Source organism: Ursus americanus, chromosome 24, assembly GCF_024610735.1.
Source record: "Ursus americanus isolate L20-20 chromosome 24, mUrsAme1.1.p, whole genome shotgun sequence".
NCBI lineage: Eukaryota > Metazoa > Chordata > Mammalia > Carnivora > Ursidae > Ursus > Ursus americanus.
Window position 1 is genome coordinate 42,399,580 of NC_142150.1, and position 232,508 is coordinate 42,632,087.

The window sequence follows — 232,508 nt, forward strand, 5'->3', positions numbered from 1 at the left end:
AGGGGGTCGATGTCAGTTCACCTAAGGCAGCTCTGGGAGGGTGGGGATGAGGGGTGCGGGGAGTGACCCCAGACTTCTGGGGTACGTCCCAAGGCTGCCTCAAGGTCCTGGGCTCAGGTCTCAGCTTGTGGGTCTCATTGTCCCCCCTCAACCACACCACCTTTGGTCCCATCCCTCCCTGCATCCCGCCTGCACCACTTTCTCCCAGCTCTGTTAGGGTCCGGATGACTCTGACTTGGGCTCCCTTCCACTGCCCCCGCCCGCCATGCCTCTTCCCTGCCCCGCCTTGTGAGCTGCCGGAGAACTCTCCCTGCCCTGGTCTGGGACCCTGGGACCCTTACCCACCCGCGCAGCTGGGGACAAGCGGCCAGTCCTTTACAGGCCTCCTTCCTCTGCTGACATCACTCTGCGCAGAGTCCCCCGCTGCTTGACCAGGCGCCTCCAATACCCACACATGAGGGCGGTCGTGAAACCTGCATTTCGCAGATGAGAAAACAGGTCGGAGCTAAGCAGCACGCCTGCCTTCTTTCCCAGACTGCCCCCGAAAATGCTTTCCCAGGGTCTCTGGACGCATCCAGTGGTCAACGAAGCGGCTGTTAAAATGTTCATGTTAGTTAAATGTTAAATATCCTGACCGAAATCACGTCTGAGCCACGGGGATTTTAGAAGCGAGAGCAGGGGTCCTGCCCATGGCTCCCACGCGGCTCTGCAAACGTGCGGGTTTGCTATCAGGGTGACGGTGTGCAGACGGCAGTCCCCTCCCAGGGAGCCTGCGGAAACATGTACCCGCACCCCCACCCCCCGGGCGAAATGCCCAGTGTTTGGGAGGTGTTTTTGGCAACGAAACGACACTTGAGCTCGCATCTTCCCGTTGAAGGCCTTGGGACGGGGTGACGGGGACACCTTTTTATCTCCAGATGCGATTGTCCACAAGATCAGGAAACTAGCCCAGGGTCCCGGGCGCCTGAGCTTTGCTTGCTGCCCCTCCAACTTCTTTTCACGAGCCTTGTGCTTAAGAGCAGCGCCCAGGGGAGAAAATAAAATGAAGACGTTTGGCCCACCCGTCATCTGCCGTGTCAGCGAGCTTGGATCCTGGGTTGAGGGTGTGTCAGCAAGGAGAAGGTGGCTTCTCGAAGATTCGGGCTCAGAAGTTTGCCTTGGAGTAGACCTACCGACGAGGCCGCACATCTGCGCAAAGTCACCGTTTTGAGAGTTCGGAGCAGTTGCTTTTTCCTGTTATTCCCCAAACAGGGCAACTCCAACCTCGGCGCGCACACTGGGAGCGCGCACACTGCGCGGCTGCAGGCTGGCCACGTCCCTGGGCTTCTCGTCCTCCACACCCCCAGCCCCCATGCTAAATCTCAGAGACCCCATGCGGCAACCACCCATCCAAACGCCTCCAGAACTTCGGACCCAGACAGAGCCAATAAATGCTAGTGGTTTTAAGTGGCTAAACTGGTGTGATTTGTTAGGGAGCCATAGATAATTAGTACCGAGTCAGGACAAGCCAACACCCTATGGCCGCAGTGTGAGGCAAGAGCGTTCGGGGCTCACATCGCAAGGCAGGTGCTCTGAGGTCTCCTGAGCTATTTTCCAGAGGCTTTCGGGTTCCTTTGGTGGAGGCGTGATGTCTGCTCTGAGGTGGCTCAGCAAGGGTGCTGGTCCGTGCTCAGAATGAAGGCACATCCTTCTGATTCTGCAGCTCCTGATTCCCGAAGCCAGTGTGGCCGAGCGCTGACAATGGGATTTCTAATAACGCGTTTTCCCCACACGGCTTGTTCATGTTGAAGAGACGGGAGACCTGGTGGTTAAGAGAACAGGTGATGAGCTCAGCTTCAGGTCCCAACTCTGTCCCTCGTTGGCTGTGTGACCCTCAGCGAGACACCCAAACAAGATAATCACCCAAAACGCTTAGCACGGTGCCCCACGCGGGTCAAGTGCTCCGGAAACGGCTGACGACAAAATTTGTAAGAACCCAGCTTTGAGGATATTATCAGCCCATTAGCTTTGGTGTTACCTCAAAGTCTTAAGAAAGCCGTACCCCTTCTTTCACCATGTATTTTGTAAAAATAAGCAATTGGGCAAGAGGGAAAAAAAAAATAGCTGGTGACTTGACCTCTAGCAAAACCGGAAGTTTGACATTTTCAGCCGAGTCATTCCTGGGGCTCTGGAGTCTGGGATGAAACAAATAAATATTACTACGTTATGATTTCCTCTCTAGGTAAAAAATTTTTTAAACCCAATTTTTTTATTATTCAATTTTGAAAATCAACATATTATTTAAAAACCAAAATCAGGGGCGCCTGGGTGGCACAGCGATTAAGCGTCTGCCTTCGGCTCAGGGCGTGATCCCAGCGTTATGGGATCGAGCCCCACATCAGGCTCCTCCATTATGAGCCTGCTTCTTCCTCTCCCACTCCCCCTGCTTGTGTTCCCTCTCTCGCTGGCTGTCTCTATCTCTGTCAAAAAAATAAATAAAATCTTATAAAAAAAAAACCCCACAAAATCAGGGGTGTCTGGAGGGCTGTCGGTGGAGCGTGTGACTCTTGGCCCTTGGGTCGTGAGTTCGAGCCCTGCGTTGGGTATAGAGATTACTTAAAATCGTGGGGCGCCTGGGTGGCTCAGTCGGTTAAGCGTCCAACTCTTGATTTCAGCTTAGGTCATGATCCCAGGGTCATGAGATTGAGCCCCATTGAGCCTGGAGCCTGCTTGGGATTCTCTCTCTCTCTTTCTTCTTCTGTGCCTCCCCTGCTCACACTCTCTTACTCTCTCTCTCTTTCTTTCTCAAAAAATGAAATAAAATAACTAGGTATTTATCCAGAGGATACAAACATAGTGATTTGAAGGGGCACATGCACCCCAGTGTTTATAGCAGCCATGTCCACAATAGCCAAACTATGGAAGGAGCCCAGGTGTCCATTGACAGATGACTGGATAAAGAAGAGGTGGTATGTATACAATGGAATATTACTCGGCCATCAAAAAATGAAATCTTGCCATTTGCAATGACGTGGCTGGAACTAGAGTATATTATGCTAAGCGAAATAAGTCAGAAAAAGACAAATACCGTATGATTTCACTCATAATGTGAATTTAAGAAACAAAACAAATGAACATAGGGGAAGGGAAGGAAAGATAAAATAAGATGAAAACAGAGAGGGAGGCAAACCATAAGAGACTCTTAACTCTAGGAAACAAACTGAGGGTTACTGGAGGGGAGGGGGGTGGGGGGATGGGGTAACTGGGGGATGGGCATTAAGGAGGGCACGTGATGGGAGGAGCACTGGGTATTATATGCAACTGATGAGTCACTAAAGTCAACCTCTGAAACTAATAACACACTATATTAAATTAATTAAATTGCACTTAAATTAAAAAAAATAAAATCTTAAAAAAAAGAATCAAAATGAAAGTGATTGTTCAAATCACGTCAAACAGATTGACGCTACCTTTTCGGACACTGGCCTTGATACGTGATTTGCTTAAATAGCATATTAGGGTTTTCAAGAGAAACAATACCAATATATATATCTTTACCTATATATATATATATATATATATATATATATATATATATCTGTTTATGTCTATATCTATCTGTCTTTAAAGAGGTTTATCATAAGGGATTGGATCACAAGATTCTGGAGGCTGAGAAGTCCCCCGATCTGCCGTCTGCAAGCTGGAGCCCCAGGAGAGCTGGCGGTGTGGTTTGAAGACCTGAGAGACGGAGAGCTGAGGAAGATTCTGGTCTAGGTCTGAAGGCCTGAGAACAGGGAAGGCTGAGAGCAGGAGAAGACCGATACCCCAGCTCAGCAATCAGGCAGAGAGAGAATTCAGCCTTCCTCTGCCTTCTCGTTTTATTTAGTCCCTCAACAGATTAGACGAGGCCCACCCACACTGGGGAGGGCCATCTGCTTTACTCTGTCCACCGATTCAAGTGCTAATCTCTCTGCTAAGCGCTCTCATCGACACATCTGGAAATAACGTTTAACCAGTAATCTGGACATCCCTCGGCCCAGTCAAGTTGATCCATAAAATTAACCATCACAAATTGCTTTGTGTTTTCCCTTTTGTGTATAAGACACAGTCCATGTATTTTATTTTTTTAAGTTTCGCATCTGAGCCCTCCATGGTGGTCCCTCTAGATCTATATCTGCGGCCCACGGTTCCTGCTTCCACTGAGCATGCTGGTTCCCCGCCTCTAGATATTTTCTCACCCAGCGCCATTCTTCCAGAATGATCCTGAGGCCCTCCGATCTCCAGCGCCTCCCTGTCTCGCTCCAAGGGCTGATGCCAGCCGCCTGGAGCTGGCCTGGGCTGTCTGGAAGGGAGAGCTGCAGCTGCTCAGCATTGCTCAGGTCAAGGTGCGAAATGTACTGAGTAGGAGCTCACTTTGCAAACCAGTGGTGTGCCGTGTTTCTTGGGGGATGGCCCCGTGTCTCCCCCCCATGCGTCCAAAGCACTGTCTGGGCCTCCAGGTTCCAGCGGCACATTTGGTTTTGTGCTGGAATGCTCGCTGACATCTGTTTTCTTACCATTCGACTAGAAACGTTTAGAGAGAGGGGACCACCCTTTTATTTTCTTTTTCGGTTCCCACTTTTTAATTGAGCTGCAACTTACATACAGTAGGTGCACTTAAGTTTACAGCGCCATTAATTTTTATGTATGTATACAGTTCCAGCCCTGCCTCGCAAAAGAAAGACTTCCTCTGTGCTTGCTGGTGTCACCGGGTGCGACCATATCTGTTATTTGCTCCATAACAAACCACCCCAACGTGCAGTGGCTTAAAATAATTCACATGTCTTATTTCTTGGCCTGGTGGCTCTTCTGCTCTGGGCCAACTCGACGGGGCCTTGATAGTCTAGGTCACCCTCACTCCCACATGTCCCATGAGTGGAGATGGCAGGGACGGCCTTCTCCATGATCCCTTGTTAACTGGGAGGTCAGCCCAAGCTCGCTTGTGCAGCGGTGGAAGGGTTTTCCAGCAGAAGGCAGGGGCAAGCCTCAATGCTCAGGTGGCTTCTTCCACTTTTGTTGACATCCCATTGACCAAAGCGAGCCACGTGGCCAGGCCCAGACTCAGGAGGTAGAGAAATCCTTTGCGCCTTGATGGTAGGAGCACCAAGTTCATACTGTAGGGGGCACGCGTAGGAAAAGGGGAAGAACTTGCAGTCAGTTTGCAATCAACCACTGATGCTCTCCAGGCAGGACGTGAATGAGCACAGGTGGAAGGAACAGAGGTGCAAGAAAGCAAGAAAGCCAGAAGGTGAGGATGTCGGTAGTTTTTAGGGTAACCCTCAATGAATAGACACCGAGTACGCCATATATGTTAGTAGTGAAGAAAAATGGAATGGTATACCCAATTGGTCCAAAAGAAAGGCAAGAAAGAAAAGAAACAGGGCAGACAGGGAAAATAGCACAAAAAGAAGACAGATTGGAACCCAAATATGTAACAGCAATTCCATTAAATGTAAATGGACCACTCACACAGATATGCCCAATTGATTTTTAAATTTTTAAAAATTATTTATTTATTTATAAGACCTGATCTGAGATCAAGAGCCAGACGCTCGACCGACTGAGCCGCCCAGGCGCCCCACCAATTGATTTTTTTACAAAGATGCAAAAACAGTTCGATGGAGGAAAGAGCCTTTTCGACAAAGGGTGCTGGAAAAATTAGAGTGCCTTTGGCCAACAGATGGGAGAAAGTGTTTAGAATCTAGGCCAGGTGAAGATTTCTTAGATTCTAAGATTTTCTTAGTGACTCTAAAAGCATGACCCCTAAAAGGCAAAAATGATAAATCAGATCTCATAAAGATGAAAAAGTTTGCTCTGCCAAAAGCCCTATTAAGAGCATGGAAACCGGGGATGTACTGTATGGTGACTAACATAATATAATAAAAAATCATTAAAAAAAAAAAAAGAGCATGGAAAGACCTAGCTATGGGTGGAAGGAAACCCTTGCAAACTACCTACCCAGAGAGAGACTAGTACCTGGAACATACAACAGACCCTTCAAGCTGAACACTTAAAAAAACCCCAAGCAATTCTGTTTCAAAATGGGCAAAAGACATGAAGAGACATATTAGGGAAGATGATGTACAGATGGAAAATAAGCCCATGAAATTATGTTTGACTTCCTTAGCCACTAAGGCGATGCAAATTAAAAGCACAATGAGATATCACTTAACATAATGGCTAAAAAGAGTAGTGAGAGCACCAACCTCTGGCAAGGATCTGAAGAAACTGGATCACTTGTATATTGCTCATGGGCACGTAAATTGGTACAGTCACTGGAAAAAAGTTTGGCAGTTTCTTATAAAACTAAACAGGCAGATTTCCATATGACCCAGCACTTGCACTCTTGGGCATTTATCCCAAAGAAGTGGAAATGTATGGCACACGCAAAAAAACAGGTACACGAATGTTTATAGCAATTTTATTTAGAGTAGCCCCAAAGTGGAAATAACCCAGATACCCTTCCAGACCGTGGACTACAACTCTGCAACAAGAAGGAATGAACCACTGACGTATAAAACAACCTGGATGAATCTAGAGCATTGTTCCGAGTTAAAAAAAAAAAAAAAAGCTAATCCCAAAAGGTTACATATTGTTTGATTCCATTTATATAACATTCTTGACACGATGAAATTATAGAAATGGAGAACAGATTAAAGGTTGCCAGAAATTAAGGACGGGAGAAGGGAGGTGGCAGAGGGAAGCGCATGTGGTTATAAAAGGGTGACGTAAGTCATGCTTGGGTGACGGAACTGCTGAGTGTCTTAACTGTGGTGATGGATCCACGAACTTACACAGGCGATAACATTGTGCAGAACTAGACACATGCACAAACACACACATGTACGAGCCCAACTATAACCAGGGGAATCTGAACAAGATGGGTAGATTGGATCAATGTCAATATCCTGGGTGTGATATTGAGCTATAGTTTTGCAAGGTGTTATCTTGAAAGAAAAAATTTAGGTGAAAAAAAGTAAACAGACTTAAATATCCTAGTTAAAAGACAAAGGACATCAGAATGACAAAAGAGCATTAAATTATATTCAGTTTACAAGAAGCACATTAAAAGCTAAGGATATAGAAGGGTTGAAAGTAGAAAGCTGGAAAAGCTATGCCACACAGGCACTAACTAAAGCAAAGCTAGTGCATCTACGTTAATATCAGGCCAACTGCACTTAGAGCAAGAAATAAATAAGTAACACATTAAAAACTTGTAGAAGTATAGAGAGAATTTTGTTCATGTGAAACGTTTCAATATTTATCAGGAAGTTGTAAAAATTTTAAATCTGTATGCGTCTAATAACATGGCCTTAAACTACATAAAGCAAAACATGATGGGCTTACAATTTGGAAATAGACAAAAGCGTAATTGTGTGTGTGTGTGTATTCGTCAATCTTGTTTCATTTATATTTTCTTCCAGTGTATACTGGAATATTTTAACACACTACTCTTAATAACTGATAGAATCAGCAGAAAAAACTACCAGAATAACATAAAAGCATCAAACAACTGCAGAACACGCTTACTTTTCGAGCACACGTGGAACACACACAAAATTGATCATGTAGGGACTAGAAATAACACACTTCAGCAGACTGAAATCACAGAGTATGCTTTCTGTACACAACGCATGTGAGCTAGAAACCAATTCTTTTTTTTTTTTAAGATTTTATTTATTTATTTGACAGAGATAGAGACAGCCAGCGAGAGAGGGAACACAAGCAGGGGGAGTGGGAGAGGAAGAAGCAGGCTCCCAGCGGAGGAGCCTGATGTGGGGCTCGATCCCAGAATGCCGGGATCACGCCCTGAGCCAAAGGCAGACGCTTAACGACTGCGCCACCCAGGTGCCCCTAGAAACCAATTCTAAAAAGAGAGTCTCTGTGATTAAGGAATGGTTTCAGGAGACTTTGCTGAGTTTTCATGGCATGTTCCAGAATCATCAAACTACAAACACTGCGGAGAATCATTGCTTCACAGAAAGCATGGCAACACACAACAGAGCAAACAAAGAAAAGTTTACCTCAACTATTTTTTTTTTTTGCAATTTTAAGGATTTGGTTTTAAATTTTGTTGTCGAGATGTTGGATAGATACTGTAAAGTGAGCTGCTCCTGAGTGGACTGCTCAGGGAACTTTCATGTAACATACACACCTGGGCAGCCACCACCAAGAGACCGAACATTTATAGCACCCCAGAAGCTTCCCTCATGCTCTCTTGCGGTTAATACCCTCCAAGGTACCCACTACTCTGGCTTCTAACAGCCTAGGTTATGTTTGCATGTGTTTGAATTTCATATAAATGAAGTTATATACGATGTGTTCTTTTGTGTGGCTTCTTTTGGTTAGTGTGATGTCTGTGGGATTCATTCGTGGCAGTATTCCATGGTATGACCGTACCACAATTAATTTTTCCATTCCCCCGTTGGTCGATACTTGGGATGTTTCCAGTTTTTGGCTATTTTAAGAAAGGAATTGGCTCACATGATCGTCAAAGCTTGGTAAATCTCAACTCCCAGCTGGAGACCCAGGAAAGATTTGATGCTGCAGTTCAAGTCTGAAGGCAGTGTGCTGGCAGAATTCCCTCTTTCTTGGGAGAGGCGAGGCTTGTTTTTTTTTAAGGCCTTCAACTGATTGGACAAGGCCCACCTATATATGGAGGGTGACCTTACTGCCTGCTGATGAAATGTTAATCTCATCTAAAAATACCTTCACAGGAACACCTAGAATAACGTGTGACCAAATACCTATTCAAGTTGACACAGACAAGAGTATACGTAGGAGTAGAGCTTTAGTGGATAACGCAGTTTTCCGGAGTGGTGGAACCATTTTAATGCTCCCGCCAGCAGAGCATGAAAAATCCCACTGCTCTATATCCTTGTTAACACTTGGAATTGTCAGGTCTTCAGGTTTTTCTCATGGGGTGGGGATCTAATGGGTATCGTGGTTTGAATTTGCCTTTCCCTGGTTACTAATGATGCTGACCACTTTTCAGATGCTTAAATGTTCTAGAATATTGCCACACAAAATATCTTAAAGACAACAAACACTTTTTTACATCGAGGGTTGGCTTGTGAAATATGGCCACAGGTAAGCTAGTAATATGTTCCTGTTTCCAACCAAAGTCTCTAAATATTTGCTCAACATGTATTTAGTTTGGCTGCTCTGATGTTACTTAAAAAAAAAAAAGAAAAGATTGTTTACAGAAACAGATTTGCTTTCAGGGGCTGAAAAAAAAAATCCTCCTAACCATTTCCTAGGTCTCTGCAGTTCCCATTCTTGCTTCAGCTTGGGTATCAATTAGTTGGAAGTTCGACTGAGGTTACAAAGTCTCCAAGGAACAACAGTTGGAACTCAGCTGAAAGTCCGGTGTCCTCTGGACAGGGCTGGTGTCCGCTCTCCATGGTGTCAGGGACCTTAGCTCCTTCCGGCTGCCTCTGTCACTCGGAGGGTGCTGTCCTGTCCCCTCCCAGTTCCAGCCAGGGAAAGGGGGCTCTCTGAACCATACCGGCTTGGGGGAGCGTGGGAGGTAGGGAAACCCTCTATGCTAGGGTTTCCAGTGTAGATGATAAAGTAAGTCACTCATTGTCAACACACAGCATGACTCCACGCAGCTTTTGGCTTGCAATTTCCGACTTTCAACTGACAAGGACTTCTAGTGAATATGCCTTCAAGAGCCCTTGGCAAAGAGAGGCCAGTGTTGTATCAAGAGGTTCTTTTTTTGGGGCGCCTGGGTAGCGCAGCGGTGTCTGCCTTCGGCTCAGGGCGTGATCCCAGCGTTCTGGGTTCGAGCCCCACATCAGGCTCCTCTGCTGGGAGCCTGCTTCTTCCTCTCCCCCTCCCCCTGCCTGTGTTCCCTCTCGCGCTGGCTGTCTCTCTCTGTCAAATAAATAAATAAAATCTTAAAAAAAAAAAAAAAGAGGTTCTTTTTTCTCCCTCTTGAGTACTCCAGGGGGTGGGACCGATGGCGTCTCCCCAGGTACTGAAGGAACAGGCTTATTCTAGTTGTTTTACGTACTAGCCCTTAGGGAAGCTCCGGGAGGTCCCCGCCTGAGCCTCACTCCCCCTCTGCGGTGACACGCGCCAGGGTTACCGTTCGGATTGTCCTGCCCTCCAACGAGCACCTTGGGGCACCAGCAAAGGTGTCACCTTGTCCGGGAGTGGCAGGGCTCGCTCTGTTCCGTTTGTTTTAGGATAATTTTGGTTGCAAGCCACAGGAGACCCCAGTCAAACAAAAGTGAAATAACTATTTACTGACTCAGTCAGCTGGAAGCTGGTGGGTGCTTCTGACTTCAGGCCCATCCTCCTGCCTGCCCCACTCTCCCCTGCCCCCCATTCCTGCTACCAGGACCGCACCCCAAAGAAGCTGCCCCATGCGGACCCTGGTCTCAGGCTCTGCCTTGTGGGGAGACCCAGACTAAGACAGCAGGGGTAAGTGTAATAATAAATTTTGTGAGTTTTCCTGACACGGAAAGGGGAGTAAGTGATACACTTACTGTTCTTTTTTTAAAAAAGTTTATTTTAGGGCGCCTGGGTGGCGCAGTCGTTAAAGCGTCTGCCTTCGGCTCAGGGCGTGATCCTGGCGTACCGGGATCGAGTCCCACATCAGGCTCCTCCGCTGTGAGCCTGCTTCTTCCTCTCCCACTCCCCCTGCTGTGTTCCCTCTCTCGCTGGCTGTCTCTCTGTCACATAAATAAATAAAATCTTTAAAAAAAAAGTTTATTTTATTTTTAATAGATTTTATTTATTTGAGAGAGAGAAAGCACATGATGGGGGGGGGCGGGAAGGAGCAGCAGGAGAGAGAGAAGTAGACTCGCCACTGAGCAGGGAGCCCAATGAGGGGGGTTCGATCCTAGGACCCTGAGATCATAACCTGAGCCGAAGGCAGACCAGACGCTTCACCGACCGAGCCCCCCAGGCGCCCCCACACTTATTATTCTTATGGACATTTATTGACGCAATCTTCCAATGTGCAGGGAGGTGGGTACAGGGCAGGTCCACGAGCCAGGGACTTTGTCTTGTTCCCCGCTGAATCCCCAGCCCCGTGAACCGTGCCTGGTGCTTAGGTGCTCCAGAAACATCTGCTGAAAGAGGCGGTGGCCTGCTGCTTTTGGCCCCGTCCTCTGGTTGGTTCTCAGCAGAGTTTCGTCCTGAGATGCGCCGTTCTGGCTGCTGCCCTCCCTGGTTTTGCCTCAGGAAGGCACCAGAACCTTGGGATCTGGTCTGGGAGCAGCAGAGAGGCGTGCTCCACTGCCCCAGGATCCCCATAACACAAGTCCTCGACAGTGGGTCCGAGGGTGTGCGTTGGGAGGTGTGAGGGAAAGACCTCCTCCGGGCCTGAGTCTGGACCCCAACTTCTCCTGCACCAAGTTGAATGGAGCTTATCAGGTCATGTGGTAGTTATAGGGACAGCTCGGGTGGTGTTTGCTCCCGTGAGCCAGACTCAGGAGGCAGAGATCCTGGGATTAGAAAAAGCCTCTGGGAATATCCCCTGGGAGATGGGGAGGGCCAAAGATATGGGTCTTAAACTAGCCCAGTGGTTTCTGACCACCTTCCCCCCAGTCTGGTCACTGTCCGCAGCCCCCAGGACCACGTGGGCCGAGCATTTTCAGAGCACTCGCCGTGCGCCAGGTAGCATCTCCCGTAAGCCTCACGGCTGTCAGTCTTCACTTGGCAAGACGGTTCTAAGCAGCAAGACCGAGGTCTCCGAGAGCGTGGAGCAGCCAGGGCCCGAGACCAGGCTCTTGCCGCGAATGCCCCAGATGGGACTATAATGTGAGTGCCAGGAAGGGCTTTCCTGATCGCTGATTCATGGAAGGCTCTTCAGCTAAGGATCCGAATTTCGTTCCCCCAGGGTTTCAGCAGAGCTGGCAGGGCACAGCCAGGACCCCGGACAGCCTGGCCGAGGTTCAGCGTATCTGAGGATGTGGCTATTTCCGGCTGCAGTCTGAAGGAACGTGAGGGTCTGTGGTGCCTGGGGCCCTCACCTTCCCTGCAGCACGGTCAGTGCCAGCGTTCTGGCACCGAGGGGACACCGACCTGGAAGAGTCTCCCTGTCCCCCGTTGTTCCTGCTCCAGCAAGGCCCGCGATGAGAGCCCTTCTGCAGTTTCCAGTTACTCTGGGAGGTTTGGGGAGATTCTTCTGAGGGCTCATCCGCTTAATGAGCTCATCCTGGTTGTCAGGTTAGGCGGGGTGCCACAGGGACATGTGTGGCCAAGGCCCCCGCCCCCCGGCTGCCCTCTCAACCCTCTGCGGAACCGTTGGTTGGGGTGAAGCCATCAGCCCTCCATGCCCTGGTGAGCTGGGGTCAAGCTCCTGGTTAGCCTTTGCTGTCCTGACTGAGCCCCCAAATCCTTGGCCATGCTGCAGATGGCAGGTCACTGGTGGGCATAGAGTGGCACTGGGTTTAGCTTGCGAAGGGGGCAGGGGCCAAAGGCGATCACCAGCGTCAGCCTGCCTGCTCTTCGGAAATGTCACCCACCCACAAAGCGGAGCTCCTCGTCCTGCAACCGGCTGTTGCTGACAACTGTCCGCAACATATGAGCCCGTACCTGATGCCCACCAGCCACCTGGGGAAGTCACGGAAATGGGGCTGGTTTTCAGTGGGGTCACTTAATCTCCTCTCCCTTTGCCCCCCTGCCGGCTGTTGGGCCCACCCTGCAGAGGGGCATGGGACAGTTTGGGGCTTTCCAGGGCTTGAACGTGCCCCTGAGCAAGCAGTATTGATTTGGGGACTGCCACCCCGCTGAGCCCCACCCCCACCCCCCCCCACCCCCGCCAGGCCCTGCCCGGGTCACCTGTTGGAAGAGCTGGGAGCCCCACTGGGTCCCAGGCCCTCGTTTGGCTGGAGCAAAACTTTCCGTGAGTTCCTAAGAAAGGCATGGACGGTAACCTTTCGGAACTCTCCCTCTCTAAAAAGTCTGTGTCTTCCCACTTGACTCCGGTTGTCCGAGTCTACACTCAAGGTTGAGAATCCTCCCTGCTGACCTGGAAGGCCGTGGAGGCTTCCTGCCTTCACCCTTCCCGGCGGGAGGCCCAAGGCCAGCCTGACGCCATTCTTCTGGACACAGCCCAGTGTTCTGTTTCGTTCTGTGTTTTGTTTTTGTTTTCGTTTTTTTCCCTGTGGGGAAGCCTGGAGGAGCTTTTTGGTCTGGGTGTTCTAAAACTTCTCAGCTGTGGGTGGAGATGAGGGTTTTTTTCTCTCCTCATTTTCCTAGACACTCGAGGCCTTTCGATCTGGACATGTGTGTCCTTTAGCGAACAGAGGTCTCTCCCATTATTTCTTTGATAATGTCATTTTCTCTGTTCTATTAGTTGGATGTCGAAACTCCTGGTTTTCCTTTCCATGTCTCTCGTCTTCTTTCCTTTATTTGCACCTTTTTCAAAAATACTATAAAAACGTCTCTTTATATTCCAATCCTTTAGTTACACTTTTTTTTTAATTGAGTAGTCTCCACGCCCAGCGTGGCCTTGAACTCATGACCTTGAGATCTAGACCTGAGCTGAGATCAAGAGTCAGACACTTAACTGGCCGAACCACCCAGGAGCCCGGTTAGATTTTTACTTTGGCTGAGTCATTTGGATTTTTATTTTGTTTTAAGAGTGGTTTTTTATTTTATTTTATTTATTTATTTTTAGTAACCTCTCCATCCAGCATGGGGCTCGAACTCACGACCCTGAGATCAAGGGTTGCATGTTCCACCGACTGAGCCAGTTAAGCGCTCCTTTTGGCAGTCATTTTAAATTTCCAAGAATTCTTTCTTGTTCTGTTTTTCTACTTCTCGAGCTGGGGAGGTGCTCTGCTACATTCATTGCCAGGAGACACTCCCTCCTGAGCCAGGAGGTGCTCCCTAGCCCTTGCACAAGCTGGTGGCAAACAGACCCGGGCTGTCAGCCCTCTTCAGAATTGCTCTGGAAGACAGTCACCTGCCCAAGGTCATGTCTCCTTCCCCAGGCAGCCTCCATGACACAGCAGCATAAAGGCCCAACCTTGTCCCAACTCAAGACAATCCTCCAGAACCATCCAGCGTCTATCTTTCCTATGGGGTTGGCGGAGGCCTCTATGGACCCCCCACTGTAGCCCGATTTCTCCCTCTACCCAATCCTGTCTTTCCTCTCTCTCCCCTGGGTGAAAACCCCGAGTGCTTCCTAGTAAACTTCCCACACGCCGAGCTCTGGCTTCGGGTCTGCTCCCCGGCGAGCGCACGCTCTGATGGCTAGTACCCAAAGTGGCCCGAGCCGCAGACGCTCAGTGGCAATGAGGACCAGTCACAGCTCCTGCCACAGGGCAGCAGAAGGACCACTGCGCTGTGATGGGTGAGGGGACGGGAGCGGATGGGACGCCAGCGGAAAGGACAGGAGGGCACCAGCTGGCGAGCCGCATCGGGCATGTGGGAAACAGGAGGCAAGCTGTCCCTACAAGGACGGTGGGGTGAAGGGTCCATTGCTAAGGTTGATTGACCCTCTGGAATCTTAATATGTAACTAACTTACTGTGTGAAAAAATATAATTCAAGGTTAAAAATCACAAGGGACAAAAAAGATGTTATAAACTCAAAAAATATACCACAGACAAAGATAAATGCACCTGACAACACAGCTTTACGTGACGGCACGTGCACGTCGCTGGAGCTGCAGGGACACCGACGGACAACAGTGAGACCACACCCGTCTCGGAGACGGAGAGAACAAACACACAAAAGGAATATACACTAATGTCAATGGTGCGAACAATTATCTACACCTAGCAGGAAGTCAACTCTTTTTTTTTTTTTTTGGAGTATTTATTTATAAAAGCAACGTTATAAAGGCCGAGGTCCACAGTACGCCAACCTTTGGGCTAGCTGGCGAATGAGCACACTAACGTCTCCTTGGATATGAACCCCGGGCAACTGCAGAGAGAAGCAAGGATTTCGGGAAAAAATAAAATTCGACAAAAGAGGAAGACATACCCCCTCCCGGAGACCGATGGCTGTTTTGATAGCGTGTGTGTGGCTGGTAGCGTGTGTAGGCGTACGTGTGCCTCCCTGGAGGTGTGTGTGGGTGTGGGAGTGCGCGTGTTCGTATGTGCGCAGGTGTGGTGCGTGTGGCACGTGTGTGCGTGTACCTGTGTGTGTGTCTGTGGAGGTGTGTGTTCGCATGGGGGGGCAGGACCGAGCATGGCCGGAGGTGGCAACCGCAAGATGCCCCAAGGAGGCAGTCTGCATGTGGTTCTTACCGTCCTTGGCATTGTCGAGAGACTGTCTTTGCTCCACGCCGACCGTAGTGCACGCTTCGCCAGAGTTACCCTGGAGCTGCAAGACCTCCGTTGGCTGAGGCATTGGGGAAGAGAGTGGAGACCCCTGGCCTTGGGCTTTCCCTTCCTCACCTCCCCACAATCCCCCAGGAGGGCACCTTAGAACCTGGGAGTCACCCCCGCCCGCACCTGGGAGTCACAGCGTGCTTCCCCGAGGATCTGATAAAGTGGCAAAAGCAAGTCATGAAGAAAGGATGATCGTTTCTTCAACTAATGGGGCTGGAACAGTTGGACAGCCACAGGCAAAAAAAATGAACTCCAACTCCTATTTCACATCAGGCATAAAATTCAAAATGGGTCTCAGATATAAATGTAAAATCCCGAACTGTAAAATTCCTAGAAGAAAGCATAAAATAATTCTTGTAGTTTTTGCATTAAGCAAAGATTTCTTAGACACAACGCCAAAACCACAATCCATACATTTTTTTTTAAAGATTTTATTGTTAAGTAATCTCTACACCCAACGCGGGGCTTGAACTCAGAACCCCGAGATCAAGTGTCGCATGCTCCACTGACTGAGCTGGCCAGGCGCCTCATGATCCACAAACATTAAAAGCTGACAAATTTTACCTCATCAAAAACAAATTTTTAAAAAAGATTTTATTTATTTATTTGTCAGAGAGAGAGAGAGAGCACAAGCAGGGGGTGCGGCAGGCAGAGGGAGAAGCAGGCTCCTCGCTGAGCAAGGAGCGGGATGCAGGACTCGATCCCAGGACCCCGGGATCATGACCTAAGCCAAAAGCAGATGCTTAACTCACTGAGCCATGGAGGCATCTTTTTACCTCATCAAAATTAAAAATTTCAAAACTTAAAAAAAACCCAAACTCTGTTAAGAAAGTGGAAAGACAGGGATGCCTGGGTGGCGCAGTCGTTAAGCGTCTGCCTTCAGCTCAGGGCGTGATCCCGGAGTCCTGGGATCGAGCCCCACAACGGGCTTCTCCGCTGGGAGCCTGCTTCTTCCTCTCCCACTCCCCCTGCTTGTGTTCCCTCTCTCCCTGGCTGTCTCTCTCTCTCCGTCAAATAAATAAATAAAATCTTAAAAAAAAAAAAAAGTGGAAAGACAAACCATAGACTGGGAGAAGATATTTATAAACCCTTATCCAATATGGACTATATCCAAAGTTTATGAAAAACTCTGAAAACTCAGTAATAAAAGGAACAACCCAGTTAAAAATGGCCAGAAGATTTGAACAGACAGTCAACAAAGAAGATACATTCATAGCAAATGAGACTGAAACTTGGAAGAACAATCTACGTCATTACCCACTAGGGAAATGCACATAAAATCACAGTAGGACAACATTGCAAATCTATTGGGACAACAGCTGACAATCCCCAGCGCACTGACGAGGACGGAGAGCAAGCCCAGTTCTCATGCACCCTTGCGGAGAACGTGGAATGGCAAACAGTTTGGCAGTCCTTCACAAGGTTAAACACACTTGCCAGATGACGCAGCAATCCTTCCCCTTGGTTTTTACCCAAGGCAGATGAAAAATTATGTTCATTTAAAACCTGGCGGGCTCAGTCCGTGGAGTGTGTGACTTTTGATCTCGGGGTTGTAAGTTCAAACTCCCCACTGGGGTCGCGATTACTTAAAAAAAAAAAACAAAAACCCTGCATGTAAGTGATTAAGGTAGCTTTATTCATAATTGCCCAAACCCCAAATGCCCTTTGGCTGGTGAATGGACAGACAAACTGTGTACGTCCGTACCATGCAATACTTATTCAGCAATAAAAAGGAAAGACGTATTGATACATACAAGACCATGGATGAATCTCAAATGCATTATGCTAAGTGAAAAAAGCCAGCCTCAAAATGCTCTGTGCTTGTCGTTCTTCCAGGGCACTCTGAAAAAGGCACTCTGAAACCGTAGGGTAAGAAAGCAGATCAGGGGTTGCTGAGGACATCAGGAAGGGGGAGGAGCTGACATAAAGGGGACACAGGAAGCTTTTTGGATGATAGAAATGTTCTCGCTCTTCATTGTAGTAATGGCTTTTCTCAAACTCATAGGGCTGTATACCAATAAAGATAAATTTTACTAAATGTAAGCCATATCTCAATAAAAAAAAATCTTTTTTAAAAAAAGAGTTATTTATTAGAGATAGCGCATGTGCGCACTGTGGGGGTTGGGCAGAGAGGGAGGGAGAGGAAGAGGGAAAGAAGCGCAATCCGCCTGTGTGCTGAGCACAGAGCCTCACACGGGGCTTGATCTCACGGCCCCGGAGATCCCAACCAGAGCCAAAACCAAGAGTCAGACACTCAACCGGCTGAGCCACCCAGGCCCTCAATAAAAAAATCTTTTGATGTTATGCTGAAAGAAGCTAGAAACTTACTAATTGATTGTACTTATGTGAAATTTGAGAAAAGCAAAACTAATCTGTGGTGACAGAAATCAAAAGCAGTGCTTATTTACAGAGGGTGGGGATTAACGAGAAAGAGCCCAAGGGGACTTCCAAGGTGATGGATGTGCTGTGACTTGATTGGCCAGTGGTTACATGAGTACATACATTTATCACAATGCATCATACTGTACACTTAAAAATTGGTACATCTTCCTGCATATAAATCACTTCCATTTTCTTAAAGGTACAGAAGTATTTTTTTCTAAAGGCTAAGGAAAGATATTCCAAGTGAACATGAATAAAAAGAAAGCCAAGGCAGGAATCTTTTTTTTTTTTTAAGATTTTATTTATTTATGTGACAGAGAGACAGCCAGCGAGAGAGGGAACACAAGCAGGGGGAGTGGGAGAGGAAGAAGCAGGCTCCCAGCGGAGGATCCCGATGTGGGGCTCGATCCCGGAACGCCGGGATCACGCCCTGAGCCGAAGGCAGACGCTTTAACGACTGCGCTACCCAGGCGCCCCCCAAGGCAGGAATCTTCATATGTGACTAACTTACTGTGTGAAAAAATATAATTCAAGGTTAAAAATCACAAGGGACAAACAAAGATGTTATAAACTCAAAAAATATACCACAGACAAAGATAAATGCCCCTGACAACACAGCTTTACGTGACGGCAAGTGCACGTCGCTGGAGCTGCAGGGACACCGACGGACAACAGTGAGACCACACCCGTCTCGGAGACGGAGAGAACAAACACACAAAAGGAATATACACTAATGTCAATGGTGCGAACAATTATCTACACCTAGCAGGAAGATATTTTTTTTTAAATATCTCTAAATATTGACAAAAATAAGCCATGACCTAGGCCATAAATAAAATCTCAATAAATTACAATGGATAAATATGAGACTAATTGTGTTCCTGGGCCATAATGTAATAAAACTAGAAATAAAAACAAAAGCGATGGAAACTTCTCCCAATTGAATTGATCACAATTATCTAAGAATTACAACTCAAACCGGGGTGCTTAAAATTCTTAAAATTTAGAAACCAGATCAGGGCGCCTGGATAGCTCATTCGGTTAAGCGTCTGCCTTCGGCTCAGGTCATGATCCCAGGGTCCTGGATCGAGTCCCACATCTGGCTCTGTGCTCAGCAAGGAGTCTGCTTCTCTCCGTGACCCTCACCCCGCTGGTGCTCTCTCTCTCTCAAGTAAATAAATAAAATCTTAAAAAAAATTAGAAACCAAATCATACATCATTAAATAATCCTTGAGGTGATGAGGAAATCATAAAGAGAACTGACATATATATACTTGGATGAATAGAAGCATTACGTGTTCAAAGTAGTGCGACACAGCTAAGAAGTACTTTGAGGAAGATGTCCAGCTTTAACTGTATTTATCAGGAAATAGAAATGTTTGAAATGAATGAGTAAATCATTGAAATCATAATGTTGGGGAAAAAAATAACAGCACATTTGTAAAAGTAACGGCAATCATAAAGATAAGAGGAAGATAGCAAATAAGAACTGAAGGACAATTTATTTTTTTAAAGATTTTATTTATTTATTTGAGAGAGAGTGAGAGTGAGAGAGCACAAGTGGGGGGCAGGGGGAGCAGCAGAGGGAAAGGGAGAAGCAGGTTCCCCGCTGAGCAGGGAGCCCGATGCAGGGCTCGATCCTAGGACCCCTGAGATCATGACCTGAGCAGAAGGCAGACACTTAACCAGCTGAGCGACCCAGACACCCCAAGAACCAAAGGACAATTTAGAAGATTAATAAACCCAAAAGCTGGTTCTTCATAAGGTAGCAAACTTTTTCTGACAAAAATAATGAAAGAAAAAGAGAAGATGTGAGTAACTTCCATTTTTTATAAGCTCTTTTAATTAATAGAAAAAGGGGGGAACGTTCTCAGAAAATTTTATGAAGGTAGTGAAATTTTGATTCTGAAAACTAGAGAAGGACAAAACAAAACAAAAAAGAAAATGACTTGCTTATCTCATTCATTAACATAGATGTTAAAGTCCCAAACAAAATAAAGTACATTGTATTAAAAATAACACATCACAATCAAGTAAAGCTTATTTCAGGAATTCATTAGGAAATTTATCAATATAATTGCACACTGATAAAAACAAAGAAGAAACAGCATGTGATAGCATCAGACAATGTAGAAAAAGCACCTGATAAGATTTGTTACTTATTTATGATACAAATTCTTACCAAGCTAGGAAGAGAAGGGAACTTGTTGAATTCGATGCAGTTTCCATGTCAAAAATCCACAGCAAATATTATGCATAATGGCGCTCAGCCCCCAGCCCAGACACCCTGATCCAGGGAATGGTCAGCTGAGCCATGAGAGAGATGGGGGTGCAGATACAGATGCCCCCTGTTTTCATTCATGCCCAAAATGTCCCTGTCCGGTTAAGATCAGAAACAAGATACTATGATTTAGTACTATTCTGGAGATGCTTGCCCATGTGATAAAGAAAGAAAAAGAAATAAAATGTGTAAGAGTTAGAAGGGAGGAGATAAAATTCTCATTAATTGCCGTGATCATTGTCCTAGAAGAGCTTTGGAAATCAACACACTAACTACTAGAATCAGTAAGAGATTGCAGCGACATTGCTAGACATGAACCTACCAGACCGACTGCATTTCTGCTATATCTCTACATCTCCAGTACCCAACTGGAAAATGAGATATTCACAGCAGCAAGCTATAAATTACCTCGAATATACAAGAATATGTAAGACCTCTTGGTAGAAGACTTTAATAAAGATAGAGAAGTGAGGGGCGCCTGGGTGGCACAGCAGTTGGGCGTCTGCCTTTGGCTCAGGGCATGATCCTGGCGTTATGGGATTGAGCCCCACATCAGGCTCCTCCGCTATGAGCCTACTTCTTCCTCTCCCACTCCCCTGCTGTGTTCCCTCTCTCGCTGGCTGTCTCTATCTCTGTCGAATAAATAAATAAAATCTTAAAAAAAAAAAGAGAGAAGCGAATCTGAATAAACAGAGAAATAGACCATAATGTAGGGTAGGATGACAAAGTTATAAAGATGTAAGTTCTCTCCAAATTTAATTTAGCTTCTCTTTAAATGTAAGGCAATCCTAATCAAAATTCCAGTTGTATTTTTGGAAGAAATTTTTATAAATGTGCAATAGCTTTTTTATGGATGAATGGAGATTCACAAATAACTAAGAAAACTTAAAAAAAAAAAAAGCAGGAGGATGTGTTTTTCCTACCAGATTTGTAAGACCATAGTAATTAAAGTAATAAAAAAACGCAGTACTCCCACAGTAAGAGACAGACAATGGAAGAGAACAGAGACCCGAAAGACAGACCCAATGTCTATGGGAGTTTAACATGTAAATCAGACTGTTCAGTAGATGTTCTAGGGGGTGGAAGCTCTTTCCATGGAGGAAAGTAAAACTGGATTCCTACCTAACAGCACAAGCAGAATGGCCTCTAGATGGATTAACCGTGTCAGTGTGAAAGTTCACTGACAAAGCTTAAAGCAGACAGCAGAGGACAATACTGTGATCCAGGGCAGACTTTCAAACCAAGTTTCAAAAGCACATAACAAAAGCCTCTCCCGATCTCTTATCCCCAAAATACCTTCAGATGAATCTGATGACTCCAAAATTAAGGAGTTCTGTTCATTGAAAGGCACCTTGGAGTTGAAAGCGTTGACACAGTAGGAGAAAGTATCTGCAATGTCCCAAATCAACGAGACACTCATATTTAGAGTAAAGGAAACACCACAGAACTACAGAAAGGAGGCATCAAAGCCAATGGAGAACGGGATAGGAAGGGGCAATTTCAAGAGGAAAACGAAATCCGGTGAGTGCATGAAGAGATGATGGAAATCCTTCCTAACGAGAGACGAGAAACGTACAACTGAAAACGATAGCACATCAGCTCACACCTGTTGGACTGGCTAATGTTCCAGAGCTGCTAAGGCCACGTGGTGGGGGGCTCGTGGCGCTGGATGGACTCAGTCCGAGGAACAGCAGAACAGCTGCGAGCGTGCAGAGGGCTGGTGGGCTGGCTCTCCCGACACGAATCAAGTGCGCGCGGATCCTGGCGAACGCACCTGCGGGAAATGAGAGGGGAACGCGGGGTACGTATCTGCGCATATGCACATGCATAAACGCACACAGATGGGGGCGGGCTGCGGGCCGGCACGGATGCGTGATGATGGAGGGCTAAGAATTGGGAACACGCGTGGACACACACACCCCGCCCTGGGGTCGAGCACACGGAACGGCCCGGCACCACCATGTGACCAGGCTGTGGGAGGCGAGACGGACTGGACACGTTTAAAATGAACTCCGGAAATCTCTTACGGTTCACAGGGCACCGGGATGGATTGTGGGGGTAGGCGGTTGCTCTCGCACACCCCAGGGCAAGCGGGGAGGCTGAGTTAGGCCAGTGTCCACTCAGAGAGGTGGGAAAGGGACCCGGAGCTGGGGCAGCAGCAGGAGGGGTGGGGGAGGAGAGACACGAGCCAGAGCCACCCCTCCCCACCTCACCCCCACTTTAGTAGTCCAACCGCAGGTCCCTGTCTACACAGGAAGACCCTGAGGTCTGGCTGTCCCTGTCAGGCCCCGGAGAGCTCAGAGAAGGCCACTGTGCTGTCTGGTGAGATCCCTGTCCTCTGAGGCATGTGTGAGCGTGTGAGACAGTGGGTGTGTGAAAGACTGCGAGCGTGGGTGTGAGTGTGTCTCTGGAGATGGGGAGTCTTCGGTGGGGCTGTGGAGCTTCCTGCAAGGCAGGAATGTAGCAGGAAGGGACAGTTCCCAGTTTTTGATGTAAAATGGCAACGGTGTCTTTGCTTTATATTTCTTTGCTTTTTGTAGCATTGTTTATTCTGCTCTTGGCTTTTTTTTTTTTTTTTTTTTTGTAGCTCAGGTCAAATGAGCAAATACAGCTCTTCTGGAAGAAATAGAAGAAGGGGGGGGCGCCTGGGTGGCTCAGTCATTAAGCGTCTGCCTTCGGCTCAGGGCGTGATCCCAGCGTTCTGGGTTCGAGCCCCACATCAGGCTCCTCCGCTGGGAGCCTGCTTCTTCCTCTCCCACTCCCCCTGCGTGTGTTCCCTCTTTCGCTGGCTGTCTCTCTCTCTCAAATAAAAAAATTAAATCTTAAAAAAAAAAAGAAATAGAAGAACGGAGTTTTGAGTGTTAAGGGACAAAGAGGGCATTGGCGGGACCCCATGGAGGGAGTGTGGTGGGAGGGAGAGGGGGCAGAGACCCGATGCCCAGGCCCTTGGGCCAGAAAGGCAGGTTCTGAAGCCCAGGCACCGTGCTGATGGTGACCGGGCTCAGGCTCCCGTGGGCCAGAACTTTTTGTTCCAGAGCCGTGCTTGTCCTTTGTCTGTCTCACCTCTGTCAGGGCCAGTCCTGGAGGTGCAACCCCTCTGCTCCCCTGACAAGGGGCAGTAAGGAAATGATTGTTTTATCGTCCACACGTAAAGTTATCTTGTATATTGGTGGTGGGTTTTTTTTTTAAGATTTTAGGGGCTCCTGGGTGGCTCCGTCAGTTCATCGTCTGCCTTCGGCTCAGGTCATGATCCCGGGGTCCTGGGATTGAGTCCCACATCGGTTCCCTGCTCAGTGGGGAGCCTGCTTCTCCCTCTGCTGCTTCCCCTGCTTGTGCTCTCTCTCTGTCAAATTAATAAAATCTTCTTGAAAAAATTAAATAAGCGTGTTTTAGTTGAAGAAGTAAGGAAATTTAGAGAAAGTTGGTGAGTAGACAGCATCTGGGACGTGACTATGACAAGAGCCATGAAAGTGGTATGGGTGTGAGAAACCCCGGTTGGAGTGTGAGCGTGTGTCTGTGTTCAGGGCAGGTGGGTGTGCCCGCCTTTGTGCAGTGACTATTGTGTCTTTTGTTCATGGGAGCAAGTGTCTACATGCAAGGCGTGGAACTGCATAAAGGACACCTCATGCATTTTTTTTTAGTTTATTTATTTGAGGGAGAAAGAGAGAGAGTGAGAGAGAGAGAGAGACAGTAGTGGGGAGGGGCAGAGGCAGAGGGAGAGAGAGAATTTCAAGCGGATTCCACACTGAGGCTGAGCCCGACACAGGGCTCCATGTAATGACCCCGAGATCAGTCAGTTGAACTCAGCTCAGGTCGTGATCTCAGAGCTGTGAGTTCAAGCCCCACCATAGGCTCCACACTGGGTGAGGAGCCTACTTAAAAAAACCTAAATAAATGAAAGCAAGCAAACAATAATTTTTTGAACGGAGCTGGGAGGCCAGAAGGGGGCGCTCTCATGCCCAATCATTGGTCATCAACAGCTGCGGGGGGGAGGGGGGTAGGACCTTACATTTTCGGTAGGAAAAAGCCTATACACAGCTACCCCAGCAGGAGGAAGGGAGATTTTTCCTCAACCAGTGACAGCCCAGTCAATGAAAAACTGTCACCACTCTGAACTCTCCCTTCTTCCAATAGACTTTCCTTCAAAGCAACCCTTCCTGACTCCCAACTTCTGCTTTGTTCCCTGGGCTTGCCTGTATTTCTGCCATAGCTTACTTGTCCCAAAGTGCAATTCTTTTCTATTCCTGAATAAATCCATTTGGATGGGATAATAACTGGCTGTCTTGTATTATTTATTTATTTATTTATTTATTTATTTATTTATTTATTTAAAGATTTTATTTATTTGAAAAGAGAGAGACAGCCAGCGAGAGAGGGAACACAAGCAGGGGGAGTGGGAGAGGAAGAAGCAGGCTCCTAGCGGAGAAGCCTGATGTGGGGCTCGATCCCAGAACGCCGGGATCACGCCCTGAGCTGAAGGCAGATGCCTAATGACTGCGCCACCCAGGTGCCCGTTATTTATTTATTTATTTTTAAGTACGCTCCACACCCAGCGTGGAGCCCAACATGGGGCTCAAACTCACAACCCTGAGATCAAGACCTGAGCTGAGATCAAGAGTCAGGTGCTTAACCCACTGAGCCACCCAGGCATCCCAGGGCTGTCTTATTTTTATGGTCGATGTTACTTGGTGATCAGAGGTGGGATCCAGAGAAGACTCCCAAGAGCTCTAAGGCTGGTGAGCAAACAGGTGCCCAGGCCCACAGAGCCCATTCACCTCACTGCTCTGTCACGGGCCCTGGAGATTGAGGGCAAGTCTTTCCCGGATGCAAGCACCACGCCCTGTGCACTTTGAGTGCTCCAGCTTGATTTGGGACCTGTTTGTTTGTTTGTTTGTTTGTTTTGACGATTTTACTTATTTGAGAGAGAAAGAGTGAGAAAGCAACGGGCAGAGGGAGAGGGAGAAGCAGACTCCCCGCTGAGCAGGGAGCCTGATGAGGGAGCCCATTCCAAGACCCTGGGAACATGACCAGAGCAGAAGGCAGATGCTTCACCGACTGAGCCCCCCAGGCGCCCCTCGGGATCTGTTTAAAGGCTTTGTCCTTTCTGGTGAGTACTAATTTTTCTGAACCTCTAGTTTTGAGTAACAGGATCCCTGCCCTCTAAACTCTTTCAAGAGAGCCCTCCTGCCAGGACCCTCACCAGCTTTACGTTTAAAAACCATGGTCCCTCTTTCTGTGCACTTTCAACTAAGTGGACTAATTTAGCTAAAGATAATTTAGAACTTCAGTGGTCAGTATGGAAGCTTTCAATCTCCTGAATTTGTTTTTCTCAAAACTAAATTAGAAAGCCACGGCTCCAAAATTAAGCAAACTGAATGGGATGCCTTTTGTAATTGGTACCTTGAGGCTTCCAAATGTTTGCAGGATTCTAAAATTGCTTCTTTGCAAAATACTATTTCTAAATTAACTGAGATAAACAAACAACTGGAAGAAGTCCAACGGCTTCTGCGGCCTCTTTTTCCTCTCCCCCCTCCCCCCATCTCCTTGGTCTCTGGAGGTGTGATGGCCACCTTGTGCTCAGGCCCCATCTCTGGGGCCATTTTCCTCTATCTCCTCTGCACCTTGCCTCCCTTTTTCCCCCCTCCCTGATTCTAATCCTTTTACTGAATTTTCCTTTTCCTCCAAACCTCTCCCCCCTCCCTCTTCTTCTGAACCTAGTGAAACCTGTCCCTCTGAAGTTAAGTCTTCCAAGGATTCAAATAACCCCCAAATTTCTTATGTTCTCTGGACTAAAGTTGAATTGCAAGCCATAATTAAAGAGTTGCCTGAAGAAGAAAGGAAGAGGAAAGAAAACTTCCAAATTGGGGTGCCTGGGTGGCACAGCGGTTAAGCGTCTGCCTTCAGCTCAGGGCGTGATCCTGGCGTTATGGGATCGAGCCCCACATCAGGCTCCTCCGCTGTGAGCCTGCTTCTTCCTCTCCCACTCCCCCTGCTTGTGTTCCCTCTCTCGCTGGCTGTCTCTATCTCTGTCAAATACATTAATAAAATCTTAAAAAAAAAAAAAGAAAACTTCCAAATTAATTCTGCAAGGCCGGCATTACCAGGATACCAAAACCAGATAAAGACATTACAAAAAAAGAAAACTATAGGCCAGGATCTCTGATGCACGTAGATGCAAAAATCCCCAGCAAAATATTAGGAAACTGAATACAGTGACATATTTTTTAAAAAATCATTCACCACAATCAAGTGGGATTTATTCTAGGGATGCAAGTTTCAATATTCACAAATCAATCAACATGATATATCACATCAACAAGAGAAAGGATAAAAACCATATGATCCTTTAATAGATGCAGAAGAAGCATTGGACAAAGTACAACATCCATTCATGATAAAAACCCTCAACAAAGTAGGTTTAGAAAGAACATAACTCAACATAATAAAAGCCACATCTGAGAAACCCATAGCTATCATAGTCAAGGGTGAAAAACTGAGAGCTTTCTCCCTAATATCAGGAAAAAGACGTCCACTCTTACAACTTTTATTCAACTTAGTACTGGAAGTCTTAGCCACAGCAATCAGACAAGAAAAAGAAATATAAGGCATCCAAATTGATAAGGAAGAATAAAGCTTTTACTATTTGCAGATGACATAATACCATATACAGAAAACCCTGAAGACTCCACCAAAAACTAGAACTGATAAATGAATTCAGTAAATCGCAGGATTCAAAATCAACATACAGAAACCTGTTGCATTTCTGTACATCGATAATGAAGTAACAGAAAGAGCAATTACGAAAACAATCCAAAAAACAAAAGGAAAGAAAAAAGGAAAGAAAACAATCCCATTTACAACTGCATCAAAAATAATAAAATACCTAGGAATAAGCATAACCAAGGAAGTGAAGACCCGTGCACTGAAAACTATAAAACATGGATGAAAGAAATTGAAGATGACACAAAAAAATGGAAAGACATTCCATGTTCATGGATTGAAAAAATGAAATACTGTTAAAATGTCCACAGTACCCAAAGCAATCTATAGATTTAATGCGATCCCTGTCAAAACACCAATGGCATGTTTCACAGAAGTAGGATAATATTAGGGGCGCCTGGGTGGCACAGCGGTTAAGCGTCTGCCTTCGGCTCAGGGTGTGATTCTGGCGTTACAGGATCGAGCCCCACATCAGGCTCCTCTGCTGTGAGCCTGCTTCTTCCTCTCCCACTCCCCCTGCTTGTGTTCCCTCTCTCGCTGGCTGTCTCTATCTCTGTCAAATAAATAAAATCTTAAAAAAAAAAGAAGTAGGATAATATTAAAATTTATACAGAGCCACAAAAGACCCTTAGTAGTCATAGCAATCTGGAAAAAGAAGACCAAAACTGGAAGAATCACAATTCCAGATTTCAAGATATACTACAAGGCTGTAGTAATCAAAACAGTATGGTACTGACTAAAAAAAAGACACAGAGATCAATGGAATAGAACAGAGTCCAGAAACAAACCTACAATTATGTGGCCAATTAATCTTTGACAGAGAAGCCATCTAGAAGAAAACATAGGCTAGTAATCTCTTTAACATCAGCCATAGCAATATTTTTCTAGATATGTTTTCTTTGGCAAGGGAAATAAAAGCAAAATTAAACTACTGGGACTACACCAAAATAAAAAGGTTTTGCACAGCAAACGAAACCATCAACAAAACAAAAATACAACCCACTGAATGGCAAAAGATATTTGCGAATCATATACCTGATAAAGCGTTAATATCCAAAATACATAAAGAACTTATAAAATTCAATGCCCAAAGGACAAACAATCCAATTCAAAATGGGGAGAAGACATGAGTAGACATTTTTCCAAGGAAGTCATATGGATGGGCAACAGACACACAAAAAGAAGAAAAGACGCTCAACATCACTCATCATCAGGGAAATGCACATCAAAACCAATGATCTATCACCTCACACCTGTCAGAATGGCTAAACTCAAACACACAATAAACAACAAATGTTGGTGAGGATGTGGAGAACAAGAAACCCTTGTGCACCATTGGTGGGAATGCAAGTTGGTGCAGCCACTGTGGAAAACAGGATGGAGGTTTCTCAGAAAATGAAAAATAGAATTAGCATATGATCCAGTAATTCCACTACTGTGTATTTACCCAAAGAAAATGGAAACACTACTTTGGAAAGATATATGCACCCCTGTGTTAATTGCAACATTATTTACAATAGCCAAGATATGGAAGCAACCCAAGTGTCCATCCATAGATGAATGAATAAAGAAAATGTGATATGCACATACAAAGGAATATTACTTGTCCATAAAAAAGAACAAAATCAGGACACCTCGGTGGCTCAGTCGGTTAAGTATCTGCCTTTGGCTCAGGTCATGATCCTGGGGTCTTGGGATCGAGTCCCGCGTCGGGCTCCTCACTCAGTGGAGAGCCTGCTTCTCCCTCTGCCTGCCACTCCCCCTGCTTGTGTCTCTCTCTTGCTATCTCTCTCTGTCAAATAAATAAATAAAAATCTAAAGAAAGAAAGAAAGAAAGAAAGAAAGAAAGAAAGAAAGAAAGAAAGAAAAAGAAAAAGAGACAAAAACCAGACTCTTAAATATGGAGAACAAACTGGTGGTTGCCAGAGGGAGATGGGTGGGGGGATGGGTGAAAGAGGGGAAGGGGACAAAGAGTACACATCTCTTGATAAGCACTGAGTAATGAATAGAATCATTGAATCATTATGTTGTACACCTGAAACTATTATAACTATGTATGCTAATTATACTTGAATTAATAAATAAATTTCCACCAAGCAATGACAGTGGCTTTTCCTAATCCCGTTGATTGGAACAGAATTCGGACTTGCACACAAAAACCTGATGAACTTGTTCACAGCTGTTGCGATTGGCTGCAGACCATTTTTAAGGAAAATTCTGGTCTTCCTTTGGCTGTCAAGTCCACTTGGGTGGCCTTTAATTCTGTTTATTAACGGGCTGAATCAGGATCATTCTCTTCTCTTTAAAAGGACCAGGATGGAAAGGGAAACCGTGTCCACTCCAAATCTAGTTAATTTAGCAGATCAGCTTGACTGCACAATGGATGATTTGACAAAAAGAAGACCACGAAAATCCTTAATTTTCAGCTTCAACAAATGGAGGCTCCTACACAAAACCCAAACCGTCCTGGGGTCTGCCGTCCTGGGGTCTGCCACTATTGCGGAGCGGGCACTGGGAGAAAGGACTCCTACAGGCTTACGTCCTCCAGGCTCCTCAGCTCTAGAGCCAGCCTTTCCAGGGTCCTAATCCCCAGTGGCGGGCTCTGAGGACCTGCGGGGGCTCCTCCCCACCCTCCCTCTTCAACAGCTCAGAGAAACAACACTTCAGGTTGGGCATGGCGCCCTCTGTTCCTGTTGACCCGAGGGCTGCACTCTTGGCGCTCAGTCCCGCTGTTATAAAGCAGCCGCTGGCTTGGAGGATGAAAAGGACTCAAATCTGGGGTCTCTGATAAGCCTCAGCAGGGGTCTGTCTCTAAACCGATTCCCTTCTGTTTAGAGCCTCTACGAGATACCCACCCCTCTCTCCTTAGTTCCTCCACCCCAATTCACCCACTGGGCCAATACTGTGGACTAGCCTTCCCCCAAAGGGGAAACAATTCCCTTTTGGGGAATTTGGGGGAAAAAAGAATTTGACAGTAGCAATCAAAGTAGCCAAACAGGTGAATCAAATGACCCTTCAGCATCTTTTATTTGTTCCATCTCTGACGGCACTGGGGTGAACTCCAAGGACACTGGTCAGTCAGCATCCCCCTTATGGGCCAAACCTTCGACTGGTATCGGCAGACTTCACAGCGCACCTCCCATTAAGATTCAAATAGATCCCTCATACGTCTCCCCAGAATGAATCAATCCTATATGTTAAAAAATTCCTTCAAGACCTCAGGCCCATACTAAAATATTACAAGACTCAGGGCCTCACTATCCCCTGTACTAGTCCCTGTAATACGCCTGTTGTATCTGAGGGGAAAAAAACCCCAGTGGCCAAGAATGGAGGTTTATTCAAGGATGGAGATCTGAGTCACGAACGATAATGTTATCCCTCCCCACCCTGTTGTTCTTAATTCCCAAACTTCAGTGGCTTCCATCCCCACCAAAAGCACAATTTTCTCTCTGGTCAATTTCCGTGGCACCTTCTTTGGCACCCCTGTGAACAGGGTCAGCCAGTATCTTTTTGTGTTCTCTCCGGAAGGAAAACAATACATCTGGACACAACGCCCCGGGGTTTCACAGAACGTCCTTACTTTTCACAGGACTTAAAGGCTGATTTGGGTGATAAAAGGTTTCTGTACACTCTCCTTTGTTACAATACGTACCTGACTTGGTTCTCTGCTCTCCTTCTCAACCCTCTTCAAAAGAAGATAGCATCTACCTGTTAAGGTTTTAAGCCAAAAGGGACGTAAGTTCTCCAAAGAAAAATTGCAGTTTGCGCAAACCCAGGCTCAGTATTTGTGGCACCGGATCTTGGAGCAGGGGCTGCGTTCAGGTCCCGATGGGCTTCATGGCATCCTGGACTCCCCCAAATTCAAAACTAAACCCCAACCGCAAGGTGTTCTCAGGCTAGCTGGTTATTGTTGACATTGTATTCCAAACCTTTTACTGCCCAGCCCCTGTGTGTTTTACTAAAAAACAAAACAAAACAAAACAAAACAAACCTGATTCTATTGTTTGGAAAGATCAGGATGACAAAGTTTTTGAGACATTAAAGTAAACTCTACATGTAGGGTGGGGCTAGAACTCACAATCCCGAGATCAGGAGTCCCGCGCTCGTCCTCCTGAGCCAGCCAGGTGCCCCTAAAGAAAACTTTAATAAAGCCCCCTGCCCTTGGCTGTCCTGATTATCAGCTTCCTTGTTTTTTTTTTTAAGATTTTTATTTTATTTATTTATGTGACAGAGAGACAGCCAGCGAGAGAGGGAACACAGCAGGGGGAGTGGGACAGGAAGAAGCAGGCTCCCAGCGGAGGAGCCCGATGTGGGACCTGATCCCGGAAGGGCTCGATCCCAGGACCCTGAGATCATGACCTGAGCCGAAGGCAGACGCTTAACGACTGAGCCACCCAGGCGCCCCGATTATCAGCTTCCTGTTTCCCTCTTTATATGCGAGAAGGAAGGGGATGCTCACCCCAAAATATAGGACAACCTTGGACCCATTGGTTCGTAGGGTATGGTAGCCGATAGCTGGACCCACAGCTCTAGAATACGCCCTTGCCTCAGAGCCATTCCTGCTGCTGTCCTTGCAGTTAAGGCCACTGCAGCAATAGTCATGGGGTCCCCTCTAACCGTCCTGTGCCCCCTGCAACAGAAGCCCTCCGATTTCCCTCCCGCTCAACACCTACCAGCCAGTCGCCTCAGCTGCTGTGAAACTGTCCTGCTAACTGCTCCTCCCAAAAGTCTTGCTCGTTGCAAGAACCTTCACCCTGCTGCTCTCCCCCTTCCCACTGATGAGACCCCCACCCCTGCTTGATGCTGACAGATCACCCTTTTGACTCCCCATGACAACTGACAGGGTAGAGCTGTCCGTGGTTTACGGGTGCTTCTTATTTAAAGGATGAAAACAGTAAACGCTGTGCTATTGTGACGCTTTCTGAAGTCATGGGGCCACACCTTTGTCTTTGGCCACTTCGGCCACACGGGCTCGGTCATATACCCTTCCTGGGGCTTGTAGCTTCGCCAAGGGTAAAACCACAAGCATTTACACCAACAGCTGGTATGTTTTGGGGTCGCTCATGACTTTGGAATGTTATGGAAACAATGAGGTATCCTTACCTCCAATGGGGATAAAATGTTAAATGGCTCCTATGTCCAAAATGTGCTAGATATCGCAAGCTTACAGCTGCTCCGGCTGTTACTAAGGTTTCTGGCATGCCAGACCCAACACCCTGGAGGCCAAAGGAAACCACTCTGCTGATGTTTCTACCAAAAGTGCTCAAGGAAGGGGTGCCTGGGTGGCTCAGTCGGTTAAGCATCTGCCTTCGGCTCAGGTCATGATCTCAGGGTCCTGGGATTGAGCCCTACATCGGCTCCCTGCTCAGTGGGGAGCCTGCTTCTCCCTCTGCCTGCCACTCCCCCCTGCTCGTGCTCTCTCTCTCTGTCTCTCTCTCTTTAATAAATAAATAAGATCTTTAATAAGAAATGCCCAAGGAAACCAAGAGCTCAACCTCCGTCGTGGTCCAAACGGTTGCTCTTCCAGATGACAATCTAGAAAAAACTGACAAGAGATGCCCAGCAGTCGGCCCCAGAGAGGGGAAAACAATATTGGAAATGTAATAATTGTTGGTTTGATAAAAAGAGAAGACTTTGCCTTGAGCCAAATACAATCGAGTCCCGCCAGAGACTCTAAAATCCCCATTCCTAACCATTGTACGTGCACTAAATCGTTGCTCTATTGATAAAATGATAGCCTGTAGGAACCAACACCGGTAGGGAGATATTATTAATGCCAGACACAAACAATACCCACCTTGCCTGTCCCACCTGTCCGACATACGGTGCTGGGGAGTCCATCCATGCCACCCCTGGGCATTTAAAACTGCGCAATGGACCATTCGAGGTTTGGTGAATGGAGTTTATTTGGCTTGCCCCATCTCATGGATACAAACATGTTTTAGTCATGGGTTGCCTGTTTTCTCACGGGACTGAAGCTCTCCTTGTAGACAGGCTATGGCCTTTTTTGTGGCTAAAATCCTATTTTATTTTATTTTATTTTTTTTAAAGATTTTATTTATTGATTTGACAGAGAGAGACAGCCAGAGAGAGAGGGACACAGCAGGGGGAGTGGGAGAGGAAGAAGCAGGCTCCCAGCAGAGAAGCCTGATGTGGGGCTCGATCCCAGAATTCTGGGATCACGCCCTGAGCCGAAGGCAGACGCCTAACGACTGCGCCACCCAGGCGCCCCTAAAATCCTATTTTAAAAAGGGTTATTCCTACCTGGGGAGCCCCTCCGATGCCTCATAGTGGTCGGAGGCACTTTCTTCACTGGGCAGGTGTCCCGACAGGTTTGTGCTTTTGGCCAGTCTGATGGCTTTCACTGCGCTTGCCATCCTCAGACCTCTAGGTTAGTCAACGCGCTAAGGCATCATTAAGACTCAACGGACGAAATCTGTAAAGACCCTTCCAACACCTTAGCCCAAAGCATTGCCCTTTGTCCCTCTAAATCTCAGATCCGTCCCCTTCGGAATTCAGAGACTGACCCTTTGAGATAGTCACAGGATGTCAAACGCACCTGGCCCCTGCCTCCTTTGAGCCACAGCTGGTAAAAGGAGATACATTTCAATGCTGTAGAGGCCTAAGGGCTTCTATGGAAAAGAACCACACTTCGGTAGAGCACCGTCTTTACAACAGGTTTCCAGGAGATGAAGATGTTAAGCCTCGCACCTTGCGACAAGAGATTTTTTTCCTCTATGGGAAAGGCACCTCCACGATTCTCTTCAAGCTCACTGTGGGGATGGGGTGGGGTGGGGGTCCCTACCAGTTACCGTTCGCCAGCCCGGGTATCGCCAAACTTCAGGGAATCCACTCCAGGATTCATGTGTCACATCTAAAGAAAGCACCCAAAGCCCATTTGGACCTGCACATGCAGGGCTGACCTGAAAGTAAATATTTCCAGTATTTGAAGCAGACGACGCCTGGTGGAAACAGCTTTCCCAAGGTGAGTGGGCTGGGCCCATGTGTCCTTGTCTCACTGTTGTTTCTCATTCTATTTTCTCCCTCTCTTCCTCGGACAGATAAAGTTCTCATCTGCATTTCCCAGTCACTGCAAAAAGGCGAAATTGTCAGGTTTGTCCCCAGAAGCCTCGATCTGTGTGTGACAACAGTGATCCCTTAGTCCACTCTTTGAGTAATTTCGCTGGCATCCCAAATGCCACTGCACAACTAGACCCTTTTGTTGGTTAGAGCACTGAACCCACCTAACCTTTTTCCTTGCTTCTATTTAACCCACCCGGGATGGGAAGAAAAGATGTTTCAAATACATATTAGAGAATATAATATGTATAATACACACACACACAGGACACGGCAGGGTGACCAGTATAAACTGGGCCATTTGTAAGTTTACTGACATACCATATATCTAGGTAGTCTTTCGATATGTAATAACATAGTATCTAAGTCTTGGTGGGAGCCCCTCTCTACTGGCCGTTGGCTCCACAGACACTACTGCGTATGAGGGAGCCCTCTGCACGTCCCCTGCTACTCCTCTAGCTGTGGAGGTTTTGACCATGATGCCTGTGCTGGGGCAACTCAGGGTCTTGACAGCTGGAGGATAAACGGGCCATGTGCTCTTGCTGTGTGGACCATTCTATTTTCTTTCCATGACAAATTGGAAGCCTCTCATTGGTCTCCCCACTGGTTCTCCGCAGCTGCCTTCAACAGGAGATGGGCGTGACTCTGCATTCGCCTCCACAGGATGGAACTTTGCTCCCCCGGGTCAGAAAAAGGGCCAATGAAAACATGATTAGACATCTCTCCCTAAAAAAAGAAAGAGAGGGGCGCCTGGGTGGCACAGCAGTTAAGCGCCTGCCTTCGGCTCAGGGCGTGATCCCGGCGTTGTGGGATCGAGCCCCACATCAGGCTCCTCTGCTGGGAGCCTGCTTCTTCCTCTCCCACTCCCCCTGCTTGTGTTCCCTCTCTCGCTGGCTGTCTCTATCTCTGTCAAATAAGTAAATAAATTCTTTAAAAAAAAAAAAATAAATAAATAAATAAAAAAAGAAAGAGAGAGAGAGGAAGGAAGGGAGAAAGAAAGAAAGGAAGGAAGGAAGGAAGGAAGGAAGGAAGGAAGGAAGGAAGGAAGGAAGGAAGGAAGAAGGAGAAAAAAAAACTCTCTCTGGAACATCAAGAGGACAGGCCAATTTCAGAGCCAAAAGAGCGGCAGCCCCACAACTCAACTTGTTGCCGAAGGGCGTTTGAGACAATCGCGTGGCCCTTGGTTATTTACTTGCTGAACAGGGAAGCCTCGGAGTGATGGCAACCACCACCGCCCGCTGCTCATGGATGAACTCTTCAGGGCAAGTAGAAACCCAGCCGCACAAAATTAGCTCCAAGCACATTGGCTCCGGTCAATTTCACCGGACTCTCCATGGTCCTTTCGGGCGTTCGTAGGCTACCTTCAGGCCTAGGGTGGTGGCTCAGAACCATGTACAATTTAGAATTGTCCTGTTGCCTTTCATTATACTTTGTATAGTTCAATTATACAATTAGAAGACAGACTCCCGTCTTACCACCTCAGAAGGAGGGAAATACAGATTTTCTCCTCCCTCGCCAACGGCCGCGCCCATGACGACCTGCCACCACCCAACTAAGGAGAAACCATCCCCACCTCCTTCCTTCCAGAGACCCTCTGGCCAAGTGGCCCCTCCTGACTCCCCCCTTATTCTCTACAGATCAGTGTTCCTCTCGAATCCCTGGCCTTGCCTGTGGCTTCACCATAGCTCGCTTATCTCAAGTAATACCGCTTTGCTCTTCCTGGAGAAACCCACTTTGCTGGTCAAATAACTGCCTGTTTTATTTTGAAGGCGGACAAAGGGTTTGTGCGTCTGGGGTGTGACAACCACGCGGGGACAGAAGCAGGATTGCGCCAACCCTAAGGTCTCCGGAAAATTGGGCAAGTGCTACCCTCGCCCTCTGCAGTGAGCCGAGCCGCCCCGGGGCGACGTTCGGCACATCCTTCGGGCGGCTGTAGGGTGCGAGGGGCTGGGAGGGCCGCGGGCGGGCTGAGGGCGGGCGGGGGGCTCCCGCAGGGTGCCGGCTCGGCAGGGGCGGGGGGAGCGGGGCTTCCGGAGCGCAGTGAGTCAGCACTGAGACGGAGCTGGGCGGAGCGGAGCGGGGCGGGGGAGGGCGGGACGACCCTTAATAAGGCTGGAGGCCTGCACCCGGCCGGAGCTGTGCCGCCGCCCCCGCTGCCCCCGCCACCGCCGCCGCCGCCGCCGCCACCCGCGCTGCAAGTAGTGAGTCCCCGCCGCCCCGGCCTCCCGGGGGGCTCCCAGGGGCCTCGGAGCGCTCCCGGCTGGAGGCGGGACCCCGGGCTTCGGGCCAGAGCTCCTGGAAGGCCCTGCGCTCTCCCGGTGCCTCCACCCCAGCGCCGGGATGGGGATCCAGGGGACTCGCGAGGCCAGCTGCGCGCGGTTGGGGCTCTCGGGGCGGGGGGGTTGGGGGTGGGGCTCGGGCCCCTCCAGCGCACAGACCTGCTCCTAGGGTCCCGGAGTGAGCAGAGCGGGAAATGGGACCCGGGGAGGACAGATTGGTGCTGTGTCCCTTCCATGATACCCTGGCCTCTAACAAATTTCTCTCCCTCTGCCGCAGTGCCGCCGTACACCATCGTCTACTTTCCCGTTCGAGGTAGGGGCCCAGGGACTGGGAGCTGGGGGAGGCAGAGGTTGGGCCCCCACCCCACCCCTCCATCATGTGGTTACTAGCCGGGGCCTCCTTCCCTGTGCCCCTGAGCTCCCGAGGGTGGAGGACCCAACCTCCTCACTGTGGCCTGTCCCTTCCTCAGGGGCCAGTGAGGTCATTCCAGCAGTCCCTGCCCCCGCGGCCCCTCCCCCGGGCACTGTGAGACTGGGGTCTCTGCACACATCCCACCACCCTGTTCTCCCTCCCCCAGGGCGCTGCGAGGCCATGCGCATGCTGCTGGCTGACCAGGGCCAGAGCTGGAAGGAGGAGGTGGTGACCAAGGAGACCTGGCTGCAGGGCCCGCTCAAGGCCTCCTGTGTGAGTGGCTCCGCCCAGAGGGGGCCAGGGGCGGGGCCGTTGGGGGCAGCCAGGCTCAGCATCGCTGACAGAGCTGTGCCCCTCCCCCCAGCTCTACGGGCAGCTCCCCAAGTTCCAGGATGGAGACCTCACCCTGTACCAGTCCAATGCCATCCTGCGGCACCTGGGCCGCTCCCTTGGTGAGTCTTGAGGCTACAGGTGGGGCAGGGGAGGGGTGGGCAAGCATCAGCCAGCATTCCCGCTCATCTGCTTGGTGCCTGCCCTCTGCCGCTCTTGCTTAAGTCAAAGTGCCTGGTGACACCGTGGAACAGAGGCACGAGGAGTTTCTGTAAACTAACCACGAGCATGCCCAGGTCTGCCCACAGCTCTTGCACTGCACCCCGCTGCCTCTTGCTGAGTTCTGAGCCCTTCCTGTGCATCAGGACCGTCCCTTCTGTCCCCGTCCTCCTTTCCCGTCCCTGGCTGTGCTCACAGGCAGCCGCATGGCCCGTCAGTAGCGTGTCAGGTGTCCGGGCCTGCATTTTGCTCTCCTGCTGCTCAGGGCTGTACGGGAAGGACCAGCGGGAGGCGGCCCTGCTGGATGTGGTGAACGATGGTGTGGAGGACCTCCGCTGCAAATACGTCATGCTCATCTACACCAACTACGTGAGCCTGGGCGGTGGGTGGAGGCGTGGCCATGGGGGAGAGCAAAGAAAGGCCTCCTGCGCTCTCGCCCTACTCCTCAGCCCTCATGCGGCTCTGGCCCACCCCCCTCCAAGTCAGGGTGCCCCGGGCTAGGTCGGGCTCTGTGCTGAGGACCGGGAGCTGCTAGGCCGAGACCGAGCCCTCGCCCGGAGGCCAGGAGACGTCGAGCCGGACGTGGCCCCTGGTTGCCTGGGCTGCGGATGGCAGGGCTTCCTGGAGCGGGGAGGGGGAGGAGAAGGGTCTGTAGCCAGCCTCTCGCAGGGGGTGCTGGCACGTCCAGGGGCACAAAATATGAAGACTCGGAGTACGTCCGGGGACCTGGGCCCGATGTAGCAGAGGCAAGGCATGTGTGTGCCTGTTGCGAGGGAGACGGAGAGTGTCAGGAGTTGGAGTTGGAGGGGCAACAGGCCCAGGTCCTAAGAACCTTGACCTGTCTGGCTGGATACCCCCTGATGGCAGCGGGGAGCCACTGAGGAGTCTAAGCAGGGCCGTGTCTGAATGTGAGCTCTAGGAGGCTCTTCCGAGGCTTTTGGAGTAGTCCAGGGGGATCATGGCAGAGGTGGAAAGGTGGGAAGGGGTAGAGAAGAATCCGTGGCTGACCTGGACAGGATGTGGCAGTAGCCCCGGGGGAGGGGGGGGAGTGAGCATCGGGGGCTCCGACCTGGGTGGGTGGCGATTCACTGAAATGGGGCAGACAGAAGGGGCCTCTCAGGGCTGGGGCAGGGGCTGGGGTGGGGGGGGCAGGCAGTGGTGTGAGGGTCAGGAGGGTAACACCCAGCGGTGTCTTTCTGGCAGGAGGCAGGGAAAGAGGAGTATTTGAAGGCGCTACCGGGGTACCTGAAGCCCTTTGAGACGCTGCTGTCCCAGAACGAGGGCGGCCAGGCCTTCATCGTGGGCGACCAGGTGAGCATCTGGTCCTGTCCCGCCCCTTCTGCACCGTCCTCTTCTTAAAGATGGAAAGCAGGTGCAGAGGGAACACATAAACCCAGTACTCAGCACAACTAGGCAGACTTAGGGAATGGCTCGGACTCCCTGTCCCCCACGCCCCCACCTGCTGAGTCCCCGCTGCCCTGCCCCGCAGATCTCCTTCGCGGACTACAACTTGCTGGACCTGCTGCTGATTCACCAGGTCCTGGCCCCCAGCTGCCTGGACTCCTTGCCCCTGCTCTCGGCCTATGTGGCGCGCCTCAGCGCCCGGCCCAAGCTCAAGGCCTTCCTGGCCTCCCCGGAGCACGTGAACCGCCCCATCAACGGCAACGGGAAGCAGTGAGAGCTTGTGGCACCCCCCGTGGGAAGCGGGGGCTGCCTTCCTTCCTTTCTCCAGGAACAATAAAATTTCTAAGCAAGAACAATGCTGTAAAGATCAAATTTCTTGGGGAGGGGCTCTCAGACCCTCGACACTCAGGTTGGGGGGAGGGACGGGCAGCCAACTAGGATGCTGCAGTTCTGAAACACGTCGGAATTTCTTCTTAGAGCCCTCAACCCAGGCTGTGTTTAGTGAACTCCAGGAATAGGAATCAAGAGATAGAAAAAATAGAAAACAGTAAGAAAATGATGATTTCTGCCCTGGAGGTGCCCACAGTCTAGAGGGAGGAAAGGCTCGCTTCTATGAACATGCTTTTTTTGGTTAAGATTTTATTTATTTATTTGACAGAGATAGAGAGCACAAGTAGGCAGAGTGGCAGGCAGAGGGAGAGGGAGAAGCAGTGGGGCTCGATTCTAGGATCCTGGGATCATGACCTGAGCCAAGGGCAGACGCTAAATCCACTGAGCCACCCAGGTGCTCCTATAAACATGTTTTCTGGTTTCAGCAGGGCCGCCTGTCCCAGGGCCTCTGCCCAGGACAGCAGAGCCCAGGGGCCTGGGGGGAGGACGGGTGGGGGCGAGAGCTCAGGTGCTCTGGCCCACTCAGGCTGGGTTGGCGGGAGGGTCAGCGACTTCTGCTCAGGTGGGGCCCTTGCGGCTTTCTTCTGCATCTGGGACACAGGGTGGTCCAGGTGGCGCTCCCACCGCCTTCTCTCCCCATCTGCATTAACCGGGCAAAGAAACAACGCCACCTGGGAGAGCCCAACCGCAGGGGCGGGAGGCCTGTTCGTGGGCGTCCATCCACAGACCACCTGCACTGGAGACACCCCGGGGATTATGCTGCCGTGCAAGAGCCCGGGGAGGCTTGCATCAGCTTCTCTGGCTCTGAGCGGGCTGGGGCAACCGAGTGCAGCCCTCTTTGCGAGAAGCCTTTCTCTACGATTCACTTGTGAGCTGGGAAAATGACCCTTCCCTGTCCCCCTTGCAGTCGGGAGGGGCCCTATGACACAGTCTGGGCGGTGGGCTGGGAGCAGGGGGGAGGTCACTTCCGTGCTGGCCAGCGCAAGAACGCAGCACTGTCCTCCGTGGTCGCCACAACTGGTGAAGGCAGCCGCGCCCTGCATGGGGAGGACCTGGAGCAGAGCCCCCTCAGGTGTGGCTGAGCAATGACCTTGCGGTTTTACCATAACTGCTGGTATTTTAGAGCTGCTGTTCCTATCGCATGATCTGACTCATCCTGTCCGGTCTGTCCTTTGGTCTCAGGCTAAGGGTATCTGGTCCCCTCCCAGCTTCGACCTGCCTCTGAAGGTGATCGCGGAGGGGTTGAGAGGGAGGGTTGTGTGGGTACCCTCCCTGCACCGAGACCAGGCCCCCCTGACTCCCCCAGACCAGACCCTGAGAGCGGTCAGCGATGGGCAGCTAGGAGGATTCCCTAGGAGTGGAGGAAGGCCCCCGGCTGAGGGAGGGGACTGGCCACTGGCGCCAGGCCAGGACAAGGTGGCACAGACAGCTGAGCTCCAGTTCAGGGCTGCGGGCACAATGGTGGCTGCCCCTGGGGGCAGCGCCCGGCCTGAAGACCCTGGCCCTGTGGTTTGGCCACTGGTCAGGGGGAGAGCACAGGAGGATTCAGAGCTAGACCGGGCCTGCTCCTTCTGCCCTTCCTAGGGCAGTAAATTCCTCTTGGACGTCTTGTCCACTGCATCCCGAAGGCCCTGTCCCCACGGCCTGATGGAGACTGGTCTGTAGTCCATCTCCTTCCGTACCAGCAGCTGCCTCCTCTCTCATCTGGGAGCCACTTCCCGCACAGCCGGTTCTAGCTGTCCTCCGTGAGAACAAAGACCAGCGGAGGGGCATCAGCCGTGCTGATACTCAGACTTGCTATGAGGGCCACTTGCGTTGGGCGGAGACTGGGCAGGCAGAGGAGCGGGCGGGTTTTTGGGGGGGGAGGTGGGATCGAGGAGACTTCAGGTGTGCCCTGACTGAAGGCTGCCAGCCTGGGGAAGTGGGGTGTCCTATGTCACTGCTCAGGGGAGCAGATTAGGCTTTTTCTGGTTGGTTCTAAGTAGGAAAAGGGAATAAACACCAGGGAAGCTGTCACTTATTAGTCAAGTGCTGGACACTCTGGGCAACTGTTACAAGGCTCACTCCAGCTGCCTGCCTTGTTCCTGGAGAGCAGTCTGACTGTCCACCCGTGCGACCCGCCACTGCCGGCGTCCTGGCTGGCTAGTGCAGAGAAGAGGCTGGTTTTCTGGGCAGGTTGTGAGCGAGACTTCTGCCTTCATATGTGGTCTGGCCGTGGTCTGTTGTGTACTCAGTGTCCCATCTTTCTGGAGACATGTGACCCCAGCCATGCCAAGGGGAAGCCTCTTCCTCAGGCATCCGATTGACACTCAAGTGGAGAAACTCCTGCAGGGAGAGAATGGGAGCCCACACATCCTCCTTTCCTGGAGCAGCTCCTGACGCGTTTTTGAGCCCTGGGGGAGACTGGACGCTTGATCATGGGGCACCAGAGGACCAGTCTGAGTCACCCATGGGAAAACAAGACAGAGATGGTGTGTCACACAGCACCGCCCCCAGGGTACGTGGTTACCGCAGGACCTGCTGAGTGGGTCCCGAGGCCCCAGGAGATCGCAGGAACTTGGAAGAGGAAAGACTAGGGGATTGGCGTTGGGGTTGTGGGTAAAAAGGTTTAAGAGTGGGCCTTGGGGGGTGTCCTGGAATGCCTTGCTCAGAGGACTCAGCTGCAGAAAAATCCAGACAGTCGGGGCTGATGGCTTCCACCGGGCTAGCGCTGCTTTGCCCTTCCCCCAGGAGACCCAGGGCCAACTGGGCGGGTTTTCAGGCGCCCATTGTCGCATAACAAACTTGGTGGCTCTTCACTGGGCGGTATTCAGTGGGTGGGACTGGGTAGCCTGAGGCCAGGGGAGGGTCCCCACGCTCAACCTTGAGACCCCGTGTCCAGCCCTGCAGCCCAGCTTCTGGAGGATGTGCAGAGAGGCTCATACTCCAGGTGGGAGACCGGGGGAGTCTCTGGGAGAAGTGGAAACTGACACGGGGGAGGGGGGCCCAATGACAAGGTCTGTGTGCGATAATCCTGCCGTGAGCTTTACAAGCCCTTCTGTCACCCAGAACTTCCACCAACTTTCCTGCTCACTCCTGACATGACAAATATCAAAGGACAACAAATATTTTCCAACTAGTTCAGAGAAATCTCTAACATAAAAGAGAGACAATAATAACCTTGGGGGGGGGGGAGAAAAGGAACTCAGAAAAGATAGAGACCACGCAGCCTGCATGAGAAGCCTTCAAATAAGCTTTAATCATTATCTTCAGGGAGGTAACAAAAGATACAACATCCAGGAGATGAGAAAGGGAGGTTCTTACAAAGAGCATTCAGAGAAAAAGAAGGAGCTCTTGGATATTAAAAATGTGATAGAAATGAAAAATCTCAAGATAAAGTTGAAAAATACATATGAAAATAGAACAAAACGATAAAAGCATGAAAAGATAAGAAAAATGGCATTATTCTAGGAGGTCCAGAAGGAGGGAGAGAGTAGAGGGTAGGAAAAAAAAATAGTAGGGAGCAGATTATCAAATGAATAATGCGATAAATTTTCCCAGGACTGAAGAAGAGGGGCTTTTGAGTTGAAAGGCACAGTGAGTACTGGACACATTGAATGAAAAAGGAAGGAAATCATAAAATCCCAGAGCCCCCAGAAAGAACATGAAGACCCTGCAACCTTCCAGAAGGAGAAAGAAACCCCACTCACAAGGGATAAGGAATCTGGAGCTGCATCAGATATCTTGTGATTTTGAAACTTGTCCACAAATACTTTGACATTTAGCCATCTCTATGCCCTCATTGTGGCTGCCTGGAGGAAGAGAACATAGTGGAAGGGTCACCGTGGGGCCTCCCGGGCTGAGCTAGAAAAGGTCACACAGCTTTGCAGTTTCTCTTGAGACAACTAATTTCAGTCATTGTGCAAAAGGTCCAGCTACCCTACGGCTGCCACAGGAAGAGCCGACATGGAGAGACCAGAGAGGGTAGAAGGGGGGTGGTGAGGGAGAGAGACAGCCAGTCAGCCAGCCAGTGAGCCACAGTTGTTTCAGACTCCAGCTCCTCTCCCAGCCCTGTCCCGCCAAGTGAGGGAAGACGCTCTCAAAATGGCGCTAACCTCAACTGTCATCTGACTATGATCACATGAGACCCTGAGAAAGAACTGGGTGAGCCCATTGTACCCCCAGATTCATACGCTGACAAGGTGTCCTATGGAAGGGGGAGGGAGAGAGAAGAGAAGGTCATGAAGATACACTTGCCCTCTGCTGTCCAGACCTGGAAGTGACACTCTTCGCGTCTGCCCCGAGCGGATGCAAGGGGGCTCTGTGCCCAGGGAGAGGAAAGGAGTTTGGCATGTAGTCAGTGTCTACCATATACAAGCACAGATGCACGCGCATATAGGAAGCTGGTGTGTAATAGCAGTGGCGTGGTGAGTAAGTTTGAGAAGAAGAATGATGTAGTATTAGTAAAATGGATACATCATATTGAGAAAAAGTGCTGGATCCTTACCTCACACTGTATAAAACAATAACATCCAAATAGATCAGTGGTTCTCAACTGGGGGTGGTTTTGTACCTCAGGTTACATTTGGCAATGTCTGGAGATATTTTTTGTCGTCACAACTCGTGGGGTGCTTCTGACACATGAGGGAAGGTGCTAAACATCCTGTGCTGTGTAGACAGGACAGCTGCCCACAACAAGGAATTATCCAGCCCCAGTTGTTCAGTGTCGAGACTGAGAAACCCTGCAGCAGGGTTCACCTACATGTGATGAGAAAAATGAAATATTAACAGAAAAAGGGGCTTGGTCAGGAAGAGCATGTGACTCTTGATCTAGGAGTTGTGAGTTTGAGCCCCACTTTGGGTATGACATTACTTAAAATAAATAAATAAACTTAAAAAAGTATTAACAGAAAAGAAAGTAAGAGCTTTCTTCATGACCTTGGGCTGGGGATAAATTTCTTTTTTTTTTTTTAAGGTTTTATTTATTTATTTGACAGAGACAGCCAGCGAGAGAGGGAACACAAGCAGGGGGAGTGGGAGAGGAAGAAGCAGGCTCATAGCAGAGGAGCCCGATGTGGGGCTCGATCCCAGAACGCCAGGATCACGCCCTGAGCCGAAGGCAGACGCTTAACAACTGCGCCACCCAGGCGCCCCTGGGGATAAATTTCTTAAACCAGGTCCCTAGATGAATGAACTTTACTATATCAGAACTGAGGGTTTCTCTTGTCCAATGATTGTTATTGTCTATCAGATTATCAGATGATATACTCAAAGGAAATATTTGCAACATCTGATGGGGTGGGGGGGCTGTGGTTTATAATGTTGGACTTGGAGTTCCCGCTAATCCTTCAGAATCCCCCCAAAACCACAAAGACCATGAAAAACCAACACACACACACACACACACACACACGTGCGCGCGCGCGTGGGTGTGCTCACTCACTCACACGCACACCATCTGGCATGAAAGTTGGAGACATCTGAAGTGAGTACCATTAAGAGCTTCTGTGTACCAAATAATAGACCCCAACACTCATGAAGTGAAAGCTGATGGGAAGACAAGGACTTCGGGAGCTGGAAACAACAAATTTCAAATTCTGCAACAGGAAGATAGGGAAGGTGCCGGCCTTTCAATTGCTCTCAGGACATTTACTATAACAGCTATATATCATGGCTTAGAGAACACTTTAGAACATTCCAGAAAAAAAGAGAGAAATAGGACAGACACCAGTCTCTCATTATAAAGTAGTACAATGAAAAATAGCAAAGCCAAGAGACAAGAAGACCCTAATGCTTATAGTTAACAATATTAACTTATAATCATTATATATTATATTTATAAATCTCTCTTAAAATGTCACATGTCAAAGAAGAAATCAAAACCAACATTGCAAAACTTCTAGCCAACTATGATAAAGAAGCGCCATATTTCATTTTTTTTTACCCATTATGATTTATTCTCTGCAATACTTGGTTAAAGAGTTCAATGATTTGCACTCAGAATTTATACAGCCAAGAGGCAACCAAGTGTAATTCAAAGAATTGGTCTGAAGTCTTTGCAGTGAAGGCCATACAAAGTCTCTTGCTTCAGGGAAGTAAGAATGAAAATAAACAAAATGGGGGCACCTGGGTGGCACAGCGGTTGGGCGTCTGCCTTCGGCTCAGGGCGTGATCCCGGCGTTCTGGAATCGAGTTCCACATCGGGCTCCTCCGCTGGGAGCCTGCTTCTTCCTCTCCCACTCCCCCTGCTTGTGTTTCCTCTCTTGCTGGCTGTCTCTCTCTGTTAAATAAATAAATAAATAAATAAATAAATAAATAAATAAATAAAATCTTAAAAAAAAAAAAAAGGAAAAGAAAAGAAACAAAATGAACCATAGCTCCCCAGGCTCCAGAATCTCCATAGAAAATAGCCTCGAGAGGTAGTGAAAGTGCAGGTGTTAACATATCATGGAAAACAGGTCTTGTGCAAATATTAAAATGAACACCCAGGACTTCTGAATAGACGATTTTTGTTATAAACAATAAAATATATGTAATCCCTCAACTACAAACCTTTCACGTTGAAAGGGTCTCTAACATGAGTTGCTTTAATGTTATGAAGTGAAAAGGTTTAAGAACCTCGCAGTTGAAACAATCCAACACTGACAAGTCCTAGTGATCACAGACTCTCTTTTGGTTGACGTAAAACAGGACGATTCATAATTACAGAGAGAATGTCCTAGCTGTGGGTATTATGAGACAAGCCAACTTTCCAGACCAAAAGGCACTCACAGCTAGGGATGAAACGCGCTCCGAACTGAACCAGCCAACGTGGGCTGGTTCCTTAACAGCAGTTCAGTTTGAGCAGCCCGAGGACAAAGTCAACACCAAGCAGAAAGCATTCCGTTCTTCTTAGACCTGCCACTCACACCACATGTACTGGCCACCCTCATCACTGGTTTAGTCAAGCGTAGAAGCACCATATTTCAGAAGCATTGGTTTGCTTGCCTCGATTGCACTAGGCTTGTAATTAGTCTTACTCTCTGGCATGGCAGGGCTCCCACAGCTTGTTCTTCAAAACCGGCTTGGCCATTCTAGGCCCTTTGTTCTTCTATATAGATTTTAGCATTAGTTTTCCCAGTTTTGTGAAAAGCTTTGATGAGATTTCGATTGGGATTCAAGTGTATTTCTAGATTACTTTGGTGAGACGTGACATCTTTATGATATTAAGTCACCCCACCTGGTAAAGCCCCCTGGGCAGCTGAGGTGCTGGCTGGAGGTAAAAGAAGTATGGGATTCTCGGAGAAAAAAGGAAACCATAAATACTGGCTACGGTGTCATAACCTGTTGCAGCAACCAGAGCCCCCTCCACATGCCCTTTGTGGCTCTGAATTTCGTATATTGGGAGGAAACTGTCTTTGTGAGGTGCAGCGTGGTCATGGGAGAAAGAACACGGGAGGAAGAACAGACAGCTCGATCCGCTTCCAATAATATACACTCAACAGGTTTTTCTTTCCTCTGTTTGCCGATTAACAAGATAGGGCCTGGCATTTCTAAAAACCGAATGTTTGAGGGATGGGGAAGAAGAGTCTAACGTTTCTAACAGCTTGGGATTAGCTGAGGAGTGGGTAAACTCTTCCTGTTGTCTGTCATCCCAAATAACCATCAAGGGCTACACTGGGTGAAGCAGAGACAAGAGCTTTTGTGTGAAGGGACAAAGGGGCTGTAGGCAGGACTCCAAGGGATGATGTGGAGATGGGCAAAGGACCAACACAGAGACGCTCCAGATCCTAGACCTGAGGTGCCGGGTATCTGAATGTGGGTCTGCTGCCAGGTAGGTGCCAGGATGGGTGACCCAAAAGGACTGTACTCATACTTGGGACCTGTGCCCAACTGAGACCTCACAAGTCCTCCCTAGTGGAGACTGCAGACAGTGTCCAGTATTTCAGAACCAGTGACAGCCAAAGAGGGACCCTGACACACTGGCAGGCTGACAGGGAGTGGTTCTCACATCAAGACTAGAGTCTGTAAAGCATGCAAGGCTCCCCATGCTGTGCTAAAATGCATAGTTAATTGTGTGGCTTGCCTCAAATGTACTCACCTTGTCCTATGTGTAACTCACCAGCCATGACTGATTGACTTTATTTTCTAACATTTAAATTCATGGAAAAAAATAGGGAGATTTCCAGTTCAAGACAGCAGAATAAAACCTGAAATCCACCCATCCTTCTCAAAAGCATTAACATCAGAGAAGAAAAATAAATGTTAATGTTAAATGCCACACAAATATGAAAAGAGAATTTTCTGTGTAGGTTTGAAATAAACTTCTCTGTGAAGGGGGAAAAAAACAACCAGGAAGAAACCCACAGCCTGGGATGGGATCTGAAGGCTTACATCTTAGCCAGGAAGTGGGCACACAGCCAGACTGAATGCACAGGGCTTGGGGCCAGGTCCTCAGTCGTACTCAGCCCTGGAGAACAAAGCTGAGAGTTCCCCATGACTGAGGCCAGGTCTCACCAGCAGCATGAAGCAGGGGGCCAGAAATGCCTTCCCTGCTAGGTCACAGGTGGGGCCAACCCAGAAAACAGGAGTACAGAGTTTGGGAGGAAAGGAAGTACAGAGGGGAGCAGTATACTTTGTGTTTTTGTTTCATATTCAGCAGGAGGATAGAGATATTAATTAGCTTTTTGCTGGAAAAAGAAATTTATGTATGACTGTTAAAAATGTAAGGGGAACTACTAAGAACAAAAACAAAGTGTGTAACTTCCAAAACAATCGTAGAGGAGAAGGGAATAGCAGAAGGAAAACTCAGTTAATTCAACAGAAGACAGGAGAAGAGAGGGGGCAAGAAATAAAGAGAAAGGATGCTAAATAGAACACATGCTGTAATATGGCAAGTATAACACTTGGTGGCAATACCAATAAATGTAAACGGGTCAAACTTTTTTAAAAAGACAGACACCAATGGGATTAAAATAAAACAAAACAAAATGAAATTTAATTAGATGTTTTGAAGAGGCATTCCTGAAAGAAAAGAAAGATTGGAAATAAAAAGAGAGAAAAAAATACCAAATGCTAATAGAAAGAAAGCCTATGTAGCAATAGCAGTATCAGAGAACCTAGGCCTCAAGGCAAAATTGATACAAGAGACTCAGAGAAATATTTCATATTAGAAAAAGGAACAATCCATCAAGAAAATACCCTTTAAAATATGGCTCAAAAAACATGGTTCAAAATTGGTTCAAGGAAAGAAACAATCATAAAAGAAACGGAAACCTTGATCAGATCACCCCTAAGCAGAGGCCCCAGGTCCGGATGGCCTTACCATGAATTCTAGCCATGCTTCAGGAAGGGAGCATTTTAACCCTCAGCAAACTCCTGCAATGAATAGGAAAAGGTGGAAAGTGATTATGTCATTTTAATAGAACTGGACAAGATCCCCTGGAGAAAATGTAATTATAGGGCACCCTCCCTTATGAGCACTGAAATAAAAACCAACCCAGCATTACAATGAAAGAATAATACAGAAAAAAGGTTTGTCCCTGGAATAATAAAAAATGAGAACAGCAAACACTTACATAGCACTTACTGTATGCCAGGCCCTGTTGTAAGGCTTTACAGAGATTAAAATATTTAGTCATCGCAATGATACTACGAGGTACAAAGAAGTCAAGGAACTTGCCAAATGCCACATAGCCGGCAGGGAGTAGACCCAAGATTTAGTCCCAAGTGGCTTCAATCTGTTCTCTTAGCTGCCTCACTCTGCCGCCCCTTTAGGTCAACCATAGTTTAATAGATTAGAAAAAAGATTGATGTAATTAAGAAGAAAGAAGAAAAACAATACAACCATCTGAGATATAGAAGAAGTATTCAATGAAACTGAGCACCCCATTCATGATAACACTGTGCCTTGGAAGGGAGTTTCCTTAGTATGATCAAGGTCTCTACCAAAAGCCTCAGCAAACCTCATATTGAAGCTGCCAAGACAGTTGTCACACTTACGCTCGGTCTTAAGATAAGAAACGGGTTAGAGTCCTCTGGTTAGAGTCCCCCTTCCTGCTGATGGGGGCGGGGGGAAGCCCATTTCCAAGGTGCCTCTGGTCAACCAGCCAAGCCACACCCAGATCTGGGAGGGCAATTCAAATTTTACTATCAGGACTCTCCATAAACAGTTTGTTAGGGAGCTCTTTGGAGGTTAATTCCTTAGGCTGCAGCTGGTGTCTTGAAAGATCCTCCGACTCATCGGGGAGGAAGACATTCGATGGTAGAGGAAGGCAAGAGTGTTGGAGAAAAGCCTACAGAGATGTCCTTGTGAAGGTTTCGAGGCTCCAGCTGTATCTGAGACAGTTTCAAGTTATTATTGTTTACAATTCCATTTCTGTTGGCGTCTGCAGCCCTTCTGCCATTCTGTTCAGAAGCAGCTACCGCTCATGAGGGGGAAAACAGTCAGACACTCACCACCGGAATTCCGTGCCTGGGCAGCCAGTGGAAAATGGCTACCCTAAGGAAATCTAAAGCGTAGGAAACAAAAAGGAGAAACGACAATTCTAACAAATGGAATTGGAGACTTACATATTAAGTTTTTACATATTTGCATTCAAGCCACGCCCCATATAGGGAAGTCCGCTACTATTTAAAACTTTATTCCAAATCTCTTAGTGCAATAAGGAAAAGAAACTAGAGTATGTCAATTACAATTCAATATTGAAAAGAGAGAAACTAGACACCTAACATTAGAAAACAAGATAGGAGACTGTCATTATTTCTCAACACAATGACCATCGGGATAGAAAACAGAAAAGCTTCAATGGACAAACTTTTACATAGTAGGAGAGTCCGTTAAGGGATCCAGATCAAAAGTAATAAAGGCAAATCAATAGTGCTCTATTCACAAACAACAACAATTAGAAAATGTTGATCACAAAACATAAAAACACAAGGCACCACATAAAATTCCTATATTAAAAAGTGTGCACAATTTTTTAAGAAAAAGTTGTAAATGTTTAGTGAGGAACCTAAAAGATCTGGAAAACTGAGGAGGGACATCACATTTCCCGGGTGGGGAGACTCCATATTGCAAAGACGTGGATCTTCTCCAAATTCATCTGTAATCCAGGGCCTTTAGCTAAACATTCTTTGCTCATTTGCTCTATGTCCGGCACTGCTCAGATGCTGTTCCCCACCCTAACAGATGCTCCTTCAGGGCATGTTATTATCCTAATTTCCCCCTTAGAGGGAACTGAGGCACCTGTCATAAAATCGCACAGGTCGTAAGTGGGGAAAGCAGGATTTTGAATCCAGGTCCTTAACCTTGAAGCTCTGGTGTCACCTGTAGATAATCATGTGTCTAAATCGATTTGTAGCAACATGGACTCTTCTCGAAAATACAGTGTTGAGTGAAAAATAGCAAGGTGAAAAATCGTGGCATAGCAAGATATCACTACTACAAGTAAAAAGCACCCAACACTCAGTTTTTCTGTTGCAAGTGCGTGTACAAGTAAAGGCTTTTTTTTTTTTTCTTTAAAGGATTGGAAGATAATATTGGATTCAATAGCATTTGGCTCTGGGGTGGAAGGATTTTTGTTGTTGTTGTTGTTGTTGTTGTTGTTGTTGTTGTTGTTAGGGTCTAAATTTTTAAAGGATCAGTATATGCATATTATTGTAAAGTGTTTATAAATCACGTAGAAAACAGAGTGGAAACAAATGATAATGGGGGTTAAGTCAGGGTGGTGAAAACATGTCACTACTTTCTTTTTGTTTTTCTGTATATCTTAAATTCCCAACAAAGGGAAAATACTGAGTTTTTTTCATTTTTCCAAATATAAAATTGGATTACAATATTGAGTAACCACCCGCCTTGAAAAGCTCTGTGCTGGGGGTTGGAGAAGAGAGAAGAGACAGTCGTGCCATTTGTCACACTGCACCTGTGGCAGTAGCTGTTCGAGATGGTTGTATGCAGCGGTGGAAGAAAACTTCCCAAGAAGGTGACATTCAAAGGGCTCCAAGGGAGGAGGAGGAGGAGGAACGGGAGGGAGATGAATCCTCTGGTGCAAATCCAGCTTGTGTGGGTAGAGCTGGAACTGGAGAGGTCAGCATCTGATCTTGAATACCTGGCCAGGGAGCTTGGGCTTTGTCCCGAGGACACTGGGGAACCACCAGTGGTTTCAGGCAAGGGAGAGACAAAATGGATCTGACGTTTAATCCCACTCATTCCATGGGTGCAGAGAAGGAATCGGCAGGGCTGAGATGCGAACTGAGGCTGGGAGACTGCAAGGATGCTTTGGAAAATTCCAGGTGAAAGCTAACCAGTTATGGCCATGGGACGGGCAGGAGGACACAGGAACAAGGAACATCTGGAAGGCAGAATTGGCTGAACACAGTGGCTTCTGGTCTGGAGGCTGGTGGGTGAGTGGGTGCTCTGGATGGGTGGGGACTGGGTGAAGGATCTAAGGTCAGGAAACCTCAGGCCGAGTTCTGGTAGCTGTGCTGTCTTGGGCAAGCCACTCAGTGTTGCTAATACATTCCGTCCTCTTTTGAAAATAGGGGCTCATCATTCCTCTGCCCTGGGTTGTGGGAGGATTAAGGAGATGACACATGGCAAGTGCTTGGCACAGAGCCTGGTGCTGGATGAACAGGAGATCCTGCCCCTCACTCTGTTTCCCATCGCCCCATGTCCAGCCATCCCCCGTTCACAGCATCCCCAGACTGCCTTCTCCCTGATGGCCTTGTGTTCCCTTGACCTAGTTAAACGGGGATGAGGAAGGAATACACCCTCCGGCTCCATTCTGCCCCCTCTTCTCCTGCCCCTGGGGGAGGGATTCATGGACTCAGGTCGGAGTCCCGGATTAGCTGTGTAATCCCCAGCTCTGTCTGGGCAATCTCTTTCCCTGTCCAGGGGTGGGGGCCTGCTGGCTGGGAGCCAGGACTGCTGGGCCCTCGGCCTGGTACTGTGAGACCTCAGCCAAGGTGCCAGTGCTTTGGTGCCTTTGTTGGGACTACCACTGACATTTGCAATGGGTGTCACACATGTGTTACTTGTTCTTTGTGTTTGCCAGGGGTGGGGAGGGGTGAGGTAGGGCACTCCAGAAAGGAAGAAAGGCCTCAATTTGATTCCAGCTCTACCACTCCCCAGCCTCATGCCCATGGACAAGAGAGGAAACCCCCATGGGCCTCAATTTTTTCTCACATATAAAGTTAACTCTATTCTAGGCTGCTGTGGGGGAGTATTTGAGAAAATCAGAGCAAATGAGTTTGTAACTAGCAGGAGACAAGAAAGGATGGTATTGGGACAAGAGAATAGAGGAGCGGGAAAGAAAAGACCAAAAAGGGCATGCTTACCACGGGACCAGAGCAACATATCACAAAGGGGGCCAGCGACCCGACAAAGACAAGAGCTAATCAGGCTTCCCAGACCTCCTGAGAAAGCAAAGGACGAAAAAACTCCTCAGGCTGGGGGAGCACAGAGTAAGGGGAGGACAGTAAAGTCCCAGGAAGAGGGGGTCCTGGGCAGGGGCTGCATGGCTGATGCGGTCTGGGCCTGATGACCCTGCCAGGGGAGAGGTGGAGTCCTTAAACGCCAGGCCAGGGCCTGGCTGTGAAGGCAGTAGGGGCCACTCCAAGATTTCAGCAGAAGTGTCAAGTGTCAGACTCTACTGACAGGGACTGAGGAAGGAACTGGCTGGGAGAGCTTAGCACCACGGGTAAAGGATGCGCCACTCCCTGACCATCTCCACCATCTCCACTCTCTCGGCCTCATCCCAACCTAAGACCTCCACCCACTCTCCCCTGCCTGCCTCTGGAGCTGTTCCTGCTCCCTGCCCGTAATGAGCAATACTTCCTTGAGCCCAGGGGTGCCCAGAGTGGGGCTAGGGAGGGGTCAGTCTAAAGGTTTGGACTAGGACATAATAATTACAACGCGGTCATGGCGGTCTTTGGCCCTAACCAGCCTGATTTCTCCACCTGGGCCGTACACCTGTGCATACAAGTGCACATTACACCAGAAACCAACAGAAGGCGTCACGCGACGTTTGTTTACTTGGGGTTTAAAATAAAACGGACATTAAAAAAAAAAAGAAATAAGAAAAGAAACCCTGCGGTCCGGATGGGCACGTGAACAAGCCGAGCAGGGGAGCGAGAGGTTAAGCGCCAACTTGCAAAAGGTGGATTGCGGGTCCCGAGGCCGACGGGACTATGTTTCCCAGCAGTCACCGTGCCAGACAGGCCACTTCCGGCTTCTCCGCCCACCTATGAGGAAGCGAGGCCGCGGGCGGGGCGAGAGAGGCGCAGGGCAGCTTGGGCGCGCAGACAGCGCCAGGGCGCGTGACGTTTTTCCTGTGCGCCGCCTAGCGTCCCTGGCGCGCCGGTTCCTCAGCTTCGGGGCCGTGAAGGTGACAGCGGGAGGTGACTGAACTGTCTCCCGCGATGCTGGCGGCACGGCGGCTGCTCAGCGGGTCGCTTCCCGCTCGGGTGTCTGTGCGTTTCAGCGGCGACACGGTGAGGCCCGGCCTGGCTCCGGCCGGGAGTGTCGGAGGGCCGGGTCTCGCTGCAGTGCCTCTGCGCGCGCCGTCCCTTGGGTCTGTAGTGCCTTCAAAGAGAGCCCTGCTCATTTTCCCAGCCCGGCAGGAAGGTTGCCCCTCCGGCCTAGGTGTAGAGGGGAATGTGTCCCGATGGAAGGGTCACTTCCCCAGTCCTCCGGCTCCTTCCCTATTTAACAGCCGGGCGACATAGCGGAAAATTTTGCAGGTGGGGAAGCGTCCTTGTCTCGTTCCTTCCTTGGCATAGCCTTGTACAGTGTAAAGGTGTCATTGCCTCATTTTACAGATGCAGAAAACAAGCTTTGGGGAGGATGTGCGTCTACTGACGCCCCATCCAGCGCTCCGCTCCCTGTAATGACTTTTAAGGGGATGGGAGCCTGGAAGCCAGGTACCCTTAGCCCTCACCTGGGGTGCTCCCCACTGGGTCAGGTGGAATTGCAGACCCCACTTCTCCATCAGTTTTATCCCAAGTGGGTCTCCCTCCATCACCTTTGTATCCCAGCCCCAGTGAAGTCTTCCTTTTGCATCAGTAAACACATTTTGTTTCCAGCAGAGTTAGTAATGTAAGGCCCTGGTCTGACCAAGTTTTGGTCCAGCAGGACAGCCAGGCAAGTGAATGGACACTTCTCACTGGGCTCGGGGAGGTAGTATGGTGCTGTGGTTCAGGTGTGGGCTTTGACCAGGACAGACCTGAGTGCCAGTTCCATCGACTGCTTTTGGTTGTGTGCCCTTCCATAAATTCTATTTGTTCTTAGCCTCAGTTTCCTCCTCTGTAAAACAGGAAATCATTCGTGTCTCAGGGTTATGAGGATGAAATGGGGTTTTGGATGTCAGACGCTTAGCCTAATATCTGCTAAGCAGGAAGTGCTTACCAAGTGGTGGTGGCAGTATGATGCCACGAAGGGTTCTGAGGCTTAGGCCCCTAACCTCTCCTCAGCCCAACCCCATCTAATCAGGGGGACCCAAGAATCTAACTTTTGGCCAGGCCCTTCATGACCCCAGAACTCTGCTCGGACTCCTGACCCATTCTTTGTCTTCAGACAGCACCCAAGAAAACCTCATTTGGCTCGCTGAAGGATGAAGACCGTATCTTCACCAACCTGTATGGCCGCCATGACTGGAGGTGAGTTGGTGCTCTTAGCTCGGTGGGTGTCCTGGAGCAGGGCCTCCCCTTCAACGCCTTTCCCACTCTGTCCAGGTTGAAAGGTGCCCAGAGTCGAGGTGACTGGTACAAGACAAAGGAGATCTTGCTGAAGGGGCCTGACTGGATCCTGGGTGAAGTCAAGACATCTGGCTTGCGGGGCCGTGGAGGTGCTGGCTTCCCCACTGGCCTCAAATGGAGCTTCATGAATAAGCCCTCAGATGGCAGGTGTGTGTAGGGAGGTAGAGATGGGATTGCAGGAGAAGCCTTGGGGGTGGCTGTGGCTTACCTGGGCCTTGGGGCTGTTTCCTTGGAAACTAAAAGTGAATGAATGGGAAAATGTGACCAGAGCTTAAGTAGGTGGGACTCAGTTCTAGCTGGTCTTCCTCAGGGGTAGCAGAATCAACACAAGGTTTTGACTCAGGCAGACTTACTGGTCAATTCTGCCTTCTAGTTATATAGTTTTGTGCAGTCTCCTGGTCTTTTTGAACTCAGTTTTCTTTTTTTAAGTGGATATTATATTGTGCAGGGATTAAAGAGCTAATGTTCATATAGCTTTTGGCCCTTACATTGATTGGCACAAAGCAAATGATAAATGTCAGCTACTTTACCTCCTTTTGACCCCAGAGATATGGCAGAGGTTCAGGAAGTTCTCTGTGACCAAGAGCAGATTTTGGGCTCTTAGGAAAACACAAGGGGACGTTTGGAACAAGCAGAACAAAGACCTTCCTGTGTTCATAGCCATCCAAAGATGTAATAGGCAGCGAGCTCGCTGTCATTGATGGTGAGCAAGCAGAGCCCTTGAGAACATGTCGGGAGGACAGGGAGGGGTTGGCTATCAGAGGGGACATCTTTGGGGCTTCCTTGGGTGGAGTAGGGTGGCACGTAGTTGAAGGCCCAGCCCTGGTGGCACTGTAGCCTCACTGATGTGCTGGCACCCACAGGCCCAAGTATCTAGTTGTGAATGCAGACGAGGGGGAGCCGGGCACCTGCAAGGACCGGGAGATCATGCGCCACGATCCCCACAAACTGGTGGAAGGCTGCCTAGTTGGGGGCCGGGCCATGGGCGCCCGTGCTGCCTACATCTACATCCGAGGGGAGTTCTACAATGAGGCTTCCAATCTGCAGGTGGGAAAGGAGAGGGACCTCCACAGAGGGGGGTGCTCGGTGTGCCTGGCCCCCAAAGCTGCCTCCAGGCTCTTTCTGTATGTTCCAGAGCCTCAACTTGGGACTCGGGGGGCAGGGGTGGGCTTGCAGGCATTTTTCCTGCAGAAGGGTCAAGGGGTCATTTCCGCAATTCTGAGCTCGGCGTTGCCTGTAGTGACTGGTCCAGGGCCAGAGTCTCACGCCATTCTATTAGGCTCTTGTACAGCAGTGGCGAAGGATATGGGAACAGCACCTGGGACAGCGTCTGGCACATAGTAGCAGTATGTGTAAGTGTTATTGCTACATATTTAAAAACCAACTTCGAGGGTCTTTTCCTCTGTTGCAGAAGTAGTACTTGCTCATTATAAAGATGGGAAACGTTACACATACACAGACCTTCCACAGATCCACTATCTGTAGGAAACTGCTTATTAAAATCTGCATGATTTCCTCAGCGTTTCTTTGAAAAATACATGTAGTTGGAGAATTTGTTAAGTGTTGTTATTACAAAAGTAGCACACGCATTGTAAAAATTCCCACCCCTCTCCCAGAGCATCTTCTGCTCATGTCCAAGGGGCAGCTTTTTCCTGGACTTTGGTGAACACAGTCTCCTGGGGCCTGTGCCCCTCCCCACCACACAGTGTCCCTGGGCTGGTGGGAGTGGTGCCCTCACACTCCTATCCCACAGGTGGCCATCCGAGAGGCCTACGAAGCTGGTCTGATCGGCAAGAACGCCTGCGACTCTGGTTATGATTTTGATGTGTTTGTTGTGCGTGGGGCTGGGGCCTACATCTGTGGGGAGGAGACAGCACTCATCGAGTCCATCGAAGGCAAGCAGGGCAAGCCCCGCCTGAAGCCGCCATTCCCTGCTGATGTGGGTAAGACCCGGCCCAGTCCTGGGCCTTGTGTTGTGTCCCATGGACTCGCATCTGGCTTCAGGTCCCTGCTGGTCATTCTTAGGGGATTTCTGAGTTCCTTCCGGACGGGCGGTCAGACACAGAGTGGGGTGGTAACAACATAGAGACTCTGCCTGCAGTTCCTCATGCCCCCGTGTCAGACACCCAGCCCCTCTCCAGCCTCCAGGGACTGGCGGAGAGAGGTGAGACGGCAGTTCAGTGCCTGCTGGAGGTCGGGGTCCCATCACAGGTGGGAATAACAAAAGGGTGAAGGGGAGCTGGGTCACAGAGCAGGACCCTAGGACAGACCCCACTGCTGGGAAACCTGATGCAATCTGCCCCCACCCTCTGGTAGCCACCAGTCCCTCATGCCAGTCCTCCACAGGAGTGTTCGGCTGCCCCACAACTGTGGCCAACGTGGAGACGGTGGCTGTGTCCCCCACCATCTGCCGCCGTGGGGGTGCGTGGTTTGCCAGCTTTGGGCGTGAGCGCAACTCGGGCACCAAGCTGTTCAACATCTCTGGCCACGTCAACCACCCTTGCACCGTGGAGGAGGAGATGTCTGTGCCGCTGAAGGAACTGATTGAAAAGCACGCTGGTGAGGCCTGGGGCCACCCAGGGCCAGAGTGGGGCAGGGTGTCCGTGAAGAGAGCCAGGGTGGGAGGGCCTCATGAGGCAGCACTGCGCTGAGGCTGACAGGTCCTGGGCTCAGGACTAGGCAGGCATGCCGGTCCCAGCCCTGACCGTCCATCCTTTTGGGGACTGACTGAGGTCCCAGGGGGTGTCATAGGTGGCTGGGACAACCTCCTTGCTGTGATCCCTGGCGGCTCATCCACACCACTGATCCCCAAGTCGGTGTGTGAGACCGTGCTGATGGACTTCGACGCGCTGGTGCAGGCGCAGACGGGCCTGGGCACAGCTGCGGTGATTGTCATGGACCGCTCGGTAAGTGCTGCCTCTGCTCCCCACCCAGGCAGTACCCCTCCCTGGGCTTCCTGAGAGCTCGTGCCAGCTCTTGGATCCCAGTTCCTGTGACCTGAGATACAGTCAGGTGGGAGAGGAGAGAATTTCCCCCAGAGAGAATGCCTGTTGGGTCTGGGCAGTGCCGGATGTCCAGGCAGGTGGAGGTGGCCAGAACGCTACCAGAATCAGGGGCTCTGCTCTGGGGGCTGAGGCTCCAGCCTAGGGGCCTGCTCACTGTTTCTGGTCACCCCAGACAGATGTTGTGAAAGCCATCGCCCGCCTTATTGAGTTCTACAAGCACGAGAGCTGTGGCCAGTGCACCCCATGCCGCGAGGGTGAGAATCCAGGGCAGGGTGGGGGCTTTCTCTGTGGCTCACCCTAGGCCTGGGTCAGGCACAGGGCAAAGGTTGGGTGGGCTCTGGACACGGAATGGACAGCTGCTGCTTCCCAGCCGGCCATAGCTTCTCTCGGCCCCACCCTCCCCGTGTCCCGCACCCTCGGAGTGCTGTTCGCCACGCTCTGGCTGGGGGTCATCGGGCCCTCTCTTGCTGCCGTGGCTGCAGGTGTGGACTGGATGAACAAGGTGATGGCCCGCTTTGTGAAGGGGGACGCCCGGCCAGCCGAGATCGACTCCCTCTGGGAGATTAGCAAACAGATAGAGGGCCACACCATCTGTGCCCTGGGTGATGGAGCCGCCTGGCCTGTGCAGGTACTCACTGCCCTGCTTGTGGGCACTGGGGTGGGGGTGCTGAGGGCTTAGGGTGCTGGGATTTTCAGCTCTGCTTCACCGTGTCTCCTACCCGCCTCCAGGGCCTGATCCGCCACTTCCGGCCAGAGCTTGAGGAGCGGATGCAGAGGTTTGCCCTGCAGCACCAGACCAGGCAAGCTGCGTCCTGAGCCTGCTGCCCGGTGCTGACGTCCATCTGTCCGGGCTGCTGGACAATAAAGCCAGTGCCGCCCACTGTCCTGATGCATCTTTTCTGTGGCCTGCTCTTCACTCTGCCCCTGTAGCCTATTACTCATGGAGGTCTGTTTCCCAGACAGAGTGAGAGGCTTCCCATAACCCGCTTGGACTCCACTTGGGGGTGGCGATAAGCTCAGGGTCATGTCATGAATGACAAACCACTCCTTGGTTTCCTGTGGGTCAGTCTGTCCTAGACCATCTTGAGCGCCCGTCCCTTAGTGCAGATGGCAGGGGTGGGGACAGGGGGCTTTCCCAGTGTGACGAGGGGAAAACAGTGGCCTGGGGTCCAGAGCTGGGCCTGGCCCAGTGTGGGCTTCTGGAGGTGGGAGCAAGGAGAACGGGCCCAGTCCGCCCTGTGAGGTGATGGACAGGGAGAAGAACAGACTCTCTGTGGTCTGGTTTGCAGGTTTATTCTTGCTTCGTGATTGGCAGTGGGGTGAGTTTGAAAGGGGGGTAAGGAAGCAAACAATTTGACGTGGGGCTGGGCACCTTGGGTGGGGCAGCTCCAGTCCTCCCAGCTCTGTGGGTCAGTTTTGGGGAGGGTGGTGAGCAGGGCCAGGGCTGGGTGCCCCTTCTAGTCGCTGAGCTGGAGGGGCGCGCCGTCCAGCGGGTGCCACAGCTCCAGTCGGTGGTCACTGCGGCCCAGGCATTCACACCAGTGCCGCTGGCATTCCCCGCCAGCCTGGCTACTCAGCTCTACCCCGCCTGGGTTGGGGGACAGGGGTCAGGAGCCATGTGGGAGCCCACTGGGCCCCTCCCCCCTCCCCTGCATTCTCACCAATGAAGTCGTCAGCTGTGCCCAGGTCATAGTCCCATACGGACACCAGCAGCGTCTTCTGGGCCAGCTCCTCCCTTGGGCCTGCGTAGAAGAACTCCTGCAGGGAAGGGGTCAGAAAGGCAGGAAGGAGGGGGCCTTGAGTCCCTTACAGGTTCAGAAACAGGCTCAGATAGGTGAGTTGCTCAGGTAAGGGAGGACTTGTGCTAAGTAAGAACGCCAACCTCCCGAACCCCAGAGCAGCTAGGACTGCCCCCACCTGGCCCTGGCCTACCTCATTGAACTCGGGGTTCAGGGTCTTCTTCCGGACACTGGTCTTGTATTTAGATCTCTTCCCCATGTTTGGACGCAGGAAACTGGTTGGAAATGATGGGGTCAGGTTAGGTGCAGCCCTGGAGACAGGCTCTGGGGAACCGCCGCTGCCCACCTGCGTGTCCATCCATCTACACTCACAGGCGGACAAAGGGGTCCGAGTAGCCGTTGGCGTCCATGGGGGCAAGGTGGGCGCAGCGCAGCACACCCACCAGCAAGCCGCCCTGCCGGGAGCTGTAGCACAGGGACAGCAGGATGCGCCCGCGCTCCTCCCCTGCTGCCTCCGCCTCCTCCTGCAGGGGTGGGCTGTGGTCAGCCGCGTGCAACCCAGAGCCTGCCCCCCTTCCCCCGCCAGTGTCAGCCCTGATGGGACAACTCAAGCTGGCTGCAAAAACAACGGGGGCCGACAATTTAATGTCATGATTCTGTTTCCAAAAACAGTCACTGGCCTGGTGCCCTGGAAGGGAAATTCCAGACCCACCGTACCCTCCAGGGCATGTGGAGGGGAGGGGCTTGCTCAGACCAGTTACTGGTCAGTCCAGGGCATCTTTGTCATGGAGGGGAAGGGCGCTGGTGTCAGTGGCACAAACATGCTAGGAGCTTCCTAAATGGCCTCTCGCTAAGTGCCCATCACCACCTTCCCATGTGTCACAGAAGCAGCTCTGAAAGACCGTTCTCTACCTGAAGACATAGAGGTCACTAAAGTTACAAAACCCACCCTCTTCACCCCCCACCGCCCAGGCGACCAGGTTCTGAATGGCCTTTGCCACTCTCAGCCCCTGGTGCTTGCAAAGGACTTGGGGAGGATGCCCAGGAAGAATGAGCTTCTCCCATTCTTAACATAGGATTCAGTCTACAGAAGCCCAACCACCTTGCTCACATTCACGTCTCAGTGAGAGTGTCAAATGAGCACCGGCCTGGCGTGGGGCGGGGGGGACTGTGCAGGAAGTGCGCGCCTCTGGGGGCCTGCCCCACCTGGGTGGGACTTGCCAGCCGGGCCTTGGCTAATTGGCAGGTGCAGCAACTTGCGGCTCCACCAGCGGGCAGTCGGCAGCACCTGGCCCTTCCATCCTAGAGGAGCTGGGGAAGGCTTGCCCGCAGCCTTGCAGGTGTCTCACCACCCTGAGCCCGGGGTGGGGGTAGGGTTCTGGCCGTGCCTTTGGTTTTTGGCATGGGGCCTCCTGCAGTCATCTCTGCCTCCTGACAAGGACCTGTCGGGCTACAAGCCCCAGAAGTGGTACCCACAATGCCTTAGGGGTCGACCTAGAAGCCAGGGAGCCCCACCTGCTGTCCATTCTCTCCTGGACCTTGACGGGCCCTCCCAACTTGGGCCATGGACAGATCCCACCAGTTTTAGCCTCTGTTTCCACCGGGCCTGTGTCTCTGCCCCCTCAGGGCTTTGGGTGTCCCAGTCCCCAACAGTTCCTCTGGGCTGCCCTGGCAGGGAAGTCACATTCCGTGCCCAGGCACTGGGGTCTGGCTGTTCCCTGGGGCTACGAATGCTAGGGCTTGTGAGAGAGATGGCCTCAGTTTCCTCAAGCCCACCTGTGCCTGGACCCACCCCCTCAGCCCACCTCAGGCCCTGCCTGATGCACTTCAGCCCGGCCCCCAGGCCTGCCCCCCATCCCTGCTTGGTCCCATCGTCCTACCCACCTCCTGATACAGGGACATGCCACGGGCTGTATCCAGGCTCTTGGGCCTCTTGGTCTGAAAGAGCAGAGAGCCTGGTCACCTTGGCCAGACATTGCCCAGGGTCCCCCTCCTTGCTCCTCTCCTCTCCAGCTTCCCCACCACAAGGATCCTGGTCCCCACACCCCAACCTGTGCCACCCCACTTACCAGCTTCCGCTTCTCCAGACACACATCAAAGCTCCTGGCTCGGTTGGGTACCAGCTTCCTTAGGGGCACCCGCAGCTCCCCCAGGGGAGGCGCCCGCCGCCGTCGCCGCAGCCATGGGTCCTCACACACACACAGCCTGGGGGCCGCCCGTGTCAGACGTGGCCAGGCAAGCCTCCCCCACCCCCCACCTCGGCCTTGCCGCCTTGTGGCCCAGGCCAATCCTCACCGCAGGGTCTTTCGCCCAGCATCCTGGCGGGTGAAGCCGTGATAGGTGAGTGTCTCCTCCCAGACAGGCCCCCTTGTGCCCCGAACCGTGCGGGTCCGCAGCTGGCTGGCCTGGGGGCCAGGTAGGATGGATCAGGGCCTCCTTGGGCCCCGGGACCCCACTCTGGCCCACCTTCCTGATAGGCCCCCAGTTGCACATCCCAGCAATGGGGAGCTCCGTGCCTGATGTCCAGGCTTTGGCGGGGAGCGGCATGGCAGGGTCAGACGGGTGTTCTGGGCTGGGGTGCGGCCAAGGGGCATCAGTAGGGGCCTGGGTTCACCCTCACCTTGCTGGCCCCTGGCAGCAGATTGGCTTTGACATACGTGTCCACAGAGCCCGAGGCCGGTGGCTTGAGACCCTGAGAAGAGACAATGAGTGTGGGGCAGGCCTGTGGCCCAGGCCCTCGGCCCATAGACCCCTGCCCCCATCCTCACCTTGGCACGGTGAGCCGTGCAGTGCAGGGCGCTGTTGTCCGCATCAAAAAGAAGCGTGAACTCGAGGGTGCCCAGGGCAGCTAACGGCAGGTGGCAGGCAGGGTCAGCTCCTACCTCGACCCCCACCCCACCCCCCAAATGGCACCATGCCTCCTGCCCTGCCCCTCCCCGGTCAGATGCCTGGGATGCCCCAAACCCTACCCTGGCCGGGCTGGGCCAGGAGTGCTTCCTTGGTCCCCTGCCCCCACTCACTGCTGTCGTCTGAATCTCCCTCTCTCTCTGGGTCCAGCTGCGGCTGGGGTGCAGAGCGTATGGCAGGGGTCACTGCAGGGTGTGGCTCTGGGGTGCGCAGGGTGTGCTTAGCGAAGGGGTAGAAGTGCGGGAAGTAGTCGGAAATGAGATGGATGGGCCGGATGGGGCCGGGGCTCACATCGATGGCCATGTGCTCCTGCATGCTCGCCCGCGGTGGCCGCCCCCCTCTCACTGCTGCAGTGCCTGCCATGGGGGCTTGGGCATGGGGACAGAGACTCAGAGAAGCCCCCGTGGGCTGGAGACGGGGGGAATGCAGCGGGCCAAGGAGCCAGGGCGAAGAGGCATCCCTGAGGGCGCTGAGGGGGGTCTCGGGTGGCAGCCAGGACCTGAGGACAAAGTGCAGCGTCAAAGTAGGTGGGGTGGGGGAGAAGTGGGGGGCTCCAGCCTGAAGGAGGCCCCCGGCGTGCCAGCAGTGAGGCCATCAGCTACTCACCGCTCTGTGAGCTCCTCCACCTGCTTTGGTTCGGGGAGTGGAAGCCGGACTGTCTGAGCCAAGGGCCTCCCAGACCCGGTGACGGTGACGGAGGGGGAAGGGGCGGGGCTCAGAACCCATCTCCGGGGCTCTCAACCCCAAGGGTCCCTTCTTTAGTGCAGGGGCTCGGCCGCCCACCTCCCTCACCCCCACTTCACACACTGTCAGAGTTATTTTTACCGTCATCATGCGCCTGCTCCCAGGTGAGGAATGTGGAGGGCCAGAGATGACACAAGGGGTGTGAAGTGTGAGGGGCAATGGGAGGGGCCGCGAAGGAAGGGGTAGGTGAGGCGGGAGGGATGCTGGTGGAGGGAGCACGTGGGGAGGTGTGTAGGAGTGAATAGCGCTGTGGGGACACTTTGGGAGGTGTGGAGGGGGCGCGTGGGAGGTGAGGGGACAGAGCATCCATGGAGGGGGGTTGGGCGCCCAGGGAGGGGACTCCAGGGACGAGGGCGTCTGCAATCCGGGCCTCTTGCAGCTCAAGCTTTTCATGACACGAATCACATCACTTCACAAACCTGTCTGCCCCTCTCCCAGCCTGGAACAAAGTCCTCACCCGTCACTGAAGCGTGTCTATTGGCACCCCACGGTGGTCCCTGAGTGGTGGGGCCCCTCCCCACCCCCACAGTGCTAGTCTTGTTTCCTCGAACACCCCAGACTTTGTGCACGCGCTGCTCCTTTGCCCCGACGTCCCTTCTTAGCCCTTGATCTGGCCTGTGCTTGCCCACCTTTGGTTTCAAGGTCACTCTGCAGGGGACCTTTGCTGGTTTTTACCGGCTTGACTTTCCCTTCTCTCTTCGATTGATCCTTTGGGGACCGCCCCTTCCTTAGTCTCAGTCTAGAAGGTTCATCCTCCTCCCCAGTTCTCTGCCTGCAGACTCTGCCCACCAATGAATTCCAACTCCGGCAGGCCATGTGACAGGCTCAGTGAGGGCCACCAAAGTACAACCCCGGTTAAACGGCCAAAGAGAGAAGCTGTTTTCTGTTGATGGGATACTGGTGCTGTAACATCCTAGAGCGGTTGCCCTCTCCCTACTTCTCATCCCTGCAGAGTAGAGATTCTCCAAGAGCGAGGCTGACACAGTGGAAAGCACAGTAAGAGGAAGAGAGCCCCTGAGCCCCTGGATCCAGCCATGCCTGAAGCGAGTGTATCTCGAATTTATCACCATTCCTCTTTTGGCAAAGTCAGCTAGTGGGTGTAGTTTCCTATTGCCTATCCTGGTTAATATTGCGCAGTCTACCATGACAAAGTCAGACTGCTTACAGCCTCTCTCTGGTCTACATAACTGATGTATTCTGCTATTATCTGTGGTTAATGAATGTACAATCACATGATTATCTGGAGGACCTGCTCTGAGATCTTCCCAGACTGAGTCACCCCCAGAGGTCAGGGCAGCATCTGGCTGGTCTGAAGATAAGGCCCCAGGACAGTGCCCGGTGCATGGTAGGAGCTGGGCACGTTGGAACTTTGTAGTAACAAGCAGGGCTCCTCTTCGGATTCCCAAAGCCTGGCATGGGGTCAGCTAGACACAGAGGCGGGAGCAGGGACTACAGTATAGTGGCTGAGTGTGGGCTCTGGAGTCAGAGCAGGCTTGGCTCAAGTCCTAGCTTGGGGTGACCTTGGGCAAGGTGTCTCTTCTCTCTGAGCCCTGGTCTCACCAGCCAGAGCCAGCGTTGGGCCCACCTCAGGGCTGTGGTGAGGGCCAGTACACAGAAGCGCCAACTGTTCCGTGGGTAACAGTGTGATGGGTCAGAGGCACCCCAGCCAGAGGCCGGTGGTCCCATGGGGTCTGCTCGAGGTCAAGGCCCCAGTGCAGAAGAGGCAGCTGCCACAGATTTGGTAAAAGCTCTTTATTCAGTCCGGGAATGGAGCTGGCCTGGCAGGGTGAAGGAAGGGCTGCTCGTGGCCAGGCCTTCAGCCCGTGGGCCGCTCCGGGCTGGCCAGGCGGGGCTGGTAGGCACCAGGTGCCAGCAGCTGCAGGGTGAACTCCGTGATGATGGCCGTGAGCCCCCAGACACGGTGGGGACCGTGCAGGAAGACAGGCAGCGTGTAGCTGAAGTGGCCCTGCCGGCAGAAGTGGGTGTACCCTTGGTTCTGCGCCTGCAGCAGGTGGGCCAGGGGGAGCGCAAACACCTCGTCCACCTGTGGGAAGGAGGCCGTGAGAGGGCGGATGGAGGACTGCTGTGGACAGAGACTCCCCCGGCTGGTCGGCCCCCACCGTCCCCCCCACTCACCTCTTCGGGGTTGGGCCTGAGACTCTGCGGATCCAGTGGGCCCACACTGGCAAGCACTGGCACCACGGTGGCCTTTTGCTGGGGCAGGAGGGTGACAGGCTGTCAGGGGAGGCATGGCCTTGGCGGAGCTTTGGGGCTGGGGAGGGGAGCCTGAGAGGAAGACCCCCACTTGCCATCCAGAGGCCTTCTGCATTGGAGGCCCCTGCCCTGGAGCCCACTCCAGCCATGCTGGCTAACTCAGGGCCCTCTGACTCGCTAGAGCCATTCCGCCCTCTGGGCCTTTGCAGACTGTTCCCATCACTTGCCCTTCCCTGACTTTTACACCCCTAAAATCTCCCACCTGTCACCCAATCCCTGCCTACCCTGTGAAGCCTTCCCCAACCCTCCTCCACCAAGCTGGGCAGAGCTGGCTTACCCCGGGGCCACCTCTAGCCCCAGACCCGAGCCTCGGGATCCCCCGTGAAAAGGCGCTAAGATATCCCTGGCCCCTCCCTGGTGGGTTGTGTGGGGATGGAACATGCCCGCCAGACAGGTGCTCCACCATGATGTCTGCCTGCCAGAGGCCGTGACCACCCTCCTTGTCCCTGCTGGTGGCCTCAGGGTCTAGCAGCCTTACCCTGTCGTGCACAGGCCGCAGGACGCCCCACACGTGCTCCTCAGGCACAGTAAGGCCCAGCTCCTCGTGGGTCTCCCTTAGGGCTGTATGCACCACATCCTGGTCAGTGGGGTCACATTTGCCACCTGGGAAACTGGTAAGCACAGGGAGCCTGGTCCTTGTTCTGTTGGGGCCATGGCGGGTGAGGGTGACAGCTGTGGCACAGGGCTAGTCACCCACTAAGCATCTTCTGTCTCTGCCGCTAGTTTGTAGTGAGGCCTCGGGCCAGCCACGTGACCTCTGCAGGCTGTTTACCTCCCTGAACGACAGGGGTAAGGGAGAGGTCCTGGAGCTCACACACGCAAGTTTTGCCTATGGTGGCCCCAGTGGCGCCATGACCCTAGTGCGTCCCCAGTTCCCACCGGGGACAGGGGCGGGACCAGGGCGGGAAGCCAGGCAGCCCCGCCCTGCGAACTTCTTCTGCTCCCCGACCTGAATCTCCCCTGAGTCACCGGCAGGGGGCGGGGTCCTGCCTTTTTAGAGAGGCGGACGCATCTCTGAGAGGTGTCCCCAGCCGGAGGTGGTGCGGCACGCGCTTCGAGGGGCCCGGCGTGGCGACCAGACTGGAGCACCCGCGAAGCCAGACCCGTTCCCCAGAGGCGGAAACCCAGGCTCGGAGAGGCGAAGCGCCTTGCTCAGGTCCCTCCGGTCCTTCCAGAAGGGACAGGAGTTCCCGGCCGGTGTACCTGACGTCACCCTTGTGGCTCCCGGCCAGCCGGCTGGACCGCAGCGTGTAGAGCAGCGCCGGGACGCCGCGCACCGAGCACAGCGGCACCAGCACCGCGGCCGCCGCGGGGCGCGCGCGGAGCCGGGCCGTGGCCCCCGCCAGCAGCCGCCGGCAGCGCCGCTCGCCCTCCGCTGACAGGCAGTCGGGCTGCATGTCTGTCCCGGCTCAGCCGGGACACGGAGGGCGCCCGGCCTCGGGAGGGAAGGGAAAGGACAGCACTCGCACTCCGCGTTCCGTGGGAAGCTGGGCGGGGCTGCGGGAGCAGTCGCCCCGCCCCGCCCCGCCGCGTGGGGCACCGAAGCGGCCCTGGCTGTGTCCTTGGGGGAGGGGCCTACACAAGAGGCGGGACCTCGGTGGAATGGGGCGGGGCCTGAGGGAGTGGCCTCGCCTGCAGTTGGTGGGGCGGGGCCGGAAGGGACGAGTCCCGATGACTTGGCTTCCGGCAGAGGGGCGGGCCTGGGCGGAGGACGGAACTGGCGATGGTGGTGTGGACCCGGGGTCTGAGAGTCTCTGGAGCTTCTCGCGTCGCGCGCGTCCTGGCTTCTCGACCCGGCCCTTCTGACGGCGGGGTTCGGGAGTCGGGGTGTCAGGCTTCGAGGCTTTGCTGGGCCCCACGTCCTCCACGCCCACGTGTGCCCGTCCCTTTCCTAAGGACTTAACGTGAAGTGCTCCAGGATGTTCGGAGTCAGCGTTTCGGGGATCCACGGGGCGCTCCTCCTGGAGGCCGGGGACGTCAGGGGCTGCGGGAGGAGTGCCCAGCCGGTCCCCCCCCACCCCCGGCTCCTCTCCTGGTTCCTCTGGGTGGCGCGCGCCGCGCCTTCCGGCTCCAGGGAACCCGCTCCAGCCTCAGGCCTTTGCCCTACTTTTCCCACCGCTGGGAGCTTGCCTCCCCTCCTCCCCGCCCCTCTCCCTCGCAATTTCTACTCCTTTAGGTGTTGGTTTGAATGTCACCTTTCTGTGAAGCTCTCTTCCCTCAAGTCTGATTGGACTCTCAAGTTCCTCCCCCCCCCCCACCTTGGCCTGTCCCGTGTGGTCACTGCCTATCATGTTTCTGCATCCCTTCAGACCCCGGCTTCTCAGGACCAGACCACCCAGTCTTGGGCACAGCACCTATACGTGAAATGGCAGGTGTCACCATGCTTTGCATTGACTTTGAGCAGGTGCCTCTCTGAGCTGCAGTTTCAGTCCTCATCTGGACACATAAGGCAGGGAGCAGAAACTGCAGCCTCACTCAAAGCCCTGCACCCTAACCCTAACCCTAACCCTTGGCTGGTGTCAGCACCTTTGCCATCACTGTGCTCCGAGGGATATGACTGGCACTGGGCAGAGCTTTGGGATGTCTGCAGCCCATTATCTGGGGTCTGGGTGTTCCTGAGTCCCTCCACCCCAAGCCCCGAGGACAGAATGCTCTGACTACTCATGCCAAGTGGTTTAATGTTGGCGGAAAGGAAGAGGTAAAGCAGGGTTTGGAAGAGTCCCCCCACAAGGCAGAAGGGGACAGGTTGGGGGAGTAGATGGTTCCAAGCCTGGCACCTTCTCAGCCTTACTGTGATTCTGGGCAGGTTGCCTCCCTCTCTGGGCTTCCACCTGCCCTGCTCTCCTTGGGAGGGGACAGGGTCTCTGTACAGGCAAGGCTGGAGGGGACAGCATTCAGGGCAAGAGAAGTCTGTCCACAAGGCCCTTATCACTGAGGGTCCTGGACAGGCCCCAAGCACATGGCAGTGGGGGACAGGAGCCCCAGCCTAGCTGGGACGGGCAGGCCTTCCTGATCTCTGTCAGCTTGAATACTGGGGAGGGGATACGGTGTTGGTCGGGCCCTTGGGATTCTGAGGGGACTTGAAGCTCCAGGGTACAGGCCCTGGTAGCTGAGGGACTGGTAGGTGACTGGGGCCAGCAGAGCTTCAGGGGGGGCCAGCAGCTGATGGTGCAGCCGGGCAGATGTCCTGGAGTTGGAGGCCGGAGCTTTGTTGGGGTCTGAGGGAGGATATGGTCTGAGTGGACCCCAGACCTCCCCTCACATCCTCAGCCTCCCCGTTCCTTCCCTGCTCCCATCCCATTCCTCCTCTTCTCAGCCTTTGCTCTTGTTCTTCCCTCTCCCTTCCCTCTTCCCCACCTTCGCTCACTATCCAGACACTTCCTGGTTCTTCCAGGCCCAGCTCAGGAGCCACCTCCTCCAGGAAGCCCACCTGACGCTTCTACCCCTTCACTTAGAACCTTGTCCCTGTGCTGTTCTCTCTGCCGTTGGTCCCAAATTGTCTCAGAAATCTCTTATCTCCTCCTCTTTGTCCACACAGGTGCCCAGTGGGCTTGCTGAACATGCTGAAGCCCCTTGCTGGGGGCCCTGTGGCCCTGTCACCTCACTTTCTGCCCATCATGTAGGCTCTGGTCCTACTGGGGGCTAACCTTTTTCCTGCCCTGCAGGGCCCTTCAGCAGGCAGGGACTGAGGCTGCTGTGACTCTGGGCTGGGATGCTGAACAGGGCTCGTGGAGATACAGTCCTGAAGATGTGACAAGCAGGAATGGAGGCAGGAGGTCAAGGGGAGAGCCCAGGCCAAGGGTTGTGATCAATCAGACAGTGGGGACCCCGGGACGAGTCTGTGGGCATGACCCTCAGAGAAGGGCAGGAGCCGAGGCCTTAGGAGAGGCCTGGGGTGGGGGTGAGGGGTTGGGTTAGGGCAGCCGGGCGGAGCTGCCAGGGCCCAGACAGTACCAGGATTCCGAGTCCGTCTCCCTAAAGCCCTTGGCAAAAGGGTTGCTGGCTATTTTCAGCTGGGTGATCTGCAGAGGAGAAAGTACAGTTATGGGTCAACCCTGAGCCAGGGAAAGGCTACGGGGCCCCATGTTCAGCCACCCCATCTTCTCTGGACACCCCAATCAGGAGGCCCAGGGACCTGGGCCCTTCAGCCCGGGAGCCGTAGAGCCAGTGGGCATGATGGCAGGGGAACGACTAAGGGCACAGGTCTGCCGAGTCCCTCTTAGAGAGGGAGAGAAGGGCAGGTCTGTGAGCATGTGGGAGCTCAGATCCTTGGGCCTCAGTCTCCACCCCTGTGAAATGGGCTGGCAGTTGCCTCTTGAGCTGTGGCCCAACCCACCCGGTGGTTCTGATAGGCTGTCACGGCTGTGAACTGGGTCTCCGCGAAGATGAAGGACTTGAAGTTCTCCTGGGCGTAGCGCTCACTGTCCTTGCGTGGGTCCACGAAGACCACGTGGAATCGGGGCTGGTAGCGGTGCATGGAGTTGAGAATGATCTGGAGGGGGTGCGGAAGGCGGTGTGCAGGGGAGCAGCAGCAAACCCTCCCTGAGGCTAAGTCTTCTCCAGGGCGGGAAGACTGCCTTTCTTACAATGGGGGCACAGAGTCTGGCCTCGGGAGCCTACGGTTCTGCAGCAAAGTCCCCTTTGTGTTTGAGCATTTTTGCCACTTTGTCTTCTCTCAAGTCCACATCCCACTGTCAGCTTTACCTTCAGAAATATCCAGACCACCACCTCTGACCACCTCTCCCATCCCACCACCTCTGCTCCGCCTGGCCACCGTCATGTCCCCCTGGATTTCCTCAGCCTCCTCCTGGCCGGTCTCCCTGCCTCCACCCAGCTTCTCTGTCCATTCTGCGCACAGCAAGCCCAGCGACCTGCTGCATGTCACTCCCGCTCAAAAACCTCCTGGGGCCATGCACAGAGTAAAAGCCAGAACCTTCTCTACAGCTGACGGGCTCTGCAGATCAGCCCTGGCAGCCTCAGGGTCTCTGTCCTCCCATCCCCCTTACTCACCCCACTTCAGCCACATGGGAGCCTCCTTGCATTCCCCCCAGCGACTGGCCCAACATTCTGTAGCCTCAGGGCCTTTGCACCTGCTGTTCTGTCCCCTGCACCAGCTCCTACTTCTCTGTGCATGGGCTGCCTTCCCCTTTTCCTTTAGATCTCTCTTCAAATATTGCCTCAGCAGCTTCTAGAACCCCCCCTGAATGGACCATTCACCTCTGTCTCAGCCCCCCTCCCTGGTTCCTTTTTCTCCTGGCATTTATCACCATCTGACACACTGCTCATGGGGCCTTCTGGATTCTTTGCTTACCGTCTGCCCCCTACCACAGGAGGTGAGCCCCATGGGGTCAGGGATCTTTGTCTGTTTGACAAAGTGGCAACGATGCTGTATTCTTACACCCACCAGGGGCCTGTCCCGTGGAGGGCATTCCATAAACACTGTCTACAAGGAGGACAGTGTTTGCTGGAACATTCCCACACCTCCAGCCCACTTATCCACCTGCTTGGACAGTCCCCTCTGCTGTCCAACCCCTGGCCAGGTGAACTTGGCCCCCAGCATTAGCCATCAGTAGCGGGTGGGGGTGCTGGGCACCAAGGCCACTGGGCATTAATGACACGGCTAGCCCTGGTCCCAGGCTTCATTACAGTCAGGCCTCAGCGTCCCCAGCCCCGGCCTAAACCCCCCCCCCCCCCGCTGTAGCTGGGGCCTCACGTGGCCATTGTCGTCCAGCAGGTTGTTGGTCAGCTTGAGCTTGTCAAAGGACACAATCTGGCGCATCCACTGTGCTCCCTTGGCCGGTGAGTCCGGGTGGAAGTGCACGCGACCGGGCGTGACCGGGTCTGCTTTGCCTGCCACCAGCCAGGCTGAGCTGTGAAAGGCGTACCTGGGGAGCAGAGCAGGTGGCAGGGGTGCCCCATCTGTACCCCACAGCACTCATCTGCTGCCCCCACCTGGAGCCAGGACCGGCGGGGCAGAGGGGCCATCCCTCAACATACTACCCATGCACTGTCCCCACCTCGCACATGAGGAACGGGATAGCCCAAGAATGCTGTCTGGCCTTGAGTTCCCTGTGGCTGCACTGGGCTAGCCCACTCTGCCTGCCCAGGCTAGTCTGCTGCCCACTTGAGATTGCCGGCTGCCCTGAGCTGGGCTCCCCCGCTGCCATCAGGCTTCCACTGTGGCCCCAGACTAGGCCTCCCTGAAGCTGCTCCAACCGGCCCCGGCTCACCCTGGAGAGCAGGTAGGGGTCTGCTTCCCGGCTCAGCCCCTGCTATTTGAGCGGCTTCCCTGGCCAGCCCCCAGACCTGTATCTTTTGTCGTCCAGAGGCACGAAGTCCATGAGCAGGGCGTAGTCAGCCAGCATATCCATGCCCAGGATCTTCACCTGGAAGGTGGGAAACATCCTCCTGCGGGAGACAGGGGCTCAGCAGCCCAAATGCGGCTCCCGCAAGGCCCCCTGTCCCCGCCACACACACACCCGCTGCTCACACCTGCCTGCCTTGGTGACAATCATCTCTGTGCCCAGCTGATTGAACTCCTCCCACAGAGCCTTCATCTCCAGCTGAACGGTCACGCCGGACACACGTGGGTTCTTGGGGCCCTGCTTGCTGGGCTCAGCCATGACTCGGGCCCCCGCGGAGCCAGTGGAAGGGCCTGATGGAAATGAGGAGTCCAGCCGGGGCTCCCAGCTGGAGCTGGTCATGCGCAGGGTGTAGGGCTCCGAGGACGCATGTACCCCGAGGCCAGCAGAGAGGAAGGCTGGGGAGAGAGGATGAAAGTGTGGGCCGCTGTTGGCCTCACCCCTCTGCCACCAAACTAGCTCTCATCCTTCAGGCTGCACGTAGGCGTCTCTTCCTCCAGGAGGCCCTCCCTGACTGCCATGCCTGTGTTCCCAGAGTACCCCTCACTGAGTATGACTTCATGAAGTAAATGCTAACTTAAAGCTCCTGGAGGCCAGAGACAGGGCCTGTCTGGTCCCCCAGGGAATCTTTGAGCCATCAAGTGCTCAAAGATTTGAGCACTCAGAGCCACGGCTTTGAGCAAATTGCTTCATCCCCAAGACCCTCAGTTTCCATATCTGTCACAAGGGGTTCTTAATACCTGCCTCCTAGGGTCCATGTGAGGATTTGTGAGGATCCATTCGGTGCCTGGCACACAGCAGACCCTTCAAAAAGGACCCCTGTTACACAAAATAGGCTTTGGGAGGTTGTGGGGTTCGGAGCGTCCTGGCTCCGCGGAGACCCGGCTGCCTGGTGCTGCTCCAGGAGACGTGAGCCGAGAGGAGACCCTGGAATCAGCACCGGGGCCTCTCACCCATGCCTGAGCGCGGAAAAACTGCCCAAAGCCCGTCCCCAGCGGCCCTTCCTAACGTCCTTCAGCTGTGGCTTCCTCCCTTTCTCCTAAAATTCCGGTTTCTGATGTGCAATCCTGGAATGAGCCTTGGCCGAAAGTTTTGCCACCTTCTAATCTTGAAAAAAAAAAAAATCCTAACTACAGTGAGATACTACTTTACACCTGCGAGGAGGGCTATTACCAAAACCAAAACAAAAACCAATAACAAAGCAAAAACAAGCAGCGGGTGGTGGCGAGGACGGGGGCAGGATGCAAAACGGTGCAGCGGCTGGAGAACACAACGGCCAGACGCTCCAGCAACTCCACTTCCAGGCATTTCCCTAGAAACTGAGAATTGCCCAAAGGAACAGGGGGCAGGGCCCTGAACACATAGGAGGACGTCGGCGTTCACAGCAGCACGGTTCCCAATAGCCAAAAGGTGAAAGCACCCAAATGTCCATTGATGGATGAATGAATGAGCAGCCTATGGTCTATCCAGACAATGGAATATTATTCTGCCTTAAGAAAGGAAGGATATTCTGCCATATGCTATCACACGGATGGACCTTGAGGACATTACGTGAAGTGAAACAAGCCACACACAAAACGACAAACCCTGTGCGATTCCATGAATTGTCTGACTCATAGACGGGGGAGGGGGTAGGGCAGAGGGAGTGAGTGTTTAATGGGGACAGAATTTCAGTTTTGCAAGATGCAAGAGTCCCAGAGACGGGTGGTGGTGATGGGTGCACAGCAGTGTGGGGGCCCTTCATGCCCCTGCGCTGTTCACTTATAAATGCCTAAAATGGAAATTTTTACTTTATGTACATTTTACCACAATTTACAAACTAAAACTAGGGGGAAAAATCCTGAAACACTGACTATTAGTTTCTAGCCGCCCCCTAAGGGGCCAAGAGCCTGGTAAAACTGAAATTCCCCCTGGGAAAAGGTGGATTTCAGTGCTGGGTGGATGGACAGACAGACAGAGAGATGGTGGAGGGAGGTTCCTGGTGGGGTGTACGTGTAATGAGCAGACAGGTGGGCGACCTGGCCAGAGCTGGCGCGTAGTAGGTGCCTCATCTGAGTGTGGCACTCGGGGCCTGTGGCTCCATACTCGGCAGCCCTGAGGGCCACATACGAAAAGCGGCCCCTCACGAAAGCCCCTGGGAGTTCTGCGGTCGGGGGGGGGGGGGGCTCTGAGAGGGAGGGGCCACATCAGCTCTGCATCCCCCAGAGGGACATGACGGCTACACGGCTGATGTCCCCCCAGCACCCAGACCAGGCCGTCAGATGCACAACTGTCCATTGTTCAGACCCCTTGCTGGGGCAGGCCCGTCATCCAGGGATCTGATGTCCCAGGATCCAGGGTGCTGCGGCCCCAAGGGAGAGGCTCAGGGCTTCCCTGGGCCTGGGGCCTTTGCACAGGCTGGTCACTGGCTCCTAAGTCTTTGACGAGCCCATCCCCTGCCCACCTTGGTCAACGGGCCACCCCTGAGTGCTCTCAGGAACTTGGGAGGGGCCTGTTCTCTGCCTGGTTCCTCCAACGGTCAGCATCCCTTGGGGTCGGGATTTGACAATTTCCCAGGAGTGTGGAGTCAGGTCTGGAGGGGAAGTTAGAGGCTTCTTGTCCAGCTCCCCCACCCCTCAACCTTGATACTCAATGGGTGAGGCCCAGAGAGGGGAGGGGACAGGCCCAAGGTCACCCATGCCTGAAAAGGCTTTCCCTTCCCAGTCGGGACTCATATACCCCTGCCTGGCAGCACCCTTATATTTGTATCTAGGTGGCTGTGAGTCCATCAGCCCTGCCCTGGTGGGATCTGAGGCCTCAGCGTGGGGGGCACCTGCCCCACCCTCTTGCCCAGGACCTGGGTCCAGCGGAGTTTCCTTGGTCCCCGCATGCAGTCCCTTCACTGCCCCATTCACCCTGGAGCCTGAGGCCAGCTGTGGGGCCACCTCCGCTGGCTACACCGTACCTGCCATGGGGACAGCCTGGACGTTGACTCCTGGAGGAGTCCTGCTCAGCGGAGGCCGGCTGCAGCTGCCAGTTGAGGGGACCCTGCCTGCTGGGAGTGTGGTCAGCCACTCCGGGTCTCCTGGCCCAATCAGTAGCACAGCTCCGTTCTGCAGGACTGTCCTTCCCTCCGAGAGATCGCTCACGTCTTGCTTCTCCACTGGAGCCCGGCCCCTGGTCTCTGCAGGTGGGACCCTGGTTCTGGGGGGAGGCAGGACCCCTTCTCCAAGCCACGCTCAGACTGGACTGTGTGAAGCTGCTTGCTGGGCTTGTCCAGCTCCAGGCGTGGTGCTGTGTGGGAGGAGGGCAGGTGGGAAGGCTCTGACGTAGCAAAGCCTCCTCTCCCCCTCCCCGTCCCCTTTCCCAGCTCCCTCCCTTCCCCAGCCAGGAGTCCCCCAGCCATTCCTGATCAATGGACCCAGGCGCAGGGTGGGGGCCCATCTTGAAGACCCATTGGGTGGTCCTCAGGGGCCCAGGCCCGGTGAGTGGGGGGGCTCGGCACCTTCAGGGCCTGGGGGAGGCTGGGGAGGCTGCAGGGGCCACAGGAGCATGAGGGCTGGATGGCAGACATGCTGCCCTCTGGCTGGGAGCCCGACCCCTGACCTGGGGCTGCTGGCACACTGTGGCCTGGGCCGCTGGGGCAGCAAACACGAGGGGGCAGCATCAGCAAGTGCTAGCAGAGGCAGAGCCCCTGGGCTGGGGGAGGAAGCTGGGCCTTGCTGATGGCTCCAACCCATGAGCTGTGCGGTGCTGGTGGATTCCTGACTGTCCCCGTGCCTCAGTTTCTCCCACTGTAGTAAGTGCATAATCTCTTCTAACTGGGATAGACGACAGTAAGCTGTTCCTATCCTGACCGAGGGGGCCTACGTCATGCCCACAGGGTGGGAGCCTGGCCCAGGTCAGAGGTCACTGATCTGTCTGACCAGGCACCTTCTCCAGGCCGGCCATTCAGGGACACACAGATCACCGGTCAGGAAGGCAAGGGGGGTGAGGCACCCCCAAACTGGTTGCTATCAGTTGAAAGTGCTGTTTGGCCATTTCATCCCTGCCATATGGCCCAAGGAGGGTTATCGGGCGCGACCCCAAGCTAGCCCGCTCTGGGAGGGTTATTCCAGCCCCCAGGCCGGAGCTAGATGAGAGCACCTCAGGCTGTGCCGGGCATACTTGACTGGGGTCCCCGAGGCAGGCAAGACCCCCTCTTCCCCAACACACCTTCTCCACTGGGGACGTGGGATAGGCAGAGGCCCGTATCTGAGACTGGCCATGGAGGGACCAAGGGCTGGAGGAGCTGCCTCTCCCACGTAGGACACCCCAGCTCCTCCCCAAGCCCCGTGCCAGGGGGCCGACCTCTCCTCCCTTCATCTTAGGGGTGTCACCTGCTTTGGTCTCCCATACCCCAAGTCCCTGCGGGCAGAGCTGGGAGAGGTGGGCGGACCTCTGGCACAGACCCATGCCCAGCTTTGCAGTTCCCTGTGGGGCAAGAGAGGGGGCTTCTCTGGGCTGGCGAGGGTCCCAATGGCTCTCAGGAGCCAGCCAGTGGGGCGCGGCCAGCCAGGCCACACTGTCCTGGGATCCACAGTGGGGCTGATGGGAGAGGGGAGAGATGACGAAGGGGCTTGGGAGATTCCCACCAATCCTGGTGGCTCCCCCTCAGCCTAGACTCCCAGGAGCGGGCCAGCCCTGGGTTCTGCCGGCTACTGATGTGCGTGCGTGCTGCGGGCCGTGGGATGGAAACATCCCCACACACATATGTGAGCACACTGACTTACAACCCACATGCGCACAGATGACCTCAAGGCCCGATGCCCCAACCACTCGTGAGCACGCGCATCTCTCTGGCACACACACCACTCACACAGCGCGCCTCTCCGCACAGCTCCTCCCCGGCTGGCCTGCCCTTCCTGCCCGAGGCGCCTGCTGGCCCCCTGCCCCCTCATCCATCTTGCCTGCCAGCCCGTCCCCGGTGCCCCCATATCCTTCACACCTTCTCATCTCACAGCTCAATAGAGGAGGCCGCGTGGCAGCTGTGGCCGCGGGGAGATGGATGGGCCAGGCAGGGGTGCGGAAGGGCCGGGGAGCGACGCCGCCCGTGGACGGAGCGCCGGACCCCCCAGGCACCCTGTCAGGCTCCGGCGGGTGTGGAAGCTGTCAGGCGGTGTCCAGTTTGGGCTGCGTGGACGCCCTGCAGGGTGCCTGGGTCAGGACTGAGGCGACCTCAGCAGCAGACCTGGAGCCCGTGCCCTCCTAGGTGCTGAGGAGTTCCAGCCAGCCTCCCTGGTAGGACTTCCCCTGCCCCAAGCCAAGGCACCCCTTCCCCGCATCCCTGCACCTGGGCGGGCTGTCCTGGTGGGGAAAGCCTTGTCGCGCTCCACCCCTTCCCCAGCCCGGCTCCTCCTGCGCCCCCATGGGCACTGGGCTCCTTACACAGTGGAAATGCACATCTGGGCTGTGTGCCCAGCCACGTATAGACCCCCCCAGAAGGACGCCCAAGGTACTTTGGTCTTGGAAACACGTGTGTGCAGTCACACACACACACACAGCACCTGGGCAGGCACACCCAGGGTCACCCACACACGTGTGTCCATGTACACGTGTGCCCATACATGGGCACACGCTTCTGCTCTCTCAGACTGACTCCCTGGCCCTGGGAGTGCAGACAGGCTGGGGGGACCCCTCTGTTGTCTTCAGGACAGTTTTTCTCCAAGTGGGATCTTTCCCCTGGTCCCTGATAGGCAAGCATGGGTACAGAGACAGGCACCACTGGCCCCAGGACACACAGCATGTCCAAGACAACACTGGGCCAGACCTGCCCCAGATCCTGAGGTCACAGAGGGACCATGCAGGACAGAGGACATGAATCATTAACCCCTGGACATCTTCCATTTTACGTATGGGAAACTGGGCCCGGAGGTATGGGGCATGGCAAGAAACAGGGTGTACAGCAGAGGGCCAAGGGGGGCCCTGGGCTCAGGATTGTGGCTGAGGACCCACTGTTCAGATGGGAGGGCTGAGGCTGGCCAGGTCTGGCATGGGTAGGGACCTGGGGTGGGGGCGAGAACCAGTGCCGGCAGGGCAGGCCCAGAGAATGTGAGCTTCTCAGTCTGGAGGGAGGCAATGCCCTTCTCATAGTAGATGGCCTCGTGATGAACACGGGGTACACAATGGACTCCCCCTCACAAAGCACATCCTTATCACTGAACATCTGGAAGATGGCCACACTGGGCTGCGGTGGCTGGAAGTCTCTGTTGTGGGGAGAGAGCCGAAGGCCAAGGCTGCTGGGGCTGACCTCAGCCCTGGTCCCTGTGTTTAGAAATGGAGACACAAGTCTCCTTAGAAAGACCGTTGTCATTGTGGAAGTGTAGCCTAGTGGTTAAGGGGCATCAATAGTAAAGCCTGGCTTCGAATCCTTGTGAGCTGTGTGACCTTGAGCAAGTCACTTAACCTCTCTGGTCCTCAGCTTCTTTGACTGTAAAATAGGAACTATAATATCTTCTCCTATCATCCTGAGGTTTAAATTAAACAGTTAATAGTGCTTAAAACAGTGTCTGACACACAGTAAATATAATACAAAACTTTATCTAATTTTTAAATTGTGGGAGAAATCAGGGGCGCCTGGGTGGTACAGTCGGTTGAGCGACCAAATCTTGGTTTCCTGCTCAGGTCACGATCTCAGGGTCATGAGACAGAGCCCCATGTCGGGCTCTGCACTCAGCGTGGAGTCTGCTGGGGTTTCTCTCTCTCCCTCTGCCCCTCCTACTCATGCTCTCTCTCTCTCAAATAAATAGATAAAAAATAAAAATAAACAAATAATTGTGGAAGAAATCACACAAAATAACCGTTATGGCTTAGCGTCTGTGAGGAAGGTGGGCGCCAGCCCTAAACACTGAAAAGAGGGTGCCCCCTCCACCATAATGTTGTTACAAGTCAGAGAGCACTTCAAAATCAAACACAAGTTTAAGAAGAGCAAAAAAAAAAAAAAAAAATCCAACCAAGTTCTGATTTTTTTCCTGCAAGCATTACCTTCGTTCTTTAAACAATTTTGAAACGTCAAAGTCTTTCCAATATTTCTTTCTCTTCTGTGCCCATGCTCTGCAGTGCCCTCGGCCCGTGGCGGGTCTGTCTGCTGGGTCACTCGCACGCCGGGCCACTCCCATGGCAGGGGATTCCGCTTGCCTGGGGAGCCGGACTCCGCCGTCCCCGGCAGGAATGGACGGGGCTGATAGAGGAAGGAGGTGGAGGCCCCTGGGCAGAAAACCGTCTTGCAGAGTTCAGTATGACATTTTGGTCATCTCTGATACTGACGGGGTCCCCACCTGAGTTCCACTGGCAGGAGAGGACCCCGTGGCCCAGAAGGACTCATCTTAAAAGGAGGGGGCTTGGTGGCTCACCGGCTCAGGGGCAGATCTCTGCGGAGGACAGGGGAGGGCTGGAGCCCACAGGGCATGTGCCCCCCCCCCAGGCCTCTCTCGCCCCCGAAGGCCAGTTGGGAGTCTTGGGGAACAGTTACTAAGGAGGCTAGGGCCTGGCACCCGGCGTGGGCAGCCCCGCGGCGAGGACGCTGCAGGACACAAAGGCCACGGAGGGCGTGCACCTTGTTCGACAGCGACCCCACGTGGCAGCAGGCAGAGCGGTAGCTGCTGGGCGGCCCATTCTTCTCCATCTGCTCCAGGCCAGACGTAGCAGCAGGATTCCTGTAACATTCGGGAAGGGGAAGCCTGCAGAAGGCCTTGCTGGATTCCCTAACGTGCAGAGAGATGCTCGAGGAATTAACTGGAAAACAAAGAGAGGGTTCCATATTTGCGCCTCCAAGCAGGTGAATTGGGCTGTGGCTGCTCCATATCCTTGGCCCTGACCAGCCTGCAGTCAGAACGGGCTTCCTTGAAGAGGTGCCATCAGTCTGGATTTTTCTGAACTGGAAAGGGGAGAATGGGCATCTCAGCAGAGGGTGTGACCTGCTGGTGGCTGAAGGGGACTGTATGTAACTCTCACACCAATTCTAAGAGGGAAGTGGGATCCCTGCTCTGGAAGAGAAGGGAGCGGAGGCCCCGAAGTCGAGAAACAGGCCCCAAGGGCACCCAGCCCTCTGGGGGGCGGGGAGCGGGGAGCGGCTGCAAGAGGGCAAGAGGGTGGGACACTCGCCCGAGCAGAGGTGGCGAAGGGGCAGTGGTAGAGGGAGGGCGCCCAGGGAAGAGGGAACAGCTGAGCGGAGGCCTGGAGGAGTCCCAGGCTCTCTGAACAGTTCTGTCTTACTGGGTCCTAAAAAGCAGGACACGATTTCGTTCCTTCCATGTCTGGATGATGCTGTCCCCGGGCCTGGGCCGGCCCAGCCAGGCCTGAGCGAGGAACAGGCTGGAACTGGGAAGGGTGGAGCGAATAGGGGATGCTTGTGGCCTCTCTGTGACCTGACCGCCTCCCCCCAGGGTGGAGGTGGGAGACGGAAGGCAGGTTCCTGCTCCACCAGTTAGAGGTGAGCGAGAGTCCCATCCTGGGGCTGCTCACCGCCCCCCCCGTCCTCGCCCCCCCCCATCCTTGCCCCCGTGGCTGTCCCCCAGAGCCACATTTCCCTTGGAGGCTTTGTGTCCTCTCTGAACCCCAGCAACTGATGGCCAAGAGGGTGAAGAAGGGGATGAGATTGGTGTGGTGAGGGCAGCAAAATCCCCTGAGAGTCTTCAATGAGCAGGGTCTTCTGTTCTCTGCTCAGCGGCCCCACTGCCCAGACTGTGGCTCGGTGACCCTCTGATGCTTCTCGATCCCTCGGACTCCCTTTTCAGTCCAGAGCTTATATCGAGGAAATGACTTCCTGGGGCAGGGGTGGGGAGGGAGGGCATCTTGTAGACCCAAGCCCTTCTACCTGGGCCACCTTCCCACCCACCACTTCACCCATCTGCCACCCAATTGCCCATCGCCTCATCCATCCATTATTGAGGAAGGTCACGGAAAAACAGGATTGCTAGTTGAGCCATGCCCTGGACCAGGCACTCGGAGGCTTCTCACCCCCTCCCCTGTCCTTGGAATGTGGGTTCGGCCTGCCTTTCCTGCTCTCAGAGGCTGCCCCAGGACATAGCCATGAGACGATGGGGTGATGTTGCGATCCAGCATGGGCTTCTTGACTGTGCCCAGTTAAGGCCTTTCTTCCTTCCCTCCTTTCTTCCCTTCTTTCTTTTTGAAGATTTTATTTATTTATTTGAGAGAGAGAGGGAGAGCGCTAGCAGGGCGAGGGGCAGAGGGAGAAGCAGACTCCCCACTGAGCAGGAAGCCGGATGCGGGACTCGATCCCACGACCTGAGCCAAAGATAGACTGAGCCACCCAGGTGCCCCAAGGCCTCTTTCTGTATAAACTTTGAAGATTTGGCGGCAGCGAGGGGATCCACTTGTCTCGCTGCGGCCCGAGAAAAGCCTCGTACGTAAGTTCGGGGGGGCCAGCAGACGAGCTGGGAGGGAGAGCTCAGGTGCTGTTTGCAAAGCTGGGAGGGCGCAGGCCGCCCCAGATGAAGATCCGAGCGCTGAGGGCCGTGACAAAGCCTGCCTGGGACGCGGACAGGTGGAATCTCTGAGAAAAGGGGGGAGATGAAGAGGAGAGTGTGTCACTTGTCGAGAAAACTAACTGCTCCATGCTTTCTGAGCCCTCACGTCAAGAACATTTTTAAATAACCCCAGTGGCCCCAAAAATCCTAGGAGAAAACTTGGCATTCTTTCTCTGTCCTTTGTGTGCTGGGAAAACAGCTCTAAATCTTGTCTGGGCTTGAAATGTAAACACCCCAGGAGATAATAACCAAAACATTGGCCACAGAGACTGAAGGCAAAAAGGAGGAAAGTGGTTTTTAAATTACAGACTGGGGGCGCCTGGGGGGCTCAGTGGGTTAAGCGTCTGCCTTCAGTTCAGGTCATGATCCCAGGGTCCTGGGATCAGGTCCCGCGTCAGGCTCCCTGCACAGCAGGGAGTCTGCTTCTCTCTCTCCCTCTCCCTCTGACCCTCCCCCTGCCCCTCCCCCTGCTCCTACGCGTGTGCGCGCGCACGCTCTCTCTCTCTCTCAAATAAATAAATAAAATCTTTTAAAGTAAATTAAAATACAGACTGCTGGAGAGGCGCTCTTGTCAGATGCATTATACTGAACTCTCATTTGTGTTCCTGCAAAAGTGCTTCACCTTCCAGGAGATTCTTGGAAAAGACCGACAAGTAGAAAAATTTTTTTTTAAAGATTTTATTTATTTATTCGACAGAGATAGAGACAGCCAGCGAGAGAGTAGGGGGAGTGGGAGAGGAAGAAGCAGGCTCCCAGTGGAGGAGCCCGATGTGGGACTCGATCCGGGAACACCAGGATCACGCCCTGAGCCAAAGGCAGACGCTACCCAGGTGCCCGACAAGTAGAAATTTCTGATAACTAAGATCATGGGGGAGGGAGAGAGTGATGAAACTTCCAAGTGCTCCCCCAAGGCTACCTGCCTAGCCCCACGATCTGTCGTGGGGTGGCAGCCAGGGACCTGTCCCTGTTCTCCTTTCCCACATCAATGAGATGGGCCCCTTCCGGTGATGATACAATGTTAGCAAGGGAAGGTTTGCCTCTGCAGCCGGACCCCCTGCAGGCTTTGCTGGAACATCTTCAAAGGACAGAATGGGGCTAAACCTACAGGAAACCCAAAAGGCAGGCACTGCTGTCAGGTTTTGGGTTTTGTCTGGTAAGACTCATGTTGTCCCCAAAGCTGTAATTGAGAAGGCGCAAGCCGATCCAGCCCCAACGAATGTGGAAGGGGTGGAAGGCTTTGTAGGGATTTGGGGATTTGGGATGACTTTTAATGCCCACCTGGCATAGTGACCCGTCCCTCATGTTGCCTGGTGAAGAAAAGGCTCCTGCGGGCTGGGGATTAGAGCTGCAAGCCAACCTTGAGAAGGAAAGCTGCTAGCAAACCGGATTAAAGCTCTGGGCGTCTCCCAAGCAGGGCTGCTGTCCCAGTTCGACGTGTCTGTGCCTCTGGAAGTTATAAGCCAGGCACGGCAGTAGAGTCAACAGAAAAGGACGATGCCCTGAGGGTTTTGGCCCCAGCTTTGGAAGAGGGCAGGAACCCAGAGTCCCCGGAGAGCCACAGTTCCGACCTGTGTACACGGTGCTCCTCCGGAGAAAGCCTCCCACATGCCGCCAGCAGGCTGAGCTCAAAGCAGTGGGGCCAGTGGTTACTCATGAGCCATGGCCTTTAACCCTTTGCACTGACAGCGGGTTGTTGGAAAGGGATTAACCTTATAGCTCGGACCATGGGAAGCTGAGGGGAGGAAGATCAGGAATAAGGCTTTGTTGGGGCAGGATATGTGGAAAGGCATTTGGGTTCACCTGCAAGAGCCCGAGGCAGTCCTCTCAGTTTTCCTATCTCGGTGCCTAAGGCACAACCCCTTGCCGTCAGGGAGCTGATGCCACAGCTCCCGGACCAGCCGTAGCGACAGTGACTGACTCCGGAGTGGACACGGCAGGTTGGGATTGGGTGCACAGGGAGAGGGGCCACCACGGTGCCCCCGCAGGGTGGCGTCCTTGATGCCCGATTGCCCTTAAGGTGCAGTGCCTTGGTTCATGCAGTAACGGTAGGTCCTGTGTGCTCTAAACGACGGCCGGGACAATCGCCAGGAACCAGGGGCCGTACCAGAGCTCCCGGCCACTGAGCGCCGGCAGACTGAGTCTATCAGCCCCTCCCTCTGTATACGCCTTGGTTTGCGTGGACACTGCGTGTGGCCTAACCCAAGCCGTCCCTTGTCGCCGCGCAGACCTGGGAACTAGAGAAGTTGACCACCGTGTACAGATGGCCTCGTTGACTAGATGGTCAGTGGGGGCCACAGGTCAAAGGTCATGGTTTGCCAGACCAGGTAGTAAATCATGATACCGAATGGAGGTCCCATCCCCCCTTCAACCCGCAAGCAGCAGGGCTGGTAAAAAGGGGAAAAATTGAGTATTAAAGCAGCAAATTCAATTTTTAAAAAAAAGTTTTTAAAAGCCTTGTCAGTTTCTTAAGATTTATTTATTTATTTATTTATTTGACAGAGAGAGAGAGCACAAGCAGGGGGAGCGGCAGGCAGAGGGAGAAGCAGGCTCCCCACGGAGCAGGGAGCCAGACGTGGGGCTTGATCCCAGGACCCTGGGCTCATGACCTGAGCCGAAGACAGAGGCTCAACAGACTGAGCCCCCAAGCACCCCTCATTTTTTTTTAAAGATTTATGCATTTTACTGAGTGTTACGTCCCAATAAAAGTTAATGATACCTAATAACCTATTAATAAGGATGATGACGAGTGCTTGGGTTCTGGGACAGCATCTCCTTAGACCCTAACCCCACCGCCCTGCAACACTTGTTCACAGGACCGCTGAGGCACAGCGGGAGCTTTTCTGCAAAGGACTGGAAATGGGAACGAAAGGCTTGCAGAGAAGGGGCCCCCGGGGTGGCACTCAGCACCGGCCTTAATCAGCCCACACGCTAACACAGCGTCCGCTGCGTGTCTGGGGCAGAGGGCACTGCCCAGCGCCACCCAGGCAAAGGTGTGGACATGACTCCGGCCCAAGGTGCGGGGCAGCAGCTCCCCTTAAAGCAGCAAATTAAATTATTAACAGGTGAAGCCACTTCGGCTGGGTGAACTAAAGTAGCGTCCAGTCATTTGGCCTCTGTCTCTGTTCCCTTCATTGATTAATTTATTTTTTTTTTAAGATTTTATTTATTTATTTGACAGAGAGAGACAGCCAGCGCGAGAGGGAACACAGGCAGGGGGAGTGGGAGAGGAAGAAGCAGGCTCCCAGCGGAGGAGCCTGATGTGGGGCTCGATCCCATAACGCCAGGATCACGCCCTGAGCGGAAGGCAGACGCTTAACGACTGCACCACCCAGGCGCCCCTCCCTTCATTGATTTAGAGCACACTAGCACACCTAGAATCTTCGGCAAATTCAATCAGCAAGCCTCAAGCGATAACCCACACAGCCTGTCCTTCCTGAACACTGATGTGTCTCCGCCGAGAAAAGCTGTCCTCCAGAATAAAATGGCCTTAGACAGCAGGACAGCCTTCCAAGGGGGCACCTGAACCACCACCCAAACAACATCATGTGTCCGCGCCTCTCAGCAAGTCCCTGTCATGGACCTCCTTCGAGGTCACCTGTGCCCCTTCGGAGACAACCATCCCCAACAGTTCCCCAGGAAGCAGGACCGTCATACTGTCCCCTCTTCCCTCAATCTCAGGCCACAAACCAGTCTTCCAAAGGTTCTCAGTGAAGGAAGAGGAGGGGAGGTTGGAAGTGGGCTCTCAGGATGAGGACTAGGGAAAGAGTTGTGGACTAGATATGTTCTGTTTACTGATCCCCTACCTCCAAATTTTTCAGAACCCCCTCCCATCATTCAGCTCTGCTCTGCTTTCCTGTATAAACTCAGTTCAGCCCCGTCTTGTTTCCAGACCTCAGTTTCCCCATATGTCAGAGGAAGTGGCTAGATTTGAATCTGCCCACCACAACCTCCTTCTGGGTGTTCACAGCAGGATGATAGATGCGTCCAGAATGTGCACAATCCTGTCTTGTGCCCACAGCAGACATGACTAATCAAATTTGCACTCTCTCCTATTGATTCCACCTGCCCACAACATCAGAGTCCTTGTCAGGGACACACGTCAGAGCGATGTCAGCCATTAGCCAGATCCAGGATCAAGATCAGATCACTTCAGGTCAGACAAACCAACTCCCCAAACCAGGTGTGAATGGAGCTGTTACAAATCGCTCTGTATTTTGGGGGTTCTCCTGGCAGCGGCCCAGGCCGGGGAGTTGGAGGGGGCGGTGGTGGCAGCACTGCAGTTTTGGCCCGAGCCCAACCCTGGGTCCTCTCCCCAGTAGCCCCCACCCATGGGCTGCCTTCCCGCTCTGGCTCCCCATCCCCTCCCTTGCTATTAACAAAAGAAAAGACATGGCTCTGTATTCTGGGAAACTGATTATAGATCTGATACAAGGGAGTCCTTTTTTTTTTTTTTTTTTAAAGATTTTATTTATGTGACAGAGAGACAGCCAGCGAGAGAGGGAACACAGCAGGGGGAGTGGGAGAGGAAGAAGCAGGCTCCGAGCAGAGAAGCCTGATGTGGGGCTGGATCCCAGAACGCCGGGATCACGCCCTGAGCTGAAGGCAGACGCTTAACGACTGCGCCACCCAGGATCCCCTAAGGGAGTCCTTTCTAACCACCAGAGCGCCATCACAAGACATATCCAAGCAGAGGGTCGGGTCAGTGAGTCCATCAGGGGGCTGCAGAGAGGACTTTGGCCCTGAAAGTGGTGGGACCAGCGGCCAGAGGTCCTGCCCAGCCAAGGGTCTGTTGAGACAAAGCCCCAAGAACAGGATCTTTGCGCTCCCGGAAAGAACCCCCACCTTTCAGGGACCACGGAACACCTGGGCAGTAGTAGCAGGACAGAGGGGTGGTGGGGGTAGGGTGCTGGACGCGCACAGGGAGCTCACAGAAGGGTGCAGCCGTGGGAGCCCAGGGCCCAGCCTATCATCTGCTGCTTGAGATCAGTGTAGGGCGGGTAGTGAAGTTCATTGAGCTTCTCCAGGCCCAAGGGGGCGAGCAGAACGGCGCGGTGGTGAGAGAAGGTGTCGAAGGAGAACTTGCCGTGATATCTTCCCATGCCACTGTTACCTGCGTGGGCACAGAGGTGAGGGCCTGAGGCCGGCAGCCCAGCCAGCCTTAGCAGCAGCCCAGTGCCCAAGCAGGAGCCCACGGCTGGCATGGTGCTCGGGGAAAGCCAAGCCACTCTTAAGAGCCATTTTGCAGATAGGGAAACTGAGGCCTTGAGAGGCCCAGGGCCTGGATCAAGGTAGAACAGAGAGTGAAGGCTAAACTGGGCCCTCCCAGGATGGGAGTACCAACCCGGGCTTCCCTGGGGGTGGGGGCTGGAGAGTGGAGGAGGGTAGGGCTCACCGACTCCCCCCAGCGGCAGGGACGGCAGAATCAGGTGAAGGAAGCCCTGGTTGCCTCCGAAAATGCCGCTGCTGGTCCGATCCAGCATCTGGGTCACTACCTGGGGGGAGGTGGGAGAGGCCCAGCAGTGGGCTCATCATCAGGAAAGAGAACTTGGGTCCCCGACCATTCCATGGGGAGCAGAGGAGCCTCCCCTGTGCCCATCCTCTACTGAGATGTCTCCCCAGTGAGCACTTTCCACACGGAGGGGAGCCCGTGACTGCGAGACACCGCAGGAAGGGTAACCAGCACCTGCAGCACACAGGCCCGACCGTGGCCAGCCTGGCTCTGCCTGGCAGGTCCCGGCTTTGCTCTGCCCCCTCCCCCACCCCCTCCAGGGCCTCTGCTTGTCCACACAGAGCCTCTGCATCCTTTAGGAAGACGGGGTTCTCTGGGTAGAAAAAGGTACCTCTTTTCTTGGTGGAAGCTGCCCCAGCCAGGGCAGACAGCTGGCCAGCCACACATCTGACAGTCTTTTGGCCTTGCCCAAGTCCCCTCTGCCAGTAGTCCTTGTGCTGCCGTTCAGGTGATGCTGCCCTAACCCTCCCACCGTGGGCTGTCAAGGGGAAGGTCACCCGTCTGCGCCTTTTTCAGCCCCTCTCTTGTACCAGCCCTGCCCCAGCCCCCCCACCTGGTTGCTGTTGGAGAAGGCATACAGGGCCAGGGGCTTCTCCCGACGGTTAATGAATTCGATGGCCTCGTCCAGGCTCCTCACGTTCACGATGGGCAGGATGGGGCCGAAGATCTCCTCCTGCATCACCGGCTCCGTCTCCCGCACGTCCACCAGCACCGTGGGGGCTGCGGGCACAGGGGACGGCTCAGCCCTGGGACGGGGGCTCGGGCAGGGCTCAGGGGCCTTCTGGGGAAGAGAGCGGCCCCGCGGCCCCCCAGGAAGGACGGTGAGGGGTTCTCCAGCCCCGATGTGGGCTGAGGTGGAGCAGAGGTCAGGGAGGCGGGGGCCCAGGCTGGGCTGGGTGGTGCGGCTCTGGGAGCCGCGGGGCGGGGCGGGGCGGGGCGGGGCGAGGAGGTGCCGGAGGCGGGGCGACCAGGGGCGGGAGTGGGGCCCAGGCTCTTGGCCCAGGCTCGCGGCCCAGGCGGGCCCACGTCCTGGAAGGGCCTTCGCAGGGCGGCCCCGGAGGCCCCGGTGGCGGCGGCGGCGGCAGGGCCGACTCACCGATGTAGCGCTCGCTCTCGTCGCTCTGGCCGCCGATGGCCACGCGGCCACAGCCCAGCAGGCCCCGCAGCCGCTGGAAGTGCTTCTCGCTGATGATGCGGCCCAGGCTCGGGGAGCTCTGGGGGTCTTCGCCGTAGAAGCGGGTGATGGCGCTCTGCAGGGCGGGCAGCAGCCGCTCCTGCGTGTCCGGGCTGCACAGCACGTAGTCGGGGGCCACGCAGGTCTGGCCGCTGTTGAAGTAGCGGAACCAGGCCACGCGGTTGGCCACGGTCTGGGGGTCGCAGTCGTCGTCCACGTAGCAGGGGTTCTTGCCCCCCAGCTCCAGCGTGACGGGTGTCAGGTGCTTGGCGGCGGCAGCCATGACGATCCTGCCCACTCGGGGGTTCCCTGGAGATATGGGAGTTGGCCCCCCCCCCCATGTTCAACCAGCCTTGGTCAGATGGTCCAGGCACCACCTCTTCTGGCCCATTGTACTTTGTCTGCTGGGATCTGCCCCAGGCCCTACTGCCCCAGCATTCCACCCTCTAAGGCCCAAGGGCTGATTGTCATTGGGATGCTTGCCCCTGCTGGTCACCATCTCCTCCCTCCACAGCCGTCCCTGCCCCCCGCCCCCCAGGACACTGGTTGAGGCCACTCTCACCCGTGAAGAAGATGTAGTCGAACTTATGCTCCAGCAGCTGTCTGGTCTCCTGGGGCCCTCCCAGCACCACGGCAAAGCAGCTCTGCAAGGCGGGGCGGGTGGTTCAAGCGACACTGCAGGTCCTGGGGACAGCTGGCCCTCCCCAGCTGACAGGGGCAGGGGTGTGGGACACTGGGGGCTCATGGAGGGGGGCCATCCTCACTTGGTCCAGGTATTGGGGCAGGACCTCAGCCAGAACCTTCTCTGTGCCCTTACTTAATTCTGATGGCTTCAGCACCACGCAGTTCCCTGTAGGGACAGATGGGGACATTGTGGGGAGAAGCCAGTGCCCCCACACCCACCCAGGGCAGAGATGCAAGGAACGTGCCAGAGGCTGGAGACACCACATTAATGGAATTCTGGGGGCCCCTTTTGGGAAGGGCTATTGGGTCAGGCAGGCATGGGGCTCAGAACTCTCTCCTCACCTGCCGCGAGGGCGCCCACTAGCGGCACCAGGGTCAGGTTCACGGGGTAGTTCCAGGGGGCGATGATGAGCACCAGGCCAAAGGGCTCCTTCCGGATGAAGGCCGAGTCCAGCTGCATGAACTGTAGTGCAGGACACGTGGTAAGGTGCGGCTGGGGATCACCCCAAAGCCGCCCCCCACGGTCCTGGAGGAGCCTGTGTAGTGGAGTCCTCGTGAGGAGACAGAGGTCCCAAGGAAGTCAGAAATCGCCGTGGGTCAGGGGTGGGGAAGAGGCCTGGGCTGGAGCTGCTGCTGGGCCTGCCCCAGGACATGGACCTCCCCCCGCCCCCCGCCAGCAGGCTCACCAGGTTCTTGGTCACAGGCTCATCCTTCATCCAAGTGGGTAGGTTCCTGAGCGCCAGGTCGACCTCATTCTGGCATAAGATGAGCTCGGACAAGTCTGCCTCAAAGACTGACTGCGGCGGAGAGAGAGAATGGAGAATGCAGGGCTCAGGCTGGGGGCAGGGCAGGGAGGGATCTAGGGCTTGGGATCCCCAGGAGTCATGGAGACAGTCCCCAGAGGCAGCACAGCCAGTCCCCTGGGAAAGCACGGTGAGTGGTGAGGGGCTCGGGCCCCACGACAGGTGGCCTGGGCTCCAACTCCTGCGCTGCTCTGCCACTTCCTAGCTGCGGGACCTCGGGCAAGCGTCTCAACCCCCATGCACCTCAGTTTCCCCCTCAGTAACATGGGGGCCTGCCTCCAGGTTTGGATGAGTTTAATGCTGTCATACGCTGCTTGCCAGGGAAGGGTCTGTGAAATGAACAGCAATGAATTGGGGGCACAGCCTGGTCCCCAGCCCCACCCCCACCCTGCTTCCCCAGCCCCCCCAGCCCCCCCCCACCTTGTGCAAGTCCTGCACCAGCGCCTCCTGTAGAAGCTGCTTGTTCTCCTGCAGGAAGCGCCTCAGGGCCTTGAGCTGCGCAGCACGGAACTCGGCAGGTCTGGTCCGCCCCGAGCTAAAGGCCTCCCGCAGCCGCCGCAGGGTGTCCGCGAAGGGGTCCATCCTGCAGGGAGGGGGCAGCGTGGGCCGGGGCTCCCCACCTTCACGGGCAGTCTCTCTGCGCCCCTGGCTGTACCTCCGTGGGCTCCCCGACGCTCCTACAAGGACTCACGGTAACCCCAGAGGGCCACGGCTGCCCCTGCACCCTTCCGGCACATGTGTCCCACCCATTTCCTTCTGAGCACTTCCTGGAGGAGCGAGGCTTGAGTGGACCACTGGCACCACCCATCCTCGGGCCCAGAGTTGGCCTGGAGCACCTGGAGCCCTGCCCCGAAGCTCTGCCTGGAATGCCAGCATCACCCTCCCTCATCCAGCTTTTTCTTCCTGGAGTTCAGACAGCTCCTGATCCCATCAGCCCTGCTCTAACTCTGTCCATGGCTCCCTAGTACCTCTCTAGGGCCAAAGGCCTCAGCCCTGAATCCAGGCCCAGAGTGGAAGAGCCTGGGATGGGTCATACCACCCAGGTGTCCTGATGTCCATCCCAAGACCCTGGCCCCAGCTCAGTCATACCTTTCCCAGGTGAGGTGTGTCCTCACTCTGCACACTTAGAGTGCCTGGGGACAACCTCAGACTCAGCTTGTCCATGGCCAGATCCCCAGGCCCAGTCCCCCTCTTGCCCAATAAATGAAGAAGCCAAGCTGGGTGGAGGTGTGCCCGGAGGGGTTGGAGCTGGCCAGCTGGTTCCTGCTTCTCGTCCAAGGCGCCTCCTTGCCTGCCCACTGCAGGCGAGCAGGGACTCGGCGCTTGCCGACCAGACACCCCTGGCTGTTAACCAGAGCAGGCTTCGGCTGGGCCTGGGCCACGGCCACGTCAGCGACACAGCAAACCCGGCCAGTCCTCGCGGACCCCGCGGTCTACACATGAAGAATAGTGACACTGAAAACAATTCACAAGCAGGGATCGGCGGGCCACGGGCTCTCCGAGGCGGCTCCAGCGGCAGCAGGCCAGGGGCAGGGGCAGGCTCTCGAAGGGCAGGGATCTGGACAGAGGGACTAGCATGTGGCCCCATTCTGAGAAACAAGACACAACTAGGTGGGGCCTTCACACAGGGAGCTGGGGCTTAGTTCGTGGGCAGTGGGTGCACCACGGAGCACAGGCTAGACGGGAAACGCAGCTGGTCTGATTACTACCCCACCGTAAGGGTGAGGAAACTGAGGTGCTGGGGGGGGTGACCTGATTTACCCTCCTCACAGTTGCTGTATGATGACTTCCGTCCCAGTCCGTGGGGCCCACAGCCCCTCGCCCCCCCCCCCCAGCGCAGAGCCCCTGCACCACTGTGTGCGCCCTGCGCTGCTTTCATTGACTTCCTAGCATCTTTCTGTAGCTTCCAGACGTTCCACGGCGAGACTGCAATACTTTGAGCAGCAGAAATGGTAAGTGTCACTTTTGCAACCATAAAGCAAAGACTCAGCTCTGGCTTCGCCCCCCAAGCAGCTCCCCCTTTTCCTCTCCTGCCTCCCCAGCCATCCCCATCACAGCCCTGGTGATATCTGGCTGGTCCCAGTCTGTCCACAAGCTGCCTCCTCCCCCAGCCGCGGAGCTCCTTGAGGGAGGATGGGGTCTGTCCCCCTCCCCGACACAGGCTCCGAGGGAGGGTTCCTCCGAGGGTGCTCCCAGGAGCCTGTGTGTCACAGGGGGGACGTAAAATCCAGGCACAGCCAGAGCAGGACAATGCCTGCCTCCCTGAGCAGAGCCAGCTCCCAGCTCCTGCCCCACAGACCCCAGCGTGGGCTCGGACCCTGGCTCCCTCAGCACACCTTTGCCTTCTTTGCCTGACATTCTGTTTCCAGAGGCACTGACTCTGCTCTTATCCCGTCTTCCCCCTGCCCCTGCTGACTGCCAGGCCCCCAGCTCCTACCAGACCCCCATGCCCATGCCTGACAGTGTAGTGGCCCTGGGGGGCAACCTAGCAGAAGCTGCCTCCTACGTCCCGGCTCTAAAACCTTCCCCAGGTGGGGCCAGGGGTGGGCTGCAGCTGGACAGAGAACAGGTCTGGCAATTCCAGGCTGTTCTGGGTGTGCTGACAGGGGCTGGCAGGGAGTTATCTGTGGAGAAAAATCCCCCAGGGGGTTACAGGAAAAAGTATCAATGGGACCCTGGTAGCAAATGCTGCCTCCTCCAGGAAGCCCTCAGCCCACAGAGCTTTATGGGCCACCTAGGTCCCTGCACCAACTCTTCATGTCCACCACCCCCTCCAGCCCCATGCCACAAGGGGTCCTTTATCTCCCTTCTCTGAACATGTCCGACGGGCGTCCTCTGGGCAGAGGATGGGGCTGTGGTACCTGCAGATAGACTGGATGGCTGGGACACCCACAAGGCTCACTTATTCTCTCATTTATAGCAGGACCCTGGGCAAGTTACGTAACCTCTCTGAGCCTCTCCAGGTAACAATGGGGAGCGACACGGTCCTTGAGAGGATCACGCAGAAAGATACAAGAATAGACAAGGTAGGTCTCAGCGGCTGGCACAAAGGCAGGGCTCCTAAATGTGGCCTGCTGATATTTCCTCGGGTCTTTCTTGAGCACGTAGTAAGTTCTGGGAAGCAGGAGCATGGGCTCAGGCCCTGTCGCTATCTCTCACCAGTTGTCTGACCCCATCCCTCCACCAGCCCTGAGTTCTGTCAGATTCAACCAAGGCCACCTGTGCGGAGGGCTGTGGGCCGTGGGGAGTGACTGCGGGCGGAGCGTGGGAGAGCCCACCGGGCACCCCGAGACCAGCGTCGGCTGGGACTGGAGTCAGCTTAGCAGGAGCCGCGGCTGACCACAGCCCCCGGGCTTGAGTCTCGGCCTGAGCCAGAGATGGCAGTGCTGTTAGGACACCGGGAAGGGAGGCTCAGGGCTGGCAAGGCCCATCTAAGAGCAGAGGGTGGGGGGTGCAGCTGAGGAGGCCTCCTGCCCCCCAGCCACTGGGGGGTACACACTTCAGATAGCTGAACTGTACCTTAAAGAAGCTGTTGAAACTAAACTAAACTACAGTAAACGGAACCAAGAAGCCTGAGCAGCTCAGCCTCCGCGGGGATTGGCAAAGCGTAAAATAAGACCATTGTCAGACGTCTTTGCTGCCACGTTTTACCAGTCTCCTGTGGCTGCTGGAACAAGTGGCCACAAACGTGGTCGCTGAGGACGACAGAAATGTATTGTCTCACAGCTCTGGAGGCCACGAGTCCAAGACCAGGGCCTTGCTTTGTCCCATGGTGCCGGGGCAGAGCCCTTCCCTGCCAGACACCTGCAGCTGGGAGGGGGGAGTGTCCGTTCCTGGCAGACAGGATACAAGCGAAAACGTCCGAGGACAGGAAACCCAGGGTGGCTGTGCACGGGTGAGACAGAACAGGGGGAAGGCATGAGACAGAGCAGGGGGAAGGCGGGGGACAGGCCAGGCGCACCTTGGAGTGGGTACAGCCACTGAAAAGCAGATACTTAACTGACTGAGCCCCCCCCGCCCGGGTCACCCCTAGATGATTCTTTCCAGGAGTTCTGTTGCTACAGGGAAGCCAAGAATGGGTGGTGGCTGAGAGCTGGGATGGGTTGAGAGTGGGGAGATCCAGGGGTACATACGGGTGTTTATGGGGATGAACCAGTGGGGAGCCCTTGCTGGGGGATGGTGGAGGGGTAGGGCATGTGGCTATGGGGTGAGGGCTGGCAGAGTTGGGGGGCGGAGAATGAGGGACAAATTTCCTCTGGGGATTTCTATGTTTTCCATGATGTAACACCAGCCAGAGAGGGGAGGGAGGAAGGTGGGTGTGACAAATCTGAAGACGGAACAGCAGCTCTGGTTGAGGTCTCTGAGGTTTGGCCATGACCTTCCATTGAGATCTGTCAGACTCCTGTGGACTGAATGGTATCCCTCCAAAATCATGTGGTGGCTATTTACAGAGTGCTTTCTTTTTGGCGATTACAAACATGGCCATGAGTAACATCAGTTATGTGTCTCGGTGTTTCTCTTGGGTGTGTATCTGGGGTTAAGATGTGTAGGTGGTGGGGCGCCTGGGTGGCACAGCGGTTAAGCGTCTGCCTTCTGCTCAGGGCGTGATCCTGGCGTTATGGGATCGAGCCCCACATCAGGCTCCTCCACTATGAGCCTGCTTCTTCCTCTCCCACTCCACCTGCTTGTGTTCCCTCTCTCGCTGACTGTCTCTATCTCTGTCAAATAAATAAATAAAATCTTTAAAAAAAAAAAGAAGATGTGTAGGTGGTAAGTTCATCTTCAACTTTCCCAGGTATTGCTACGCATGGCCTGGATGTTGCCTCCAAAGAGATTGACTAATTGAAATTTCCCCTAACATTGTATGAAAGTTCCCCTTGCCCCATATCCCCTCCAACACTTGATATTGCCGGACTTTTTGCCAATGAGTATGAGGGTTGAACGGTGCCCTCCCCCCTCCCACAAAGATGTGTCCATGCCCTAACCCTGAGAGTCTGCGAATGTAACCTTATGTGGGAAAAGGGTCTTTACGGATGTAATTATGTTAAGGATCTCGAGATAAGATCATCCCAGGTTAGCCAGGGAGTCCTAAATCCTATGAAGAGTGTCCTGGTCAGAGAAAGAGAGAGATTTGAGATAGAAGAGGAGGAGGCCACGTGAAGGTGTGGCAGAAATTGCCACGAGCCAAGGAGCCCCTGGAGCCCCCCAAAGTTGGGAGACATAAGGCAGGATCCTCCCCTAGAGGTGCTGATCCTGTCATACCTGGATTTCAGACTTCTGACCTCCAGAAGTATGAGAGAATAAATATCTGCTTTCTAAGCCACCAAGTTTGTGTAATTTGTTACCGCTGTCCTAGGAAACTGACACAATGGGTATGTAACAGTATCTTACTATTTTGTAATTTATATTTTACCCATGACTGCTGAGGCTGAGCATAGTCTCATTTGCTTATGGGCTCTTCAGGCTTCTTCTCAGTTCTTTTGTTGTTGTTGTTCTTTTTTTTTTTTTTTTTTTGCATGGTTTTCTACTGTGTTATTTTTCTTTTGTCTTATTGGTTTGTAGGAATTCTGTATATTCACAATAGTAACCCTTTGCTGTGTATCTATTTTTTTGGTAACTAATAAACTTTATTTCTGAGAGTTCAGATATAATTCTTATTTTAGTTCCTCTATAGATCAGGTATAGATAAGGTGTCCCCACTCTGATTTCTTCAAAGATTTTTTCTTTATCTTTGACCTTCTAAAGTTTGAATGTAATATGCCTAGATGTAGCTTTCTTTGCATTTATCCTGCTTGGTGTGCTCTGAGATTCCTGGATCTGTGGTCTGGTGTCTCATGTTAATTTGGGGAAATTCTCAGTCATCACTTCTTCAAATATCGCTTCTGTTCCTTTTCTCTTTTCCTTCTGGTTTCCCTGTTATATGCATGTTATTTTTGGATTTTTGTTATTGTCCCACAGTTCTTGGATATTCTATTTTTTTTCTTTTTCCCAATCTGTTTTTCTCTTTGCTTTTCTATTTTGGAAGTTTCTCATGTCATATCTTCAAGCTCAGAGAGTCCTCAGCCTTGTCCAGGTTGCTTATGAGCCCATCAAAGGCATCCTTCGTTTCTGTTACAATATTTTTGATCTCCATCATTTTATTCTGATTCTTTCTCAAAATTTCCATCTCTCTGCTTACATTATCCATCTGTTATTGCATGTTGTCTGCCTTTTCCATTAAAGCTCTCAGCATGTTAGTCATAGCTTTTTAAAATTCCTGGTCTGATAATTCCAACATCTGTGTCATATCTGACTCGGTTCTGATGCTTTTTCGGTCTCTTCAGACTGTGTTTTGCCTTTAATCTTTTTTTGAAAGGGGGACACGATGCCCTGGGTAGAAGGAACTGTGGTAAATAGGCCTTTAGAAATGTGGTGAAGTGTCAGGGAGGGGAGGCCGTGGTGCAGTCCCGTGGTTACGTCTCAGCCTTTTGGTGAGCCTGTGCCCCTCGACTGAAGTTGAGTGCTTCTCCACTTTTTCTCTCCTTAGATGGGACAGGATGGTTAGAGGGGCGTGGAATTGTGTATCTCCCTTCCTTCAGGTGGGGTAGGCTCTGATAAAACCCGAGAGGTTAGGCTCTGGTAAAATTGTTTCTGCGGATGGCAGGCCTTGCTAAGAACAGAAAACTCTGGCGTATTTCAGAATTGTTCTCTTCCCCTACCCCTGCTGGAAGCACAAAGGAATTCTTCTCCAATATTCACTTTAAGGATCAGGTAGAACTCCCGGAGGTAAAACTTTTGAAAGGTACCTGGAGGGGTCCCCCATGACTGGGTCCCCCTGTACTTTCTAACTCTCAGAGTTATCCACACTGAGCCTCCAGCAATTCCCTGATCGCAGTTTGGGTTTTCCTGTGCTAGCACTGGTTTCTGCAGAAGTTTCTTTTCATAGGTGTGTTTCTCTTCTCCTAAGACATATTTCTCTGTATCCACTTGTCTGTCTCTCCAATTCTGCGGGCAGCAGTTTGCCCTGTGATTTCACTTCTTTGACCGATCCAAGAAGAGCTCTTGGTGCCTCAGTTCGTTCAGTTTTGTGCTTGTGGTTAACAGACAGTGATGACTTCTCAGCACCTCACATACTGGGCTGGAAGCCAAGGAGATATCTTGAGAATATCTTCTCTGAGCTGGCAGCTTGTATTCCCACTCTGTTTACGGTACCCTTTGTGAACTAGATTTTAATTTATTGTTGAAGAAGAGAAGACCAAGCCCTGACGTCAGGGAGCTGGAGTGGCATGACCAGTCAGGACTTGCTCTCTCCTGTTGAAGAGGAATAAGTCCACAGAATAACAGAATCAAAGACATTCTGCAGCTTTGATGGATGGAGACAAAAACAAGGCCATTCCATAAACATGACTGAACACTAACAGGCATGAACACTGTCCAAACCACGATAACGACCACACCTTCCTGTATCCTGGTAATTAATATGCATGACTGCTGCTGTTGACCAAGTGCAGGTTTACCTTCGTGCTCATCTGCACTCCGTAGAGGCAGAGTGTGTTCAGACACCCAATCACAGAAAGATCCCTGCTCTGACAGCACCGATCCTGAGCAAAGCCCAGCTTCCTCAAACCTCCCTCCAGTTACTCGATGCAAACACAAATCCTCTCGGTCTTTTCCAACACCTTCTTATTGAGACACCTTACAGTTCTCCATGGTCTCAAAAGCAATAGATACAACTTGTTCAAAGACAAATGTGTTCTCACTGATCTATGGCTGGTGGACGTTGACAATATAGTCCAATCTGTTTCTACTTTTAGATTTGTTCTTTTTATATCTTGTTTAAGAAATTTTTTTCTACCCTAAGTTCATTTAAAAAGGTGTGTGTGTGTGTGTGTGTGTGTGTGTTTTCTTCCCAAAGTCAGCTTTTCACATTAAGTTCTGCTATAATTTATTTACTTTTGTGAATTGTGTGAGGTGGAGATCTAATTTAACTGTTTTCCCCCATAAATATACTCATTGTTCTAGCAATTGGCTGGATGATTAATCACTTGTAGTAAGTCTGTTTCTGGGTTCTGTATTCTATTTCATTGATTTATTTATTTCTCTATCCCAATACCAATGCTATACTGTCTTAAATACTATAGTTTAATAAAAAGTCTTGAAATCTAGTAAGGCAAATTTCCCTACCTTGCTTTTCTTCCAAATTATCTTGGCTTATTCTTGGCCTATGTGTTTTCCATAAACACATTAGAATCAGCACACCAAATTCCATTAAATCTTCTGTTGGGGTTTTGATTGGAAGTGTTTAAATTTATAGATCATTTTGGTGAATGTGACATCTTTATGAATCTTCCCATCCATTAACATGGTATATCTTTCCACTGATTTATCTCCTTATAACTGTCTTTCAATATTGTATATTTTTGCACTAGCACATCTTTAGCTACGTGAATACCTAGGTAGCTTGTTTTTATTGCTGCTCTAAAAATCATACTTTCTAAAAGGGCGTAGGAGTATGGGAATGAAATTTATGTCTTTGCCTTAATCTTATTTTCATTACTGGTCCTAACAATAGAGGTTTTCATGTACATGAAGATAAAGTCTGTAGAAATTGACAGATTTGTTTCTCTCTTTTCAATTCTTACATTGCATTGGTTTTTCTCATTCTACTGTATGCAATAGGACCTCCAGTACAATGTTGAATAGAAGCAAATGACAGTGGGAATTTTTGTCAAGTTCTTGTCCTTAATGGACTGTGAATAATTCACCCCTAAGAATAATGTCTGCTGCATAGTTTTGGAAGATTTCTTTTCCTTTCTTTGGAAGATTTTCTATACCTAGCTTGATGAGAAATCTTGTATATTTCATTTATTTTAAATCATGAATGGATATTGAATTTCATCAAATGTTTTCTCTTCATCTGTTGAAATGATCATATGCTTTTTCTCCTTTAATCAGTGAATATGATGAGTTATATTAGAAGACATTTGCTTTTGGACGTGCCTGGGTGGCTCAGTCAGTTAAGCGTCTGACTCTTGATTTAGGTTCAGGTCATGATGTCAGGGTTGTGAGACTGAGCCCTTCATCAGGCTCAGCACTGTGCGTGGAGCCTGCTTAAGATTCTCTCTCTCTCCCTCTGCCCTTCCTTGTCCTCCCTACCCCCCCCCCCACCTACGCAGACTCAAGTGCACATGTGTGCGCGCTCTAAAAAAAGGAAGAAAAAAAAAGAAATTTGCTTTTTGTATATTGTAGGATTAGGTTTGCTAATAAAATATTAAGTTTTGCATCTCTGTTCACACATGTAATTGGCCTTACTTTCTTTTTCTGTTTTTAATGTCAAGGATGGACTAGCTTTATCAAGTAAACTGAAGAGCTTCCCCTCTCTTTTTGTCCTCTGGATAACGTGTATAAGTTTGGGATTACCTGTTTCTTGAATAGTTGGTAAAACTCTACATATAAACCCAACTGGCTTAAAGGTTTCTTTGTTGTTGCTGTTGTCATAGGTATGTATGAAAAATCTGAGATTGTACAATAAGTCTGAAGATAATTGTGATAGACAGCTTCTAAGAAGGCTCCTATGAGCCCTGCCTCCAGGTTTCCATGCCCTTGTGTAATCCTCTCCCCTTGAGTATGGAATGGAACTACTAACTTGCTCCCCAAGAATGAAATAGAGCAAAGGTGATGAGCTATCGTTTTTAAGACTGGATTATAAAGGATTATGAGTCACAGAACATTAAAAGGATTGTGCACCATGACTTAGCAGGATTTATCCCAGGAAGGCAAAGGTGACTCAACATGAGGAACCAATCAATATAAGCCACGTTAATTAAATAAAAGGGAAAAGCATGATCATATCCTTAGATATAAAAAAAATTAACAAATTCAACACAGTTTCATAATTAAAACCGCTTGGCAAACTAGGAATTGAAAGGAACTTTCTGAACATGATAAGAAGCATTTACAAAAAACCCACAGCTAACTTCATACTCAGGTGAAAGACGGAGAACTTTCCCCCTAAAATCAGGAACAAGACAAGGATGACTGCTTTCACCACGGCTGTTCAATATTTTCCTGAAAGTCTAGCTGGAGTATTTAGGCAAGAAAAACATAAATAAAAGGCATTCAAATAAGAAAGTAAGTAGGAAGTAGGGGCGCCTGGGTGGCTCAGTCGGTCAAGCATCTGCTTTCTGCTCGGGTCATGATCTGGGGGTCTTGGGATCAAGCCCTGCATCAGGCTCTCTGCTCAGCAGGGAGGCTGCTTCTCCCTCTCCCTCTGTGCTCTCTCTCCCTCTCTCGCTGTCTCTCAAATAAATAAATAAAATCTTAAAAAAAAAAAGTACGAAGTCATACAGGTGTTCTTACTTTCTATATAAGAATCCTGAATAACACACACCCACTACTACAGCTAATAACAATAGCAAATAACAATAACAAAACTAGGGGCGCCTGGGTGGCACAGCGGTTAAGCATCTGCCTTCGGCTCAGGGCGTGATCCCGGCGTTCTGGGATCGAGCCCCACATCAGGCTCTTCTGCTATGAGCCTGCTTCTTCCTCTCCCACTCCACCTGCTTGTGTTCCCTCTCTCGCTGCCTGTCTCTATCTCTGTCAAATAAATAAATAAAATCTTTTAAAAAAAAATAACAAAACTAGAGCAGCGAACAATCCAAAAAGGAAATTAAGAAAACAATTGCATTTACAATAGCATCCAAAGCAATAAAACACTTAGGAATGAATTTAACCAACCGATAACACGTTTCTTACTTCCTTTTCCAGCCTTCACTGACACTGTTCTCAAGTCCAGATTTCGACTAACAGCCTGTTCAAGGCAGTTTAGACTTTCTGTGACATGATCCAAAAACCTTTCCAGCCTCCACCCACTGGCCACATCCAAGGCCAGCCTCTTGCTTGCAGCTGTTTGCTATGACAGCACTCCACTTTCGGGTATCCAAATCTGTCTCCTGCTGCATAACAAATCCCCCCAAATTCAGTGCCTTGAAATTACCATCACTTACGATCGAAGTTTCTCTGGGGCAGGAATCCGGCCGCCGCTTAGCGGTGCCCTCTGGCTCAGTGTCTCCGGAGGGCTGGATTTCGTCAGCCTGGGTTTTGGAATTGCCACGAATCAGTGCCCCCCCCCGCCCCGCCCGCCTCCCCTCCACCATGCCTCCCGACCCCTTCCTGCAACAGAACGTCTATGGGAGCTATCCTAAGTGTAACAGGGACAAAGACTCCATGCTTGTTGTTTTGACCATTGATGGTTGTCAAGCCCCCCTCCTCCCCTTGGCCCCCCATCTGGGCCGTCTGGTAAGAAGGCCCATGTTCACTCCCATTCCTTGGCGCTGGTAGAAGTTTCAGCGAAGAGCCTGCTTCTCCCTCTCCCCTGCCCCTCCCCCTGCTCACGTGCACTCTCATGTTCTCTCTCTCTCTCTCTCTCTTTTTTTAAGTTTATGTATCTAGGTAATCTCTACACCCAACACGTGGCTCGAACTGAGGACGCCAAGACCAAGAGTCGCACGTTCTTCCAACTAAGCCAGCCAGGTGCCCCCAAAAGGCTCATCTCTTGAACAAGACACCTCTGCAGTCCTACTCCCATCCTGAAAGGGATGAAGATCAGATTGAAGCCAAGCGGAATCCTTTGAACATGAGCCTCTAATGATAAACCTCAAGAGGGCTCCATATTTACCTTTGGTGTCCTGCTCATGTGGACCCACCTAACCTGCAAGAGTCTCCAAAAATATAAAATGCACAAATGCAACCCTAATGAAAATCTCTTACGGGAGAGTTAAGAGTTAAAACTGGCATATCATGAAGTGCGTTCCAGTAGGAGGTGGCCTCAAGCCCCCCTGAACGTGCAGATATTAAATGATTCCCCAAATAGTGTCCATTCCAAGTCAGGCCATCGCATAAAAATGCAGCTGCTCTGCTTTCTGGCTGTTCTTTGAGCTAGGCTTGGGTCGAGGACACTGGCCTCCTTTGGGGGGTCCCATTCAGGTCTGAGACACTCATGGGCCAAATTTGGCCCCGTTACCATCCAGTATCATTTGAGTTCTTCAATGTTCTGTAGGGGCCGCAGCCTCCCACAATCGAAGATAAAATCCATTCCAACAATTTATAATCTGTTGGAATTCTTCAATTGACCGTCTTTTAAAATTAGTAGGGAGTCACGCTTGATAGCAAAAGGCCCTCAAAATAACAGACTGTACCCACAAAGGTCTCTGACCTCCATGCCTCTCTATGTCCATGTTATTAACAAATGGACTTGTTGTAAAATACTGGAAACGGCGCCGAAACAAAACGTGGGCACACCTGGGCTCCTTACATCCCCAGCGTTGGGCGTACGTGCCGCAGGTAGGGTGACTGACACATTATCCCATGGCGTTTGTCTGTCTTTGTGCCTCCCTGACCAATACGGCTCTATGCCTTACGGTTGTCAGTATGGCTCCAAATCATTATATTCCAATTCCAACGAAATTACTCTCGCATCTGATAACCCCTGCCTTGACGTTGGATTCATTCCCAATGGGGACAGCCCTCAGACCACGAGGTCCCTGCCAACGGACAGACTTCATTCCAGGGGTGACTTCTGTGTCACCTTCCCCCTGTGTGCTCTCTCCTCCCCCTGACATCTCTCCAACAAATCACACCACTCCTCAAATCTCTCCCCAAACGGACCTTAAGCCCCAACCTCCCAGTTTTACTCTCGGGCCCAGAATCCCTCCAAATAATATTACAGTTGGACCCTTGAACAATGTGAGGGTGAGGGGACTGACCCCCTATGCAGTTGACAATTTGAGTTTGGCTTTTGAGTTCCCCCAAACTTAGCTGCTAACAGCCTACAGCTGACAGAAGGCTTTATGGATGATGTAAACAGTCCATTACCACGTATTTTGTATGTGATATGTATTGGGTACTGTGTTCTTACAGTAAAGTAAGCTAGCAAAAAGAAAATGTTAGGAAAATCATAAGGGGGGGGATATATTTACAGTCGCACTCTGTAAAAAATCCAAGTGTAAGTGGATTTATGCAGTTCAAATCCATGTGGTTCATGGGTCAACTGTAGGTCTAGTCTTTTTTTTTTACGTTTATTTATTTATTTTTTTAGGAATCTCTACACCCAATGTGGGGCTTGAACTCACAACCCTGAGATCAAGAGTCACATGCCCTTCTGACCGAGCTGGCCGGGCACCCCTGTACATCCCGAACTAAAATTCCAGCCCACAGTCTTAATCAAACAGTGGTGGCCTAACCAGGGGCCAAACAGGTAAATTTAATATAAAACGCACAGATATAAAATGCACTTTAACTAACACCTACTTTGCCAACCTTGCAGAGACTTTAATTGAAGATATTTTCCCTCACTCCGCAGACCTACAACTATCCCGAAATTTTCCATCATTGTTACATCGTATTCCAGATTCTTTTCCTTCCAAAACCAGCTTTACTATATAATACGCATACCCTAAAATTCATCCTTGTCTGTAGGACCCAGTGGCTTTCAGTGTATTCCTAGAATTGCGCCATCACCACCGTCTACCTTTAGAACATTTCCGTCAATCCAGAGAGAAACCCCAGACCCATCAGCAGTCACTCATTCCCCACCCCCCGCCCCAGCCCCTGGCACCCATAAATCTGCTGTCTCCAGGGACTTGCCTCTCCTGGACCTTTCACATAGATGGGACCCTATACTATGTGGCCCTTTGTGTCCAGTTTCTTCCACTGAGCAGAGTGGTTCCCAGCTTCGTTCATGCCGTAGCTTTGCAGGTCCCTTTCACACCACCAAAGCTCCAGCCTGCCAGAGGGACACCCCCCCCCAGCTCAGGTCCCCCCCGCCGGAACCAAAGCAAAGCTCCAACGCCGCCCCTGCTGTTCATTCTTGTTTCATTCTAGACCCACTGAGCCTCTTCTTTGGGGAATCCTTTTACTGTTTACTATGTGATAAATACATTTTATGCTGTGTCCATGGGTGCCTATGTGCACGCATGCATGAGTGGGGGGAAGGACAGAGGGAGCGTGAGAATCTCAAGCAGACTCCCCGCTGAGCATGGAGCCTGACGCGGGGCTCGATCTCACGACCCTGAGATCATGACCTGAGTAGAAATCCAGAGGCGGGCGCTTAACCGACTGAGCCACCCAGGCGCCCCAAGCCATTACTACTTTTTAATGTTAATTTCTCAACTTTAGGGCTCCTAGACCATACAGATGGGGAGCCCCCTTTGTAGGCACTCCCAACTTTTCTAAAGCATGCCTGAAAATGCAAAACTCTCAACGGAAACTTTTTTCCCACCCAGAGCCCGAAGTTCCTTACATCTTTCTGTGTCCGTGGGTGGAATTTCTTCTATCCCTTTCCCTAAAAGGGTTGCTTCTTGATGGTCCCAGCTTTCTGCGTGGCCTTAATACCAATCCCCTGCCCGGTAAGGGTGGCAGCCCTCAGCGTGTGGCCCGTGGTATCAGAGCCCAGCCCCTCCCACCCGGGCGGCCACAGCTCCAGCGTCTCTTCTCCCTGATCTGGGTTCCAATTCTTCTTCAGTTGGGGCCCTGGAGAACTTTGCTTACTTTCTCAAGAGCTCAGCTACATATTTAAAAAGAAGCTTATTTCTTATCTAGCCTCCCCAGGTGTTTCCAAGGAGAATTTCAGGCTGTCTAACCTGCTGCTGAGAAGTGAAAGATCATTCAGATCTTAGACTGTAGATTCTTGGAGTCATTTAATTTAAAAATCTTCCTGGGGCACCTGGGGGGCTCAGTTGGTTAAGTGCCTTTTTCAGCTCAGGGCATGATCTCAGGGTCGTGGGTTTGAGCCCTGTGTCCGGCTTTGCACTCAGCAGGGAGTCTGTTTGCGGATTTCCTCTCCCTCTCCCTCTGCCCCTCGCCCGACTTGTGCGCGCGCACACACACACACACACACACACACTCTTTCTCTCAAATAAATAAATCTTTTTTAAACATAAAAAAATAAAAAACAAAAATCTTCCTGGTGCAGAGTGACAAAATCACAGAGCCACTTTCGGTGCAATGACGGTGGTCAGGGTCAAAGCAATGATGGCCCCGACACAGAGTCTGATCTTCCTTCCACTCAGGGGTCCATAAACTGTGCCCAGTCACTTTATCCAGAGGCAACAGAGACAAGGGGACATGATACCAATGTCGTATCTTACAACCAGACCTGGAGCTGCCATGGGGCTGGGCGTTCACATGTCACGGCTCCATTAGCCTAGCCCCAAAAGGGCCAGCCTGCGGGGTTTACTGCCGGGGGCAGCCCGTCCTGCACTGTGTGTGGCTGGTCAGGGGTGTGGCCTGTTACGTGTGTGAACCACACAGGCAGTGCCTGTAAAGTGTGTCTGCGTGTAGCCTTCATGGGCTGCCTGACATTCGCTGTCTGACACGTTCGCGTGTGTGTTGCCTGTCATGGGTCCATTGTGGGTCTTGCCCACGTGCCGGGAGCAGCAAGGGGGGTGTGAAGTGTTCTAATGGGGAACTCACCTGCCACGAGGAGCGTCATCAGAAACCACGCTCCCCTCCCAAGTGGCTGCTCCACGTTCCTGGGCCACTTTCCCATCTGTTCAACATCAGAGTCTTTGTCTAGTATCCAGATGGATGTTGGAAATGACTCTGGACTGTGACAAACTGTAGACATTCCTGCCCCGTCTCCACCTTGCCCGGCACACCCAGGGGTCCACACTCCTCTGAACAGCGCCCAGTCCTGCATTCAGAGGCTTATTACCCAAGTGTCTGATTGCCCAGCTCTGAAAGGAGTTTAGCTGGAATCCTGCCAGGAGGATGTGGTCACATCCGCTGCCAGAGAACTTTCCTTTCCACACAGATGCTGATGGAAGGGCAGTGCTGGCGTCCCCCGGCCCCACAGGTCACACGACTCGACCCTTTCTGACAGTGAAAGTCTGAGTGTAAGGCAGGAAGCTTTGGATTCTTCACCTGCCTGAGCCTGCAGGCCACCTGGTAGGGAGGCTGGGGGACGCAACCTGCGACCCTGGCTATAGCCGTTGCCTTCCCTGTCCTCCATGACCGCAGGACCCCAGAATCTGCCAAAGACAACCTCGTAACTAGCTTATGGTGGTTTTCAGAAGAGCTGGGAGTGGGGGGTGGGGAGCTCCCTTCTCAGGAGTCACAGGCCATAGATTTCACCTTCCCTAGTACTGGGCCCAGAAAGAATGCAGCCGGTCCTCTGGGCAAGGGGTACCCCAGGGGCCAGTGAGGGACTCACTATAGGTATACAATGGCTGACGTCCGTTGAGAGTCTTCTCTGTGCCAGCCCTGCGCTAACCCAGCGGGTGCCCAACATTCTCAGCTCCTGGCGCCCCTGGTGCCTCAGTAATTCTCCACAGCGCTCCTTGGCCAAAAGAAATGCGGAACAGGTAGACTCCTCACACCCTCCGCTCTGGCCCCTGCAGGCCAACCCAGGCGCTTCCCGGTTCCGGGTGGATGGGGTGGGACTGGCGAAAACAAGCAGGGGTGGGAGAGGCGGGCTTCCAGGAGGAAGGACAGCCCAATGGGCGACCCTCCCCCTCAGCGGGGGTCCAGGGGTCAGACATCAGTGGCCAAGCAGGCACACATCCGGGGCGCTCTCCTTACCCCCACAGCCTGACACTTCCCAGTCGGGACAATACAAAACCTCTTTATTTCTCATTTTCTATAAAAAGTCGTGCCTCTTGACGGACGGCGGGGATAGGATGTGCGAGGCGTGCGACACACCCTGCCGAGGCCCGTGGCCAGGAGCAGCGCCGGGCGGGACTGGGGGACCGGCTGCGGCAGGAGGACCCCGTCCCTTCTCGGACCTGGGGAGGGGCCACGGGGGTGAGCGGGGGGGAGTCGGCTGTGCTGCCTCTCCAACCCTAGGCCTGGCCCAGGGGTCTTAAAGCTCCTCACCGCGCAGGGCCGCTGCGGGGCGGTCCCACGTGGCACATGGCCCGGGGCTCCGGGACGATCCTGAACCTGCGGTTCGGGGAGGAGGTCCTTCCTGAAGGTGGCGCAGTCACAGCCCCAGCCCCCCGCCCCCCGGCCCCCGAGCTGAGATGCGGTAAACCGAGGCCGGCGAGCAGGCTGGGCCCCTCACTACTCCTCAGGCCCGTCGCCTCCCAGGGCCTGTTCGTAGGGGCAGGGCCGGCGGGAGAGGCCGGCTGGCTCCGGGCCCGGCCGGAGCCCCGCGGGCGGTGCCTCCTCCTCCACGCCGTCCCCCGGGCCGCCGCCGCCGTGCTCGCCCTCTGCGTCGCTCTCGTCCGAGTTGTCCTCCTCCAGGTAGCGGTAGCCGCGCACTTTGTGTTGCGGCCGCGGGATGCGGGGCTGGCGCGGGACCGCGCCCCGCTGCAGCTTTCGCTCCATCCACAGGTACGAGGCGGCGGCCCCCACCAGCGTCAGCAGCAGCACCGCCAGCTTGGCCTGCGCGCAGAGACAGGAATGCAGGGGACCCGCGGGCCACCGAGCCCTCACCTTTCCGGGCTACCCCTCGCGGGACAGGCCCACTCGCGTCCTGCATCTCCTGGCGCAGCTCCTCCTCTGTCCCGACACCTCAGCTTCCTCCGCACCCTCCCGCGGACAAGGCTCAAAGCCCAGCTGTGCTCTTTACGGGGCCAAGACCACTGTGTCCCTCACGCGCAGGCACCGTAAGAAATGCCTCTTCGAGGATTTTGACCATAACCCACAGCCAAATACAATTCCCCATCATAACAGTACACACACACATATAAGCACCGTATTCGGCTCTCTTCTATTCTATTTCACTTTTTCAAACGTTGGCGAGACCTGCTGAACGGACCCACCGGTAGGTGGGAGCAGAGAATGAGGAAGCCCGCCCCCTGCAGGCCAGAATGACGCTCTGCATCCAGCTCCGAGCTGACGCCTGGTGAACAGGTCAGCCCGCGACCGGCAAGGTGGCTGGGAGGACCCACTAGGACAGAGAAAACCTGAACCCCTTCAGAGATGGGCAAACTGAGGACCGTGGGAAGTGAGGCACCAAGCGGGTCCTGGGTTTGGGGCCACTCAGTGGGCGTGACCTAGGACCCAGCCCTTGGGGAGTGGTGCCCTTGGGGGCTGTGAGGCTACAGTGGGCGCTCAGAGAGTATCTGTGGCCTGGGGGCTGGCCCGACGCCGCCGAGACCCTCCTCCCACCACGCTCAGGCTCACCTTCATGGGCAGGCTGGAGCCCAGGTACACAACGAAGATGGCCACCGCCTGCCACCAGTGGTAGATGGTGAAGATGAAGTCTTGCCTTTCTTTGTCCTCATACAGGATCCCCAGGAGCGCTGCAGGTGGGCAGGACAGTGTCATCATCGGGGGCGCAGTGGCTGATCTCCCACCTGGGCCCCGCCCTAGGCCCAGCGTTGGGCGGGTCTCCTCCCTTGGCTTGGAGCTCCTAGAAAGCCTTTGTGAACAGGTCCTCGCCTGCCCCCTGGTGGACGCCCAGCTTATTAGGCCACCTGGGGAGCTGAGCAGAGGCAGGAACAGGAAAGGGGGAGTACAGTTGGGCCTCACTCTAGAGCACATGTGTGGCCACAAAAGTGGAAAGCTCTATGCGCAGTCATCTCCTGTCCTCTCTGGGACCGCGGGTGCATAATGCCAGGCCTTCGGGGGCTGTCTCTCCTCACCCCGGGCTCAGGGAGGGCAAACTGCTTAGAGCAACAAACTTGCTGCAAATCAGACCTGAAGTTGGGAGGTTTGTACTATTTCTCAAGGAATCCTCGCTGGAGTGGGAAGAAAGAGTGGACAGGGAGTCAGGAGATGCAGGTTTTCCTTTCAGGACTGTAAAGTGCAGAGAATTTGCACGGAGATGAGGATTCAAATGTTGGCTCTAGGAATGACTCAGGGTAAGTTAACTCCATGGCCACTTTTCCTGCCTGTAAAATGAGACGACATGTATTATATGTTGTGTTCTGAGGTTTTAATGTGAGAAAGGTCGCACAGCACCTGGCAAATTGCACCATCACCATCACTCAGGACATTAACATCCCTGCCCCAAGGCCTTGCAGTGTGACTGTGTCCCACGGGGCTGCTGGAAAGGGACACGGAGCCCCAGGGTTCACAAGGAGGCGGGAAAAAGCAGAGCTGAGCAGGCAGAAGGGGATGCCAGGTCCAGGCCCAAGTCCAGACTTGTCGTGGACCCGAGCTACCCCGGCTGGATGCTACCCAGAGCTGGCTGCCTCGAGCAGTGGCCAAGAGAGTGTGGCCCAGAGTGTGGGGCTCCATGCCCGATGACAAGTACAGATGGCTGACTCTCTGATGGGGGGGGGGGTGTGCACGGGTCTCCTGAGCCAGCCCCTGGCCTATCCACAGCAGGTGTGCCCTCCAACACATCACACCTCCAGGGGTGACGTTCAAACTGTTAACAGCACTGGCCCATCAGAACAGACGCTGATGTGGGAGCCCATAGACCGGCTGTGTGTCACTGGCATATGCCCACCTGTGGGCCGCCAAACTCTGACCCACCCTTTCTTTTCTGCAAACAGGGCTGGCTCCACTTCCCAATGCCCCTACCCCAGCAGCCCAAACTCAGGGTGTGCACCCTGCCGCTCTGCAGACTGGGGTTGGGGCTTCATGCCTGCTCCCAGGAGTGTGGCCCTAACTGCTCCTGAACCCTGGAGTGTGGACAGGGCCACCTGCTGCTTCCCATGCTCCCCAGAGTGCAGACTGGCTGGCAATCTGCTCCCAGTGTCATGAAAACTATGCCAAGGTAGGCCCTGTCCTTTGGTATGAAAGCAAAGTACCCCCAATGTGTTTTTCCTGCTGTCCCTCAGGGGTGCCCACAGAGCGCCATATCTACTCCATGGAGCCACAAGACCTCACGCTAACCCCCCAGTGTCCACAGGGCCCCAAGCCTACCCCGGGGTGTCCAAAGGATGTCCATGGCATGCAACTCCCATACCTGCCCCTGGTGTGTCCACAGCCCCCCCTCCATCTGTCCCTGCAGTCCACAGACTTCCTTCCACTCCTGGAGTGTCCACAGGGATCACCACCTACCTCCACTGTAACAGACCCCCAGGGTACTCATGGGATCCCATGTCTGTCCCTGGGATGTCTGTGCTCCTCCCCAATCACCTGAGGTAGCCACAGGGTCCCTTGTCATCCCAGTGCCCACAGCTATACTCACTGCTGAGCCCGGTCTTATTGAGGCCGCTGCCCACACCCCAGAGGACAGCTGCAACACAGAGGATCCACATGTGTTGCAGGCCCCGAGGTGCGGGGGCCCAGAAGAAGAGGCCGAGGGTGAGCAGCAGGTGCAGCCCGGCCCCAGCCACCAGGGGCACCGGGCGCGGCAGCCACAGCCCCAGCAGGCCTAGGACCGAGGAGGCCGACGCGCCCAGGCTGTAAGCCACGAGGAGGTAGGCCAGGCGTTCCAGCCCCACCGAGCACACACCATAGCCCTGCCAGGGGGACAAGGCTGAGTGTTAGAGGTCAGCTGGCCCAGGCTCTGGCCGTCCCCACGCGAGGGCTTTAGGCCATACCCTGTCCTCTCTGGGCCACCTCAGGGCTAACTCCCTCCAAGGTTCAAGGGAAGGTTCTGAGGGCGCAGAGAGGAGAAAAGGCTTGGATAGTGTCTCCAGACAACAAGGCTGCACCCCGCATGGAACCACGCTTTATGGGCGTTATACCAGCTCAACAGTGTAACGCCTCTGGGAGTAAGCATCCCTGCTGGAATCACTTCACAGATAAGTAAACTGAGGCCCAGAGAGCTTAAAATAATTTGCCTAAGACAGAGGGGGAATGGGGGAAGCCAGGGAAGAGAAGAAAGAGGGAGGGAGTATCTGGGACACACTCAAAACTTATTCATCTTTTATCCGAACTACAAATTTCACCGGAAGTCTTGTATTTTATCTGGGAAGGCTATGCAGCCTGCGCTTACCAGGGCGAGACCAGTGCAGGCAAAGAGCACCTCGAAGCCGCTGTAGATGAAGAAGGGCACGAGGTGCCGCAGGCGGAAGTCGCGCACGTGCTTGAAGGGCAGCTGGAAGATGTTGCCCCAGCCCACGCTGCGCAGGTCGATCTCCTCAGTCGGCCGGTAGGCGGCGCCGCACAGGCCCAGCACCTGCGGACCGCAAGCTGAGTCGGTGGGCTTGGGCGGGAGAGGCAGGGGCAGGGGGCAGGGGGCAGGGCGGCCGGGCCCCCTGGGCCCTGGTCCCGCCCCAGACATACCCACAGCCCTGGGCCCTGCCTCCCAGCCCCGGGCCCCGCCCCCAGACGCACTCACAGATCTCGGCCTGGATTCCCAGCTCCGCCTCCAGGAGGAGGCCACGCCCAGGCCACGCCCCCAAAACCTTAGTTTTGCTTCTCCGTTCCGCCCCCAGCCCCGTCCTCTCACACCCTGTCTCCAGCTACACCCTGGCCCAGGCTTGGTTCCCTTCCCCTTGGCCTCTGGGATTCCAACTCCAGGTTCAGTCCCGAGCCCCTAGCCTGGCTTCTAGGTTCAGGCCCCCTCCCCAAGGACTCAGCCCTGGCTCCCAGCTCAGACCAGGACTCCAAGCCATAACCTTGCCCAGGCTGCCAGCAATGCGCCCAGATCGCACCCCTTTCTACCTGCCTCGATCCCCAGACTTCATTGACTCCGCCCCACCCCATCCCGGGCCGCACCAGCAGCATGGCCAGGAAGGCCACCGCCATGAGCACACTCTCCACCACAATGAGGTTTCCACTCCGTGGTAACGTCCGCAGAACGGTCTTGTTGAAGCCAATAAGGATACCCTGGCTGTTAGTACCTGGAGAGAGGCGGGTGGGGGACAGGGAGCAGAGCATACTGTAAACTCAACCACAAAGAAATGCAGCAGGGCTGGGGGGGGGTGGAGGGGAGGGTTAGAGGTGATGGGTGAGGGCAGTGCTCCAAAAGGCAGGGTTCATTTGGGGAGGTGAGGGCCACTGGGGCTGGACGAGCCCCAAAAAGAGAAGTGCTTCCCCCGCCCTTGCTGCTCTAGTGCCTGGAGGTTAAATGGGGGGGGGGGGGCAGTCCATCCCCAAACCCCATACATTCTCCCTGCAGTGACTGAGCTCTGACGGTATGCGTGGCCCTGAGAGATATGCCCCAGAAGCCTCAGCCCAGATAGCATCTCTTCCAGGCAGCCTTCCCTGATGCACCCTGTCCCCACGAGGCTGGGTCTGATGTCCTAACTGCATACTCCTACAGGGCCCTATGCCTTGCCCACTAGGCTCTCAGCCCTCTCTGGGCACTCTCAAGAGCTCAGTGTCCACTGGATGACTCAATGGGGGAGGTGAGCAGGCCTTGGGGACCCCATCCCATGAGGACTAACCGCAGCTCTGCACGCTGAAGAGTGTGTGGTTCAGGTCATACAGGTAGTGGTTCAGGAAGTAGATCATGGGCAGCTGGGCACAGGCGAAGCTTAGCTGTGGGCAGGAAGGCAGCTTGGGCCAGGCTCAGAACCAGGCAGGGGGCACAGGCATGATCTGGAAGGGGTCTGGGCACAGCCTTGGCAGAACACGAGCCCTCCCACCTCTGGGGGCAGCCTCGTGGCAGGAAGGAATGCCCAGTGCAGAAGGACTTTCTCCTGCACAGGGAGGGGATGAGGTCTCAGTCGCTAGAGGTAAGTAAGCAGAGGTTGGGCTCAAGAAAGGGCAGTGGGACTAGAGGGATGAAAAGACTGTGGGATGGGCTCCAATGTACGGGTTCTGGGCCTGGAATACCCTCTCCCAATGGCCCCATAGGTGGTACTCACATGGAAGAAGCTATAGAAGATCGCTTGGAAGACCAGGAGATATGGCGCATGGGAGCCCCGTGGTGGGCGTTGCTGGGGGCCCTGCTCATCCCGCTCCTTATAGTGGGAGTATTCGTAGTACTTCTGAGCCATCCTGGACCACAAAGGAGAGAAAGCTTACCCCAGTCCGACCTCTACCAGATGTCTCTGCTTCCTGCACCCAGGGCTATGGGCTACGTCTCACGGCCGGGGAAACAGGCCTGAAAGGCAGAAAGCGCTGCCCAAGTTCCCCCGGCTAAGGTTGGCAATGGAGCAGAGACTCAGCCAGGTCTCCAGCCTCCCGCCCTGACGCCCACCAGGCTCACCTGGTGATGTAGTTGCCCATGGAGGCCCAAAGAGGCACGATGGCCATGCCCAGGGCCACGGCGGAGGGCACAAGTGTGTAGTAGCGCTCCCAGTAGTTGGTGGAAACGAAGAGGGCATAGATGCCCACAGCCAGGAACATCATCCACTTGGTGCCAAAAAACCTGCGGGCAGTGGGAAGACGCTGGCACCACGGGCCTACCCAGACTCCCGTGGCCGTGACAGGGTGCCACGGCGCCAGGGCCCAGCTCGGGACGCGGTGTGAGGTGGCGAGCAATGCCTGGCCTTGGAGTCGGGGGCTCTAAGATGCAGAAGCAGAGATACGGACTTGCTGGTGGTCGCAGGGGAGCCCTGTGTCCACACACCTGTTTTCACAGCTTCATGTGGGCACAGAGCCCAAACCACAAGCCTCTCGTGGCCACTGCAAGGATGGAGGGAGAAGAGGGAGGGAGGAGTAACGAGTCCGTGGTCTATGGGCACATCCTGCCCTCCTTTGTGTTCTGGGCTGACTGGCCAATCCCCCTTCTCCGTCCAGTCTCATGTGCTGTGCCTTCAGGGTGCCCAGGAACACAACCCAAACCTGGGCAAGGAAACGAGGACCGGGGAGGGGTCAGAGGCAGGGCCAGTATCGCTTCCTTCCTGCCCACTGCTCTCGCAGTCCCACTGTGCTAATCTGGGAAGTTTCTTCCCCACTGGCTCCTAGGACAACAGCCTTGCTGACTCTGAGAAAATGTCGCACTGTGTTTAAAGGTGGTTGCCCGGGACGCCTGGGTGGCTCAGTCGGTGAAGCAGCTGCCTTTGGCTCAGGTCATGAACCCAGGGTCCTGGGATCGAGTCCTGCATCGGGCTCCTTGTTCAGGAGGGAGCCTGCTTCTCCCTCTGTCTGCCGCTCGCCCTGCTTGTGCTCTCTCTCTGAGAAATAAATAAAATCTTTTTTTTTTAAAGTATCCCCCCAAAAAAGAAATAAAATAAAGGTGATCAAGCAGTGGCAGGATAAGGACTCCTTCGGGGTGTGAAGGTTCGTCAGGCTAACAACCACTACCAGGAACTCTGGGGTGTTTTGAGTATTTGTACTTATTAGTTCTTTTCTTTGCCTTGGTTTCCAGGAAGCTCAAAGCCAGATGAACCTAATTTTCCGATACACTTACTTTCTCTTCTATTACAGGGCCCTGGTTCTTTCATCATCCATATTTTGCCATGTAATAAATAGACGGGCAGCCCACTCTGATCTGTTTGGGGGGAGGGCAAGTCACAAAAAATGTACTGTACATTTTGATGGAGTAAACGAGCAAAAAGTAAAAATACTAACACTCATTGCTGGCGAGACTGTGGTTTAAAAAACGATGCACACGGCCCGTGGTCATGCAGACTGGCACAGCCCCTGAGAAAATCAGCCCCGTAGTTTGGGCAAGGAGCAAGCTCGGGGTGGGGGACTCAAACTTTCAGACTGCCGGGTGCTGCCTGCAGGACCTGGGCAAGCTGCTGAATGTCTCCGCTTCTCTGTGTCTATTAGAGCACCTGCCTCGGACTGCAGGGAATGAGGGGGCATTTACAAAGTGCCCGGCACATGGGAAACAAAAAAGGAGTTAGCTGTTATTATCCATAGTGATATGTTTCAAGAGCCAGAAAGCCTTTCATAGACCTCTACTCTACTAAGGCCACTGCTAGACATTTATCATAGCAATTTTTTTTTTTTTTTAATTTTAAGAAGGAAAGAGCTAGGGGCACCTGGGTGGCTCAGTCGGTTAAGCGTCTGATTTCGGCACAGGTCATGAGCTCAGGGTCCTGGGTTCGAGCCCCGCGTCCCGCTGGGCACTTAGTGGGGGGTCTGCTTCTCCCTGCCCCTCCCTCTACCTCTCCCCGTGCTCGTGCTCTTTCTCTCTCTCAAATAAATAAAATCTTTAAAAGAAAAAAAGGGGGGGGGAGAGCTACAAGCACAAAGTGAAGGTGCAGAAAGGAGAGGGGCTGAATGTCCAACTCTGAGGCACGGCTGGGTGCCCCCATCTCTGCAGAAATGCGACCCTCATAAAGTCCTCAGTGTGAAGACTGAGGAGAAGGCCAAGAGGTGCGCAGTGAAAGGAAAGAATGGAAAAGTGAACATGGCACATGCTCAGGTGACCAGGACATAAACGTTACCCATCCGTGCTGGGGAACAACAAACAGCTGATTTACTGGCGGGCGTAGGAAGGATTTTCTTTTTTCTGATTTCAGTTATGATTCTAATGTTGTTTGTACAATTATGTTAAAGGAGTTTTGGGTTTTGGGGTTTGGAGGGGTTTTTGTTTGTTTGTTTCTTGTTTGTTTGTTTGTTTTTTGGTTTAAGATAGAGGAACTAAAACCCATCTAACTTGTCTGCTAGTCTCTGGGTCTCATCTGAGCAGAGACCTACCTCCTGGTGGGGAGGGTACCCGTGGAGGGGAGTTTTGCCCCAGCCACGAGGCTGGACCAGATGCCTCCAAGGCTCGGGTCCAGGGTAAACCCTCTGGGGCACCTACCCAGCCATGCCTTTTCAGTGAGAAATGTCCCTCAACACCGACACTGACACGGACAGCTGATCAGGCCAGGCTTGATGCCTGGGCCTTGTTGGCTGATGAGATTCTCTCCAGAGATTCCACGGCCCTGATCCCAAAGTGACCAAAGGCCACATGCTGTAACTCCAAGCCATAGAGGAGGGCACAAAGGCAATGCCATGTGAGGCAAGCTGAGGGAAGGAACGGGAGTGAATTTCTGTTGTGTCAAATGTGCCCTCAGGTGAAGCTCCTGCTTCCTTCCCCAAACCCGGGTTCTACCCTTCTCTCTCACCCCTCCAGGCAGGCAAGGCTTCTCCCCAGCTCCCTGCCCCAAGAACACCCTGGGCCAACAGCCCTTGCATCCCTGCAACATCTGAGCGACGGCCCAGCCCTGCTGGGGACAGCAGCACCGCACCTGATGAGCACAGGTGTGTAGAGCAAAGCGGCGATGGGCGTCACGTTGATGCCCATCAGCATCTTGCTGTCGATGTCGGGCAGCCCCATGTTGCCATACTTCACCTCGCGGTAGGTCTCATCATAGTGCAGGATCAGCTGCATCTGCAGGAGGCCTGGGGATAGGGAGCAGGCATGACGGGGGCAGCCTAACTCTGGCGGCGACAGAACGGAGCCTGGCACACGAGCTTGAAGGGAGTCCCGGATTCCAGTGCCCTTGAGGACAGAGAGGGCTGCCCGGACTGGGCCAAGCGTCCCGACAGCCAGCGGCAGCGCCAGTCACGTGAATCCAGAGCCCCTCCCCGCCACGTGCTGCGCTCCAGATCTGGGAGGCCGCGCACCTGCCCAGGGCGCCCAGTCCTGCCCACACGCTCACGAAGGCTCTGGCTGGGAACCAGGAACGCTGCACAGGGACCGCCCTCCGGGCGCTGGGGCCACAGCTGCAGCTGCGAGGCGGCATTTGGGGAAGTGAAAGAGGAAGGGAGGCCAAGTGGCTCCTAAGGTTTCTCCTTCTCGGACCGGGGCCGGGAAGGGAGGCCGGGGCGGGAAGCCGAGGGTTCTAGCGCGCGAGCCCGCGGGGCCGCCTACCCAGGTAGACGCCGTAGGTGAGCATGGCGCCCGCGCTGGCCGCCAGCACGTTCTTGAGCACGCCCAGGCGCTTGCGGCGGTAGTAGCGGCGCTCCTCCTCCTCCTCGTTGTAGTTGGGGTACGCGCCCACCAGTTCGTCCAGCTGCGGGGCACGCACGGCGCTCACACCGGGGCAGGCGGCCCGGGGGCGGCCTCGCACCCGCACCAGGAAGGCCCCGGGTCCCCCCCGCCCCGTACCCGCTGCCCGGCTCCCCGCGCTCCCCCCCTCCGGCCCACCCCGCGGGCGGCATCACACCCCCACCCGCGAGGCCCCCCGCGCTCCGGGTCCTCGCCCCCCGTCACAGAGCCGTCCCCGCTCACCGGAGCCCCGGGCCCGTCGGGGACCCCGAGCCGGTCCTCATCTCCCTGCGGCCCGGTCCCCGCCACCCGGTAGAGCGGCGGCACCGCCTCCATGGCCCAACCCGGCCGGATCCCTGGCTGCGGCCGCCCCGGGTGTGAGCAGCAAGCCCGGCACTTCCTCCCGGCGGCTCGGACCTGCCCCCGCCCCGCCCGCCCCGCGGGCAGCCTCCTCGAGAGGGGCGTGTCTGGGGGGGGGCGGGCGCGCGGGGGGGGGCGTGGCCGGGTGTGGGGGTGGCTAGGACCCGGCCTCAGGGAAGTGAGCTGTGGGTTCGAATCTTTGCGCAGCCGCTTCCTGACTTGGCTACTTTGGGAATTCACTCCACTTCTCTGGGCCTCAACTTTCTCACTCAGCACTGCTTGCCAGGGTTGTTACCGGATTACTAAATGAATGCAGAGCCTTAGAAAAGTGCCAGGCCCTCAATAGGCTCCCCTCGGTGCTACCACGGTCCTCCCTAGCCCCACCTCCAGGCCCCATGCGGCGTCTTTGCAGGTCGGCAAAGAGCCCCCATCGCAGCCCCACCCAGGGCTCCCACAGCGCGGGACTTGCCAGCCCATGCCCACCTCCCACGCGCTCCCCAGTGTCAGCTTGGCATCTGCAGGTGAGAGCTCTGGCGGGGCGATGGGAGGCTGAGCTAGTGGTGGCTACTGGACTCCAGTGGGAAGACCCCGCGGCAGGTCCAGAGCCCTCCTGCTGGGTCTGGGCTGCAGGGAGTGCACGAAGTTCTTGCCTTGTAAGAGCTGAGGCTCCCAGCACTGACTATCACCCTGGTTGGGAACCCTTCGGAAGCTTTTTAAAATATACAGTTCCCAGGTCAGACTCTTCAACAAGTGGTGCCGGGAAACCTGAATAACCACACTCAGAAAAATGAAATTGGACCCCCATCTTATACCCTCACAAAATTTAATTTGAAACGGATCAAAGGCTTAAACGTGAGACCTGATCCGGTAAAACTAGAAGAAAACAGGGAAGAAGCTCCTTAGCATTGGTCTTGGAAAGATCCTTTGAATATGACACCAAAAGCACGGACAACACACACACACACAAAATCAGCAGGTGGGACGACATCAAACTTAAAAGCTTCTGCACTGGCAAAGAAACCGTCAAAATAAAAGGCAGTCTACAGAATGGGAGAGAATATTTGTAAACCACGTATCAGGTAAGGGGTTCCAAAATCGATAAAGAATTCATACAACTCAACAACAAAAAAACAAGCACTCTGATTTTAAAACGGGCAGAAGAACTAACTAGACATTTTTTTCCCCAAAGAAGACATCCCAGTGGTCAACCGATCCATGAAGGGGTGCATAGCATCACTAATCGGAGAAAAGCAAATAAAAACCACACCTGGAAAAGTGGCTATGAATCCAGAACACAACCGATAACAGGTGTTGGCGAGGATGTGGAGAAAAAGGGACCCCGTGCACTCTTGGTGAGATGATAAACTGGGCCGGCCATTTTGGAGACTAGTCTGGGGCTTCCTCAGAAAACTCACAGTAGAGCTGCCATATGATCTGGCAGTCCCACTTCTGACTCTTTCCCTCCTGGTTTGCTGTGATTGAATGGTCTCGTCCCCCACCCTACCCCACCCCACCCTACCCCACCCCATCCCTGGCAGATGCTCACCACGTACCCCTCACGCAGAAGACTGTGCCAGCACTTAGTGAATGGGTGGGTAAGTGAGTGAATGGGTGACATACACCCGCCTCAAAAGGGTTGCTGGGAAGGCAGGGGGCTGGGGGTGTGGAGGGCGTGGATCTGCAGAGGCTTCCGGCTGCTGTTTTCTCCAGACCACGCCCAGGTGCAGATGTGGGGCTAGCAGACAGGTGGAGTGGTGCCCGAGGTGCCCAGAAGTAGGAGGTACAAAAGCTGCGGGAGGGAGGGGGGCCCGAGGTCTAGGGGCAGGAAGAGACAGGACAGCAGGGAGGCAGTGGATGCCGGGAGGCTGGGAGGCCAGGAGGCCAGGAGGCTGTGGTCAGAGAATGGACGCTGGGGTTCATTACCTTGGGGGATGATCAAGTCCCAGGTGTGCTGGTGGCGCAGGGTGGGAAGGGATGAAGAGGTCCAGGAGGTCATGGGGCTGGTTGGGGGGGGCCTTTGATGCCCCCAGGAGGATGCAGTCCTGCAGAATTCGGTGGCTGAGCAGGAGACGTGGCCGGGAGGAGGGAAGATGGCTGCATGAGGTGGGCAGTATGGCCTCAGGGAGTGAGCTCAGTGGAGCAGGGAATAGGAGGCGGGGGTCCCGAGGCTCTGCAGGAGAGTAAGGAGGATGCCAAGAATGAGCCCTTTCCCCTTCTAAAACCATCTTGCGTCTGGGTAGACACTAGCATCTGTGGTCTATAAAACCCTTTTTCCCTTGAGGCCCTCTAAGCCAAGTGCACTGGGCTGGCAGCCACGTCTCCTCCAGCACCCGTGACCAAGAACCCAGGACAAGCCAGGGAGGAAGAGGTTGGGGAAGGGCCCTCTCTCCCTGGAGCAGCATCCCCAGGGCATCCCCCCAGCTGGGTATCCCGTCTTCTCTGGCATTAGTGTGGGAAACCCCAGCACCTCGCCTTGCACAGACCCTGCTACTCCCCACGTACAAAAGAGCAGTAAGCGGAAAAGGACTTCCACTGGCTAAAAACGGGGCGGTGGGGGCCGGAGGAACGGAAGCCTCGTGGATGCCGGAGCACACCTTTGGGGTGCGAGAGAGGAGGTACCCCAGGCCAGACGGTTGTTATGGAGAGAGATAAGACGGGAAGTGTTCAGCTGTCCCTACATCAGGAAGAGGGCAGGCCCACAAAAGTCTTATGAACGGAGAGAGGGAAGGTGGGTGACTTCAGAAGGGACCAGGAAGCTCTGAGATGCGGCCTCTTGAAACTGGGGCCCAAGAGCCCACGTCTGTCGTGGGCCCGTGAGGCAGGGGGAGCAGCTCACAGACAGTGTGAGGCATTTCCACGCCCTGAGTGGGTGTGTGTGGTCCAAGGGTAAAGGTCCCTAAGGTGGGCTTCTCCGCTCAGGGGGAGAGGGGCAAGGTTCGCTGAACAGCCAATGTCTCAGGCCAACTCAGAACTCTCTGGGTTTCTTTCTTTCTTTTTTTTTTTAATCTCCCACCAGAAGGTCCCCAAGAGGAAATCAAGCAGTGTGTTTTAAGAAACAACCAGAAAGCAAAGAGAAGGTAACAGGGGAGCAGACACGTTGTTCCAGGAAGCCCATGGTCTGCGCTCCATAAGGAAAATACCAGCACCCATCTGTCCCAGAACCTTCCATGGTGTGACACGTGGTCTTGCCCAGCAGCTCTGTGGCCGCTTCTTAGATTCTGACTTCCATGAGAGTGCAGGCTTTCTCTGGGTCACAGTTCAGGCCTATAGAGGAGGTTACTGTACAGTTTAGGGGCCCAGAATTATTTAATCAAAGTCCTTGTCAGGACGCCTGGGTAGCTCAGTCAGTTAAGGGTCTGACTCTTGATTTAGGCTCAGGTCATGATCTCGAGGTCATGAGATCGAGCCCTGCATGGGGTGCCAAGCTGGGTGTGGGGTCTGCTTGAGATCCTCTCTCTCTCTCTGCCCCTCCCCGCGCCCCACCCCCTCTACTTGCACTCACACATGCGCGCTCTCTCGTAAAAAAAAAAAAAAAAAGTCCTTGTTACACATGGACTCCTTCTGTGGTCTGGGTGACTTTTAATTTACTTTTATTATTTTTTAAAGATGTATTTATTTGAGAGAGAGAAAGAGCACGAGCAGGAGGGGCAGAGGGAGAGGGAGAGAGGATCCCAAGCAGACTCCGCACTGAGTGGAGAGCCCGACGCGGGGCTCACGACCTCAAGACCAAGACCTGAGCTGAAACCAAGAGTTGGATGCTCAACCGACTGAGCCACCCGGGCGCCCTGGTGACTTTTAACTTTAAATTGCTTTACTAAGATCAATTCATTTCAGAACATTTTTAGGGGGAGGTCCTGGTAGCTTGGTTTAAAACCTGATATTATGGCGCCCAGTGCTTAATGATATTATTCTAACCTTATTAAAAGCAAAAAGGAAATATATTTACATTTAAATGAGAAAAAAATATCATTTCCTTTTTTTAAAAAAATAAAGACATGAAAAACACACGTACAAATGTCCCAAGTTGAGTAATGAGTAACTCTGGTCTTGTTAGCATTCCCGCATGGGGACGCCAGAGGAAGTGGTTAGCAGGCACTTGGGGCACCAGGGCTCTCCAAATCTGCTCATGCCCAGACACTAGCAGCAAAACTACGTCTGGCTCAGCAGACTGGGCAAACTGCTCCTGGACACAAGAGCTTTCAACTACTGGAGCCAGAGGCTCCCTGCTTAGATTCGGGTGCTGGCAGAGGATTGGGGGTGGAGAGAAGGAGGCACGCGGGCAGCAGCTTGGCTCTGCCAGGATCCCAGAGCCCCGATTGTGGGTCAGCATTTCCTGGGTCCCTCTGACCCTCTGGGGGCTGATGACACCACTTCCTCCCTTCGCCCCTCAGGCCTGGGACTGCCTCCAAGGCGGGCATGGGGGGACCCGGATGAACGCCACCACCATGGCCTACAGGACCGAGAACTGAGTGAGGGCAGCACACCCCTCCCACCCCATCCAGGCCTCACGGCACTCACTCACTGTCGAGTCCCCAGGGAGGAGTAGCCATATCCCCCCACCCCCCCGCAACAGTTTTCGAATTATTTTCTCTCTAATAGGTTTGATTTTTTTGTTCTCATGATGATATACTAGGATGTTCTTTACAGAAAAGCAATCAGAAGAAAGAAATATTGCTCCCAATTTGGATGCCGCGAATCATCTCCAGGGGCGTGTGGGGCAACCGAAGCGTGACTCCACACTGCGTCCCAGAGAGGGCCTCGCTGGGCCACTCATTCACCTGACGCCGCTTCCCCGGCATGGAGTTGACTCTTTGCCATTTTTTAAACTAAAAGCCTTGGGGATGACACTCATCACAGGCTGTTGGGAGGTCCCCAAGCGGAGTTGTGCCAAGAACCCGGCCGGTGCCTGACAGAGCAAATGCCCAAGAAACAGTGCCTGCTGCTTTCAGCCGAGTGATGAGGCTCCCGGGAGTGAGGGTGACCCCGTGGGCTCCTAAGCCAGGGCTCAGGGTGCCCCGGAAACACTGTGGGCCTGGCTGGGCTAGAATCCCCCTCTGTCACTCTTCCTGTGTGTGCCTGCCCCGGTCACTGCGCGTCTCTGAGCTGTTGTCTCTCCCGCGAGCTGGGACCGCAGTGTCTGAGACTTCCATGAGGATCTGTGTGGAGTGCCTGGCACGGTGCTTAGCACACCCTGGGTGCTTAGTCGAGGTGCGCTGAGTACGTGCCGGCCGTGCCCCGAGTGCCAGCGGCCTCGAACTGTGTGCCTACGGTGGGTCCTGCTGGTCTCTGAGGGGAGACTGGAGGCGGTGAGGGGGAGAAGAGCTGGGGTGGGCTCGCCTCTTAGGCAAAAGACAAGGAAGAAAGCTGGGGGCAGGGCCTCGGGGACAAGGCCAGGGTGGCCACTCCCTCGGGAGGGCAGGAAAAGGGCAGAAAGGCATACGTGCCTATTGAGCACCTACTGTATACCGGATGATTCCAAATGCACTCCTATTTCTCCTTTGCAGCAGCCTGTGAGAAGGCAGAGTCAGCCCCGTTTCACAAGGGGGGAAGTGAAGAAGACCAGGAGAGGGGCCACGACCTGCTCAAGGCCTCTTGGCAGGTGGGCGGAGGGGCCTGGTTTGAGGCTCTGTCAGCAGGCAAGGTGGTGAGATGGTCCTGGCAGGTCTGAGGCCCCGTGAGCCAGGCTCACCAGCTATCTGAGGGAGGGAAGAAATGAACGAATGAGTGAATTAATGAGCCTGCCTGATGCCATAACCCATGACCAGCCCACCCTCCCCCACCTCTCTACCCTGGAGAAGGAGGCAGAAGGTGACGGTAATGGTCAGTTCATCCCAACTTCCAAACTAAAACCCGGAGGACTTGCCAAAGCACAGGGCTGAGGCAAATGTGGGGGAGCGAGGCCTCTGTGTCCCCTCTTTTAACCTCTGTGCTCCCCCAAAGTGCACCCCACCTGGCCAACCTGGGTCCTTGGCAGAACCCGTCGCCCATCAGTGCCGGCTCTAAGTGTGCCTCCCGGTGGTACCCCACACAGACCTCTCCCCACTTATCTTGAGCTCTCTACAACAGGGACATGAGCTCCAGACCACACTGAGCCCCTGGACCTTCGAGGATCAGTAGAGGCCTCCAACCCGGAGAGGGGGAGAGTAACTATTCCTCCCCAAGGGGCAATGCCCCCTCAGGCTGGGGGAGCTTCACTGCCAGGCCAGGTTAGGACCCCTTTGCCAGGAGGCCAGGCCTCCTTGGAGATGTCCCAGGCTGTTCCCGCGTTCATGACAAGTTCCCGGGTGGTCCTGCAAGGTGATTCTTGGCCAGGAAGGGTCCCTTCAGGATCTCGAAACACCCATCTCACCCACCACTACCTCCCCAGGTGGGTTCCTGATTTGCTGTGTAGCCTTAGACCAGCGGCTGCCCCTCTCTGGGCCTGATTCCTGACTAAGGGCTGTCAGACTCAGCCCCAGCCCAGCCCCGCCTGGTGCCGGCTCTGCCACTGCCGTTGCCTGGCTCAGCTCCAGACAGCAGGGCAGGGCTGTCACATGCTGAGCCACGTGACAGGCAGCGGCTGGGGGCTCCATCCCATGCAGAGGACGGGGGCCTCTGCAGCCCCTTCCCCTGTCCCAGCTGGCTGAAGCCTCCAGGGCAACCAGAGCCGGTGTGGGCCCGGAGACCTCTCCTGTCCCCCAGGTAGGCAGGGGGAGCCAGGCGGGCCGGGGCGGTGAGAAGCATCTTCCAGGTGCCGGGTCGGCCCAGAGGCCCCAGGCCAGGATACCAGGCAGACACCCAGGGATCCAAGACAGAAGGGCAGTGGTGGGCCCAGGGTGGCAGGCGCGGGGCGATGGCACAAAGGATGCTCCTGCCCCCACACATGTAACCTAATCACCCGCCTGTCTGACACCAGCAGCTGCGCGGGAACCATCCCCCTTTGTGCTGGCTCCGACAGGTGTGCTTGGGGTGGGGGCGGCGGGAGGACAGAGGACAGGCCCCCTTGGCACAGCTCAGACACCGGAGGAGTAAGACCATAGGAACCGCCATGGTGACACTTGTGACAGCTGTCCTAGAGGGCAGAGGGTGGGGCGCTGCCCTGGGAGGTGGGAGGGGACCTCTGGGGATGGACATGGCCCCTCCGCTCCTGAGCGACAATCTTCCAGTGTGGCTCCCAGCCCTGCCGTTCATGCCCTGTGTGGCCAAGTCCGGTCCGCTCTCTGGGGCTGTTTTCTCGTTGGGAGATGTCACGTTCCAGGGTGACATGTTCTGAGAGGGGTGCTGGATGAGGTGGCACTGGACACGGATGCGGGGAGAGCTAGGGAACGGGGTCGGTGCGCGTGGGCCCTGACGCTGTCCTGCTGTCTTTGGATCTGATCCCTTCATTTTGTGTCTGGAAAACCAAGGCTCACGGGGGCGGGAGGGGTGCGGTGGGATGGGGGCAGGGCTTTCCCCGCTATTCCAGGCTACCTGAACCCACCCACACCTTAGTTCCCAGGACCACTGCCGCGGGCTCTCCTCCTCCTCCAGCTGCGCCTGGGTCTGGTGAGACCTTGGGCTGGACCCCTCCGCTCAGAGCTCCCTGAAGACCTGCTGTGTGGCCCTGGACTCGTGCTGGCCTTCTCTGGGCCCGGGCTCCTTCTCTGTGGTCCAGGAGAAGATCCAGAGGCCCCTGAGAGAGGTAATGAAGTCTCCGCCTGCAGCTTCCAGCCGGCCCAGCGCCGAGGTCAGGCGCCCGGCCAGGGCAGCCCCGCCCCAGGGGCCCGCCCAGCCTTGGACGTTTCATAACGACTCCTACCGCGACAGGGCAGCGGGGCAGAGCAGGGACCGCCAGCAGGAAGGGCAGCTTGGCAGGGCCTCAGGTACGCTGTCCCGGGGAGGCGGGGATACAGCAGACAGCAGTCAGGGCCCGCGACCTGGCTGGTAGGCTTGCTCGGGGACACCAGGCTGAGGGCTGCCTGGCCGCTGGTGGCCGCTCACACAGGCTGGCTTTGTCTTTGCGGAGCTCCTCTGCCTGCTGGGGAGAAAAGGGAAGGAGGAAGGCGCTTCCCTCTGCCCGGACCTAAGAGCCGGAGAGGGAGGGGCTGAGAGGCTCTGGGGCTCCTGAGGCTGGTGGCCGGCAGCCACCCTCATTTTGTCCGCCGTCTTCCTCTCACTGGGGTTACAGCACATCTTTTCGGGGGACTGAGGGCCCCAGCTCTGGACCCGGCTGCCCCAGGAGGGAATGCACCCCCATCCCTGGCGGGGGCTGGGGGGTGGGGCAAGCATCCATCTGGCAAGGCATAGTTTCTGGGCACTGCTGGGCGAGCCCGGTGCTGGGACCGGGGTACCCATGACTCTGGGACATCCCATTCTTGGGAGCAGGCTCTGCCAGGGTCCGGGAAGGAGGGACTAGCCAGACTGCCCTGCCTGGAGGAGGCACTGATCGTCAGAGGGACTCAGCATTGGGGGACTCTCTGTGGGGTGGGGCCGGTGTTGGCTCAGCCCACAGTCCAAGGGTTGATCCCCAGTTCCCCAGCCCCCATTGTAGGGAGGGGACTCTGCCAGAGCTTCTGGAGAGCCCCTGAAAAGCCAGGTTCAGGTTCCAGGGGGAGAACAGATTGGAGACCCTGGGGTATCAGGACCTGTGGGGTCATCAAGGCCGGCCCTGTGCCCTCCACCCCTGACAGCCTGATTGAGGTCCCCCAGACCCTCAGAGCCCCATGTTTGTCTCGTCACCCTGGCCAGCTCCATATCCCTGCCCCCACGTGGGTCTCGGGCTGATGTCCTTGCCTCCCTGGTGCCCACGCTGGGCTCTACCCCAGGGTCTCCTCCCTGAAGCCCCCTTGGCGCAGCTGTCTTTTGCGGTCTGTCTGAATAATGCTCCTTCAGGGCCATCGTCACCAAGCACTCACAGGGCTCAGGCCGTAAGGGCTCAGGCCGCACACAGCCCTGCGCACCTGACTTCTCCCAGCAGCGCCCTGCGGCAGCCACAGGCACCATCCCCACTTCCCAGATGGGGAAGGGGAGCCACAGGGGAGCTGAGCAACCCGCCCAAGGACTCCTAGCTCACAAACAGGGCTGCCGGGATTCGCCCCCAGATCACTGGGCCCTGACACTGTAGCAAAAGGGGGCTTTTAGGGAGGTGCCTGGGGGACTCAGTTAAGCATCCAATTCTTGATCTCAGCGCGGGTCCTGATCTCAGGGTTGTGAGTTCAAGCCCCACGCTGGGCTCCACGCTGGATATGGAGCCTACTTTTAAAAAAGGTGGCGGGGGGGGTTCTCTTAGGAAGCGTCCGGGACAGCTCAGGAAGCCGAGACGGAGAGAAGGACAGAGTGTGCGGAGGCTGGGTGGGGAGAAGGGCAGGGCCTGTGGCCCGGAGAGCTCATCAGCAGGACTGGCCCCCGTACAAGGCTGGGGTCGGGGTAGCAGATTCCCAGTGATGCTCTGGAGCCAGCCGACCTGCGTGCCCAGCTGACTCACCCCTCCCTGACGCCATGCGGCCTGTCTGGGCCTCGGCTGCCCCCAGGGGCGCCGTGCGGACACCCACGCTGGCCACGTCAGGTGCCTGCGGGCACATGCGGCCAGCACCTGCTCGTTATGATGATTCGAGTCCCCAGGGCCAGGCCTTGAGGGGATGTGGCCTGTCCTCCCCTGGCCTCCAAGCCAAGGGAAAGAGGCCTGTCCCTTGTCTTCTTCTGCTGACTTAGCAACTCCCCCAAGTGCAGCAGGTGGTTGAAGCTGGGGCCCCCTAAGCAGGCGGGGGACCCCTGGGCCCGCCAGCCCCTGGGACCTCAGCACTCAGCCCGAGGAGGGCACGAGGGGAAGCAGGGTGAAATAGTGAGGAGACAGAGGCAGAGAGCAGGGTACAACCAGCGAGGGCACCGCCCGAGTCCAGCCACGCGCCCTGGCCCACGGGCCCTGTGTCTGCAGCTCGGGCCAGCCCCAGAGGTGTCCTCTCTCCCCAGGGGTCAGGCTGCCACATAGGGGGATGAAGAGTGGGGGGTGGGCAGCCCTCTGTTCCTCCGGATTCCTCTGCATCCCGATTTCCAATGTAGAGAAGCTGGGTGGTCTGGGGCCACCTCCTTGCCCTCTCTGTGCCGAGGTGTCCCTCTCCTTTCGGGGACAAGACGGTGCCCTCGGCAGGCTGTCATGGTGGTCAAACGAGTCACGCAGGCACAGGAAGTGTCACTCCACATCCTTACGGGCTTCCACAGTATCACACATAGGTCGGGGGTGCGGGGTCGGGGGGTGGAGGTGGGCTCAAAGACCCCAGCCCAGGCCGATCCAGGAAGCCCCTCATCTGTGTGTCCTTTGTGAGGTCACAGGCCCAGGCTTCCCCAGATCCCAGGCAGGAGGTGGCCTGGGCTCCTGGGCTCCTAGGCACACCTGGGCGGTGCCCAGCTTCCCATCCCCTAACAGGCACCCCTTGTCCCTCAGTGACCAACCTGGGGGGGGCAATATTGGGTGAGTTGGCCTCAGTGTTGCCAGGAGAGGCTGCTGGAATGTTCCGTCCAGACCTGCACCCCCACAGACCTCACTGTTCCCCTCGCCCAGAGGTGTGCCATTCCAGTTACGTGCCTTACATATTTGTGGGTTCTGCACACATAGCTTATGAAAGGGCAGAGAACCCTGGGGAGGCAGGTGAGGTGGGTGTGCTTTGCTCTCAGCGTCCGTCAGCAGGGGTCCGGAGGTGCCGGGAAGACAGAACAAGGAGTGGCAGCGGGTGGAGAGAAAGAAATACTTGTTAGGTACTCAGTGATCGTAACCGCAGCTGACCTTTCTCCGGCCCGTGGCATGTGCACAGCGGCCAACCCTTTAGGGGGCCTTATGTCATTTACTTTTCAGGACCATGGCAAGTGCTATTATCATCCCCACATTACAGACAAGGAAATTGAGGCAGAGAGATGAGTGGCCTGCCCAAGGTCATAAGACCAGTAGGAGGCCGAGCCGGGAGACAAGCCCAGATGGCAGCTCTGGGGGCCAGTAGGGCTCTCGGCTCCGAGCTCTCACACTGGCCAGCGCCCCTTCCTCCAAGAAGGAGGGTGGGGTCTGGGGGCAAGGCTGGGGCCGAGAGGGGCTCTGAGAATGTCCCCTTTCTGCTACACTGCCACCCTCTCTGGAGGCCCCCAGGCAAGTGCTCAGTTTCTCCTGACCAGAGCAGGAGGCCTGTGGGGTCAGCCTGGCCCCCATCATGCCCAGGAATCCAGCCAGGCCCTCAGCACAGAGTGCCCTTCTGGCCAGACCATCCTATTGGCAGAAGCAGGCTCAGCTCTCAGGGCCATGGATCACTCCAGAAATCTGAGGGCCGTGGGGTAGCCACTTAACAACAGCTGGTAGCCTTGGCCGCGCTGATGCCCGGCCCTGGGCTCAGAACTGGACAGCATGGTCTCATCTTTGAAAAACAGCCTGTCAGCTGGTGGGCGCTATCTTACCCCCCTGACAGATAAGGGGATTGAGCCACTGAGACCGAACTCAAGTAGGTAGGCAAAGAGGGGCCAGTAGGAGAGAGGATGAAACCTGCTCCCCGTGTGAGGGAATAATCAGGGTGGGCTGCCTAGGGGAGGCGTTCACCAAGTTGAGGCCTGAAGGGAAGGGAGTCAGAGAGGGCAGGAGGAAAGGGTCCCCACGGGTCCTTGGCACCAGGCCAAGAAGCAAGTACGTCACACTGCTCCTCTGATGAGCTTCAAGTAAACAGGCGGGGGCCCGGGGGAATGTGGGGGCCCCACCCGGATCTCCTGCCCTGCCCCCCACTGTTCCCTGCTCCTCCAACACTGGGGCTGGTGACAGCGACGTAGACAGCGGAGGCCACCGCCCAGGTCACCCAGCTCCCTGAGCCGCCACCAGCCAGCCCGGCTTCCCCAGGCCGTGCCCCCAGGACAGGGGCAGGAGGCACAGTGTATTCTGTGTCTGGATTGTCCCCAGGGGGGGCCACGGTGGCCGTTGGAGGACTGTCCTCTACTAATCAAACTCTTCCTGGGTACTCCACGCAGGCCTGGCAGGGAGGAGGGCTGCCCCATCTCCAGGAGGAGCACTCTAGTGGGACGGGCGCCATGGCTTGGGGCTAATTTCTGTGTGGTAGGAAGAAGCGAGGTCCCCTGGCTGCCTGCCTACCCTTAGGGGCTGCGGGGTAGCTGTTCCCGAGCCCGTGCCCTGTCTTGCGCCCCCTTCAAGGTCCAGGGCTCTCCTGCCCACCGGCCAAGGGGAAGGGGCTGTGGGTCCGTGTGGGGAGGGGGGAGGGGGCAGCCCCGGCCCTCTGGGGTTACCGTGAGTCCTTGTAGGAGCCTCGGGGAGCCCATGGAGGTACAGCCAGGGGCGCGGGGAGACTGCCCGTGAAGGTGGGGAGCCCCAGCCCACACCGCCCCCTCCCTGCAGGATGGACCCCTTCTCGGACACCCTGCGGCGGCTGCGGGAGGCCTTCAGCTCGGGGCGGACCAGACCTGCCGAGTTCCGGGCCATGCAGCTCAAGGGCCTGAGGCGCTTCCTGCAGGAGAACAAGCAGCTTCTGCAGGAGGCGCTGGCGCAGGACTTGCACAAGGTGGGGGGGGGGGGGCTGGGGGGGCTGGGGAAGCGGGGCGGGGCGCGAGGGGGGTGGACCCCACGCAGGATGGGGACTGCAGCATCCTCCCTGAGGGGGGACGAAGCACCCAGCAAACCCCACCCCTTCCCTGTGCCCTGACCGCCTCCTGGGCACACGTCCATCCACGCCCTTCTCATCCGCTCCGCAGCATTTTACTGAGCACCTGCCATGTGCCGGGTCTACTGTTCTAGGCTCTGGGGATACGACAGAAAGTAAAACAAAGTCCCTGTGCCCAGGGAGCTGCCTTCTGGAGAGAGGCACGCCACAACAATAAAGAGCTAATTGTATAACACGCTGAATGGTTTCAAGGGCCACGGAGAGACACTTCCAGTGTGAAAGGGGCAAGAGGGAGGACCAGGTGCAGGTTTTGTATGTGGTAGGCAGGGGCGGTTTCTCTGAGGAGATGGCATTTGAGCAGAGACCTGCAGGAGGGAGAACATTGGAGGAAATGGCAGGGGGCACAGCATGTGCAAAGGCCCTGAGGCAAGCGGCCTTTGTGCTTGAGGAGCAGCAGAGAGGCCAGCATACCTGCAGGGGAGTGAGAGACGCAGAGATATACACAAGATGAGGTCCAGGGAGGCAGGTCACGCCATGTAGCGCCTCGTAGGCCATGGATGAATTCAGTTTCACTAAGAAAAGTTTTCGTCGTCATTGGCCTCTCTCCAAGCCCACAGGCCTGAGGGCTCGGCTCCTCCCAATTCCAGCAGCAGCCACGGCAATGCATTTGCTTACGGGCAGCCTCCCACCCCCTCAGCCGACAGGGCCCCACTGCTTGGCTGCTCCTGCCCCAGGACAGCTGTCCAGGGGGTTCTTCTCTGGACAAAATGTCCTCTGCACTTGCCACCAAGGCCACAGTGTCCAGACCCACCCCCTGTGTTCCACCGGCCCCTGAACACCTGAAACTCCTCAGGGCCAGGCCTATGGCTCTTTGCCAACTGGAGAGGTCTCGCCCTTCCAAGGGGCCTGCTGGCCCCACCCACGTCACGATAGACACCCTGGTGCCAGCTAGGGGTCCCTCAGTAGCTTCCTTGGGACCCTCCTGTCTCACAGGCACCCCGCCAAGTGTCTGCCCTGTCCCCAGAGCAGCCAAGGACTTTGAGACCAGTGCCTCACGGCATCCAGGGTCATCCCTTGGGGACAGCAAATTATGGCCACAAGGACTTATCTTGAGGGTGTAGCTTCCCGGTGATGCCTGCACCATCTCTCGGTGTCCCCAGACCTGCTCTTAACCATGATGCCCCGGGACTGTAGACAGGTGAGGCCCAGGCTTCCTCATCAGCTGTTTCTGGAATCATCTGTTTTCGCCCTTATGAAACCAGAGTGCTCTGCTCGACAGTCCTCACCCATGCTGCCTGCTGCCATCACCTTACCCACTCTGCTCCTTGCTAACCAGGAACACAGCAAGCCTGCACCCACCTCAGAGCCTTTGCACGCACTATGCCCTTTGCCTGGAATATTCTGCCTCCAGGTATCCATGGGCTCCCTTCCTCCTGATCCTTGCTGCTCAGAAGTCACCTCATCCCAAAGGCCGCCACTGATAATCTTGTATAAAGCAAAGCAAACACACACACGCATACACAGGCGCACACACTCATGCATTCATGCACGCACACACACGCATGCACACACATGTGCGAACGCACACACTCCAGCAGTCTCTGTCTCCCTCCCCCTGTGTCACTCTGGTGACTGTCCCCCCACGACGTCAGCTCTGCGGGGCAGGCTCTCCGTGCTCTCGGTCACGGCTGCATTCCCGGCACAGGAAGGGCTCCTGAGCGCTGGAAGCACTCACTGAACAAGGAGTGAATGAATGAAGGAGCAACTAAGATGTCACATGCCCCCCGGGGCCCCCCAGCCCGAACCCTGCCCCTGTCTCCCCCCTGCAGTCGGCCTTCGAGGCGGAGGTGTCTGAGATCAGAATCAGCCAGAACGAGATTGACTTGGCCCTCAGGAACCTGAGGTCCTGGATGAAGGATGAGAAAGTGCCCAAGAACCTGGTGAGCAGGCCCCGGGGGAGGGTGGGGGGGTGAGGGCGCGCGGGCGCCCCGCCAGGTGCGAGTGGCGCGGAGGGGCTGGGAGTCTCGAGGCCCCACCACTCACCACCACGCTGGCCCCGGGCCCAGGCCACACAGCTGGACTCGGCCTTCATCCGGAAGGAGCCCTTCGGCCTGGTGCTCATCATCGCCCCCTGGAACTACCCCCTGAACCTGACCCTGGTGCCCCTAGTGGGCGCCCTTGCTGCAGGTGAGAGCGGTTCCCACCCTCCCGCTGCCCGCTGCCCCCGCTCGGGCCTCCTGGTGGCCCACAGAGCCAGTGAGCCGGGAGCTGGCAACGGGTGGCTAAGAAAAGCTGGTTCCCCCGCCTGGCCCACCATCTCTGGTCCACCATCCCTGGCCCACCATCCCTGGGCGGTGGGGCCCTGGGCCTGTCAGTCACCTCTCTGAGACAGATTTTCACCTGGGAGAAGAGTGAGGATGGCACCTGCCCTGCAGGTGTAAGGACTGAATGGAGATGGGAGGGGACACCCCTCTCCCAAAGCTCCCCCTGCCCTGCCCCGCCCTGCCATGCCCTGCAGGGAACTGCGTGGTGCTGAAGCCCTCGGAGTTCAGCAGGAGCACGGAAAAGATCCTGGCCGAGGTGCTGCCCCGATACCTGGACCAGGTGAGCAGGGCATGGAGTGGGCCGAGCTGAGCAGGGTCCCCTCGGGAGGGACCCGAGTTCCAACCTCAATCCTGCCTCCTCTGGGTTGTGTGGTCATGGCCAGGTCACTGCCCCCTCCGCCTCCTTCCCTCTGAGTGAAACAGAGGGGCGGTGATCACAGCTGTGCTCTGAGGAGCGTGTCCCCGGGGACTCCCATCTGCCTTCTGGTCAGCCCTGACCACGCTGCCCTGGTCTCCACTCCCCCCAACCCCAGCCCTTTGGGCTGCTTCAGCTGGGGATCCTGGGCAGATCCCTGCTCCCCCCTTGTTCCCATCTGGCCCATCTAGAGCCCTGGAAACTGTGGGTCAGGCCAGGCAAGGGGGGGGGCAGTCCCACACACACAGTCAGCCCTGTGAGTTCCCCAGGCTGGGGTCCCAGAGGGTGCCGTCTGCCACCCCGCCTTGCAGAGCTGCTTTGCCGTGGTGCTGGGAGGGCCCCAGGAGACCGGGCAGCTGCTGGAGCACAAGTTCGACTACATCTTCTTCACGGGTGAGGCTGGGGAGCCCGCTGTGGGCGGGGCTTGCAGGGCTCAGCATGGAGGCTGGTCGAGCCCAGCCACCCCCTCAGGGGTCTTGTCCCCAACCCTGAGAGAGGCCGCAGGGACCCAGGCACACAGACAGCCAGGAAGGAGCCAGACTGGCTCCAGGACAAGCTTGCTCTGTGCTCCTAGAGCCGGTCAGCAACCCTGACCCCTAGGACCCTCTGGTGGCCCCTTCACTGGTCACAGTCTCATGGATGACAGCATCTGCCCGTGCCAAGTTCCCATGGTGCCAGGTGCCCCTGGGACCTTATGTGCCACCCACTGGCCTCGGGACCTTATACATGACCCCACTGACCCAGGGGCCTTGTGGAGAGCTGGACAGATGAGGGATTGGAGGCCAAGGTAACAACAGAGCCGTGGCACCCAGCCAGGGTCACTCCAGGGACCAGGATTGGGGAAGGCTGGATTCTCCTCCCAGGCCCTCAGTTAGAATTGTTCTCCGAGGTCATCTGCCATCTCTCTGGCATGTGCCCATGAGGCCCAGACACCTGGTTTCAAGTGACCAGAGGGCGTTTCTGTAAGGGCGAAGGAGCAGGGAGACCGGGAGCCGTGGTACCTGGCCGAGGTTCTGGAGGACAGAGAAAGCAGACGGGGCAGACAGCAGCTTCTGAGCCTTCCTGCTCCCTGGCCTCGTGCCTTGCGCACCTTGTCCGCGTCAGAGCAGGGGCAGTGCTGTCTCTGCCTTTCCCGCCCAGAGCCTCCACGAGCCCGGGACAGGGCCCACGGGCCCCCACCTTGGCCGACAGGGAGCCCGTTCTAGAAGCAGGTGGGCAGAGTCCTCAGCTGGTCCTGCAGGTTCCTGGTGGCTGGAGGAGCATGAGCGGACCCAGGGAGGGGGCGGCCCACCTTCCACCATCCCACCCGGCAGCTCAGTGGGCTTTGGGCCTTGGCCCCCGTGACTGGAGCCAGGAACCTGGGCAGCCTGCGCAGAGGCCGGCAGACTGACCGGAACCTACTCTCCCACTAGCTCCTGACTTCTCCAGGCCTCTCCTTATCTGACGACAGTCACAGGTCTGTCTTGAGGGCATGTGAGCTCGTGGAAGCCTTTGTCACAGCACCTGGCCTGGGGAAGCATCCCTTCACTTGCTCACTGTTTTCTGAGAGAACACGCCCTGTCCAGACACCATCCAAGCCTTGGGATAAAGCGAGGGCTAAGGAGACAAAGTCTCCCACCCTGGAGGAGCTCACATTATAATGAGGGGACAGGGGACAGAGAGTGGAGAATAGCACGGGAATGGTGGGGCCCTTGGAAGGGACTCTGGCAGGGAGGCATGGCAGGCTTCAACAGACAAGGAGGGCCTCGCAGGAAGGCCTCACAGACAAGGAGGTGTTCTGAAAGACAGGAGGACCTGAGGGAGGAATGGACAGGTGAGGAGACGTGGGTGGGCCTGGAGTGGGGTGGGGTGGGGGGAAGGGCAGGGAAGCTGGAGGAGGCGAGAGCAGGGACATCAGGCTCCCAGGCTGTGGTGGCCAGAGAGGGCCATCCCAGCAGAAATGGCAGTGCGGGACCCTGGGCCAGGCATGGGCAGGAACATCTTAAGATACGGGGGACTTTAGGTGGGGGGAAGAGGGATGGAGGGGACTGTGAGACCCTGGAGATCAACCTAGAGCAGAGGTGGAGACAAGCAGGTGGCCCCTTGAGCCAAGGGTCAGGAGCAGAGGGAAGGGTAGGTGGAGAGGGCGGCAGGGCTGCCAGGTTAGGTCAGAGAGACCCAAATGGCAGCCCCTGGAGCTGGACTCTGGCCTTGGACCAGAGCAGTTTCTGCTGATTCTGGAGAAGACTGGAGAGGTGGGGAGGGGTGCAGAGTGGCATGCCAGCAGGAGTCATGGGCAGGGGGAGGCCGGGATCAGAAGCAGGGCAAGGGGTTCCTGGATTTCTAACGAGGCAGGTCAGGAGAGGGAGCCAGGGGCCTGGCTTGCTGCTGAGTGCAGACCACTACATAGCCAGGTGCAGACCCTTACATAGACCCCGCATTGTTGGGGCTGGTCTGGTGGAGGCCGTGAGCACGGTCCTGGTGCAGAGACTGGCAGGGGAGGGCCAGGGGAGGGCTAGCACCCTCCAACTCCACCACCTCTCTAGAGAGGACAGGCCAGGGAGTGAAAACCCCTCGAGGGGTCCCAGCACCCAGGCTGAGGCCATCCCACCTGGCTGAGGTGACTGAGGGTCACCCCCTGGTTTCTTTTCACGACCAGGGAACCCCCGAGTGGGCAGGATCGTCATGGCTGCCGCCGCCAAGCACCTGACACCCGTCACGCTGGAGCTGGGGGGCAAGAACCCCTGCTACGTGGACGACGACTGCGACCCCCAGACCGTGGCCAACCGCGTGGCCTGGTTCCGCTACTTCAACAGCGGCCAGACCTGCGTGGCCCCCGACTACGTGCTGTGCAGCCCGGACACGCAGGAGCGGCTGCTGCCCGCCCTGCAGAGCGCCATCACCCGCTTCTACGGCGAAGACCCCCAGAGCTCCCCGAGCCTGGGCCGCATCATCAGCGAGAAGCACTTCCAGCGGCTGCGGGGCCTGCTGGGCTGTGGCCGCGTGGCCATCGGCGGCCAGAGCGACGAGAGCGAGCGCTACATCGGTGAGTCGGCCCTGCCGCTGCCGCCGCCGCCGCCACCGGGGCCTCCGGGGCCGCCCTGCGAAGGCCCTTCCAGGACGTGGGCCCGCCTGGGCCGCGAGCCTGGGCCCAGCACCCGGCGCCTCCTCGCCCCGCCCCTGGGACCTCGCCGCCCCGCCCCGCCCCGCCCCGCGGCTCCCAGAGCCGCACCACCCAGCCCAGCCTGGGCCCCCGCCTCCCTGACCTCTGCTCCACCTCAGCCCACATCGGGGCTGGAGAACCCCTCACCGTCCTTACTGGGGGGCCGCGGGGCCGCTCTCTTCCCCAGAAGGCCCCTGAGCCCTGCCCGAGCCCCCGTCCCAGGGCTGAGCCGTCCCCTGTGCCCGCAGCCCCCACGGTGCTGGTGGACGTGCGGGAGACGGAGCCGGTGATGCAGGAGGAGATCTTCGGCCCCATCCTGCCCATCGTGAACGTGAGGAGCCTGGACGAGGCCATCGACTTCATCAACCGTCGGGAGAAGCCCCTGGCCCTGTATGCTTTCTCCAACAGCAACCAGGTGAGGGGGCTGGGGCAGGGCTGAGTGGGGGCTGGACAGAGGTGGGGGCAGGGGCCAGCAGTGGATGGTGGAGTAGTGACAGCAGAAGGGGAGGTGGCTCCAGGACTGGTGTAGACCAAGGGGCCTGGAGAGAGGGTTGGGGGTCCTGCTTCTCTGGACTAGTCACAGGAATTCTGGGATGGGGGCACTCTTGGTTCTGTCACTGTCCTTTCTCCCTGAAGCAGCCGGGCCTCCTCTGTCCTCCAACCTAAGCCACAGTCTCCAGGGTTCATGTCCCTGCTCCAGCAGCAGCCCCCTCCCCCATCTTCGTCACCATCTCGGCTGGTGGTCAAATGTCCCCTTCCGGTGCCTGGCTCGTAGAAGGCACACACAGAACAGAGTGGAATGACCAGGGGAGAATAAAGGGCCAGAACACGCAGGAGGGACAATGAATCCCAGCCCCCTGCCCTGCTCAGGCCCTGGGGCATCCTGGGAGCCTCAAGGGCACAGGGCAGGCAGCGACAGCGCAGGGCACACCTTCCTCTCCCACCCAGCTCTCATGAGATCCCTCGCAGATTGGAAAAAGTGTGGGTTTGTTTTTAAGATTTTATGTATTTATTTGAAGAGACAGAGAGCATGAGCAAGGGGGAGGGGCAGAGAGAGAGGGAGAGGCAGACTCCCCGCTGAGCAGGGAGTATGATGCGGGACTCAATCCCAGGACCCTGGGATCATGACCTGAGCCGAAGGCAGACGCTTCACCGACTGAGCCACCCAGGCGTCCAGGCAGTATGTTTTTAAGAAACTTTTTATTTTGGAATAATTTTAGCTTTACAGAAGACAAAGATAGTCCAGGGAGTCCCAATATACCCCGATACCAGCTTCCCCCATTCAAGGGCCCTTTTGTCCCTCAAAACTAAGAAACAGTGGTTGGTCCATTACTGTTAACCACACTCCAAATTTGAGTTGGATTTTGCATTTTTCTTTCAGCCCCAGGAGCCCAGCTAGGGCCCCAAATTGCATTTAGCTGTCATGGCTCCTCTGGGCTGTGACCACCTCTCAGCTTGGGGGTGCTGACAGGGTCCCTTGCAGAATGTCCCCAACCTCAGTGGTCTGCTATTTGTCTCGTGAAAGAATACCACGGAGGCGAGGGCTGGCCTCGACCTCCTCTCAGCGATGGAGATCCACACATCACTGCTGAGGCCGAGGCCCTGCCTGCCAAGGGTGTCACCGCAAGACCTTCCTCTTCTATGGGAGCAAGTCGCTAAGTCCAGCCCACCTTCCGTGGAAGGGGCGTGACTGAGCGCCACCTGCCGAAGAAGGGGGACACCTACTTAGGTCCCCTGGAATCTGTAAGAAAGATTTGGCTCTTGAGTCAGTTCTATCAGCACGGACCCGTGTGCATCTGCTTGCTTCTCCGGGTTACAACGCAGCAGCGCCTTGTGTCCTTGCTCAGGTTGTCGCTCTTTGGGCACTGGGGGCTGCTGTGTCCCTCAGCAGCCCCCCCATCCTTTTGTTTTCCAAACCACTTCTTTCCTTTCAGGGTTCACGAGATGCTTCGGCTCATCCCGTGTTTCCCTGGCCCAGCCCGAGTCAGCCGTTCCTCCAGGGAACCTTGTTCTATCTGGATAATATTAACTTCAGAAACTTTGCAACCTGGGTTTTTTGGAAGGGGGTCATCTGGCATTGTGACTTCCAAGCTTTTCTGAATGCCCAGCACTGACTGGCCCGGGGGGACACAAAGTCACACCTATGACACATGGCCACCCCCGAGAAACACGGTGACACTCCTGCTCCCTCTTCTGTCACTGTTATTACCGGCCTCCATGTGACTTCTGAGCCCCCTGACGGGCGGTTCCCTCTACCCACGTGCAGACAGGCCCGTTAGCTCAGGATCACATGTCGTACCCAAATATAGCGGAGGTTTCTGGCAATGACTACCGAGTGTTTACTCATCTTTCCCCCTCTCATTCTTTCAATAAACCTGTAGGTTAAAGAGAAAAGGTCTTCTTTAAGTCAAGCAAGGGCCACATTCATGTTTCTAAAATACAAATCTGGCTGCATCACCCCATCTAAATGCCGTCCCTGGGCCGCACACCTGGGTCTCTGCACGTGCCCTTCACTCTGCCTGGGGGGCCCCCTTCCCCTGAGAGGCGGCAGGCACATCACATCCCTCCCCTGGGTCGCTTCCCTGACTACCTGGCATTTCACCCTGAACTCTTCAGGTCCCCAGGCGACCGCTGGGCTTCCTGCGTCCCTCTTGGCCCTGAGTCTGTGTCCCCAGCACCTCGCACGGGCCACGCTCGAGCAGCTGCTCGGGAAACACCAGGAAAGACGTCCGGAGTTGGGGGATCAGTGGCAAGCTGCTACACCACACCCCCCACCTGTGACACCAGTCCTGCAGCTCCCAGGGCGGCTGGACTCTTCCTGGGGCCCCGCGGGCTGGCTGGCTGGCCTCCTGCTGCCCGGCCACAAGGCCTCATGGCTGCTCTCTCCCCCGCCAAACAGGTGGTCAAGCGAGTGCTGGCCCAGACCAGCAGCGGGGGCTTCTGCGGGAACGACGGTTTCATGCACATGACCCTTCCCAGCCTGCCTTTCGGAGGAGTGGGTAGGTGCCGGCAGAGCCCTGCCTTGTCTTGCTGTTACTGGCCTGAGGGCACCCCAACACCTCCATCCCGCAGAAACCTTCCAGACCTGTCCCTGCGTGTGCACGTGGAGGTGGACCCACAGGGATGCCATTTGGGGTTTTTGGCACCACTGTGGTCCCTGTCCCTGGGCGGCCACTGCTTTTCTCACCAAAGGCACGGCCTCGAGTCTGCCCACCAGCGCACACGGGGCGGCCTCACGTGCTCCCTTTACTCCAGGGGGAGGCTACGAACTGCCCCTGGAACCCTTCCTGTGTCCCCTCAGTCCAGCACTTGGTGTGTGACCCCCCCACCCCCAGGAGACAGGGGCTGTTCCCGGCCCAAGGGAAGCCAGGGGAGTGGAGATTTCTGGCCCCAGCAGCCTCCATGACCGCTGCCGAGTCCTGGCCTCCGAGGCAGGAAACCTCAGGGCTGGTCCCCGTGAGCCCAATGGCTGTGTGATCTGGGGTAGCCACGTCCCTCTCTGATCCCGCCTCCTCCTCAGTGGCATGGGAGAGTCAGAGACTGGCGCATGTCCACACTAGGCACCTGGGCCACTGTCCAGCAGGGCCTGGCAAGTTGTCCGGGTGGGTCTGGATACTCCCTGGGGGCAGCTGATGCCACAGGAGCACATGGCACGCTGAGAGTGGACATTCAGGCTCTGTGGGCCCCCAGGACTGGGCCCCACTGCTGGCCTCTTACTGGAGCCCCAACCTAGCCCACCTGACTGCCTGTCTCCAGTCCCGGCCCCGCTTCTCCAGGGAAGTGCGGCAGTCTGTCTGGGGGCAAATCCCATCCTGCTACTCCCCACAGGACTGAGCAAGGCCCTGACTCACCACTTCCTGAGACCCGGCCCTTCCTGGTCTGGCCATGGTGTCCTGCTCCCACCTCCTCTCCCTGCTCCCCTGCAGGGCACCCACCTCCAAGGCTCTCTGAGTTGTCCCCTAAGCCTGGGTCCCCCTTGCCCCCACCCACCCTCGTCCTCTGGTCAACTCTACATCCCTTGGGCCTCACTCCCTCCAGGAAGCCCTCCCTCATTACCCTCAATTCCACCCATCATGGATCCCCTGGACTTGCAGTGCCAAAGCCTGGTCTTCGACGGCCTCCCTACCTAGACACTTTGGACTCAACACAGCACATACTGTGTCCATGGGTCTGAACACCCACCCAAAGCCCACAGCTCTAGGATTGTCGTCCGATGTCACAGAGAAGACCATGGTGAAGTCAACTGCTAAGGTCACAGATCTAATTCAGGGCTGGGATTCAACTCTGAGCAGTCATTCCAGAATCCACACTCTTGACCTGTCTTGCCCCAGCACCTGGCGTCTCCAACAATTACCGAGTTGTTGCTGGTGCCAGACTCGGGGCTAAGCCCTTTACCCACACTGCCTCATGATTAGCTCATTTTACAGATGGGGAAACTGAGGTCCTACTGTGTGTGACCGGCAGAGCCCAGGTCTGTCCGACACCCTCCTGGCTGGCCACCGCGGGGCTGACTGCCGTGTGCCACGCTGTCATACAGGTGCCAGCGGCATGGGCAGCTACCACGGCAAGTTCTCCTTCGACACCTTCTCCCACCACCGTGCCTGCCTGCTGCGCCGCCCCGGGCTGGAGAAGATCTACTCCATCCGCTACCCGCCCTACTCGCCTCGCAACCTGAGGCTGCTGCTGGTGGCCATGGAGGCCCGAAGCTGCAGCTGCACCCTGCTCTGAGCCCGGCGCACGCCCGTGAGTCTGCCGGCCCTGCCGCCTGCAGCTAGTGCCGATGCGGCCTGGGGCTCACGCACGAGGAGGAAAAGACCACAGCCCAGACCAGTGCCTGCCCTCCTCCCTCCTGGGTCTTCTCTCTGTGAGCCCTCAGCCTCCTCACTCAGCTGCCCCCCCAATTAGGACAGGGCAAGGTGAGGGAGCATGGGAGGCAACGCGGTACCCTGGCAGAGGCCGGCAGATGTGGACACCTCTGAGCCATCCCCCTTCCCATGGAGGATGCAGAAGGGGCCCTGGCATCCGGTCCAGGTCACGCCGTAGACCTGCAGTGGCCTAGGCCCTGGGCAGAAATCCCTGCCCTCCCTGAGCTTGTTTCCCTATCTGTACAGCGGAGGCGGTCACAATCAGCACCTCCAGGGATCACTGCGACGATTACATTCTGGAGTTTAATAATAAATAGGTTGTTGATCCCAAGCTCCAGGCACCCTGTCTCCTCCTTTGGGTGGGGTCAGTCTGTCCCCCCTCAGGCCTCTCAGGAGGTCCCTCATCCACTCAGCCACCAGATTAAACCCCTAGGGCCCCTGGCTCAACATCCCCTTCTCACCTCCCAAGTCCCGTCTTTGGGCAAGCCCTGATGGTCCTGTAAGGCTGCAGAACATGCAATCCACACACTGGTCACCATGCCCAGGGCCATCTGTCACCTCCCCTTTCCGCACAGGCCTAACGTCAGTGCACCCACTGATCTTCCCAAAGCTACTGCACCGTGCCACCCCTCAGCCTGAGCCTGAGTGGCTCCCTGTGGCTAGCAAGTCAGGACCCACAGAGTTCTTTGGGGTGGGGGGGGGGGCTCTGCCACGATCCTCCCCACACTTGGCCAGTCGTCCTTCTCAAGAGGACCTCTAAACACATGCTAGACATGTCTGCCCTTGGCCTGCCCTACGCCTCCTCGAAGTCAGCTTGGACATCACATCATCCATGACGCCTTGCAAGAGCACCTCCCACTTCCCCGCCCACCACCAACATACAGCTGACCCCAAGGGCCTTCTCCGTGCCTGCAACCTCCGGGGTCCCTCTGCCGCACAATCAATCCACTGGGAGGAAACAGTTTGGTGGCTGTTGAGGGACAGGGATCCCGAGTCACACACACCGAGGTGGGACTCGGGCGGCCGCACTTTTCAGCTCTAACGCTTGGGCAAAGTTCCTAAACAAATCCGTGCCTCAGTTTCCCCATCAGGAAAGCGAGAATAATCCTCCACACAGGGCTTCTGGGTAAAGTTTTAGCACCGAGCAGGCACGGCTCCCGCGGAATCACCGCCGGCCGCAATTCTCAGACCCGTTAACACAAACACCCCGCAGCGACCCAGCAGCTCTTCTCCAACCCAGGGCGCCAGGTCTGACCCGGAGCCCCTTCCTAAGCCACGCCCCGGACGTCCCTCCTGCAGTGGTGCGGGAGTCCTCGCTTATTGGCCTCTTCAATCCAACATGGCGGCGCCCAGCGCAACTTCAAGAGTCGGCTCTCCTCTAGCCAATCAAAGGAAAGATGCTTCTGGATCCCGCCTCTTTCCGCGGCGCCACTGGCCAATCAGGACACACCGTAAAAGATGAGCGCGGAAAAGGTGAAACTAGCCGGCCCAATGGTAGCGTCTCAGAGTGTAGGCTCCGCCTCTCGGCGGACAGGCCGTTCGGCAAGGGAAGGAGCGACAGCGCTTCAAGGTAGGTGTTCGGGTTCAGCTGTTAAAAGGCCTGGACGGTGTGGCGTCGGGGGCGAGTGTTGTGCTCTCGTCGGCCCCGCCGGCTCTGCGGCCGGGCTTCATCTCGGCCTACTCAGGGCCGGCGGTCCAGGTGTCCTTCAGCGCGCAGCGGGCGGACCCGGGAACCGGCATCGCCAAGGCGCATGCCCCGCCCGCGTCCGTGGGGTCGGAGGTCATGGGGAAGGTCGGGGACGGTGTCAGGCTGGCGGGCTCCTGGCGCTGGAGTCAGCGGTCAGAGGGGATGGGCCCGCGGGAAGACACAGGTCACGGAGGGTCACTTTTGACCTTCGGCTAGATGCCAGGCTCTGGACTTGTACAACCCCCTTCGTTCTCATGACCCCCATTTCACGGATGAGAAAACGTGCCAGATGACCTCACCCACCCAAGGTCACTTGGCAGGCTGGGAGACCGTTCCAGAAGGACCTTCATGGTGGGAAAAGGAATTTGATCTCGAGGGTTATTTAAGCCTTTAAAGGATTTCCAATGAGGGTGGACTGTGGATGTAAAGGGAGAAGTCTGGCCTGGGTTCACGCACTGGTCCCATCCCCCCACCCCCCCAGTGTGTGACTTTGGGCAAGTCACTTAACGTGGCCGAGCTTCAGCTTCTCATCTGTGCCTCCTGTGGGGTCCTTGGAAGGACCAAGTGACAGTGTGTGTGACCCGTAGCACAGTGCCTGACACAGTGAGCTTTCAATCCTGGTGGCTGGTGGCAATGTTATTTGGGTCAGATCTGGGGAGGATGAACAGGGGAGGGGAGAGAGAGGAGACAGGAGCACTGGTCCAGGGAGAGAGGAGGGATGGCTTTTAAAGATTTCTTCGAAGGTGAGATCGATAGGACGTGGGGTCCACAGACACTCCCTACCTCTTAGCCCAGCCGAGCTGGGTCAGGTTTGAAAGACTGGGAGGTGCCACACCTGGGAGCAGGGAGGCCTTTTGTGCCTCTGTCGGGAATGGGGGTAAATCGGAGACCAGGTGACACAGTGGCACTGAGGACGGGCTCCTGCAGTACCAGAGTTCCTATGGGGACAGGTCTGGGACCCACCTGCGCCTGCCTCCCATTTCACGCCTGCAGATGCGCTGCCTGACTACGTCTACACTGCTTCGGGCCCTGGCCCAGGCTGCACGTGCAGGTAGGACCGAGGGAGCCTTTCCCAGGGTGTGGGGGAGCCCAGTCTCCCGACGCGAGGCTGCAGCCGCGTACCGTAATCCCTCTCCTTCCAGGGCATCCCACCGGCCGGAGCCTCCACAGCAGCACAGTTGCAGCGACCTACAGTGAGTCCTGGGGCACCTCGAGCCTCGGGCTTTCCTGATCATGAACCTGCCAGAGCAGGGGTGGAGGCCTAGGTTCTAGTCCCAGCTTTGCCTGACGTTCCCCCTCTCTGAGCCTCTGTTTCTACTCTGTAAGGATGATCAAGACTGAATATGATTCATGGGGGCAGGGTCTGTCAGTGAGGGGGTGGGGAGCCTTCCCTGTGGCCACATGCTGAGCTCGGAGCTCCCCTGCGTGGGACAGGGAGGGAGCTGCCAGGTGTGAGGCTCGGCTGGCCGTCCTCTTCTCCAGGACCTCACCGCCCAAGCCCTTTCCCAACCTCCTCAACTCCTGGGCACGGACGGCTGACCAGACCCAGGGAGAAGTGGGCAAGGACTGCCCAGAGCCAGAGACAGGCCTTGCAGGGTGCTTGCTGAGGCTGGAAGGTTTGACGAACCAACAAGCCCTTGGGGGGGGAGCAGCTGGAAGGAAGATGAGGCCTTATCTCCCTGAGTTGGATTCCTAGGGGACATGGGCACATGAGAAGCCCTGCCACGGCCCCCTCTGCCCACCTCCCCTGCAGAGTTCGTGAACATGCGGGAACCTACGATGGACATGAAGTCGGTGACCGACCGGGCTGCTCAGACCCTGCTGTGGACTGAGCTCATCCGAGGTGGGCCCTGGGGGAAGGGGCCAGGCAGGATGGGGGTGGGCCAAGTTGGTTAGGGAGGAGGGGCCCCCACCCATTGTGCACCTGCTGCCCCCAGGCCTGGGCATGACCCTAAGCTACCTGTTCCGGGAGCCTGCCACCATCAACTACCCATTCGAGAAGGGCCCACTGAGCCCTCGCTTTCGGGGAGAACATGCGCTGCGTCGCTATCCATCAGGAGAGGAGCGCTGCATTGCCTGTAAGCTTTGTGAGGCCGTCTGCCCTGCTCAGGTGAGCCCCTGCTGACCGCCCCCCCGGCTCCTGCTGTTCAAGGGCGAGGCTGCAGCCTTGGACCCGAACTCTGGTCCCCCTGCTGGGTATGTGTCCCCAGGAAAGCCCCTTTCCCTCTCTGAGCTTTGTTGCCAGGCCAGTTCCTCAGTGAGTCCTCAGAGGAAGGCTTGAAGCCCTGAGCAGGCCACAGGACACCTGTGGGTCCTGCCCTCGGGGATCTGGTCAGGGGCGTGAAACCTGGGCTTGTGAGCCGCAGAGCGGTCCCTGGAAGTCTCCACTTTTGCCTGAATGCAGCAACGGGTTTAGGATCTCTGCGTGTGTGCCTGTCACCAGCCCCAAGGACACACATACCGCAGCTGAGGCCCTCACTGCTCCTGGTTGCTGCTCCTTTGAGCCCCCAGCATTAGTTCTGTCGGAGGGCCCTACACGGACCACCCGGAGTCCAGGCTGGTTAGTGTGGAAACCAGGTGCCTGTGTGCCACAGTCGGTTAAGTGTGTCCGACTCTTGGTTTCGGCTCAGGTCGTGATCTCAGGGTTGTGAGATCGAGTCCCACATTGGGCTCAGCGCTGAGTATGGAGTCTGCTTGGATTCTCTCTTTCCCTCTTCCCCTCCCCCCTGCCCCCTGCACGCGCTCCATCTCTCTCTCAAATAAATAAATAAATCTTTAAAAAAAAAAAAAAAAAGAAAGATCCAGGTGAGGCTCTTGGACAGAGCCTCGGGCGTCCCCAGCAGGAGCCCCAGTTGGCACTGTGGTCACTCACCGTCCACACAGTGACCGCCCCCTCCCAGCGGCTGCTCCGGGCCATGAGCTGTGGCCTTGATGTCTCTGACCCTGGAGCACAAGAAGAGGTAATGGCCTCCAGGCCGTGAGCACCGTGGACGGACCAGGCGCTGTTCCAGCTCATGACTGATTTCTGCAACAACTCTAGGACCCAGAGGTTATTACCCCATTTTTATAGATGAGGAAACTGAGGCACAAAGAAACAAGGCCACCAGCCTCAGGCCCCACTGAATGGTGAGCATTACACTCCAGGGGACACACGAGGGCCTTTGGCAAACCTCCTTTGAACGTCCTTCCAGCCGAGGGAGGCTCCAGGCCTTCTTGCTGCTGGCAGAAGGCCGTACCCGGAAACAGCGTTAAGGACCTACCTCCGAGACTGGGCTTTGCCCCTCGCTTGCTGTGTGGCTTTGGGAAGCCTCTCAATTTCTCTGAGCCTCAATTTTCTCATCCACGAAAGGGGGATAATGAGCGAAATGGGAAGGTTGTTCAGTATACAACCACCAGCCGTCGAGCAAGTCCTGGGAACCCCCCCCGCCGGGCCACAGGTGCTGCAGTGAACATAGCAGGCTACGGCCCTCCCCTTGTGAGACCTAGTCTCCCAGGCAGGAGATGCCGGCGGTTAGCAAAAATGTCAGCTAGGGCAGCGGGACAGGGGCCTTTTGACAGAGCCATCGAGAAGGGCACGTGAGGCTGAGAGTGGGTGGCAGGTCCGCTCTGCGGTCCCAGAGTGAGCCCCCAGGAGGGGGCAGACATGAGCAGTCGGGCGCCCGGTACCCCTCTCCAGGCCATCACCATCGAGGCCGAGCCGCGGGCCGATGGCAGCCGCCGGACCACCCGCTATGACATCGACATGACCAAGTGCATCTACTGCGGCTTCTGCCAGGAGGCCTGCCCCGTGGACGCCATTGTCGAGGTGAGCGGGCCTGGGGTGCGGAGGGGCGGCGGGCAGAGGCTGTCCGGACGGGCCTAACCCGGCCGCACCTGCACCCGCCCACAGGGCCCCAACTTCGAGTTCTCCACCGAGACGCACGAGGAGCTCCTGTACAACAAGGAGAAGCTGCTCAGCAACGGGGACAAGTGGGAGGCGGAGATCGCCGCCAACATCCAGGCCGACTACCTGTACCGCTGACGCCCCCGCCCGGCAGGCCCGCAGCCCCTGCCGCCCAATAAAACGGCTCTGCCTCCCGCACCGCCTCTGTCGTGACTCCGGCGGGCCGGGCTGGGCGGGCCCTTCAGGGGAGCTAGTGGAGGTGACTCGGCCTCCCCGTGGGACCCTGGGGGCCATGGCTGGGCCCCGGTGCACAGCAGCCCTGCCGCACACACCTCACCCTGGGCATATTCCTCAGGGCTTCGTCTCAGGCCTGCTGTTGCCATGATCCTGGATGTCCAAAGGGTGGGGCCTGGGCCCGCCCTCCGGAGGGCCACGCAGCGCCACGGCCCTAAGGACGTCGAGTCTGCCGAGGCCTCAGGTGAAGTCCGTTGGAGTGGCAGAACCTCAGAAGGGCCAGGGTGGCCTTGTTGGGGGCAGGGAGAGGCCTGCTCTAGGGCAAGTCACGAGGAGGTGACACAGGCCCTGCTGCCCCTGAGCTGGCCTTGCCTCATCTCTAGCCACATCCCGTTTCTGCCCCAAGTTCCCCAGACCAGGCTGCGGGCTTGGCTGCTGCCGCCCAGAACTTCCAGCTTCGTAATCCCGGCAGCGGTGGGGTTGCCTGCGGGGCCACGTCCTTGCCCAGGATGGGACGGCCAAAACCAGCCCCCTTGGACTCGGTGCCCGGCACCGGGAAGGGCTTTATCCTATCCCCAGCTGTGGGTACGCTCGCTCAGAGAAGGGAAGGGACTTGCTCGGAATCACACAGCATGAGTCGGATGAAAACACAAGCTCAGGTCAGAGATCTGGGCCCCGCCCTCCTCTTCCATCATTTTCAAAAGTACTCTTCACAAAACACTAACCTCCCATATTGCTTTGTCGAAGGGAAAGAGAGGAGGGTGGTGTGGACCAGTCAGTGTGGGAAATGTGCCAAATGCCCTCTTTCCTCTGGGATAGGCACTGCATGTGAGCACATTCAAGGCTCTGAGAAGGCCTGTAGCAAAGAACCTCGCCTTCCCCCACCTCATTCCCTTTGTTCATGACTGCTGACACCTGGGCCATCTCCTGGTGCTGAAGTGGTCCAGGCCCTTCCTGGGCCCCCACGGCCTAAGGAACAAGGCGCAGAAGCGAGAAGTGAGTGCAGGACCCGAAGGGAAGAGCAGAGCCTAGGAAGTGTCCATGTGTCCAGCCCCTTGCAGGCCTAGTGGGAGGCAGGAGCCCTGCAGTAATGAGACAGGCTTGCAAATCCTAAATCACCCGTCATTGCACTTTTCCCAGGTAGAACCAGTAGTAGATAATTGTCATGGAGCGTGCATTTGTCACGGATAAATACAACATGTTTGTTGAAGATGGGTCAGACTATCCAGCTCCTGACTTCTTACCCTTTCTGACTTGCCCCAAACTGTGTGTGTGTTTCAGGAGCACACCTCTAATGCCATTTTGTAGCAGTGGGGTTCCAGTTTCCCCTGCACCAGGAAGTATTGACCTGAGGTCCCTACTGGTGCTCAGTTCGGCTGTGTTGAGCCCCCCCCCCCCGGGAAACAGACCTATGATGCCCCAGAACTGGGTCCCCCCCCACACACCTTTTCTGAGGATGTTGACCTAGGCTGTCACTGTCCACCCCCGCTCTGGGGCTCCGTTTGCCTACAGCTCCCTTACCCCTCAGAGGACCTTGCTATGTGAGGTTCAAGGATCACCAGAGCTGAGAGGCCCCTTGTCCCTCCTGTCCCCGGTGGGTATGGTCCTGGCTTGTCCAAAGTGCAGGCAGCTGGACATCCGTGAGCCTCGGTTCAGGGTGCTGGGACATGACCAACCGAGGGGAGCTAATTAGCAAAGTCACTGGGACACCCCCAGCCACGGGCAGACAACAACTACCACTGTGTGCCCGGCCCCGAGTGGAACATCACAACCATGGCCCAGCCCTCAGTGTCCTGCTGCTGTTGAGGAAAAAGGCTCAGAGAGGGGCAGCACCCACCCAAGGGCACGGAGCACTGGGCCTGGAGCCTAGGCCCCTATCCTGGGGGGTCAGAGGGAGGGTGTAAGGACCGGGTACAAATGCGGCCTCAGGAAAGGGGTCCCAGAGGTGGGGGAGCGGGCTGGGGACACGCGGCTTTTGGATCCCAAGCCTCAGTGTTTTGAGGTTCCATCAGCCATAGGCCCAGTGAGGCCTCTAGGTGCTGGGGGGTCCAAACCCCGTGCCCCGGACGCCTCCCCGCATCTGCATGCCGGCCACGTAGGCGTGCGCGGTGGGCGCTGCTCCGTGTCTCCGCTCGGGTCTCCCGGCGGCCCCGCCCCCCGTCCCCAGGGGTCCCCAGCCTCCCACGAGGAAGCGAGGGCGGTGCCGGCCGCTCGCCGCACTCCGGTGCCCCTCCCCACCAAGCCCGGACGGGACGGGGCGGGGCTTCCGTGGTCCCGCCCCTTGCGGCCCCGCCCGCCGGGGAAAGTGAGTTGCGTGGGCGCCGCGGCCCGGAGCGCAGAGCCGGGAGCCAGAGCTGAGCAGCGCCGCGTGCGGCAGACCCGGGGGTGAGTGTGCCCCAGCCGGGGTCTGCAGAGCCCCCCCGCCCCCCGGCTCCGTCTGCCACCCTCCCTTTGCCCTGCCCCAGGAAGGGGGTCCTGGAACCCCCACCCAGCTGGGTCAGTGGATGCGACCCAGTCTGCCGGCCCGGCCCGCCGGGTATCGGGCCTTGGTGGGGGCCACAGTGGGGACGACGAGGAGGAGGAGGTGGGGAAAGGGAAGAGGAAGAGGAGGACAGAGAGTTAACAGCTGCTAACTACTGGGCCCAACTCTGCCCGTCCTGGAGGTGCTCTGGTGGCGCTCAGGGCTTTCTCTGTGGCATCTTCCTCGGAGGGAGGGACCCATTCTACAGATGAGGAAATTGAGGCCCACCCAGCTAGGAAGAGGCAGAGCTAGAGGCAAGTGGGGTGACTCCAACTCCAGAGCCTACCAGTCTGGAATAGGGGAAGCAGCAGGCCCTCTCCTCCAGCTCAGCGCTATCATGTGGGTCAGGGGCTTGGGGGAGAGATCTGGGGGGTTCCTGAAGGAGTTGCCTTATCCTCAGCCCCTGAGGGACCAGGAGGAGATGGGAATAGAGTTAGGAGGGGGCTGCAGTCTGGACCCTGAAGGCCACAGGACCGAGGAACCTTCATTTGCTCCATTAAAAGGAGTGCGGTGGCCCCTGGCTTGCATCACGGCCAGGGAGGATGGGGGGTAAGGGGTGAGCCAGTGCAGTCCTCAAATGTGGGGGAGGGGTCTGACCAGGTCCCTGTGCACCCCACCCACCCAACCCAAGGGAATTCCCGCCCAAGGGACTTGCCCAGGCCGAGGCCCTGTGAGTGAGAGGTGCCAGGCTGGATTTGGCACAGCCTGGGGCGGTGGCACCCCCTGGGTCCCCAGACCTGGTTCCCAGAACCGGCTCATCTGTGCAGCCCAGCCTTTCAGGGTGCCCTGGGCAGAGAACTGCCCTCCCCTGAGCCCATATTATGCACTGACTGGGACTTCCAGACCCGCAGCTCCAGCGCCTGGCTCCGGCTTGACTTAGCCACCTGCTGACCACCTGATCCCAGACCTCACTCTCCAAGTGCACTGACCCGTCCGCGAAGCTCTAAAACAAGGTTATAGGGTCCTCTTCCCCCAGGATTGCTGATAGGGTTCAGCGAGGTAGTGTGGGTGTAGGGGACATGGAGGCTCTGTTTTTGTCATCTCTCCACTCAGGGCCTGTCTCTCCTGGGGGTGGCCAACTCCCATTTACCCAAAGAGGAAGTGGAAGCCCAGAGAAGGTGAGAGACTCCCCCAAGGACACACAGCCAGTGACAGCTAGAGCCACGCTCTGGAGCCTGGTCCCTGGCCCTTGGGGATGGAACCTAGCCCCTCCTGCCCACCGCGGGGCCCAGGGCTGCTATAGTCTCAGGCTGCCTCCCGGCCTTCTCTCCTCTTCCAGGCTGGGGCCGGGGCTGCATTCCCTATTTAGACTGAAGGAAACCAGGCCCAGGGGAGGAAGTGACCAGCTGGGCAGGCCCCCGCTGGCCCAGACAGCAGGCGGGGCACTTTGGCGCCAAGTGTTCACCCTCAGCTGGGACCTCACCCGTGCCTGTCCCCTTCCCTGACACTTTGAGAGCTAAGGAAACTGAGTCCCACAGGGGGGAAGTAGCTGGCCCTGGGCCCCGAGAGCAGTGGTCGTGGAGTCCTGGCTCATGGCTGGGGCATCTGCAGGGCCTCCCCCACGGCGTCTGGGCAGGGCCCCGCCAGGCTGTCCTGCCCATGTCAGCTTCCACAGTTTCGCTTTCGAGGGTTTCGACACCTGGAAGGCTGTTTCCGCCCCTATTTGGACATCGGCCACCAAGCGGTCCAAGCCTCTGGGGAAGGTCCCCCGCCCTCAGGCCTCTTTGCCCTCAGTGAGGGCACCAGGGGACCCGGTGGGGGCTCCCACCCCCTCAGCACACACAGACACCCCAGGGAGGGAGGGGGGCTTCAGCTGCCAGGGGGGTGTGGGGGGGTGGACAGCCCCAACCTCAGCCCTGGCTCTCTCTTGTCACGGAGGCTCCTTGGTGTAGAAGGACAAGGGTTCGTGGCCAGCCGAGGGCTGTGGCAGTTAGGAGGCTGGCTGGAGGTGACCCTTGGCCTGGGGCCCCAAGGATGAGTAGGATCTAGGGTGAGGGCAGGTCACAGAGGAGGGACGGTGGGAGCAGAGGGCATGTGTGAGAAGAGCCAGTGCCACCAGGGCTCGGGGTGGGTGCCTGGGACAGGGCAGAGCCAGCTGGGAAAGAGCTTGGGGGGGGCGGTGGGTCAGGCCGTGAGGTCAGCCAGGGCGGGGTCTGCTCCCAGTTGCACCGCTTACTTCCTGTGCAACCTCGGCACCCCTTTGAGGCTTCCCGGGCCTCAGTTTCCCCATCTGTCGCACGGGGTTGGTAGCAAGACCTTCCATGGATTATGTGAGCTGAGGTGGACAGAATTCCTGCTCGATGGGGAGCCATCTGGCCCGCCCGACTGAGCCTTCCCCCGGCCCGGCCCGCAGGACCATGGGCTCCATGTTCCGGAGCGAGGAGGTGGCGCTGGTGCAGCTCTTCCTGCCCACGTCTGCCGCCTACACCTGTGTGAGCCAGCTGGGCGAGCTGGGTCTCGTGGAGTTCAGAGACGTGAGTGGGGCCGGACAGGCGTGGGAGGGGGCCTCGTCCTCACCCCGAGATGGTATGCTGCCTCCCCCCAGAATGGCCCCTGCTTGAATCCCGGCTGCTCTCTGAAAGGCCAGCCTTATGGCTGAGGCCACCTTGCCTCCGGGCCCCGTCACACCCTCCCCAGAGCACGCAAAGCCTGGTCTCTGTCCAGCTGGGCATCTGGAGGGTCATGGGGTGTTCAGCATCTTTGTCTGGGGAGGCAGCTATGGCCTGCAGAGAGCCAAGCCTGGACCCTGGGTGGGACCTCCCTGCCCCCGCCCAGAAGTCTGACCCCTCTGTGCGGCAACCACAGCTCAATGCCTCGGTGAGCGCCTTCCAGAGACGCTTCGTGGGGGACGTTCGGCGCTGCGAAGAGCTGGAGAAAACCTTCAGTGAGTTGGCCTCAGGCCCACATCCCAGGCAGGCTTCCTGGAGGAGGTGCCAGCCTGAGAGGAGGAGTCTTGGTCCCCCAGGTGGAAGACAGAGAAGGGAGGTCCAAGCCAGGCCCTGCAGAGCCAGGACAGGGCAGCTGGGGATGCTCTTGAGAATGGGGCTCACTTGGAAGAGGCCTCAAATATTGCATGAAGACTTAGGAATTCATCCGGTGGACACTGGGAGGCACTGTGGTTTCTAAGCAGGGGAGAGGCATGCACAGAGCTTTCTCTGCTACAGATGGCCTGCGGTGGGCAGAGGCCGGTGTACAGGGTCAGTGCCCCAAGGAGCCGCTTCTTCGACCCAGGCAAGAGGGACCCTGGCCCTGGACTCTGGCAGCCCTTCCCAGGAGGAGCCTATGAGAGGGGAGAACAGAGCACATTCGTTTAATGGTGTGTTAGCTTGACGGATAGCTTTTAAGGCATCGCGCTCTTGTCCCAGGCCCCCCAGGGCTTGGGCCAACCTGCCTGGACACCACTGTGGGACCCAGGGCCCGGGCAGGGCAGTGGCCAAGGGAGAGCGGGGGGGGGGGGAAGCTCAAGAGGAGAGCAGACCTTTGGGGATATAGGTTTGGCCTGGGGTTTTTCCAGGGGTCTTGGACTCAGTGAATCAATTAGCTGGTGGTCAGTTGAGTTTGGGGCAGCGTTTGGGACCCCCTAGACCTTAGGCGGCCCTTGGCTAACAGAGGCCATGAGCTGGCGTGGGCCCCCCGCATGGCCTCCCCTGACGCCCATCGCTCTGCCCCCAGCATTCCTGCAGGAGGAGGTGCGGCGGGCTGGGCTGGCGCTGCACCCACCCGAGGGGAGGCTGCTGGCACCCCCACCCCGTGACCTGCTGCGCATCCAGGAGGAGACAGATCGCCTGGCCCGGGAGCTCCGGGATGTGCGGGGCAACCAGCAGTCCCTGCGGGCCCAGCTGCACCAGCTGCAGCTGCACTCGGCCGTGCTGGGCCGGGGCCACCGCCTCCCGGTCAGCGCCAGTCCCGGGCAGGGGGGACGGGGGAGGCGGGGGGCGCCAGGCCCTATGTGGGCGCGGGGCTCACGGTGCCTCTTGGCCCCCAGTTGGCAGCCACCCCCACAGATGGGCTCTTGGAAAGAACCCCCCTGCTCCAGCCCCCGGGGGGGCCCCACCAGGACCTGAGAGTCAAGTAAGTAAGGGGTGCATCCAGCTCTTTCCTGACAGCCGGAGGCCCTGACGACCTCCTCGTTCAGGGCTCGCCTCCTCCACCCTCAGACTGCCCGCAGCCTCCTCCTTCAGGCCCAGAATTTCCGGGGCTCGCGGGGGTTTCTCCTCCTCTGGGCCGGCCTCGAGCTCCAGCCCCTCCCCGGGAGCAGGCCGCGTGCCTGCTGGACGGTCCTGAGCCGCCCGGCCTGGCAGCTTCGTGGCAGGTGCCGTGGAGCCCGCCAAGGCCGCCGCCCTGGAACGCCTGCTCTGGAGGGCCTGCCGCGGCTTCCTTATCGCCAGCTTCAGGGAGACGGAGCAGCCGCTGGAGGACCCCGTGACGGTGGGGGCTGGGGGGGGCCCAAGGGGGGGGTGGCGTCCCGGGCTGGGGGGGCCGGGACTCCAGGTAAAGCGGGCCCCTCTCCTTCAGGGTGAGCCTGCCACGTGGATGACCTTCCTCATCTCCTACTGGGGCGAGCAGATAGGGCAGAAGATCCGGAAGATCACGGACTGGTGAGCTCCGTGGGGCTGCCCCCGCGTGTCACTGCCCCGTCCCCCGCCCTGCCCCGGAAGCTCCCTTTCGACTCAGCCTCTGTCCAGCCAGAGCTCCCCCCGCCCAGGCCGCTCCCCTCACGCCGCCCCTCCTGCCTGCCAGCTTCCACTGCCACGTCTTCCCGTTCGTGGAGCAGGAGGACGGCCGCCTGGGGACCCTGCAGCAGCTGCAGCAGCAGAGCCAGGAGCTGCAGGAGGTGGGCGCTCGCGCAGCCCCAATGCCCTGCCGCCCCCGCCCCGTCGGCCCGGCCGCCTCCCTCACCGCCTGCTCTGGCCTTAGGTCCTGGGGGAGACGGAGCGCTTCCTGAGCCAGGTGCTGGGCCGGGTGCAGCGGCTGCTGCCGCCCTGGCGGGTGCAGATCCACAAGATGAAGGCCGTGTACCTGGTCCTCAACCAGTGCAGCGTGAGCGCCACGCACAAGTGCCTCATTGCCGAGGGCTGGTGCGCCGCGAGCGACCTGCCCGCCCTGCAGCAGGTGCTGCAGGACAGCTCGGTGAGTGGGGCTGGGGTGGGGGGTCTCCTGCCCTCCACTTCTCCCAGGCAGGTGCCAGCTCCCACCTCCCAACACACTTCCTGTTCCCAACACCGGGCCTTGGCCAGGGCTCCCTCTGCTTAGGGGAGTCTGCCCCGAGGACCCTGGACCAGGCGCTCCCCGTCCTGATGTCGGAAGCCCAGGGAGGGGCCAGAGCACCCGGGAGGCTGGCTCAGCAGGCACTGGCCCCCTCGAGGGAGCCTCGGGCTACTCATCTGTGAAATGGGTGTGATGACCCACCGGGGTCCCTGTAGCTGCTGGTGCCTAGTAGGTGCTCACAGGTGGCAGCGGGGCTCCCTCTCCTGGGCCACCTAGATAAGCAGCAGGCTCCGATTTCCCAAGCGATTTCTGGTCCAGCTGATCTTGGGCTCTCCCTAAATCACCCTGAATTGGGGCAGGTGGGATGGTGGTCCTATTTCACAGAGAGGGGAGGGGCTATCCTAGATGTCCCGGGCTCCTGCCCGGTGAGCCCCACATCTCCGGCTGGGCCTGGCTTGGGGGGTGTCAAAGGGTCTCTGAAGGCCCCCCTGCCATCAGTGTCATCTGTCTGTCTGCCCCTCGGGTGCCCCAGAGTGAGGCCGGTGTGAGCGCCGTGGTTCACCGCATCCCCTGCCGGGACATGCCCCCCACACTCATCCGCACCAACCGCTTCACGGCCAGCTTCCAAGGCATCGTGGACGCCTATGGCGTGGGCCGCTACCAGGAGGTCAACCCCGGTGAGAGCCGTGGAGCCCCCAGCCCAGGAGGGCGGCATCTGCGCACTGGGCCTGTCCTGCCCCGTTAAGATGAGAAGCGCACTCCCACCATGCTGGGGGGCGGGGGAGGCGGTGTGCAAGCTTTGTGTTTACCCCCAGCAGCATCCCCCTTCCCAGTTAGGCTCACAGGGGATCCAGCATGGGGTCGTGCAAAGAACAGTAGGAATGGCTCAGGTCTGAGGTCTGACTTGCTCACCCCGGCCCATTTCTTAGTTTCCCTGAGCCTCCGTTTCCACATCTGTTCGATGGGAATAAGAGTGGGGCCCTCAGAGCAGGCCGGGGAGGTGGGCAGATGCGGATCGGCAGTGCACAAGGCCAGAGTCAGCCTGCTGAGCTCTTCGGCGGCCGCACTGTGTTTTTAAGAAGTTTGACTTGGGTGCTGTTGGGTTTTCCCAGAAGCGGACCCGGGGGGCTAGTGGGGGGGGGGGCGCTCTGGCACAAGTGGCCTGTGAAGAGAGGTGCTGCTGTGAGAAACCAGTCAGGGAAGCAGCTGAGGGGTGGGGAGTTGGGGAGCAGGCAGGGCGCTGCTGTCACCTGCCCGGTTCTGCTCCCTCCAGACGTGGCTCTCCGTGTGGCAGGCGGCACCAGGTGGTCCGTGGCCCAGAGCCTGCCCCCTGCATGTCACTGGGTGGGGACCACAGTGGGTCTCAGCCCAAAGAATGGGTGTGGGAGATGAGCCGTGCTGGGGCATTTTTTGGAGGGGACACGGTCACAGGCCAGGGAGGGTCTGGCCTCAGCCGGTGGGCTAGAGCGCAGGGCAGGCAGGACACGAGTCTGGCACGTGAGGCGGAGTGAACGATGACCAGGGTCCCGTGCAGTCCTTTGGGGCTGCCATGCCTGCCGGGTCAGCATGCAGCGCTTGACCCGGGGCCCCCATCCCTTTCACATGCTCGTGGTTCCTCTGTGCTGGCAGAGGCCGGTGCAGTTAGGACAGACAGACCTGGTCACCAGACCTGGTCACCTGGTCGACGACCAGCTCCCAGCCCTCAGAGCGTTACCTTGGGGCGGGTAGACGCGGCCGCGGCTTCTGTAACGAAGCACCACAGATGGGGGCGCTTCCCCGGAGTTTCTCGGCTCCTGGGCTGGAGGCCGGAAGTCCGAGGGGAGGGACGACTCAGCTCGGAACAGGGGCGTGCCCTGAAGTCCTGTAACACCCATTAGGGATTCCTCCCATCTTACTGACGGGAAAGCGAGACCTCAGAGGTGAAGTGACCGACTCGGCCTCCTGGAACTTGCCCGGTGCCAGTCAGGACGGCCGCGGGCTGTCTGTGCTTTCTGAGCTTCTGCTCACAGCTCTTGTAATCACCCCGGCGGGAAATGGTTTACCGTCTACCGCCAGTACCGCCCCTGGATAGACTCATTGATAGGAGCCCTACGAAGTGTGGTCTTGCGGTCTCCAGTTTACAGGTGGGGAAACAGAGGGTCAGAGAGGCTAAGTCACCAGCCCGTGGTCACACAGCCAGGAAGTGGCGGGCCCTGGAATGCAGACACACGGTCGGGTGGCCGTTGGTGCACAGAGGCCCACGTGCCCCTGGGGGCCCTGGCTCACCGCCGGGCCCCTCTGCCCGCAGCTCCCTACACCATCATCACCTTCCCCTTCCTCTTCGCCGTGATGTTCGGCGACGTGGGCCACGGGCTGCTCATGTTCCTCTTCGCCCTGGCCATGGTGCTCGCGGAGAACCGGCCGGCCGTGAAGACGGCGCAGAACGAGGTGAGGGCGGGCGAGGGGTCGTCGGGGGGGGGGGGGGCCAGGCCACGCCTCACGACGCCCCCGTCCCCAGATCTGGCGGACCTTCTTCGGTGGCCGCTACCTGCTGCTACTCATGGGGCTGTTCTCCGTCTACACCGGCTTCATCTACAACGAGTGCTTCAGCCGCGCCACGACCATCTTCCCCTCGGGCTGGAGCGTGGCGGCCATGGCCACCCAGTCCGGCTGGAGGTGAGGCCCGGCCTTGGCCCCGTGGGCCCCGCCCCCGGTAGCCCCTGACCACCCGCCCTTGTTGCCACAGCGACGCGTTCCTGGCGGAGCACCCGCTGCTCACCCTGGACCCCGCAGTCAGCGGTGTCTTCCTGGGACCCTACCCCTTCGGCATTGACCCCGTGAGTCCCGGCCACCTGCTGTGGAGGGTGTGGGCGGGTGGGCGGACTGGGCCGGGGCTCCTGCACTAACCCTGCCCTGACCTTGACCCTGACGTTAACCCTCGCCCTCGCCCCTCCTTCCGCCACATTCACCGAGCCCCTCCCGAGGGCCCGGCCTGGTACCGGGTGCAGGAGGTGCGGGGTTCCGGAAGGACGAGGGGCCCACCTGCTGGGCCCACACAGCGGCCACTTCAAAGAGGAGAGAAGCGTGTGGCAGTGAGGGCAGCGCTGGCTTGCTCGGAGCCGGCCATGCCGGGCACCGTTCTGCGCTTTCCGCGCGACGCGACGTGGTATACAGTCCTCGCGACAGTCCCGTGAGGTCCGCGTCAGCACTGCTCCCGTTTCACCGATGAGGACGCAGAGGCACAGGAGAGCACGCGGGCAGTGTCCCCTCGCTGGGAAGAGCTGGGGTTTGGGCCCGGGCTGGCGTGCCTGGCCGTGCGCCGCACCCTTCCCTCTGCTGCCCCACAGTGGGCCGATGGGTGGCAGACCGTCTGGGGGCAGAGGGGCTGCCGAGAGTGACCTGGGCAGGGAGGCCCCTGCGTGACGCCCCTGCCTCCTGCCACCCCAGGTCTGGAGCCTGGCCGTCAACCACCTGAGCTTCCTCAACTCCTTCAAGATGAAGATGTCCGTCATCCTTGGGGTCACCCACATGACCTTCGGGGTGGTCCTGGGAGTCTTCAACCACGTGTGAGGGCCCGGGCTCCGGCGGGGGGGAGCACCGGGACAGGCAGGGCCAGGGGGCGGCTGGTGCGTGGTCCAATGACCCCGGCCTTCCCCCCCCACAGGCACTTCGGCCAGTGGCACCGGCTGCTCCTGGAGACCCTGCCCGAGCTGACCTTCCTCCTGGGGCTGTTCGGCTACCTCGTCTTCCTGGTCGTCTACAAGTGGCTGTTCATCGCCGCCGCCGCGCCGGCGCCCAGCATCCTCATCCACTTCATCAACATGTTCCTCTTCTCCCGCAGCCCCACCAACCCGCTGCTCTTCCCCGGGCAGGTAGGCGGGGGCCGCGGGGGCACCGCGCCGCTCTGTGCAGCGGGGGCAGGCCTGGGGCTGTGAGCCGGGGAGGTCGAGGGACGCTGGTGCTGCGGGTGCCGGCAGCTGCTTCTCCCCGGGATTCCTGACAGCGCGGCGTCCCTGCTTAGCGGGGGGCCCTGGGGTGGAGTGGGCTGCAGGCTCTGGGCCCCCGAGCTGGGCGCGTGGCTCGCCGAGGGCACCCTGACTCAGGCTCCCTTGCCCCCTTCCGCAGGAGGTGGTGCAGTCCGCACTGGTGGTCGTGGCCCTGGCCGCGGTGCCCGTCCTGCTGCTCGGCACGCCCTTGTTCCTACGCTGGCAGCACCGCCGCCGCTCGCCGAGGCCCGCTGGCCGCCAGCTGGTAGAGACTCGGGGGGCGGGGGGGCATGAGGGCTGAGGGGGGGTTTGACCCCACCCTCGCTGCCTCTCGGCCTCCTGCGTGGCGGGGGCCTGCTGATGCTGCCTGCTCCCCACCCCCAGGATGAGGACAAGTCCGGGATTCTGGACTCCTCCGACGCCTCCGTGGCTGGCTGGGGCTCTGATGAGGAGAAAGCAGGGTGCCCGGGGGACCAAGAGGAGGCCGAGGTGGGTGTGGTCTTCCCGAGCGTGTGAGTGGGCGACGGTGGCTGCCAGCCCGGCTGGTCCCTCACTGCCCCGCATCCCCCAGTTTGTCCTGTCCGAGGTGCTCATGCACCAGGCCATCCACACCATTGAGTTCTGCCTGGGCTGCATCTCCAACACGGCCTCCTACCTGCGCCTCTGGGCCCTGAGCTTGGCCCACGCCCGTGAGTGACCTGGGCCCAGGGGGCGGGCTGGCCATGGGTCAGGTCCTGGTTACTTCGGACGCTCGCAGCTGCTGGCTGCGTGGCCTGGGCAGGTCCTTCCCTGGGCCTCAACGTCCCCTCTGCAGAGTGAGGCTGTCGGAGGAGGTTCCCCCACAGGAAGGGGGGCTTCGGGCTGCCACAGGGGCTGCTGGCCGGACACCCCCTCGGCCCTGGGCTCCACTGCTGTCTCCCTGACCCCCAGAGCTGTCGGAGGTCCTGTGGGCCATGGTGATGCGTGAGGGCCTGCGCATGGGCCGTGAGCTGGGCGTGGCGGCCGTGGTGCTGGTCCCCATCTTCGCCGCCTTTGCCGTGCTGACCGTGGCCATCCTATTGGTGATGGAGGGGCTCTCGGCCTTCCTGCACGCACTGCGGTTGCACTGGTGAGCGGCCCGCCTGGCTGGCCCCGGGCAGCACGAGGGGCGGGGGGCCTGCCCCTCACCAGCTCTCCCCTTGTCGCCCCCAGGGTGGAGTTCCAGAACAAGTTCTACTTGGGCAGCGGCTATAAGCTGAGCCCCTTCACCTTCGCTGAGGAGGAGGACTAGCGCCCACCTGTGGCCATACTCAGGTCCCTGCCCTTACCTACGGAGACGAGAAATAAAGATGGACTAGGAATTGTGTCTTGGTCCTGTCTGCAGTGCCAGGGGCTGGAGAGCCTGGGTGGCAGGGCCTGGGCTCTGGGCATGGACTGGTCCCACCCCACGAGACTCTAGGTGTCACGGACTCCGTGCCTGGCTATATTATGCTCTCTTATCTGTCCATGCAGCTGAGTTTGGTGTAGGGTGCAGTGGGATGGGAGGCCCTGGTCTAGGACTTGGGGCCTTGAGAAGTTGGGGAGAGGCCCCATGAGCACACCTGCAGTAATCCCAGAGTCTTGGCCTGAAGTGGGGACAGAACTAGGACCAAGGAGGGATGTTTCTAGCACATTCTAGCTCGGAATGAGCGTCTTCCCAGGCTGAGCCGAGGGAGGGGTGGTGGTGGTGGTGGTGGTGAGCGCCCCATCCTTGGGGATGTACAAACTGGTCTGACTCTGGGTCACCAGAGACGCACACACACTACCACTCTCCACCCCGCCCTCCGCACAGAGAAGGGCAGAGGCTGTCCAGGCAGCCCGAGCATTGTCTGGGGCCCGGAGGGTCAGGAAAAGGGCTGCGCTGGACTCCAGGTCCTGCTGCGCCTTCAGTGGGGGCTGCTGTCTCCCATCCCTCCCTGGGTGACCAGTGCTGCGCCCCCGAGGCCATCCTCCGGCTGCTGGACAGTGGCATTGTGCGTGTCTTTCTGGCCTGGGTCCCCCCACTGGCTGGGAGGTGGTGCCAACGCTTCTCAGAGGCCTTCCTTTCTTGGGCTCAGGAGCTGCAAAGTGGCTCTTCCGGCAGGAGGCCCCAGGAACAAAGGCCGCTTTGAGGCCAGAGATGCCCTGGGCATGGCGAGCCGGGTGGCCTGGCTCTCTCGCCGTGGCTCTCATCTGGCCAGCTGCTGGGAGGAGCCCATCCCCCGGGGCCAGGGCTGCCCTGCTCAGGGCCTCCAGACGCCGCAGGGAGTGGGGGGCGTGGGGGGAGCATCGCTCTGGGTGAGACCTTACACAGGAATGCAGTGTCATTTACTGCTCAGTTTTATTGCTTGGATACCAAAACACATTCACCTGGCTAAACTTCTAAATGTCTGGAAGGGTGAATAGTGGAAAATCTCTCTCCTGCCTTGACCAAGCCAGCCGTCCGGTTTCCTCCAGCACATCCCACTGCTCCTAGTTTCTTCCACATCAGGTCTCTGGGGGGCGGCGGGGTGGGGGTGGAGAGTTGAGACGACTGGCCGGGAGCCCTCCATAGGCACAACCAGGTAACAGGAGCCCTGCCTGACAGGACACAACCGAGGATGACAGTGAGGATGCGTTTTGTATGTTTTTATTGTTTGTATAGTACGATCTCTGGTAGCAGAAATGTATGCACAAAAAGCAATTCAAATAAGAGTTCAGAGTAAAAAAAACTATCCCAAAGGACATTTCATATATATGGGCGTCCCAGCTCTAGTGTATTCATGCCCCCACATTCCACATACAGGCCATTCTTTCCCACCAGAAGGACCCCGTCAGGGATACCGGGAGCCCACGGGGCACACCAGGGCCCCAGCGGCTGGCGGGTCAGCAGGACGACGCCCGGGACGGCCAGCCCTGTCCCAGAACCCGCAACCCGGGGCTGAGTGGAGGTGGAGGAAAGGCTGCGGAGAGCAGGGCAAAGCCTGCTTTTTGTGGGGAGGGCAGGTGGCAGGCGGGCGTGTCCGCAGGGGCCCACGCTGCTCCTTGGCCAGCGGTCGGCCCCCCGTGGCCGCAGCCCCCTGCCCACCCGAGGCTGGGGTTAGTAAAGCACGTTCAGTTGAGGAGGGGGCGGGGCAGAGGCCGCAGACAAGTCAGGGCGAGATGCGTCTGCGTGACGAAATCCGTACAACAGGTCCGGAACAGCGACATTCATCGTACAGAGACGACAGCCCACCCCCCCACAGGCGCCGCTGCCTCGGGCACCCGCCGTGTGGACGGGAAGGGTGGGGGGTAAGCAGCTTCCTCGCACTCACGCTGGTTCAGGCCGCTGAGCAGTCACAGTCTGTCCCTGCTCGTTCGCCGCCCTCGGGAGCCAGTGGTGTCTACGCACTCTGTCACCTTCCGGGGGCCTGGTCACAGCGTTCCCCAGCACGTGAATTCAAATCCTTGAAAAATCAACATTAACCAAAAAAAGTACCCGCAGAAACACTGTTTACTCGTGCTGTCTGCCATATCTGACTGCAAACTTCAGGCCCCAAACAGAAAACGCCTTCCCTAGCCTCAAAGGATTCTGAGATATTGCACTACTGCGCTATCGTACTGTTCCTGCTTCCCGATCTCATCGCAGAGTCCTAGTGAAATCGTAAACAACAGAGGATATAAATGTTACTCAATTTTAATACAGTCTTTCGTATCATACACATCTGTGTTCGGCAGCGAGCCATCCAAGCCTTGCCGCGGGGACAGTCGTCGGAGTGCGGAGGGCCCCGCTGGCTCGGCCGCCCCCACGCAGTCCAGGGATGAAGTGGATGGCGCCTCCCACACTCACACCCCGAGCTTCCTCTTCTGGTCGAAATAGGCATCGAACCTTGCTTGGGCATAGTCCTAGGAGACAAGAAAGAGCAGCCTCACTAAGGACTCCCGCCCAAGGCCGCCCGTGTCCCATCCAGGCCTGCCTCCGACACAGGCTCCCCTCTCAGGGCCCTTCAACCGCAGCAGGTTCCCGGGGCTGAGTCAGCAAGTTGAGAGCAGAGGTGCGAGGAAGAAGGTACCCCAGTTTTCTGGGATCACCCACAGCAGGATAACCGCACAGGACACGAGAGGGACTGCGGAAACCCTGGTCCTGAGTTCTGTCTACTCGAGAACCGTCAAGCCACTGTCAAGCCAGCCCAATCTTTGAAGCGCCCACTCCAAACTGAGAAGTCTGCGATGCCGACCGCCGGGAAAATTACAGCATCACTGCTGCGAGCTTAGTGTCGGGGTGTAGCTTACGTACCACAGAAACGAACTCCTTCACGCACACAGTTGAACAAATGCGTCCATCTAGCTCCGCACCCGCACCACAGTCCTGCCGGAGGACATTCCAGCACGCTCATTTCCACGGGCCCCGCCCCGACGCCTGGCCACAGGCAGCCTCTGAACCGATTTCCATCACCACGGATGGCCGTCGAAAGCTTTTCCATAAATGGAGCCATCCCGTGTGTACCCCTTCCCGTCTGGCCTGTTTCACTCAGCGTAACGTTTCTGGGATTCCTCCACGCTGCTGTGAGCTTCTGCGGTTCCATCCTGTTTCCGGCGGAGTCCTTGTCGGTTACGTGGCTCCAACATGGTACAAATACCCACTCACGTGACCAGCGGGCAGGTGGTTTCCAGTTCGGGGCTATTACACCCACTCTGAGCACCTGAGTGCGGTCGTGGTGTGGAAACAGGCTTCGTTTCTTTTGGATCAATACCAAAGTAGGAGGTTCCCGGGCTGTCTGCTCCGTGTACTGTCAAACCGCTTTCCAGGCCGGTCAGACCTCCCACCTTCCCCCTCGGCAGCGTATGCGGGTGCAGCCGCCCCGTGTGCTCGCGAACATTTGGTACTGTCGGCGTCTGAAGTTTCAGCCATCATCGGGTGTGCAGCGGGTCTCGCTCGGGATTTAACTTGCATTGCGTGTATGACTAATTACATTAAGCAGACGGACGTTTACTGGCCATTTCTTTATCTTCTGTGACGTGTCCGAATCTCTTACTGGTTTATAAAGTAGCTCGTTTGGTTTCTCGCTAAGTTGCGAGCTCTTTATATATTCCAAATACAAGTCCTTCTCAGACAGACAGTGGCAACATTTTCTCCAAGTCTGTGCTTGCCTTTTTATTTTCTTAATTTTCTCTTTGTCATTCAAAGAGCAAAAGTTTTTCGTTCTGATTAAGCCCAACTTACCATATCTTTTTTCTTTTACAGTCAGTGCTTCACGTAACCCAAGAAATCCCTGCCGTGGTCACAAAGCTTTTCTCCTTTGTTTTCCAGATGCTTTTACGCCTAGGTCTGTTACCTATGTCAAGTTAATCTGTGTATGGCAGGAGGTCAAGGTTCATTCTTTTTCCCATATGGCTATTTAGTTGATCCCGCAAAGGTTTTCAAAATCTAATCCCTTCCCCAATGAATTACTGTGGCCCTTCTGTTGATTATTAGTTGACTGTACGTTGAGTGTGTTTCTGGGCACTCGGCTCCGCTCCATTGGACGGATGTCTATCTTTACACCAATATCACACTGTCTCGATCCATCTTGAAATCAGGCAGAATCAGTCTTCCAACTCTGTTAGTTTTAGTTTCACATATATTTTAGAACTTACCAGTTTCTGCCAAAAAGCCTGTGGAGATTCTGACTGGGATCGCCGAGACTCTGGAAATCAGTTTGGGGAGAACAGACTCTTAATACGCAGTCTTCTGAAGCCGCACACATGGTCTTGCTGTCCCTTTATTTCGGTGTTTTTCGCCATGTTTGACAGCTTTCAGTGTGAAGATCACGTACATATTTAAAAAATCTCATCCCTAAATATTTCGTGTTCTTCTACCACTGTAGACACGATGAAATTTCACTTGGCAGAGTTTCTACTGTAGAACACAGCTGGTCTCCGTGCACTGCCCTTGCATCCTGACACCCCCGTAAACTCACTCCCCAGCTTCAACAGCCTTTCCGTGGATTCTTTCATGTTTTCTCATGCACTTGGATCGCGTCACCTACAATATAAAGGCAGTTTTTCTTCTTCCTTTCCAGTATTTTTGCATTTCCTCTCTTTTCCCGGCCCTACCATGCTGGCTAGGTGCTCTGGTGCCCTGCGGGGGACGGTGCGGGCGAGAGCAGCGAGCCCGTCTCGCTCGCTCTCTGGGGCTCCGACTGGTTTCACCAGTAATTGTGACGCCAGCTACAGGTTTTCATGCGTGCCCTGTGCTTGGTTGAGGAAGGAGAAGATTCCTACTCTGCTGAGGCTTTGTTATTGTTTTAAATCCCGATCATGAACGGGGACTGGATTTTGTCAAGTGCTTTTCCAGCATTCACTAAGAAGATACTATGGTTTTTCTCCCTCATCCTGTTGATATGCTGAATTACACTAACTGGTTTTTAAAATGTTAAAATTAACCTTGCATTCCAGAGATAAATGCCACTTGATCATATTATCTTGTAGACGTCCGATTTAATTTCTGCTAATATTTTGATAATGTTTTTCCTGTCCTGTTCACAAAGAGCACTGATCTGAAGTTTTCTTGAAATGTCTCTGTCTCCTTTCGGCATCAGGGCAATGCTTCATCAAATGAGTTGAGAAATGTCCCCTCCTCCCTTTATTCTCTACAACTTTGCGCACAACTGGTATTACTTCTTCCTGAAATGTCTGATGATATTCGCCAGGACCCGCAGTTTATTCTACAGGGAGGTTTTCTGAGTATGAATTCGATTTACTCAATAACTATATGACCATTTGTTACGCTAGCTTTTGTTATTCGTGTCTTTCAAGAAATGTGCACATTTCATGCACGCTGTCAAATCTGTTGGCGTAAAATTATTCATAATATTCTCTTACCCTTTCAACATACGCAGGATCCAGAGTGATGTCTTCTTGTACCGACACTGGTTATGTGTGTCGTCTCTTTCCTTCTTGCTCAGTATGGCCAAAAGTTTGTAAGTTGTATTGAGCTCGCCAAAGAAGCAACTTTTGGTTTCATTCATTTTCTTTTTTTTCCATCCATTTTCTATTTCAAGGATTTCTGCTCTTAGTTTATTTAGTTCTTTTTTTTTTTAGTAGGCTCCATGCCCAACATGGGGCTTGAACTCACGACCCTGAGATCAAGAGTCATGTGTTTTATCTAGTTCTAATGACTTTGGCTTAGGTTGGTTTTTCTCTTTCTAGCTTCTTAAGGTAGACGCTTCAGTCACTGATTTGAGAACTTTCTTATCTAATACAAATGTATAACCTTCAAAGCCCACAAGTTTTTAAACCCTGCTTTAATTGTATCCCACAAATTCTGATATATTGTGTTTTCATTATAATTTGTTCAAAATAGTTTCTAGTTGTCTATTTCGTTTCTTCTTTGATCTAGGGTTTACTGAAGTGTACTATTTAATTCCTAAATAATTAGGAATTTTCAAGATTTTCTTGCTGTTGATTTCCTATTAAATTCCACCGTGGTCAGAGAATATACTCTGTATTTCAGTTCTTTTCAGCTTGAGACCTGTTTCCTAAAGCCCAGCATATGGTCTATCTTGACGAACATGCCATATTCACTGGGCAAGGATGCACATTCGGCAGCCGGGCACTCAACAGTGTCAGGCTGGGCAAGAGTGCGGGCCCCTCCTCCTCCCTCCTGCTGCTGTTTCTGGCTCTGCCCCTCTGCTCTGTGGGTCTGCCTCTCTCTCTGCTCAGTTTTCTCAGGTTTTGCTTTATGTCTTTTGAAGCAAGACAGGTGCGTACACATTTTAGGATTTTTTTATGTCTTCTGGATTAATTGATCCCTTTATTATTATGAAATTATTCCTTACTTTGGTAATATTTTTTGATGTGTACTTTGTCTTAACAATATCATTGGACCATGGCTCTAAATCTGCTTTAAAATTCCTTATTCCCCCTTCTTTTGCCTAACAGCACCTGTGAGTTACCCAACCTTCCACCTGGAAGCAGAAATCACCCTAATGCAGGACTAGAAGGATAAAACGAACTCGTCATTCCCTCCACCTTCCTAAAGCAAGGCGCTCACTACAGACTCTGTGCACCCCCTGCCCTGGGACACACCACCAACACTCATTATGGGGCAGCGGAGGGCTGGACTCACGGTTAAAACTTTCTATGTCCTAAGGCTGGAAGAAAATGGCAGCCTGGCTTGTTGAACTGTCCTGCAACAAACAGGACGGCTCATTCACTCAGTACCCGCCGCCCACGCGAAGTGGGGCGCTGCAGGAATGGAGAATGGAGCCACGACAGCAGAAGGAAACGCTTCGGGAGTTCCTTCATCCGAGGTCCCTTGTGTCAGAAGGGACTAAGGTCAAGGGCTGGAGTGCTGGGCTCTGAGCTCTACATCCCCCATCAGAGCCACAGGCCATACAGCACCTCTCTGAAGCAGGAAGGCGGGCCTGCTGCCTGCGAGTGAGGCCACCTCCAAAGGCAAATGCGGAGCCAAAGTGGGTTCACTGTGCAGCGACACAAGGAGCCCTCTGTGAAGAACGCACATTTCCCACCAAGCACTCACAAACATGGTGAACAATCTTCTTTTTGGGAATAGAAGAGAAAACCACCCCCAGAACATACCATGTATCCAAATTCAATGGATGAAATCTTGGCCTGCACAATGGACCAAAGTCCCCAGAAGAAATGGGACGCAAGGGCAAACCTGTAATTACAAAAGCAGGAGATGCATGTGAGATGTGTGGCGCGGGCCACAGGCCCAGGGATGGGATTTCCTGCTGGCGGGCCCTGGAACTCATCCGGGTGCAAAGCTGGTCAGCCTTGGCCCACTCAACAGGATTCTACTTCACGGGGACCCAGAACAGGGTGCAGGCACCGCAGCTGTCCTCTCCCACCTCTGGCTGGGGGCAGGTGGACTTGCAGTATGGACACGCCCAGCTGCCATTCCTGGCTCACAGCTACAGTTCCGGGACTCACACGGAGGCCTCGGGAGCCATGCACGTGATGCACGGGCTACACTGGGGAAGAAACTCTCTGCCTCGCATGTGAGCACAGCGCATCAGCAACTCTTAGCAGGCGTTATGCAGCGAGAGGAGGAACATGCAGGCCTCTGGATGACTCGCTGGCTTTCCCAGGAGGTAGGATACTGCCTCGCCCTCACCCCTGCCCTTGCACAGCAGTGAAACAAAGCAGAGAGCGCACTGCCCATCTCTACGCCACGCCATGGCCCGCGTCACCGCCGAACCCAAGCTCCCCTCACAACAGTGCCTGTGGGCTTCACTGAATGCTTCAGTGTCCTCCTCAAACCCGACTGTTTTTCTTGTGGTCCCTGACCCATTACACATCCCTTGGGACTACCCTTTCTGTCGGGCCCCCCTCATTTTTCTATTTCCATCCATTCTAAAACCAGAGAGGGAAGATCTATGCGGTAGGGGGAGCCCTGGGACAGCGAAGGTGGCCACATGCCCAGCAACAGGGGTGTGGACACTTCAGGAAGAGGGGGCATCTGTGGTAAGTGGGCTGGAGAGGACAAGGTGGGCCAAAGTCACTTAAACATTTTTACCAAAGAATCTTCTAAGAGAGCCCAAAGAATAGGAGTAACTCAAGTCTCTGGACTAGAGAGATGTGTATGATAAACAGGGGTCCAGACTTTCACAAAATCTAGAAGTTTCTCAGCCCTGCTTTGAGAGCTATTGAAAAAAGAGTTTAAAAGCAAGACTCAGAACGAACACTCACAATTTGTAATTAGTTTTTAGAAGAAACCCATTATTAGATGGTGCCCACCACTCCATGAGCATCAGGTGACAAGAGCGTGCAGGCCCCAGGTGTGGCTTACTGTGCCAAACGCCATCATCGTGCCGTGGCCCCGCACACCACACCTGCTGTGTGCTGAACTCTGGAGAGGCACCAAGTGCTCAGCTAAGTACAAGTCCCAGAAATGTATGGGTATAAAGAAGCTCCTAAAATACTCAGGACTGCAAGTAGGCACCCCAATTATATTCTACAAACGGACAGCTATTTTATAAATTAACAACAACAAAAAAGTTACCTATTGACTTCAAGCAACATCTCTTCTTCTATAATGGACTTTTCTTCATTACTGAGGTTTTCAAATTCATTATGGAATGCAGCCAAGTAATTGGAAATAAAGTGGAGCTTTAAAAAAAAGTAATCACATTAGAGTCAGCAGCTGTCAGGAAGCACGACACATCCAGTGGACACCCGCACGGCCGGCGGAGCCCGGAGCAGCTCTGTGCCAGGCGGGAGCGCAGAAGCTCACCGGTGTGGCAGTGATCTCCGGCTTCCTGGCAGAGCTCTACCGGACTCACGGCCACTCTGTCGGCAAGACGAGCATAGGGAACCACTACCACTTCTGGACAAAATCACTGAGGTGGAATGGACTCCATACCCATGTTTCCCACAGCCCGGTTGCAAAGCAGGGTAAGCCTACGTCGCGCATCTCCGCAGATGGGCACTAGGGAGCCCGAGGTCACTGGCAGAGGCTCGGGCAGAGTGGGCGCTGACCAGACCACGCGGAGGGGCCTTCCACCTCTGTGGTGCTGAGAGGACACATTCCTGTCTGTAGAGTGGCAAGGTCTGATTCTGGTTTAGAGAAGAGGCTCTACCAGGTCCCCCGTGTAGACTGCACGTGAATCAGGATTTAGGAGACCCCGTTCTTCAGCACCTCACACTATACCAAACGGCACCAGAACGCAGCAAACCACCACTCACTTTCTTTTATAAATGAGGAAAAAGTGGGCAGTTGCTTTACCTAGAAGAACATCATTAACGGATCATCTAGTTGGAATGCCAACACCGCCTCTCCACCACCCTGCCCATCTGCCTTCTCCCAGGCTGCTTTCATAGGGAGCACCCCCAACCACCAGAAAGCAGCGTTCCAGTTCGCGCGCTGTCCTAGCAGGGCGTTCCGGAAGGAGTAAGCCTGGCACAGGCAAGGGGATGGCTCGTGCCTATTAAACTCCACGTGGCAGGCACCGTCCTGAGCCTTTGTTTCTGCACATGAGGAAATGGAAGCACACAGAGTCCGCAGGTGACAGTGAACAGTGGCAGATCTGGGATTCAAATCCAGGCACGGTTTTTAAAACCCATGCTTGAACTGCCAGAGATGGGTTAATTTCTGGGAGATACTAAATGCTCTAATTGGCCAATGAAGACACAAAATTTGAATAGATCAATACCGTAAGAGATAGTAACTAATGACCTTCCCTCGCCAAAAGTTCTAGGACCACACTTTCTTACAAAGTCTACCAAATTTTCAAAGAACGTCATCTCATAAATTTGTTCCAGAAAATTACAAAGGGACACTAATTTTATTAGACTAGCATAATTTTTATTCCAAAAACAGATATGAATAATCATTTTTAAAATGACCATTAAAAGCCTGTTTCACATGTGTGCATAGATGTAAAACTCCTAAATAAGAGACTAACTGGACCTGACAGAGCACTCCGAAACCACACACCTCATTCAAAATGGTGTATTTTAGGGATTCTAAGACGGTTTAACATTTTAACACATCTCATTAGTGGACTAAAGAGAGAAAAGCATGAGGTTACCTACCAGGTGCAGAAAGCTAATGAAGACCAACACCTCTATGTGACTCTTAAAACGGCTCAGAAAAACTGGAACTGCCTTCATTGCCGTGGCTGTGCGGTCCGAGCACATACACAGCTCTGCCTCCATCGCAGCGGAACCTGTCTTCTCAGCGGCAGAAACCCCCCTCCTCCTGGCTGGAGAGTTCACACCTCTGGGGCTGCCCAGTTTTTACAAAGGTCGGGCTTCCCTTCAGTACGGCAGAAACTGGAATCCCTAACCTCCTTCTCACACAGCATGACCTCAAGGCCCAGAACCGGTCTGGCACTTTGCTTGGGACACACTCAAGCCCGTCATTGTCGGCCTTACTTACAGTGCGGCGGGAAGAGGGCAACGCGGTTTTGGTCCCACAGCAAGTCAACACTTGAAAGGCTCCCCCTAGTATGTGGGCCATCTGCTGAAGACACAGCCACCGTGCCTGGCACAGGTGAGAGCTCAAGAGACATCTGAGCAGCAACTGACTGCATCCCTGTCCTCACGCCGCTCTGACCTCCCCGAAATGCTGCTGAGCAGGCAGGGGTGCCAGGGGAAGGGCTGTCCCATAACAGGGTTCTGTAGGGGGGTGGGCTGCTGCCCTGCACAGGCTCGGGGTACCCTCTCCCCAGCCCAGCTTGCTTCCACACCGCTACCCACTCACTCTCAACCCACAGCTCCAACGGTGGGCTCAGGAATGGAGTAGAGGCTCCCAAGGAGGAACTTCCCACAGGGTGATTCTTTCTTTTTCTTTTCTTTTCTTTTTTTTTTAAGATTTTGTTTGAGAGAGAGAACAAGCAGGGTGAGGAGGAGCAGAGGGAGAGGGAGAAGCAGGCTCCCTGTGGCTCGCAGGATCCTGGCATCATGACCTGAGCCAAAGGCAGACACCTAACCAACTGAGCCACCCAGGCGCCCCCCACGGGGTGATTCTTCATGCAGCCCCTCCCCCCATACTCAGGACAGGAAAGAGAACTGTAACAGCACAGCAGCTACTAAGTCATGGTGCCCAAAAGACTACTTCTGTCTGCACAGAGTGAAACACACATGGGAATCACCGTGATCCCCACAAAGAAGGCCAGGAGGCAGATCAGAGGCTAGGCTTTTTGGAAAAAACTAGAAGGAGCTATAAAAGAGACTGTGCTCTCCAAATGAATGAATACAGGTTATCTCCAGCACAGGGATTAAAATGTCAAGTTTTTGTCCTGACACAAAATAACATTTTAGAGCAAAAGGGTTTGCTTAACCATTCTGTGATTTAAAAAGGGTGTCCTTTAGAAAGGGTGTCCTATGGGGCGCCTGCGTGGCTCAGTCGGCTGAGCGTCTGCTTTTGGCTCAGGTCATGATCCCAGGGCTCTGGGATCAAGTCCCACATCGGGCTCCCTGCTCAGTGAGGAGCCTGCTTCTCCCTCTCTCCCCGGTTTGTGTTCTCTCTCGCTATCTCTCTCTCTCTCAAATAAATAAAATCTTTAAAAAGGGGGGGGGTGTCATTAAAAACAAAAACAAAGATGCAATCGAGTCTAAGTGTATAAAACGGACTCAGGCAGTTCACCTACTATCAAGCCTACACACAGCCGTCCCCTACCTGTTGTCTCTTGGTGGGGTACTTCAGGGTGTTCGCTCTGAAGAAAGGGTACTTTTCGTAGTTATAGTCATACATCCATTCACAGAAATGATTCCCAATGTCGAATCCCCTAAAAAAGAGGTAAGAGCTGCAGAGAAGGGGGCAAACTGCCATGCCCCGAGGCTCCCTGGTCAGAGAAGGAAGGGAAAAGGCCGAGTCACGAGCATCCCTCCCAGCAACAACTGTCCTTCCTGAGGTCCCCCAAGGACGACTGCCTCAGGGACAGGGAGAGCCAACAGGGCAGTTACCAGAACCAGAGCCCTCTGAGGCTACAAAAGCGCCACCCGACCCACCAGGCAGGAGCCGTTGTTCAAGAGCATTTCCCTGCACTCAGTGCTCTGATCTCGGAAGCCAACAAAACACCACACTCTACGCTCTGATCGCTCACACCGCTGCCCCCCACTACCCGTGGAGAACGGGCCCGGGCTGCTTCCGGCGCCACCGCAGGCCGCTGGGACGGAGTGTGCTGGCTCCCAGGGTACCGTGGCATGGCTGCCTACTGCCTCCTGTAGCGGTTTCATACCTGTAATTATAACTGCTGTATTCGAAGTCGATGAGCATCAGTCTCTGCTTTTCAGAATTCTCTCTGCCCTCCAGCATCAAGATATTACCTGCAAAAAGGTTTAGATGACGTGCCATTTACCGGGGGCGTGTTGCACAGCTGAAGGCATAAGTCCTTGAACAGAAGGGCCAAGAGTGGTTCTGATCCTGTGAGGGAACCCCAACCACACGGTGAGCGAGCGCCGGGAGCAGCACCGCCCCCCGAGGCCCGGCCCCCCGCAGAAGGCCTTTGGTCACACTGACACAAGGGCCCCTGTTCACGGCAGCCCGAGAGTAACATGGCTCCACGCTCACCCGGTAACAAGAATGTTTCTCCCTCAGCTTGGGGCAGCACCCCCCGGACTTTTCACACAGGGCCACGACGGAAAATGCTTGACTGGCCTGCTGCAGTTCTGGCCGACCTGACCTCCCCAACAGCTAGGAAGCTGTGTCCTGCTGTCCTCCCTGATGAGGATGCTACAGCGAGCTCAGCCACCGCAGGGCCCTGCTGCTCTCCCTCGCTTGGTTCTCAAGGAGACCACAGGCAGCGTTCCTTCCACCATATTTCCTGTACGGCTGAATTCTGGGCCCGAAGTGAACTGGCGGCCAGAATGGCTCTTCAGGCATCCGTTCCAAGCCCCCACCCCCCACGTGACACGGTATCCAGCATCTGTCACTGCCGGGCTGGCAGGTGGGCACCGGTGAGCCAGGCTTTGCTAGTTTTTTGGCTACGCTCTCTCCAGGGTTTCTGCAGGAGGAGCTCTTTCTAAGTTTTTCGGCACACACCTTGCATTTCCAGGGGCCCTTAAAAGGAAATGCCCAGAACAGCAGACTAAGTAAATGTACAACCCCCACTTCCTCCAGCCTCTCACTGGCCAGCACACGTCCCTCAGGCCCCACTGGTGACATCTGTACAGATGACTATCGCCTGCTAACACACGTCTACACCCTGCTCGACTTGGCCAACAATGATCAGCTAATTAATAAACTAAACTATCACACTAATGTCTGATTGATGACTGGTCTTCAATAGGGACTTGTGGTCAAAATTAAAAACACACTGCTGAGCCTGGCAAAGGGCCCAAGGGTGGACGTGAGCCGGCGCTGATGCAGAGGACAGAGAGAGCAAGGCAAAGCCTCACCAAAGCCCGGCACCACAGCAGCACCGGCGGGAGCTGCCCAGCTCGATGGAGGCTCCGTCGTACTTTATGGAAGGCAGAGAAACTCAAGGACATGGCAGAGTGAACTGATCCCAGGACAGCAGGTGGCCTCGACTACCTGCAAGGTGTGGCCAGGGCAAGGCCCCCAAAACTGAGCAGGGGCGGTCACCTCTTACTGCATTCTCAGATTATCAAAGTTGTGTGTTCACCAGAGTTAAACACTGAACAAACATGTGACTTAGGAAGCTTCAGTCCTTTATCCAAGCTCCCAGTTTAGCGAATGTTTGCATTTTTCTTCTATGAATGTATTTTTTACAAAAATGGGAGGACACCCCACGTGTTTTTCTAAAACTTGCTTTTTTTCTCTTAATATATCCTGGAGCTTTTCTGTTGATCTGCATAAAAACTTGACCTCATTCTTTTTCAGGGTTATAAATACTGCACTTGGAGCTGGGCCACTATTTCACGCAGGTACGCCCTCTGCGCGGACACTTGGCATGCGTCACACACGCTGGAGGCCGCTTTCTAAGGAGACACACACACCTGGCCTCACGTAACAGGCAGCAATTCTTACCTTCCTGACAGTCGTTATGACAAAACACAACTGGAGAAGGGGTGGATTCAAGCAGCGACCTGGAAAGGGAATCACACCGTAGGTCAGATGCCTCCGCACGCCGGGTACTGGACTGGTGCTCAGCATCGCCACGCAGCCTCCCTGCAGTGCTGTCCCCATGCGCTCTGAGAGCACTGCCATCACACGGCCCCAGCTCAACCCGGAGCTCCACGCCGGCCCCCCGCGCGCACCCAGCTCTCCCCTGGGCGGGCCCCCTCCTCAGTCGGCTCCGGCCCTGGTTTCCGTCACACCTCTCATCACAATATGACATTAGGGGACACGTTTGCTTGTCTCTGTCTCTCCTAATAAGACACAAGTGCCTCGAACGCCATCCTGGTCTCCACGTCCTCAGTGCCACTGTCACCATGAGTGCCTCCTTGCGCTCGGGGTGAGTGCGCCCCAGAGACCGCGTGGCGCCCCTACTCGCAGGCCAAGCTTCCTGCCCCCCCTTCTCCCAGAGCTCAGGCTGAACGGTCCCCCCACCAGCCCCCACGGCTTCTGTTTCAGAAACCCCCGCTGCCCTGGCCTCGGGCTCCTCACCGCAGGCACTCCAGCTCCAGGGGCAGATTGAGGCGCAGGAGCCGATGGAGCTGCTTGACCCGGGGCTCCCCAGCAAACTTAATCCGCAGCACCTGATTCAGGTATCTGCAGGAAAGGAGAACAAAATCACTGCTCGGCTCGCTGCGGCTTATGGGGGGCTCCTGTCAAGTACAATCACGCAGTGGCAGCGGGAAGCCCCCATCCCCGGGACAGAGCCTGGGGCTCCAGGCTCTCTAGAAAGCTCCTCTCCTGCCCACCCTTCAGCCCGGCGGACCAGAGGAAGCCCTCTGACCACCGTGGCAAGCGAGTACTCACTCTGGAACCTCTGGCAGCCGCTAATAGATAACTTAGAGCCAAGCGGTTTGACCACTTACTTTTCCATTGTTCCAAAAAGCCATTTTGGTTCCTTATTGAATGGCATTTTCATACCATGAAATGTGGCCATTTTCTCGGCTATTTCTGCAGAAATATCTGGCAAACTTAATTCTTCAGTGTCTAAGCGCCGGCTCTGGAATGAACAAGGGAGTCAGAAAACAGCGTTTCTCGGGGGAGCCTGGAGGGGTGCGATCACACCAGGCAAAGACCTGGCAGCCGGCTGTGCAGGGTGTCTCAGCTGCGCACGAAACTCCCTGAGGAACGCGCCCCGCCGACGGTGACTCAGGGACCGCCGTGGCATTTCGCAGAAAGCAGGGGGCTACCTCCACAGGCCAATTTTATTTTGAACCCTTTTAACTGTGAGAAGGCCCTTCTCACATACAAGCATTTAGGCGGACTCCACCCTCCCTTCTCTCTTCCCTCACTACAGCGTGCCCTCCTCCCTGCTAAAAGCTCCGGGCTCAGGGTTGTTGCATGAGCCCGTGTCCAACTCCTTCAGTGGCTCGGACACCCCGGCCTGACCCATCGCAGCCAAGATGTGGTGCTCAGCACGGGTCCTCCTGAGAGGCCCGGCCAGGAGTTCAGGGTGAGCCATGCCCCCCTCAGCCACAGTGGCATCTGCAGCACGGCACAGGCTCTCGGAGCACACAGCTGAATGAAGAAACAGAGGGTCCCAGCCCCCACCAGTGCGCTTACCCAGCTCCTCCTGAGGAAATCACAATCAACTAAGACCTGTCTGTCTTGTCCACATGCACTGTTCCCCCAGAGAACCCCAAAGAGGCATTCCTCTGAAAATCCAGAGCACCCAGCCACAGCGGTGAAGGATGTGTCTCCAAGTTAGACAACACCCAGCTCAAATTCTGGCTTGAATCCTCATTTCAAAGTCACATGGCAAAGGCCCGCTACTCAGACTTCTGCGTCTGACTTTCTGATTTCTATAACATGAGAAGCATGACACGGAGTCCCTGCCGGGGCTGCTCTGACCTAGAACAGACAAGGCAGGCAAGGGCTCTGGGCCGGCACCCAGCCAGGGAGGTCTTGACAAGTGGCGGGAGCCTGATGATGAGAGCTCAGAGCTCACGGAGAGCAGCAGGTTTGGGGCGCCTGGGTGGCACAGCGGGTAAGCATCTGCCTTCGGCTCAGGGCGTGATCCTGGCGTTATGGGATCGAGCCCCACATCAGGCTCCTCCGCTATGAGCCTGCTTCTTCCTCTCCCACTCCCCCTGCTTGTGTCCCCTCTCTCGCTGGCTGTCTCTATCTCTGTCGAATAAATAAATAAAATCTTTAAAAAAAAAAAAAAAAAGGAAGCAGCAGGTTTAACCGTGTCTTCCTCCACTCGGGAATCCTCCAAGTTATCAAGTGATTGGGCCAAGGTTAAGGACAGGGAACTCAGCTCCTAGGGGAGGGAACTCAGCTTTCACATGGCTCTGTTAAAAAATGCCAGTACTTTGGCATCGTGGAAGTCTAAGGCTAACTGTGCTCAAAGATGAACCTATTTCAGAGTTCCAAGCTCCTTTCCCAGCACAGGAGAGATCAATAGGAGACTGACCAGGGTCCTCAGAGGTCACTACTCTCCTGGGCCTTCTGGAAAATGGCTCTGGGAACCAGACGAGGTGGAATGCATCCCACCCCATGCAGTTCTCAAGAGTTAACCCGGAAATAACACAGGCTAGCAGGCTGAGCCAAATGAAATCACCATTTCTGGGGTCAAATCAGTTGATGACTGGTAGTTACACATAGCTCAACCTAGCACTTTAGCAGAACTGTAAAGAATCTTCACTATATACAACGTTCTCTACAATTTCAGAACTAGAATAGTATCAGTCCCACAGATGCTACAACCCAGGATCCTGGTCCAGGACGGGACAGTCCCATTATTCTGGGCTGCGCTCACTGGTCCTTTACCTTCCCTAAAAAGAGAAGTTTTACCACACATGTATATTTTAAACAGTTTTTAGTTTGCTTTCAGTGGGCTTTATTAAAATGGTAGACTATCTGTAGCATTCCACAATCTGGTTTTAACACTCAGTATTGTGTTAAGATGCTGCCACTTCTAACCATAGGAAGTGTTTCAGATTTTCCATGCTTTCAGATACTTTATTCTCTCATTTGATTCTCATGCCAGTCGGATGCTATGGTCTTCATTGGGACAGTTATAAATGAAAACCCCGCCAGTGGCCAGCCAGGTGCCAGGGCAGAGACTGAAGGCGTGTAGTGAGGGCACAGCCGTTGGTTTCGGCTCACCCGGGGGCTGGCAGCTGCAGAAAGCGCAACCGCATCAACCAGCAGAGGGCGCCCTCCTGGGAGACAGGTCACAAGAAGGCTCCTACCCCTGGGCAGTGGGGATTAGACAATTAGCACCCCTTCCTCCAGCATCCTGCTGAACACGGGCTGAGTCCTGGCAAGCAGAGCATCCCCTCAGCCAGGTGTCTGGTGCTTAATCACCTGCCCGACTGTACAGGGCAACCCTGCACACACAGGTGGCCATGGGAGGCAGGGCACAAGAAGGCCGCCATTCGTGACCCTGGTCCTTGAGGAGCTCACACAGGTGAAGGTGTTATGGCAGCATTGGAAATATCTCAGGACAGCAAGAAAATGCAAACAGTCCCGACTCCTGGAAACAGGATTTGAGCTGGGCTTTGAAACATCAGAGGAAGCTGACTGGCACATGGGAGCTGGGGAGACTCAGAGGGAGTGAGCTGGGAGACAAAGCAGAGACCCGGGTGTGGCTTGGTGTGGCCAGGGCCACGGGGCTCTGCAGCGAGTTCTAAAGGCAGTCTAGAAATTGCGAGGAACAAGGGGCAAGGGGAAAGGTTCAGGGCAAACAGCTGCAGGGGACAATGGGACGTAAGGGTTCATATACATTCTTCATTTAGGTGAACAACTTTGCAGGAAAGACAGAGGTTCTAACGTAAATTCAACAGAAATCTGTTTTTTCTTTACTTCTGATACAGTTTCATCATGTTAAGTCCCATTTACTATGTCAGCCCACGACATCTCAGGCTCCTGCAGCACCAAGACAAAGAATCCGTCTTCTGCCTGCGGCACCTGTCAACTGACCAGTCGAGAACACAACTTACCGGGATGAACTGCTCCAGGCGGCCTTGGGGAAAGATGCCGTACAGCTTTGGCCCAAGAGACCTCTCTGCAAGAATGGCAAACATAACGCTCTCCAGAACCATGGCCTCGGCCCCCTAAAACAGACAACACACCGGACGTTTACTGAGTGCAGGTACAAGGGCTTCCACGGGAGTGGTGGTATCTAACCCCGGCAACCCTACCTCCGGGCGCTACCAGTGCCACCCCCACTTTAAGTACGAAGGAACAGAGGCCACCATTTTGTAATCCGCAGGATCCTCGCTTGCAACCATCACACTCTACTGATGAGACTGAAAATTCAAGTTTAACCCAGTCACTGATTTCAAAAATAGAACAGTGTCTATTGGTATTTTCTTACTTGCATTTATTTTAAACCTTCTCTGAGCTCCACCCATGGCATCTTCCCAAAGGCCACCACAATGCCATCCATTCTGGTCGTGCTAGCCTGCTTTCCAGCCCGGAGCGTGGAGCAGGAGTGCACCAGCCACAGGGGTCTTCTGCCCCCAAACCCAACCTTAAGGACAACTGACAGATCTGGGCCTGTTTTTGGGTCCAAAGAGCACCCTGGCATGGAGCATTCACGGGGTCTATGCTCGGCTCTTCCCCCTAATCTACTCCCTGCTGCCATTTTAACGTTTGTCTCTTGTCAAAACCCAATGACGCTCAGATGCGATCTTAGTCCTAATAGCCCATGTGGAATCTAGAATCATCCTGCCTTCAAAAACTATCTTTTGGTTTCAGTTCAAATTCACTCCTTAGTCCTTTGCCATTAAACAGCAAGTGAGCCTCTAGGCCGCTGTGTCTGAGGAGAGGCTGGCAAGTGTGGCTAGAAAATGCTTTCCAGTGATCCTTATTCACCCCCAGTTAAGAAATGCCCCCTGGAGACTACAATCCCGCAGAAACACTGCCGAAAGTGAAACAGCTCTTTAAACTCAGCTTATAAAAACAGACACTCAACAGGACCTACTCAGGCAATGACAGGGTGCTAAAGTTATAGAGAAGAAACCAGAAAACAGAGAAGTTATTTTTCCAAAGGACACGGAACCACATTAGAGGAAAAAGTAATTTGGTCACTTCCACACTTGGGGGAGCAAACAGACTTGCTGGTCGGTGACCCCCCACAATTATAGTTTAGCCACTGTCTTGTGTCAGCCACAATTGGGGTCTGACTACCTTGTGAGGCCTCATCTTTATTTACTCATCTGCAGTTTTGTGTCTAGGACTGCTATGAGCTAAACTGTGTCCTCCCCAAATTCACGCACTGAAGCCCTAAGCCCCAGTGCGGAGGTGCCTGGAGATGGGCCTTTGGAGGTGGTTAGGTATTGATGAGGTCACAAGTGTGGGGCCCCCATGCGATCAGTGTCCTTATACGAAGGGTCCCAGAGAGCCTGCTGTCCCTCCTCCGTCCCTCTGCCACGTGAGGACACAGGGAGGAGGCAGCACCCGCAGGCCAGGAACCTAACGGGGCCAGCACCCTGACCTCAGACCTCTAGCCTCCAGCCCAGTGAGAAATGAACGTCTGCTATGGCAGCCCGAGCAGACTAAGACACGGGCAATACAAATGCAGCATTCATCTGTTAGGTCCACGGAGTTCAGAGCAGGGTGTGAGAGGAGAACCTCCTGGAAGAGGTACGGTCACTGCTGGCCCCTCGTCCAGCGCCAGAGATGCCCGCAGGAGAGCGTGCACGGTCTGCAAGGCGTCTCTCGAACTCTCCACCTGGAACCCGCACGGAGCGAAATGCCGCGGTGAAGGCAGGCCGGGAGCTGGTGGCTCCAGGGTGTGGCAGCAGGCAGGCTGCCGCTGGGGGCCCTGCACAGCCCTCAGCCTTCTGCACCCCCCACCCCGAATTTCAGAGTTCTGTCAGGATTTCTCCTGTCTAGGCATCCAGGTTTCATCAGAATTAAAATTTGTTTTTCGGTTTCCCTCCATGTAAAGTGAGTAAGCTCAAGGGCGTCGAGGTGGGCTCCATATAAAACACACGCTCGTGCCCCATCCTTAACAGGCCTTCGAGTTTGAAGTTGCGAACTTTATACAGAGGTTAAGCCCCACCGCGTTCCTTCAGGAGGCCTAGCACGTGTGCAGCACGTCCGCTCAGCACAAAGGCCACCGGGAACGCATTCCACAGGCCGCACGGTCACTGGGCTGAACACACACTGCCCAGAGTCCTCCAGAGCCACGTCAGCCTGTCGCTGGGACGGTGGAGAGAAGATAGACGGAGACTCAAGCACTCTGTGATTCTCTCTGGGACTGAACACTGTAAACAAGAGATCTCTTTGTTCACATGTAATACTACAATTCAGTATTTATTGCCGGTAGGGAGAAAGGGGAGCTGCGTGTGGAGGAAAGAATCTGGAGGAAGAAACGAAGGAAAACACTTAAGACATACGGACAGGTTAAGAAGCACGAAAAATGCATAGGTTAAGAAGGACAGCATGTAATCTTCGAATGAGCGCATCAACCACTGGAAGCCCTTTTGTAACTACTAGGTCTCCAAACACCTTCCTGCTTGCTGCTTCAGGAAAGGAGCACAGGAGAGAGCAGGGCGGGACCCGCACCCCCCAGCCCACTGCCTCAGCTCGCCCGGGCGCGGCCACCGGCCACCCACCTACAGCTGGTCCGACTTTCTCGGGACAGAAGGTCCTACCTCCACTTGAAACTATTTACTTTGGCTTCCGAAACATTCATATTATTCAGCCCCAAAATACTTACTGGATGTCCACTACGTGCCTGGCACTGTGCTAAGCCCTGAGGAAACACGAACAAGACACGAGCGCTGCCTGCAGGGACCGCCTTCCAGTGTGAGAAGCGGACAAGAATGTGCAAGGCCAGCGCAGCCGGGGGAAACTGTGGGGACAGGGCGGGGACAGGGCGGGGCGGCTGCTTCGAAGGAGATGGTGACACGGACACCTGAGCGGTGAGAGGCAAGCGCATTCATGGAACTGGGAGTGGAGCACAGCAGTCAGGGAAGAAGAGGACAAGATGAGCTCAGAGAAGCTGGGAGGTCTGGGCCAGCCATGAAGTCCTCAGTGCATCGACAGCGTCTAAGGCCAACGCACGGCCGACACAGAGCCTGAGCACTGCCCGTGACCGTCCCCACAGGAAGGAGCATGTTTTACACAGCAAGCTATCCAACACACCCAACCCCTAAAACAAACTTACACGCTCACCACCGTGCAAGACCTTCCAGTATTTTCTAGCCTACTTCATTTTAAAAAGCAACAAAAATGCTGACATTTCACAAGCCCGTCAAGGTTTTACTACAATCCACCACGTGAAGCCCTGACTCCGATGGGGGCAGGAGAGGCGTTCTGTGCCGGCTGCCCAGGGGAAACACGCGGGAAGGGCAAGGAGGACACTGGACCGGGCAACGTGGAAGTCCTTGGTGACGAGAACAAGAATGGTGCCAGAGGAGCAAGGGGGCAGGGGACAGGGGGGCGGGGGGAACGGCCAATGGAAGAGGAAGGGGGACAGCTGGGGGGTGGAGGTGTGCAGACTCACGACTCAGTTCACCTACACTGTTGTATTTTAAAAAAATTAAAATCCTGTAATAAGAATATCGAGATTATGAACTTTTGGAGAAGACAGAATAGCATTTCTGTGGTATTCTTGCTAAAAATGCATAACCTCATTCCAGTCATGAGAAAAGGTGAGACGGAGAACCTACACTGAGGGAACGTTCTATGAAATAACTGATCCGCGTGCTTCACGAGCCTCGGACTGTGAGTAACACGGAGGAAGAGGGACAGACGAGGGAGGAACAGCGAGCAAATGCAGTGTGGGGTCCGGGCCTCACCGTGGACCAGGACAAGAAAGCATCCGTGGGAAAACCTGGGAAATTCAAGGAAGGCCTGTAGCTTAGTTGTTGTTACTGTGCCAGTGCTGGTCTCCAGGGCTTTGCTACGTGTTAACGTCAGGGGAGCTGGGGAAGGGGTGTAGGGGAGCTCTCTGTACTAGTTCTGCAAACTTCCTGTAAGTCTACAATTAGTTTGAAATAAAAAGTTAAAAATAAACGTATACAAAAAAAGACTGAAATCAAGCAATATGACAAAATCAATTACTAATTCTGTGCAGCGGGGTAAGGGTGTTTATTATGTTATTCTGTGCTGTCCCAAATGCTCAACACTTTTTTCCAAGAAAAAAAGAAATCCTGCTACAGAGATGGAACAGACGCGGGCAAGGCTGGCAAGCTCCGTCCCCTGTGAGGGACAGCAGCAACACGCCCGTGGACAGGGAGAGAGGACAGCTGGAGTTGGGAGCACAAGGGAAGGGCGGGTACAAATGTAGATGGCTCCCGGGCTGGAAGTGGGAAGATGAGGGCTGAGAACATACCAGCCAGGGGCAGGGAGGGGCCAGGTCAGGAGGGCGAGCCTCCCAGACAGGCCAGGGGTCCTCCCAGCTGCTCGGGTGCAGCCCCAGAGAGGGCAAGGTGGCCGGGTCCACAGACCAAGCCAGACGGGGAAATCTTCACTGAACCAGGACAGCTCTCAGGAGAGTCTTCAACAGAAGAGAAATGGTTTGGAAGCAGGAACGAGCAAAAAGCAAGAAGACACCCCCCTCACCCCCCACCGTACCAGGATGTGATGGGAAAACATCCTCCCGCAGGGAGCTGCAGGGGAGGGGTCTCTGGGACAGTGAGGCTGTAGAGAGGCCAGTTAGTGCAGGAAACATTCAGATGAGAGGAGTCAAAGACTGCAGACAAAGGCCAGCCATCCAAAGGGGCTCAAATAACATCTTGGACTGAGAAGAGGAAGAGACGAGGAGTGTGTGCACCAGCAGGCGAGGGGCAGAATGTTCCAGAGCTGTGCATGGGCTCCGGCTGCAGCCAGCATTCGATAATTCTATCTGCATCCCACTGGATAGTGGGCATGACAGCCACCGCGAGGCAGCAAGAGGCGGTGAGGTCCTGCCCTGAGTCTAGACCCTCACGAGAATAGGAGGCAGACACAAATCGCATCATGCTGCAAACTTACAGCCAGAGGAAGTGCAGAGAGAGGCAGACGGTGCTCGCGGTGAGGGCACGAAACAGAGACACACCTAGTCTAGAGAGCAGGAGGGCTCCGTGGGGAAGCAACCCTTGAGTGAGGTCCTAATTACAAGCAGAAGCAGGGGTGAGAAATGGGTAAAGTCGGGAGCACTCCAACTGGAAGGGAACAGTATCTGCGAAGAAAACCACACAGTTGAGGACAACGTGGCTGGAGAGCAAGAATGGGGAAGGACACTGAAAAGAATGGACAGCTCAGCAGTCAGGCCACGGGGAAGCTGACCTGGGGCACAGCGAGGGCCGAAGGGTGTCAGGCCAGAGGCTGACCTGATCAGAGGAGCGACCGGAGCAGGAATGGAAGCACAGCCCCCAGAGGAGACGGGGGCAGCCTGGACCAGGGAGGTGCGCGGCGCTGAAGGAGATGTGTGCACAGGCCCAGGGTAGAGTTCGCGGGAAAACAACAGACTCGTGCTTCAGATACGGGGTGAGGGAGAAAAGCGTCTCGGAGGGGCCTCCTGGCTTTCTGTCTGCAGAGAAAGGAGAAACACGTTCCTCGGAGGGAGTGGGGCGGAGACCCTGTGTTCAGCCTCGGACCTGGTGAGACGGCCTAGGGGAGGCAGGCAGTGGGTGGTGCTGAGGGGCAGCAGGGGAAGAGGGCCTCGGGCAAGTCGTGGGGCACTTCAGACAACACGAGATCAGGCCCAGAAAGGAGCCAAGGAGGGGAAGAAAACATTTCAGAAAGGGCAGGTGCTGCCAGGTGCCGCTGAGAAGCCAAGTTAACCAGAACTGGGAACGCACTGTGGGTCTGGCATCGCGGAGGCCCCCACGGCCCAGCCTCGTCGGCCACCGGGACACACACAGGCCTATACACTGAGGACTCAGGCTGGCGGAAAACTCCATGTCCATCGCTCCCCGCCCAGTGGCGTCTCACTCAGCGTCACCCAGAGCACACGTTCTAGATCCACTAGACCGGGGTCTCCGGAGCAGGGCGTACCCGGAACAATCCACCGCCACATGAGGAGGAAACATCAGTACTTTCATTCCTTTATAATCTCACCTCTTCTTAATTCCTATTTCTCAACGATTGCAATAACTAGTCTACAGCGAGTAAAACCAGTGCACTTACGTCTGTGCTGTGGGGGCGTGCGTACTTCTGTGCAAACCTGCATGTGCTCGAAGGTGTTCGCCCCCTGGCCTGTGGACACCACTGCTCTGAGCTCCCCCACTTCTGAGCTTTGCAGAGGGACCAGGTCGACACCTCAGCACTCTCGACCTCAAGCTCTTCTGAACATAAGCATTTTGGGCGGGGGGGGGGGGGGCATTCTAACTGGGAAGAGGCCCTTCTGACCAGGGTACCGCCCACGGGAAAGGCCTCCTGCTCACCCGGGGACGTGCCTGCTTCCGTGTTGCGCGGACGGAAGGAGGGGGGTCAGAGGCACAGCACACGAGCCGGGCTGCCTCCGCGTCCTGTCACGCACAAGCGTCTCCCCAAACCGCCTTCTCTCGGCACCCCAGATGCTGTTTAGATTGCCCTAAGGACACCGCACGTCCGCTGCCTGTCCTCAGGAGGAACTAAAAATACCCGGGGCACGCTCGTGCTTACTGAGGTGGCTCCCCGCGCGGCAAGAGCCCATCCTCTGAGACACGGCCGCGGCCCTCTGGGGGCGGCGAGCGGGCAGGTACCACGAACACCGCTTACACCTCAGACAGACGCAGAACGGACTGAATTACTTACTTGAAATTCATTTTCTTTCTGAGGTTGTTCGGATCCCTCTTTATTACAGGACCTCTATGAATGAGAAAAAGCAAACACTTCTGGTAAGATGGGGAACACCAAACAGACACTAACTTTGCAACCGCCAGAACAGTCGGGGTTTACAAAACGTCACAGACCTTTACTGAGTGCTTCTCAACCCACGGAAGTCACCAGCGGCAGACAAATGCAGCACCAGTGCCCAGCACTAGGACCAACACCCGAGGAATCGCTTCGTTTCTTTACAGGAAAAGGAATGTGCTGTTGACCCCAAACAGCCGTGTACCTTTTCACAATTTCACTGTCTGAGGATGTCAATAGGGGGCGCTCTTCCAATCAGGCCTTCCCAAGACAAATGGTCAAGTGGTCTCCCCAATTTAGCTAGGTGGTTCCTTCAAGGCAACACTCTCCTGAGGAAGCTTCCTTCCTGCAAGAACAGGGAGTGTGCACGCACCCGTGGCAAGTCGCCACGGTCAGCACAGAGCAGGGACAGAGAAGAAAGCCCTGTGCAGGCAGGAGCCCTGGCACAGAACCCGTGCGACGAGCCTGCCAACCTGCCACTTTCACAGACTAGCCCTGCTCGCTCAGCCTGTCACTGGCTCAATCTGAATTCTTCCTCCACCAAAAAGAGGGTCATGCGAATTTAATGAAGTCCTTACACTTAATATATGTTAATATATTAAGGGATATTTTTATAGCACTTCCCTCAATGAAACTGCGAGTTACTGGAAACCAGGGATCTGGCAATAACAACCAGACCCTTAACTACCTTAAGCAACTCTCTGGCTACATTCTTTCTTCATAGCACAGCTCGTATCTTTTAAAAGCAACCCCCCACCCCAAGTGCTTTAAAAATCTTCATACTATCTTTAATAAGGGGATGGAGAAAAGCAAGTCAGAAACTTAAGCATCATGTCAAAATTTTACACTCAAATATTGCCTCTAGAAATGTTATTTGTTAAAACTGAACAAAGCCGGCTTCAGCCAGACACAGAAGGAAGCCCATAAAGGGAACTTTTTAAAAATGTTAAGGTAAAAGATTCTTGAACACCCCATGAAAAACATACCTTTCCATTCCACAGCTTTATCAAAAACACCTGTACCAAGGGTGGAAAGTATGGACAGGGGAAAAAAAAATGCCACGTTAAGCAACACCAGCTACGCCAGCGCCACTCAAAGACCCCAGCGCGTCAGAGCCGCGCTCCCGTCCACCCTGCACGGACACGCGCCCCGGGCGCTGTCACGCGCTCTGCACAAACAGTGCCCGCGGCAGCTTCCTCCGCAGAGGCAAACCACAGTCCACGTTCACGAAGCTCTCTGCAAAAGACTTGCACTTACACATATTCAGTAACATCCTGAATGTCCTGTGAACTTCATTTTGTACAAAGTACAGGAAGCACAAATGCGGGTATATACTTTCATTTGTGTCATCTGCGTTTCTCTGATGCAAAGATGTTACAGGGTAAATCCCGTTACAATGAAAGCTACGAAAATGAAAATACTGCTGACCACACGGCTTGGGCCTGTGACGTGGTAAACTCCGGGGAGGAGCAACTGGGTACCACGAAAGCGCGGCTCCTTCCTTCCCTCCAGACCACCCCCTCGGCCGCGCTGCTACCTCGGACTCGGACTTCAGGTGTCCCTCTCTCCCCTGCGGCCTACCGGGTCCTCACAAATCGGGGCTCCATCTTTCACTTACGGTGAGTCTTCCCCCAAAGCACCAGCAATCCCGCTGCTCACTACACTGCTTGCCGGCACGAATAAAGGACCGGCCACGTTGTGAAGCTCAAGGCACGGCCTCCGCGACGGAGCCAGCCGGCTTCGGGCAAACTCGCGCCCGTGGTCCGAGCTGGGAAACTGGCTGTGGTGTTCATCTGGTTACTGAATGGGGCCAAAATGCCCCCAGAACGTTAAATCCTGTGCTTGTTCTCCCTAAGGAAAGTTAAGAACCAAAAAAGTTCTGTAATATGATATACTGTCTATTGATACTTTGTCAGAAAAGACAAATATGGAATTTGGATATCCTACTGAAGTTTGTTGTAACGGGATTTGACCTGTACGAAATTCTAAGTGACTGTGGTTATTCCTATGCTGTTATTATTCGAACTGTATCTTCTTAGGGAGATACAGTTAAGGGGGTTATTCAGCCAACAGAAGTCCCTTTCCCCTGCCCAATGGTGCTCTCAAAAGCAAGTCACTTCATCCAAAGTTACAAACTGCCTTAGTTCCCAAGGCCATTCCTTTTTAATACTCACACCAGTGGAAATAAATTCTGTTAAGGATTCCCCCACCCCTCCCCACCCCATCCCACCCCCAGATGAGTGCATTACTTATACCATGAGAGCACCGTCATGAAGGCAAGATGGACTTCTGCCACATTCAACCCTCTGTTCTGTTTCCTCAGTACAGAATGTTCAGGCTCCCTCAACCCTGTAAACAAGAGAGCAAGACCAAGAAATCTCAAACCAGTGAAGACTTTCACGAAAAGAGAGAGAAGAGGCCTCATCCCGATAAGCCAACCAGAGACAGACTCATACTGCCAAAAAAGAGGTCAGAGAACTTTTTTGTGCGGGAAGATGGGAAGTAAACTGTATCTCAGAATCTGTGGGATTTTACTTCAGAGGCACAAGTTTATTTGAAGCAGATATTAAAAATATATTGTATAAATATTTAACAGGACTCCAAATTTTTTGCCACCTTTTCATGTTAATAAAGACTAGCTGTCATATATAAACTAAAACTACAATTTTTTGTATTAGGAATTTGAATACTGGTTAATATCAAATAATTACTAAAATCTTTTGATGTAAACAATATGGTCATTTTTTTTTAATCATCTTATATAGATATAGATGGAAACCTTCATGGAAACACTAGTGTGATATCTGGAATATGCTTCAGAATAAGCCCAGAGAATGAACAAGGGCGAGGATGAAGGGCTGGTCAGAGGGAAAGACGGATATTGGGGTACTTGGGGCTCATTACACTCTTCTGCTCCACTTTTGTGTGTATCTGAAATTCCCCACAATATGAAGTCTTTTTAAAAATTGGGGCGCCTGGGTGGCACAGCGGTTAAGCATCTGCCTTCGGCTCAGGGCGTGATCCCGGCGTTATGGGATCGAGCCCCACATCAGGCTCTTCCTCTATGAGCCTGCTTCTTCCTCTCCCACTCCCCTGCTTGTGTTCCCTCTCTCGCTGGCTGTCTCTATGTCTGTTAAATAAATAAATAAAATCTTTTAAAAAAAAAAAAAATAAACACAGACGGGGCGCCTGAGTGGCTCGGTCGGTAGAGCGTCTGACTTCAGCTCAGGTCATGATCTCAGGGTCCTGGGATCGAGTCCCGCATCGGGCTCCCTGCTCAGCGGGGAGCCTGCTTCTCCCTCTCCCCCTCCTCCCACCCATGCTCTCTTGCTCTCTCTCTCAAATAAGTAAAATCTTAAAAAAATAAAAATAAAAAAGAAATAAACACAGAAATTTCAAGACCTAAGAAGTAGTAGGAATGCATCAAATATGTTTAAGACTCTAAAACCACTGAATTGTACACCCTAGACGGGTGAACTGTAAGACAAAGAGACTACAAAAACAAAAAACAGAAGGACACCCAGTGATAATTAAAAATATACTGCCACTGGCTTCCTCTCATCTTCCTCGTTCTTTTCTTCTTATTTTGGTCTTGGTTTTTAAGAGAATCTGAAAGTCTTCATTATAATCCACAAATTCATTAGACTGTGATGTAGGAAACAAAACTGGCTAAAGTGGTAGCAGTAGTAACAGGAGTATGGTTTATATTTTATTTTAGACTTATACAAGATTTTGAAAGCTGAAGCAGATTTTTGATGGACCAAAAACTTTTAAATTTAAAACCTAAATTCCTAAAAGCCTGAATTTTATTAGTAAGGGATGAGAAAGTAGAAGACTTTCACTTTTTATTTTACATACTTGTATTGTTGCAAAAAAGTTTAAAAGTATACGTTACTTTTATAATAAATACATTTGATGTAAGGTTTCAAATGTTACTTTTCTGACAAAACTCCATGTAAAGCCTCTTGCACTTTAAAGACTATGAAAAAGGGGCGTCTGGGTGGCTCAGTCGGTGAAGCGTCTGCCTTCAGCTCAGGTCATGATCCTGGGGTCCTGGGATTGAGCCCCACGCTGGGCTCCCTGCTCAGTGGGAAGCCGGCTTCTCCCTCTGTTTCTGCCACTTCCCCCACTTGTGTTCTCTCTCTCTCACTCACTCTCTCTCAAACAAATAAATAAAATCTTTAAAAAAATAAAGACTACAGTAAAAAGTACCCTTCATATTCCAGGTAATCAGTTTTAAAATGTTTTATTTCATGCTCTGAAAAAAAAAATGAAAATCAAATAGTAAGACAACTTTAGGGGCTAAGATGAACAAATATCACTTGACTAAATTTATATGATTTTCAGATCAAAAAATGTTCTATTTAAAGTTACCCAATATTCCAAAATACAACAATTTATTTCTTTAAATTTGTCCAAGCTATTCGGCAGAATAAACTCTTACCATCTGGCCAGTTCTTAATGACAGATTCCTCTAACGATGAGGGAGCTAGTTTTACAACTGAACTACTCTAATAAAGCCCCATTTGTGCGCTAAGACAAAGCACACCTCACTTTCCCTACAGTCCGTGTATGTGTGGCTGTGCATGTAAATAAATCAGCCAAAGTGGCATAAAGACAGTGGCACAAAGTGGCATCCAGCTATTTAAATGTTATTTGTAATACTGAAACATCTGTCTTCCAAGTACCTTTAAAAGCCCACCAGTGAATGAGCTAGCTACTGGTGGGACAGGCTGGGAAAAGTGTCGAATCAGCTACAAACGATGACATGTCACCAACAGTGTAATACACTGGAGATGCTGTTTAGGAAATCAAACCGTCAACTACAGATACTGTTATAAGGAGGAAGTAATCACTATGCTAAATGTCATGGTGGCCACAGAAATAAAAAGATACAAAAAAGAGTGTCTGATACAAACACGGAGGACAGCCCTTCCCACTAGCCCTTCCTTCTCCACCAAAAGCAGAAGCACAAAAAAGTACACAGAGCAATCAGCTGGCTTATTTATCTACTTTAAGTAGACTGCACGCCCAACGCGGGGGTTTCATGGCTCTGAGATCAAAAGTCGAGAGCTCTACCAAGTGAAGCAGCCAGGCGCCCCTCACCTGGCTCCTTTAAAAGTTCTGTACAAAAGAGCAAGTTGGTTATGGCCTTTTAAAAACACTCTGGGACCCTACAATGCAAGATAAAGAATAATCCAAATGTTAGCTAGACTCAACTTCTAGGACATGTCACAATCTGGCCTAGGAAAATCTGGGATCATCCTCATGAGCTGAGTCCCAAGCAGCTCCCAGACCGTCGGTATTTACCCCCAAAGCAGGAGGTGTTGCACTACTCGGCATGTTCAGTCACTGTGATGCTCATCTGGTCCTGCCGTGGCGCGGGCTCTTTACTGTGTGGCCCGTGGCTCTGCGGATCCACCCTGAGATCTGAGCACACTTGACTCTCTAGGGGTTGACACAGGGGCCTTGTGCCATGCCTCAGGTGAGCTGGGGCGAGGACAGTATGAGAACTGTGGCTCCGGAGAATGCACGGTAGTCATGTGGCTCCTTCCATAACCTTCTGCAGTACATTTTCTTCTCACTGTTACCATAGATCCTAACCTTCCTTCTCCCTGATTTCTACAAACACATTCTATATTTGTTTTCATGGTCTCTTACAGCATTTTCTGAAAAAAATATTTTACAGAACACATTAAAATGTGAGACCACAATGTAATGATTTAAAGTATAGCTGGGGGCGCTGAGCTGGCTCAGTTGGTGAAACGTGCAACTGATCTTGGGGTCTCAAGTTCGAGCTCCATGTTGGGCGTAGAGATTACTTAAAAATAAAATATGTGATTCTCTAATGAGCACATGTGACTTACAAGAACTTAAGCAGACAAATGATTCTTAACATTTTATGGTCTTCTCTAGAGCATCTTCAATTACCTTGAAGAACATTCTAGAACAATCTGATCCTCTGAACTTTGCAAAATGCGATGACTGGGTCCATCAACAGGAGACCAGAAGTTCTAAGAGGCTCTAGGAAGACATAAACCAGAAGACAGGCTCCTTCCAGAACCTTCTCAAAATTATGTCTGATCCAGGGTAACCTGCCGCCCCAAGACCTCCAAGACTTCAGGCGCATTAGTCATAAGCACCCCGAGGGCTGACCTGCAAGCAACACGTTTGCAGGAAGAGAGGCCTGGCTTCTCTAGCCTGTGCGTGCCTTCATGCTGGACCAGCACTGCTGACCCTCGTACAGCTACAGGGTACGGGGAGGATACGGACTGACAGGCGCAAGGAAGAGAGTTTGTTTCTAACTCTGACCAGAATATCAAGACAACATGGTATTTCCTTAAAGCTGAAAGTAGAATGAAGAAAGAAGCAACTACATACCTCAAATGAATTTTGAGGCCCATAAATTTCTAAAATTACCAAATCATTTTCTACTGAGGAAACAGAAGAAAGGGATTGGATTTGCCTCGGACCAAAAAGAAAAAAACAAACAAAAAAACCCCCCAAAACAAAGGAAACCCCAAAACCAAAAAGGGATATATTCGTTACGTAACATTCCGAAATCTTAATCGCTGTACTTCGTGAGCACAGCACAGGCTGTAGCTGGTGCTACTTAACAAAAGCATTTCCATTTTCTTTTTAAAAAGCATTTCTTGAAACCAAGGACTAAAAGAAAGAAATTAAAGCTGTAGAGAATGCTCCAACTTCAGAGGACTCATACTATACCGTGAATCGTGTCTGTCACCTGGAAACCAGAGTGCTCCAGGCACGATCGCATGGACAGCCTGCGGCAGAGAACACATGCACAGACAGCTAAAGTGGTACATTACCCCCAAGTGCCCTTCACGCCACCCAACACAAAGCCATTCCTTCCCCAGCCGGGCAGGCTGCAGTCACACCATCGTTCCAGGGACCAGAAATCTGTATTGGCTTCATGCTATAAATCCCAAACATTTAAGACCAGCAAGACAAAGACACTTGGCATATGTCAAAATTAGACACAGTAGTCTGCGATTTATTTAGTTATCAAATGAAGGCACCAAAGCAGGTATAGAAGGGCCGCAGATAGTGACTTGGCAACTGTCTCTTGAGTATTAACTGAAAAAACACTAGGTTAGATCAAGTGGGAACACACAATACTAAAAAATGTGTTACTTCTGGGGGGGGGGCTGGACTACCTTAGGGATACATGTAATTACACCACACTCAAAGTCCAAGGGGGTTTTTTAATGCAGAGTAAACAAAACAACTTAAGCTCATGAGGATCCTAACATGAGAAAAAAATGCACAGAGTTCACAGTACTCAGTTACCAGGGACATGTGCTCTCCCCAGTCTCTGGGACAAAGCCGGGCTCCTCGTGAGGCAGCACGAGTCCGACGGTCTCTTCAATGTTTGTAAGCAGTCGACTTCTCAGTTGCTGATAGTTTAGGATGAACTATCCATGGGCTGTTCCCATACTGTTTCCCATATTTTAGGGTGGTTTAATTTCTACTTAAACTGGCATTAAGAGAAAACAGGGAAGATGACATTTTGCTTTCTGGATTTAAAACAGAACATGTCCCAGACTGTACCCTTTTGAGTCATGAATACATATCTGCGTTGTGCCTTGATGCCTTTAATTTTATTATGGTTAGTACTCAAACAAGCACTAATATTAGCCTTCTATTGCTCAAAGAACACACAAAAACATTTTCCCAGACAACACTCGAGAGATCTTTGATGTGGATTATGGACGTTCATGCCCGTGAGACTGTTCAAAACGGTGAGGCCAAATCTCTCCATTCATGCACAGAAGGAACTGGCTCAACACAGAGTCACTGTTCTGACAGAGGAAGGGACAAAGCAATCCTCTGAGACTTCCGCCAACTGGCACAGGTTACATTGAATGAACAATACGTACTGACATTTGTGTCTTCCACAATTCATGATAAATAAGCAAACGGGTTATTTGTAATCAGCCAAACTTGCTGCTTTGAAAAGGCTGCTACTGGACGTTGCGGAGCTCATGTTCCTTCCCAGTATCAGAAGGGAAAAAAACCAAGTTACATTTATAGCTTGCGTTATCGTTTCAAGCTCTCTTCTAGCAGTTACATCTCTTTCCACATGGTAAAGGCTGAACGAGTACTTCTCATCTTCTGTTAAACTACACTACTGTGCTTCGGGGTGATTCGACAGCGGAATTCCGTGTCCGTCATCTGTGCAACCAGAGAAACTAACCCTCCTCGTTAAAATGAAAGCCAGACCATGTGAAACAGACCTGGAACTGTACTGGCAGGTACTGCTTTAAGATCAGACGGATATTTTGATGTTTCTAGTGTATACATTACAGAAACTGGCTGGGAGAGAACGACATTTGGGGACAGGAGCTGCCGGCTTTCTGCCCCTCAGCCCGCAGGGAAGAGCACCGAGGATTAGGACCTCACTGCCACGGTCTCAGCCGTCTCACACACCACGGTGAGGAAAAAGGAAAAAGCTGAGCAATATCTCATTATCTTCAACGAGGTCATTGTGAAGGAGTGTAAATGTAAACCAAAGAAACATTTCTCCTAAATATTTGATTCTCAGAGGTAAAAAACTCAAAAGTGTCAAATGAGAAGGAGAAAGCGAAGGAAGGGACATAACTCATGCTCTAATGTGTCCTTAAGCAAAACAGCAAGACCGTCTGAGAAAATACACAGGTCTATCTTTACCTATAGTTGTCAGTTAACATTTTTTAAGGAAGGAGCTTACTCTAACGCACTCTGAAGCCTGCTGCAGCTGCACTAATACAGCCCATTTCGGGGATCCCAGTTTACCTGGGCAGTGCACATACAGGCATAGGGACGTGTGTGCTTTCCCCACAGGGAGAGTACAGACAGGGAAAGCATAACATTTGAGTTATATTATGTTTCTGTCTTTAACCCGTTCATGTATGACAATAACGGGGTTTATTATTCGTGCAGGCTCTAGATTTGCTCGGCCACATCTCTTAATGCATGCGAATCCTAACAATCACTATCAATTCTGGCGACATTTTTTTGTTGTGGTGGGAACAGAAGCCTCACGGCAGACTCTGTCTGTCTGTCCCTCTGCTGTAGGCCAGATTCATTCCAAAGAGCTGGTCAGCAAGCTGAGTGAACTCGCACCCCCGCAACAAAAATTATAGATCCTTTAAATCGGAGTTGAAAATACTTGAAGAGGCACTGAAGTGTGCGGTGGGATCCCCGGTGCAGCGCTGGGAGAGCCCAGCTTTGCCGGCACCTGCTGGCAGCGGCCACCTGGCTCGTGCCTCCCGGGCTCAGCGTCTGCCTCTGCCATCTTCTCTCTCCCGTAGCCTTTTCTCAGAGCCCTCCAGTCTGGTTCCCCTCCTCCTGCTGTCAAGGTATTCAAATGACCCACAGTTTACAATGGCCATTTGTGTCTAAAATTCCACCTGGCAACCAGTGTCCCTGCCGAACCCTAAAGAACAAAAACCTCTCCAAATCATGTCCATTTGGGGCTGCAGGTTTCATACTTTTACTAAGTTGACACTGAACAAAGAAAGTGTCCTTGAACTAAGGACTCGGCCCAAGTATTTACACTGAAAGCAGATTCCCTCCTCTACAGCAAAGAAACAGCTTTTTTCCAGCAAGAATGAGACTTCTGTCCAGTAAATCAATTGTGAGCCTGGAGACACCCGCAGACTGTCCAGTTAGCTGCTCGTCTCCCGGCACAGTTTCCGCCCCGCACAGCGGAGGCAGCTTTGGGAATGGCAAGTGACATTTGCCTAACAAAAACATAATTAAGGAGCTAAATGGAGAGTGCCCTCCTATAAATTAGAACTATATGTAAAACATACTCCATTCTAATAGTTTGGCAAGAATTAATTCCACTTTAAGTGCCTTTATTCTGTTTATTTTTGAGTTACCAAAACATAAATAGGGACATAGAAATGCTAAAACAAATTCTGTTTCCAGACATTTCTATTGCAGGTATTCGGGGAAGAGTCACCGGCTCAGGGCCAGGCTGTGCTGCCGACGGCTTCGCTACGTTGCCCACCCGGTAACACAGCACGCCCTGGAGCTGTGCTGTCCGTCGCGGCGCCACCAGTACACGTGACCATTGCAATTTAAGTTAATTCAAAGTAATTAAAACTTAAAAATTCCCATCCTCGGTCACACTCACCACATTTCAAATGCTTGATAGCCCCCTGTGGCTGGTGACCCGCAACCCAAACAGCACAGACCCAGAGCAGAGCCTGGCACCGAGGGGCACAGAGTGCTCGTTTAAAACGCCCCTAAAGTTATAAATACAAACGAAAGCCTCATAAATCAGATTTAAACAATAGTCTGTATCATGTGTAATTCCAGCAGCTGGTTATTAGAGTATTTTAAAAGTGTTGCCCACATGAAAGCACAGAAATGAGCAGAAATAGGACTAATTGTTAGAGGATGTCCTCAAAGATAAAATGGCTCAAGACCGATTTCACTGAAGTACCAAAAGGACATTAACTGGGTTTTTCAAAAACTGTGCTTTGAATGTGCAACTCGATTAAACGAAAAACCCAACTGTGTGGTCAACACAAGAACCCTGTCACTTGTGTACCCTCGGTAAGGAGTCAGGGTCAGCTGTGTGCTCCTCGCCACAAAGTGGCCTCAGGTGTCCAGGGCAAAGGGCACATGGCTTCCAACACTCAGATCCTGAGCACTGCGCGGCCTGACAAGGCCAAGGAAAACGATCCAACGAAAGGCTCGGTCACATTACGACACAGAGCACCGGCTCTCACTCTGATGCTCTGAACATTAGAATCGGATCATCGTAGACCCAGGCATAATCTGCCCCTCAGACTGAGCTGAGACTTGTCTCTTAAAATATTAAGTCGGAAAACTATTCTCCATTTCATGAAGATCAAAATGGGCCCTTCCGAAGAAGATTTAAACGGATATTAAAATTCTACCACAGAAATATATCAAATAAGTATTTGTATGTGTAGTCAGTAAAATGGCAAATTCATGGTATAAACAGAAAAAGAATCCAGACATTTGGGATCTCCTACAATTGGTTAAGACAATTCAATAAATAAGGCACTTTAATTGAAAATTAGATTCAATTAATATAAAAATTTAGAAAGACTATGAGTCTAGCCAATTCAATGTTTTAAAGAAATCTCAAAGGGAGATAGTTAATAAATTCAGCTCCACTGAGATCATACTTAGTCCACAGGGCTCCCCTATGCCCTGTAAAACCTTTATGTTCATGTTATTAAAAACAATACCTTTTCCACATTAGAATTTTACAACCTAGATCTGAGCTAAAAATTCAATGTGTGGAAAATCCAAGCATCATAACCACTACTAAAGATCTAACCAACATCCTACTTTTCTCTGGATGTAAAGCTGAGAATATTTGTACTAGCTTACTAATAAATTATGAGCAAAAACAGGAATTCAGAACATAACAGGATATAAGCAAAAAACCCAGTTGTGCAGCCCAATTAAAATAAAAGCAATATGTAAAAATAGCTTTAATAATACCACTAAAGTATTTAAAATCTCTTCCCAGGTAATTGAGGAGAGAGGATGAAAACTGCTCACAGGGCCCTCCCGTCCCCACGCAGCCTACGAACTCACCATCTTTAAAATCGCCCCGTAGAGCCGCAGGAGCACTTTCCGAGGCTCGTCACCAATGGTGGCCACGGTGTCGGGTAAGGAGCACTGGAACAGCATGTTACTGAGGCCACCTCTGTTGGAAATAAGAGGACAGTAAGCATCAGTATCTTGAAGGTCAGCTAAACTGCCCTTCTTGGACAACTACGGATGAGACGTCAGGGTCCCGCAGGAACTGCCCCCATCGGAGTCTTGATCGACCCTCGGGTACTTGCGATATACACCATGAGCTGCACAGCGTTTGGATCAAACACTACAAACAGGCACATCCCCTATCTGTTCTTCTTAGCTTAACGCTGGACGTGAGCTCTGTCTAAACTGCACGCGTGCACCTGTACATGGCGTGCGCCTCTAGAGAACGAGCAGGACTGAAGAGGACCTTGCGCAACACTGGGGGCGGGGGGATCCCAGATGCATTCCTTCAGGCTCATGTGCTTCTAGGATCCCAAATCTCCACTGTACTCCCATAATGACCAGGTTAAAATCCTGGGGCAATACTTAATCCACTTTCCCGAGGACCTTCCACTTGAAGTATACAGTAGAGCTCCGAGTTATTAAAAACGTCCCAACTGATTTTGACTAAGAGCCTTTTCAAAAAACTTGCAACATTAACTGGTTCTTGGAGCGCTCAGAGGAAACGATCAGAGATCTCAGTACCCTGAACCTTCCACTCTGATGACGAGAGACAAGAAACAAATTACAGGGGTCACTTAAACAGGAGAGTAACTGCCTTTGGGACCAACCACCCGTGTGGGTTGGACGTGACTAGGTAGAGAGGAAGGCCAGTTAATGGAGGAACTGGAGCGAAATGAAGGAATACAAAATCCTGTACAGTCAGGAGTTCCAGACAAGAAGCACGTCATCAGCAGCCGACTTCGGACTCCCGAAATGCTCATCTTATCTAGCCAGCACATCTTAAGGAACGACTGTCTAGCAAAGCACTGTGCCGGAAGCTAGCAGGAAACAAAACCGAACCGTGCTCTGGCCCTTGTCCTCAAGAAACAGCCTCTCTAATGAAGACAAACCAGACATGGAACTGTCAGAATTCAAAATCACAGGGCAGTGTCTGAGGCTACACGCTCCAGCGAACCGAGCCCACACCTGCCTGTCGGAGGCTTCTGCATCACGTGGCAGGAGACGCGCTGCTCGGGGAGAGAAAGTGGCCAGGAGATCGAACCGCAGCTTTCTAGAAGGACATCCCCCGGTCGCAGGAGCCGCCAGCTTTTTCCCTGCTGCATCCATAATCAGTCCAGTCTAGTCAAGCTATGCTCCCCAAAGTGAGACTAAAATACGCACCTAATTTACACCATCAGGTACAGAATTACACAGGGATTACGAGCATACGCTGACAAGCATTGCCAAGAGCTACAAAATACAGACCAAGAGATTGTGTGGGGAGAAGAGAGAACAGGGAGAAATTTTTACCGGGAGGTTTGTTAACGTTGGCATATTAACATGAGTGAACAATTCTGAAAAGTCTGCTTCTGTGGCAGACATTCTCTTCCCTTCCAGGTTCTATTCAGGCAGCAACGCGCCAAGACTATTTACCAGTTCCTTCACGGGTAGGTGTGCCCACGGGACCAGGTGCTGAGAAACAGAATGTAAAAGGCAGTGTCTGTGTGACACCCTCATGGGCTTTGTCCCTTTCTTCCTGTCCTCTATCCTGATGTCTGAAACAAGGAGAGGGCAGTATGTCAATCGCGAAGCTCTTGTCTCCGAGCTCCAAGTCCACACTTCAGTTCTCGGTTGTGATCCTGGGCTGGGGGCTCCACCCGTTACAAATCTCCTTTGCCAGCTGCTCCCAGTTAGGGTCTGCCAGTGGGGGCACTGGAGGGAGGCTGGAAGGCTGGAGGAAGGAGACAGGTCGGCTTGTTGTTCTTGTCTGAGTGCTGGAGTAGCAACAGGGGAACCCCCACTTCTTTCACCAACCCCAGAACCAGCCTCACGGCACCTTCTCCGGGATACCAGCTCAGAGGTCTGGGCCTCAGCTCCAGGGGGTGCTCCTTAAGTCCTCAGATGCCAGTACAGCCAAGCAGTGCCCTATCCACAGGGACGGGGGCGCCCAGCTGCAGGGTCTGATAACCCCCACCTCGTCCCTTGGTCCTTCAGCCCAAGGAAGGGGCTGCTTCCTGCAGTTCTGTGCGCCACTGGCTCCCATTTTTGTTTTGGTTCTCTAAAGCCTGTTCACCTAATTCCCTATACTAAATTCTCTATGTTGAAACGTCTAGTGTTGTTTCTTTCTTGCCAGCATCTTGACTGGCACAGATGGCCAGAGCTTTAGCAGCTTCTTAGATCATTAGAACGAGAGCCACAGAACAGCAGGGCCGTTAGCCAAAAGGAGCCCGCATCTCCATCGAGCCCATGGAGCTGCCATACCTGCCCAGCCGGTCTACTTCCGGGCCTCTTTAACACAAGAGGGAGATAAACTTCTGGGTTGTTGAAGCCACTGTTACTCTGGGGTTTCTGTTACAAGCAACAAGATCTAATGCTAACGCTACAGCTTGTCACAATGCCCTTCCTCGTGTTCTCCCAATCTGCAAATCCTCCTTACCTTTTCTGCTACCTAAAAACTACCTACAGTTTAAGACCAAGCTCAAAGTCCAAGCATCTCATGAAGCTTTCGCGACCTTCCCTGCTAGCTCCTTGAAGGCAGGGGTAACGTCTCGCTACAATTCTCAAGGCCTAGGCACTGCAAATGGTGAGCGCTCAGTAAAGCTTTTCTGAAGATGGCAGCAAGCAGCAGCAGTGTTGTCTCTCTTCTCCAAACTCCCTCCTGTTACATTTGTCTTACTAGCTCTGGCGGGTTAGGCTTGGCTCCCTCATTAATTAGACCGTAAGCTCCCTAAGAGATAGTCGGGAGGAAGGCACCATGCTATTTGAAAGACCACTGGCTTCAGAGCCAGGGATTCAAATTCCAGTACTGCCACTGACTAGCTGTGTGATCTTCGGCATATCACTAAACCTCCCTGAGCCTCAAATTCACCCCTCTGTAAAAGAGTAGCACTTTCTTTGGTCATTTTATTTTTCTTGAGTGGGGGGAGGGGCAGAGAGAGAGGGAATCCTTGTTTGTTTGTTTGTTTGTTTTTTGAGAGGAGAGGGAGAGAGAGAATTCCAAGCAGGCTCCACGCCCTGTGTGGAGCCCGTCACAGAGCTCCATCCTACGACCCTGACACTGTGACCTGAGCTGAAATCAAGATCAGACTTAATCGACTGAGCCACCCAGGCACCCGTCTTTTAGCCATTTTAAGAGCTCCCTGGGCTGCAGTGTTCAACAGGTTAGCTCAGTTCCCCCTCCCCACAATCCTGCAGGGCGGATGCTGGTACTGCCTCTTGTCTAAGATGAGGAGACGAGGCAGGGCGGGATAGCACTGTGTCATGCTAAGCACACAGTAGGTGCTGTGGGAGCCACACAATCACAAGAGCCTTACATCAGGACCAGTCTGTACAAAGGTGCGTAAAACGGATGTCATTGTTTCCTGGGGCTGCTGTAACATATAACCACAAATTTCATGGCTTAAACCAACATGAACGTATCTTGCAGTTCTGGAGTTGAGACACTTCGGTCTTCTGGGGCTAAAATCAAGATGTCGGCAGAGCTATGCATCCAAAGGCTATATCACATTCCAGTAAACACACACGAAATGACTAAAAACAGATTCTGATTGAGCTAATGATGTCAAGGGACAGTGCTTACTGGGGGGAGAGGAACTGGGGACAGAGTTTCACGGGGACAGAGTTTCAGACCAGGAAGATGGAAGCGTTCATGAGATGGATGGTGGTGATGGTTGCACAACAGTGTGAAATCTTTAACCCACTTAAAAATGGTTAAAAACAGTAAACTTCATGCTGTGTACGTTTTACCACTATCTTTTAAAAAAAGGAAAGAAGTACGGACATGCGCTAAAACATTACGCTCAGTGAAAGGAACCAGTCACGTATTCTACGATTCCGTTCATGTGAAATGTCCAGAACAAGGAAATCTATAGGCAGAAAGCAGATCAGTGAGTGCCTAAGGCTGGGCGGGACAGGGCTGGGGGCCAGGGTTTCCTTCTGAGATGAGAAGAATGTTCTAAAACTGATTGTGGGATGACGGCTGCCCGTACTTGTGAATATACTAAAACCCACCAGATAAACACACTTTAAATGGGTGAATTGTATGGTATGCGAACCGTATCTCAATAAAGCACTTTTTAAAAAAGAAAAATGGCTTTTTTCCATATGTAACGATTTTTTCTTAACCGATTAAAAACTTGAATGTGCTTCTACAGAAACTATGTTTCCCAGACGTAAATAAAAGTCATATTTAAGAATTTTTTCAATAGCTTACTTAAAAGCAATCATGAGTACCTGGGAATCTTCACGAGAGAAAAGACCTCTTTTCCCAAAAGGCAAATCAGCTGTCTCTCCCAGTGAGGGAGGAACAGAAAGATCAGGGAACCCAAGGCTCTGGTTTTCCCTCACGTGAGCCTCCTCGAGGCACAAGGACGGAGTGGAGGGAGGAGAATGAGAGCAGCCTTGACCTTTCTTCTCAACTCAGGGCAACGCCTCTGGTGCGTGGCTTATCAGAAGCACCCTGCTGCACAGGCTCCTGGCTACCAGGCGACAGGACAGGCATCCCATCAGTTAAAAGCCCTCGTTTTCCTTCCTGTCACACACTCTTGAGAGTTCGGTCAACAGTGGGAGCAAACAGATGAGCTACTGTTCTGAGTTGTGTAACTCCATTCAAAGTTTAATCCCGCGCTCCTAGAGAAGCCAGGCGGGCCAGCTCGGCCAGAGCCCAGCTCCCAACCCGCAAACCCTTCGTCTCTTGAATTATCTGTGGCCCCTGGTGTTCAATAGGCTGTAGCGGGAGGAAGTAAACCGCCGGTTATTTTTTAGTGACAAGCAAGATAAATGAAACAAGGTCATTATCCCGGATGCCCCAAGCTGTGAGAAACCACCTAGAAAAACGCCAGTTACCAATGAGCCAAACAACATGACTGGGAAAAAGAAGATACGTTGGGAAGATACGCCCCAGACGTGGAAGCAAAACCACAAGGGCCCAATTTACCATAACAATTTGTCAAGATATCCTCCCAAGTAAAAACCCCGGGAACCCTCAAGGATTTCAAACAAGCCGCAGAACAGCTGTATAAGAAACATCCATGTCCTAGTTGAACTTAGACACAAGACACTCAAGGAAGCAAAATATCAAATAAAATGAAGCAAACACGAGTGTTTCACACTCAGCACATGTCAGCAGCCCACAGTGGGTGCCCAGCCGGCCCACGGGCCCCAGGCACAGAGCCAGCGGACTCCTGGGCCCAATCAAGAGTTTCTAGCACACCCGTCGTTAATCAGATATCAAAATAATCCTTTCAGTTTCTCTGGATATCCAGAGAAAACCATGCAATACAGAGCAAAGAACCACCCCGAAGCCTAGGGCTAACGGGTTTCTACGCGGAAGAAAGTAGTTTTAGTGCAAACAAAGCCACGTGGCAGCGCCCGGGAGCACTGTGCTGCTTTCATCATATTCGCCATATTCGTGTTCATATTCACCACAAGCAGGAAAGAGCTCAGCTGACCCGGGTGTGCTTTTAAGGACTCAGCTAAGTTTCCGCAGTTTTACTGGAGCAACTAACGTAGGCTGTTTGTAACGTGTAGTAACTTATTTGCCTTTCAGATTTTAGAATTCATGTCCCAAAAAATCATGTTAATATGGATCTTAAAGATCCCAAAATAAAAAATATAACAAGTTACCCAAATTCTATCATTTGAACATAATCACTTTTGAACATTCTGGGTGGTTTTTTTTTTTTTTTTTTTTTTTTTTTTTTTTTTTTTTTAAGTAGGCTCCACACCCAAGGTGGGGCTTGAACTCATGGCCCTGAGATCAAGCGGACATTCTGGGTTTTTTTAGTTGTCATTTTTCTAAGCTCCTCTTTTCCTACTTCTTTCTTGTTACTAAAATTGGGATCATACTGAATGTATTACTCCATAACGTTCCTCTTGCATTTATATTACACAAGCATTTTCCATCAATTCAGCATTAAAAACACAATTTTTAATCATGCACACAATTTCCTCTTGAAGACTAAGCATGGTTTAGCCAATGGCCCACTGCTGGAGATAGTGGGCCTTTCCATAACTTTTTACATCTATCCATAACTCTACGGTATGGACACCTGTACATCAACCTTTATGCACAATCTGATGAGACCCTTTAGTCACAGTTGGTTTTTCTGGGTCAAAGAGCACTAACATTTTTAAATTTTTGCTACCCATTGCTGAAGTGTCCTACAAACAAGCCACACCACTCACTCCTTGCCTGTCAGCACATCAGAACTCCCCTCTCATGATCTTATATTTAAGATTTATATATTAGAGAGAGTGAGAGAATGCAGGTGGTGGGGGCAGAGGAAGAGGGAATCTCAAGCAGACTCCCCACCAATGGAGGAGCCCGACATGGGGCTTGATATCACAACCCTGAGATCATGACCCGAGCTAAAACCAAGAGTCAGACATTTAACCGACTGAGCCATCCAGGCACCCCCATCTCATATTCTTGACTGACTCTTTTAATGAAAACTTGATAGATCAAAATATAATTTTTAAAAACATCAAACTGCAGGGTACAAGGGTGGGTCAGTCCGTTGGGCATCTGACTCTGGGTTTCAGCTTGGGTCGTGGTCTTGGGGACGTGGGATGGAGCCCTGCATCAGGCTCCCCGCTCAGCAGGGAGTCTGCTTTCCCCTCCCCGCCTCATGCACACACATTCTCTCTCTAAAATGAATAAATAAATCTTTAAAAATTAATAAATAAAACATCAAATTGCTAGTGAAGATAACTAAAATTTTTTAAGTCTATGACAAACATGAAGTTATTAACAAAGGCCATGAAATATTTTCAGTTAGAAAATTGTTGCATTGGAAATATTGATAGGTACATCAATACAGAAAAAATACATTTATTAAAATAAATTACAAAACACGCTGAGAGTTAGCTTTATTTAAATGACTTCTTGTGGGCGGCACCTTGGGTGGCTCAGTCAGTGAAGTGTCTGCCTTCAGCTCAGGTCATGATCCCAGGGTCCTGGGATTAAGCCCCACATCAGGCTCCCTGCTCGGCAGGGAGTCTGCTTCTCCCTCTGCCTCTCCCCCTGCTCGCACACATGTGCTCGCTCTCTCTCTCTCAAATGAATAAAATCTTTAAAAAAAAAATTACTTCTTGGTGACATGCATCAGTGACTCCATGCAGGGTAACTTCGAAACTGATAAATGTCAATCCATCACCCTCCTCATAAAGCCATATAATTAACTGCACTAACCACTAAGAAGAGAAGATCAAATTGGAAAATGTAAAATAGCAGATAATCTAAAATTTTAGTTGACCCAGAAATGGGTCAAAGATACTGTGTCACAGTAGGCAACATATCGACTGATCAACATTATTAAAAAGAACCTTGGGAAATTTCATAAAATCATTTCAAAACAAAAACCACTCCATGTAACACTAAGATCTGGTATTTGATGCTACTTCCTCTTTAAAGTTCCTTATGGCAAGACGTATGGATCATGCCTTCTTACCGGGCAAGGCCTTCCTCAAACAGAAGCCTAACTGACAACAGGTCCCATATGGTCGAATATGAACCACCATGTTCCAAAACATACAGGATTATTAATTCTCTTATATGTCAACTATTCTATTACAAGTACACCTATCATAAAAAAGACTCTAATGCTTCAGCACTTAAACCAAATACACAGATCATAAAAGATTTCAAGATCAGAATCTTATTTCAGAATGACACAAACAGAATTTTAATACCAATTCAGAACGCTGATTATCTCTGGGGAAAGGAAGGGAACCTGAGGCCAATTTAGCAGAATGTGCCAACTGATAAAGCTATTTTACATTTTTTACTCTTTCCTACTTTATATATGTAATTAAAAAAAATTTAGAGACACTTGGGTGGCTCAGTTGGTTAAGCATCTGCCTTTGTCTCAGGTCATGATCCAAGGGTCCTGGGATCAAGTCCCATGTCAGGCTCTCTGCTCAGTGGGAGCCCGCTTCTCCCTTTCCCTTTGCCCCTCCCCCCTGCTCATGCTGTCACTCTCACTCTGCACTCTCTCTCTCTAATAAATAAAAGATTTTATATATTTGAGAGAGAGAGACAGAATGCATACTCTCATGTGCTCATGGGGGGTGTAGGGGCAGAGAGAGGGAGAGAGAGAATCCCAAGCAGACTCCCAGCCAAGTGGCTCAATCTCATGACCCATGAGATCACAACCTGAGCTGAAATCATAAGTCGGACACTCAACCGACTGAGCCACCCAGGCACCCCTAAATGTTTGTAATTTTTAATAAAGAGCTTATTTCACGTAAAACTTTACGGCATCTAATACACAATCAACAGCATACACGATAATGAACCCTTCTCAAAAAATCAGTTGGCAAGGGGCGCCTGGGTGGCTCAGTCAGTTGAGCAGCTGACTCTGGGTTTCAGCTTCAGGTCATGATCTCAGGGTCCTGGGATCAAGGCCCACGTAGGGCTCCATGCTCAGCAGGGAGTCTGCTTGAGGATTCTCTCTTCCTCTCCCTCTGCTTCTGCCCCTCCCCCCACTCACATGCTCTCACTCTCTCTTCCTCTAAAATAAATAAATAAATCTTTAAGAAAAATATCAGCTGGCAATGTAGGGTCTGTATAAAACCAAGATCACTGGCAGCAAGGAAAACATGGTGCTGATAAAGATCGCAGTGGGTCAAAGCAATGACAGCCTTGTCCAGTATCTTCTCAGTCACAATGGGGAATACTTGCTGGGGTCCACGGAGATTCTCTTTGACAGAGGCTTCAAAAGATTAGTGACATCTTCAAAAGGTTAAACATCAAGTTACCACAAGACCCAGCAGTTCCACTCCTAGACATACACCCAAGAGAACTGAAGACATGTCCTCACAAAAAACCGTACACAAATGTCCATAATAGCCAAATAATGGAAAAGCTCAAATGTCCATCACCTGACGAACAAATTGTGGTATATCATGCAATGGAATATTATTCAACCATAAAAAGGAACAAAGTACCATATGTGCTATGACATGAATAAACCTTGAAAACATACTAAGTGAAAGAAAATGGTCATAAAAATCCACACATATTGGGTGATTCTTCCTACATGAAATGTCCAGAAGATATCAGGTGAATTTGTGATTGTCAGGAGCTAAGGAGGGAAGCGTGGGGAGAGACTGCTAATGGTAAAGGATTGATTTCTTCGGTGATGAAAATGTTCTGAAAAGATAGCAGTGATTACTGTAGAACCCTATAAAAATACTAAAAATCACTGAACTGAATTTAAAAGGGTGAACTTTACGGTATCTCAATAAAGCTGTTATTTTTCTTTTTGAACCAGCGATAACCACTTTGCCTTAGTTAACTACAGATTGAACATTCATTGGATTTATCTAAACCACCCTCTTAATATTAAACCTGTGTCTTGTCCACGGCGATCATCATTTGACTAAAATCTGCTCCCAACCATGGAACACTTCCAAGGGAACTGCTAGCTCCTAAGAGCAATCAAGCCCACAAAAAAAGACTCCTCTGATTTTTGGATCTGGAAAAAGAAACATTACTAAGAGCTTTGGAATGAGAAAAGTTACCCAGTTTCAGGAAACCTCTCCACGGCTGCACTAGGAGTTCCCAGCTTCGCACACCCTTCCTTATTCCATTCAGACCCAGCGCTTCCCCCCCCCCCCCCACTGCTACCAGGGGTCCTTTCCTCTGTTCCTGACCAGGCACTTCTTTACTTCCCTTCCCACATCTCTTTTTGCCACTTTTCCTGCCATCCCTTCAAGTTTGAGGCCAGTAAGAGAAGGCTCTCCCACACAAAACCCACCACCTTCTGTTCTCCTCCCACCCGTCTCACTGCCTGGGTTCCACAGTCCTGGCACCCAAAGCATTGTAAAAACCGTCAAGAGAAACATTCTAGAATAAAGTCCAGAGAGGGGAGGTTTGCTAACACGTGTCTCTCTTGCCCTCTGCCCTCCTCCTATAGACTCATTTCCATGCTGTTCATACTCTCTTGGCTTTTCAAAGTCTTTAACTTAAGCTTTAGTGGTTGTGGCCATCTCTGCATGGAGGGGCTTTCACATGCTTTTTTTTCCTTAAGATTTTATTTATTTATCTGAGAGAGAACGAGCAAGAGAGAGAGCATTAACAGGGGCAGAGGGAGAGGGAGAAGCAGACTCCCCGCTGAGCAGGGAGCCCGACATAGGGCTCGATCCTGGGACCATGACCTGAGCCGAAGGCAAATGTTTAATTGACTGAGCCACCCAGGTGCCCCTGCACAGTGCTCTTTAATGCAGCACCCTAAATTCCACCACTGAGCCAACAGGCCAAACGCAAAGGCAGGAAAATTAAGAGAATCAGACAGGAAAACTCAGAAGAGTTGGCATTTGGGTAGGAGAGATGTAGTCAGAGTACGGCCATAACTTCAGGCACGAATTGCCTGCCCACTGATAATACACACACCTTACCGAATCCTCAGCTTCTTTATTCACAATCCACAATGGACAAAGGGCAACTCATACAGCAGATCTGTTTGCAGTTCTCATTAGTCACACGGGGTCTCTGAAAAGGTCAGAGACACCTGGAGGATTCTCAGCCCCCTCCATGTGACCCTGCCCTCGACGCACACGAATGTCACCGGGCCCTGGACGATGACAGGATGTATGTCTGCTTAGGTTTGTTGGCTTCTTTCTTTCTTTCTTTCTTTCTTCCTTTCTTCCTTTTTAAAGATTTATTTTGGAGAGAGAGAAAGAGAGAGGACAAGCGGGAAGGGCAGAGGGAGAGGGAGAATCTCAAGCCGACTCCACGCTGAGCGCGGAGCCTGGCGCAGGGCTCAATCTCACGACCCTGAGATCATGACCCGTGCCAAGACCAAGAGTCAGACACTCAACCGACTGAGGCAGGCAGGTGCCCCTCAAAAAAATTTTAAACAAAATGAACAAAAATAACCTTTGTTTTTTCCAACCGTCTTCTGTAATCACCTCACAAATAACAGGAACGCTCAGGGAGGGAGTTAGCCCACTTGATTCAATTTCCTGGGTAATCATCCAGCAGCTATGAAGCATCAGCTTAACTAACTACAAGAAAATTAGAGATTAACAAATAAAATATTCGTGTCGAAAATCTAAACTCAAAATTTCATATATCTATCCAGGCAGTGTTTTCTCTTCTCCACAATATACCAGTTTTCTGTTTTAATAAACACAACTGGTAAATACAAACTACTCTCTGAACCCGTCAATACAATTAGCTTTCCGGGCAGATTTATAAGATTGCACTGTGGCTTCAGTATGGGTATTCTAGTTTGATAAGCACAAATCTAACCCTTTACTTGATTTTATGGACAAGGCAGTGGTTTAAAAAAAAAAAAAAAAGAATAAGGAAAATTTTCAGTAAGTTGGGCCCCAACTGATTGAGCCTTTACTGCAAATTTCCTGCCTCAAGTCACATAACAGATAATATTCTGGATACTTTAAAGGACTGTTATGCCCAGACCTCCTTTCAGCCTTGCATTTCCTAATCTAGCCTTTAAAACAGCCAAAATGTTTCTTATCCATTGTCAATCTAAAATAATAAGGGCTAACTTGCTTCTTGGTGAATTTTCCAACCAAACTTCAACTTCAGAGAAAGTGCCAGATTTTCTTCTCCCCCAACTTGCCCTTCTCTACATCAGCTCCATTGTCACAGAGCCTGCAGCACCACCCTTTCCCACAGAAGTCTATTGGTTTAGGCAGCAAAGCAGCTCAGGGAAATTTATGTGTTACCAATACCCCGGGTAAATCCACAAAAATCCCCAAACCTGCAAAGTGCAAAGTTCCTCTCCGTTTGCGACTAGGTCATCACCATTTGAACAGGTGACTCTGACATGCAGCCATTAAGTACAATTAGTTTCCAGACTTCACAGCAATGTGGAGATTTTCAAGGAAGGAGAAGGACAAAGGGCATTTCCCCACTACGAGCCAAATGAGACAATGCCACTGACTTCAGAGGCAGGTCAGTCACCGTTTAGGGCACAGCTGTACTTTGCCTGGAAGGCCAGAGGTTCATTGAAATACCAAAAACAAGTCATTTGAAGTGACCCGACCAGAAAGAGAGGAAGCGAAGCTGGAAAAGCCTCGGCTTCCTACCATCCAGCCTGTCAGGTGGGAGCGGACAGCGCTGCCCGTATACTCCGCACCCCTTCTCCAGCCGTAAAGCCGCAGGAGCAAGCTGTCCTCTTGCTTCCATAGCACATACAGAGGAAACAACGGCCCCTTCCCAAGCCCTTCCAGACTTTCCACCCACCTTACCAAAAACACTGAACACAACAGCTGATGAGCTGTTGGCCATGAAAACTGTCATTCAATTCTGGTTGCTCCGAAAAGTTCACATAGCTTGTAAATACCCTCCATGTGTAAAAGGAAGCCAAATCGGAGCTGATGAGGTCATCAAAACCTTCTCAGTCCCAGGAAGAAAGCTGAATAGTCCAGTAGATGTGACCCGCCTGAAGACACCGGCATCAGGAAGCTGGCATACACAGCAGAGACCTGGGGCACTCGTGAATGTCACATCCTGACATTCACGTACTTGGTTCACGGTTCAGAAGTTGGTGATTTGGCTGAAGAACAAGGTTTTTTTTTGTGGTTTTTTTTTGTAAGATTTATTTATTTATTTATTTGACAGAGAGAGAGAGAGAGAGAGAGACAGCCAGCGAGAGAGGGAACACAAGCAGGGGGAGTGGGAGAGGAAGAAGCAGGCTCCTAGCAGAGGAGCCTGATGTGGGGCTCGATCCCAGAACACCGGGATCACGCCCTGAGCCGAAGGCAGACGCTTAACCGCTGTGCCACCCAGGCGCCCCATGAAGAACAAGTTTTAACTACAAGTTATAAAGCAAACATACAGGAGAGAGCTTCTGAGCTAGTCTCTGCATCTGCATCCAGGAGTGGCTTCAATGTTTTCAAGTCTTTATCCTACAGAAAATAGATTTTTTTAAAAGTTTTGGAGTACCATCACTTTGCTAGACAGGGTTTACTGTATAATAATAGCTTTTATTTTTGTAACACATTTTTGAATTGCTTTTAAAATGGCTTGCATCCTTTTTTTGTAGACTTAGCAGGTCTCAAAGAGATTACTTAATTTCTATTTTATTCCACAGCATTCTAAGCAGGAAAAATCCATGCTATAGTGATACAATTTAGTGGAATGCCCAGTCTTGAAATAGGACCTTCCTAACGTCAAACATCTACGTATATATTTTTTTCCAGTTTTTCAAAAGCTTTTTTTTTTAGTTTTTTGTTTGTTTGTTTGTTTTCAGTAATCTCTACACCCAATGTGGGGCTCAAACTCAGGACCTCAAGACCAAGTGTCTCATATTCCACAGACTGAGCCAGCCAGGCGTCCCTGTTTCTAGTTTTTAAATTGTGGTGAAATACATATAACATACAATTTACCATCTTAACCTTTTTTTTTTTTTTTAAGATTTTTATCTATTTATTTGACACAGAGAGGTGAGAGAGCACAAGCAGGTGGAGCGGCAGGCAGAGGGAGAGGGAGAAGCAGACTGCCGTCTGAGCAGGGAGCCTAATGCGGGGCTTGATCCCAGGACCCTGGGATCATGACTTGAGCCAAAGGCAGACACGCCACGCACTGAGCCACCCAGGCGCCCTGCCATCTCAGCCATGTTTAAGAGTACAATTCAGTGCCATTAAGTACATTCACACTGTTTTGCAACCATCACCACCATCCATCTCCAGAAGCCTTTTTATCTTGTGAAACTGAAACTGTGCCCACTAAGCACGAACTCTCCACTCTCCCCCCAGCCCCTGGCCACCCCCAGTCTACTTTGTCTCTATGAATCTGACTGCACTAGAGATCTCACAGCAGTCAAATCAGACAGTGTACATCTTTTTGTGACTTGCAACTATTTCACTTAGCATTAGTTCTCAAGGTTCATCCATGTTGCAGCAGGTGTCAGAACCTCCTTTTTTAAGGTTAAATAATAGTCCATGTAAAATTTTGCTTATCCATTCATCCAATAAAACATCTACATATTTTTAATCATTTGGAGAAGGATCCACGTCTAGATGCATCAGCTCAATGCTCAGAGAATGATAAACCCGAGAACTTGCCTGCGCCAGAGAAAACTTTAACAAAAATCCTCATCTGCTAAATTAAGATGGGAGGTTATCTGGTCTGCGCCTAGCCAGCTGTATTTTGCTGAAAAGCAAAGAAGCCACTGACACCTCTGCAAACTGTCCACAAGTTATATGGCATCAAATCCAGCACGTGCGGGACTCAGTCTCCCTGAGGCTTACAGCCTGGCCCCCCCAAAATTTCACTTTTTCTAAAAGTCAAATGACTAGGGCGAAAAAAAATTCAAACATAACCAGTACCTCAGCAGGAAAACGATCCACAAGTCCAAGGACTGGATACGTGGAAAACGGAACAGTGAACATAGCAAAACAGCCAATGAATTTGGAGCACAAATGAAATAAGGGGGAAAAAACCCAGATTTTTGCAAAACTTCTTTTCACCATCTAAAACAATTTGAAACAACCATGGCTCGGGTGGGAAAAAACAAACGACTTCAGTGAAATGACAGCATCAGTGTGCGGTAACAGGGCTTAACCCCAAGCCTGGAGGCAGGGTTAAGGGAACAGCTTTTGACCTGGTGAACTGTGGCTCCCACAGACAGTTGTGTGGCCTGGGGCAAGTTACTCGATACCTTTTAAGCCTGTCTTCTCACCATAAATAAAGTAGCAGCATCTAACCGGGGATTCTGTGATGATCATTTAAGGTCACGTCAGCCGCTCCTCGGCAGCAACGGTAAAGCAGCTCGGCTGTCCGAGTCCGCCAGACGGACGGAAGAGGGACGCTGGTCTTCGGTCCTCTATTCCAACGGCTGCTCCAGCTCGGCACTGCCGACACATGGGGCCCGAGAATTTTGTTGGAGGAAGAGGAGGGGCTGTCCTTTGTACCGCGGGACGGTTAGCAGTATCCCTTCCCTCCACCCACTAGATGCCAGCAGTGCCGCCACCGCCGCCATCACCCAATCGTGACAATCCAAACTACGTCCGGGCATTTCCAAGTGTCCCTCAGAAAGGGTTCCTAAAATCCCGATCTCAAGTCACTCTTCTTAGCATCCTGGGAAGGCAGCAGGCCTCTGCCTGCTCTCTCGCCCGAGAGGTTCTTCCGTCTTTCAAAGTTCAGGGCTGCTGCCACTTTCTCCACAAAGTGCTCCACACGCCCCTAGCTCACACGGACCTCCCAGGCCTTACTTTTTTTTAGTGGTTCATCATAAGTCCCTGGGCTGCTGGGACACTCAGCAGAAAACAGTACTGGCCACAGTGAGATGTATAAATATGGAATGAAAGACATGGAGGGGCACCTGGCAGGCTCACCTAGTAGAGAATGCAACTCTTTTTTTTAAGATTTTATTTATTTATTTTACTTTAAAGAGAGAGTGCACGTGCACGAGGGGAGCGCCAGAGGGAGAGAATCCCAAGCAGATCCTGCACTGAGCACAGAGCCCAATGCGGGGCTTGATCCCATGACCCCAAGATCATGACCTAAGCCAAAACCAAGAGTTGGACACTTAACGAACTGAGCCACCCAGGTGCCCCGAGCATGCAACTCTTGATCTCAGGGTTGTGAGTTCAAGCCCCACATTGGGTATAGAGCTTGATTACATACATAATATGAAAGACATGGAGTACGATCTCATTGTAGATGCAAAACAGACTCATGAAAAGCTAAAGACAAGGGCTGTGCAAGGGCAGGACAAGATTCTCTGCCAGCTGACAGAGGATGGTAAGACTGGGGGGGGGGGGGGTCTGCAGCAGGGAAAAACCCAGAAGGAGAACATGGGCATCAGTAGCTGGACAAGCCAGGACACTAGACTGAAAATAAAATCCTGGAACTAGTAAGAATTATAGCAAGGTTACAGGATACAAAAGTCATATAAAAGTTAACATATAAAGTCAATCACTGGGGCACTTGGGTGGCTCAGTCAGTTAAGAGTCTGACTCTTGATTTTGGCTCAGGTCATGATATCTGGGTTGTGAGATTAAGTCCTACGTAGGGCTCCACACTGGGCATGGAGTCTGCTTAAGATTTCTCTCTCCCTCTTCCTCTGCCACTCCCCACTCTCTCTTAAAAAAAAAAAAAACAACAAACAAAAAAAGTCAATCACTTTCATGTTCCCATATACCAGCAATAAACAAGTAGAAAATAAAATTAAAAACACATTACCATGTACATCAGCAACCAAAAAAATGAAACATTTAGCTATAAATAACAAAATATGTACAAGATCTATAGAAGGAAAAATACAAAATTCTTATGAAAGACATCAAACAATAACTAAATAAAATGGAGAGATACTCCATGTCCATGGATAGGAAGACTCGGTATATTGCCAAGATGCTAGTTCTTCCCTACTTGATGTATAGATCCAACACAATCCCAACCAAAATCCCAGCAAGTTGTTTTATCAATATTGACAAACTGACTCTCGAGTTTATACAGAGAAGCAAAACACCCAGAACAGCCAACTCAGTATTTAAGGAGAAGAACAAAGTCAGAGGACTGACACTACAGGACTTCAAGACTTACTATAAAGCTACAGTAATCAGGACAGTGTGGCGTTGGCCAAAAGAATGGAAAACAGGGGGTGCCTGGGTGGTTCAGTTGGTTAAGCAACTGCCTTCAGCTCAGATCATGATCCCGGGGTCCTAGGATCAAGCCCCACGTGGGGCCCCCCCTGCTCTATGGGGAGCCTAATTCTCCCTCTCCACTGCCTGCCACACTCCCTGCTGGTGTGAGCGCACACTCTCTATCAAATAAATAAATGAAACCTTTAAAGGAAGAAAAAAAAAGGAATGGGCAAACAGATCGATGGAGCAGAGTGCAGAGCCCAGAAATAGATCCACATAAATTCAGTCCACTGATCCTGACAAATAGCAAAGGCAGTTCAATAGAGAAAGGACAGTCTTAACAAATGGTGCTGGAACAACTAGACATTCACAGTTAAAGAATGAGCTCTAGGGGCATCTGGGTGGCTCAGTCAGTTAAGCATCTGACTTTGGATTGAAGCTCAGGTCTTGACCTCAGGGTTGTCAGTTCAAGCCCTGTACTGGGCTTCACACGGCATGGAGCCTACTTTTAAAAAAGGAAGAAAGAAAGAAATCTAGACGCAGACCTTATATCCTTCGCAAAAGTTAACACAAAATGGATTCTAGACCCAAGTGTAAAACACAAAACTACAAACCAGACTATAACAGGAAATCATCTAAACAACCTTGCTTATGGCCACTACATTTTAGATACAACACCTAAGGCACAGTTTATGAAAGAAATGACTGAGAAGCTAGAATTCATTAAAATTTAAAACTTCTCCGCAAAGACACTATTCAAGAAAATAAGGCGACAATCATAAACTGGAAGAAAATACCTGCAAAAGACACACTGGGTAAAGGACTATTAGCCAAAAGATACAAATAACTCTTACACAAAAAACTCTTAAAACTCAACATTAAGTAAACAGACAACCTGATTTTAAAAATGGGCAAAAGACCTAAACACACACCTCACCAAAGAAGATATACAGAAGGCATGTAAGCATGTAAAACGATTCTCCACATCACATGTCGTTAGGGAATCGCAAATTAAAATGAGATACCAGCGCACACCTATCAGAGCGGCGACGTCTAGAATGCTGACGCCAAACGCTGGCGAGGATGCGGAGCACCGCGAACTCTTGCTCACTGCTGGCAGGAATGCAAGATGGCGCCACCACTCTGGAAGACAGACTGGCCGTTTCTTACAGAACAGAACAGGCTCTTATCATATAATCCAGCAACTGCACGCTTTCATATTTACTCAAAGAGTTGAAAACTTACATCCACACAAAAAGCTGCACGTGGATATTTACGGCAGCTTTATTCATAATGGCCTGGAAGTGACCAAGATGTCCTTCAGTGGGTAAGTGGAAAAACCGTGGTCCACCTGAACGATGAAATATTATTCAGTACTAAAGTGAAATATACAATCATGACATGGTAAGCCATGAAAAGACACAAAGGGAACTTTTAAATGCTTACTGTTAAGGGAAGAAGCCAATCTGAAAAGACTACATATTTTATGCTTCCAATCATAGGACCTTTGAGAAAAGGGGTTGGGAGGAGAGAGGGACAGACAGGACCTTTAGGGCCGTGAAGCTACTCTGCAGGATGCTACAACAGTGGGTACATGACATACATTTGTCCAATCCCACTGAATGTACAACACTGAGAGTGAGCCTCAGTGTAAATTAGGGACTGTGAGTGATAATGATGTTAGTGTAGTTCGTGAACTGTAACCAATGTACCACTCTGGTGTGCGTGTTGGGCGTAGGATGGGGTATATGGGAACTCTCTGTACTTTCTGCTTCGCTTGGCTGTGAACCTAAAACTGCTCTAAAAAAATTAAGTTTATTAATTTTTTCTAAGTAAGCTCTATGACTAACGTGGAGCTGGAACTCACCACCCTGAAATCAAGAGTCACATGCTCCGTCAACTGAGCCAGCAAGGCGCCCCAAGTTTATTAATTTTTTTTTAAAGTGAGATCACTTGGGGCGCCTGGGTGGCTCAGTCAGTTAAGCATCTGCCTAGGAGTCAGGTCATGATCCCAGGGGTCCTGGGATTGAGCCCTGTGTTCACTGGGCTCCCTGCTCAGCAGGGAGTCTGCTTCTCCCTTTCCCTCTGCCCCTCCTGTTAGTGCTCTCACTCCCTCTCTCAAATAAATAAATAAATAAATAAATAAATAAATAAATAAATAAATAAATAAATAAACTCTTTTAAAAAAATAAAAATAATAAAAAGGAAAAACTTTTTTAAAAGATTTGTTTATTTGACAGAGAGAGAGAGACAGCAAGAGAGGGAACACAAGCAGGGGGAGTGGGAGAGGAAGAAGCAGGCTGCCAGCAGAGGAGCCTGATGTGGGGCTCGATCCCAGAATGCCGGGATCACGCCCTGAGCTGAAGGCAGACACTTAACGACTGAACCACCCAGACGCCCCAATAAAAAGGAAATTAAGCAGGGAATTTTGGCATAATTTTATCAAAAAACTTAATGATGATACCATAAACCACAACTCACTCCCTATTTGACTTTTACTGCATCATTCTAAGGACTTGGCCAGTCTTTTCAACGACTTCTCTTGTTTTTTTGATATCTAAATGATTCTACTTGGGAAAGTTCAGGGTATCACCTTCCCCAACAATTTTCAACTGCTGGTGGTCTGTGGGACGTAATGTGTCAACAGATACGCGTGGAACTTTAACAGCTCTCAAACATCTCTTCCGTCAAACTTCATGAAATCTTGCAAAGATGTGCAATTTCATTTCACAACTGATTGTGACTTTTACCAATCAGCAACGAGTGATAATAACAAACCCTTGATTTGATAGGCCTGGACAGAAGCTAGTGATCGGCTGTGATGGCTAGGCATGGACAGTAATTTTTTTGTTTGAGAGAGAGACAGTGAGTGTGGCGGGGGTGGGGCCAGGGGGGGGATGGTGGGGAAACTTAAGCAGAGTCCACGCCCAGCTTAGAGCCCCATGAGGGGCTCTATCTCACGACCCTGAGATCATGACCTGAGCCAAAATCAAGAGCTGGGCACTTCACTGAGGAGCCACCCAGGCGCCCCAATGTTACAATAATTCTTATCTTTCCCTACACCACTCCTAGCCAGAGGGTCAGGCAAACAACAGTCCGATTAGAGAGACCCCTGTCATCACAGTAAGAGGAGAGTGAAGAGGTCAATTTAAGCTAAAATCCAGTGCCTACCACAAGTCGGGCACCATTCCATTGCTGGAGATACAAGATGAACAAGAAATGCCCTCTAGGAATTCAATCTAACAAGAGGCAAAGAATAAACACACAAATGTGGTAGGTGCTGTTGCTCTGAAGGTGTGCGTGTATATGAAGTGCTATGGAAAAGACACACATAAAGAAGAATTTAATTCTGTTTCTCTCTAAGCTAGGCCTTGAAGAAGGAAGTTTAAAAGCAGACACCAGGCTGCCAAGCAGAGTGTAAGAGCAAAGAAAGGCCTAGAGATTGAAAGCACAAAGCTCATTCAGGAAATACAGGGTCCAGTGTAAGGAGCTCGCTGCTCCTCACTGCTGGTAAGAGGAGAGGAGCGATTTTTAAACAATAGCAACAAAAAGGAACCACTCTAGAAAGGGAGGCTGGGGCCCACGTTTAAAGCAGGCAAATAAGTCTGGATTTTATTCTCCAGCTACAGGAAGCCACGTAAACTTTAAAACAAAGAGCAACAATATTTGAGAATACCTGGCAACAGGACAAAGAACGATTCAGAGGAGGGAACCCAAAGCGCAAGGACATCCATGGGCGCCTCCTGTTACAGGATCTACGCAAGGACGCGGACCTGGACTCCTGGCCTCAGAAACAGCACAGGGAATAGACAGGAGGTGTGGATGCAAAAGCAGCTCACCAGGTCTCAGCTGCCACTGCAGGCCGAGGAAGTGCTTCTGGGGGAGGGCAAAGGTGGCAGTGGTCCTGGGGCTCTGGTCAGCTGCTGTTACCAACTGCAAAAGCATATTCCAGAGTGGGAAGTAGGAAAAGGATGAAATGTGGGACAGTCTAGACGGACTGAGTTGAGGCGGTGAGGTCTGATAAACCACTGGGGATGGACCAGCACTCAGCCAAAAGCTGAAAGATCGTGAACTGCCAGTAACACCTAATAGCCACGCAACTGCCTGTGGAGGTCACTAGATTTCAACCAAGGGGATTCCCCTTTTTCCCACTCTGAACTGCCTCTTTTGCTTTTTAAAAGCTAGGCATCACCCTAAATCATGTCCTAAATCACCTCTTTTCTCTCTATTCAACGGATTCTATAACCACAAACAGAACTAAGAGGCAATGTATACCATATGTTGTTTTAAAAAGGTCCTCCAAACCAAAAGGAAAGCTTCCAAGACCATTTCTTTTTTTTTTTTAGATTTATTTATTTATTTATTTATTTATTTATTTATTTATTTATTTATTTAACAGAGATAGAGACAGCCAGCGAGAGAGGGAACACAGCAGGGGGAGTGGGAGAGAAAGAAGCAGGCTCATAGTGGAGGAGCCTGATGTGGGGCTCGATCCCATAACGCCGGGATCATGCCCTGAGCCGAAGGCAGACGCCCAACCGCTGTGCCACCCAGGCGCCCCTCTGCCACCCAGGCGCCCCCCAAGACCATTTCTAAGACTACTAATTCTTGGAGAAAAGAAACAAAACACATCCTCAATGCTCTTACAATGAGTTTTGAGCAAAATACAAAGGTTTAACTGACCAGTGACACTCCCCAAAAGGGGCCACAAAAAACGTCTTAAGGTGTCCAAACATCTTCACAGGCAACAGGCAAGAGTAATGGATCAGGAGAGGGGTACCAGAGACCTACTAGTTCAGCAAACAGCCACTGACCTCCAGCCCCTCTAGGTTTTTCATTTTACAAACTGATGACATGGCCTACGATGAGTTCTATCACCTTTTTCACTGAGAATCTTCAGGCCTAACTAAATATGATAGCTTTGGAGAGTTTCATGAAAAAAAAATTCATTAGGCAATTGCGAGATTATCTAAACACCTCTGGTTTTGATTCCTACCTTCTGACTCTCACTGCTCATAAGCAAATCTGTAAGACAGGCCAGAGGCACAACAAGGAAGTGAAGCTCAGTAATTCTGCCGCATTTGCAGCTCTGCTGAAAGACTGGGCACGGAAGAGCAATCAAATGACTACAATTGGATTTGGGGATTATCAGTGGCAGCCAGCCAGTTTCTAGATGTGACACTCAACCTGGTCAACCAGTTTAAAGAAAAGCAGGAGAGAAAGAAACCCTTTTCTAAAGGTCTAAATAGAAGAACACACACTAACTGTTAAATGGTTATCTCGTGGGAGCAAAGAGGCAACAGAAATCAAGGGAGTCTTCTGCTCAGTCGGATACATATATTTTTTGTCACACATGTATATTTTTTGTCATTTACATATATTTTATGTATGTGAATACACATATTTTTGTCATTTAAATTTATGACTACATATTTTTAGCTTTAAAAAAGGGGAAGGAAAAAAGGGGGAAAATCTTTCTCCCTTGCTCGTAATTTTTGGAGCCAAGCCTCCTAAGCTTTGACCACTGATACACCCCTATGACTGAACAGTGTTAGCCAGGATGAGCAAATGTCACCCCTCGGATACTAACAAATGACTCTTTCAGAGCGAGGAGAAAAGCAAACCACGGACTCGAGGAACTAGAAGAAAAGTTATCAGGTGACTTTTTTTTTTTTAAAGCCAATCACGACACCCCTCCGCATTCAAGGCCCTAAAACCGCAGAGGGACGTCCCAGACAAATTTTTAAGCTTCTGGACAAAACGCACTTTGTGACTCAACGGCATTGTTCTGCCTACAGGGGACCTGTTTTCCCATGAAACCGGTATTTTTTTTTTTTAAAGGCCTGTCTTCTGGAAGGTCCTGGGAGACCGCGGGGCCCGTGCCGCGGAATCCGGCTGGGATTTCACGCGGTTCGGGAGGGGGGTCTCCGGCCACCGCAGTGTCCGCAGGCCCCGCCCCCGCCCGGCCAGCGTCACCTGACCCGGTAGCGGCTCCAGGCGTCTGCCCCGTGCGCCCACCCCGGCGGGGCACCGCCACCGACCTGATGACACTGATGTGGAACTGGTCCTCACGAAGGCCCCGCCAGGCACCGGGCAGGAACTCCTTGCACCACAGATAGGCCCTGCGCCGCGTCCGAGGTTCGGGCTGCTCGTCGGCCGGCGGCGGCGGCGGGGGCAGCGGCAGCGGCGGCGGCGGCGGCAGCGCGAGCGGTGGCTGCGGGCCGCCCAGCTGCTTGGGCTCGCGGTCGCTGGCGGCGTCGCGCTGCTGCCCCACGCTGGGCGCCGGGGCCGCGCTGCCGCCGCCGCAGCTCAGCAGCAGCCCGAGCGGCGAGGGTTCCGCCTCGCCCCCGTTGCAGAACTTGGTCTTCATGCCGGGCAAGCGGCCGAGGAGGCGCGGGCGGCCGCAGCGCGAGAGAGCGAGGCTCAGGGTCCGGCCGGGCGCCCCCCTCACGGAGGCCGGGCGCGGAGGCGGCTCACCGGCTCGCTGACGGGCCGGCCGGGAGCGGGCGCGTCTGTTGGGGGAGCGCCGGGCGGACGCGGGGCGGCGGCGCGGAGGGAGCGGGCGGCGGGCAGCGGCGGCAGCGGCGGCGGCGCTCGGCTGGCCCTGTTCGCCGCGGCGCTCTCTCCTATACCGCCGCCGCACGAGGAGCGCCGCTCGCGTCACAGCCCGCCCTCGAGCTCGCCGCGGATTGGCCGCCGCCCGCCGGCCCGGCGCATCACAACCGCCGCCGCCCTCGCCACGCCACCTCCCTATTGGCTGCGGCGCCGCCCCCCGCCCCGGGCGCCGCCGGCGCGGGGGGCGGGGCCGGCGCAGGGGGCGGGGCGTCGGGCCGGCGCCGGGGGTCGCTGGGTTGGAGGCCAGCAAGTGAGGCGCGGGGGCGCCCCTACAGCGTTGCGGGGGCCGGGCGGGGGAGGCCCCTGAGCCTCGAGGATCTGGGGCTTGGCTTTGCGAGCCGGAAGTTTGCTTGGACCCCCGGGGACCCCAGGACATCAGAGGCCGGGGCCTGGCAGGGGGCAGGCAGGAAGCTGGTGCCTGGAAGCTGGCTTCTCTTTCCGCATGACCTTGGGGCAAGGCACCTCCTGCAGCTCCGTGGCTGTATTTTTATAACATTTCCCAGCGGCGGCTCAGCTCCTCGCGAGGCGCGACCACGCTCCGTCCAACCCGGAGCCGGAGGAGTTACTATCCCCGGGTCAGAAATCGAAGTCCGAAAGAGGGCGGAGGCGATGGGTTCGAGGCCGCACAGGTGACCCCGCCCTCTGAGGCCTGCGGCGGCCTCAGTTTCCCTGTCCTTGGTGCTGAGGACGCCGGGGCCTAGAAGCTCCGGGCGGGCGGGGCTGCATCCCGCGGCGAGGCCGCCACCGCCGCGCGGAACCCTGACCAAAGGTGAATGACACGGGGCTGCTGGCTTTGTGGGCGCGCCCCGCCCGCCCCCGCGCAGGAGGCAGCCCCGTGACCGTGACTAACGCACCTTTGCCCGCGGAGGGGGACGAGGGCCCTGCTCCCGTTGGCCACACAGTCCGGTGTCACTCATCCTTTCACCCCGCCGTCCCGATCCTTTCTGGAAGTGGGTTACAGATAAGTATAAAAATTACAGGTCCTATTTTATGGGACATGAGCTGGGACAAGAGGTTCCCCGGCTACTTAGGAAATTAAGCGCCTGGATTACAGAAAATGGCTTCCGTGTGGGATTTCCGTCTGCCAGCAGCAAAAATCTCTTTTTAGACAGTGTGTACTTGGCTGAACTTGCTCCGAGAAAAAAAAAAGGGAGGGGGCCTTATTGAACAAAAGCGTTATAATGAAAGGGGGCTTTTGACAAGACAGTTGTAGAGGTGGGGCTTGTACTGGATTAGCCCAGACGTTTAGGAGGAAGGCAAGGTGGGAGTCCCATTGCAGGTTTGAAAAGCTGAGAAGTCAAGGTCTCCAGTCAGGCCATTTAGATAAGGTATCCAAGGACTTTGTCTAAAAATAACACTGGTAGAGAGGTGGGGCCATGTCCACGGCCTGCCCAGGTGACAGACCTTTTGTCCCACTGTCCCCTTGCAGCCGCCTGGTAATCTCAGGAATGCCAGAAACCTGGCGGGGAGGAAAGGACACTAGAAGAAAGAGTTGGGTCTCTGTCGCTTGAAATAACTCTGGCATCTCCTGGTTTGGGCTGTTAGAACCCCCAGGCGCCTTTATGGGATGGCAGTTCCCTGCGGGAGGAAAAGGACGCCTTATTAAAGGTGTTGGGAAAGTTTTATGTATTATTGCTTCCATTTATAGATGCGAAGACTGAGTCCTGCAGAAGCTGAATGCCTCAGCTGAGGTCCTTCGGCTAAGATGAGAGGCAAGGGCAGGTGTCCTGGCTCCTTTGTGTGAGGAGTATGACTTCCAAGAGGATAGAAAACTTCCCTCCCTTGCAGCCGAACTAAGTCCTGAATGTAGCTCTAATTAGCTCACGCTTGGCTTGGCCACTTAGGGCTCACCCCTAGTGCTGGGGCAAAGCCGCCAGGGCAGAGACTGAGGAAGCTTGGCATTTCGTGATGCTAAAATGGCTTAGGTTTTACATGAAAAAGGACTAATTCTGCCATAGAAGTAGGAGGTGTTTAAGCACGGCTTTGAAAGGTTGAGAAGGCATTTACCAGGCAGTGCACCTTCCAGAGTCATCTGTGAGGATGTGGAATGAAGACCGGGCCTGGCATGCAGTGGGTGCTCAGGAAGAGTGCCAGACCTATCACTGTCCGCAAGGAGAAACCCAGAGCGGTAAATACGCCTGTGACCCTTGAGCTGGCAAGCCCCGTTCCCAAGACTTTGGATGACTTCCAAAGCCCAAAGCCCCATGCATCATACCCAACACTGCCTCAGCATCTGTAACTGGAGAACGCTGGGAATAATGTTCGTCCAGCACCTGCACCGGGCTATAAAAGGTGTTGGGCCCATGGGGCACCTGGCTGGCAACGTCAGGAGGGCATGTGCCTCTTGATCTCGGGGTCTGAGTTCAGGCCCCACACTGGGCTTAGAGTTTACTCAAAAAAAAAAAAAAAAAGAAAAGAAAAAATGATAGGCCCACAGGCTGGTGTATCAGACAGGAGTTAAACCCAACCAGGTTGAGGGTGGTAGGAAGGGTCATTTTCCACATATTTATCGAGTGCCTCCCGTGTGCCGCTCATTGGCACCACTGGATAGTGAGGAAAGCAGCTCTGCCTGGCTCCGATTCCCGCCTAGAATAGCAACACTGCCGCCCGGTCCCTCTCTCCTCATCCTGTCTGTTTATTGTGTATTGTCCAATGCTTCACACAGGCGCCTGCAGGAGAGCTGGCACCTTGAATAGCGCTCTCTACCCTCCCCCCCCCACCCCGTGACCAGCAGGCCCTGATGTTTATGGACACGCAAGTATTTGCTGACTGGATGAAGTTCTGGCTCAGCACCTACTACCCGTATGTCCTTGAACTGCGCCTCAGTTTCCTCAGCTGTAAAATGGGCATGACCGGCATACTTCAGAGATATCGCAGGGCCAGGGCCAGACCACCACAGTAAAGCAGATTCCACAATAGAGTCAGTCGAATGAATGTTTCGGTTTCCCAGTGCAGGTAAAAGTTAAGTTTCCAGTACACCGCAGCTCATTAATTGTGCAATAGCACGTCTAAAAACAGAAAAAAACAAACAAACAAACAAAAACCAATGTAAATAACTTAATTTAAAAATATTTTATTGTGGGGTGCCTGGCTGGTAGAGCATGTGACTCTTGATCTCAGGGTTGTGAGTTTGAGCCCCACGTCAGATGTAGAGGTTACTTAAAAATAAAAAAAATCTTAAAAAAAAATACTTTCTCAGGGCACCTGCGTGGCTCAAGCAGTTAAGCTTCTGCCTTTGGGTCAGGTCATAATCCCAGGATCCTGGGATCGAGCCCCACGTCAAGCTCCCTGCTCAGTGGGGAGCCTTCTCCCTCTGCTTCTGCTGTTCCCCTGCTTGTGCTCTCTCTCTCTCTGTCAAATAAATAAAATCTTTAAAAAGTACTTTATCGCTAGTAAATGCTAACCATTATCAGAGCTTTCGGTGAGTTGTCATCATGGGTCACCATAACAAATGTAATGATGCTAAAAAAAAAGTTCGAAATATTTCGAGAATTACTAAAATGTGACACAGAGACACGAAGGGAGCAAATGCTGTTGGGAAAAACGGCACCGCCGGACTTGCTCAACGCAGGGCTGCCACAAATCTTACAAAATGCAGTATGTGCGAAGCGCAGTAAAGTGCAACGCGGTAGAAGGAAGCCTGCTGGTATGACCCCCGAAGCACGGAGGTGCTGTGAGGGCTGGGTGAGAGGACGCACAGCGAGCAGGAGGGGCCCGTGTGGTCACCCCGTGGCACAGCATCTCCGCCAGCAGCCAGCGTTCCGTAATGGATAATGGACACACTTGCAGCCACTCAGGCCAGGAAGACAATGTCATGTCAGGAAATAATTCAGTTTTGGGTGGAAGGTACATTCTCTGATCAAAATGTCAATATTTGGGCACAAGTGACCAAGGCTTAAAAGACGAATGTGCTATGGCAGGGACTGGGGCTGGGAAGAGGGGCTTCCAATGACAAAAACTTCCTTCTGTGACATAAGAAAATACTTTCCCCAAAGCACTGGTTGCTGCTGAATTCTGAGATCAGACACAGAGGGTGTGGGTGATGGGCCTCAGGAGCAATGGGGGGGGGGTGTCTCTGGCAGTCCGTGGCATTCCTGCAGACTGGTTCCTCCGGTCTGGCCTGAGGGACTAGGCGGGGCAGTCCTCAGGGCCGCAGGGCAGACCAGGGTCCCATGGGCCACAGCCCTGCCACCAGCTCCAACTGCAAGGCCTATTCAAAGGAAGGGCTTTCTGAGTCGGCCTCTCCTGAAATGGAGGGGACCCCCCCCCAGGACTTCCTGTGAATGCAGGGAGCCTTGCATCAAATGCACCTTCGGCCCAGGAAACACTAGAGGCTTGGTGTGGTGGGGGTTCCCTAGAGGGCTAGAGAAGTAGAGTCCTGGCTGGGCAGGGCTTGCCACCCCCTTCCAGGCTGCACCCAGGACCAGGCTCCCCTACTTCATTTCTGAGCCTTAAAATATTGATGTGAGTGCTCAGAGGCCAACAGGCTGAAATCCTACATGCTCACGATTGGGTTTCAGCCCGCACCAGCAGCGTAACAGGGAGCTGGGCCCCTTCACGGCATGCCTGGGTTCGGTTCTACCCCAGGAGGCTCTGTCAGCTAGCTGGAGACTGGGTGGGCCTAGCAGCTTCCTGGAGGTCTCTGAGGCCAAGCGTGGTCTTACTTGGTGGCCTCCTACCATATACCCAGCCTTAGTGAATTCAGACCACAGGCAGGGCTTAGGGTCCATCGGGTTTATAGAAAGCAGGTGACTGGAATGCCCACATGTCTGGTAGATGGGACAGGCTCTCCCACCATCCCTCATTTTGCAGGGATCCCGAGGACAGCGTTCAAGGTAGAAACCCGCCTTTGGATCTAGTGCCTCTACCCACGGTGTGGCCTTGAACAAGTCACCTACCTCTCTAGCCAGATGAAGATGACTGTTCCTACCCTACAGCATTGCTGTGGCGAGTCGCTGACACGAGCTGAGAAACGGGGGTGGCTGTGCCTTTCTACTGGTGGCCAGCTGGGTTCCCAGAGGCTGGAAGACAGCAGCCATCACCAGTTGTCAGGAAGGGTACCCCTGCAGGCAGTGCAGCCCAGGAGCCACTGGGAGAGCAAAGCCTACAGGAGCTCTGGCAAGGTGGGGCCTCCTAGAGGTCTAAGAGGGCCTGGGGCCTTTTTCCACTTTCAAAAATGAAGAAATACTTCAATAGGATTATTAAAACTGGGTCATATTTTAAATACTCATACTGAACAAACATGCTTTTATCACACATGCAAAAGGTCCCATACAAGATAATTTTACTATACACAAGCTAATAATGGGAAGGGATGTAGTGTGAAGAACAGCTTTCAAGCCGGACCACGTGTCTCTGTGACAATCTGATTGTCCTTATGTAGAGATGACAGCCAAAATCTAAGTGTGAGGCCCTCCTGAGATCCCTGTGGTAGACCCAGGGTGGTGGCCATCTGTCTACTGGCAGTGATCCCCAGGGCCCCCCAGAGGGCATCCTGTGTCCCCAGAGCCTGTATTTTAAAGTACACCTTTCAAACTCCCTTTGTAAATTTGGCAAACACCGTCCTGTGGTTTGCCTCACATGCATTACTTTTGGAACACAGTAAGTACATTTTTAAAAGACTTTATTTACTTTACCTTAGAGAGGGAATGTGAGGAACAGGGGGAGAGGACGAGCAGACTCCGCACTGAGCACAGAGCCTGACGTGGGGCTCGATCCCACAATCCGAGATCATGACCTGAGCCAAAATGAAGAGGGGGACACTTAACTGACTGAGCCCCCCAGGAGCCCCCCAATAAGTGCATTTTTTAAGAAGATTTTATTTATTTATCCGAGAGAGAGAGTGACAAAGATAGCGAGAGAACACAAGCAGGGGGAGCAGGAGAGGGAGAAGCAGGCTCCCCACTGAGCAGGGAGAGCAGGGAGGGCCTCGGGGCTGGATCCCAGGACCCAGGGATGGTGACCTGAGCCAGAGGCAGACGCTCAACCGGCTGAGCCACCCAGGCATCCCCAGTAAGTGCATTTTTTTAAAAAGATTTTATTATTTATTTATTTATTTGACAGAGACAGCTGGCAAGAGAGGGAACACAAGCAGGGGGAGCGGGAGAGGAAGAAGCAGGCTCCCAGCGGAAGAGCCTGATGTGGGGCTCGATCCCAGAATGCTGGGATCACGCCCTGAGCCAAAGGCAGACGCTTAACGACTGTGCCACCCAGGCGCCCCAGTAAGTGCATTTTTAAAAAGATCCTGGATATGAGGAAAGTGATACCATGGGGACGAGACTTCTGGGTTAGAAGTCTAGGAGCCTTGATTCAGACACTGCAGCTTACTGAGCTCCGGTCTCCTCAGTCAGCCCTGGGCTATGCAGGCTGGACTTGGGCCAGGTGGCCTTGGCACAGATCTCCTTTCTGTGGGAAACAAGTAGCAGCATCCAAAGATGCCCTGTGCAGATGGGTAAGCTGAGACCCGAGGGCACAGGCAGGATGCCATGGCCACGGCTGGGCCAAGCCCACGTCCCTTTCTCCCAGCCCAGAATCCGGCTTCTACCTGCAGGGAGGGTCTCTCCTCTTCGAGGTACTTGCCATCCCTAGCCTGGACGGCCCCAGCCCTGTCCCCACCCTCCTTTAGTGAACGACTTGGAAGCCCCCGGGCCTGAAGAAGCCGCTCAGAGGTCGGTGGAACCCCACTGGCGACCTTCCGTGTGACCTTGGCCGGTCCCGGAGCTTCTCGGAACGCCATGTAACAGGGCCGAGGGAGAGAAGGAAGGCCAAAGCGGAAGGCGACCTTGGAAGATTTTCTGGGGCCTGGGAGGCTGTGGCCGGACCCTCCTCCCAGCCCCCCTCCCCCGTCCGGGCCAAATTCCAGGCCCAGCTGCTGTCCTTGGGGTAAGGAATCCGGCCGGACGGGATTCCTGCGCCACTCAGCTCTCAGCGAGAGAGGGTGCTGGGCCCCGGCAGATGCGAGGGGCGGGGCCTGCGCCGAGAAGGGGGTTACTCCCTCCCCCCCCCCCCCCCGGGCCCCAGGAGAGCCTCTGCAGCCGGCCTCCGTCCACGGCGGGGCCACCCTGCTCTACAAGTCCCCCAGCCCCGCCGGCGCCCGGCCGGAGTCGCACCCCAATGTTCGGTCCGTTCACGGCTGACGGCCCTCCCTCCGACGGGCTTGACTTGACCAAGCTGCCGCGGCAATTAGAGCACCTGCAACAGGAACCGGCCCGGGCCCCGGCGCCAGCGTGTGACCCGGCAAAGGTTCCCGTCCCCGGAGCCAGTTCGAATCCGGGCTGCGGACCAAGGCCAAGGGACCGCGCAGCCCCCAGCAAAGCCGCGCGCGCTCTTGGGGCCCGTGCCGGGAGACACCCCGCCCCCCCTCTCCTGGCCCTTCCGCCTCCTTCAGGGCCCGCGCGTGGTAGGTGCTCGGCGACTGTTCCTAAGTGAACCGACCGAAAGATGCCCGAGCCAGGGGGCGCCGCGTGGCCTGAGTTCTCATCCTGGTTCCACCCCACTCGCAATTTGGCGCCTCTGTTCCTTGCCTGTAAAATGGGGACAGCAGGAGCCCCGGCCTCATACGGCTGTTAGAAGGATTAAATGAGTAAATTGCTGTAAAGAGCTGAGGACAGAACCTGACACGTGGCCGGGGCATGAACTGAAAAGAACACTGTGTTCACATCTACCTGCCTGACCCCTGTAACGCCGGCCTCTGGGCCCTTGAACCGTCGCCTGCACCCTCGTTTAACACACTTTTAAAAAACTGAAGCATAGGGGCGCCTGGGTGGCACAGCGGTTAAGCGTCTGCCTTCGGCTCAGGGCGTGATCCCGGCGTTACGGGATCGAGCCCCACGTCAGGCTCCTCCACTATGAGCCTGCTTCTTCCTCTCCCACTCCCCCTGCTTGTGTCCCCTCTCTCGCTGGCTGTCTCTCTCTGTCAAATAAATAAATAAAAAATCTTAAAAAAAAAAAAAAAGCTGAAGCATAGTTGAAAGACAGTGTCATGTGAGTTTCAGGTGTACAGCATTGTGGTTTGACAATTCTGTACCTTATGCTACGGTCACCATCTGTCACCGTGCAATGTTAGTACACTATCATTGACTACTCCCTATGCTGTACTTTTCATCCCCGTGACTTGTTTATGCTATAACTGGAAGTCTGTGCTTTCCTTTCTTACAGAGGCCAGCCGCCATGCCCTGTACTCTCTCATCCAGCAGGATCCAAAGAGACCCACCCTAAAATTTGTCCCATCCCAGTTTGGGTCCCCCAGCTCCAGCTCTGCACTTAAAGCTCTCCACTAGGACCCTCCGTGGCTAAAATTTTCTGACTCCTTTCAACCCTCCCTTCATGGACTTAGCTTGCTCTGCCTCCAGGCAGCCCCAGTGAGGATTCCAGCCCTCATGAACACACTCTTTCGCTCTTTCGACAGAGACGCTGAGAGTACTCAGTGTATAGTTCAGTAGTGTTAAGTAAATTCACAGTGGGGGCGCCTGGGTGGCTCAGTCAGTGAAGTGTCCGCCTTCGGCTCTGGTCATGATCTCAGGGTCCTGGGATCGAGCCCTGAGTCGGGCTCCCTGCTCACCGGGCAGTGCGCTTCTTCCTCTCCCTCTCCCTCTGCCCCTCCTCCAGCTTGTACTCTCTCTCTTGCTCGCTCACTCTCTCTCAAATAAATAAATAAAGTCTTAAAAAAAAAATCCACAATGTTGTGCAATCAATGTCTAACGCTCTTTTCTTCTCATAGGACTGAAACACTCTCCATTAAACAACAACCTCCCACTACCCCCTCCCTCTGGCCCCTGGTAAGCTCTACTCCACTTTCTGTCTCTATGAATTTGTCTGCTCGATATTCCTCCCGTGAGGGGAGTCATGCAGTAGGTGTCTTCTGTGTCTGGCCTATTGCACGGAGCATAATGGCCTTGAGATTCATCCCTGTTCATCCAACATGTATCAGAATTGTATTCTTTTTTAAGACCCAATAACATTCCACCGTATGGACATACCACCGTGTTTTAGCCATTCATGCATGACCCTTTGTTTCCGCCTTTAGCTGTTGTGAATAACATTGCTGGGAACAGAGCCCCACATCAGGTTCCCTGCTCAGCAGAGAGCCTGCGTCTCCCTCTCCCTCTGCCACTCCCCTTGCTTGTGCTCTCTCTCTCCCTCAAATGAATAAATAAAATCTAAAAAAAAAAAAAAAAAGATATTACTAGGAACATTGAGGTAAAATATCTGTTCAAATCCCTACTTTCAATTTTTCTGCACGTAAACCCTGAAACACAATTGCTGGCTCAAGCGTTAACTCTCTGTTTCATTTTTTGAGGAACCACATACTGTTCTCCACAGTGGCTGCCCCATTTTACCTTCCCGCAGTGCACGAGGGCTCCGATTTCTGCACACTCCAACCAACACTTATTACTTTCTGTTTTATTTTTTATAATTGGCTTGCAAACAGTGTGCAATGGTTTCTCCTTGCAGTTCTGATCTGCGTTTCCCTTAATGATTAGTGATGTTGAGTGTCTCTCCGTGTACTTGCTGGCCATTTGTATACCCATTAAAGCTTTTCGTAGAACTAAACTCCTACATACAACACAGTATCCTGGCCTCTTCCTCCAGAACCTTCTCCCAAATTTCATCTTAAGTGCTCCCGGAAATGAGATTCTCTGCCTTTCACTGACCACCTCTTCTCAGCTTGGTGTGGGGCCCTCTGAGCCCTTTGCTCACCCCTCTCAGGATCAGAAGGTTTGGGGGGCAGTTTGCCTCTGTTCTACATCCTTGGTCCCTCCCACCTTCTTCCGGGGAGCTTAAGCCCCTCCTGCCAGGCAGAGGTCACCATGGCCACTGGGGGTTTGCTGAATGTCTTCCCAACCTCTCTGAGTCTATGGCTTTGCCATCATTTTGTGTCCTGCCTTTTTTTTTTTTTTTTTTTTTGGTCACCTCGGCAACGGTAGATGATTAAGGGATGCACAGAAGGGGCCGATGGGTAGAGCTACGATACGACAGCTACAGTAGAATATTAGTCATGGCGTCTAGGTGAAGAGCACGTGCGATGCGCTGAGCAAGTCTTTCAAGTTTTCTGTAGGTTTGAGATTTTTCATAACGAAGTGTGAACACACACGTGTCTGAAGAACCAGTGATCGCACTCCCGGATATGGGTCCGCAACTGATAGAAGTGGCCGCTCTCGTCCAGCAACAGGCGCGCGTGAATGACACCCGGCAGCGCCACTCACGATAGCCCCAAAGAGGAAACGGCGCAAGTGTCCAACAGCAGTCGAATGTATAAAGAAACTGTGTTGTATTCCCATGGTTGAGAACTACAACAGTGCTGGAGAGCACACGCCACGGCGGGCGCCTGGGGCTCCGTCGGTGAAGCCTCTGCCTTCCGCTCACGGCGTGACCTCAAGGTCCTGAGACCAAGTCCCCACATCGGGCTTCCTGCTCCGCGGAGAGTCTGCTTCTCCCTCTGCCCCTCACGCTGCTCTTGTGCTCTCTCTCAAATAAATAAATAAGATCTTAAAAAAGAAAAAGAGCACATGCCACGCTGCGAAGGAATCTCACGGACGTGATGTGGGGCGCAAAAAGATAGACCAAAGGGGACACACGGATCCTGTTTATATGAAGTTGACCGAGGCAGTGGAGTTAGAAGGCACGGTAATGGTTTGCTTTTAGGCAGTATTGTTTGGGAAGGGGCACGTGGGAGCCGTCCGGGGGCTGGAAAGGTCCTGCGTCTTGAGTTGCGTGGTAGTTACACGGGTGTGAATCATGTCCAGAACAATTGAGTTGTGTATTCAAACTTGTCGACTTTGTGTAAAGTATTCTTCAACGGAAGCATCTATCATGAGCATTTTCCCGAGTCGTTTGAAATGTTCTTTGAAGATTCCACCTGCAGTGGCTGCATTTTCCCAGCTGGGGAGGAGCCCCGTTCCTCCTCACTGCCCCCCAAACTGATGTGGGAGCCACAGCCCCAGACCACTGACTGCAAACAACAGGTACCACTGCAGGTTAACCTAAGAAGGAAGATAGTTTGGGCGCCCGGCTGGCTCAGGTCTGTAGAGCAAGCAACTCCTGACCTCGAGGTTGTGAGTTCAAGCCCCACATTGGATCATTGGATGTAGAGATTACACACACACACACACACACACACACACACACACACACAAAAGAAGGAAACTAATTTATTGGGAGGCTCTCAGGGAAAGCCCCTCCCGGAGTCCTGGGAAGGGGAGGAAACCTGGTTTGGAAAGAAAGACAAGCTGCCCCACAGCCGAGGCTTCCAGGAACAGGCTGTTCTAGGAGCCACTGTGGCCACCACTGGTGCCACCGGGGACAGTGTCACTGTGGGATCCTGCAGCCACAGCCACCAGAAAGAGCTCCCAGGGGCCCCTGGTTCTTCATGGAGGAATGCACAGGCCTGAGCCTTGAGGCTGGGGGTGGGAGACAAGGCTCCGGGGCCCCCACAGTGGGAATTCCACGCTGCGGAAGGCACATGCAATGTGGGCCTACCCAAAGAAACGTCATATGATGCTAACACAGCTAGTGTCCGCTGAGCGCCCCCTAGGTACCAGGCCCCCGTGCTAAGTTTTCCACCATGGTCGTTACACAGGATTGGCACATGGCCTGTGGGGCCAGTGGTGACGAGACAGGCATGGGGAGGTTTGGTGATGGGTCCAGGACCACACAGTGCGGGGCAGCATGCTACGCCACTAGGGGGCGACCAATGCCCCAGACCATGGCTGCCCTGAATGCCGGGTCCAGAAGCCCAAGAATTCCCCCAGGGTCCCCTGCAGCAAAGTCGGGCTAGTTCCTGCGTGAGGTCCGGGAGGCTGGAGGGAGGCAATCATGGTGCTGCAGGCTTTGCCAGCTGTGATGCTTGCCAGTGATTTCTGGGGGGTCTTCCCGTGGCTCACCCCCTCCTGGCGCAGGGTTGGGCAATTCCTGCGTGTCCTGATTTCCAAACACCCCGGGTCAGGGGGACTGCCTGCCCTTGGCTCTACCAGCTCCTGCAGCGTAACCCCTGGTGCCTGGTTTCCACACCGCTCTGTATGCCTGGCTGAGCCTGGCTTGAGACAGGACCTGGCAAGAATGATGTTAAAGGAAGTGGTTGGGGTCTCTGGCTTTTGAACAGAAAAACTAGGGTTCTGAGCCAGTTCTGTCATTTCTATGGGAGGTAGGGCTCAGTCCCAGGACCCCGAGATCACAACCTGAGCCGAAGTCGCATGCTTAACCAACTGAGCCACCCAGGTGCCCTCGGTCTGTGGTTTTGAGATGAGTCTTAGTCTCATCGTCCTCTGGGTCCTTATTTAGAACACAGGGTGGTGAGGTCTTGCAGGGAGAAATCAAGATAACACGTGGAAAATCCAAGCCCAGTTCCCACACTTAGGGGACAACTGACAAGCGGTTGTTACAATTATCACCCTCCCCACTTAGCAGATGAGAGAAGCGAGCTTGAGGAGGTCACATCATTTGCCACGGATGGCACAGCCAGGAGGTGGCAGGGCGTGGGTCCAAATCCAGGAGTGGGAGGACCCGGCTCCTCGATTCGCCCTCAGGCCCTGTGTGGGCCTGGTGTGGGCCAGGGTCTAAAGGACGGGGCAGCAGGAAGAAGGGACGGGGGCCGCCAGTGTGTCTTCACTCTCTCCCAAGGCTGCCAGGTAGAGCAGTGAGTGGCAGTGGCCCAGGCCTGTCGCCTTGTCTCACCCGGGAGCCGGCCAGCTTCGGTGTGTTACAAGGCAGGGGCCAAAGCCTACTGTTGACAGAAGCGCAGAGAAGGGCAGTGCCCAAAACCAAGCTCCACGGACACTTCCTCCGGGTAGCCTTCCCTGCCGTACCTGCCAGCCTTCCAGGGGGCCTCCTCGGTGTCCCCTGGGCTGCCCTCCTCAGAGCCCCAACTGAAGTGTGTGTGTCTCGCTGTCAGACTGTGGACTACCTGGGGGCAGGAATTGGGGATTCCCTGGTGGCCAGTGTGTGCCCAGTACTGATCACGGCTCAGCGAACACCGCACGACGAAGGAGTAAGAAAGGAGTGGAGGCATGGAACCACTGAGTGGCCCTGCAGACAGCCCAGGGGAGCCAGGGCTGCAGGAGCCGGGCGGTCCGGCACCTCGTTCCACGGGCAGCCAAAGCCGGGGAGGGGAAGAGTCCTGTCCTCTGCCGCTCCCGACAGCTGGAGTCCAAGTTCAGCCCATCTTCACCCTCTCAACCCAGCTGGCCCTGAGGCCTTGGAAAGCCACGGAGCCAGTAACACACTGCCACCCCGGCGGTATTCTGTTTACCGGACCCAGTGGCTGGAAGGCTGCCTGGCATTGGCTTTGCTCACACCCTGGCTCATCCCCAGGGCAGCCCAGGTCTGCCTCCTCTCTGACCGAGGGCCACACGCTAGCCTGGCCGTCCCACCGCGTGCTCACAGGGCCCACGATCCCTGGGGCACTGGGTGTGGAGGGGGTAGCTTCACAATTGGGTGGCACTGGGCTCAGGCCTTACCTGGGCAGGTGGGCTGGCAGGTGGGGGTGCTCACAGGGCCCCTCATCTCCCAACTGGGCACCCTGCAACTGCCCCCACCCCCGCCCATCTCGTTCCTTCTCCAGGTGCCCCGTTAACTCTCAGGCCTCTAGCTTTGGTCCCTGTTGGAACATGCTTTCCCTTCTTGCCCACAGGGAAAGTGGCCAGCCTCGAGGAGACGTTTAGGGCCCTGCCTGCTCTGCCCCTGCCCAGCGCACACCCTGGCTGGACAGATGGGCCCCACCCTTGGGGCTGCCTGGGAACCCCCAGAGCAGCAGCATCTGTGCCGGCAGGTGGGCCAGAGGGGCCGGCCTGGGGACAGCGTGTTCCTTCCTGGCCCGTCCACCACCCTCGCCTGGCCCGAAGGCTGTGACTGCGGCAGCAGCCCGCACCCACGTGTCCCTCGGCCACCAGCCCTCCCTATCCCAGACCTCGGGCCATGTCCCCGGGCCCAACGTGGAGCCAGTGCTCTGCTCCCCACTTTCAGCCCTTTCTCCCCTGGGAGTCCTGGCGCTCAGGTGGGGCACAGCCGTTTTGCCTAGTGTGGCCTCCTGGGCTCCCCACTTCACTGGGGGGAGGAGAGGGTGACTCAGGGACCCCTGTGGCTGGTGGCAACCTGAGGCCTTGACTTTTCTGGGCGACCTGAACCCTGCCCAGCTGACCAAAGGGGACAAGAGGCTGGAGCGTGTCTAGGGTTTCTTTCTCCAGGGAGGAAGCCCCTTCCCCATCAGCCTGTGGCTTGCCCAGGCCCTCCTGGGTTGAC

At 53.8% G+C, this 232,508-nt stretch overlaps 10 protein-coding genes and 1 long non-coding RNA gene across 31 annotated transcripts; 5 read left to right on the top strand and 6 right to left on the bottom strand.

Moving 5' to 3' along the window:
• Window positions 1-35,628: 35,628 nt before the first annotated feature.
• On the top strand, window positions 35,629-38,782 carry LOC123778513 (glutathione S-transferase P). 4 transcript variants are annotated; one of them, XM_045775916.2, is made up of 7 exons: window positions 35,629-35,719; window positions 36,339-36,374; window positions 36,640-36,746; window positions 36,838-36,925; window positions 37,288-37,391; window positions 38,226-38,333; window positions 38,512-38,782. In XM_045775916.2, the coding sequence occupies exons 3-7, from the start codon at window positions 36,654-36,656 to the stop codon at window positions 38,698-38,700; spliced, it is 582 nt and encodes a 193-aa protein (XP_045631872.1). In that variant the 5' UTR covers window positions 35,629-35,719; window positions 36,339-36,374; window positions 36,640-36,653; the 3' UTR covers window positions 38,701-38,782. The 4 variants fall into 4 exon arrangements, with proteins under 4 accessions (XP_045631872.1, XP_045631871.1, XP_087711202.1 ...); XM_045775915.2 differs by lacking the exon at window positions 35,629-35,719 and adding an exon at window positions 35,853-35,983; XM_087855076.1 differs by lacking the exon at window positions 35,629-35,719 and adding an exon at window positions 36,022-36,100.
• A 14,317-nt stretch (window positions 38,783-53,099) lies between these two features.
• On the top strand, window positions 53,100-58,420 carry NDUFV1 (NADH:ubiquinone oxidoreductase core subunit V1). Of its 2 annotated transcripts, none has more exons than XM_045775747.1 (10): window positions 53,100-53,267; window positions 54,349-54,431; window positions 54,507-54,677; window positions 55,394-55,577; window positions 56,284-56,473; window positions 56,877-57,089; window positions 57,282-57,436; window positions 57,708-57,789; window positions 58,018-58,163; window positions 58,265-58,420. In XM_045775747.1, exons 1-10 carry the CDS (start codon window positions 53,196-53,198, stop codon window positions 58,349-58,351), a joined length of 1,383 nt encoding a protein of 460 aa, XP_045631703.1. In that variant the 5' UTR covers window positions 53,100-53,195; the 3' UTR covers window positions 58,352-58,420. The 2 variants fall into 2 exon arrangements, with proteins under 2 accessions (XP_045631703.1, XP_045631702.1); XM_045775746.1 differs by having other exon boundaries at window positions 53,101-53,267; window positions 57,270-57,436.
• Window positions 58,421-58,812: 392 nt separating this feature from the next.
• On the bottom strand, window positions 58,813-62,652 carry LOC123778417 (double C2-like domain-containing protein gamma). Of its 2 annotated transcripts, none has more exons than XM_045775749.2 (10): window positions 62,295-62,652; window positions 62,043-62,122; window positions 61,895-61,966; window positions 61,570-61,679; window positions 61,344-61,479; window positions 61,159-61,212; window positions 59,647-59,798; window positions 59,468-59,549; window positions 59,197-59,293; window positions 58,813-59,123 (listed from the first exon to the last, which is right to left on the bottom strand). In XM_045775749.2, exons 1-10 carry the CDS (start codon window positions 62,542-62,544, stop codon window positions 58,993-58,995), a joined length of 1,164 nt encoding a protein of 387 aa, XP_045631705.1. In that variant the 5' UTR covers window positions 62,545-62,652; the 3' UTR covers window positions 58,813-58,992. The 2 variants fall into 2 exon arrangements, with proteins under 2 accessions (XP_045631705.1, XP_045631704.1); XM_045775748.2 differs by having other exon boundaries at window positions 62,244-62,652.
• Window positions 62,653-64,662: 2,010 nt separating this feature from the next.
• NUDT8 (nudix hydrolase 8) lies at window positions 64,663-66,717 on the bottom strand. 3 transcript variants are annotated; one of them, XM_087855077.1, is made up of 4 exons: window positions 66,403-66,717; window positions 65,678-65,840; window positions 65,062-65,160; window positions 64,663-64,969 (listed from the first exon to the last, which is right to left on the bottom strand). In XM_087855077.1, the coding sequence occupies exons 1-4, from the start codon at window positions 66,594-66,596 to the stop codon at window positions 64,742-64,744; spliced, it is 684 nt and encodes a 227-aa protein (XP_087711203.1). In that variant the 5' UTR covers window positions 66,597-66,717; the 3' UTR covers window positions 64,663-64,741. The 3 variants fall into 3 exon arrangements, with proteins under 3 accessions (XP_087711203.1, XP_087711204.1, XP_045631706.2); XM_087855078.1 differs by having other exon boundaries at window positions 65,062-65,139; window positions 66,403-66,712; XM_045775750.2 differs by having other exon boundaries at window positions 65,062-65,139; window positions 65,678-65,810; window positions 66,403-66,708.
• Window positions 66,718-85,545: 18,828 nt separating this feature from the next.
• LOC123778445 (aldehyde dehydrogenase family 3 member B2-like) lies at window positions 85,546-105,697 on the bottom strand. Of its 2 annotated transcripts, XM_045775807.2 has the most exons (11): window positions 104,691-105,697; window positions 100,226-100,312; window positions 89,658-89,820; window positions 89,121-89,231; window positions 88,777-88,897; window positions 88,515-88,600; window positions 88,313-88,394; window positions 87,673-88,059; window positions 87,130-87,296; window positions 86,460-86,559; window positions 85,546-86,177 (listed from the first exon to the last, which is right to left on the bottom strand). In XM_045775807.2, exons 3-11 carry the CDS (start codon window positions 89,817-89,819, stop codon window positions 85,993-85,995), a joined length of 1,401 nt encoding a protein of 466 aa, XP_045631763.2. In that variant the 5' UTR covers window position 89,820; window positions 100,226-100,312; window positions 104,691-105,697; the 3' UTR covers window positions 85,546-85,992. The 2 variants fall into 2 exon arrangements, with proteins under 2 accessions (XP_045631763.2, XP_087711206.1); XM_087855080.1 differs by lacking the exon at window positions 86,460-86,559.
• Window positions 105,698-105,819: 122 nt separating this feature from the next.
• Window positions 105,820-116,317, bottom strand: UNC93B1 (unc-93B1 regulator of TLR signaling). Of its 2 annotated transcripts, none has more exons than XM_045775806.2 (11): window positions 116,131-116,317; window positions 115,771-115,912; window positions 115,145-115,298; window positions 112,222-112,383; window positions 111,878-112,010; window positions 111,455-111,548; window positions 110,784-110,908; window positions 110,059-110,241; window positions 109,306-109,579; window positions 107,346-107,464; window positions 105,820-106,601 (listed from the first exon to the last, which is right to left on the bottom strand). In XM_045775806.2, exons 1-11 carry the CDS (start codon window positions 116,221-116,223, stop codon window positions 106,278-106,280), a joined length of 1,803 nt encoding a protein of 600 aa, XP_045631762.1. In that variant the 5' UTR covers window positions 116,224-116,317; the 3' UTR covers window positions 105,820-106,277. The 2 variants fall into 2 exon arrangements, with proteins under 2 accessions (XP_045631762.1, XP_087711205.1); XM_087855079.1 differs by lacking the exon at window positions 105,820-106,601 and adding an exon at window positions 106,918-107,109.
• Window positions 116,318-117,794: 1,477 nt separating this feature from the next.
• On the bottom strand, window positions 117,795-124,162 carry LOC123778396 (uncharacterized). Its single transcript, XR_006775920.2, has 4 exons — window positions 124,025-124,162; window positions 123,713-123,898; window positions 121,707-121,943; window positions 117,795-118,417 (listed from the first exon to the last, which is right to left on the bottom strand). It is a non-coding gene; the product is annotated as an uncharacterized LOC123778396 (long non-coding RNA).
• ALDH3B1 (aldehyde dehydrogenase 3 family member B1) lies at window positions 123,769-139,920 on the top strand. Of its 4 annotated transcripts, none has more exons than XM_045775691.2 (10): window positions 123,769-123,907; window positions 128,582-128,744; window positions 130,673-130,783; window positions 130,910-131,030; window positions 131,362-131,447; window positions 131,894-131,975; window positions 134,221-134,607; window positions 134,973-135,139; window positions 137,624-137,723; window positions 139,262-139,920. In XM_045775691.2, the coding sequence occupies exons 2-10, from the start codon at window positions 128,583-128,585 to the stop codon at window positions 139,450-139,452; spliced, it is 1,407 nt and encodes a 468-aa protein (XP_045631647.2). In that variant the 5' UTR covers window positions 123,769-123,907; window position 128,582; the 3' UTR covers window positions 139,453-139,920. The 4 variants fall into 4 exon arrangements, with proteins under 4 accessions (XP_045631647.2, XP_045631648.2, XP_087711209.1 ...); XM_045775692.2 differs by lacking the exon at window positions 123,769-123,907 and adding an exon at window positions 123,991-124,088; XM_087855083.1 differs by lacking the exons at window positions 123,769-123,907; window positions 137,624-137,723 and adding an exon at window positions 123,991-124,088.
• A 1,125-nt stretch (window positions 139,921-141,045) lies between these two features.
• NDUFS8 (NADH:ubiquinone oxidoreductase core subunit S8) lies at window positions 141,046-145,357 on the top strand. Of its 5 annotated transcripts, none has more exons than XM_045775699.2 (7): window positions 141,046-141,159; window positions 142,270-142,327; window positions 142,419-142,469; window positions 143,030-143,119; window positions 143,214-143,386; window positions 144,953-145,081; window positions 145,166-145,357. In XM_045775699.2, exons 2-7 carry the CDS (start codon window positions 142,270-142,272, stop codon window positions 145,295-145,297), a joined length of 633 nt encoding a protein of 210 aa, XP_045631655.1. In that variant the 5' UTR covers window positions 141,046-141,159; the 3' UTR covers window positions 145,298-145,357. The 5 variants fall into 5 exon arrangements, with proteins under 5 accessions (XP_045631655.1, XP_045631653.1, XP_087711210.1 ...); XM_045775697.2 differs by having other exon boundaries at window positions 141,078-141,159; window positions 142,227-142,327; XM_087855084.1 differs by having other exon boundaries at window positions 141,139-141,159; window positions 142,204-142,327.
• A 2,309-nt stretch (window positions 145,358-147,666) lies between these two features.
• TCIRG1 (T cell immune regulator 1, ATPase H+ transporting V0 subunit a3) lies at window positions 147,667-158,427 on the top strand. Of its 3 annotated transcripts, XM_045775936.2 has the most exons (22): window positions 147,699-147,778; window positions 148,758-148,867; window positions 148,968-149,032; window positions 150,268-150,388; window positions 150,720-150,798; window positions 151,587-151,807; window positions 151,900-151,985; window positions 152,216-152,342; window positions 152,430-152,512; window positions 152,655-152,748; window positions 152,832-153,044; window positions 153,655-153,799; window positions 155,410-155,549; window positions 155,620-155,777; window positions 155,848-155,938; window positions 156,549-156,667; window positions 156,766-156,973; window positions 157,227-157,352; window positions 157,472-157,576; window positions 157,659-157,776; window positions 158,018-158,195; window positions 158,279-158,427. In XM_045775936.2, the coding sequence occupies exons 4-22, from the start codon at window positions 150,272-150,274 to the stop codon at window positions 158,355-158,357; spliced, it is 2,487 nt and encodes an 828-aa protein (XP_045631892.1). In that variant the 5' UTR covers window positions 147,699-147,778; window positions 148,758-148,867; window positions 148,968-149,032; window positions 150,268-150,271; the 3' UTR covers window positions 158,358-158,427. The 3 variants fall into 3 exon arrangements, with proteins under 3 accessions (XP_045631893.1, XP_045631891.1, XP_045631892.1); XM_045775935.2 differs by lacking the exon at window positions 148,758-148,867 and having other exon boundaries at window positions 147,672-147,778; XM_045775937.2 differs by lacking the exons at window positions 148,758-148,867; window positions 148,968-149,032 and having other exon boundaries at window positions 147,667-147,778.
• Window positions 158,428-159,697: 1,270 nt separating this feature from the next.
• CHKA (choline kinase alpha) lies at window positions 159,698-218,288 on the bottom strand. 3 transcript variants are annotated; one of them, XM_045775940.2, is made up of 13 exons: window positions 217,700-218,288; window positions 194,943-195,054; window positions 184,340-184,369; window positions 183,255-183,308; window positions 176,519-176,632; window positions 173,438-173,571; window positions 173,064-173,168; window positions 172,485-172,543; window positions 170,734-170,821; window positions 170,172-170,280; window positions 167,052-167,158; window positions 165,626-165,707; window positions 159,698-160,948 (listed from the first exon to the last, which is right to left on the bottom strand). In XM_045775940.2, exons 1-13 carry the CDS (start codon window positions 218,026-218,028, stop codon window positions 160,889-160,891), a joined length of 1,383 nt encoding a protein of 460 aa, XP_045631896.2. In that variant the 5' UTR covers window positions 218,029-218,288; the 3' UTR covers window positions 159,698-160,888. The 3 variants fall into 3 exon arrangements, with proteins under 3 accessions (XP_045631896.2, XP_045631894.2, XP_045631895.2); XM_045775938.2 differs by lacking the exon at window positions 184,340-184,369 and having other exon boundaries at window positions 217,700-218,287; XM_045775939.2 differs by lacking the exons at window positions 183,255-183,308; window positions 184,340-184,369.
• Between the last annotated feature and the right edge of the window lie 14,220 nt (window positions 218,289-232,508).

Bases quoted from the DNA above. Each gene is read 5' to 3' on its own strand.
- NDUFS8 (XM_045775698.2), top strand. The intron at 142,470-143,029 runs GTGAGTCCTGGG...CCTCCCCTGCAG, and splicing joins CACAGTTGCAGCGACCTACA to AGTTCGTGAACATGCGGGAA. The intron at 145,082-145,165 runs GTGAGCGGGCCT...ACCCGCCCACAG, and splicing joins CCGTGGACGCCATTGTCGAG to GGCCCCAACTTCGAGTTCTC.
- TCIRG1 (XM_045775937.2), top strand. From the start codon at position 150,272: ATGGGCTCCATGTTCCGGAGCGAGGAGGTGGCGCTGGTGCAGCTCTTC. The intron at 150,799-151,586 runs GTGAGTTGGCCT...CTCTGCCCCCAG, and splicing joins AGAGCTGGAGAAAACCTTCA to CATTCCTGCAGGAGGAGGTG. The intron at 157,577-157,658 runs GTGGGTGTGGTC...CGCATCCCCCAG, and splicing joins GGGACCAAGAGGAGGCCGAG to TTTGTCCTGTCCGAGGTGCT.
- CHKA (XM_045775940.2), bottom strand. From the start codon at position 218,028: ATGAAGACCAAGTTCTGCAACGGGGGCGAGGCGGAACCCTCGCCGCTC. The intron at 173,169-173,437 runs GTAAGTGGTCAA...CCTTTCCTGCAG, and splicing joins CTTTTTGGAACAATGGAAAA to ATACCTGAATCAGGTGCTGC. The intron at 170,822-172,484 runs GTAAGAATTGCT...ACCTTTTTGCAG, and splicing joins TCATAACGACTGTCAGGAAG to GTAATATCTTGATGCTGGAG.
- NUDT8 (XM_087855077.1), bottom strand. From the start codon at position 66,596: ATGCAGCCCGACTGCCTGTCAGCGGAGGGCGAGCGGCGCTGCCGGCGG. The intron at 65,161-65,677 runs GTAAGGCTGCTA...CTCCCCTGACAG, and splicing joins TGCGGCCTGTGCACGACAGG to CCTGTCACCCTCCTGCCCCA. The intron at 64,970-65,061 runs GTGAGTGGGGGG...TCCTTCCCACAG, and splicing joins TCAGGCCCAACCCCGAAGAG to GTGGACGAGGTGTTTGCGCT.
- UNC93B1 (XM_045775806.2), bottom strand. From the start codon at position 116,223: ATGGAGGCGGTGCCGCCGCTCTACCGGGTGGCGGGGACCGGGCCGCAG. The intron at 115,913-116,130 runs GTGAGCGGGGAC...CGTGCCCCGCAG, and splicing joins CCGACGGGCCCGGGGCTCCG to CTGGACGAACTGGTGGGCGC. The intron at 106,602-107,345 runs GTGAGCCTGAGC...CTCTGCGCGCAG, and splicing joins GCTCCAGCCTGCCCATGAAG to GCCAAGCTGGCGGTGCTGCT.
- NDUFV1 (XM_045775746.1), top strand. From the start codon at position 53,196: ATGCTGGCGGCACGGCGGCTGCTCAGCGGGTCGCTTCCCGCTCGGGTG. The intron at 56,474-56,876 runs GTAAGACCCGGC...AGTCCTCCACAG, and splicing joins GCCATTCCCTGCTGATGTGG to GAGTGTTCGGCTGCCCCACA. The intron at 57,790-58,017 runs GTGAGAATCCAG...CCGTGGCTGCAG, and splicing joins GTGCACCCCATGCCGCGAGG to GTGTGGACTGGATGAACAAG.
- ALDH3B1 (XM_045775691.2), top strand. From the start codon at position 128,583: ATGGACCCCTTCTCGGACACCCTGCGGCGGCTGCGGGAGGCCTTCAGC. The intron at 130,784-130,909 runs GTGAGCAGGCCC...CCCCGGGCCCAG, and splicing joins AGAAAGTGCCCAAGAACCTG to GCCACACAGCTGGACTCGGC. The intron at 135,140-137,623 runs GTGAGGGGGCTG...CCCGCCAAACAG, and splicing joins CTTTCTCCAACAGCAACCAG to GTGGTCAAGCGAGTGCTGGC.
- LOC123778513 (XM_045775915.2), top strand. The intron at 36,375-36,639 runs GTAGGGGCCCAG...TCCCTCCCCCAG, and splicing joins CGTCTACTTTCCCGTTCGAG to GGCGCTGCGAGGCCATGCGC. The intron at 37,392-38,225 runs GTGAGCCTGGGC...TCTTTCTGGCAG, and splicing joins TGCTCATCTACACCAACTAC to GAGGCAGGGAAAGAGGAGTA.
- LOC123778417 (XM_045775748.2), bottom strand. From the start codon at position 62,544: ATGGCAGGCACTGCAGCAGTGAGAGGGGGGCGGCCACCGCGGGCGAGC. The intron at 61,967-62,042 runs GTGAGGATGGGG...GTCTCTTCTCAG, and splicing joins GCACGGCTCACCGTGCCAAG to GGTCTCAAGCCACCGGCCTC. The intron at 61,480-61,569 runs GTGAGGATTGGC...GGCGGCCCCCAG, and splicing joins GCTGGGCGAAAGACCCTGCG to GCTGTGTGTGTGTGAGGACC.
- LOC123778445 (XM_045775807.2), bottom strand. From the start codon at position 89,819: ATGGACCCCTTCGCGGACACCCTGCGGCGGCTGCGGGAGGCCTTTAGC. The intron at 89,232-89,657 runs GTGGGGGGGGGC...TCTCCGCCGCAG, and splicing joins TGGTGCAGGACTTGCACAAG to TCAGTCTTTGAGGCAGACTT. The intron at 88,601-88,776 runs GTGAGGAGAGAG...CTGTCCCTACAG, and splicing joins AGTGGGCGCCCTCGCGGCAG to GGAACTGCGTGGTGCTGAAG.